The sequence below is a fragment of the Neofelis nebulosa genome, chromosome 12, assembly GCF_028018385.1.
Source record: "Neofelis nebulosa isolate mNeoNeb1 chromosome 12, mNeoNeb1.pri, whole genome shotgun sequence".
NCBI classification, from domain to species: Eukaryota; Metazoa; Chordata; class Mammalia; order Carnivora; family Felidae; genus Neofelis; species Neofelis nebulosa.
The window spans coordinates 93,948,332-94,236,689 of NC_080793.1; the positions used below are offsets into that span (position 1 = coordinate 93,948,332).

The 288,358-nt window shown below is 49.1% G+C and overlaps 2 protein-coding genes, 4 long non-coding RNA genes and 1 other non-coding gene across 9 annotated transcripts; 4 read left to right on the forward strand and 3 right to left on the reverse strand.

Moving 5' to 3' along the window:
* The first annotated feature begins 304 nt into the window (after positions 1-304).
* TRNAG-UCC (transfer RNA glycine (anticodon UCC)) lies at positions 305-389 on the forward strand. Its single transcript has one exon. It is a non-coding gene; the product is annotated as a tRNA-Gly (tRNA).
* Positions 390-13,477: 13,088 nt separating this feature from the next.
* Positions 13,478-89,589, reverse strand: PHF2 (PHD finger protein 2). 2 transcript variants are annotated; one of them, XM_058695948.1, is made up of 22 exons: positions 89,177-89,589; positions 52,921-53,006; positions 47,470-47,584; positions 38,065-38,225; positions 35,947-36,088; positions 33,189-33,375; positions 32,186-32,348; positions 31,471-31,558; positions 31,021-31,127; positions 29,763-29,854; positions 28,868-28,957; positions 27,686-28,054; positions 26,623-26,742; positions 26,336-26,451; positions 24,772-24,950; positions 24,624-24,694; positions 23,740-23,900; positions 19,293-19,567; positions 18,015-18,110; positions 17,639-17,748; positions 15,980-16,316; positions 13,478-15,429 (listed from the first exon to the last, which is right to left on the reverse strand). In XM_058695948.1, the coding sequence occupies exons 1-22, from the start codon at positions 89,272-89,274 to the stop codon at positions 15,341-15,343; spliced, it is 3,252 nt and encodes a 1,083-aa protein (XP_058551931.1). In that variant the 5' UTR covers positions 89,275-89,589; the 3' UTR covers positions 13,478-15,340. The 2 variants fall into 2 exon arrangements, with proteins under 2 accessions (XP_058551931.1, XP_058551930.1); XM_058695947.1 differs by lacking the exon at positions 89,177-89,589 and adding an exon at positions 54,151-54,230.
* Positions 89,590-92,569: 2,980 nt separating this feature from the next.
* On the reverse strand, positions 92,570-95,374 carry LOC131492210 (uncharacterized). Its single transcript, XR_009251932.1, has 2 exons — positions 93,694-95,374; positions 92,570-93,649 (listed from the first exon to the last, which is right to left on the reverse strand). It is a non-coding gene; the product is annotated as an uncharacterized LOC131492210 (long non-coding RNA).
* Positions 95,375-98,446: 3,072 nt separating this feature from the next.
* On the reverse strand, positions 98,447-195,090 carry FAM120A (family with sequence similarity 120 member A). Of its 2 annotated transcripts, XM_058695945.1 has the most exons (18): positions 194,506-195,090; positions 177,322-177,568; positions 173,724-173,806; positions 158,899-159,027; positions 158,271-158,367; positions 146,726-146,823; positions 146,220-146,500; positions 137,414-137,501; positions 135,288-135,515; positions 132,844-133,018; positions 123,519-123,768; positions 116,713-116,827; positions 111,473-111,682; positions 109,868-110,051; positions 109,284-109,421; positions 107,171-107,312; positions 106,636-106,732; positions 98,447-100,357 (listed from the first exon to the last, which is right to left on the reverse strand). In XM_058695945.1, the coding sequence occupies exons 1-18, from the start codon at positions 194,977-194,979 to the stop codon at positions 100,046-100,048; spliced, it is 3,348 nt and encodes a 1,115-aa protein (XP_058551928.1). In that variant the 5' UTR covers positions 194,980-195,090; the 3' UTR covers positions 98,447-100,045. The 2 variants fall into 2 exon arrangements, with proteins under 2 accessions (XP_058551928.1, XP_058551929.1); XM_058695946.1 differs by lacking the exon at positions 109,284-109,421.
* On the forward strand, positions 187,765-190,574 carry LOC131492213 (uncharacterized). The gene is made up of 3 exons (XR_009251935.1): positions 187,765-188,733; positions 188,822-188,900; positions 190,419-190,574. It is a non-coding gene; the product is annotated as an uncharacterized LOC131492213 (long non-coding RNA).
* A 10,614-nt stretch (positions 195,091-205,704) lies between the features above and the next one.
* Positions 205,705-207,037, forward strand: LOC131492211 (uncharacterized). Its single transcript, XR_009251933.1, has 2 exons — positions 205,705-206,698; positions 206,935-207,037. It is a non-coding gene; the product is annotated as an uncharacterized LOC131492211 (long non-coding RNA).
* Positions 207,038-215,851: 8,814 nt separating this feature from the next.
* LOC131492212 (uncharacterized) lies at positions 215,852-220,673 on the forward strand. The gene is made up of 2 exons (XR_009251934.1): positions 215,852-217,789; positions 218,862-220,673. It is a non-coding gene; the product is annotated as an uncharacterized LOC131492212 (long non-coding RNA).
* Positions 220,674-288,358: the final 67,685 nt, after the last annotated feature.

Genomic DNA, 288,358 nt, shown 5'->3' on the forward strand with positions numbered 1-288,358 from the left:
AAAGCAAGTTGCAAAAACAAATGTAAGAGGAGGTGCAACACGCCCCTCTCCCAGACCCTTCAACGCTAGCACACAGCCCTATGGTAGAGCCACACTGGAACAGGGAGGCGCCCGTGCCCCGAGCCACTCATCTCTGCGGCTGCACTCGAATCACTCTGTGCCTAATGCAGCCAGCACGGAGTGGAGACGCTCTGTGCCAGCCCCAGAAGACTCCCTCATGCCACCCTTTACAGCCACTGCACCCCTAACCCCCACAACCACTCATCTCTGCTCCAACTCCATAATTACATTGTTCAATAGGAACGCCTGGGTGGCTCAGTCGGTTGAGCGTCTGACTTCCGCTCAGGTCATGGTCTCGTCATTCGTGGGTTCGAGCCCCGCGTCGGGCTCTGTGCTGACGGCTCGGAGCCTGGAGCCTGCTTTGGACTCTGTGTCTCCCTCTCTGTCTGCCCCTCCCCTGCTCACACTCTGTCTGTCTCTCTCTCTCTCAAAAATAAATAAACATTAAACAATTTTTTTAAAAATTACACTGTTCAATACATGCGACATGAAAGGACCCATGCCACGTGTGCCCTTTTGACACAGGCTCTTTCCCTCAGCGTAGTCCCCGAGAAACTGGCCCACATTTCTGTGTGCATCAGTATTTATCCCCTTTTCTCCAAGAGCAGCATTCCAAAGTCTGGATGCACCAGCATTCCCACTCCACGTGGTGAAGCTCACTGGGCTGTTTCCAGACGTTAGCTATTACGAATAAAGTTGATAGGAACATTCCTGTCCAAACTTCTGTGTGAAAATAAATGTCCATTTTCTGGGATAAATGCCCAAAAGGGTAATTGCCGGGTCTTCTAGTAATTCCGTTAATAGGTTTAACAGGAACCGCCCGAGCAGTTTGCAGGCAGCCGCACACTGCCCGGTGCTCCCGCCAGGAGCGTGGGAGGGGCCCGGGGTCCCTGCGGCCTCACCGTGCTTGGTGTCCTCACCAGATTTTGTCTCAGCTGTCCTGACAGGCGTGGAGTCACAGCGTGTCCCCGGACGGCCCCTGGGGTCAAGGGTCTTTTCACAAAGTGTGTTTGCCTTCTGCGTATCATCTCTTTTCAACTTCTGCCCAAGCGTTGTGCCCACGTCCTGACGGGACGGTTTGTTCTCACTCTGGGATATTGAGGCGTCTGTACATATTGCATTGGGCTTTAGCCACCTGTGTGGCCTGCAAGCACGTTCTCTCCGTCTCTGGATACCTGGTCACCCTGCTGATGGAGTATCTTTCACAGAGGAGCACAAGTTTCCATTTTTGATCAATTTTCCTTTTAGGGATCATTCTTTTGATAGGAAGCCCAAGAACGCTGTGACTAGCCTACGTGCCAAAGATTTTCCCCTATTTTTTTTTTTTTTTTTTTGACGTTTGACAGTTTACATTTTACGTTTACATCTATGACCCACTTTGTGCTGGTGTGTGTATCAGGCGTGCGGTTTAGGTCGGGTTTCTTGTTTGCCTGTGGAGGTCCCGTCCTCCGAGGCCATTTGTGGACAGGCTCTTTTTCCTCCCTTCGCACGGTTGGCAGCCCCCTCCCCCCCGCCCCCGCGGTGGGGCTCCCGCTGTGCCCCGTTGATGCCTGTGTGTGTCCCCCCAGCGCCACCCTGCCCCCTTTGCTGTGGCTACAGAGGGACCTTACTGTGGGGCCAGGGGCTCCTCCAGCGTCGTCCGCCTGCTCACGGCCGCCTGCTGCTCATATTTGTTCCCGGGGGCAGGGCGGCCGTAACAAAATGTCATGAGAGAGAGGCTTAAAGGAGAATTTGTTCTCTGGAGTTCTGGAGGCTGGGAACCCAAGGTCAGAATTGGTTCCTTCTGCGGCTGAGAGGGAGGCCTGTGCTCCCCTTGGCTTGTCGATGGTGTCCTTGTCCCACGTCTGTCTCCACCTTTCCCCTTTTTATAAGGACACCAGTTGTACCGGGTTCCGGCCACCCTAATCACCTCTATGTAATTCGGTCACCTCTTATCTCTGAATAAGTCCACATTCTGAGGTACGAGGGGTAAGGATGTCAACACATGACTCTGAGGGGGCACATTTCCACCCCCGACACACTACTTTAAGGTCGGTGCTTTTCCGTGTGAATTTTAGAACAGCTTGTCTGCGTCTACCGAAAACTTTCTTGAGGCTTTGCCAGGGGCTGCAAGAAGTCTGCAGATCGATTTGGGAGGACTGACTTCTGCACCAGGCTGAGCCTTCTGGTCCACAAACCTGGCGTGGCTCTCTCCAGTCACGTAGGTCTTGGTTTCTTCCACCCACATTTTATACTTGTCAGCATTTTGATCCGATACACGTTCATCACACTCACACCTGAGTATGTTATTCTCTTCAGAGTGAGTGTAAATGTTGTTTTTAATTTCAATTTTCAAACGTTCATCGTTACTATACAGATACGCAATTGACTTTTGTATTTTGATCTTTTTATCCTCCGACCTTGCTGAACCCACTTATTACTTCTAAAGGTTTGTTTGCTTTCTGTAGACTCCTCTCGATTGTCTACATAGACCATCGTGTCATCTGCAAATAGAGTCAGTTGAATGTCTTCCACCCTCCTATCTGTGTGCCTGTCTCCCCCTTGCCTTATCACAGTGGCTGGGTGAGATGACGGGGGACAGCAGGGACAGCAGGCATCTTTTCCTTGTTCCCACACTCAGAAGGAGAGCATCCAGTCGTTCACCATCAAGTATGATGTTAGCTGTAGGGGTTTTGTAGGTGTTCTTTAGAGAGTTGAGGAAGGTCCCCCCACTCTTTCTAGTTTGCTGAAGCTTTTTAAATCATGAATGTATGTTAAATTTTGTCAAATGATTTTTCTGCCTCAATTGATATCATCATATGATTTTTCGTCTTTAACCAGTTGATGTGGACTGTGTTGACTGATTTTACAATACAGAACCAGCCTTGCGTTTCTGGAATAATCCCACTGCGGGTGCGTGATTTTTGTTTTGCACCACCAAATTTGATTTGGTCATGTTTTGTTGAGGGTTTTTGCTTCTAAAATCATAAGCAATACTAGTTTTTAGTTGTGTTCTATCACACTATCTCTTTTGGTACCAGGGTGCTCCCAGCCTCATAAAATGAACTGGGAAGTGTTCTCTCCTCTTGTCTTTTCTAAAAGAGGTTGTGCAGAAATGGTGCTAATTCTTTTTCAAATGTTTGCTAGAATTTTCCAGTGAAATCATTTTGGCCTGAAGATTTCTTTTTCAGGAGCTTTTAAATCACCCATTCAATTTATTCAATGGTTAGAGGACTAGTCAGCTATCTCATTCATGTTGGTTGAACTTTGGTCATTTGTGAAGTTGGAGGAATGGGTCCATTTCTTCTAAATGGTCAGATTCATGATCATAAGTTTTGTACAGTATTTCCTATTATGTTTTAAATAATAGAACCTCTGGTGACGTTTCATTCTTTGGTCAGTGATTTGGGTCTTCTCTCTGTTCCACATAGTCAATCTTGCTAGAAGGCCCCATCAGCTTTAATGATCCTTTTCGTTGATTTTCTGCATTGCTTTCCTCTTTTCAAGCTCATAGATTTCTGCTCTTATCCTCATCCTATTATTTCCTTTCTTCAGATTGCCTTGGATATATTTTGCTCTTCTTTTTTTCATTTCTGGAGGCACAAACATAGATTATTTCCCTGAGAACTTCTCTCATTTCTACCGTAAGCATTTTGTGTTACAAATTTCCCTGTCAGCATGGCCGTTGCTGGATCCTGCAAATTTTGACATGTCATATTTGTGTCTTTTACCGAGTCCAACCTACTTGTGTATTTTCTTTAGCACTTCCTGTGTGTCACATGGATTACTTAGAAAAGCACTGATCACTTCTCAAGTGTTTCTTTTGTCTTCACCGTATTGATTTCTAAGGTAAATCAATTATGGTCAGAGAACATGCCCTGTACCATTTCCATTCTTTCGAACGTGTTGAGGTCTGTGTTGTGGTCTGTCTTGGGAAATGCCCTCGGCTATGTGAAAAGGATGTGTGCCCCGCTGTGGTTTGGTAGACAGCTCTATGTCCTCTCAGCTGCTGCGAGGGACATGGTGGCGTCCTGGCCATGACTGTGGCTCTGTCTGTTTCTCCTTCAGCCCCTCCAGGCTTCGCTCCGTGTACTTGGGAGACATGTGGCTTAGTGCATCAACCTTTAGGATTGCCTTGTCTTTCTAGTGCATTGGTGCTTCTGTCGTTAGGTAAAGTCTCTCTTTGCCGCTGGTGATTTTTGTTGCTCTGCCTTCTACTTTATGTGACATTAATGTAACCGGTTATCTTTTGATAAATGAATGCTGGGGATACATATCTTTTTCCATCCTTTCACTTTCAACCTATCTGTGTCATTATGTTTGAAGTGAGTTTCTGGATGACAGCCTATAACTGGAATCGTTTTTATCCATTCTGTCAATCTGTGTTTTTTAACTGATGTATTGTATTAAGATCACTTTCATGTAAAGCAATTATTGACAAGCTAGGGCTTACATTTGCCATTGTATTATTATTTTCTGTTTGTTCCTTTCGTGTCTGTTCCCATTTCTCCTTTTTCCTTGCCTTTCTGTGGGTTACTTGGACATTTTTGTGGGCTCCGTTTTATGTCTTGTGACGATTGTGAGTCTACGTAGCTTTGTTAATGGCTGCTTGTGGTACGAGCACACACTGACATTGCCTTCACTACCTAGCGGTGGAGAGATTTTACCAGTTTGAGGGACGTGCACAAACCTTATTGCCATTCAGATTTCCTCTCCTCTCCCAAATTTTAGAATGCAGTTTTCCTACTTATTACCTCTACAGGCTTGGGGCACGGCATTCAGGGGTGTGTGATGAATGAAACTCTTGAGGTGAAATGATTGCTTCTTGCCTTGTATTTTCACCTGCTCTGTCCTTCCTCCTTCCTTGGAGCGTTTCCTGTAGGGGCCGCAACACGAGGTGGACGGCCCTTTCCTCCGGCTCTTGAAAATCAGGCTGCCCCCTCCTGAGCCTGTTTCAGCCAGGACTCCAGGGACTCCGCTGTCACCCGAGGTGGCGGCACTCCTCTGCGGGCAACACGCCATTTCTCTCTGGCTCCTGAAAAAGGCCTTTTCTCTGTCTTTACTTGCCACAAGTTTAGCTGCTGTGTGTTCTGGTTGGCGTGGATTTCTTTGGGTTTATCTTGCCTGGCATTTGCTCGGCCTCTTGAAGCTTCAGGTTTATGTCTTTCACGTAGCCAGTGTTTGCCTTTTCTTATCAAAACTTACAAAAAGCAAAATATTTTTATTTTGACGAATTTTTTCAGTTTTTTAATGTTATGTTTTATTCCTTTTGTGTCCAGTCTAAGAAATCTTTGCCTACACAAGTATGTGATGAACGTCTCCTATGTTTTCTTCCATAAAACGTATACTTTTAGCTTTTAAGTTAAGTTTCTGATCCCTTTGGCCTTAACTTTTGTGTATGAATGAGATAAGACCCAAGGCTCAGACATCTAGTTTTTCCAATAACATCTCTTGGAAAGACTTTCCTTTCCGTGTTGAATTGCCACGGTACCTCTATGGAAAAGCACTTGACATGTGGATTCATTTCTAGACCTTTCACCAAGTTCCATTTTTCTGTATCTACTACATTGTTTTGTGTACTTAGCTTGAAAATGAGGCTTTATAACTTTATGCCAAGTTTTAAAATCATCCAGTGTAAGTCTAATTTTGCTCATTCATTCAAATCTTTGATTTCTCTCAGCAGTTTTTGAAGTTCTCCATACATAGGTCTTGCAAATATTTTTGTTAAATTTATTCCCAAGTATTTCATGTTTTTACACCACTGTGGAAAGTATTGCTTTATAATTTCGCTTTCCAGTAGTTAATTGCTGGCACATAGAAATATGATTGATGTCGAAATACTGATCTTGTATCTTGTGACCCTGACAAACTGGCCTTTGCCCACCTGTCCACTCGCCACTTTTTCCTCTTTCTCTCCTTCATTGGTCATTACACATAAAACTGGTTTATGCACCGGTCTTTGCTCGGCTCAGTTCCAGTAGCTTTTTTTTAGATTCCTTGGGGATTATTATGTACATGGTAATGCCATCTACGAATGTTCTCTCATCCATAGGCCTTTTATTTTTCTCTCTTGCCTTATCACACTGGCTAAGTACACTAATGAACAGAAGTGGTGAGAGTGTGCCATTCTGTTTTGGGAGAAAATATCCAGTCTTCTCACTGTAAATAATAATGTCCTTAATCAAGACATCTGTTGAAGACATTACCTTCTATTTCCAGTTTCCTGAAAATTTTTTGTTCCCAACGGGTACTCCATTTTATCAAAGGGTTTGTTTGCTTTTCCTTTTTCTTTTAGTCTGTTGAAACGATCATATAGTTGTCTTTATTCTTTCAATACGATGAATTACATTGATTGACTTGAGAATATTAAACCAACTTCATCTTTCTGAGATAAACCCCACCTAAACATGATGATTTTTAAATATATATTGCTGGATTTGATTTCTGATACTTTATGGAGAATCTCATGCTTTTATTCGGAAAAGACATAGTGTTTATAGTTTTCTTCGTAATATCTCTAGTTTTGATACCAGGGTAATGCTGACCCCATAAAATGAGATAAGAAGGAGCATTGCCTTATCCTATATTTTTTCAAAGAGTTTATAAGTCTTTTTAAAATGTCTCTAGGTTCCACCATTAAAGCCACCAGGGTCTGGGATTTTTTTTGGTGGGGAAAGGTTTTTTTAATTGTGAATTCAGATTTTCTTTTTAATTCAGATTAAAAAAATTTTTTTTAATTAATGTTTATTTTTGAGAGAGAGACAGAGTGTGAGCGGGGGAGGGGCAGAGAGAGAGGGAGACACGGAATCCGAAGCAGGCTCCAGGCTCTGAGCTGTCAGCACAGAGCCCAATGCGGGGCTCAAGCTCACAAACTGCAAGATCATGACCTGAGCTGAAGTCTGACGCTTAACCAACTGAGCCACCCAGGTGCCCCAATTCAGATTTTTTACACACAGAGGGCTAATCAGATTTCCTATCTCTTCTTGTAGCTGTGGTTACTTAGGTCCCTTGTCCATGTTATCTGTAGAACTTATTTCATAAAGTTGATCATAATATTCTTTTATTCTTTCAATGTCTGCAGGGTCTGTAGTAATGACCAGTTTTCCATCTGTGATTTTAGGAATTGGTATCTTCCCCATTTTTTTCTGAGTCTGTCTAGCTAGATGTATATCAATGTTACTGATCTTTTCAAAGAACCAATTTTTGGTTTCATTAATTTTCTCTATTGCTTATCTATTTCATTGCTTTTTTATGTGAATATTTAAACTTAAGCTTACAGCAGTTAAACTGAGTAAAGTTAAGAATTCAGAACTCAGTCACACTAGCTGCATTTCAAGTGCTCAACTGCATTATATGAACATTCATATCTTTGGAAATAATTCCACCGGATGGCCCTGTTCTGGGGGTGGGAGGTCTAGTCCTCAGTTGGCTCCATCTCTCTTAGCAAGGCATTTCTCAAAGCTTCATGGGCAGGTCAAGCGGTCTTCTGATCCATCCCGTTCTCTTGATGAACGTGGCCTTGGCCCCAGCTTAGGTCTTCATCTTGGTTCCTCTGCCTCCTTCCAGCCCTGACTGTCTTCCCCATCTCTGCTTCCAGAAGGAGCTTCCAACTGAGACACCTGCCCCTGCACCAGCCTGCTCAAACTCCCCAACACAGCCTCCTGCCCCTGTACCAGCCTGCTAAAATGGCAATGGCCCCGTTGCCTGCGGTCCCACAGGATTCCCCAGTGGGGTGTGACCTGTGTCCCCCACAAGCCTGCACCCTGGTGTGGATGGGCTGCTGAGCCATTAGTGTCACTTCTTAGTCACCCCCTGGTCTGCAGGGGGACACAGAGGAGGGACAGTGCTACTAGCCACGGGGTGGCATGCTCATTTCTCTTGGGCTGGTCCATGTCCTAAGCCTCAGGGCCACCTAGGAAAACAGGTTCCTGCTCTCTGAGACCAGCCGCATTTGGGATGTGAGACCAAGATCTGGGCATGAGCTCCCCGTCACGGGGGGAGAGATGGAGGACACTTGTCTGGAACGGGCTCGGGGACTACGTAGCAGAACCTGGGCTCTTACGCTTGTCCATCTGTGCTTCCAGGGGCCCCGGGCCTACCTGGACACGTCAGCCCGGCCAGTTACAGAAGGACTGGCTGCCACCTCTCCCTGCCGACCTAGCCATGCCCCTGACAGCCTGCCCTTCACCCGTCAAGACATGAATCACAGTGGCCTCACAGGAGGAAGCAGTGATAACCCCAGGCTCCAGAAGGGCCACCCCCTGATGCTCTGTTCTAATCCACCCTGCAGGGCAGGGCTCAACCCAGCCCCCTCCACTCCTGCCCCTAACTTGTCTGTGCAGCCCTCCCCACCCCCCACACCACACATCCCTCCACCTGGAGCCCCCCTTCCGCACAACCCACCCCCCAACCTTTCTGCCCCTCCCTCCTCCCTGGCCTTGGGTCTTTCAGTCCACCTGTCTGTCCCACTGCCCTGTGGCCACTGGCGCCCTTGCTGCCCTGGACCCCAGCACTGAGCAGAGGGTGGGGCTGGAGGCTGTCCTCAGGAGGCACAAGGGCTGCTCTGACCACCCATCAGATGCCCTGAGAGGATGGAGGGATGTGGGGAACCCCGCAGGCAGTTAGTAGGGAGCCACAGAAAGTGACTGAGCTGGACAGCAAACACAGGAGAGTGTCTGGGCTGAATGTGGAGATCAGGAAGAAGGAAATCAGAGGGACAAAGACAGGGAGAGCCAGTGTTGGGGTGCTAGGGGGTGTTGAGGGGGCTCATGTGGCGGGTCCTGGGGAGGGCTACGAGGGGCCACTGTGGGGGCTCCTGGGAGCAGCTGAGGGATCCAGCTGGTGCTGTGATCTGATAGAGCCAGAACCAACCCAGGCCCGGGGTCCGGGGAGAAGTCAGGCGAGAAGGACCCACAGGATCCAAAGGACAAAAGAGTGAGGGGCCAGGGGCAGCTGAGCGGCCGTGGCCGTGGGGCACCCTGGAGGAGCGTCCATGTGACAGGGAGGAAGTCGAGGCTCGCAGAACCAGGACCCTCCCTCTCCTCCTTCCTAAAAGCAAGCACATCCGCTGTTTGGGAAATGCAGTTTGCGGGGGTGGGGAGGTGGGGGGGGGGGCCAGGAGGGAATGCAATCTTGAAATCACACTGGCTGGAGCTGGGGGGAGGCCGGCGGGCCAGCAGGCGAGCAGGCGGACAATTAATTACGAGGATCCCGCTCTGAGCCGGGCGAGGGCCCAGCCAGGCCGGGTGTTTACATGCTCGCTCGTCTGTTTGGGGCCTGCAAATCCGTGTCAGATGTTAATGGAACAGCATCATTTTTCTGCCGAGGTGGCATCCCCAGGGATGTTTGGATGAGGCGGCCGGCGGGACTCGGTCTGGGAAAGGCAGGCCAGCGGCTGAGGAGGGAGATCATTTGTCAGGCTGCCCGACAGCCCGGCCGCCCCACCCAGGTCCCTCTGTCCACCAAGCTCTGGGGATGTGAAAAGTAGCGACCCACTCCAAAATAGGAGACTGCAAACTGGAAGTGAGTCTAACTGAGCATCCACACCAGTGGACACAGGCCAAGTGGGCGTGCCCAGCAGCAGGACTCTCGGCCGCCTGAGGCCGTCTGTGTCCTGCTGTGGCCGGACCCCCACGTGGGCACTCTTCCGCAGAGAGGGTGCAGGGAAGAGCAGGGGGGACACACTCCCACTCAGCAACAGCTGCTTGCTGTCGGCGGCGGAAGAAGAGGGCCAGAGAGAGGACATGACTGCCCAAGATCACACAGCCAACAGGCCCTGGGATAGGCAGGCCGGTGGCCGCTCTGTGCGAGGATGGAGCTGAGGCCCTCCCTGAGGTCCCACAGCCAGGCAGGCAGGCAAGGGGAGCCTGCCAAGGGCTGCTCAGGCCTGTGCTATAGCCCCTCACCAGGGCAGGCGTCCTAGGCCAAAGGCCCGGAGGACACGAGACCTTGCTGGAACCCTGGCCCCGGTGAGCTCCCCACCCCTTGTTCCCCACCCACACTACGCCCCGCTGTTCCTCAGGAAGCCACCTCTACCCCAGGGCCTTTGCACAGGCTATACCCTCAACCCTAACACTTCCTTCAGGCCATCTCCTCAAAGAGGCCTCTCGGCCCCAGGGTCCAAGCCTCCTCTCCTCCACAGGCTGAGGCCAAGGCGCAGTGGTAGGCAATTAGCTGTGGGAAAGCTCGAAACACCCTGCCTGGCACACAGTAGGAGCTCAGGAAATGCAGCCACGCTGGCAGCATAGTCTTTGATACAAATCTTACGCCACGGTTATCACTGGGAGTTATTGTTAAGGAGCCTTGCTTCCACGGGGCTGGGAACCAGCCTGGATTCTTATGCCAGTAACATCCTTTTTCAAACCCTGAATGGAGAGGCCTCTTGACTGTCCTTCCTACACCCCATCCAGAGACTCAGTACTGTGAACAAGGGGGGGCAGAGACCTCCTGCAGCCATGTTTCCTGCAAAAGACCTGCCTCAGTGTCCCTATCTGCAAAGAGGGCTCTTTGCTTGGGGCTGTGCAGAGAGAGGCAGGGTAGGCAGGGCTCAGAGGGGGAGGCAGTGTCGAAGGTCTCATGCAGCCTGTGGAACTGAAGAGACCCTCGTGGTGAAGGGGAGAGCCAGGCCCTTCACACAGCTCCAGGTGCCACAGCACGACTCCCTGCTGCCTCCCCTGCATTTGAGCCCCTGCTCCTAGCTGTCCTCAGATGCACCTCACCCTGACCCCACATCAGGGCCTTTGCACAACAGCCCCTGCTCTCTGCTCTGGCACAGTTCCTCCCTTTGGGACCCAGGAATTGTTCTGCCAGGACTTGAACCCCAGCTCCACAAGCTGTGAGACTGCGTGCCTCAGTTTCCCCATTGATAAGATAAAGACAGTCCCCAGACCTTCTACAGAGGACGGTGGTGAGTGTGAACCTACCCATAGGTGGCTGGTGCCGACGACGCTGATGGGATTATTGTTCTCTCCTTCCTGGCACTTCAGGCGCTGATCACTCACCTCTCCGGCGGCGGTTGCGTCCCCTAGGCCTTGCGTCCCCTAGGCCGCCATCCCAGGGCTGGGAAGGAGCTCCCGCCTCCATTGCCCGCGGCCGCCGGCCGGTTCTCGGCCCTCCCCTGCCCCCTGGTGGTCACTCTTGGTATTTCCCCAAGGTATTTCCTGACCATTTTGGGACTGGCTTGGTCCCCAGGTTCCAGGCACCCGGAGAGGCGGCCACGCAAAACAGACCACCTGCCCGAGGCACTGGGTTCCCGCCCGCGTGGAGACGACAGAAACATGTGCCTGCTGGGCACAGGGCCAGGGCGCAGGGGGACCCTCAGGGGAGGGGAGCCTTGAGGGGCAGGAGGACGATATTCCAGAGGGATGCCTCCTGCCCCGGGGCCTTTGCTCATGTTGCTAAAGACGTTTTCATCTCCTGCAGGTGCTCCAGGGAACCTCTCAGACACCCCTTCTGCCTGCGGTGTGCACGGACACTGGGGTTTGTCTCTGCATGGCCAACCCGTGCGAGGGAGCTGGTCACGCTGTGATCCCGGAGCTGGCAAGGCTGGGGCTCTCCCCGAGGCAGGAGAGCGGGTCCCTCCTCCAAACGCGGTGACCTCCTCAGTAAAATGGGCTTCTGGTCGGCCTTCACGACGGCTCCGGAAGGTTCTCAGCACAGCAACCGGCACACAGCAGGTGTTCAGTTTGTGACCATGGGATCCAGCTGAACTTTGGGAAAACTAGTTAAGGAGCAGCGTGTGTACTTAGTGTTCGGTGTGCCGCCTGTGCCTGTCAGACAGCAGTAACAAACTGCTCAGCGTCGCAGAGGCCTGACGTGCAGCTCGCGTGTTGCTCTAGCAAAGTGTTCTGCAGTCAAGCAGCTATCTCCAGGGAGGCCCTCCTGGGGTGGGGGGAACCCAGGAGCCCAGCCACTGGCCCCCAAGGGGCCCGCGGGCTATCTGCAGGCTGTACTGGGGGCTCACTGGGCCCCCACCCTCCCGGCTTACCAGCGTGGGGCTGTTGGCCTCCCACAGAGAAGGGGAGATGACCTGGGGAGGCCCCGGCACGGGCCCGCCTGGCCTACCCAGAGACGCACGTCCCGAGCCCGCGCACAGACATGGCCGGGCAGGGACCTCGTGGGGATGCCTCACACAGGCTGTCAGGGCCACAGTGAGGGCACAGGGCACGCCCGGGCCCCAGCCCCCAGACGACCCCTGAAGGCCCAGTCCCGAGAGCCCCACAAAGGTGGGGGGACCTGAGGAGTGCCCAGACGGCCCAGCCTCCAGGATGTGGGCTCAGGACCCACCAATCTGGGTTTGGTGGGGCTCCAGAGTGAGGCCTGAAGGACAGGGTTGGGCACAGGTACCTGGTGGCTGCGGGTACCCCCGGGGGAGCCACAGGGAAGAATTGGGCTGGATCTGGGCAGGGATGGGACAGCGCAAGCAGGGGGAGGGCCTGGCCGGGGGGTGTGCCAAGGCCACTTTCTCTCGTGGGATCTGATGGAGGGAACTAGGCTTTGGGCAGCTCTGGGAGAATGTCACATGCATGGGCCCGGCGGAGGGGCAGCCCTGGCCTGACCCGGGGCATCATTTGGTGGCAGTACCTTCCAGGCAGGATGGGGGCCCGGAGCCCCCACCCCCAGCCTCCCTTAGCTCAGCCAAGGCCCCAGAGGCATTCAGCCGCTGAGCAGGACAGAGGATGTGCACGCTGGGCACCCAACAGGGTGGAGGAAACCAAAGCTCAGAGAGGGGGACGAGGATGCTGTGCATTGCATTTCTATGCCCCGTGGCAAATGGCACTGACACGTCACCTGAACACACTGCCGCCCACCGATGCGTGTTCAGCTGTGTGGTCACAGTGGCCTGGTGGGCACATCCACAGGCAGCTGCTCAGCTACCTGGGAAGCCGATACCCTGGGCCATGGCCATCTGGGAAGTGGGTGCACAAGGACCACCCCCCGTCCCCTCCACCATGCCCCATGACGGGCCCAGGGATACTCAGCAGGTGCGGGGGTGGGGGTGTGCGCAGGCACCTCTCCCAGAGCAGCGGCTGGTTTTTCTGCAGCTGCCCATGCCCTCCCTCCTCAGCTGCCCTGCGCTGTGCATGTGGAGGGGGTCCAGGCAGGACCTGTTGTGAATAACTCTCAGATCCCACATGCTGACACCTCAGGGTGCGGGCCCTGGGCTCACTGACTCAGCTAAACCGTTCACCTGTGAACCGTACGTGGTTCTAGAGGCTCCGGGGGGGGGGGGGGGGTGGTGGTGCTCGGGGCCGTGGCGGCCGCTCCTGCAGGCTGGCTTGGGGCACTCTGGCTTTCCGCGGGCAATCCAAAGGCTTTCCGAGGAGAAGGCTGGCCGCCCCGCCTGGCCTGCCTGCCCACCCTCGCCCCAGCCCCGCGCTCCCCTGCACTCCCCTCCCGCCACCCCTCCCGCGGATATGCAGGAATGACACAGACATGGTTCTGTACAAAACCTGAAATATTTTTACTCTTTTAAAACTTTGATCTAAGCTGCCTTAGACCTCATGGACTCGATACAAGAGTAATATGAATCGGGAAATAAAACACTTTAATAGCCACGGTAAACTTTGTTAGAAATGTACATGTTGCCAAATAATAATAATAAACTTTAAAAAATAAAAGAGAGAGAGAGAAAGAGAACAGCTTGATGGCCGGGTTAGATTATATAAATGTTCAACAAGGACGGGAAAGGAAACCTCGCAGACGCCAGGGCGGCTCCGTCGGGGCCCGGCGACCTTGCCCGCCAGCCTCGGGGCGGGGCCGCACCCCCCCCCCGCCCCTCTCCCCCTGCAGCGCGGGCCACTTCTGCGCATGGACACAGCGCCCTGGGACGGGCGTATAAACAAAGCTCATAAGAAATGTACAAATATAAAAAGCTACAAACATTAATAAATTACAGCATCACAAAACACAGAAACACTTCACAAGGTGCTAGTAAAATAGCGGCGTCCCCACCCCCTTCGCCAACAAGAAGGAAAGAAAGAGCTGGTATTCGAGTTGAAGACCCCTCTCTGATCGCGTCTGGAACAGGTCTCGTGCGTACGGTTTGCTTCTGTAAAGACAGATATAAGGCTGCACAGACATCACTTGTTTTTCAGGCAATACCTTAGTTCCTAAGAGAAAGAAATAATACCGACGATAACAGTAGAAAGAAAGAAGGAAAGGAGAAGCATTGGAAACCCAACTGCTCATCAGACTCGGCAAAAAACTCGTATAAATGTTAATGAAGGACTCTATAGAAAGAAATTCCTAAAGATACTTTTACTCTTATAAAAAAGAAGTTATTTAAAAAGCTATTTACACGCTACATTCTATGAAAAATATGCTTCAGGAGATACATCTAAAATTAAAATACAGGATTGCCTGAGAAACAAATCCAGCCCCTCCGTGTCACTGGGCGGAGGACGTGCGGTCTGGGGTCCGCCCGTGGCCTCGACACCAAACACCGACAGGTGACAAGACAGAAGTGCGGGGCCCTGCGTCCCTGGGCCGCCCAGCTGCCGTCAGCCCCGCCAGGCAGGTGCCTCGGCTGACAAGTGCTTCTCCGAGTGTAGCCGGTGGGGCTGGATGGGGCCCGCCCACATGGCTTAGCCTGGGCTCCCAGGCCCTAGGTCGTGGCTGGGCCCGACCCTTCCAGGGGGACCCCCACGATAGCGCCCCCACCCACTAACACAGACCCTGCCGCCGGCCCCAGCATCCCAACAAACGCCCCGGCAGGTCAGGGCACGACATCCACCATCCGGCCCGCCACCTGCCGGCCACGGAGCATAGAGGCCCCTCTCCTGGCCGGGCCGAACGCTCTCTGGACTGAGGATCGCTCAGGAAGAGTAGGGGGGCACACAAGATCCCATTTTCTCCTCCTCTTCCTCTCTAGTGTTCTTTGCCTTTTTTAAGCCTCTGGAGGCTACCAGCCTGCGGCCAGCTCAGACTCTGGGCCTGGTGAGCGTTGGCTCACTCCTCCTTCCTCGAAGGACTCATGCTCCCAGCAGAGCTGCGGAGGCCCTGCAATCACACCCACACTCAGGGGTGCCTGGAGGCTGTCCTGAAACTGGAATGGTCCTCACGTGGGCAGGGCCGAGTTTCGGGAACTGGTCACTCTAAGCAACTTGAGAAAGGACATCTGTCCACGTTGGTGAGCTCCGCCTGCTGAAGCAACAGATGCTCGTGTGGGGGGGGAGTGGTGGCCGGGAGGGGGCCAGGCCCTCCCTGGGGTGAGGCAGCGCGGCCACCCTCCTGGGGGCGGATGTTCTAGCGGGGCTCCGGGGGTCCTGAGCGGAGCGGAAGGATCCTGGCTTTCCAAACTTTAAAGGAGTAGTTTTCCATTCCGATGAATTTTCAAAATTTTCCCAAGCCTCTGCTTGGCGGTGGCCATGCCCTTTTTTGTACGTTTTCCTGCACCAAGAGACACAAAAGTGGCGGGTGTGAGAGCTCGAGAGGAACCTCCCCTCCCGGAGCCCCCATCTTCTCTGTAAGACAGGCCTGAGGGCCTGAGCCCTGGGGCTCCAGACCCCGCGGACCCACCAGTGGTCACCAAAGTGCCCTGCTGCGAGGCTGTGGGATGAGGGTGGGGGGACAGCACCACGAGGGAGTGAGGCCTAGCCCTTCTCCTGGCGGCGGGAGCCACACTCCCGTGTCCACAGCCAGCTGGGCCTGCGGGCCAGGGTGCAGGCAGATCGGGGGTCTGGGGGTGAGAGTGGGGACCTGGGGATGCAGCCAGCCGTCCTGCCCCCAAACCACCCAGGGAGCCTGGATCAGCCTGGGCCCCTCGGCACACTGCCGACCACACCCAGCTCCAAGCTGGGCCCCAAAGCCAAGGCGAGCAGGAGCAGCCTTCGCACTGTGAGGGGCCCTGGCCAAGCACGTGGCCGTAGACGTGGCCACCGGGGACAGAGGGGACCCGTGGTCCTCTAGCGTGCAGTCTGAGGGCACGCGGGTGTGGTACCTTTGGCGGCAGTATTGTTGGGGGATGACGCGGAGGGCCGCCTCTGCGCGAGGAAGACCCCGGGGGCCATGGGCTGGGAGGCGCGGCTGGCCTGAGCCCCTGCAAAGGCTCCGGCCGCAGTGTACTCGTGGTCCGCCAGGCTGCTGCTGTGGGATTCAGGCGGGGGCTCGGGCGAGCTGCCCTCCTGCGAGGCCTGGCTGCTGGCCGTGCTGGCGGAGGCCGGGGTGGCGGAGGCCGGGGTGGCGCTGGCGGAGGCGGAGGCCGAGGCGGAGGGCGAGGGGGTGTTGGGGGCCAGCTTCCTTTTGGTGGTCTTCTTCTTCCTGCTCTTTCGCTCCTCCTTTGGACAAAGCATGCGGCCAGGCCTCAGACACAGGGGCTGGTCCCTCGTGCGTGAGGCCACTCCCCTGGCGTTGGGCCAGCTGGCCCCCAGGAGACCTGGCTGGGTCCACACCTAGCCCCACGCTCCCCCACCGTGAACCCGAGCAACACCGGGACCCATGCAAGGACCGCCATTGCCCCCCTGCAGGTGAGCTGCCCTGCACATGGGGACACATGGAAGGTGACACCACCACTCAGCTGCAGTGGACGTGCCCCCTGCCCCATTCCTCCACCCATAGCCTGACTCCCGGCCGAGGGGGGGAATGTGCCACCAGTACCCCACTCCCCAACCCCCTTCACTCCCAGAAACTTGTGAACAGGGATCAGCAAGACTCAAATGTCCCCAAGCCTGAGACAGCTCCCAGACTGGGCAGTTTGGGCAGGGGGCTGGGGGGAGGAGCAGAGGCCCGGGCAGGGGGCTGGGGGTGGACAGAGGCCTGGGCAGGGGGCAGGGGTGGGGGAGCAGAGGCCTGGGCACAGGGCTGGGGTGGGGAGTAGAGGCCTGGGCAAGGGGCTGGGGGAGCAGAGGTCTGGGCAGGGGGCTGGGGGGGATGCGGAGCAGAGGCCTGGACAGGGGGCTGGGGAGAGCAGAGGCCTGGGCAAGGGACTGGGGTGGGGGCAGAGGTCTGGGCACAGGGCTGGGAGGGGGAGAGCAGAGGCCTGGGCAAGGGGCTGGGGGCGGGCAGAGGCCTGGGCACAGGGTTGGGGGGTAGCAGAGGCCTGGGCAGGGGGCGGGGGGGGGGAGCAGAGGCCTGGACAGGGGGCTGGGGGTGGACAGAGGCCTGGGCAGGGGGCAGCGGGGGGGGGGAGCAGAGGCCTGGGTAAGGGGCTGGCGGGGAGCAGAGGCCTGGGTAAGGGGCTGGGGGGGAGCAGAGGCCTGGGCACAGGGCTGGGGTTGGAGCAGAGGCCTGGGCAGGGGGCTTGGGGGGAGCAGAGGCCTGGGCAGGAGGCTGGGGCAGGGGAGCAGAGGCCTGGGTAAGGGGCTGGCGGGGAGCAGAGGCCTGGGCACAGGGCCAGGAGGAGCAGAGGCCTGGGCACAGGGCTAGGGGGGAGCAGAGGCCTTGGCAGGGGGCTGGGGGGGAGCAGAGGCCTGGGCAGGGGGCTGGGGCGGGGGAGCAGAGGCCTGGGTAAGGGGCTGGCGGGGAGCAGAGGCCTGGGTAAGGGGCTGGGGGGGAGCAGAGGCCTGGGCACAGGGCTAGGGGGGAGCAGAGACCTGGGCAGGGGGCTGGGGTGAGGAGCAGAGGCATCTGGGGAGCTGAGCCCAGGCAGGGCCCGTCTCACCTGCTGGGACAGCTTGGCTGCGGCAGCTGCCAGCCCAGTCTCGATGGAGGCCACTCTGGTGCCCTCACGCACAGGCCTGTCCTGCCTTGGCACCGATGGGCCGACCCTCGCTGCAGGAGAGAACGTCAGCCTGCCTCGAGTGGCCACCTATGCCTGTGCACCCCTGCGTCAGTCTGTGTCCAACACCTTACAACTCAGGGAGGGGCCCCACGCCAGCAAGACAGGTGACAGCAGGCTGGGGTCACACGGAAGGTGGACTCAGACCCCCACCCCAGGCCAGGTGCAGAGACACCCCCCCTAGGGCTGCTCATCCAGACAATGTAGGTGAGGGGCCGGCCCCCCGCAGGCAGTCCCCCAACCCCGGCTCCTGCACTACCTGTGGGGCTGTAGGGGGCGTCGTCCGAGCCCTTCCTCTTCTTGGACCGGGACTTGAAGACCGGACTGTCCTCATCAGACTCCAGGGAGGGGTAAACTAGGAGGTGGGGGGGGGGAGGCTGAGCCCCTGCTGAAACCGGGGGACTTCAAGCTGCAGAGCACTGTCCCTCCTGTCATGGCTGCCACACACACACACACACACACACACACACACACACACACACACGCGGGCACAAGTCCCCTGGGAGCCATCCAGCCCAGGCCCCCTGAGGCACAGCAAGGGCAGGGACTGGCCAGAGAAGAGCTCCCAGGCCTGCCCCAGCGAGTCTTTGATGAGGAAGCCCCGCACAGCAGCTCTGGGGGGATTCCCGGGTGCCCCCACCACAGCGCTCACTGCTGTCAGTCTGTCAGAATAGGGCAGGCCCCACATCCAGGCCCACAGGTGTCCACCCGACAGGGCAGGGCCAACCTCCCCTCGGGAGGGCTCTTCAGGGGCAGGAGGGGGGGAGTTGAGGCCCTTGGGCCATGGGGACCGTGCTGAAGGCAGACCCCGCATCACGGGGGTAGTACACCCCTGGGCCCCAGACATCCCCAGGGGGGCAGGCCAAGGTGTGGAGGCAGGTCCTCACTCCTGAGCCCTCCCCTGCGGCCAACAGCAGTTCCCCAGAGCTGCCCGGAGCCCCGAGAGCAGGGCCTGGAGGGCTAGGGGGGAGGGTCATGCCCTAAGCCCCCCTGCTCACTGCCCACCTTGGATGTGGGCCACTCTGGGTCTCAGTGTTGTAACCCACACAGAGACAGACGGGACGGCCGTGGTCTCAACATGTCTGTGAGCGTGCCACAGTGTGGCCGCAGAGGGGGTAGCGGGGTCGGTCCTCAGAGGGCAGAACAGCCGTGGACCTCCAACCCAGCAACGCCCCGTCCCAGGTCCACGCCAGACGCACTGCAAACGTGGCCACACGGCACCCCTGCACTAACGTTCCCAGCAGCAGCGTCCACGGTGGCTGAGAGGCAGAAGCCAGCAGGCGGCCGAGAGTGGCTGGAAGGGGCCAACACGTGAGGCAGCCACGGCAGAGCACGCGAGAAGGAAGGTCTGTGCTCAGGACGTGACGCACACAGACGGAGAGACTCTGTGGGCTACGGGCCAGGGAGGGGCTCTTTCTGGGTGGCGATCATATGCTTCTGAGGCCGACTTTCCTGTCTCCTGAAGACGGCTCAGCTCCCGGCACGAGCAGAAGCCCGGGGGCACTGCTGGCACCCGCCCGCACCCCCGGGGCCTCACCATAGTCTGAGTCCTTGAAGCAGGCATCCAGATGGTCCTGCTCCTCCTCGTAATCATCCAGGTCCACGCTGTTCTTAGCTGCCCTCTTCAGCAGCCGCTTGCCGGCGCCCTTGCCACCACCCCCGTTCTTCCGGGCACCGTGAGCCACCAGCGAGCTGCCCTTGGCCTGGCCGGCGCCCCACGTGGTCTGCAGGCAGGAGTCGGAGGCCTGCAGGTTGGCCATGGACAGCATTCCCTGAATTGCTTCCTGCGTGCTGGGGGAGGCCGGGGGCTGGCTGGAGACACAGAGAGAAAGGCGGTGCTCAGCCCACAGGCCACAGCCCACAGCACCGAGCCCACGGCTTATGACCCGTGGCCCACGTCCCACAGCACTCAGCCCACAGCAAGCAGTCCATAGGCCATGGTCCACAGCCCATGTAGCCCCCACCCCCCAGTGGCACAGGGCACAGGGTGGAGCACAGCAGTAGCTGATGACTCCCTCTCTGAAAGAGCCAACCACCCCCTTCTCCAGCCCTTTGCCCCCACACCCTGCAGGGTCAGACAGGGCATGGTGAGGGGACACAGGAGAAGAAGGGGAGCAGAAGGGGGCAGAGAGAGAAGGGTGACAGATGGATGGGCCTGTACCAGCCTCTGATCACGCCTGCTCTCTCCCACCTGCTCTTTACCTGCTGGCCACACCTCAGCCCGGCCGGAGCTCGGCTCCGCTCAGCCGCCCCCTCAGGCAGCTTTCCCGACACCACCTTCTGCTGACCTGATCCGGGCACCTGTCACCCTCCGGCTCTGGGCAGTGCCGGGCCCCCTTGCCACATTCTCTTCGCCTGCCCCACCCCCTCCGCCATCACCTCCTCCCAGCTGAACTGACTCCCCTCCCTCCAGATACCCAGTGAAGCTGTGCTGCTGACTGACGCTGCATCCTCCGCTGGCCTGGGCTCTGGGAGGGGTGGGTGGCAGCCCCCCTCCCCCCCAACAGAACAGAGGCCTGGACAAGGCTGGATGGGGACAGCTCTCACCGCCAAGGCCTGGGCTCCTCCAGGTGCTGTGCTCTCCTCCCCGTCCCCGCAGACCCCCGCATGGGGTCTGTCTGGGCCTTCTCAGGGACCTCAGCTCCATGTCCCACCACCCCCCCCCCCCCCGCCAGGTCTGCTTTCCTGCCCCTGCCCCAGCCCATGCCTCCTTGCAGCCAGCCACCACCGCCACCCACCCCCCCCAACCACCCCCCCGCTCTTCCCCTAGCCTATCTGCACCAGGACAGACAGCTCACCCTGGTCAACCCTCCACATCTCCCTGCAAGGCACCCAACACCCAGCCCAGGAAACTTCCAGTGGGCCTGGCCCAGCAGGCATCTCTCTTCAGGGGCCGTTTCTGACCCTTGGCCTCACCCCCGTGGGACAGGACAGCCCACCCTGACCTGTGGGCCCCCAGCCAAACCATTGTGTCAGGCACTCCTGAGCTGACCCTCCCTGGGAGACAGGACCAGGAGTCCCGAATGGGGTGGGGAAGCCACAGGCGCCTAGCCCTCCTCCCCATCACAGACCCAGAAGGCCTAGGCAGCGGCTGCAGGGTCCAGCCCTGGTGTCTGACATCCATGCTTCTCCTGCCTGCCCCATGTGCCCTGGGGGATAGACCCACTCGAGGCTACTGTGACCCCAAAGCAGCACCCAGGGTGTCAGTCCACACAGGCCCTGCTGGGGGCTCTGCCTCGTCCTCTCTCATGCTGCCCCCCACCCCCACCCCATCTTCCTGAAGTGTTGGAAACACATTTAGTAGTAAGACCATTATAACGAGAAGGAGCCACAAGTCCCGGCTCAGAAGTGAGAACTTCTCAAACAGAGGGCCGGCAGGCTGGGGGAGATACAGCCGGCCCCCAGGGAGAACAGACACAGAGCGTCCCTGCAGGTCCCAGGGGCCCAGTGAGACAAGCTTGGACACACGTAGTCCTGCTGGGTCACTGCTGGGCTCTAGGCCAGGGACTCTGTCCGGAGCAGGGAGGAGGGGGCTGGGGAGGGCTCTCCAAGCAGCATCCCCACAAATACTGCCTCTCGGGCTCTGCCCCAGATACCCTGGACCACAATGTCCTGGCTTCTGCTGCAACCAAATAGGACTGCAGTTCCAAAGCCAAAACGATAGGAAAATCAAGTCGGATGGTCAGAATCGGGAGCTCCTGGCCCCTCTGCCCCGTCTACACTGCACAGGCAAAGGCTTGTCCAGACCTAGCCAGGAGCACACAGTATACCACGGCTGTGCCACTGTCACCGGTGGTCTCTGAGCAGCACAGACCCCTGACCTGCAGGGGAGACAGCAGGAGCCAATGGCTGGCCCGTCGCCCTCTGCACCAGGCTCTCTGGGGCATGGATGTGGCCCTGTCCGGCCCTGTCCCGAAGCTCTGGGCCCCCTCACGCAGCCTCAAGGCTGGGCAGACACCAGGCTTCCCACAGGGACAGGAGGGCAGGGGGCCGGGACACCCACCCGGGAGCTTCCCCTGGGGAACTGGCGTGGTCCCAGCCCAGCTCTGCTGCACCCAGGAGGGAGGCCTGTGGAGCCCAGGGCTGCATGCTGCCCGGGCCAGCGGTCAGTCCACGCAGGGCAGGCGCACCAAGGAGCAAAGTCTAGCCAGTGCACATGGAAACTCATCTCTTAATCCTCCAATTATCATACCAGAATCCTCCCCGCAATCCCCAGCGGTGAACACTAAGCAAACCATCCACAAGAAATTAACATATTTCCCTCCATTTTTTTTCAGCTGTTTTTTTCCCAGCAGCAAATACTTAAAACAGAGCAAACGGACCATCAAAAACTGACCCGCTCTCCAAATGGGAGACTGGGGAGAGGGACTGCCTGCAGCAGGCGGTCCGGGTGGGCCTGGCAGGCACGTGTGCATGTGCGGGTGGGTGTGAGGGCACACGTGTGTGGGGGCACACGTGTGTGTGTGCAGGGCAGTTAGCGGTGCACCTCGGACAGGCAGCCCTCCCTCCAGAGTCCGAGCATCAGCCAGCCAGGGTTCTTTCCGGAAGAAGGGCACCCCAAGGCCACGTGGGGCCAGTGCCCTCCTGGAAAGGGGGTCACAGCCAGACTTCTCCTGGCAAAGCCTCAGGCCAGGGTCCCGCCATAGCAAAGGCCACGGGGCATTTCTGTCGTGAGGGACTCATATCTGTGCGTGTACAGAAACCACTTAATGCCAAGCAGGAAACGCATACCCCAAAGGGCAGCAGACACCGCCAGCCACACGCCGACAGAAAGCACCTACAGCTGCCTGTGAACACGGTACTGCACCAAACACCGTGATTTGTGAAAGAAAACACAGCCAAGTGACTTAGCCAGAATCCTCTCCGATCACAGCCTAATGCGCTTCCTGGGGGCCCTGCGGCCTCCCCACAGCTCATGCAGCGTTGGGACTGCGATTTTGGGAACACGGTCTCGGGGGCAGAGCTAGGGGACCAAGTTCTGGGCAGGCCACGTGCGCCCTGCCTTCCTCAGGCCCAGCCCTTCCTGCCTGGATGTCACCGCCCAGCACAGCCCACCGTCCCGGGCCCCCACTGAGCTCTGTCATCAGGCAGAACAGGGATTCTGCTCTGGCCTCCGCCACTTCTGCTGCCTCAGTGTCTCCTGGGCCGCCGGGACGTGCTGCTGTCGTGGGCATGGGCAGGGGACAAACTCCCAGGTGGGAGGCCCTGACCCCTCGCTTATCTGTCTGTGGTACTTGTGGCAATTCCACGTGAGCAAAAAATGACCACAATGCCTAAAAACAAAATTAGTTGGATGGGCAGAGAATTCAGCTGGGACCATCACCAGAGAAACGAGCCCCGAGGGGTTAATCCGTGTCTCTCAGATCGCAGGTCTGGGGCCTAGCAGGCCTGGGCAGGAGGAATCCCGGCATCCTGGGGCCCCCACAGCCGCAGCAAGTGGGCTCCCAACCCTGCCAGGCAAGTGCATGTCTGTTTGCACACAGGGGTCAACTGCACGTTGGCAGTTGGGTGGGTCTGCACGTGCCCCCGGATGGGTGCGGTCATCTGGGGACCTGGCAGGTGTGGCCCCTCCCAGGGCACGTCTCTCCTGTCCCCAGGCTCTGAAACGACCTTCTCTCTCCCTGCAGGGTGAGGTCTCTGAAGCCCTGGGTCCCAGAGACACCAGGTGCCCTTGACCCGGAGGCTGGGCACAGGCCATGGAAAATTTCCTACATTACCTTCACAGCATTTGGGAAGCGTCTAGATAGAGACTGCTAGACGTCCCAGCCAGGAGCCCAGCCCAGCCCTGGTTCTCCACATTCCCCCAAGGAGGGCAGCCGCTCAGCCTCCTCTGAGTGCAGGTGTCCAGGACTGTGGCGGGGTCGGGGGGAGCTCCGTGCCCTTACTCAGGGGCTCCACAGACCTTCGAGAACAGCAGGCCAGAGCCCACTCACCTACCTCTGGGACGTAGGCCCAGAGAGCCCATGTGTGCCCTGCAGGCCTACCTGTTGGGGTTGTACTCGAGCGCTCCAACCTCCTCACTGGCCTGCAACAGGTCCAGGATGCCCGCGGCTGAGCCCCCGCTGTCTTTCTTCACTTTGGCGTTGCGGGCAGGCTTGGTGTCCGTGTCGATGTGCAGCGAGCCCTCATCAGAGGACTCGTCACTCTGCCACAGGGATAGAGCCACAGATCAGACGGGGCTTGAGGGACAGCCATTGTCTCCCTCTGGCCATAACAGGTTTCTCACAGTCTTTCAAGAGCCGGCCCTTAGAACAAGCACTGCGGGGCCTGCTGGCCAGACACACACAAAATGGCTAGACCCCAGAGCTTTCTGTCGGGCCCCAGGGGCCTGTCCCGGAAGGCTGCCCTATTTCCCCAGGAAACACTGGTTCACCGAGCCTTCCACAGGAGCGCCGCCGGTACTGACAACAGATGGGAGGAGAGCCCGTGTGGGTGGGCAGGGAGCCGGTGGGAGCACGGGCCCACACGCAGAGCCCCAGTTAACAGCCACTGGCAGGTAGCTCTGGGGACCCCTGGCCTCCTTGCGAACGGCCACCGTGTCCTGGGCTGGACGCAGCCTAACTTAACCACCCCCCAACCATGGTGCAGGACCCCCGGCAGGCCTGGCCCCGCTCCCCCCACCATTCATCATCTTCCAGGTGGCACAGCCACCCACAGAGACCCGAAGACCCTCCCGGAGTCCCACCCCTGCGTTCATCCCTCCCTGTGGCTCCTATGGCACGTGGCCCCACTCCAGAACCCAGGCCAACCCCCATGGAAACGCCCGGGGAGCGTGAAGATGAGCCACGTCCCCTGCGAAGCAGGATGGCCAGAGACAGGGATGGGATGGCGAGTGGCCTGGCCTCCCAGGGACCCGGGGCAGACACACCTTGTAGAGTGCCGAGTCCAGCTTTGGCTTCGTAACGGGCGTGGGCAGCGGCCCCTTCCCGTCCAGTAAGACTGAAAGCACAGCAGAGATGCGTCCGGCAGAGGCCACGGGAGCACGGCCGCCGCCCACCCCCTGAGCCCTCACTCACAGGACAAGTCCCTCTTGGGGGCGCTCCGCTTCCTCCTGATGGGGAACTCGTCGATCTTGAGCTCCCCATCATCGGACACATACTCGTACTCGTCCCGCACGGGCTGGGGCTTGTCCTCCTTGAAGCTCTGCACGGCCCCAAACACGCCGGGGCCAGGCTGCGGCTTCAGGGCCTTGGAGCTGCGGCGCACACGCGGGCCGGTCAGTACCATGGGACAGCGGCCGGCCCGTCCTCCAGCTGCTGGAGGGTGTGCTCCCCCCGCCCCCCCGAGGCTCTGATCCCAGCTCGATTTCAGAGGCAGCCAGCATCCCACGGCCTGGGGTCCCCGTGGAGCTGTGTTGCAAAAATTAATTCCGACTGCGGTGCAGACACAACGTTCTAAAAGCTATCATTCAACTCGGGGGAGGCGGGGCTCCGACGCGTCCAGCAATGGGGACAGCAAGCCAGGGCCGGGCCTTCCGCTGCTCCCCACAGGGCAGCTCCAACTGCCAGCATCTGAAGCATACACGCCAGGCGGCAGGGAGCCCTGCTGGATGTGCACACCGGCATGCACACAGAGCTGCGATATGGTGTCCACGCACACATGTGCACGCACAGAGTCCCATCCACCACTGCCTTCTCCATTTCCAAAGCTTCAGCGCCCAGCAACCGAGCTTCAGACAATCAAGCATGTGCTCAGGGCCATGAGGTCCAGGCGACGGGCCCTTCCCCACGGGCCTCTGGGCCCCAAGACCACCCAGACCAGACCCAGGCCCCTGCTCACTGAGCAGTCTCGGCACACTGTCTAGAGGTCTTGGGACTAACGGGATGTCGGGCCAGGCTCTGCACGGCGTGGACATTCCCTGCCCTGCTTCCCCACCACCTGCAACAAGGAAACTGAAGCCCATGGCAGAAAACTGGCCCCATTCCCACCGGGATGTACTGCTTCCCAGCCGGGGGGCACCCACCCCAACCTGAGACTCAGCGAGCAACTGCACGTGGGACCCTGGCTGCCAAGGGGCTTCTCGGCCGCCGAGCTGCTCAGCAGACACAGACCCCTTCTGCCGTCTGGAACACCGACATGCCCACTCCCACACACACCCTTCCTGCCTCTCAGCTCAGTGCCATCTCCGCCAGGAAGCCCTCCCGATTTCTCAGGCCCCACAAGCCCTGCACTTCTATCCTCCACAGCCTCCGTCACAGCCATAATTTGGCGCACGTTTGAGAACGATGGGTTCACACAGGCCTCTGAGCCCCAAGGCCAGGACCCTGACCCACCCTACATGTTGTGTGCCAGCCCAGGGCAGCAACCGGGCTGGAGGCCACCCAGTCACGCTCTCCCCTCTGCAAGCACACACCAACTGGCCCCTCTCCACCCACCAGAGCTATCGGGTTGGGAGGTGGGGAAAGGTTCTGCCTGGCGAGGTCAGCCAGCTCTGGAAGGGGTGGGGGGGCCTCACCTGGGGACCCCTCCAGGAGGTCATGTGTGTGCATGTGGGGTGTGTGAGACGTGGGGTGCGTTTCTGTGTGTGTGTGCTGTGTGCAAGCGTGTGCGCCTGCCCCTGCAGGCTGAGTGTGCACGTACCCCAGCAGTCTCTTGTTGAAAGAAAATGAGAACTTGGTGTCCTTGTTTCCTGAGAGAGGAGACTTCTCCAGCTTCTGCTCCTCCTCCATCTTCAGCAGGGAGTCGGGTTTGCTGTTCTGAAAAGCAAACCCAGGGCTGTCACTGGGCTGCGTGCAGGCAGCCAGTGGGCGGAGGTGTTGGGACCGGCCGGCCTCCTCCCTCGGACCACATCATCCAGGAACCCCATTCTCCGTAGCGCCTAGGCTCACGTGTGTGCAAACGTGCGCACACACGCACACACTCCTCACCTTGTACTTCCACTTGGCTTCCGACTTGCTCTTAGTTTGTTCTCGGATTTCCAGCCTCTCCACGTCATTCTGTGAACTGATCACCTCCTTGTTGGGCACACTCAGGACACTCTTTGTGGCCTAGAAAATAGCAGTCATGACCCAGCAGTGGACACAGGAGAGGGTCAAGGATCTCTGAGGCTACAGGGCAAAGTGAGAGCCGCACGGCACAGAGCCCCTGCCTCCTGCTGGCTCACATGCAGCAGCTCAGCTACCCATCCACTCACCCCATCTATCCACTCATCATCCATCCATCCACCCCAAACACCCAACCATCCACCCACCCACCCACCATCGTAACCATCCATCCATCCATCCATCCATCCATCCATCCATCCGCCCACCCACCCACCACCCCATCTATCCACCATCTATCCACCCACCTATCCACCCATTCATGTACCCTCCCCTCCTCATGCCCTCCCTCCCTCTTCCTGCCATCCATCCACCTGTTCATTTGTTCATTCATCCACCCTCTCTGCCTCAAGGAAAGGAAAACCAATGTGCCCCACTGGAGCCCTGTGACACTGGCCCTGGTTGTCAGTGATCCCCCGAGAAGGGGTATCAGCCTCCCACTAGCAGCAGATCACTCAATGGGGCCGGGTCTCAGTGTCTCACGGTCCCTGAAGCCCACGCCTAAGGCCCTCTGGTTACACTGGTCAGGGCCAGGCCTGCCTCTCTCACTGATTATGGGGGCTCAGGCTCCTCAAGTAACTGCCCACATCGCCAGTCCCCCTTCTACCCCCCGCCCCCCACTGCTCTCTGATGGGTGCCTGGCCCACTTTAGGTCCCAGAGAAGACTCAGCCAGCTCGTCCCCCCGCGTGACCCCGTGTGGGACCCCCGTCCCAGCACAGACACCACTGCCTTCACTGGGAGGCTCTGTCCCCACTGTGCCAAGCTCGTTGGGCACAGCCCACCTGTCCCCCGGCCCCTAGTACAAGGACACGGCAGCCCTGGTTCTGGGCCGCAGGCCAGCCTCTGAGGTGTCTGCGGACCCTCTGACAGGAGGGTGAGACCACCCACCTTGCCTTTCTTGGGTGGCTCGATCTTGGTAAGCGCCTCCTTGGTGTGGGCCTCCAGCAGGTCCAGGTTGGGGATGGTGGGAGAGGCTGCCCCCCTGCACTTCTTCCCTTTCTTCTTGCCCCCATCCTTGAGCTTTAGGGGCTTGGGGGGCTTTGGGGGCTTCGGAGGCTTGGGGGGTTTGGGGACTTTGGACGGTTTGGGCATCTTCACGGTTTTGGGAGTCTTTTTCTTGGACACTTTCTCCAGGAAGGACCGAGGAGGGCTGGCCTCAATAGGGGATGGGGGCTCCTCCTTCTCCCGGTCCCCAAAACAGACCTCATCTGAGGAGATGGCCGGGGTCACTTCAGGTCGGGTGGCCTTGGAGGCATTCTGTGGCAAGGACAAGAAGAGGTGGTCAACCACCTCCTGCCAGGAGGGCCTCAGCCCAGGCCGTGGGAGACAACCCAGCAGAAAAGAGCATCCGTCTACATGCTTGCATCTGTCCTATGGCATCCGTAGGATACACCCATCTACACCACCTACGGGTCACACTCACGTCTGTCCTACAGCGTCTGTAGAATACACTACCTACACCACCTATGGGACACCCTCACGTCTGTCCTACAGTGTCCATAGGATACACCCGTCTACACCACCTATGGGTCACACTCACATCTGTCCTATAGGGTCTGTAGGATACACCTGGTTACACCATCTACCAGACATGTTCGTGTCTATCCTACAGTATCCATAGGACACCCTCACATCTGTCTACACCATCATGTGACACATCCACCTACAGTACCCACATGATGGGATGCCGTTCGTCTACACCATCAGCTACCTGACCCCTCCACCTCCTTGGTGGGAACTGCTGTCCCACCCTGCAGCACAGAGAAGCTGGGGGCAGTCCGGGCTCACGCAAGCAGGGTCTCCAGAGGCTGGAATTGTCCTTCCTCCAGCCTCCTCCCCACCCGTTGGGAAAGCTGCACCCATCCCGTTTTCCCAGGGCTCCTGCCAGGAGGTCACAGGCAGCCACAGGTGCCTAGGAGTTTGCACTGTGCCGGTGACCCTGCCCCAGAGGGCTGGGGGAGGAGCCATCTCAGACACCACTGTCCCTGGCGGGCAGCGCTGGGGAGGGCCAGGGAAGGCAGGCAGAGGGTCCCCCTGCCAGGGTTGGCGGCCTCCGGGGGTCCGCCCTACCTCGCTGAGCCGGATCTCTTTGGCGAGGTCTTTGATGAGCTGGGAAGGTTTGAAGTGCTCTGGGAGTTCGTCCTCATGCTCCGCCAAAGCCTGAAGGACAACACACACAGGCCCGGGCTGGGTGCTGCCATCTACCTTCTAGGCCACCCCATCCCACCCCTTCCCACCCACAGGGGCCCTCCAACCCAGGCCCCATCAGACAGGCAGGGGGAAGGCTTTGTCATGACCCCACTCCACAGGTGGAGAAACAAAGTCCCAGAAAGGACGACATGCCCGAGGCCACCACTGGCTGGAGAGTGGACGTGGGCGGTCCCTTCTTCCTGGGCACCAGGCTGCTACACCTGGCCATGTGGCTGAGGGGAGGTGGGATGGACACCAGATACTGTTCCAGGCCTTGAAGCCAGAGATGGGGATATAGAACAGCCCTGGGGGATCACCAGACAGTGCTGCTGGGGGACACGGCGGGGGCAGGGCGTGCGGGACAGGGCAGTGCTGCTGGGGGCACCTTGTAGGGTAAAAGGTCTGTTGCTGTGGAGGGCACAATGTGGGGGACACAGTGTAAAGGGATGCCCACATCACAGAGCAAAGGCCACTTCTGACCTGATGAGCTGATGCCTAGATGGGCCCAGGGCCAAGAGGCTGATCCCAGCTCACGTCCTGGGCCCCCTGCCCCACCCCGCCCTGCCCCCTCAGAGGCACTCCGTGGTATCTCCACCACCCACCTTCCCCCCTGCAGACTCTCCAGGCCCCTGGGCCCCCCCGCTGCGCCTTGGGCCGGGCACTGCTCCCCCTACCCCGCTACAGGTGAGCTCTTCACAGGCTGGCTCCCACTAGAGGAACGGCTCCCCGCCCAGACCCACCCTTCTGCCTGCTCACACCGGGCACATCTCCCTACCTGCTTTTTCGTCCATGATCTAAAAGCACCATTGAGAATTTTAGCTCCTTGGACTAGATGAGGGGGCAGCTGCTTCCCAGATTTGTGAGAACCTGGGTGGGGAGGCAGAGGGATTAGATCTGGTGGGCGTGTGCCCGCTCCGCCCCTCCCCGCCCACCGCCTGCAGCGACTTCACGCGGTGGGCGGGGCAGGGGCGGAGTCCGGCCGGACCTCTGCCCACTGCCACCTGCCCAACTGCCAACGGTTGCTCTCGGAACCTCGGGGACCCAATCCAGGTGCCCCGCGAGGGCAGGACTGGCGCTCCCCCCACCCCCACCGTCCACCCGCAGGGCCCAGGTGTTCCCCCTCCACGTGGCTCCCCGCCCACCTCAGTGAGGGGCCACAGGCGCACCCACACCTCACGCTGCCCCTGCATAGCTGCGGTACCGGGTGTCCCTGCGGTGGTGGGCCAGGGCAAGCACGGTCTCAGAGACGCCCTGGGGGGCCGTGCGAGCCCCCAGGAAGGGGACAGAGTGCCCCCTTTCCGGCCGGGTAGCTCGCTGCAGAGGCCAAGCGGCCTGATCTCCGAGCCACCACATGACAGACGTGCGGGTCCATGGTCAGTGGTCACCCCATCATGCCATCTCCAGCGGGGTGGGGGGGTGCTCTGCCTATGCTGCCCCCATCTCACCTCCCTACCATGAGCCCTGGGGGCAGGACTGGACTCCCTCCTAGACACGCCCCTGCCAGGGTGAAGTGCTCTGCATTTGGGGCCCAATGGATGAATTTCATTGAAACCTGGCCAGCCAGGACTAAGGTCAGTTTTTAGCTTTCCCATCTCTAACAGGAGCCAGAGCCCCTGCCCTGAGGAAGGGGTCTCAGCTGGCTGTAGGAGCCAGGCACTGACCCTGAAGGCCTGGGGTGCAAGGCAGCTGGGTGTCCACGGATAGCAGAGACCCAAGGGGCCCACCCCTTTCCACAAGCCTCCGCGGGGACCCCAACAGGCACACCCACCCCTAGGATGGCAGGGACGTTGCAGTGGTCCTCAGCTGGCAGCTGGGAGCCAGGCAGACCCTCAGGCCTCTTGACATCCCAACTGAGCCCCACCAGGAGCCAAGAAGGCTGCGTACACCAGGCCCGGGGACACACAGCACCGTTCTTTCCAAAACATGAACCACCCTGCCCAGCATCCCCCAGCTCCACACTGCAGAGCAGGGCTCAGGCCCCTTGAAGGCTGTGCTCCACCCACAGGCAGAGACGCCAACCTGGACATCCGTACCTTTAAACGCCTCCAGCAAATGCTTTCCCATGTACCAGCAGGCAGTTTCAAAGTTGGGAAACTGAGTCAGGCTGCCAAGTTTCAATCTCCTTTCCACTTCATATGCTCTGGAAACCATAGCAAAGAACTGTCCAGAGCACTGAGCTCTGAGGGGGCGACACTAAGCGTGAGCCCACGTCAGAGTCATGAGTCACAGCTGTGACAAGGCCACAGCGCGGCTATGCTGCCCCAGCCTCCACAACGGGCCCAGCGCAGCAGGGAAGAGTAGGGGACCACATGGGAACGTGCTCCATGGGCCACGGCCACTGGCCGCTCAGGGGCCCCTGCGAGATCACAGCCCACCTCCCAAGGAAGAGGCTAAGGGCACGCCCAGAACTCAGGGGAGACGGCACCACACCGGCCTGGCAGCAGGGGACCTGCCTGGTGGAACCCAGGCCGGCGTGGCCCTACCTCATCTGCATCTCCACACTCAGGCTGTGGAGGAAATGTCCCGCGAAGGCCAGGCAGTCCACAGGCGTGAGCGTGGCATAAATCCAGCCTGGGGAGACAGGGAGGTGGCCAGCCCTTCGTGGTACTCGAGGCTCCTTCCAGCCTGTCCTGGTGCCCCTCCCCAAGCTGGCCGGGCTGCTCAGTGCACTTCCTGCCTGGCCCAGGCCCAGGAGCTTCCCACCCAGGCCCGGGCTGCCCAGCACCCCGACCTCCACACATGGGCATGGGGGTGGGTGTGGGGGGCCCAAGCCGAGCTGCCATAGCCCTGGGAGAGCTGGGCTGGTCCCCGGATCGTCCTCAGAGGGGAACCTGGGCCACGTGGGGATGTCACCGTGGCCGGGGGGAAGGGGGGAACCCGGGGGAGGAAAGGGTCTCTCAGGAAGGACTCCGAACACCTAAACGAATAGGAGTATGAGGCCTTGTTCAATCCTGATTGAAAATGGGGGAAGAAATATCTGTAATTAGGAAATGTGAGCAGTGGCTGCTTAGGTATTGACATCATGCTACGTGCAAGAGGCCTTCTGGAGAAGGAGGAACGTCTCAGGATGAAGCAGCATGAGGCCTGTTAGGCCCTTCCTCCTCCTCAGGGCTGAACTGTCCAGATGAGCACAAACGTGGGGCACAGGGCCGGCTCTCAGGGCCCCAGGACAAGGCGGACAGCCCCGCGGATGCTCACCTGAGGGGATGAAGAGCGTCTGGCCCTGCTTGAGGGTGCATTTATAACACCTGTCCACCTGGTCTGCAAAGAACATCTCGCTGTGGTTCGCGGCCGACTGCCAGCGCTCGTACAGGGAGATGTTGGCCGAAGCCGGCTTGATGAGATAGAAGATCTTCTCCCCCTGCCAACAAGAGGCCACTGGCAGAGCCCGCCACCGCCCAGGACGCTGGGGGGCAGGGGCACCACAGGCAGGGGACACCGCTGGGGGGCAGAGCCGGCCACTGCCCAGGGACCATGGACACCCAGGGACACCGTCCCTTCCCTGAGATGTTGGGGCCACACGGGCCTTGCAGTTCAGGAGTCTGTTTGTGGGAAGGTTATGGGCACCAGAGCCCGGGCACCCCACACGCCACGCTTGCGCGACACTGGGAATGCCACGTGTGGCAGGGGCAGCCCCGCTGTGTCATGACTTGCTCCACTCCTGAGAGCCTCCTGCGTCTGGGCTGCAGATGGAAGGATGGCCCCCATGGCCAGGCTCCGGCCTGCCCCACACTCAGCGCTCCACAGGGCCAGGACCATGAGCCCCGCCGCCCCACGAGTCAGGCTCAGACAGGTGCAGGGAGACCCGGGGCCGGTGCCTGAGCCCAAGACTTGGGGTCTCCTTCTCTGTTTGTCTTCACATCTCCCTTGTCCCCTGGCAGGGGCCCCCAGCCCTCCCCGCTCTTGTGTGGGCCCCCACACACGTTCCCTCACCCCCTCTTCCAGGAAGCCCTCCCAGCACCGCACTCCCCTCCTTAGGGGTCCGGAATGCAGAGCGCCAGGCCCCCTCCAGTGGGCTTCATGAGCCTCACCCTTCCCCAGAAAAAGGCAACACATCTGGGCCACTCTGGCCCCGAGGCTCCCCCACCCCCACCTCCCAAGGGCAGGAGAAACACATGCCCATGCCCCCCCCCCAGGTGCTGGCCCCATGGGGGCCGTGGGGACCGCAGGCAGCCTTGCTCGTGGAGGCGGGTGCGCCCACCTTGAGCACGTGGTACCAGGCAGAGGCGCCCCCCGAGTCGATGTGGAAGTCGGTGTAGCTGTCCTTCACGCAGATCAGGCAGTACTTGGTCACCTTGGGCTTGGCCAGCAGCGCGTCGTCCGGCCAGCAGGTCTCCACCCAGGACAGCTTCTTGACGATGTCAGGCGGCTCCACGAAGCTGGACATCCTGGGGGAGACAGGAGGAGGGGCATTGGCGGCAGGAAGCTCCCCTGCACCTGCCGGGCCCCCAGGCGGGAAAGGTGGTGCACGTCCCTCAGCAGTTCTCCACCTGGGCTATGTGACACGGCCCCCATTTTACAGATGAGCAAACTAAGGTTTGCGGGGGCAGATCGCAGCTGGCCGCCGGGTGCAGCCACGGCAGGTGCCTAACATGGGGTCTGTCCATCCAAAGTTGGGGGAGGGGGAAGGCCAGAGAACGCCCCTCCCTGGGGACCCAGAAGGGGATGGCCCAGGTGGGCCCATGAGGGTGCTGCTGGATATCGCTTGGTGAGAAGCCACTGGTCTCCAGAGCAGACCACAGGGGACCTGGAGCCAGGAGCCACATCGGTCATTGTCAGACCAGCTAACTCGTCTTCAAACAGGCAAAGGTGGCCTTTTCAATTAAATGTCACTGGCCTGATTAAAATGCCAGTATGGGGGCGTCTGGGTGGCTCAGTCGGTTGAGCGTCCGACTTCGGCTCAGGTCATGATCTCGCAGCTCGTGAGTTCGAGGCCCGCGTAGGGCTCTGTGCTGACAGCTTGGAGCCTGGAGCCTGCTTTGGATTCTGTCTCCCTCTCTCTCTGCCCCTAAACAATTCCCATTCTGTCTCTGTCTCTCTCAAAAATAAATAAACATTAAAAAAAAATTAATAAAAAATGCCAGTATGGCATCAAAGTCGTCCAGGTCAGCAGCCCGACACATCCACGTGCTGGCCGCCTCAGGCAGGACAGAACCGCACAGCTCCACACGGAAGGCCCTGCCGGCCCAGACAAGAGTGTCACAAACCACAAGCTAGGCCCCACCACTCCGCCCTCCAGACCTCAGCAGCAGACCCTCTTGACATCTCCGGCTTGTCCCAAGCTGGTGTTCCTCTCTGTCCCCTGAGCCCTCCTCCCCACCGTCCATGCCCAAGGTAGCTCCCAGGCCCCCTGCTGCCACAGGAGAGAAGACCTCTGCACACCACACACGAGCGCTTCCCCCCATGGCCACAAACGCCCTCACTTCCTCGCTGGACGGCTCCTCGAGCACACAGCCAGCCTGCCCTCCTGCCACCGAGGCTCACTGCTCCTTGCAGCCTCCCAGAGTGGACAGGCTGGGTCCCATAGCCCCAGGCACCTGAGGCCACCGTGGGTGACAGTGCAGAGGTGACGACGTACGTCCACATAATTGACACATCACTGTCACAGCAGGCGCCTCTCGGATCAGGGAATGAGTCACGGCAGGATCCCCACAGACCCTAACATAGCCACAGACAGACTGTGATCAGGCCTGGCCCCTTAAGCCCCAGCTGGCGTCTTCAGGGACAGACAGCACTGATGACGTGGAAGCCACCCTCTCCCCCTCGACAGCCCTGGCACCAAGCCCACAAATGGCCTGGTGTGACGTGTTCATGACCCCTGTGATCCTTGGACCGGGCCTGAGGACACCGGAGGCACCACACATTTTCTGCCAGCAGACGGCTGGCCCCGAGAGGCCCAAGGGGAAACCACACACCAAAGCACCAGCTCCCCAGCTCTGCCACGCTGGCAGCTCTCTCTGAAGCCCCCAGGTGGGCCAGCAGACCAAGCTCCTGAGTATGTTCTCCTCAGAACCCAGCCTTGGGGACAATCCTGCTTGTGAAGCCGCAGGAGATAGCTTTCTCTCGATACGCTGATCTATCCTATTTCCCTTTACACCTATGCTGTCGGGAAGCTCAAACAAACCCCAGCATCCAGTTACAATATCCTGTCTGGGCTCCTGGCACAGTTCTATATTCTCCTTCTCAGTGTGGTTTTCAGTAACTCTTTTTTCCTACCTGCCCTTCTGCACACAAGCTATCTGGCTATCACATGTGCTTTTCAGAAGTTGGCAAGGGTGGGAAAGGGTCTGAAAGTAAAATCATGCTTAAACTAAACCAGCAACAATTCGGGTCTTGTGCCGAGCAGAGGGCCAGGGGGAGAACAGCGAGGATTTGACAGAGGAGCAGGAAAGGCAGGGCCAAGCCACAGCAGAGCAGTGGTCCTGGGAGAGCAGGGCCATGGCGCAAGGGGCAGTGCTGGTGGCTGACCAGCCCCTGACCACACAGAAGCTGGGGCCAGGCAGGTCCAGATGGCCATGGTGCAGGACCCTCCACCCTGAGAACAGCAGCAAGCAGGGCAGGCCTGGCTCCAGGAGCTCAGGCTGGGGCCGCAGGGAGAGCAGGTGCAGAGTGCGACCCTGCCGTGCCCACAGTGTGCACTGGAGAGTGCACCTGTGAATGTGTGCGGGCACGTGTGGGAGCGTGTGGGGGTGTCAGTGTCTCAAGGAACGTCATGCATGAGCATGAGCATGTGCGTTCTGGAAGAACCTATGCCGCGGTGTGGCCTGTGGCTCTCTCTGGGGAGCGGGGTGGGGGCAGGCCAGAGGAGTCCGCGTCTTGCTGCTTATGTTCCGTTTGCGTGTGTCACAGTGCATCACTTCCGGTCTTGAGGAGAGAAACAGACCAGCACCGCAGGCCGCTTTCGCACGTGTGTGCGGGCTCCCCGAGCAGCCGCAGTCCCGGCCCGGGGGGGCCCTCACCTGGTGTCGGAGAACTCCAGGCTGGTGAGGTTGAGGACCCGCTTGCGGTTGGTGCTGTAGTAATAGTCCACAAACTCCTTCAGTTTCATCTTGCAGTCCTTCTGCTTGGCGACGTCCGTCACGTCCACGCTCCGCTCTGGGCCTGCGGGCAGGGCAGGGGGCGGGGCCGTGAGGGGCCAGGGCGTGCAGCCCGCCCCCCCCCCCCCCCCCCCCCCGCCGCACCGGGCTGCCCTGGGGGCTCCCTGCTGAGAGGCAGGGGTGCAGGGAGGCGGCCGAGACACAAGCCTCCGCGGGAGGGGGCCCGGCAGATGGGAACCCCCCATAAGCAACATGGGACACACATTTTAAAAATCAAAAAATCAAAAACTCCTACACTTCTAGGGCTCCAACTTATCATCCTGAAAACGGGTAAGTTAAAGGAAAAACATTTTCCCCACGTTTTCTGTAGTTGATGAGGAAAAGTTCGGGGTGAAAGTCACCGATGACAGTTCCTTAAGGAACTGGCGAGGGTGAGCTCCTCACACTGACTCCTAATTGGTAGTGGGAGAAAGGCGCACAGGACGAACGGCCTCGTCCCTCCCAGCAGTCCCCAGAGGCTGCTCAGACCCGGGCTGCGGGCTGACGGGCCCTTCTGTGCGGGTGGCCAGGCACCACAGGCTGACGGGCGGGAGCGCCCCAGCCCCGAAGCGGCTGCCGTCCCCCTGAATGTGAATCTGAGTGTCTGTCCAGGTGGTGCAGGAACCACTGGGGACAGAGGAGCGAGTTACATGACACCACGGGTACACCGTTGGCCAGATCCCCCACATGGGACGTTCTCTAGGACCAGCAACCCCAACCCTCCCACAGCCTCGGGAATGGGGAGATGCTGGGAGGCATAAAAACCACATGCAGTGTGTAGGTCTGGTCTGGGCTCTGATTCAAACAGCGAACTGGAAGGGGCGTCTGGGGCGCCTGGGGTGACTGAGGCGGGGCTCTGATGCTACTGAGCAGCCCGCGGCTGCAACGACGTCAAATCATCTGTCAGAGCCCCTGCCGGGGTTTCCGTGGGAGAAGTGATGTACGTGCCACAGCTTTGCTTTAAATTTGAGGGTGCAGACACAGAAAGCCGGCCAAGATCTTGTGGTTTTGTGGCCAGTACTGGGCACAGGGGAGTTTACTTCCCTTGGGGTGTGTGTGTGTGTGTGTGTGTGTGTGTGTGTGTGTGAAAACGTCCATAATAAAACAAGTAAGGAGAAGGGAGAGCATTTACAACACAAGCCTCTAAGACATGCCTCCCCGTCGGCTAAGCTGCTTCCAGCTCCCGCAGACAGAGCTATGGTCGAGCAGGCAGTGCCTGGGGCCGGCCCTCTGTGCTCTCTGTGGCCAGCTGAGCCAGGGCCTGGGTGCCAGCTGTGGCAAGATGACACTAGCTACCGGTGACGTCCGGCACCTGGCAGGCGTGAACTAGATCTTAGCTGTTATTCTAGGGGCTGCGGCCGGGCACAGATGGCCCCGATGGGGCTCCCTTCTCTCTGCCTGCCACAGGGGGCCTGAGCACCAGCCTTCTTGGGCTCTGTCCTCCTCTTGCACGGGCCACACCCCCAAGCCCCAGCCACCTTGGGGCCTCAGAGTCTGGGCCGTGTGGCCCCACCTCACAGACGATGCCCAAGCATACAGTTTCTTCCCTCCACCCGGAGGTGTCCCGACTGAGGGTGCGCACAGTGCTGGTTGCTGCCAAGGGGACGGGAGACAGGCTGGACAGGGCAGCACCAGCGGGAGCCGGAGGGATCCAGAGAGGAAGGGTCCTGGGGCAGACCAAGGGTGCCCCAGGCTGGCCCAGGAGAGGCTGAGGGGGGCACAGCACAAACCTCAAAGGCAGGGGCCCTCCATTACCGCCATTAGCACCCAACAGAATGGATTTTGCAGCTGGCAGAATGAAAGGGTCCCAAGACAGGCCCCTTTGCAGTCAGAATAACTGACTGGGGGGACGGCCAGGGTCACGTGTCATTTTAGTGGGACATGGGGTCTAATTCTAAGAAGAGTGCCCTGAACGTACACGGAGACCCCGAATCACAGCGCTCACACAGCATGGGGACCAGCCAGGGCCTAAGGCGAGCAGGCTCCAGGGTGGCCACTCACCCACATAGTTCTCGACGTCACTGACATAGAAGGTGGGGGCTGGGACTGCCAGGCCCAGCCCGTCTTTCTTGGGTACGAGGATGGGCTCAGTGAAGCCGTGCTCCTCCATGTAGCCCAGCGTGAGCTGGCTGCCGGGCACACGGACCACCACGTCTTCCGCGCTGCAGGAAAAGTGGGGGTCGGAGGTCACGCCGGCCAGGGTCCCGGCCCCGCAGCACCGGGACAGGCCTGGATAGGGCCTCAGAGCCGGAGACATGCAACCTGGGCTCCCACGCCCTGGGAGGAGGGCTCGTCCCCAGCACCACGCCCAGGGGTCATGGGGGAGTGACGTGGCTTGGACCCACATCCATCACAGACGTTGGACCTCAAGGTCCAGGAGGCCCAGGAAGGGGAAACACAGAGACCAACCCTCCTACCACAGCAGAGAAAGGCAGAGCGTGGGCAGGATCCCTCCCCTGCCCCTTGCCCTACCTGCCCACCCTCCATAACATTCCTCCCATGTGCACAGAGATTAGATCCTGCACGGCGCTGGGGCTGGGCCTGAGGACACAGCAGATAGAGACAAACCCCTTCCAGGGAGAATCCACTCCCTGCACAAGCCAAGCACAGGATCTAAGGGCAACCTGGGGTGCTGCGGTCAGTGGCTCCCCTGCCCAGCTTGCCCAGCTGCGTGTTGGGCACTGCCCGGGGCACCAGGGACCTTTGAGGCCCAGCTGGAGAGCCTCCATGGTGACGCTGGAGATGGGCTTCCATCAGACAAGCATGCAAGGTCGTAAGCCCACCGCTGAGAGCAGAGCTCAGGGGGAAGACAGCAGGGGTCAGCGTCAGAGCAGCCTGTCCAGGCCTGGAAGGGCAGGATTGAGAGGCACATGTCCCGGGCAGAAGGGGGCCGCCGGCCAAGCCCTGGAGTGGGGAGAATGTGGCCAGGAGTGGGGAGGGAGAAGGAGCCCAGCAGCCAGGGGTAGGGGGTGAGCGGGCTGAGTGCGCAGGAGCTCAGGTGGCCTGTCTGACCGGCAGTGGGTCTCTGCCTCGCGCCGAGAGCACTGGGGAGCCACTGGACAGCTTGAGCAGGGCAACAACAGCTGGAGGTCAATCCGATGGCTGTGTGGACGGATGGAGAGCTGCCGCGGGAGCAGGCTGGACATCGCGACCAGGGAGGAGGCTCAGCTCACGGACCAGGAGGCAGTGGTGGGCAAAAGGGTGGAGGAACAGGGGAGGTGACGGCAGACAGCTGAGGGACTAAGGGCTGGAGGAGAGCAGGCGTGTGCGGGGGACAGATCCACAGCTGACTTGGGACAGACTTGGACTGAGGACGGGTCAGGAGCTCACAGGCTGCAGAGGGAGGCTGAAGCCGCCGGCCAAGAGACAGCCTGGGCAGGGCGGGGGATCAGGGGGAGGTGTAAACTCCGAGGGCCAGGGGCGAGAGCAGAGTCCCCACAACTCCCAGGGAGAGCGGTCAGCAGGAGAGGAGGACAGGCAGGTGGAGGACAGCCAGGGGAGCACGGGGTTGTGGCTCCAAGGAAGACAGTGCTCGAGAGGAAGGAGCTGCAAGGCCATGTCCCACCAAGAGGGAGCACGTGGGGCAGTTAGGGTGAGGACGGAGGAGGGACCTTCGGGTGGGACCAGTGCTGACAGAGCATTAGGTTCAGGCCAGGAGTGGGTGGCGGGTGTGTGAGCGGCAGCACTGGGACAGTGCAGGGTCATCTGTGGAAGCCCCGGGGTAGCCAGAGGGAGACGGTGTCCGGACAAATCAGGATCCCATGCCCTCATGTCACACAGCCCCATGTACCAGGTCTGGGACTGCCAAACCCATGAGGACCCAGCAAAGACAAACACACACTGGTTCTACGGGGACACCTCTGGGCCCAGGGCAGACAGGCCGCCTCACAGAATGACGGAAGACATATCCACCAGAGCACGGGTCTGGGGACTGAGCACAATGGACGGCTGGGAAACATACTAACCACATTCACAGGGATAATGGGAGGACGCAGCAGAGGGCAGGGAGGGAGGACAACAGAGCAAGCAACACTGACAATGACCTAGCAGAAATTCTACACGTGAAAAACGTCACTTTTGAAAAAATTTAAAAACTCAACAGATGCATTCAATAGTAGCTGCACCGCCCCCCCCCCAAATGGTCAATTTGATGGAATACTTGAAAAATAATACAGAGAAAGGGGGTTGAAATGCTACTTAAAAAGAAAACAGGCCATTTTTCAGAACTGAGATAAGATACAATTCCTCAAATTAAAAGATCTTACTGAGTCCTGAGTAGAACTGATAAAAACAAAGCACATCCAGACGCACTGTAGCATATCTGTGGAACATCAGAGACAATGAGGCAATCTGAAAAGTCTTCAGATAAAAAAAAACAGATTTGCCAAAACCAAACAGTAAACAGATGAACAAACACCAGCCACTAGGCTGACAACAGACATCTTGTGAACAACAAGAGATGCCAAATGACAACAGAATAATAGTATCTTCAAAGAATTCAAGGAAAATAAATTTACTGTAAAATTTTAGGCCCATTTTAGAAAATTAGAATCATTTAAGAACACAGATGAAATGAAAACATTTTCAAAAATAGAATATTTCTATAGGCCTTTACTAAACCACTAAAGGATATAATTCAATAAGAGAGAAATCGAATCTAGAAGAAAGAAATGAGACTCAAGAAATAAGAGAAAATTGAGCTACGGATTTCACACAATCCCTGTCAGAACACCTGTTGACGTCTTTGCAGAAATGGACAAGCTGAACTTGGAAAGCTGACGGGAAGTGCAAAGCTCCCAGACGACCAAAACAGTCTTTACAAAGAACAAAGTTGAGGACACTGACCAACTTCAAAATTCACTGCAAAGCTACAGTAATCAAGACCGTGTGGTGCCAGCATGAGAAGAGAGAAGAGACATATGGATCGGTGCGGCAGAACTGAGTGTCCAGAAATAAACCCAAACATCTGTGGCCAACTGCTTTTTCATCAGGAGCGCCAGGACAACTCAATGGAGAATAAAACAGTCATTTCAATAAATGGTGCATGAGAGAACTGGACGTCCACATGCAAAAGAATTAAGCGGGATCCTACCTCACGTCATAGACAAAAACTAACTCAAACTGAGTTGAAGACCTATACATAAAGGCTGGAACTGTAAAACTTTCAGAAGAAAACACACACACAGACATAAATCTTCACAACCTTTAATCTGGCAATGGTTTCCTAGAAGCCAAAACCACGAGCAGCAAGAACAAGAAGAATGAATTCGATGCCATCAAAATTATAAACATTTGCATTTCAAAGGACACCATGAAGAAAGTGGAAAGGCAACCACGGGACAGGAGAAAGTATCTGATTGGTGGCAAGTACCTAGAATACGTAGGCAATAAAAAGACAACCCAACTAATGAGTGGAACTGGACTAATGGCTTCAACTCCAACATGTAAAGAGCTTGGAAATGGTCATTCCTGTCCTCACAACAAGAAAAAAGCTGAACAGACTGAATACCAAGGAATTTTCTTAGATTCACTGAACATTAGGGTTACAGGGCAAACAGTCACCCCCAGAATCTGGGGAGACAGGCAAACACAGAGAATCACCACTGAGAGGACCTTACCTGAGGCAGAAGCGGCTGGAGGCGGTAACTGAGAGGATAATTAAAGTGATTTCTGACGAAGTGCAGAGGCTGGGTGTGAACTAGCTTCAGAGTTAAGAACTCATGGGGCCCAGCCTCAGAGGAGACCCACCTTCATGGGTTCTACCCACAGGTTCTCCTGGTGAAGATCTGTCCTATTTCAGACATGGTTGGGGGAGAGCAATTATGTGTAAATATACTCCGAGTGTTCTCCATAACAAAAGTCTACCTTCCAGGAGCACTTACTTAACCAGACCCTCTTCTGATGGGGGAAGGGCAAGTGCCCACCCACACCCCTGACGCCACTAGCTTCCTGTCTTAGGGAAGAAGAGCAAAAGCGAAGGCCAAGAAATGCTTCCAAAGGTAACAGCCCAGAGCCTCAGGCCCACTGAAACACTGAGGTGTGTTATTCAATTACAGGACACTTCCCCTCCCCCAATCCTACTACCATACAACAGTATAATGGTAGTTGAGTATAGCCGAGACAGCTGCAGGACAGATTCTACTTAAGAAGGAGTTGTTAGGGACACCCAGCAAGAACAGGAGAGGAGAAAAACACAAGGAAACTAGGAGAAAGTCATGTGTCTGGCACCTACAGCTACAGCAACACAACCCAGTCCCTGGTCTGGTCAACACAAAACCTCACTCTAAATGCATAATCACCTCAGTTCCTTTGATTCAATACATCATGTCCAGCTTTCACCAAAAAATCACAAGATGCGCTAAACTGCAAAAGACCATAGTCTTAAGACACAAAGCAAATCACCTCACCCCTGTCAGAACAGCTGAAATCAAAAAGACAAGAAACAACAGGTGTCACCGAGGATGTGGAGAAAAAGGAACCTTCTTGCACTGCTGGTGGGAATGCAAACTGTGCAACCTCTCTGGAGAACAGCGTGGAGGGTCCTTAAAAAATTAAAAATAGAATTACGTGGTGGCCCGGTAATTCCACTACTGGGTATTTACCTAAAGAAAATGAAAACACTAATTCAAAAAGACACGTCCTGAAGTTTATAGCAGCACTATCAGAAGCAGCCAAGATACAGAAAGCCCAAATGTCCATCGACTGATAAATGGACAAAGAAGATGTGGTGTGTATACGCACACACATATACACACACACATACACACACGATGGAATATTACTCAGACATAAAACAAATGAAATCTTGCCATTTGCAACAACATGGATGGAGCTAGAGAGTATAATGGTTAGTATAATAAAAATAAGTCAGGCAGAGAAAGACAAATACCATATGATTTCACTCATATGTGGAATTTAAGAAACAAAAGAAATGAACAAAGAATGGGGAGTCTGGGTGGCTCAGTCAGTTAAGCGTCCAACTTCGGCTCAGGTCATGATCTCACAGTTCCTGTGTTTGAGCCCCATGTCAGGCTCTGTGCTGACAGGTCAGAGCCTGGAGCCTGCTTCATGGATTCTCTGTCTTCTTCTCTCTCTGCCCCTCCCCCACTTGTTCTCTCTCTCTCTCTTTCTCTCTCTCTCTCTCTCTAAAAATAAATAAAACATTAAAATAATTAAAAAAAAAACAAGAAGAAGAAAGAGACAAACAAAAAAGGCAGACTCTTAAATACAGAAGACAAACTGGTGGTTACCAGAGGGAAGTCTGTCTGTGGGGGGACGGGTGAAACAGGTGAAGGGGGTTGAGGGTACGTTTATCATGATGAGCACTGAGTGATACTCATGTGCAGAAGATGATACTTCTGCTCATGTACAGAAGTATTGAGTCATTATATCGTACACCTGAAACTAATATAACAATGTATGTTAATTATACCTCAATTAAAAAATAAAAAGTTTTAAAAATATCAGGACATAGCTCAGCTATAGCACAGAATTTGGAAATATAAGATAGGAAATTTTTTAAAATTATGATTAATATGTTAGGAGTGCTAATGGAAAAAGTAGAAAACATGCAAGAACAGAAGAAAATGTAAGCAGAGAAGCGAACACTCTAAGAATCAAAAGGAAATGATAGAAATAATTAAAAATGGTAACAGAAATGAAGAATGCCTTTGATGGGCTCATTGGTAGACTGGATGTGGCTAAGAAAAGACTCAGTAAGCTTGAAGTTAATAACATCTGCTCAGCCTGAAGCATAAAGAGAAAAAAGAATGAAAAAAGCAGGGAACAGAATATCCAAGAATATACAGAACAATTACAGAAAGAGCAACGTGTGCATGACGAGAACACCAAAAATAAAAGAGAGAGAAAGGAGCAGTGTTTGAAGCAGGAGAAATGTTGGAAGTAATAATGGCTGAGAATTTTCTAAAATTAATGGCAAATGTGAAACCACAGATGCAGAAAACTGAGACCACACCAAGTAGGATTAAATACTTGAAAACTATACCTAGACATGTCGTAATCAAACTGCAAAACAGGGGAGGCAATATCCTGACAGAGGCCACATGAGAAAGATCTACCTCTGGCATGACAGCGTGAAGAGCCCTGAGGACCCAAAACCCAATGAAACTGGTGAAAATTACTGTGAAAAACAACTATTCAAAACCTCTGGAAATGGTTCTAAGAGCAAATAGCAAATGGAGAAACATCTAGTCTAGAAAATCTATGAAAACCTGGCAGGAAAGGCATATGCCTGTGATATATGGGCCGAGACCATTCTTCCCTCTACCCCACTGGATCGGCCAGGAGACCTCCCTCAGGAAGGCCGCGGCCAAGGACACAGGAAAGCTGAGTGGGAGCTCTCCCCAGCTTCCAAGCAGAGGGCTTTGTCCAGGAGGAACAGGACGGCAGCCTTTCTCATCCTGCACCAGCTGTCTGTTCCTGATTCTCAGTCTCACGCAAGGGCAGACAAGACATGGGGGGGGGGGGCTCCCTTCTTCCCCTTGGCCCACACTTGTGGAACTGAGGCTGTACCCCAAGCGTAGCACCCTGAAAATGATGGGGCCCTGATCATCTTTGTCTGGTCTCTTCTACTTAACATTCTACTAGAAGTCCTAGCCAAAGCAATCAAGCAAGAAAAAAAAGGTAACACAGATTGGAAGGGAAGAAAGGAAACTATTCACAGATGACATGATCTCGTATATAGAAAGGTGTAAGGAATCTACTAAAAAGCTATTAGAACTAATAAACCAGCTCAGCAAGGTTGCAGGATACAAGATGAATATACTTGAACTCTATTTCAGTACCATAGCAATGAACCCTCTGGAACTAAAATTAAGAAAACAATTTCATTTAAAAGAGCATCAAAAAGAATAAATTACTTAGGAATAAACTTAACAAAGGAAGTACAAAACTCTGAAAACTACAAAACACTATTGAAGGAAATATAAAAGATCTTAATAAATGGAAGAATACCCATGTTCATAGGTCAGAAGACTTTGCATTTTTCAGATGGCAATACTTTGATTCTACTGATGTACAGATTCAACACAATCCATATCAGCTGACTTCTCTGTAGGCCTGACAAGCTGATTCTAAAATTCATATGGAATTCCAACAGACCAAGAATGGCCAGAAGGATTTTTAAAAAGAAAAACAAAGCTGGAAGGGCACCTGGGTGGCTCAGTCAGTTAAGCGTCCTCCTTCAAATGAGGTCATGATCCCACGGTTCGTGAGTTCGAGCCCCATGTCAGGCTCTGTGCTAACAGCTCAGAGCCTGGCGCCTGCCTGGGATTCTGTGACTCCCTCTCTCTCTGCTCCTCCCCTGGTTCGTGCTCTGTCTCTCTACTCTCTCAAAAATAATAAACATTAAAAAATATTCAATAGAAAGAAAGAAAGGAAGGAAGGAAGGAAGGAAGGAAGGAAGGAAGGAAGAAAGAAAGAAAGAAAGAAAGAAAGAAAGAAAGAAAGAAAGAAAGAAAAGAAAAGAAAAGAAAAGAAAAGAAAAGAAAAGAAAAGAAAAGAAAAGAAAAGAAAAGAAAAGAAAAGAAAAGCTGGAGGACTCATACTTCTTCATTTCAAAACGTACTGCAAAGCACAGTAGTCCAGGCAATGTGAGACCAGCCTAAGGATAAACAGATTAGTGGAACAGAACTGAGTGTCCAGAAGTAAATGCATATACTTACAGCTAAGAGCCAAGACCATTTAATAGAAAAAGAGAGGTCTTTTTACAAATAGTGCAGGGACAAATGGAGAGATGCATGCAACAAAAAAAAAAAAGTTAGATCCTTATCTCACCCTATATGAAGAAATTAACTGAAAATGTATCAAAAACAAAACCGTAAGACCTAAAACCTACAAAACTCTTAGAAGTTTTGTAGAAGGTAATCTTCATGACCTGGGGTTTGGATCTGGCAAATGATCCTCAGCTATGACAACAAAAGCACAAGTAACAAAATAAAAAACAGATAAACTGGACTCCGTCAAAATTACAAATGTTGGTGCTTCAAAGGACATGATCAAGAAAGTGAAATGTCTACAAAACAGGATAAAGTATTCACGAATCATTTATCTGTTAAGAGACTTGTATCTAAAATATATAAAAGACTCTCTTAATAATTAAAAGACACAAAAATTAAAAATAGGCAAAGGGTCCGAACTGACATTTCTCCAAGGAAGACATACAAACGACTACCACGCACATGAAAAGATGCTCAACATGAGTTTTCATGAGGGAAATGCAGGTCAGACCAGAGAGAGAGAAAGCCTCACACCGTAAGGATGGTTCGAATCAAAATGCCAGAGAATTGCAAGGGCCGGCAAGGGTGATCAGAAACTGGGACCCTGACGCTCCGCTGGGCGTAACCACTGTGGAGACCAGTCCAGCAGTTTCTCAGACAACTGAACATGGAGCCACTACTCCTGAAAACATGGAAACACGTGTCCCCCAGAATCCGGTATAAGAACGTTTATAGCAGAACTGTCTGCAGTAGCCAAACATCAGAACCCCAGCGTGTCAGCTGACGAATGGATAAACAACGTGTGGTCTGTCCACACAACAGAATGTTAAACAGACATCGGGGGCGGGGGGGGGGGGGATGCAAACATTCTAAACCGCCTGCTGGTGGCGCACACGTCTGTGAACGCACCGAAGACCACTGAGTTGTACCCTTGAAACAGGCGAACTGTAAGGTCTGTGAGTTGTATCTCAGTAAAAGTCGCGGGAAGGAAAGAAGCCAGAGGAGGGAGGTAACTTGTCTGTGGAGGCTCACGGGTAAGAGTCATACTGGGTCCCTCATGAGACACTATGCATGCAAGAAGACAGTGGGGCAAAATATCTGAAGTGCTAAAAGGAAAAGGACCCACCACGTAGGATTCTGGGTCCAGTGAGTTACTCTTTAAAAGTAGACAAGAAACCTTGTCAGACAAACAAAAGTCTTCCGGCTGTGAGGGGCCGAGGGGGCGCAGAGCAGCTTGAAGAGCACATGTCCACGAGTCAGGGTCCCCGCAGCCCTGCCCCTGCTCTCTGCCCTCGACCCGCACGCAGCACATGGGTGCGGGCAGGCGGTCTCTGAGAAGGGGACCTGGGGACAGCCTGTCAGGCCCAGGGGCAGAGGGCCACGTCTGGAGGGTGGTCTTGGGCAGGACCCCAGCCCCCACTCCTCGCCCGCCAGAACCTGAGTTCAGCAGCCTCCCCCTCAGGAAGGTTCCGTGGAAAGGGCCACACCAGGTGGTGGGGGGATACATGAGCCCAGAGGAAGAGGGTCCGCAACACCTGACCTGCAGGTGCTGAGAAGGAAGAGGTCAGCCCCGGAGCTGGGAGCGCCTAGGGCTTAGGGGGGCTGCGCCGCTCCCCTGGAGGGAAGGCTGTGCCCCTGAGCCCCCCAGGATGAGGCCACCACCGCCCACCTGGGGAAGGTCCGACTCCGCAGCTCCTTGATGAAGAGCTGGCTGCCGTTCTGGACGGGCTTCACGTCGGGCGTCTGCCCTGGGCCGTGTTTGTGCCAGGCCCGCTTCTTCTTCACTGTGGGGAGACAGGGGCAGATGGCACCCAGCGTGGGCCCTCCCCTCCCCACACCACAGGGGCCCGGCCCAGAGGGCAGCTGAGGAGCCGTGAACACTGAGACTCCAGCCTCCACAGAGGCAGCGCCCCCAATGTCCCCGGGGGGTCACCCACCCACCCACCCACCCCCCGCCCCTGTGACCTCCCACCCTCCTTGGGTCACGGCCCCACCCCTGCCCTGCCCCTCCCACCCCTCTGGCTCGGCCGACCCCAAAGCTGGGGGAGCCCGGGACCCTTCCCATTAGCACCCAGTCCGCTGAGAGCGCGTCAGAGGCACCTACCGGGAGGTCCCACCAAGGGGACGCCTCCCCTCAAGCTTGTCACCTCCCTGCTGCAACGTTTGCTGCCCTAAGCCCCCCACCGGGGCAGGAGCGGGCTGGCACCGCCCTCTGTAGCTCCCGCCCTTCCCACACCCCTCCTGTGCCACCCTGTACTCCTGTGTGTCTCCCTCTGACACCGCCACCCTGACCGCTGACTTCAGCTCTCCTTTCCTCGTGTGTGCTCCCAGGGCACCGGGCACCCCACCCTGGACTCTTTACACGCAAGTGTGTGCACACACCCCTAGTGGACTGCGACACATTTGCACACATGTGCACATGCACACACATGTACCTATACACGTACAAGCACACACCCGTGTGCATGCCCACGCAGCAGACACAGAACATTCGTGTGCACACGCATGTATACACACATTCACACACCTATTGGACTGACACATTTGCACACACATACATGTGCACAGGTATGCACACACAATCACCCATGTGCACACCCATGCGGTGCACACAGTACATGCACGTGCACACACATATACACACACACCTACGGGACTCTGGGGCACTTGCATACATGTGCATGTGCACACATGTGTGTGCACGCACAAGGACATACCCGTGTGCATGCCCATGCAGTGCACACAGAACATGCATGTGCACACACACATACACACACACTCACACACTCCTACTGGACTGCAAGCCCCTGGAGGGGAGGGAAGCAATTTCCTTGTGGCCCCAGCCTCTGCCCAGGGCAGCCCCTGGTGACTCGGTGAGTGAGGACAGCACTGGCACAGAGACCTGTCCCTGGCAGCTGCTGGGTGGGCTGTGAAACAAGCTGGCCCCATGACAGACATGAGACTAGATCTGAGGGACTGCCAGAGGACCCTCAGGATGCCCATCCCTCACAGACAAGGACAGGGAGGGGGCTGCCACCAATGACCCTTGAGCCTGCCTCCAACAATGGTGTGATATTTCCATCACCCTTGTTTGCCATGGCCAGGGTGTGAGTGGATGTTATGGAAACCCAGCAAGATCCTGTAGAGGGGGGACTCGAACTGGGGGTTCTGGTGGTGGCCCAAGGCACAGATGAGAGACGGAAGGGCTCCATCACTTGTCCAAATCTTTCTTGCCCCACCAGCCTGTAACTGTGTGACCTTGGGCAAGTTACTGGGCATCTCTGTGCTGCATCTTTAATAGCGAGGTCCGGGACCCTCATGAGCTACAGGAGGGGAAGGGTGTACAGTGCCCCGTCCACTCCAGGAGCGCTGTGGGGCCCACTGCGCGCACGGCCCCTCCTCTTGGCAAGGCTGCTTGGGCTGAAACCATTTGTTCACAGGGCTCAATCCCACTCTGGACCCTTGGGCTCTCCCTACACACCCACGGTGCCTGGCACAGCCCAGCACTAGTGGGTATGCAGGATGTCTGTGAATGGCTGGTCTCCTGGGCACTGCACTGGCACCTCAGTGCCCACCCTCCTCCCTCTGGTTACCCTGGCTCAGGCCTTTTCTTCTCAGCGGTTTGCCAAGTGCTTGCTGAGCAGCCCAGCTCCGCACGGGGGTCACCAAAGCCACAGCTGGCCTGAGAGCCATCCCTGCTTCCTGAAGAGCCAGCAGGCTCAGAGGGAGAGGGTGCTCACAGCCAAGGCAGGGCCTCGGGGCGGGGACACAACTCTGACGATGGCCCAGGTCACCCTGACTCTGAAACCAACCTCCATATCATCATCCTTTCTTCTGAGCCCACAACTGCATCAGGACGTGACCCTGGGCCGCCTCTCATGCCCCAGGCTTTAGACTTTACCAGGTGCCCCCACCGAAGGGCGTGGAGAGCGAGGGCATCCGTGCATGGCCACAGAGGAGCGTTGTGGGCCTCGGCGATGGGGCTGCCTCTGATGGGAGGCGAGCCTGGCTCCCAGCCACTTACCAGGGGTCCCACGCATCCAGGGATCAAGGCGGGGGTGGAAGGGGCAGCCCAGCCCGCATACTGGCCACCATGGGTGACACCGCAGGTGGGGGAGACCAGCGGGGAGACAGATACCCCAGTGCTGTCTGGGGGGCAGCTGAGGTCGGGAGAAGGGAGGCATTGCGGAGGGGACCCCATGGGGGCCCTTCGAGGCCCCCCAGGCTGGCACATGCATCTGCCTCACTCCCCACATCCCAAGGTCTCCCCAGCAGGTGTGCGGAGGCAAGAGGACACAGATGCCTGGCACCAGGGCCCTGGCCCCAGGGGCCGTGTGGGGAAACCAAGCCTTGGAGGGCAGGTGCAGCCGGGTGATGGGGGTACAGATGTAAAGGGCAGTGGGGGAAGCAGCGGCGCCCCCACACTCCTGCCAGGACCCAGGCCTGGGAAGCAGGGGCTGACCGGGCTGGTGGCCTTCCTGGGCCCTAACTCCGGACTGGGCATCGAGGAGCACCTGGAGGAGAGACTGGCCCACGTGACGCTGTGGCCGGAGCGTGTGGCCAGGATAACAGCCAGACGCGGAACCTCAAGGGAGGCAGGGTGAGCTCTGGGCACTCCTCGCGCAGCCCTGGCCGGCGGGCTCCTTCCCTCCCTGGGGCCCAAAGGCCAGGGTCCTCTTGTCGTGGCACCCCACCCCCTCTGACAAGGCACCCTGGGACATCTGCCCAGCGGGAGGCTGGAGCGTCGGGGTGCCAGGTGCCCACCCCCCAGGGCAGCACAGCCTCAGGGGCACGGGGAGGAGGGGTGTAAGCATCAGGAGAGCGGCCAGAGCTGGACACGCAGTGCAGGGTCAGAGCTGCTGTAAGGGCCGAGCCCCCCACTCCTGGGAGCCCTCCTGACTCCTTGCCAGGCCCCAAATCTGTGTGAATTGGGTAAACCTGTGAGCCCCCACCCTCATCTCAGTGCCGACCCCAAGCCCACCCAGGGCGCCCCTGGCGCAGCCCACAGGCTTGGGGGGCCTCCTGGGGACGTCGGGACAGCGGGAGCCCTCACCATGGAGGGTCTGACTGGAGCAGATGCAGCAAACTGACCAGCGTGTCACGGACAGTGACGAGCTCCGGTCTGGGCACAGACACACCTCAAGCGCAGACTGATGGGTGACCGGTGTGCACACTGGTGGGAAGTCCTAGCCTCTGCACCTCTCTCCCTCGTGGACACGTGGCCTCCAGTAGCAACAAGACTTGTAAAACACACGTGCACAGGCACACACATGCACACACGTGCAAACACACGTGCATACTCTTGTGCGCACACGACACTCATGCACACGTGTGCCCGCATTCATGCACACACCCACACACGTGGACGCACATGTGAACATTTCTGCGCACATTCATGCACACACATAACATGCATGTGCACACACACGCAGAGCCAGGGAGGGGCCGCCGTGCCCACATGCCCCGGGGGCTACCTGGCTAGAAGTGCCAGGAAGGGTCGCCCGCACTTGGCTTTCAGCATCGGTACAGGGTCCCGGTACAGGGCAGCTGGGACTCCCCAGCGCAGGGGCAGGGTCTCAGTCAGCAGGCACACATGCCCTCAACACTGGGTAAGCTCACGGTCAGGGAAAGGGGGTTCCGGGACACGCGGCGATGTGGAAGTCACATTGTATGTGAGCACCACCACGCACCTCGGCACCCCCACTATCGCCCAACTTGAGCCCCGATTCATGGAAGAGCCCCCAGACCACAGGGCCTTGCCCCACCCTCCCTCAGGCCACTCGGCTCTGTTGTGGGGCAGGCGGGGTCTCCTAGCTCCAGTCCTGCTCTGTCCCTGCCCTGCCCCAGGACCACATGGTGTGACCGCCCAGTCCCCACCCTATTCATCCCCCCAGGCCCTGAGCCTCCTCTGTGGCTCATGAGGTGTTGGGAGATGTCGGTTAACCCACAGGGTGACAGTCACCCTCCCACATCTGCTGTAAAGCAGTGACCAGAATGATGTCCAGGTAATCACAGCAGACTGTGAGCGCCAGCTCCTGGGGGACGAGGATAATTCAGGGACCCGGGAACCTTCCTGCTGCTCTCACACATTGATGCTTTACCGCGTGATGACCATGTGCCAGGGGCTGGAGAATGAGAGCCCAGCCGATGCAGCCCCACGGCCACCTGGTGACCATGGTGCACAGGCCAGAGGTGACCCCACCTGCCTCTCCCAGCTTCCCAAGTGACCAGAGCACAGCCCCCAAGACCGCCAGGGCCAGCCCCACCCCACAGAACAGGGTGCTGGCACCCTCGCTTACCCACGCTGGATCCACAGTAATCACCCCCCATGAGCTGGGGATCCAGTCTCTGCCTTGTGACTGGACACCAGGAGGGGCGCTCCCTTTGAAGGGGGTGAAAGGCCTCCTGGTGCCTGGGGCCAGATGTGGCCCCCACCCCCCTCCCCCAGTTAACCCAGGGCTCAGGATGACAGGGCTGTCATCAGCTACCCAGCCAGGATCAGTGTCCAGCCCGCACCTTCTATGAGCACCCACGCCTCCCAGCCCAGGCCAGAAACCTGAGGCCACGTTAATACCCCCATGCCATTTGTCTTGTCCCCAGGCCAGGCCCCTCCCAAGACACCTGCGGACCAGGGCACACCCGCTATGTGGTCTCAGCCTCAGAACTCCCCTCCTAGCAGGGACACAGCCCCCCATGGAGCCACCATGGATGAGCCTGCTCCCTAAGGAGCCCCCATAGGATGTGCCACACCCCCACGGGACCAGCAGGCAGTTTGAGAAGGGGCCTCTCCCAGCAGAGGGCACTGGAGAAGAGACAGCAGATCCCCAACACAGGCACTCCCAGACCTTGCATGGTGTTCCCATCTCAGATGGGCCTGGCCTCTCTGAGAGTACAACCTGGGTGGCTTCAGTTGCACCCATGGGCAGGAGCCGATCAGGAAGTCAGTGACAGGTCCACAGGGGCAGGAGCAGGTCGGGAGGGGCAGTGACAGGTCCATAGGGGCAGTGAGCAGGGCCGGCAGTAGTCCCAGGCACCAGTGTGCAACTACCCAGGGCGTTCACCCAGAAAGCCAGGCCAGGGCGACTGCAAACTGAGGGTCAGCAGCACAGCCCCTACTTACGGGTAGACTTCCCGTGGGTTTTCTCGCAGTTGGGGCAGTGGTATATGTCGATGTCCGGGGCCTCCTCCTCTTCCACTCCCACACAGCTGAAACAGAGGAAACACAGATGTGGCCAGCATTCAATGCCTCAAGTACTTGCCCAGCAGAACTTCAGGCAACTCCTGCTCAGCCCACAGGAGGGGCCCTCAGTGGTGTGAGTGCAAACGGAGCAGACCATGTGTGAGGACAGTGGCCCACAAGGACAGGACAGGGGAAGAGGAGGAGGAAGGAGGCAGGGGCAAGGACGATCTTGCTACGCATGACCAGCACACACAGAGGGACCAGGCCGTCCAGCAGGCCTGCCTTCATGAGGCCACTGCTATCCTGTCACCTAGAACCAGAGAGGCCAAGGGTGTCTCAGAGGTGGGCTGCCCCCACCACTTCACCGGGGGCAGCTCGGGGCTATGGGTTAGGCCCCTCCTGACCCCATGGGGGGCTCCTGTCCCAGGGGGTGGTACTGCAGCGCTGGGACAACTGAGTATCAAAAGAATGAAGTTGAATCCCTACCTCACACCATATAAAAAATTGACTAAACATGGATCAACAACCTAAATACAAGGCCTAGCACTGTAAAGCTCTAAGACGAGGACATGGTACACCCTCACAACCATGGATTTGGTCAATGGATTCCTAAATAGGACACCAAAAACACAAGCAACAAAACAAAAAATAAACTGGGTATCATCAAAATGTAGAACTCTTGTGCATTAAAGGTCACTACAAAGAAAGTAAAAAGGTAACATGAAGAATGGGAGAAAGTATTTGCAAAGCACTAGCGTCCAAAAGGCACAACGAGCTTTACAGCTCAGCAACGAAAGGAACCACAAATCAACTATTAAACGGGCAAAGGGCCTGAACAGGCATTTCTCCAAAGGTGAGACGCAAACGGCCCGCAAGCTCAGGAAAGACGCTCATCATCCTTAGTCATCTAAAGTCACCGGCATGTGCATCAAAACCATGAGATGCCACCCACACCCACGAGAATGGCTACAACTTTCACAAGAATAAAAACACTGGGAAAACAGCAAGTGCTGGTGGGGATGCGGTAAAATGAGAACCCTCTTCCATCGCTGGCGAGAATATAAAGATGGCACAGCATCTATGCAAATGGTTTGACGGTCCCCCAAAAGCTCACACACAGAATTACGAGAGGCCCCAGCAATCCCACTCCTGAGTCTGTGCCCCAAAGACCTGGGAATGGGGACTCCAACACCAATGTTCACAGCAGTATGGATCCCAATGACCAAAATGCCCATCAGCTGATGAATCGATGACATATATGGCACGTCCACATAACGGAGCAGTCCTCAGCCCTAAAAAGGAAGGGGTGCTGGCACCTGCTGCAGCATGGGTGAACCCCAGAAACTCAAGCCGAGTGAAAGAAGCCAGACACAGAAGGTCACGTGTGGGACGACTCCATCCGTAGGCAGTGCTCGGAGGAGGTAGAGGACCGACCAGCGGAGCCAGAGGCTGGGGGTGGGGAATGGGCAGTGACGGTGCAGTGGACATGGGGTCCGTTTTTGGGGTCAAATATTTTGGAACTGGGTGGAGGCAATGTCTGCACAACACGGGGAAGGTACTAAATGCCACTAAAGCGTTCACTTTAAAATGGTTAAGTTTCACGTTATGTGAATTTTATGTCAATCAAAAAGACAACGGACCTGCCTGTGTCCATGTCATTGGTCACCACCGTCACCCAGCCATCACTAAGGCTGGCTGAGCGCTCCCTCTGTACCGGGCAGCATCGAGGACTGTACTGGATGCGTGCGATCCCGCGGCGGCGATGACCATCACTCGCCCCATCACGAGGAGGAGCCCGGGTGCTCCAGGTAAGGCTGCTGCCCAGACCCCAAGCGCCCCCTCACTGTGGCCCCTGCCCCCTGGCCCAGGGGGCGCTCTGCGCACAAGACCCTCTGCAGCTACTGCGGCCCCAGGGCCCTAGACACTGCCTGCCACAGCTGCCACGGGCCACCATCCCGGGAGCAGAGCCTGAGCCCAGAAAGGCCCTGGCAAATGATTTTGAACACATGGAGTCTACTCTTCACCTCAGAACACAAATCGAGCTGAAGTCCCCGCGGCCTAAAGAGTCAGGTGTAAAAGACAAAGCCGTCCAGAGAGGCTATGAGGGTGCGTTTGTCTGCTCGCTTTCTAAACAAACAAACAAACACAAAGCAAATCGGAGAGGACACTGCCGAGCTGAGAGAGAGCTCCAGGCCCACGGCAAACTTTGAAGTCCCGACTACAGAAAACACCTGCAGCAAATACGCAGTGTCCCTACCTGCCCGCCAGGAACCATGCAGGAGGCGCATTTCCCCAGTGGAAGAACACGTCTGCGGCCCACTAACCACCAGGAGAGGGGGGAGCGAGACCCACATTACCGGGTCAGCCACCCGGCAGATGCATCAGACCAGACACTCTGATCTGGAAACACTGCAGGCGGGGGGCATCCTAGGGACAGCAAACAGCCAGATCACCCCTGGTCTGTCTCCACAGCCCACCCTGCCCACCAGTGCCCCAGCGAGCGACGGCACATCTCCCACGCTGTCCCCACCCCCTATCGGCAGCCAGCTCCCTCCCGTGCCTCAGACCCACCTTGGCAGCCTGGCAGCTCACTCAGCCCCCTCCCCCGGGAGGGGGAGCTCTGCACCCCGAACCCTGGGTCAGCTGGCCTCAGTGTGCTCATCCGTCGATCAGAGACCACACTGGTGTGAGGCCAGCAGGGGCTGAGCAACGGCACAGCTGGGCACGCGGTGAGCCCCCATCACCCGCACCCTCCAGCAGTTGCGCGCTTGAGGAAGAGGCAGAGCCCGGCAGACATTCAGGTCCCATTGGGTCTGGAAACCGGACCCCAAACCCACACCCACGTGCACATCCCACGTCCACACCTTGTGTCTACTTGCCAATTCTACACCCTGCATCCACACCCAGAGTCCACACCCCAGGTCTATGCCCTGACCGTACATCCTTTATCCACACCCAGAGCCACACCTCATGGCCAAACCCCACATCCACACCGCGTGTCCACACCTGGAGGCCCTGCCCTGAGTCCACACTGCTCCAGGCTGCCTGTCACACTGGCAGCTCCTGGAACAGACAGATGTCCAGGATGGCCATGGGTACCTAGGTCCCATCACGTACTCCTGCCTGGCCACAAGACTCTAGGGACACACAAGGAGCCCACCATGCACATAGGATGTCTGAGGTCAGATCAAACTCAGCCACACAGACGGGGGCTCTTCCATTGGTCAGGGGTCAGGTGCACGGTGGAAGGGGGCTCCACCCTAGCTCTAAGAGAGCAGAGCGAATGGGGGCTGACATCAACGTGCCTTAACCTCCCCCAACCCAATCACCACCTGCTGGTCCCACGTGTCCAGAAGCCCCATCATGCCCTGGAAGGGCCATGGCATGAACCACATGACAGGAGGGGGAGATGAGGCCCAGGGGTCACAAATGTGCGTGCCAACACCCCTTTCCAGCCCTGGGGGCTCCTTCTTTACCACACCACTACTTAGGGGTGCTAGTCAACCTGAGCCCAGATGGGCTGGCCATCTGCTGCCCTGCACAGGGAGGCCAGACCAAAAGGGAGAGTGGGGGGTGGGGGTGTGGGTCCCTTGTTCTGCCCAAGACACCTCGGGGCTGCCCCTCACCTGGGAGGGCCACCCAGGGCCTGGACCCAGGGCAGGTGCTGCGGCCACAGCCAAGGCCTCTCCCCTAATGGGTGATGCCAGCAACTCCCCCACGACTGGCATGTGCCACCACCCAGGCCCTGACACCTGTGCCTGTAACCCTGACTAGGGCCACCTGAGTGTGGAAACCAAGGTCCCAGAGCCAGCCCCCTGGCCGTGTGTGCGCGCGAGGCCACACCTCCTAACTCCAGTGTTTCAGGGTCCTAGGACCCCACAGTCAGTGTGAACTGCCCGGCAGCAGTTCTCCTGAAACAGCTCGCCTACTTTATTACCCCAAAGTTAGGGCTTCCCCAGTACCTCCTGAGAAATTACTGGGGAAATCACCCCAAAATCTAAAAGAACAGCTTTGGACAAGCTTACAAGCATTTTCCCCGCCCTAAAGCCAGCAGCAAAGATGTGGAGTCAGGAGGAGACTCCCTAGGGCCCAGGCCCCCGGTGTGTGCCTTCAAATCTCCTTAGGTGAGCAATCCTCATTTCAAAGACAAAACAGAAGCAACCGCCTCATTAACCTGCCCAAGGAGATTCAGCCGGCAGGTGGTAGGAGAGGTCGGCGGGAAGAAAACCCCCAACATGCACACACCTGAAGGTGGGCTCCACACCACGTCCTCTTCAGCACCCCCCACCCCCACCCTGTAAGGGCCCCCTGATTCGGAGATCACCTCCCTGTGGAGACGGCTACTGGGTCAGGACAAGAGTTGGGCGCCCAAGGACTTCGCTGGGCGGATGTGGGGGCTCGGCTTGCCCGCCGCCCCTCCATCCTGCTGCACGTCTGAAGGGGACGCCTGAGGCCTCTCCTGGCCCTGCCCATGTGGGTGCTCTACAGAGCTGCAGCGGACAGAGGCTCAGGAGGGCCTGGTGTGCCAAGGAGGGGTGAGGAGACACCTGACTCGGGCTTCTCCACCAAAGGTGGGCATGCTCCAGCCCCAAGCAGGGGTTCAAAGTTACCGGCTGAGGTCCAGGGACGGATTCAGGACAAGGGGTGTGGATAAGCTGAGAGCCGGTCTGCTGTGCCCTGTCCCCACATTGCGCTCACATGGCATCTGTACAAGGCAGTCCCACAGGACACTGGCCCTGCGGAGACTGTGACCTCGGAAGGTCTCTGAGGCTGGGAGCTGTGAACCAAGTGAGAGCAGCTGTGGTGCCTGGGGGAGCAGGGAAGAGGGCACAGAGGGATAGAGAGGGGGGAGGGGGAGAGGAGGGGAAAGGGGGAAGGACAATGGGGAAGGGAGGGAGGGGAGGGAGGAGGAGAGAAGGGAGGGAGAAGGGGGTGGCAGGGGGAGGGGAGGGGAAGGGGGAGTGGGAGGGGAGGGAAGAGGAGGGGAAGGGGGAGGGGAAAGGGGGAAGGAGGATGGGGAAGGAAAGGAGGGGAGGGAGAAGAAGGGAAGGGAGGGAGGAGGGGAGAAGGGAGAGAGGAGTTGGGAAGGGAGGGAAGAGGGGGGAGAGGAGGGAGAAGAAGGGAAGGGACAGGGAGGGTAAGGGGAGGAAGGAGAAGGAGGGGAGGGAGAGAAGAGGAGGGAGGGAGGAAGGAGGAGGGGGGAGGGAAAGGAAGGGGAGGGGAGAGAGGGGAAGGAGGAGGGGAGGTAAGGAGGAGGGGAGGGGGGGAGAAAAAGAAGGGAGGGGGAGGGGAGGAGGGAGAAGTGGGAGGGGAGGACAGGGGGACACAGGGAGGAGGCGAGCAGGGTAGTTGATAGGAAGGGACAGAGACACCAAACCAGGGGCTGGAGGGGTGTCATGGGTTCACAGGATAAGACCCTAGGACATCGGTTCTATAACAGAACAAAAACAGCCTCAGCGGCAGGGACAGGGCAGCCACAGGGCGGCATCATCTGTCTGTTGTGTGAGCAGCATCCCCAGGTGGACAGGGGCCTCAGGGGCCACCCAGGTGACCTAGCCCCAGCGGCCCTGGTGGGAGGCCAGGCACCCAGGTGGTGGGCAGCAGGCAGGAGCGTGGGTTCAGGAGCATACCTGAGACATGGCCTTAGGCCCTGCTGACCCTGCCCTCCCTCCTGGGACCCCAGGACACAGGCTCCAGGAGTGAGCATCTTCACAACTTGCAGGCCCCTGGGGCGCAGGGCGGCAGTGCTGTGACAGCAGAGTGAGAAGACAGGCAGCACGGAGCATGGACCCAGGCCCGGAGCCTAGAGGAGCGGAGGCCACAGGCCCAGCCAGCGGCCCTCATTGGGGTGAGATGCTCAGTGCACATCCAGGACACAGACCGAGGCCCCACACAGCAAGAGCCACGGGCCACGGGCCACAGGTCAGAGCTGGGGCTGGCCACTCTGGGCGTGTGGCCACACAAACACTGAGAGTCAAGGAAACAAACCCGTCACCATGTGCTCGGTGCTCTGTGTGACCAGGATGCCACCGGACCATCTTCAGAAGAACAAAGTACATCTTTACATGCTGAGGAGGAAAGAATCCAGTGTGTCCTGAAGCAGAAAACACACTGGAGCACAAGGTGTGCACAGCTCCTTCTGGTGGAGAACCCAGAACAAAATTATGTCTGTGTGTGTGACTGTGTGTGTGTGTACATGTGCCTGGTGTTACATGTGTGTGGTGCTGTGTACTTGTGTGTGAGTGTATACATGTGTGCACATGCATGTGAGCATGGTGTATACATGCATGTTAGTGTGTACAGGCATGGGTGCATGCATGTGTGTACATGTGTGGGGTATGTGCATGCATGGGTAGATACATGTATGTTAGTGTGTGTGTACATGCATGGTGTGTGTGTATGTGGGGCTACATGTGTGCTCTGTGTGGGTGTGTGTACATGTATATATATGAGGGTGTGTGTGTACATGTGGGGGTGTGTATGCATGTGTGTTGCATGCCTGAGTGTGTACATGCATGTGTGTATATGCATGTGTGGGTGTGTACATATGTGCCTGAGTGTGTACATGCATGTGTGTGTGCACATGTGGGTAAGTGTGCATGCATATGTGTATACATGCACGTGTGGGTGTGTACCTGCATGTGTGTGTGTGTGTGTGTGTGTGTGTGTGTGTGTGTGTACACGTATGTGTGCCTGTGCTCCTGTCAGAGCTCCTTCGACCACTGGCTTGGAAGCCAGCGGTGACACCCACTGAGGGCAGAAGGCAGAAGGCGCATTCCCAAGGCGTGTGACCCATGAGGCTGGAGGCTGGTTTACCTGAGCCACCAGTGACCCCACATCTGGCACAGAGTCTGCCCCAAACAGGTTCAAGCTGATGTGGTGCCAAGAGCCCAGTAAGTAGAAAGACAGCAGGTGGGGGGCGCGGGGGACAAAACAGCGAAGAAGAAGGCCAAGAGGAGGCCCTGAGGGGCAGAGGGGACGATAGACACTCCGTACACCAGCTGTCCTCCCTGGGGAGGCCTGGGCTCTCGGCTCCTCCTGCAAAACCCACATGTGCCCCCTGGAGCTGCTCTGGCTATGAGGCCCTCATGGCAACAAGGGGCCCAGGGAGGAAGGGGCTTTTCCAAGATCATCCCAAGGGACCCCCCGCCCACCCATTCTGACCTCCAGCCTGCAGACTTTGTGGAACCCCAGGGTTAGGACCCTGCACACAGAGCTCCCACCCAGCCTGGACACCCCACACCACACTGCTAGGGTTTATGAATTATGTCCTGAACCCACAATTAAATTGCATCATGGCTTTTCCTATTATTGCTGTCAAGAGTGTTGATTTAACATAAGCCACAACTTCTGTAGCCCTGTCTTGACATTTACTGTTTAAATTACAGGAGGAGCCTGGGGGGGGGGGGGGGGAAGAAGTGGCCCCTTTCTTTTTTTTTTTTTTTTAATTTTTTTTTTTTTAACATTTATTTATTTTTGAGACAGAGAGAGACAGAGCATGAACGGGGGAGGGGCAGAGAGAGAGGGAGACACAGAATTGAAAGCAGGCTCCAGGCTCTGAGCCATCAGCCCAGAGCCCGACGCGGGGCTCGAACTCACGGACCGCGAGATCGTGACCTGGCTGAAGTCGGATGCTCAACCGACTGAGCCACCCAGGCGCCCCAGAAGTGGCCCCTTTCAACTGCAGCGGGGAGGGGTGGGCACAGCCTGCCCTCATGCGGCTCCCGGGAGCTCAGCAGTGGCAATGTCGAGCTGTCACGACACGGGCGGGGCTGCAGGTGCTGGGTGTGCACCTGCCGTGTCAGGACCCACGTGGGAGGGCGCCTCCTGAGCTACGGCCACGAGCTTCCTAAAGGTTGCTACTCTCCAGGCCAGGACTCCACACCTACACACCTGTTCTAAGGCAAAAAGAAATGCACACAAGATTGACGCGCAAAGTGGGTCGTCCATGATTACTTAAAATAGCAGAAATCAGGAGCAGCAAACCCGCCACCAGGAGGTCAGACACCCGGGCACGCTGTGCTCTCACAGCGGAAATGTTACGCCGCCGTTCAAACTCAGGTCATACACGTGTTTGGGTTTAGACATTTAAGAGCTGCAGGCACTAAAACTATAGCCTGGTGCACAGCTGCACCCAGGAGGCCTCCCCACGCCTCACACCAGGTGACGGCACGCTTGTTTTCTCTTCACACTCTCCGAAAATGAGCACGCATTCCCTTTGTGAGAAGCAGCAAGGTCCTGCTTTATTCTGAAGGTCGGAAGGGCTTCCCAGCGCCCCTCCCTAGCTCAGCTCCTCCCATCTTTCCCAGGTCCTGGGGCCGCACAGAGGCCTCCTGAGCTGTGCGCCCCGCAGAGAGGCTGGGACACCCACCTTGGGGACGGCTGAGGGCTGCTGGGTGTCCCCTGGAGGGTCTGCTGGGGGAGGGCCAGGCCAGCAGACGCTTGCGTGCAGGTGTGAGCAGCCAGGGAGTACCAGAAGGCATGGTGGGGGTGTCCTGAACGCCCATCACCGGCCACAGTGACTCCCTTCCCTCCTCCTGCCCTCTCCCTCGTGGCAACCTCACCCCATGTCAAGCCGCCCCCTTTCAGGACTGCTCTGCTCCCCCCATTCCTGCCTGATGACCCATTCTGGGTCTCCAGAGATACCCAGAAACTGGTCATTAACAACTTCCACATGGAGCAGCCGTGGGGACACAACTTGGTCATCACTCAGCTTTAAGATGGTCATTTGCCCTGTGTCATATTCAACACAGTCCCTGAGACCCTAACTGTGCCAACAGCAGCTAAGTCCCTTAGCAGTCAGCCACTGGCCCAGGTGCCACAGGACCCTCTCCATGTGAAGGGATGGACCACAGCGTGAGAAGGGACATGACAGCCCCCAGGCCACACACGGTGAGCAGGGCCCGCTCGGGATGCTGCTGGGCAGTGACTGTCCATCGAGTTTGCTGATTCCACCCTGAGAGCCTCAGCACCATGTGCAAGGGGAACTGAGGCCCGGAGAGGCCTGAGCCTGCCGGGACCACATGGGAAGAGGTGGGAAGACACAAAACTATGCCTGACCAGTGATTTAAATCATGGCTTTAAGTAAATACTTCCAGAAAAAAACACAAATGGCCTTTAAACATGGGAAGAAATGCAACAGCACCGTAGTGAGATATGCAACCCAACTGTGAGAAGCTTCCCACCCATCTGCTGCACAGCCTGAGGGGCTGCAGGGGACGTGGTGGCATGACACACACACAAACATCCTCATGTGTCCTCAGCAGAAACACAGTGGCACAGCCTCTGGGGAGGGAGCAGCTGACAGAAGGTACACATACCCTTGTCTGTGGTCCTGCTCCAGAAATGCCCAGGTACACAAGTGCAGGAGCGACCTGGACATTTACAGCAGCAGCAACCAGGGGTCCATCCATGAAAAGCTTAGGTAAATATATGGAATGCCAAGAAGTACAAACTCTACCCTTGCTGACCCAGAACGGTCTCCAGGATGCACTGGCCCTTCCGTGCTGACCCGGAACGGTCTCCAGGATGCACTGGCCCTTCCGTGCTGACCCGGAACGGTCTCCAGGATGCACTGGCCCTTCCGTGCTGACCCGGAACGGTCTCCAGGATGCACTGACCCTTCCCGTGTTGACCCGGAACGGTCTCCAGGATGCACTGGCCCTTCCCGTGTTGACCCGGAACGGTCTCCAGGATGCACTGGCCCTTCCGTGCTGACCCGGAACGGTCTCCAGGATGCACTGACCCTTCCCGTGCTGACCCGGAACGGTCTCCAGGATGCACTGGCCCTTCCCGTGCTGACCCGGAACGGTCTCCAGGATGCACTGGCCCTTCCCGTGTTGACCCGGAACGGTCTCCAGGATGCACTGGCCCTTCCCGTGCTGACCCGGAACGGTCTCCAGGATGCACTGGCCCTTCCCGTGCTGACCCGGAACAGTCTCTAGGACATACTGTTCAACAAAGAGCATAAGTTGCAGTGTATATGGTGCACACCCATTTTTTTTTTTTGGTTGGGTACTGTTAGAAATGCATAAACATGCCCCTCTGTGACCAGAATGTTCTGGGAAGACTCAGAAACCTGACCCCAGTGGCCATCTCGTTAGGACTGGTGGTCAGCAGGGAAGGGACAGACTCACCACTGGAGACAAGTTTTTGATTGTTGGATATTTTCCTGTGTGTGCATATTACTGTCCTCCTTCAAAAAATTTAAAGAACAACTATAATCACAATAAGCTGATTTGATTCAAAGCAGAGCCTTTCAAACTTTTATATGTGCGGTCTTTAAAAAATACTCTTCTGACTCTCAAAAATAAACCTGTATACCGTGCAGGTCAAGTGCGAGTGCTGATCTGTGCTCGTGGTAAGTGGCCAGAACTTTCTGAGAGTGGTTTCCAGTGGGTGAGAAGCTAAGGCTCCCATGGAACGAGAAGTGAAAGGACACTTGGCAAAACTCCATCCTGTCCAGGCCACTCATCTGTGAGACAGAGACACTGAGGCCCAGTGTGGACAGGGGGCCCACCCAGCCCATGTTCACACCTTCTACAAATCATGGTTGGTGCTATTCTGGGGCCCCAAGGGAGGAGGGAGGCCTCAGAAGCCCCTGTGATCACAGGCCCCCAGAGACCAACCATGTTTCTGCACAGCAGGGACCTGGGGGTCATCTAGGACAACCTGCCAAACAGGCCCTGACCATCTGTGCATGGGACACAGCACGCAGCCCACAGGGAGGGAGCGGACAGGTGTGGGAACAGAGGCGCGGTCCCCACTCAGCCCAGCCAGGAGCAGAGAAGAGGGTATGACAGCAGAGGGCAGCATAGGCCCATCGGGCACTCTGCAGATGTGCACTGACCACTGTCAGATCCCCTGGTTTCTCAAGAAAATCTGCAAATGCACACCTTTAGGCGAAATCTCCTGAGTTTCATATATCACAGTTAATGGAACTGCTTTTGAAAACCAGCATGGACCAACATCATGAGCCCAACAGTTGTGCTGGGGCTGGCGGGCAGTTTGCAACCTCTACACCACTTCCCCTTGGGAGTCACCTGAGCAGCATGCCCCGCCCACCTGAGCCTCCCTCCGCAGCCTGGTGGTGAGAGATCCCTCCAGTCTCTGAGGCCTTCAAGCCTTCCCTTCACAGTCGGGCCTCAGTGGTGACATCTGGGGTACCAGGCCTCCTCCCCAGCCAACACAGGGTCTGCACACACCCTGACCAAGAGGCAGTCCAGCAGCCTGGGGATCACATGTGTCCTAGCAGATGCCAGGCTGGGGCGTCTCTGGGACACCCGCTTGGCTGGTGTGCAGCCACAGGACACCATTAGTTGGGCTCCAATCCGGGCCTCAGTAGCATCAGGATGGCTGGGGCAGGCAGGGGAGGAAGCTGGCCTGGGCACTGCCCCTCTCGGCCTCCCTCAGCAGCCCTGTCCACAAGCTATAGCAAGAAAACCTGCCCAGCAGCCTCCTGGGAACAGCAGAGACCAAAACCTCACAGACCAAAGTATCCAACAACAGGGGAACTGTTAGGTCAGGACCCACCTAACAGACCATTACACACCCAAATGTGGTACCGACGGGGACACACTTATGCTGTGATACGGGGGAAAAGCACACCAACTCACTCAGTAGAGAGAGGCAAACATGTACAAAGTTTACGAGGGAGCACCTCTAAGACGGTGGCATATAAGGGGGACAGTTTTCTTGTCTTTAAAATCATTTTTTGCAACAAAATTACAAGACCTAGAAGATAAAAATAAAGTCTGAAGACACAGAGAAAGCATAAGAACCCAGGTATAGCAGAGATCTCAGAACGATCAGATCAGGAATCTACAATGACCAGGATTAATACGCGAGGGCTTTCGCGGAAAAGGTGGACAGCATGTGAGAACAGATGGGCAGTGTAAACAGAAAGATGGAAAATCAAAGAAGGAAACAAGAGGAAATGCTAACAATCAAAACCACTGCAACAGAAAAAATGCACTCAAGGGGCTCGGCATCTATTGGCCAAGGCCAGCATAAGGATCTGTGAGCACGAAGACAGGTCAACAGAAACTTCCAAAACTAAAGAGCAAAGAGGGAAAAGGAAGAAAAACACAGACCAGAAAATCCAAGGACTGTGGGATGACTACAAAAGGAGTAACATATGTGTGATGGCAAGGCCATAAGGAGACAAAAGAGAGAGGAATTGAGGATAGATCTCAAGTAATAATGGCTGAGAATTTTCCAAAATTAATTTTAGACACCAAGCCCAGATCCAGGAAGCTCAGAGAACACCAAGGATATATGCCAAATAAATCTGCACCTCAGCGTATCACATTCAAACTCCAGAAAATCAAAAAGAGAAAATCTTGAAAATAAAAAAAGCCAGAGTGGGGAAAATACCTTATCTAAAGAAGAGCAAAGGTAAGAATTAGAGCAAACTTCTGCTTAGAAACCATGCAAACAGGAAGAGTAGAATGAAACATTTTAAGTGTTGATAGAAAACAAAATGCCAAGCTAGAATTTGTATCCTGAAAAATTATCCTTCAAAGGTGAAAAATAAAGACTTTCTCAGACAAACAATTGAGGGAATTTGTCACCAGAAGGCCAGCCTTGCAAGAAATGTCTTCAGAGAGAAGGAAAGAATATAGGTCACAGATTTGGATCTTCATAAAGAAATGAAGAGTGTTAGGGCATAAATTAAGGAGATGTAAAATATTTTATTTTCTTATTCTTATTGCTATAACAAATAATAGTTTGTTCAAAATAAAATAGCCACAGTGTACTTGATTATAGCTTAGGGATAATGATATGAATGACAGCTCTTGCATAAGAACGGAAGGAAAATCTGGGAATGCTGTTAGAAGGAGCTTAAACTGGGGCACTTTGGTGGCTCCGTTGGTTAAGCCTCTGACGTGGGCTCAGGTCATGATCTCAAGGTTCGTGAGTTTGAGCCCCATATCGGGCTCTGTGCTGACAGCTCAGAGCCTGGAGCCTGCTTCGGATTCTGTGTCTCCCTCTCTCTCTGCCTCTCCCCCACTCACGCTCTCTCTGTCTCTCTCTCTCTCAAAAATAAATAAACATTAAAAAAAAAATTAAAAAGAAGAAGCTTATCTGCCCATAACCATGTATTTGCAAGCGGGCCTGACTTAGCCATAACTATATATGTTGCAAACACAAGGGCAGCTGCTAAAAAAAAAAAAAAAAAAAAAAAAGTTAAAAGAGAAGTATTATTGATATACTAGAAGAGGAAAAAGAAATGAAATCGTGTAAAATGCTCAGTTAAAACCAGAACAGGGGGGCGCCTGGGTGGCTCAGTCGGTTAAGCGGCCGACTTCGGCCCAGGTCACGATCTCGCGGTCCGCGAGTTCGAGCCCCGCGTCCGGCTCTGTGCTGACAGCTCAGAGCCTGGAGCCTGTTTCCGATTCTGTGTCTCCCTCTCTCTGACCCTCCCCCATTCATGCTTTGTCTCTCTCTGTCTCAAAAATAAAATAAACGTTAAAAAAAAAAAATTAAAAAAAAAAAAAAACCAGAACAGGAAGAAAAAGAGCAGAAGACAAAAACCAAAACAAAGAACAGGGACAACGAATAGAAAAAAGAGACAAATACGGTAGATACTAATCCAGCATCACCAGTGATCACCTTAATTACCAGTGGTCTAAACATACAAATTACAAGAGACTGTAAGAGACTGTAAGGAATATTATGAGAAAAAAAAAGCAAGACCCTACCATACACAGACTATCAGAAATCTGCTTTAAATATAAAAATAAAATACATATAGACTAAAAGTAAAGGCACAGTGTGGGGGAGGGAAGGGGAAGCTCTCTGTGCTTGTGGGAGGAAAAAAAACCAACAAGTTTGGCTGTGCTTGGCTGGTCCAGTCAGCAGAGCATGTGACTCTTGATCACAGGGTTGTAAGTTCGAGCCCCATGATGGGTGTAGAGATTACTTAAAAATAAAATCTTTTTTAAAAAAGAATTATTTAAAAAACTGTTAAAAAATAAATAAAAATAAAAACTGTTTAATTGGGGGGGAAAAAGGGATGAAGAGAGTTAAACCATGCTTATACTAATAACAAGAAAGCCAGAGTAACCATATTAATCTCAAAGTAAACTTTGGAGCAAGAAAAATAACTGGGATAAAGAGGGGCGTTATATAACGAGAAAGGGGCTAATTTTCCAAGAGGACATTAAAATCCTTCATGCACCTAATAACACAGCATCAAACTATATGAGGCAAAAACTATAGAAAGGAAAAATAGATGAAGACACTACTGTACGGGCAACGTGCACATCCTCTATCAACCATTAACAGGTTCAGCAGACAAATATCAGTAAGGGCACAGCTGAACTGAACAACACCATCAATCAACTGGATCTAATTGATATTTATAGAATACTTAACCAACAAAAGCAGAATAAACATTCCTCTCAAGCTCACACAGAACATTTACCAAAAGAGATCACGTTCTGAGCCATAAAACACACCTGAACAAATTTAAAAGAACCTTTGAAAAGATACTCTCACACCACAATGGAATTACACTAAGAAATCAATAATAGAAAGATATCTGGATAATTCTAAACTTTGAGACTGATTAACACACTTCCAAATAACACAGAGATAAAATTTAAGGAAAAATTTTAAAATATTTCTAACTAAATGGAAATGACATACTTACCAAAATTTATGGGATTCAGTGAAAGCAGTGCTTAAAGGGTGATTTACAGCACTGAATGCAAATGTTACAAAAGAAGGTCTAAAATCAATCATCACTTACACCAGAGGAAACTAGAAAAAGAAAAGAAAATCCAAAGTAAGCAGAAGACATAATGAAAATTAGAGCAGAAATCAATGAAATTGAAAACAGCAAATAGAGAAAGGTCAAAGAAAGCAACATATGATTCTTTGAAAAGATCAATACATTGATATGCCACTATCCAAGGTAACAGAAAAAGATAGAAGACCTATATTACTAATATCAGAAATGCAAGAGAGGCCATCACTACAGATCCCGCAGACATTAAAAGGACAGTAAAGGAATATTATGAACAACTCTATGCCCACACATTTAATAACCTAGATGAGAAAACCTATTCCTTAAAGGATTCAATCTACCAAAACTCACACAAAGAGAAATAAATAATCGAATTGGTCTACATCTGTCAAAGAAATTGAATCGATAATAACTTTCCAAAACAGAAAATACCAGGCCCAACAGGTTCACTGATAAATTTTACCAAACATTTATGAAAAATATTACATCAATTTTTTTAATCTCTTCTAGGAATTAGTAGAGGAAATACTTCCTAACTCATTCTATGAGGCCAGCATTACCTTAATACCAAAGCCAGACAAAGATATTATAAGAAAGGAAAATTGCAGACTGACATCTCTCATAAACACAGATGCAAAAAAAAAAAAAAAACTCTTCTAGAAAACATTAGCAAATTAAATTCAACAGTGTATAAAAAGAATTATACACTATGACCCATAGGGATTTATTCCAGGTATGCAAGGCTGGTTCAATACTCAAAAATGAATTAATGCAATCCACCACAGAAGCAGAGTAGATAAGAAAAATAATGATCATATCCATAAATGAAGAAAAAGTATTCGACAAAATCCAATATTCCTTCATGATAAAAATTCACAGCCAACTAGGAACAGAGAGGAACTCCCTCTACTTGATAAAGAATAAAGCTCAACTTGGGGCGCCTGGGTGGCGCAGTCGGTTAAGCGTCCGACTTCAGCCAGGTCACGATCTCGCGGTCCATGAGTTCGAGCCCCGCGTCAGGCTCTGGGCTGATGGCTCGAAGCCTGGAGCCTGTTTCCGATTCTGTGTCTCCCTCTCTCTCTGCCCCTCCCCCGTTCATGCTCTGTCTCTCTCTGTCCCAAAAATAAATAAAAAACGTTGAAAAAAAATTTTTTTTAAAAAGAATAAAGCTCAACAAAACTTACAGCTAACATCATACTTAATATGAGAAACTAGATGTTTTTCTGCTAAGATCAGGAACAAGACAACGACGTCCACTCTCACCACTCCTATCCAACACTGTATGGGAAGCCCTACTAATGCAATAAGATAGGAAAAGGAAATAAAAGATATGCGTATTGGGAAGGAAGAAATACAACTGTCTTTGTTTGCAGATGACATGATTGTCTAATGCAGAAAATCCCAAGCAATCAACAAAAGAACTCCTGGAGCTATAAGTGGTCATAGCAAGGTTGCCGGATATGAAGTTAATATACAAAAGTAAGTTGCTTTTCTCAAACACCAGCAATGAACATTAGAATTTGAAATAAAAAACACACACTATTAACACTCAAAAATATGAAATACTTAGGTATAAATCTAACAAAACATGTGCAAGATCTACATGAGGAAAACCACAAAATTCTGATGATGGAAATTAAGGAATTAAATAAATAGAAAGGTATTTCATGTTCATAGATAGGAAGACTCGATACTGTCAAGATGTCAGTTCTTCCCAACTTGATCTATAGACTCATTGGGATCTCAATTAAAATCCCAATCAAGTGATTTCTTGGATATCAACAAACTGATTCTGAAATTTATATGGAGAGATAAAGACCCAGCACAACCAACACAATACTAAAGGAAAAGAATAAAGCTGGAGGACTGACACTACCCAACCTCAAGACTTACCAGAAAGCTATGCTAATAAAGGCAGTGTGGTTTTGATGAAAGAACAGACAAAAAGATCAGTGGAAAAGAATGGAGAACCCAGGAATAGACCCATGTAAGTACGGTCAACTGACCTCTTACAAAGGAGCAATGGAGGCATATGGTGCCGGAACAACCACACACACACACACACACACACACACACACACACACACACGCACACGCACATGTGCACGCACACACATACACAATGCACACACATGCACATACACATGTATGCACACACATACACACACACATGACACACACGCATACATACACACACAAAAAAAATTCAGACATAGATCTAACAGCTTTACAAAAATTAACTCAAAATGGGGCCCCTGGGTGGCTCAGTCGGTTAAGCGTCCGACTTCGGCTCAGGTCATGATCTCACGGTCCGTGCGTTCAAGCCCCGTGTCAGGCTCTGTGCTGACAGCTCAGAGCCTGGAGACTGTTTCAGATTCTGTGTCTCCCTCACTCTCCGACCCTCCCCTGTTCATGTTCTGTCTCTCTCTGTCTCAAAAATGAATAAACGTTAAAAATTTTTTTAAAAAAAATTAACTCAAAATGGATCCTAGACTTAAATGTAAAACGCAAAACTATAAATCTCCTAGAAGATGACACAGGAGAAAACATGGGTGTGGTGACGCCTTGTTAGGTACAGATACCAAGACCCTATCCATGAAAGAAAAAACTGATAACCTGGACGTGACTGACATTTTTTAAAACTTCTGCTCTGTGGAAGACGCTTTTAAAGGAATGAAAAGATTAGCCACAGACTAAGTGAAAATCTTTGCAAAACATGTATCTGATAAGTGACTGTATCCAAAATATACAACTCTTAAAAACCCAACTCTTAAAAACTAACAACCCAATTTAAAAATGGGCAAAGGATCTACAGACACCTCCCCAGAGAAGACACACACACGGCAAGCAAGCACACTCGGCGTCACGCGTCATCAGGGAGATGCAAATGCAAACAGATTCCACCCACTGTGCACCTACTAGAAAGGCCGAAATCCAGACCACGGAATACCATGTGCTGGCGAGGACACGCAGTGGCAGGGGCGCCTGGTCATGGCTGCAGGGAACACAGAGCGGCGGAGCCACATGGGAAGGCCGCTTCTTACAAACCTGAACACGCTCTTACCATTTGATCCGCCGAGCGAACCCAAGGTATTGACCTGAATGAGTTAAAAACTTAAGTCCACACAAAACCTGCACACGGATGTCTACAGCAGCTTTACTCATAATTGCCAAAACTTGGAAGCATCCAAGACGTCCTTCAGTGGGGGAGGGACAAATACACTGTGTCCCTCCAGACAAGGGGATATTACTAGCGCTGAGAAGAAGGGGCTATCATGGAAAGACACGGAGGAACCGTAAATGCACATGACTAAGTGGAGAAAAAGCCAGTCTGAAAAGGTTAATACTGTCTGATTCTGTCCAACTGTACGACATTCTGGGGAAGACAAAACCACGCAGCCAGTGGAAAGATCAGCAGTGGCCAAGGGATGGGGAAGAGGGAGGGAGTAAGAGGTGGAACACCGAAGATTTTTAGAGAGTAAAACTACTCTTTTCTATTACAACAGAATACTTGTCCTCACACATTTTCAAACTCCATAGGGTACCCAGACTCAGCACTAAGAGTGAACCCCAAGGTCAACTATGGGCCTCAGTTATTAATGACAATGCACCAGATCGGCTCATCGGATGTAACTCGCACCACACCGGTGCGAGACGTTCACAACAGGCTGCAGACGGTGAGGGGGCACGTGGGGACCTTCCCCATTTTCCACTCCATCTTTCATCTAAAATTGCTCTAAAATTAAAGCCCGCCTATATATATATATATATATATATATATATATATATATATATATTTTTTTTTTTTTTTTTTTTTTTTTTTTTTTTTTTTTAATCATAAAAGTTCCATGCGTGTCTTTGAGAATCCTAAGGATTTGTCCAGCACGGTGCTGGGGACAAGCCGCCCGACACGGAAACCCTATGGCAGGAATGCTAATAAAGCCTATGGCAACAGCATGTGTCACAGATGCCGTGTAAATAAGCGATGAGCACGCGGACAGGCGCGAGGATGCGGGAAGCTGGGTGTTTGGTGATGTGGTCGGAGGCTCACTCCACTCAACCTCAGAACCTGCTCTGCTGATTGGAAAGTACGGCTTCCTGCTCCCCTGCACGCCAGCCCCGCCCTGTGATTCCTGGATGCGGGGATGGAGTCCAGGCTCCAGGCCCTCAGCCTCCCTCCACCACCCACCACCCACCTCTTGGTCTGATCTCTGGAGCACCATCTGCCCTCTCCCACCTTGGAGGGGTCTCCTGATCTCGGGGTCCTCTCCCCGGGGCACCCAGTGCCCCTGCATCTGCTCCCCGGGTCAGGGCTGGGGTGTCCTCCCAATCAGCAAAAATGTCCCCTTGGCTGACAGGTGTCCAGGCAGACCACAGACAGCCTGGCAGAGTCCCGTGGGTCCTATGTGCACAGGCCGGCCCACCCCAGACCCAGTCACATGCCACTGGGGTCCATCAGGGCCAGAGCCAGCCAAGGGCTGGGGCTCCACAGGTGCTGACTATGGGGCCACTCAAGGTGGGCTTAAAGGTGGGTGCATGTGCCGGGCCCACACACAGCCTCCTGGGGATGCCATCCAAGAGGCATCATGGGAGGAGGCCACCCTGATGGGGGCGGTAAGGTTTCTTTCTATATGTAGGTGGGCAGGTGAGGGCAGGCTGGGAAAAGGTCCTGGCTCATGACAGGCCAGCAGGGTCTCAGGGCGCACCCAGAGTGCCCCGACTCAGGCTGTGGGTTCCCGCTTGAGTCTGCAGGTTCGGGGGGCGCCTGGGCCCCATGAGGTGGGCCCTGCATGTGAAGGTTGGGCAGCGGGTGCAGTCAGATCCCAGCTGGCCAGTCCCCAGAAGCGCAAGCGAGGGCTGGCCTGGGGGAGCACAAGCGACAGTCCATGACCTCAGCTGTGTGGGCAGGAGGAGTCCAGCACCAGCAGGGTTTTGCGGGGACCACGGCTTCTCAGGAACAGCTACAGACTGTGTCCGTGGTTGTGAATGCTCAGTGCTCTGCAGCTGGAAACACCCACCCCAGCTAGGAGCCGGGGGTCTCTTCCTGCCCTGGGAGCAGGGGAGCAGGTGCGGCTAGTGGGGCCATGCCCCACCTGTGCCACATGATCAGGGCGCCCACACGGGGGCCTCGGAGGGGAGGCGGCTGAACAACCCAACGGCTGGGTCTCCCGGGGCCTTGCCCATCTGCCCAGCGCGGCAGCCGCCCCTGAGGGGCAACGTCCTGGGAGGTGAGCCACACAATGCGTCTTGGACCCTTAACCGAAACGGCCATCTGCTGGACTCTGCCCCAAACACGTGTTCCTGCATACACAGGAGGCCTGAGGGGGCAACGCCACCAACCAAGGGACTGTGCGCAGCACGCCCGGCAGATGTGAGGCCACCACACGGGGACCTGTTTCTGGCTGGGTCCAGGGCAGCCCTGGGAGTGGGAGTGGGCTGCCGGGCCTCGTTCGGAGGAGGCTGTGGGAGGCTGGACAGTGGGCCCAGGAAGGCCATCTGGGGCAGGCCCCGAAGCAGGAAGGTTGGCGGTTGCCGGCTGGAGGCTGCGGGGGGGGGGGGGGGGGGGGTGGTGCCAGGGCCAGGCCGTGGGCCGGGGAGGGGAGTGGCGGGGAGGGGGGGGCCATCCCAGAGGCTTCTGCCCAAGGGGCAGCACGCACATGCCTCAGACCCCAGCTCAAATTTCCAAACTCGGGAGGTGGTCCACCTACCCAAGGGAAAGGAGGACTGAGCCCTCATACGTCACACAAGACAGCCATGTCACCACCTCACGGAACACACAGTCCTCGTGAACAGCCGCAGGAAAGCGAGGATTCCGAAGTGCGACACACACTCGTACACGCACGGGAAGAAACAAATGATCAAACAACTCAGCAAAACGAGAACTTCTGGGAATGAACAATGACGCTAAAATCTAAAACTCCACCAACACTTTAAGCAGCAAATTAGACACATCTGTCTAACACTTCGGTTCAAGGAAAGTGGACCGGAGCCCCCAGCACGCGGCACGCGGCGGGACAGGGAATGAGCATGAGTGGACGGGGACACGGCCCGCTCAGCACCCAGAAGCACACGCCGGGCAGGACTGGCTGCAAGTCACTGATTCTCAGGGCCGGGCAGACCCTCCAGCCGCACACAACCGCCCCTTGGAAGGGCCAAGCAATCTGCAACACTGACTTTTTTACGTCCAGAGTTGGCTGATCTTCACCAAATCAACACACTGAAGGAAGACTGGGCCCACCCGCCCCAGCTGCGGCCTTCCGTGCCTCCGCAGGCCCAGGGCCCGGGAACCCAGAGATGACGGCCAGCAGTCAGGTGCCTGGTGGTCTAGCGGTGCTCAAACACAGAGCAGGGCGCTTCCTGCTCCCCTTCCTGGCCGCCCGCTCCCCACCCCGGCTGCAATTAGCCTGGGCCTGCCTCCGTCCCACTGGGGCACGCTTCTTGGACCGTGGGAGTGGAGGGGCTGACCCAGGGCTGCGGAAGGGCCTTCACGGGTGCCTTCAGGCACCGCCACACTCCAGCCAGACCAGGGCTACCTGACCCTCCCGTCACTGGCCCTGGACACAAAAGGCAGGCCTGAGCGCAAGCCCGCCCTACCGTTAGGAGCCCCTGCAGGGCGCGGGGATGCCTGTCCTCCCAGGGGGCCTCACCCCGAGGACCCACCACATCTGAGGGTGTCCAACAGGGTCAGTTCACTGAGGCCTGTGCTGAGGGACGAACCCACTACAAGACGGGTACGAATGAAACCGCTTACAAAGAGCACACATAATAAAAACCGTTTCCAAGGATGCAGGTGCGAACCCACAGGAAAGGCGGGGGCTCGTGTCAGACCCCCAGTGCTGTGGGGGCAGGGCAAGGACACAGGACAGCACTGAATGCGGCCTCTCAGGGAAATGCCCGCCCGTGTCAGCTGGTGGTGACTACAAGCTCCCTGCATGGGCAACGCTGCCCCGTGCCCCCCTCCGGGGCTCCGGGTGGCCGTGCTGCCCAAACACCCCCACGGTGCACCTGCTGCAGCTTCCTCGAGAGGCCAGTGGGCCACCATTGGGGCCCCTGTGCTAGATGACGAGGAAGCCCACCTCCCCAGCTGGGGACCCACCCTGGCCGCAGGCCCAGCGTCCTGGGCCTTGTCACGGCCAAGAGGTGCCAGGACCAGCATGGCCCGGCCGCTTCAGGGTGGGCTTGGCAGCTCGGCCTGCAAGCACCCAGTGCCTCCTCCACGGCCTTTCTGGGGGGCTGGGAGCCAAGTCTCCAAGTTTTGGGAATGCAGAGCACGGCCACGTTCACGGGGACTGGCTTTCACCTGTGAGTGAAAGCGGGGTTCCCAGAGCTGCGCCCTCTTGGGTCAGGCCTTCCCGCCTCCCCTGAGGGCATCGGGACCTCTGGGCCCCTGGGGAGTGGTCACCAGCCAGTCCACTGAGCTCGCTCTGGGCGTCTAGAGGACGAGGGTGCCGGACGAGATGCTGTCCCCGGGAGGGAAGGAAGGGGCTTGGAAAAGTGCAAACACCGAGGGCCAGGAATATAGCATTCTTCAAACCCCCCAAGCGGGGCTATATGGAGGCTTCCCACACTGCATGGAAAGGGCACAGAAGGAGCCCAGCAAGGTAGGGGACGGATGTCTCCACAGCAGGACAACCTGAATGCTGCCTGCCTGCGGACAGGTTCTAGTCCCCCAGAAGGACGCGCCAGGGCCCTCATGGGGCAGGACGGCACGGAACTCTCCCAGCAGGTTCCAACACACTTGAGCACCTCCAGCATCCCAAACACACACAGGAGGGGCCGAGCCCCGTCTCCGTTGGCCCTGCAAGTCCACCACCCCCACCCACACGCCCGCAAATGGCTCCCCGGGGCTGGCAGCCTCTGCTCTCCCTCCCAGCCATCACACCACTGCCCTCCCCGGCCCAGGCTCCACCCTGCGCAGGGCCAGGGGTCCTGAGCAAGGTGGCATCTCGAGGTGGGTCTGGCCCTGGTTCGTGGCAGTCAGCCCTAGACCTCCCCCATGAGTCCCCTCCTGGCATGGGATGAGGACAGAAACAAGGGGGCCTGCCATGGCTTCTACCCACTCACAGCTGTTCAAAGTCAAAACCACCACTCCATACCGGGTTCTGCCTTTTCCTCGGCTTCTTCCCTGGAGCTGCCTCAGCAAAGACCCCAGACCCAAAAAACAGGACAGGAGCAGCTCTTCCTGACAGAAAGCTCTGGGGGCAGCTCACCCAAGAAGACGGATGCTGGGAAACAAGTAACCGCAGGGGCACCAGGGCGGCTCGGTAGGTTCAGCTTCTGACTTCGGCTCAGGTCATGATCCCGTGCGTAGTGAGTTCGAGCCCCGCGTCGGGCTCTGTGCGACAGACAGCTCAGAGCCTGGAGCCTGCTTCCGAATCTGGGTCTCCCTCTCTCCCTGCCCCTCCTCCACTCACACTCTCTCTCAAGATAAATAAACGTGAATAGATGTTCATGTTTATTTATAGAAATAAAGATGAAATAGGTCCAACTGAAAAGCTCCTCCTACTCTGACCTTAGGTCACTCTCCTCCTGGCCCGCAGACAACGTGGGACATGCAAGGGCTGATTTAAAACTCTGAGCAGGAGGACCCCCAGCTGCACAGCAGCGTCAGCTTCTCGGACTGGAACCGACCGAGACCACGCTGGCCATGCCCTCCACCTGTCTGGCGAGGCTCGTATCCGCAGGCACTGCCCAATGGCCCCTCTCGGGTCACATCCCCATAGGCCTCGAAACCTGCATGTCTTCCCTCAAGTGGAGCTGCTGGCCGGCAGGATAGAAGTGTCAGGACCTGACAGAGGGAGCCTGCTGTCCCCCAACGCCGTGGCATGTGCCCTCAGGTCCCCTCACAGGAGGGGCTCAAATTGGGCAGGGCCCTGGGGGCTGCAAGCCCCGGGGGTCACGTCAGCAGTGGGGGTGCCAGAGGGGCGGAGACACCCCAGAGTCAGGGTCCGGGAGAGAGTGAGAGTGCGGTGGGGAAACCCTCAAACCCAGATTCCACAAAGCCTGTGAAATGGGCCAGGGCAGAATGGTCTCTAGCCTCTGGCAATCTTATTCCCCACGTACTTTATCTCAGATTAGAAGAAGCAATGTTATGGGGCGTCTGGGTGGTTCAGTCAGTTAAGCGTCCAACTTGGGCTCGGGTCATGATCTCATGGTTCCTGAGTTCGAGCCCTGTGTTGGGTTCTGTGCCGACAGCTCAGAGCCTAGAGCCTGCTTCAGATTCTGTGTCTCCCTCTCTCTCTGCCCTCTCTCTCTCCCCTGTTCATGCTCTGTCTCTCTCTCTCAAAAATAAAAAAACATTAAAAAATAAGTTAAAAAAAAAAAAAGAAGCAATATTATGATCCTAGAAAACAAGTTGGGAAGTGCAGAAAAGTATAAAAAAGCAGCAGGAAGAAAACTCTCTTAACCCGTTTAGCACGTTGGCATATTTATCACACTATGTAGGCAAGCCTGAATCCTGCTTTTATTCCTGGGTGGCAGCATAAACATTTCCCGGTGACCATCACTGCTGACGACTCTGTGTGTGTGTGTGTGTGTGTGTGTGTGTGTGTGTGCGCGTGCTACAACGTACCTCATTTCCTAAGAGTCTAGGGTTCTTGACAGATTAAAGGAACATTCACAACCTCTCTGTACGCACTCCGAAACCTGTTCCGCTGGATTTGCAACAGATCCTCCAGATAAAGGGCATGGTCCCTTTAAAAGTCAGAAGCAGGTTTTGGAGTCTACTCCAGCAGTTTCTAGGGAAACCAATTGTGTGCAGATGTAGAGCCAGTGCCCCTGTCGGAATCTCTGGGAATTGCAACCTTCCCTCTCGTAACCTCTCAGAGACCCACAAGGTGGCTGGGAAGACAAGTTTGACCAGACAGCAAAAGCAGTCAAGGTCATATTAACAGAAATATGACTCTAGACCAAGGGAGGTGAGGCCTGTCCTCAGTCCCCACCCACTGCACCCCTGAGGGCATCAGCCTGGAGGGTGTGTGGGGTGGCCTGGTGCAAGGTGTGTGGTTCCCAGGGCTGTGTCTCTGGAAGGAACAGAGACTGGTGCACCACGAGGTCCTGTCCTGCTGGAACATTCTCAGATCTGTTCTTTGCCAGTTTTTTTAAACCATAAATGCCAAGAAATGCAAAGATTAGGATATGGAAACCTGGAGGGCCTTGCCCCAGCCCCCCAGGGGCCACGACAGCGGGGTGTGGGGCCTGGAGCAGGGCCTCCGAACCAGACCTCCAGACATACAGCAGCAGCAGCTAGCATGGCCTGAGGGCTGTGAGCTCAGAGAGGGGCACTGGCCAGGCTTGGCCACCTGCAGCCTAGTGGTGTGCTTGGAACACTAAGCATCAGTGTCGTCCCCGTAATCGGGGACCCCGCCTGGCACCCCAAGAGCTTCCGAGAACCACAGCCCTCACTGCGCAGGGCGCACTGGACCTGGCGAACTCATACGGATGGACCCCCAGAGAGCACAGAGGCAGGAGCACGCACTCCTGCCGCGTCAGTGACTTCCACCCCAGACAGCACACTTCTGGGAAGGCCTCAAGGATTCTCTCGCTGAGGAAGGTAAGAAGGGCAGGCTGCCAAGTGCCGTGGGCTATCTCTGCAAGAGGCTTTTCCACTGCTAACTAGCAGTGCGCCCTGCGGGTGGTGGCTGCACGCTCCCCACGGCAAGCACCCTCCCGCACAACGGGGGCAGGGACCCCACAGGAGCTGGAAAGTGAACCCCAATCCCAGAGTGGCCAGAGGGAGACATCCGGCTGGCCCCGTCACCCCTCCCCCTCGGGCCTCTGGCGGCCGCCAGCTCCAGAGGAGGCTGGCAACCCTGGCTCCTGACCCACAAAGGGGCCTCTGGGAGCCGGCCAGGTCCCTGGGTCACACAGAGGCCCTGCGTAGGGGGCTCTGGCCAGATAACCTGGACAGGCATCCAGCTGCCTCTTCCCGCCCCACATGGGCTCAGGGGCCCTTCCCCGAGGTCAACACCAACCAAGGGCTCGGGCCCTTCGCAAGGACGCCCCAGGATCTAGAAACACCACTGGCTGAAAGAAGAGGCTGTGGGAAAGAGGGGCTTGGGGCCCCCCTACTCACACACCTGCCCAGAGGCACAGCCTGAGGTCCAGGCTGCTCTCTTGGTTGGCTTCTCCGAGGACAGGACAGTCCGTAGACCAGTCTAATTACATCCTTCTTTTCCAAACAGCAGATCGAAACCCCACAACAAGTTTGGCAACTGGAAGAACCCCTGAAGGGGAAGCATCAGGACCCTGCGCCCTTGTGATCAGGGCCAAGGGAAGCCAGTGCCCCACGGACTGCCGTGGTCAGGCTGCCCTCCGGGGGGGGGGGGGGGGCAGGGAGTGCACAGCAGGGGGAGGTGAGGCGTGGCTCCTCGATGGTGCACCAGCCATAAAGAGTCTTTGGTGTCAGGATCACAGCACAGAGGGGTCAGTCTGAGAAGCCAGCTTGGGAACAGGGGGCCGAGGAGATTGGACGGTGGGGAGGACAAGGACAGAGCTCGCTGCCCAGGGAGCTGTGACCAGGGCACGGCAGTGACATGAGGTGCTGACGGTCATGGAAACTGAGTCAGGGGCATGCACAAATGCTGCCGTGTCTGCAATTCTTCTGTAAACCTAAAACAAGTGTAAAATAAAAAGTTTACAGGGGGGAAAAAAAGCACATTGCCTGACCTCACACCAGCCCCGAAAAGGGCGGGGAAGGGGACATTTAGTAACCCTCTGGCAGCCCTGGAGGCCCGCGGCCTACGGAGCAGGAGGCAGCCGCGGACGGCACCCCCATCCACCCGAGGAAGCAGCCTCTCATTTCACTTCTCAGGCCCGACCTGCTCTCTCTGACGTCGTCCGAAAGCACGCGGTTACTTAGGAAACCCCACCGGTGCAGGGTGGACAGTGGGCCCCACCACCGGCAGCCACAGGAGCCAGGACAGTCCCTGCACAAAACGGGAGCTCAAGCTGAGAAGCGAGCTGACAGCCAACCAGGAGGCCAGCTGTGGGAGGCAGACAGGACGCAGCCCGGAGGTCACAGGGCATGAGAGGTGGGGGGGGGGGGGGGGCAGTGAAACACAGTGCTGCACAGACAGGAGTCTCTCCCGAGTTCCGCACCAGAAGTTGGAATCAAGCTGGGTCCGGGGAGAAGACGGGCTTTTCATGACCAATTCTCACTCGCTCTCCATCTGAACAGACCAGGCCCCAGCGCTCCACTTGCAAATCCGTCCCGCTACCCATTCGTGCGCAAACAAAAGCAGTTGTCCCTTATCCCGGTAATAAATACGAGAAAAGTCAGAAGCTCAGACTCCCACCTGATGATGGCAGATACACCCACAGAAGTTCAGCTGCCTCCCGCCCCGCCCCTGGGCACCACGGTGCCCCCCAAGCCATGCCCCAAACCTGCCAGTGGGCGCCCGGGGGTGCTGCTCCACCCGTGCTCAGAGCCCAGGTCGGCCAATGCTGCCCCAGTGCCACGCTGTCCCCGATGCGTCCTGTCTGGGGTCGGTTTCAGTTACCTGGAAGTCTCTTCTCAGCCTGACCCCAGCTCTGCCTGCCTCCTTTCCCCAGCTGTCATTCGGCACTTGCGGTGGGGACCACAGGGCACGCTCCATCCCACCACCGCCCACCTCCCAGTGTCCATGGAGGAAACGCAGCAGGCAGGGCAGTGGGCAGGGCAGTGGGCAGGGCAGTGGGCAGGGCAGGGAGCAGGGCAGACCGTGCTCCCGCCAGTCCCTCACCCACCCCTGAGGGGAACCCCGCTGGTCACTGCTGGCATCGCCTGGGGGGCCCCACAGAAATTTCAGTCTGGGGAGAGGAGTAGGGAGAGAACACGGCAGGGCTGGGAGGGGGCCCAGCGGACACCCCACTGCCCCAGGTCAGTCAGAAAGCACCTGTACCTATCCTCTGGGGCGGGAGCCAGGTGCACCGTGCCCAGCTGCGGCTCAGGAAAGGGGAAGAGATGTGGCAGGGCCCCTAGACACACGATCCCACCTCTGTCTCATGCACCCCCGGGCCAGGGCAGGTCACTCATGCGTCCACCTCCACATCCTGGGCCCGGGACCAAAACACAAACACCTGCCGCCTGCACAGACAGGGGCCCAGGCTGCCGGGGACAGGGACACTGGAGAGGTCCCACCCACACCTGGACCAGGCCAGGCCTGTTACACGGGCATCTAGAGCATCCAGACCAGGATCCACGGGTCACCCTGACACAGTGCCGTGAGACCAAACAGCAGCTCACTCTTTCACTCTCCAGAGCCTGGATGGAGCTCAGGGCAGGAGCAGTGCCTGGGAAACTCTGACCTTACTGAGGCTCAGGCAGGGTGACAGGCCCAGACGGGTCCACTGTTCAGTCTCCAAACACAGCTTCTGTCATCTGTGGCCCCGCTGCTCTCCCTTTCCCTCCCCCATTGGTCCCCCATCCCTCCCCCCCAGGGTCCCCCTCCCTCCAGGGCCCCCATCCCCCTGCCCCACCGCCACGCCCCTGCAGCTGGCTCTCTCCCTCCTGCCCCTCCACCCACAGCCTGAAGCACTGGGACAGAACCTGGTGAACCAGATGTACATTAGGGAACATCCCGCTCCGTCCTGATCCTACTGTGTTGAGGATGAAGTGGGAACTCGCACCCCCGGCCCGCATGCCAGGGCGCCTCCCCACCAACCTTCCCTCCCGCACAGGCACTCTGGGTGCCCCAGCATGAGGGTGCCTGGCGCTGCCTGAGGTGCTCACGGACGACTAGACAGCTGCCCCGCTTGGCGGGCAAGGAGCCACCCCAGCGCCCAGCACCTAGCCACCAGTGCCTGAGGTCCGGGAACTCCTCGCTGCCTGTGGCACGAAACTACTGGCTTTCACTGGCTGCAGCGCAGTGGGGGCTGGGTGGTCCTCTCCCAGCAAGTGGAAGGAAATGCCCTCACCTCCCGCATGCCACTGTCACAAGCCTCCATCAGGAACAGCCGCTGGGAGACTCACACTGTGTACTAGATGCAAGCTCCCAACAGGAGGTTTAGTGCGGACCCAGCTCGGCTCCAGCAGGCCCCACACCGCTGCCTCCCCAAAGGTCTGGGGAGCTCTCAGGAGCGCCCCACCCCCACCCCACGCCCTCCCCAGCCCTGTTCATCCGGGAGGCACACTGGATCAGGCAGCAGTTTCTGGATTTTTCCAGGATGCCAAGTGTCATCCTGCAAGACCCCGGGCCTCAGTCACTCCTGCGGGAGCCACCTCTCCAGCCGCTGGCGGGTCAGCCCAGAGGATGGGGAGGTGGGGCCTGGACAGTGACAGCCCTGTGCCTCCCAGGGATGTGCTAATACTCCCCTGAAGCATGTTCTCGCAGCCCTCCCGCTCAGCCCTGCTTCCCGAGATTCATACCCAGGCTGTGGCTTGACGGGGTTTCTAAGGGGAGGCAAAAACGATGGCCAAAGTGGCAGAGTTACAGGAGGAGCTCCAGGTGTCAGCTGGCATCCCCAGTGAGGTGCACTTTGGTGTGGGGGTCATGGATCAGCAAACGGAATACTGTTCAGGCGTCAGTACAACCCACGGCCAGCAATCTAGATTCAACACAATCCCTGTCAAAATCCCAACAGGAGTTTCCGAAGAAACGGAGAAGCCAATCCTTAAATTCAGTCGGAATTGCAAGGAACCCTGAAAAGTTGAAACGACATCTTAAAAAGAAAAAGGTGGAGGTGTCACAATTTCTGGTTTCAAACCTTCCAACAAAGCTACAGTCATTGACACAGCGTGGCAGTGGTGTAGGGGAGACAGGCGGACCCTGGAATGGAATAGAGTCCAGAAATAAACACTCACGTACACGGTCAAATGATTTTCAACAAGGTTACCAAGACGTTCAGTAGGGGAAGAACAGCCTTTAAACGATAGGTCAGGGACAACCGGATAGTCACTTGCAAACCAATGCAGCTGGATCCCTACCTCAAATCATATATTAAAAAATAACTGAATCAAAAACCAAAGATGAGAGCTAAAATTCTAAAACTCTTAGAAGAAATCAAAGGGGCAGATCTTCGTGACCTTGGGTTTGACAGTGGATTTGTAGATATGACACCAAAAGCACAAGCAACAGAAGAGAAAGTCAAATTGGAAGTCATCAGGACGAAAACTTTTGTGCGTCAATGGACGTTACCACAAAAGTGAAAAGACAGTCCACAGAAGGGGAAAATATCGGCAAATTGTGTATCTGGTAAGTGTCCAAAATATATAAAGCACTCTCACAATTCAACAATAAAGGGACAAATAACCCAATTTAAATACGTGCAAAGTGTTTCAACAGACATTGCTCCAAAGATGGCTTAACCACTTTCAACGCCATCCGCCTTTAGGAAAATGTATATCAAAGCAATAATGAGATCCTACTTCACACCCCTTAGGACACCCATGATTTGAAAAGTGGAAAATAACAGGTGTTAGCGAAGATGAAGTGCTATCAGACGGCTCCCACATTGGCGGTGGGAACGTAAAATGGTGCAGCCGCTGTGGAAAACAGCTTGTGGTTAGTTAAAAAGTTAAACACAGAATAACCATATGACACGGCAATTCCCGAAAGAAATGAAAACAGGTCTTCAAACAAATATTTGTACTCGAGCGTTCATAGCGGCACGACTGACAAACAGGCGGGAAAACCCCAAATGGGCAGGCAGGTGAATGCACAAACAGATGTGGTACGTCCACCCAATGGAGCAGTATTCGGCCATAAAAAAACCATGTTCCGATACCTGCCGCAGCCTGGATGGACCCAAAGACATTCTGCTGAGTGGAGGAAGCCACACACAAAAGTTACATATCGTATGATCCCATTTATCAGAAACGTCCAGAACAGTTACATCCATCAGGACACAGAAAACACATGGCTGTCCAGGACTGGGGGGGGGGGGGGGGGGGGAGGGTGGTATATGGGGCTGGGGACTGTTGTTTGATGGGTTCAGAGTCTCCTTTCATGTGATGAAAATGTGTGGGAACCACAGAAGTGACTATTGCACACTATTCTGAATGCACTAAATGCCACAAACTGTGCACTTTAAAATAATTATTGTGGTGCCCAGGTGGCTCAATCAGTTCAGAGTATGACTCTTGATTTTGGCTCAGGTCATGATCTCACGGTTCATGAGTTCGAGCCCCATGTCAGGCTTTGTGCTAACAGCCCAGAACCTGTTTGGGATTCTCTCTGTCTCTCTCTCTTTCAGTCTCTCTCTGTCCTTCTCCCACGAACATATGCACACCTACTCTCGCTCTCTCAAAATAAACACTTAAAAATAAAATAAAATTAAATTAAAATAAAATAAAATAATAAAATAATAAATAAAATAGTTATTGCCACCATATATAAATTTCACTCCCAACTTTTAAGAAAAGATAAAAGTCTGGTTTCTCCATTCGCCGGGACAAACACCACAAGGACCTTCAGTCCTTACGCTCTGAGGTCAAAGCCAATCACTGGCCGGAACTCTGTTCTCCTGCAGATGACCCAGCACTTTGCGGGAAAGTGAACAGACTCAGAGCCAAGCCCCATTCCAGAATGCGGGGTTAGGGTCACCCACCACCAAACCAAAAAGCTGAGGACCAAGACAGGCAGGAAAGAAGACGGAGCAAGGGGGAGAGCGGCCGAGACGGAGACGCGGCTCCGAGCGGGCCCGGTGGGGCAGACGCCCAGATGCAGAGGGCACAGCACAGAGCCCAGCGTCCCCACCTGACACAAGTGGCTTCCCGCTGGCAAAGGCGTTTCCACCCTTGCTGTGTCTGCGAAGCCGCCGACAGGCACGGGGTCGCCGGTGCCTGGGGTTTGTTCATGCCCTTGAGCCAGAGTAACTGAGGCCAAACGTGTCCACCTGCCGCGTGTGAGGAGCCCAGAGTCCCCTCTCTGCTTGAAGGGAGAGGGCGAGGTGGCCGGCCCAGCGACCAGCCAGGTCACTGTGGGAACCACCAGAGATCTAACCCTGACGCCATAGAGATCAGCGCGAGGGTCAGCCCCGTAGCCACGGCAGCCGTTCAGAAGCCAACCGAGGGGCTGGCTTCCCCCACACCAGGACTTTCAGGAGCTCCACTCTCCCAGCACACTCCATCGAGGGACGTTATTTCCTGGCCAACTCTCGCCCTCAGTCCCCTCGTTCTTTTGGAATAAAGTCCTGCCACATAGCCAGGTGCTATGTGCACAGAGGCAAGGGGATGGCCCAGGAGAGAGGGTGTCTCGGGGGAGAGGGCTGGGTCCACACCAAGCCCCCCGAAACCCTGGCCCGATCTCAGGCCACCTGCGGTCGGGCCTGCATCCCAGCGACCCCGATGAACGCGGCTGCGGTCCAGAGGCTCACGGCACGCCCGCCTGCAGCCTACGGCTTCTAGCAACGCACACACTCTGGCCATTACAGTGAGCCCGACTCCGTGTCACCCCCTTAGGCCTGCGGGACGGGGACTCCGCTCTGCCCTCTAGACGCTGGCAGCATACTGCCCCCACCTGCTTGGGGTTCTTGAACTCAACACAGTGGGAATTTCTTGTTCCAAGACGATTAATCGTCTCCCCAACCGTGTCAAACACACTGAGACTCCATCTCCACGTGGATGGCCCCTTCCCCTGTACCTGGGAATCCCCAGATCAAGGACTTAATTGTAGAGGCTGCAACGCTGAAGCTTGATGCCCGGCGGGCCCTCCTCTCCCTCCACGCGCACATGTTCCGCTGGCCATGCTCAGTGTCACCAGGCACCCGTGGAGGCCGTGGACCCCCAGGTGTGGCTCTGCCCCAAAAAGCTTACGGCTGGGTGGGAGGGGGGGCATGGCAAGAGCTCACAAGAGCCAACCAGCCCCGGGGAGGTGAGCACAGAGACAGGGACCCTGCGAGGAGGAACCCAGTCAGACAGACGGACAAGCAGGAATCCGAGGAGATCCACTCCAGAACCCACAGCAGCCCCACCCCCACCTGCCCACCACCCCTCACTTGGAAGTGGTGAGGCCCTGCCCTTGTCCCCCGCATCTCCCTGACAGCCAGAGGAGCCCATCACATTTCCCTCCACTCCTCCGCTCCCCCTCCAGGACAGACAGACCCCCTGGCTGTCCCTGATGCGGACTCCTGGCCCGCTCTTGCCCCCACAGCGCTGCCTCGGGACTGGACAGGGTCCCCCAGGGTGGCACGGATCTCCTCATCTACAGGTCTGACTTTGGTCGAGGAAACCCCGCAAGAGGAGACGGATCTGCCTTGTGACCCCGGGAGCCTCTGCGGCCAGCACAGCACCCCATGAAGAACGCACGCCCAGAAACATTTACCAAGAAGTCAGTGAAACTTCTGTCACCAAAGCACTTGCACTGCACCTTCAGCTTTTGAGCTCCTTAAAATCAACTTTACCAATTATGTCTCCAAAGCCCCTTGGAGTCGACAGAACAGGCAACTGGAAGGGCACCAGGAAGCTCTAGAATGTCTGATACCTTAATAGAATCTTCCCTACTGCCCAGAGACAGAGACTCCTCACACCAGGGTGGTGACAAGGTGAGACGCTGGGTGGCTCCTACTGCGACGGGCCCAGGCAGCCACGCGCCTCCCCGTGGGTAGGGGTGGAGGACACTGGCTCTGCGGCACCTGAATTGAGGAGGAAGGCCCCCGGTGCCCATGGGTTGCCACCCTCCCTACTGGACACACAGACAAGACAGTTCGGAAGGTGGATGGCCACACGCTCCATCCCTCCCTAGGCAAAGCCACCATAGGTGCCAGCGGTGAAGGCCAGCTGGGCTGCCGAGGTGCCCCAGCCCCGGAGATGGGGTGCAACACGGGCTCCCGCTTTCCTGGCTGCCTGTGCTTCCAGCCCAGCACAGCAGAGAGGGCTGCTTGGGAGCAAACACACCGGGAGAGGGTTCTGCCCCTAAAATGCAGCCACCCCAACCACATCTTCACCCACCAAGCCCGCTGGAGTCCTCCCAGCAAATCCTGAGCCACTGTGAGCGTGTGCAACCTCAGAGACCCTTCCCAGTCCTGCCAAAATAAGGTGCTCAGGAGGGACGTGACGGATCACAGGTGGGACAAGTTGGAACCTGTTATTTTAACGGTTATGTTTATTTTTACATGCACCGTCTACGACAAGTTATACTAATGCGCTATTTCAGGGAATGATACGAGGTTTCCTTCTGAAAGAAACAGGAGAGTGAAATACACTGCGGGGTCCTGGAGCAGAAAAGGGACAGTACGGGGAAAAACCTGCTGAGGTCTGTGCTATGGCTCACAGCACTGCCCCTGTGTTTCTGCCTCAGTTTCCATTCTTGCAGCATGGTCTGGTGAGATGCTGACTCCAGAGGAGTCCGTGTGACTGGTGAACAGACACTGAACCATTTTTGTAACTCTTTAAGTCTAAAATTCTCTAAAATAAAAAGTTATAAAGTATTCAAACTTTTAAAAAATGAGCTGTTGAATACAAAGTAAACAAGGATACAGGGGACATTGGATCTGAAAAGTCTTGGGTCAGCCCCAAAGCACCTGGGGGTGGGGAAGCACAGGGCTCATGTCACACACCTTCCCGTTAAAGCCGAGGGGGTCGGTGCAGGGGCAGGGAGAAAGGGTGCCCAGGGCTGTGAGGCCCATCCCAACCCTAACATTCCCCATCCGGGCTCCTGCCCTGAGCCACCTGGGAATGCTACAGCTCAGGGCTCACTCCTGCAAGGGGCCCTCGATCACATGCACAGAAAATGTGCCCACGGCAGGGAAAGCAGAGCCCCTTTCAGATGCCAGGGCCACCCTGTGTGGGTGGAGAGGAGTCTGGGCTGAGGGAAGGACCTGTACTCATGTTGGGTCAAATCAAGGACCTCCAGAGACAAATGGGCGATGAGGAGAGAAGATGTCCCCAAATGTCCCCTTTAAGGTGTCAGGATGCATCCCTCTCCCCAACTCTGCCCTGGCCAGTCCAGCAAATGCCACCCACCAGGATGCCAGCCCTCAGCTTCTCCCCTGCCTGCCCCTCACTCCTAGGGTTCCCCCCCCACCCCCCCCATCTCAGAGCCTAGCTCAGAACTGGCCTGCCTTCCTCCTTCCCGACCTTTGGCCCCCGGGCAGCTAAAGGTCCTTCCAGGCCTTCCCCAAGCCTGGGCACCCAGGGAGCTCAGCAGGCCCTGGGTGGGGCGGGGGAGGAGAGAGAGTGCCCTCCGCATCCAGGGCGCTCAGGGTCAGCTTCTCAGCATGTCTGGAATTGAGGAGCCCTGAAGGATCAGATGGCAGCTCTCACCCTTGGTCCGGCCATGAACTTGCAGAGGATGCCAGCTGGTGGGTGTGCATAGCAGCAACACACACACCGTTCTGGGGAGTCCAGTGTTTGCACCCCGGGGCAGGGGCTCTGCTGCCCTGGGCATCCACAGGAAGGCAGCCCCGGAGGCCCAGGGGATTTCAGTGGTGTCCCTGCCCGGTAGAGTCCCGCCCCCTCCTCACTGGGGTCCCTGTCACAGGCACTGGGCTGGGACCCTGGCCGGGCGCTGACCAACCTGAGCAGGTCCTGTCACATCCGGCTGCCTGGCTCCCCAACATCCACCCTTAAAATGAGCGGGAGGTTCTCCTCTCTGGGGGATCAGGGACCAGCCGCCACCACACACTCCCCCCCACCGTGCCCCCTGCCCTGCTCCTGGTGGGTCTGAGGCGGTATCCAGGAGGGCAACCGCGGTCCTGCCCAGGCCCAAACACGTGAGAACCTGTTGGAGCAGTTCGGACACCGCAATCACCATCTCTTCCTCCTCCCCATCTACTTCTGGGTGGGAAGGGGCCTCGCTTTGAAAACTAGGCGCAGGGCCAGGTCACAGCCCGGGGCAAGGGCCCAGCTTTACCTCCCCCCACCCCACGTCCCCCAGAGAGCATAAGGTCAAGTCCGGCCCCGGGGGAGGGGGGGCGTCCCCGTCGGGAGCGGAGAAGGGGGAAACGGGGCACCACGCCGGCCCCCGAGAGGAGGCGGCAAAGCCGCGACACCCCCACCCGCACGGACGCCGTCCTGTCACCCACCCCCGCGGGGGGTTAGGGGGCGCCGGCCGGGGTCAGGGGGCTCGGGGGCTGCGGCGGAGGGTGGGCGCGCCGGACGCCCCCCACCCCCCACCCCTGGCCGGGGCCGCCGGCGTCCGGGCCGCCGCTCGCGCCTCTCCGGGGCCCGCGCGGGGAAAGTTCCTGCAACTTCGCGGGGGAGGCGGCGGGCCGGGCCTGGGCCTGGAGCCGGCCTCCCCGCGGCCCCGCTGTCAGCGGCCCGGCCCGCGGCGCCCCAACTCCCCGGTCCCCCGGCCCCCGGGCCCGCTTTGTGCGCCGCGCGAGGGGCGCCTGCCCGCCCGGCCCCCGCCCCGGGCACAAAAGGGCGCGCGGCCGGCGGGCGGCGGCGGCGGCGGCGGCGGCGGCGGCGGCAGCGGCGGGGGCCTGCGGCGGGCGGGCGCGCACCGGGCCGGGGGGCCGGGCGGGCCGGGGGCCGGGGGCCGGGGCGCCGGGGGGCCGGGCCGGGCCCGCGGGCCGCGCGCTCACCTGCCGTGGAACCAGTCCTTGCAGGCGTCGCACTCGATCATGAAGCGGGTAACGTCGTAGGGGAGCCGGCACACGCAGTACACGGGCACCGTCGCCATGTTCGCGCGCCGCCCGCCCGCCCTCGGCCCGCGCTGCGCTCCGGGTCGGGGCCGGGCGGGCCGGGCGGGCCGGGCGGGGGGCCGCGCCGGGCCGGGGCCGGGACGGGGCCGGGGGCGCACGACAGCCCGCGCGCACCCGGCCGGCGCGTCCACACAAAGCGGGGCGCGCGGAGCAGGGCCGCGCCGGGAGCCGCCCGCCGGCCCCGGGGCGCAGGGCGCGAGTGTGCGCGGGGCCGGGCCGCGCGCGGGACACAAAAGGGAATGGACGCGCGGGGGCGGCGGGCGGGGAGCCGCGGCCCCACCGAAGGGACCCCCGGCCGCCGAGCGGCCTCTACGTCAGCGCCCCGGGTGGCGCCGCCTCCGCCCGCCGGCCTGGGCCGCCGCTCCCGCCGAGGGAAGGCGGGCCGGGGACCGCGGGGAGAAGGTGGGCCTGGGGGGTTCCCTCCTGGGGAGGAGGAGGGCCGGTGGGATCTGTCGGGGAGAAGGTGGGCCGGGGGACTCCTCTGGGGGAGTAGGAGAGCCGGAGGGACCCTGCCGGGGAAACGGTGGGCCGGGGGACCCCTCTGGGGGAAGAGGAGTGGGGGATACCTGCCGGGGAAACAGTTGATCAGTGGACCCCTCTGGGGTAAGAGGAGGGCGGGGAGACCTGCCGTGAGAAGGTGGGTCAGGGGACCCCTCCTGGAGAGAAGGTGGGCCGGGGGAATCTCTCCGGGGTAGGAAGAGGCTGGGGGAGACTTCTCTGGGGGAGAGGAGGGCAGGGGGACCTGCCGGGGATGTGGGCCGGGAGACCCCTCCAGGAGACAAGATGGGCCTGGGGACCCCTCCGAGGGAGGGGGGAGTACCTGCTGGGGAAACAGTGAGCCGGGGGACCCCTCTGGGGGAAGAGGAGGGTGGGGGGACCTGCCGGGGAGAAGGTGGGCCAAGGGACCCCTCCTGGAGAGAAGGTGGGCCAGGGTGAAGGAGGGTAAAGGGACCCCTCTGGGCGAGAAGGTAGGCTGGGGATCACTCTCGGGGAGAAGGTGGGCAGGAGGACCCTCCAGGGAAAAGGTGGGAGCCTCTGGGTGAAGGCAGGCCTGGCTTCCTCTGAGAAGGTGGTCAGGGACCCCCACCAGCAGAGGGACAGGGGGCAGCTGGGGTTTCCTCTTGTTTCTTCCTTCCTGCTCCCTTTCCCCCTGATTCCTGGGAACAGCTAGCCCTCCCACACAGGATCCTTGACTCTCCTGTTGCTGAGCCCCTAGAGGACAGATTTCTGGGGAGCCAGGAGCACGCTGGCACAGGTCAGCTCTGTAAAGGGAGTGATTACCTAGAATTTGAGCCCCCTCCCCCCCTCCCCAAGGAGCCCCCAGGCCTCCAGTCCAAGTCAGGATTATGGAGCCCTGCTGGTGGCTTCAGGACAGCAGGGGCTGGAGGGATGGGCCAGAAGTGCCACTGCCTTGCTCTGGGCCCTGCAGACTCACCTGAGTGGTCAGGGTCTGTGGTGCGTGGGGGAAGGGCTGGCTCTGAGGGCTCCTTCCTCCCCGCCTTCTGGAAACCAACCCTCTCCTGCCCGCTCCCAGCTGCATCCATGTGCTGTGGAGTGAGGAGTGAGGGGCCAGTAGGTGTTCCCTCCCCTGAGCCTCCTCCTGGGGGATGCTGGCCACCTCAAGCACAGAATGCCAGACTGGAGGGAAAGCCAGGTGCAGGCCCCTCACAGCAGCACCCCCGACAGGTGCCCAGCTGAGGCCTGCAGCCCCTCAGGGCACCTGGCCCACGTGCCAGCAGTTCATCTGAAGTCCTCCCTCCTCTGGAGGCCAACCTACTGTGCCAGCTGCCCCCTGGCCTCCTGCCCCGGCAGGTGCGCCCCCCTTAGCAGGGAGGCACCAGCCAGAAGAAGCTGGGGGAGGGGAGAGGGACAAGGTCACTCTGCCACTGCCCCCACCTCGCTAAGCTCAACCTCAAGTCCTTCCCACCTGAACTGCAGTGGTTGCCCTTCCCCTCTGGGGTCCTTCCTCCTGGAGATGGTGCGGAGGGCTCTGGGAAGCACTGTCCCCCACCAACACCCTGGTGTGGGTCAGTTCAGATAAGCGGTGCCCGGCCTGCAAGTCCGGCTGGCCTGGGCCCTGCTGAGTGACCATCCCCTACAGCAGTACTGGGATGCTCAGACCCGCAGTGTCCACCTCCACCCACTTGTGGTCCAGTGTGGTCAGAAGCTTCTGGAGGCCACTGTGGTGCAGGGCTTCACCCAACACTTCCTCGTCCTTGTCTGCGAGGACAGTAGTTACCAGTGTGTGTCAAGCACTGACCAGGTGCCATGCCCTGTGCTTGGTTCTCTACAGACTCCAGCAGTGCCTGGGACGCGCTCAGCATCAGCTCTAGGCGGTGACCACTCCACCCTCCGCACTCGCAGGGACACTTCGGCACTGCTGCTCCACAGACAGGTATACAGGACCAATGGGAGTCCTGGGGAGGGGGGGGGGGGGGGGACTCCTGCCATTCTCCAGAAAACGCAGGCTGGAAGCAGTGAAATGCCTCCCAGAGGAGGCAGCTGGCTGACCAGGGGGAGGAGCGGGCTGGGAGCCCAGACTCCCCCAGGCGCCTGGCCATCCTGCCCTCCTGGTCTGTACGTGTCCGCAGAGATGCTTTCCTGTTACTCCAGGCTGTTCGGACGCTGTGGGCCAACTCCAGACGAAAGCAAGGGCCCACGTGGGTCCCAAATGCTCCTTTGTTGGGCTTCCCCATTCTCACCCCCCAGAAAGCCCTCCTTTTCTGAGTCCTCACTCATTGTGCATTGAGCGCCTGCTGTGTTCGCAGTTTGGTAGCAGTCCCAACTCCTTTTGCTTGTGCAGCTCCTTTTGCTCTCAAGGGGGACAGTGACACACGCCCCACAGCGCCCTGGGGACACAGGCCTGGAGCAGGCCAGGTCACACAGGGAGGGGGAGCACAAGGGGCTGGACTCAAGGCCCCAGGAAGCAGGGGCAGTGGCCTTGAAATGAGGTGTCCCCCAAGCTCTGGCCCTTTCACATGGTCTGCTCTTTGCCTCCATGCCCACCGAGTCCACCCCACTCCTGAGTCTGTGTATAAGCATCAAGACCACCACCCACCCGAGTGGCCAGGCATGCTGCTGGGGTAAGAGGATGGGCTCCCCAGAAGCATGCCCCCCCCACCCTCCACCCTGCTGCTCCAAGGAAGCACAGCCACAGCATGCACCCCGCATCCCCCAGCCAGTCCCAAGCGTGAGACACGTATTATTCACCTTATTGCCCAATGGAAAAACAGCACGTTCCAGGACCTGCTGATTCACTCCCTCTCGACAAAATATACTGAACGCTAGCGCAGGCTTTTCTTTTAATTGTGGTAACATACACAAGATGAAACGTACCATTTTGACCATTTCTGAGTGTACAGTTATGTGGCATGAAGTAAGTTCACACTGTTTGCAGCCTCCATCATGCACTTCCGCCAAGTTTTTCACTGTCCCACCAGTAAACACTAACCCCCATCACTACTCCCCCAGGCCCAGGCACCCACCAGCTACTTCCTGTCTCTATGAACTTGACCACTGTAGGGAACTCGGATAAGTAAGTGGAATCCTACAGTATTTGCCTTCTTGTGACTGGCTTACTTCACCTGGCATCATGTCTTCGAGGTTCATCCATGTTGTAACATGTGAGAGTTCCCTTCCTTTTTAAGACTATTATTTCATTGTGTTTATAATCCATGTTTAATTTCTCCATTCATTGTTGAAGGACACTTGGGTTGTTCCCACGTTTTGGATGTTGTGAATAATGTTGCTATGAATGTGGGTGTGCAAATATCTGTTCGTGTCCCTGCTTTCATTTCTTTTGTGTGTATACCCAGAAGTGAGATTGGTGAATCATATGATAATTCTATTTTTAACATTTTTAAGAACCATGCCGTTTTCCACAGCTGCTGCACCATTTTATATTCCCACCAACAGTGCACAAGTGTCCCAGTTTCTCCACATCCTCGCCAACACTTGTTATTTTCTGTATGTGTGTGTGTGTGTGTGTACATGTGTTGATGATAGCTGTCCTAAAGTGGATGAAGTGATATCTCATTGTGGGGTTTTTTTTTTTTTTTTGAAGTAAAAATTCTTAATTTCTCAGTATGCTAGTTTTTGGTGGCAAAAATTTGGTTCCATTGAAACTCTGATCACTGTGGTTTTGATCTGCATTTCCCTAATGACTGATGATGTTGGGGATCTTCTCATGAGTTTATTGGCCATCTGTACATCTTCTTTGGATAAATGTCTATTTGAGCCCTTTCCTTATTTTGATTTGGGTTGGGTTTTCTTGTTGTTGAATTATAGGAGTTCTTTATATATTCTGGATACTAATCTCTTATCAGATTGGTGATTTGCAAATGTTCTCACATGCTGTCAGTTGTCCTTGCACTCCATGATGATGTACTCTGATGCACAGACGGTTGTAATTTTGAAGAAGTCAGGTTCATCTATTTTGTTTTCTTTTGTTGCCCTTGCATTTTGATGTCATATCCAAAAAACCATTGCCAAATCCAATGTCATGAAGATTTCATCCTGTGTTTCCTTCCAAGATTTTTATAGGTTTAGGTTTAGGCTTTTGATCCACTCTAAGTTAATTTTTGAGTTGGGGTAAGGGTCAATGTCATGCTTTTGCAGGTGGACATGGAGTCTTCCCAGCACCATTTGTTGAAAGCCCTGTCCTTTCCTCATTGAGTGATCATGGCACCCTTGTCAAAATCATTTGACCATGTGGGCAAGGGGTTATTTCTGGGCTTCTTATTGTCTTTCATTGGTCTGTATGTCTAACCTTATACCATACTGTGTTGGTTTCTGTAGCTTTGTAGTAAGTTTCAGAATCAGGAAGGGTGAAACTCGAAATTTGCACTTCTTTTTCAGGACTGTTTTGGTTCTTCCAGGCCCCTTACAACTCTTTATGAATTTGAGAACTGGCTTCTCCACTTCTGCAAAAGGGACTATGATAATTTTGACAGGGATTTCATTGAATCTGTAGATCATTTTGGGTAGTACTGCCATCTTAACAATATTAATATTCTGATCCATGAACATGGGGTATTTCCACTTATTTGTCTTCTTTAATTGCTTTCAGCAATGTCTTACAGTTTTCAGCATACAAGTCTTTTATCTCCTTGGTTAAACTTACCCCTAGGTTTTTGGGTTTTTTTAATGTTATTGTAAATGGAATTGTGTTCCTGATTTCCTTTTGAGATTGTTTATTTTTAGTGTTTGGAAACAAAACTCATTTTTTAGTGTTTATTTAGTTATCCTGCAACTTTACAGAATTAGTTTTACAACTTTGAATTTACTAGTTCTGGTAGTATTTTGTGGAATCTTTAGAGTTCCTAAGTCTTTTTGATTTTATATAACATCTTGTTATGTATGAACAGAGATAATTTTACTTCTTCCTAATTTGGATGCTCTTTGCTTGTTTACGCAGGTATGTCTGGTTGCTCCTGCTAGAACTTCCAATACTGTGTTGAGTAGAAGTGGTGAAAGTGGCAGTGGCATCTTTCTCCTTTCTGATCTCAGGGGAAAAGTTGTTTTGGGTTTTGTGCATGTGTTTGTGATATATATATTTTTTAATCTTTTCACCATTAAGTATGTTTGCTTTGGGCTTTTCATCTGTGGCATTTACTATGCTGAAAAAGTTTCTATTTCTAATTTCTTGAATTTTGAGACAGGGAGTGGGCATGCAAGTGGAGGAGGTGCTAAGAGAGAAGGCAGAGAGAGAATCCCAAGCAGGCTGTGCCCTGCCAGCACAGAGCCAGACTTGGGGCTCATACTTACCAACTGTGAGATCATGGCCTGGGCTGAAATCAAGAACCAGACGCTTAACTTACTAAACCACCCAGGTGCCCCCCATGGAGGACTTTTATTATGAAAACATGTTGAATTTTATCAAATGCTTTTTCTGCATCAGTTGAGATGATCCTGTGGGCTTTTCCCCCTTTGTTGGTGTGATGTCTCACCCTGATTGATTTTGAGACCGAACCATCCTTGCATTTCAGGAACAAACTCCATTTCATCAAGGTGTAGAATCTTTTTAACACACTGGTGAATTTAGTTTCCCGGAATTTTGCTGAGAATTTTGCATCAAGGTTCATGAGGGATACTGTTTTGTAGTTTTCCTTATTTGTTTGTTTTTGTTGTTTTTTTTTTTTTTTTTTTATGTAGGCTCCACACCTAATGTGGGGCTCAAATTCATGACCCTGAGATCAAAAGTCACATGTTCTACCAACTGAGCCAGCCAGGTACCCCTGTTTTGTAGTCTTCTTGTAGAGCCTTTGTCTGGCTTTGGTATCAGGGCAATGCTGGCTTCAGAGAGTGTCAGGAAGCATTCCCTCCTCTTCAACATTTGGGAAGAATTTAAGGATTGCTGTTAATTTTTCCCTAAATGTGTGGTAAAATTCACCAGCCATCTGGTCATGGGCTTTTCTTTTTGGGAGGCTTTTGATTATTGACTCACTCTCTGTAATAATTACAGGTATATTAAGATGTCCTGTTTCTTTGTAATTCAGTTTGGGCGGGTTGCGGGTTGTGTGTGTGTGGGTTTGTCCACTTCATCTAGGTTGTCCAATGTGTTGGTGCACAACTAGTGTAGGTTTTAAAGCTGTGAACCAGGTAGACGCGTCCCACCTCCAAGGAGTTCATATGGCAGAGATGACAGACAGGAGATACTAGTTCAAGGCTGGATGTGTGCTTTGGTGACACATGAAGCAATCTGGTGAATGTCAAGAGAGTTCTAAGAGCAGGCCCTTGGGAGACCTGATCCAGAACCCAGTGAAATGAACAGTGACCCATGGGAACTTTGGGAGCCTTCTGGGTTTTTCTGATAGCTTATGAGAGTGCCCTTCTGTTGACTATCGAGAGGATGGCCCTGTGATGTTTTGAAACAGTGAGTTTGTAGACCAAAGCCCCTCTGCCAAATAACCATATAATTTACATTAAGGGTGCTATTAACAAAACACCAGAACAAGACAAGACAAACGGGCCACTCTGGGAAAACCAACACCAGGGTAACACTTATATAACCCATGCTGGGGTCAGTCATGTCTGAAGAGATGGATATGCACAATGGCCAGGAGTGGACATGGTGTGACGAGGTCTGGGGGGTCTGCTCCTATGCCTCCAGCTGTTTGCCACATGAGCTGCTGGTGCCTTCTGGGCACACCAGGCCAAGGCCATCCCAGACACCACCCTTAAGTGGCTAGCGCTCTGCCTGAGTAATTCCCAGCCAGCCCCCAGGTGGCCCCTCATGGAGTCTCCAAGACCTCACCTGCACAGTCCAGCCCACAGCACAGGGTGAAGCACCTAGTACAGAGCCTGCTTTGGCCCATCTGTGGGTCCGTGAGGCCCCTGCCCCCCCCCCCCCCCCCCCGCCCCGGGCTGTGGTAGGGACAGGAGCGGAGGCCCAGCAGCCAAGAGTCCTGGGGCTGGGGGAAAGCAACCTGTGCAGAGCTCACTCTGCCAGGTGAGGGTAAGCAGTAAAGGGGAAAGGACAGTAAACAGGCATTCTCCAAAGAATCAGCGGGAGAATAAGATCGCTGGAGGGGAGAACCGCTCCTGCAGGGAGTGCATCAGGAAGGAGCTCGTGTCCTCATGCCTGCCCACAGGCCTGGGAGGAGACAGATGACAAGGAGGGATGCCCATTTTCCTGTGACACTGGCCCAATGCTGAGGGCTAAGCCACCTTCCAGGGGCCAGCAGCACCCTTCTCCCCTCGTTGGTGGGTTCTCTCTATACACTGCTTCCTGAGCCCAGCCTCGCCCTGCAGACCCCCGTCCCCCCAGTCCCCTCCCTGTTTTATTTCCCGTGTTCTTACCTGATACGGCCTTGCTTGTACACACCTGTCCTGCGCCCCGAAACGTGAATGCCATGCAGGCGCGGCCCCTGCGGCCCTGAACGGCAGGTGCGCGGGGTCCATCCGCGCTAGGCCGGCGGGGGCACAAGGACCAGGTGTGAACAGGTGTGTCCGTATGCGTACATCACTAGGGGTTTTCTGTCCTTTCTGTGCACCGGCAGTGTTTGAAACTCTACAATAGACATACTACGTTTGAAACACACGAGATCCGTAAGAGCTCTTTCACAAAAGAAAACAAAAAACGGTGAACCAGAATGCTCGACCAGCGGCGGGGCGAGCGACGCGGACCGCCGCGGGGCGTGGACGGTGCGCACGCACTGCCAGCGCAGGTGGCGAGGAGGCCGGAAGGGCTCGCTGCTCCGCTCCGAGCTGTCCCAAGCACAAGCCGGAAGCACTCACGGCCCCGCCCCGCGCACAAGCCGGAAGCGGGCCACGGCCCCGCCCCGTTCTAAGCACAGGCCGGAAACGGCCCCGCCTCTCGCACAAGCCGGAAGCGTCTACGACCCTTTCCCGAACCGCGCAGAATCCGGAAGCCCTCACGGCACCGCTCTGCGCCGTCCAGCGCACAGGCCGGAAGCAACTCGCGGCCCCGCCCCGCACAGAAGCCGGAAGCGCACACGTCCTTTTCCCGCCCCGCGCAGAGGCCGGAAGCGCTCACGGCCCCGCCCCAACCCGCCTGAAGCTGGGGCCGGAAACAGTCGCGGCTGCGTCCCTCCCCTTGTATAGACCGGAAGCGCCCAGCTCCTCAGACTGGGGAGGTGGGTTTCTGTCCCGTTTCTCTAAGCCCTGCGGCGGGGCTTGTCCCCATTGCTGCCGGCTGTGCGACCCTAGGGACGCCACAGCTGCGGGCGGTCAGAGTCGTGTGGCCCCCGCAGGGTCGGCCCTGGAGGGTGGTGGGCCCAAGGGCGCGAGGTGCACACGGAGAAAACCACAATGAAGGGTGGGTCTGGTCAATAGGGACAGTAATACACGTGCTTCTATCGGGATCTGGTGCGTTTCTTCCTTGGGCTTCTTTCTCCACGTTCAGTCCCGCTTCCCAGCATGGGGACGAGGATGACAGCGCGAGTCCCTGGCAGAACAGTTTTGAATTGCACTCACTCTAGCGAGCTTTCAGGCAGCTGTTGAGCTTTTTAATTATGTAAGTCCACTCCCCCACTGCCCCTCGCCCCCGACACACGCGTGGACTCAAAGTCAGGATCCCCAGACCTCGTCCTCGCACCGAGAAGGCCTGGTGCCTGCGGTAGCGGTCCCAACTTGAATTAAGTCTCAGTAACATCTGTTGCTACAAGAACTTTAAAAGCGACACCGTACTTTATACTAAAAGAATAAAGATTTTTATTAAGCATTGTAAGTTGCATTCAATAGCCTTCGATACACCACGCCACAACCCACCTACAATCAGTCAGACCCAACAGCAGTTCATTCTTGCACAATCCATGAGTTAGGGCAGAACTCCCTTCAACTTACAGTAAGATCCTACTCAGGTCTTGCGGGCAGGGATTGGGGAATTACATCTCATTTCTGATCACTAATGTGTGATGAAGAGCATCAGGAGAATTATATGAAAACGAATAAGAAGTGATTCTGATTTCAAAGTACATTGTTTGGAAACATTAACAAAAACATCAAAATGATATAAGTATACCTGCTTCTACTAAATTCTTGATGGGAAAGTTCTCAAGAACAAGCAATTTGTTTCCTGCTACAGAAGGGGGGGTTGTTTTTTTTGTTTTTTTTTTTTTTAAGATCAAAGGGATTTTTTTTTTGTTTTTCACAGAATTTCATATTTTGCTAATATGAAGGCATAAAACAGCAACAAAGAACAATAATGCATACAGCAGTGAATACACCAGGGTAATGTTGATATTTGAAACAGCTAGATAATTTTGGGGGGGTTTTAGAATAAATGCAACAGAGGTCAATAATCACAAAATTTTAAGGTTAGAGCAAGATCAGTCAGTGACTAAACAGAGTTAACATCTTTTATAGGACTATTACTGATTATTAGCATTTTGTTTTGCAAATGGGCACATACTGGTAAGAATGGAAGGACAATAACATGCATAATATTAACTACACACTTTAAAAATTATGAACCATGCAGAAGGTTAGCTCAAGTAGTAGCACTAATGGTCTACATCCGATTCAAAACCACATAGTTCATTGATCACAGATGCATGGTATTAAGTCACGAAAAGTTTCAGAACACATTGTGTTGATTTTGAAAGGTCATTTGCATCTTCTATGATTTCAACTTTATCTCCATTTAACTTGCTTGTAAAGTAAGTATGATGTACTGCATATTTAAAATCAGCAGAACGGCAATATTACTCTATAATTTTTTAGTTTTGATAGTTGCACTTTTTTTTTTTTTAACACAAAAGAACCACATCAACAGTGATGAGATTTAAGTAAGAAAGAAAAACCGTGGTGTGCCTTATTTCTTTCATAATCATAAAATCAAAGCCTTAGACAAAGCTTCCTTGTGAACAGTAATGCAAAATCAAAGATAATGGCATACATATGGTGCCAAATGCTAAAAATGATATTTTAAGCTATATATACTTAAAGACTGCCAAAATTTGTTTTCTTTATAGTTCAAGAAACACAACTATAGGCTTTTGTCATAACCAGTTTAAACTTTGTGTGTACTTCATTTTAAGTGTGGGAGTCAAATGCTCTTCATTTTCTTTCTCTCTTTTTGTTTTATTGTAGCATTTTGACTACAACTGGTTAAAACTAAAAATGTGTTGTTTAAATCTCTGATATCAAAGAGGGATCCGAATTTCCAAAGTCCTCATTTTTCTCTTACGGAAAGGAAAAAATGTACATAACTGTAGGCTCTCTTTCTCTCCAGATATTCCTGAATCCTACCCTTCCAGCATCCTTCACCCTCTATAAAAAATAAGTTTACTCTTCTTTCTTTAAGACAGCAGCCTCCAGGGCATCAGCTCTGCGGCAAGCACTGTCTGTACTTAGTGCATTTAAGTGAGGATTTGTATTGCACGTCTTAGAGTCATTGTTCAAGGCACTTTCCGAGTGGCTGGGGGCCCTGGCATCGCCCGCGCTCCCGTTCATCTGGGGAGCAGGCTTCTCCTCAGCCACCGCTCCGTTTTCAGCCAGGGACCCATCTGAAGACACGGCAGACGACTTGGATTCCCCGGATCTTGACTTCAGTTCTTTGGCCACTTCTTCTGCTGAAGCAGCATAAGGAGGCTTGCCCTGGTCAAAATCAAGGATAACAAGCAATAAGGCAGCTGTGATACACAGTGGGAGAAGGGACGCCTATGGAGGCCTGTGCTTCAGGTTCAACAGCACAGTACACTGCATGGGTGTGTTCCTCACGCTTTCTACTCTCTGCTCTATACCTTCTCTTAATCCTCTGTGGTCTGTACAGTCCATTACTCTACACTCTCTATACCTCTATACGCTCCAGTCTGTATTTTTCACAACCTGTGTATATACTTTATAGGCTATATACTGTATATATTTGATAGTCTGTATTCTCTCTGTACTCCATACTTGAACCTACATTCTCTGTAATCTGTGTAATATATATTCTCTCTCTATATAGTATCACCTATGTACTCTATAGTCTATAGTTTGCATCATCTACATACTCTAGTGTATACATTCTAATCTCTATACTGTCTACACTCTATACTTTCCACAGTCTATGTACAGTCTACATACTCTCCACAGTCTGTGTACTCTGTACTCTGGTCTGTACTCTCCACATAGTCCACAGTCTACATACTCTCTATGGTCTGTGTACTCTGTACTCTCATCTATACTCTCGTAGTCCATAGTCTACATACTTTCTACGCCCCATACTCTCTATGGTCTGTGTACTCTAGTCTATACTCTCTGTAATCCAGAGTCTACATACTCTCTAGGCCCCATGCTCTCCACAGTCTGTGTACTCTGTACTATGGTCTATACCCTCCGTGGTCCAGTCTATATATTCTCTATGCCCCATACTCTCTACGGTCTGTGTACTCTGTACTCTCATCTATACTCTCCGGAGTCCACAGTCTACACACTCTCTATACTCCATACTCTCTATGGTCTGTGTACTCTATACTCTCCATAACCTGAACAGTCTACATATTCTCTATGGTCTGTGTGCTCTAGTCTATACTCTCTGTAGTTCACACAGTCTATCTACTCTCTATAATCTGTTTATTCTGTACTCTAGTCTATACTCTATACTCTAACACACTCTGTTTTGCTTCTGACTGACCTGCAGCTGGCAAAAGCTGGTCTCAGCAGGTTCGTCCTGGGGCCCCTTCCCTCCACTTCTCTGTAGTTAATATCCTGACCTTGCAGTAGACCCCACTTGAAGAGGTCTACCTAATCCTTCTGGACAGCACCAAATCATCTATGCTAACACCGCTCCTCGATACGTCCTCTCTGGAATTACAAACCACCATCCTCACTACGTGTCCACCACCAACTTACACATCCACCTGTCGCGGGCAGTGGGAGGCCCATTTCTACTGGAAAATGGAAGCAAACCTAAGTCCTCTCTGGACAACCCAACAAGAAACAAGTCTAAGCTGATAATCGCCAGGTGTGTTTGTGACCTATCTCTTCTGAACAGGTCTCCCTGCTCCTCTTAACAAACTTAAAAGTAATTCTAGAAAAAATGAACTTTTGGAGTGAAAGACAAGACCTCTCGGTAAGAGACGAGGAAGACAGCCCGAGATCTTTCAGCTGTTTACATCTTAGACCGTGGGTTTCTCAGCCTGGCACCTCGACATTGTAGACCTGGTAATTCTGTCACGGGCCGTCTTGTGTGTTGCAGAGTGGTGGGCATCACTGGCCTCTCCCCAGAAGACACCAGAAGCACTTGCACACCGAGCTATGATGATCAACAATGTCCCCAAAGCCAATGGCCCTTGGGGCCAACATCCCAGGGCTGAGAACCACTGCTGGAGGCGGGACTTAGTGCTGAAGGAAACCTTAACGGTCTTACCCTTATGTGGTCATTTTTCAGTGAAGAAACTGAGACCCAGAACAGGAAAGCTGCCTTTCAACCCCAGATGGCAGGGTGTCGGGTGCCTCTAGTCCTCCCTGCTGAGAACCAGGGTTTTTGCCTGGTTACAAATAAAGGCCCTCTCTGCTCAGCCAAGTGGGGCTGGAGATATGTGTTATCCTCGCCTTGGGGATGCCTTGTCTCACACCAGTGGTCCCTGCGTTTGTTCCCCTCTGGGCTCCATTCCCACAGGTCTTCTCACCTCAGTGCTCAATCCCAGAGTTCGGAAATATGCATGTAAACCCTCCCCCAAGTCAACACTACTGCCATTTTCTTGGAATCCTGAGAAAAATTAAAATATATAAGAGGACAAAGCAGGGGGAAATAACACTGAAGATTTCAAGTACTTGCTCAGACCTCTAAGCCCTCAGTCTCGGAGGGAAAAGCCCACCGGCCGCTACACAAAACGCCTGAAGCAGGATCTCCAGGGTGCCAACACAAAAAGTAACTCAGAATTGTTTTTCTGAGGATACACAAGGACCCAGGAATTCACTCCCAGGTATGTACCCAAGAGGAATGAAAACATATGTCCACACAAACACCTGAACACAACCACTGTAGTTAACAATACTCTGTTGCATATCTGCAAGTTGCTGAGAGATCTCAAAGGTTCTCGTCACAAGAAAATAAGTCTTTGTAACCATTTGAGGAGATGCATGTTAACGAGACTTCCCGTGGTGATCATCTTGCAATGCATACAAATACAAATCACTATGCTGCACCCAGAACTAACATGATGGTATATATTGATTACATCTCAGTAAAGCTGGAGGAAAACCTGAACCTACGTATGTATGTTCACAGCAGCATTACTCATAACCAAAAACGTGCAAACCACCTGAATGCCCAGCAACTGGTAAATGGAAAAAGTGAGCCTCGCCCTCAGTGGAGCCCTCACAGCAATCCCGAGGACCCAAGGGCCGGTGGCGCGACGACAGGTGCGCATCCATGACAGGCACAGAGCAAGTCCATACACGGCAAAACAGATCCGTGGCCGCCGGGGGCTGGGACGTGGCTGCAACTGAGTAAGGGGTTTCTTCTTGGGTGATGAACGTTCTGGAATTGGCGGTGTCCCTGCATGACAGTGAGGACAGGCCGCACTGTACTTTCTAAGCAGGTGAGCTGCATAGTAGGTGAGTTCTATCTCAAAAGAAGAAGACATCAAAGGGAGTCAAGAATGTGCCAAACACTGGCGACAGACACAAGACTAGCTCAACAGGAACCACCAGAGGTGAAATCAAAGCAAGGGAGAACAACAGAAATGAAAACCCAGTAATTCAAGAAAAGCTTCTGATGTAAGACAAGATATGAAACTGTGTTTAGAAAGAACACGTTGTGTGCTGAGTGCACCGGCCCAGGATGACCAGCAGCGGGGTGCATCACGAAACCTTGGCAGAGAAACAAAAACAATTTGGGCATTTAGGCCAAAACCGCGAATGTCTTCTGAGGGAAAGACAATTCAATTATTAGCGGTCTTTGACACAAAGCTTATGACAGAAGAAAATGACAATATACGTGAGACGCATGAGAAGGAGGTATGAGCCACCACTTTCAACTGTTAGGAAAGCAAAGTGCTTCTGAACGTCCCCTGGTTTCTGTGAGGTCCTGCCTGTGGAGTCCCCTGAGGAGAGCCTGGAGGGACAAGGCCGGCGGGCAGGGGACGCGGGTCCACAGAGGCCAGGCCAATGAGGCGTGGGTGGGGTGGTGGGTGGAGGCTGCACGCTGGGACAAGGCAGCGGATAACCGCACAGCTACTGTAGCTACTGTCACAACGAGAGCTGGGGGGAGAACAGGGTGAGTGTGTCAACACCGTGACTGCCTGTGGACGAAGCCAAGGGCCAGCCAGGGGCACTCTGACTGTAACTTAAAGAGCCCCGGTTCTCAGGGTGGAAGATAATAGACATGGACACGAACAGTAAAGTTTAAATCAAATTCCTGAAGTCTTCAATTTGATTCAGAAGAGTCGCTCTAAATTCTTGAGATAGGGGCGCCTGGGTGGCGCAGTCGGTTAAGCGTCCGACTTCAGCCAGGTCACGATCTCGCGGTCCGTGAGTTCGAGCCCCGCGTCAGGCTCTGGGCTGACGGCTCGGAGCCTGGAGCCTGTTTCCGATTCTGTGTCTCCCTCTCTCTCTGCCCCTCCCCTGTTCATGCTCTGTCTCTCTCTGTCCCAAAAATAAATAAAAAACGTTGAAAAAAAAAAAAATTAAAAAAAAAAATAAATAAATTCTTGAGATAAAAACAGCGGCATCCACGTGCATACTCCCCTGTGCGTGTGCAGCAGCACAAGCATGTGCGGGTCTGAGCGCCTGGTGCACGCGAGTACACGTATCTCCTCTAGCCCTGTTCACAGAGAAGCCCAGAAACAGTGATTCAGCATAAGGAAAGGACATGTAGATGTAACATCAGAGATGTAAGTAAAAGCCCTCAGTTTAAATTGGAAACGTCAGTGTGAATTTATGAGGATTTTATCTTTAAAGAAAAAGACAATAAAAAGCTCACATGTCGTGTGTTCATGCATGAAGACCAGGACTGCATGTCCAGGTCTGTGCTCAGAGAACACTAGGGACAGTCACTGGCCCTCCAGCACTCAGGGTGCCCAGACGGTGGTTTTCAAATGCCATCTCCCACTAAAGAGACCAAGGAATCGAGAGAAATGTGGTGGTTCTGCTGGGCCGGGCGATGCCCAGAGAGAAAGCCACCGCAGACCAGAGGCCACGCAAAGGGCCTGTGGCCAAGGGCAGCAAGGTATCTGTCCTGCAAGCACTGTAATACTCAGGTACCAAATGGGAGCCAATGGGAAGCATCTCTTTATAAAAACACCCCAAGAAATAACGAGAAAGAAATCACGCAACAAGACTATCTTCCTTTGGCAATCTCCAGCGAATGAAGGGATCCAGCCTGTGACACATCGAAGGGTCCCAATGTGCAGAAGCAGACACTCGTGCCCCTGACAAAAGCACGCAGGTCCACCTCAGTCCTGCCACAGGCGCAGACCGGTGCAGAGTCTGGCTCAGTGCCCAGACCCACTACCAGGATGCAAGAAAGACAAGGTCAGGTCATAGGGGGGCAGCCTGCTCAGCACACGCTCGGCAAGATGAAGAAAGTCTGGGCGTTTGGGCGCAAAAGGCGGTGTCGTCTGTCCTTCCACACGCAAAGCAAAGGAGACAGGCATGGGGGAGGGGAGCCAGTGGACTCAGGGACTTTAAAGATGCAGCAAAATAAAAGAAGGTGAGCTCCCCACGGGAACAAGAAAGAGGCCAGGCCACCCAGTTGTCTTGTGTGGTTCCGGTGTCTGTGTTTTATGTGAAAGGCCCCCTTAATCAGTAGGGGTGATGGCTCCACGAGGGGCTGTCTGTACAGGATGGGCTCCGGGCTGGAGCACAGCATGGGTGCATTCCCCCCCACCTTATAAACCCGTTCAGAGGCTGAGTGCCTTCAGCTTAAAAGGGCTCAGAAGGCAGAGGAAGGTCAAGGTGAGCCTGGGGAGGGCAAAGTGAGCCAAGCACATGCCCCATCCTGGGGCATGCTGCACTGCAGAGGGGGCTGCCCTTGTGCCTGACTCACTTGATGTATTTCATCAACACAGAAGTTCCCAAGGTGGTGAGATCACCTGGTAAAGGCAGGCCAATACATTTCCACACGTGGGCTACTAATGTGGGAGGCAAGGGAGAGCTGGAACATTTGCATGCACAGCACGGGAAGAAATGCACTTTGATGAAACATCAAACACAGCAGTAAGGCTGCCTGGCATTTCTTTAATTTTTTTTTTTTTTTTCAACGTTTTTTTTTTAATTTATTTTTGGGACAGAGAGAGACAGAGCATGAACGGGGGAGGGGCAGAGAGAGAGGGAGACACAGAATCGGAAACAGGCTCCAGGCTCCGAGCTGTCAGCACAGAGCCCGACGCGGGGCACGAACCCGCGGACCGCGAGATCGTGACCTGGCTGAAGTCGGACGCCCAACCGACTGCGCCACCCAGGCGCCCCCTGCCTGGCATTTCTAAAAGATCCTTCTCAAGGGGAAATTCATCAGGATCCATGTCCCAACATGGTCTATCCAAAGTGGGAGGAAACTCCAGCTCGGTCATGAAGATGGGTACGTGATTTTGTCTCCTCACAGGCTCAGCCTTTCAGCGAAGTGCTAGTCAAGACAGTCCAGGAGGAGAAAAAGACGTCAGTTTTCTTCTTAAATCCTGACTGCTATTTACCTAAATAACATTTTAGAATATAACTGCCGCTAACAGCCCCAGAATACTCCCCAGTTAGCAGTGACCAGGCGACCATACTCTTCAGCACCCACGACGCCGGCCGCCGTGGGCTGAGGAGTCACAGCCGGCGAGCAGGTGGCGCCACCGCTGTGTCTGCCTTGCGCTCGACAGCTACAGAGAGGCCCCGGCAGACCTTTCTGGACGCAGGCACTGAGCCACCAGCCCGGAGTGAGGTGCCGCTGCCCCATGGGTTACCTGAATCACACCCTGGTTTTTATAGCCTCTGCCGTAGTACCGTCCGCCTCTTCCAAACGTTCTGATCACCGGGGTGGAAATAACTCCCCTCGGACGCCTGAACGGATAAAAGAGGACAAAAGCACACAGGCTTGAATCTGTTGAGGCAGCTGGAACATTTAAAATGATGCCGATCCCACGCTGTAGAAAGCACCGGTCTATTAAATAAATCATGGTCACATCGTGGACTTATTTCAAGATTCCAAGAAATCAATCTTAGTTTTTTGGTCCCTATCCAGTGCATTCAATTTGAAAAATAATATACTTCAAAATGCTACTTTTTTAAATATTAAAAAATTGTTAATTGAATGTGTGGGTAACTATTTAATAACGGCTTAGTTACATAATGCTATATACAATGGAATCCTACATAACCACAATGGCATTAAGGAATATATCTAATGATGAAAAAATGTTTCTAATAAACTCATGACTAAAATAAGTAAGAGGCTATTTTCTAATTAACACAAACATGTTTTCACTGTTCAGAACTTACCCTCTTGCTGGTCCTCCAACAGAAACTACCTGTAGGGGGAAAGGCCCACGGCCTCCACGGCCCCGTCTGCTCCCAGCCCAGTGGCCAACCACGGTGCCGGCTATTTCTAGCTTCCCTCCCTGAGAAGGTATAGGTTGGATTCCTGCACGAAAAATAGACAAAATACATCTTGACAATCAGAGAATTAAAAACAGCAAAAAGAAAACAAGCGAGCAATTTGTTTTCATTGTGGTTTATATTTCATATAAAGCCCCCTTCTCTGAAGTTTTGTGAAGACTTCTTATTTATTACATAAAGTATCTATGTACATATTGTTTATGGGTTTTAACTGTTGTTGAAAATACACCTGAAAGTCAGACAAAAGTGTTGGCCACTCAGAGAACCCACAACAGCTGATCTGAGTTTAAAATGCAAAATGTGCAAGGCTTTGTGGCTGCAACAGTTCAATAAAGCATGGCCACTGGGCGCTCACAGCCAGCCTCCTCCCCTACCAACACGGATACCTGCAAACTCCATGTTTTCTCTTTGGGGAACTGCTTCCAAGTTTCCTGCCTTAACCAAACATTACAGAAGTTAACCAGTAAATGTGGCTGTTATTTCTTATTGTTAAATTAAATTAAATTAAATTAAATCAGTGGGGTCACCAACACCACTGTATCAGTAACTTCTATTAACCACCAACAGCCTGCATATTCTAAGGATTTCTGACTTAACTAAGAAAATTCTCAAATATGTAACTGATAGCAAAACTTCTGATAAAACCCAAACAGAATAGAACCTCAAGCTTCCTATCTTCTGGCAGATGGAATGGATTATAATTAAGTCTCCATCATCCAGGTGTTCACCATGACCATTCTAGCTGCCAGACAGCGCTGCCCAACATCCAAATCTACAAGCCTTACATTCCTAGTAGCCACAATGAAATAATACAAAAACAGATAAAATAGGTTTTGATAATTTGTTTTATTTAACCCAATATATCCAAAATAGTATTATTTCAACATGTAATCAATATAAAAACTACTAATTATTTTGCAATCTTTTTTCCATATTAGATCTAAAACTGGGCGTGTATTTTATAGCAAGGTCAAGTGCTCAAGAGCCACAGTGGCCGGTGGCTACTACACTGGAGAGAGCAGAGCTGAGCTCCAGACACAGTCTGGGGGAAGTAACAAAGCAGTTCCTCTGGTCATTTCAGCCTACAAAACCACTTCTGACCCTACAATGTCTAGAGCCACCACCCTACCCATAGGTTTATCCCAACTGCACGCTGACGTGAGTGTCCAGGCAAGGGGTGCAAGGAGCTGAAGCCGATGGTGAAGCAGAGAGCAGGCGTCACTGCACGCTGCATGGCGTGGGCAGGAAGAAAAGCGCCCTGGAAGCTGCAAGAGCCAGTGGGAGGCAGGAGAGGGCATGCGGGGCCGGTTCAGGGGGAGACGTCCCCAGAGCCCCTCTGGGGGCTCTGCTAGCCTGTGCATCTTACTGCTGCAAAAGAGGTCTCCCACCAACCCCAAGGAACAGAGCTGGAAGAACATTCCTGGAAAGGACAGAAAGCCTGTGTACCCTAAAGTTACTCACAAATGTGTCTGAACAGCCCTGTGGTGTGGACCTGATGGCCACGTCTGGCTCTGCGGTCCCAAAATACAGGACGTGTGACAAAACTACAAGTCACAGGCTTTAATTACAGCAAAATCACAAGACATTATTTCAAAACTAAATGTTAAGTCTTTTTTCTCCCTTGTAAAACCAATACGTACAAGAAGAGAAGCAAAGGGAATTTAAAATAAGCTCATTTATGTATGTGTTATTAGATCTTTCTCAAAAACGTTGCCTACAAAACAAGCTGCGGTCCGTTTCCATGCCAGGAACTGCTATGGCCTCAGGGCCTCCGTCGTCGGGGAAGGAGCCCGCCAACGAGCCCTGTAGGGCAGCCTGCTCCTTCGGGGAGGCGGCGCTGGGGCCGGGCTCAAGGGCTGCGTGGACACCCGCCCGTCCCACTGGAAGGCAGAGACCTGGGGGCGGCCGGGGCCGGGAGCAGGCCTGGCGGGGAGGACGCGGAGGGGGGCCAGGCGGGGCGGCGAAGCTCTAGGAGAAGGCGTGCTGGCATAATTACCGCCCTGCGACTTGCTAGTCCTGCTGCTGTCCCCGCCTGAGAAGGCTCCGCAGTGTCCCGCTGCTGTTGCCACTCGGAAGGCACGGTAAGCGCCTGTCGCTACAGTGTCCCCATAGGGGCCTCCAAAGCCACAGACTCCTGTGGGACCCGGGTGGAGAGAGACGGAGAAGCTGTGAGGAGCAGGTTCTAGGGGAGCCACCGGTGGGCCTCTGGGCAGAACGACCCCATCTCCTTCACCTGCTGTTCCCATACCATTGGCTGAACCATCCCCGGGGGCAGGGGGTGGCCTTAGTGGAGAGGCCTCCTCTGACCCCACAGGTGAGCAAACCGTAAACCACAAACACAAGCTGAGTTTTCAGCTGTGCCGACCAATCGTAAAATCCAGTCTCTGCAACAGCCTTCGTATTTCCCTCTCTCCCTTACCCGCATCTCTTCGGGGGTCTGCGTTTGGCTATGGTGAGGAGCTGACACTGCAAACTTCGTCATGAGCCTGACCATGAACGAGGTCCCAGCACAGCATGACACGGCGCATCCGTCCCCACCACCCCACCCACGGTCCCTCCGGACGTCGCCTGTGCACTCACCTGCAAAGCCCCGCCCGCGGCCCTGAGCCGGGGGGACCGGCCCGAAGTGCCGGGGGTACACGGAGGCAGGGTAGAAAGGCAGCGCCGTGGGCGGCGGAAAGGGAAGCGGGTGGCTCTGCCGGGAGAGGTTCAGCCCTTCCAGAATGCTCTGCCGCATCTTCTCCACCTTGGCGGCTTGCTCGGCCTGCAAGTCAAGTGCCGGCACGTGAAAACTCGGTTCACAGAGTTTTGCTCGAATCGAAATGGACAGGAAAGAAGTGAGACCCACCAGCTGCCAGGATGCATGTGCTCTTTTCCCATGAGTCAGTCACGGTCTGTGCAGCCACACTGGGTGCGGTCGGCAAGCACACCGAAAATGCAATCAACGAACACATACCGCCTGCTTCCATTACATCATTCCCACAGACACAACATCAACTTAAGCCACAGCTTTCAGCTGATCTCCAGGTGAGGACCATTCACTACCGAAGGTACTAACTGAAAGAGTGGTTTTGGTTCTGGAAGCCAACAGCTGAGTCCAGAAAGGTCCCACTGCAGCACAGACAATGCCCACCGACCGAGCACTCGGCCAGCTGTGTGCCCCGTGCGGCAGAAAGGGCACCAAGGCCCAGCGACCGTGCTGACAGGGGGCGGGAGGCCGACTGAGGGGATCACATCACAGTGAATAACATCGCTCCCAAGGATGCGGACAACACAGCTAGTGGGCATCAGATCCACTGTGAAAGAGCCTGTACGACGTTCACCTGCAGTGTCTTTTGTTAATAAATACATAAATTCAAGTAGCAACACCGATCCTTAACCAGAGAATCTGAAAACCTGCTCACCCCACAAATCTGTGCTTATGCTGAGCCTGACCCGAGGGTCATGGCAGCTCGGGCAGAACGTGCCGTCAGAAGCCTGAGGCGACTGCAAGAGAACAAGACGGTCTGATGGTGGACCGCACCTTCTGCTCAGACCAGGACTTCCAACTAATGCGCTCAGTCCTCGCTATTCATGACTCCACGTCCGTGGACCCACCCGCTTGCTGAAATGTACTTGTAACCCACAATCGTGCCCGAGGCCTCATGCAGAGGGGGCACCGCTTGTTTCAGACTTTACACTGGAAACAAGTGTCCTGTTCACCATCCACTTAGTGCCATAGTTTTCACATTTCTGTGGGTGATTCTGTTTGAAATGGGCCCAAGCACAGTGCCGAGTGCTGGCTCATGTCCCTAAGTGCCAGGTCGTGAGATGTGCCCTGTGGAGACACCGCGTGTGTCCCATGTGCTTTGTTTGGGCTGTTCCAGCGCTGCTGACCACATGTATAAGGTGAGTAATTTAACAATACAATATGTATTCATCAAGAGGACTTCCAACAGAAACACACATTAAACAAGGAAGCGTACTGAGTGGCTGACAAAGATGTGGCCGGGGCCGGTAGGAACCCAGGCCTGTAGGTCCTCCCGGAACGAGGTCCAGGCGAGTGCAGCACATCACGTGTGCGCCTGCAACCTGTGCAGACAGCCCAGCTCACCAGCCTGCAAGCACTCCTCCCATCCCGCCGAGGTGGCCAGAGGCTTCTCCCCACCCGCCAAGCCCCCACTGGCCGGCATTCCTGACACTGACCTGACCATCACAGAGGTCGATGAGTGGGGTCTTTTCCCGGCTGGCTTTGAGGAGTTTGGACTGGAAGAGCTTCCCATCAAAATACATCCAAGGGCAGCAGTGCTCCCAGGGCACCGGCTGGCCACACGCGTCGTTTGCAAACAGGGCCATGTCCACACCACTCATGAAGAGAGCTGACAGCTGAATGCCTCGGGGGTCGAGGTTCTCAATCTTTAAATGGAAAAGAATGATTTCTATGGAGTAAGAACACTGCAGAACCCGATTCTCACCATTTCTGACTACAGCTCTCCACGGTTAGCGTGGACACCCCTCCACCAAACGCTCCCTACGCACACCTGCTATTTCCTTACAGTGACCTAGCACTATCTGAACACAGAGACTTTTTATGTTACTTAACAGATTTAAATTTTCAAGACTGTTTTATAAACATACTGAAGTATTTCAATTTGGAATTTGTAAAGCATCATAGGAGCGTAAAGTAATACTGTATTGCAGTTGACATGAGAAAGTAACAGATTATTAATAGTCTCCTTAGCAGTTAGGAAGTCCACTGTCCACTTATGAAAATAAGTTACCCTTCAGATTCTACACACTGGTAATGTATGAACAAAAAGATTATAACAAGCAACATTCCATTAAGATTCTGCATTTTTTCAAGTATATTAAAAATTACTCGGCATAATTCCATTCTAAAACCTGTACTTCATGTTTACATTATTTCATGTTAATGTTTTAGGTAGCAACTCATTAATGAGACTGTCAAATGCTTCAGGAGAAATGGATAGCTTATAAATGGAAGAACACAACAACAAAAACACGGTATCTGGACCATGCAGACTATCTCTCCTGCCCCCTCCTTCATGGCGCTGCACCTCCCTGCGCGCACGGCCCTGGCTCCTAGCACCTGACACGCAGGGCGAGGAACACTGACAGATACAGTCAACTCTTGATTGTCTGTCTATGAAGGACCTCGTTTGTGGATTATCCAGAAGGCAGTTTTAACTGCCAGGGTTCTGTCTTCCTACCTTTCACGCTTATTTTCTAAGGCGAGGGGATCTCAAGAACACAGACCTTACGGGGTATCACCCTAAGCAATGCCTAAATGTGGCAGGTACGCCGGCTTTTCATTATTCACAAGAAAAAAGGTCATTCCCATGCCCGACACTGAGGAATTTCTGACTATCTGCTGTTTTGTGCTCAGGGGCCACCATTCCCCACAATCCGCTAACGCTGTGTTTTCCAACCTTGGTTTTTTGGATTTTCAGTCAATGTAGTTCAGAACCTTCCAAACCTGGAGAAGCCCATCCACACCCCCGGCCCCGCCTGCCGCCCAGCCCCATTGGCCCCTGCTTCTCCGGAGCCTGAGCCTCGCTGGGAAGGACAGTGCACTCGGCTGAAGGCAGGCAGGGCTGGGTGATGGGACTGCATGCATTTTATATTTATGAGCAGAAAGTGGGGAAAGAGAAAATCAAAATGGAGAAAGAATTCACTTGAAGTGGAAACTCCCTTCTCTGAGAGTCTCAAGGCAGAAAGAGGGAACTTCTCCTCCCTGAAAGCTGACACTGTTGGGAAAGTGGCCCCGACACACACGGGGCGAGGGGATACCAGGGGTGGCATGGAGGCCACTCTGCCACCCAGTGTTGTCCTGCAGCCCAGCAAGCGCCTTCAGTGCTGTTGTCAGTGCTTGGACCCCAGAGGTGGCCATGTGGACACGCCGACCCTCAATGCAGCGGACAGAGCCCCCGCCGCCCAGGCGGGCGGGCCGGGGGCGGAGGTACCCAGGTTAGGACAAGCGCGCTCCCGGTGAGCCGACAGGGGGCACGGGGAAGTCTGCCTCAGCCATGCACACACATCTGTTTATTCTAACTGGACTTGCCATCAGCGAAGGAACTGTTTGCATGGGTTTCAAAAATGAATATCCTATCGCTAAGTAATGGCAACTACCATTAATTTCACAGAAAAAGTTCTCAAAATAAAAGCTATTTAAATAATGTACATAAAATCTCAACTCTGCCACGCAGATCTTGGCTTATCCGAAAAGCTTTCTAAATCACTTCACATAGTGTTTTATGTGTCTTTCCCTACATGTTAATTACACAAATAATACTAAGTAATATCTACAGGAGACTTAACACAGACTTGGACTTGTCAGGTACACTCTGCACATTTCCACACACGTTATCTCACTGATGTCTCAGCAACTGTATGACACAGGTACTGCGCCTCGTACTCCGTGTCACAGATGGAGAAAGAGTCACAGAAAGCTCAATGCCATCAAACTGTTAACTAGCAGCACCAGAATCTGAATGCCTGATCACAGACATGGCTACAATATTCACGGTCCAATCTCATTCTCTTCTACACAGGAAGATAAAATTATCAGCATTATCCAAAGCTCCTCAACTAAAGAAAGTACAGTTTTCTGACTTTATAGGAAGTACAAATTGGAACTTAATCTCTGCCCAATGAGCTTCAGAACCACTCCAGCGAGGGTGCACTGCCCGCAGTGTCACTGCTGGACTGCAGACCCCTCCTCTGATCGGCCATGTTTACTTGCACCTGCCCTAACTCTTTCAGGGGCCACAGGGGCCTGATACCGTCTTAAAGCCCCTCCTCCTCCACCTTTCATATTCTGCACTCAGTCAGTGAAACTGTGAGAAGAACTGAAAGCAATTACAAGGATGTCAAGAGCAAGGGAGAAAGAAACTGGACAAATACGAAGCCTGAACAAAAGTCTTTCTCGCCCTCTCCCCGCCCTCCTCCAAACGTTGCTAATCTACCTTCGTCATTACATCCATGCTCAGAACCTAGGAGAAGCGCCTAAAAAATACACCAGGGAAAACATGAGGAAAACATGTGGATCCCTGTCATGGGTCTGTGAGGAGCCACATAGAACACGCACCTGTTCACGGTCACGGCAGGCAGAGCACGCACAGACAAGACGGCACTCTTACAAAGTCAGTCTAAATTAAAACTTTCAACACCTTTCCCCACCGAATCTCCCAATCAGAAAAGCCAACGAGAGGCCAAACTGTCAGAACTGGGTCTTTTTCTTTTCTTCTCCTCTTTATTTTCAAATCACATAGTGGACAAAACTGGGAGAAGAAAAGTAGGGTCTGGGCAATCCACAAACTGGATAGCGGCCCCTAAGACAGCCACCAAAATCAAGAGTTGACTATATCCGAAACAGTGAAATGGCGTTTCATGGAAAAGCATCGTCATTGCGTTCGATATATGCAAAAATTGTAATGGTTAAATGAAAAAGCAATTTAAAAGTCTACTTTTCTATCACTGAATTTGGGGACTCTCAGCTCTGCGTAGGGGCTTTTGTAGCATTTAAACAATGATTATTCCTCTTAGGTCTCAATCTGATAGCTGAGAGAATCCTCAATCTTAAAAAACAAAAACAAACAAAAAAACAAAAACGAAAAAACTACCTTTCCCCCCAACGAATGCTCTTATCCCCCTAGCTCTGTGGAATGTAGGCTGCTTGCGCGTGAGGTGCCGGCGGTGCAGGCCGTCCGTGGTGAAGGGAAGGCGGGCCTCCAGACCAGCAAGAGCCGAAGGGACGGTGGCCTCAAGTCACTGCACGTCAAATAGGTCTTTCTAAACACAGTTCTAGAAACACCTGGCTTCAGATGAAGGATCAGGAGAAAACCATGAAAGCACTAAGACCTCAAAAGAACCAAAATGAAAGCTTAGAGTGTGGCTGTCTTTCAAAAGTTACACCCTGTGTGTTGATCCAAAATGAAAAGGATATGGGAGAGAAGATGAACTTTGAGGAAAAGCAACTTGATGGTGAGTAAGGCTTGGTGGGCATACCTGATACCTGGCGGTCTGATTTTCAGAACTGGGATGTCAATACTGATGTAATAATCTAAATAAGAGAAACAGGAAGTAGAGGTAGAGGGATGGCAGCACACGCTGGTCAAAGTATTCACAACACCCCTGAGCACGGGCCGGTGACGAAGACAGTGGTGACGGCACCACCGGCCGGGGGCACGGGAGTGAGAGCCTGCGCTTAGGGCCAGCCTTTCGGGGGACACCCAGCCAAATACTCTAGAACGAAAACTGGACATTCAAAACCATTACAAATGAAAATAATGTCTGCCTAGCAAACAGAAAATCTTGATCTACAAAGTAAAGAACACAATTTGGGGTGGATTCTAAGTTTTATTGTCTTATTCAGCTTGTTTCAAAGTCATCAGAAGCCTGGGGTGACCACACGTGACCTGGGCTCCGCACAGTCAAGGGCCACTCAACATCAAATTACTAAAATTAACTCAGTAGTTTAGGGGAACCAGAAATTGATTGGGCCCCAACTGTAGGATACTGATAATCTATAAAGTGAGCCTCAAATGCTCCTGAGGGGAAAGAATGCCTTCATAAAGAATGGCAAAAAGATCTAAAAGTGAAGGCAATTTGTCAAAAGAGATTATTTGATTACAAATCAAATAATTAAAAAAAAAAAACCAAAAAAAACCCCAAACAAACAAAAAAACAAATGCAAAGAAAAAAACCCAAAACCCTGTACATAAAAAGAAAAGGCAGATCCCCTGATTTAGCTAACTCTGGAAAGTCTTAAACTTTCTAAAGTTTAGCACAGACATTACAGAAAGCGAGTGCAGCCGTGCAAACACAGCAACTAACCAAAGTGCATTGAAAAGATAAGCACCCCGAAAAATCAGGGGACAACTTGGAGAAAATTAACATTGCCAAAACAAAGAACAAAAGGAATTACTGGAAGGAAAAATTAAAAGGAACACGATGTTAAATGCTAAGTAAAAGGGGCTCAGGAACGATGGTGTAACACTGTTCTTCAAGTGGTTTGTAAAGGGATTTACGGTCTAGGAGGGCAAGACTATGTTTTAGAGGAAACGAATGCTATAATCAGGAACAGAACGAAACGAGAAAAGAATCCTGGCCAGATGTGAGAAAACCCTGAAGCCCAAGCCCTCCCCAGGGTCCGGGGTCCCCACCTGGAACAAAAGCAAGTTTACACCCTGACGTGAACACAAGAGCAGACGCCCACTGGTAACAAGGGAAAACCTTTATCTGACAGAAGCAGACTTGACCGCTTCCGTAACTGGGATGGATACGCTTCTGCCCCGAAGGCTCCCGAGTCCGCGGCTCGGTTTCCTAGCCTGGCACTCTGAGCGGCGCTGCCCGGTGAGGCCGGCCCTCCTCACACCACTCCGGAGCAACGCTTCCCAAGACAAGGAATGAGGCTTGTCAATTACCTTGAGCTCCTGCAGCTGGTCAGGCTCATAGAGTTTGGGGGACAACGCCTGAGCCAGGAAGGCGTCCAGCTCCTGGCGACGCAGGATCCGTGCTCCAGGCCACTGCACCATATACCTACAGGGGGTGGACAGAGAGGGTCTGGTGTGAGGATGGAGCGCTCACCGGTCACGCGCACAACCTGGCATCCAGGTTCCAAGGGGACTCGGGATGATACGAGCTGGGGGGGGCACCAAGAGCTCTTACCCAGCATCTCTATGTACACCGGATGACACCTGCTACAAATGCGTGTCTAATCACCTGGGCTGAACAGAACGTTTGCTTTCAGAGTGATTAAAATAGCACACCACATTTGCACAGACTGCAAACCAGCTGCTCAGTGATTTCTGATACAACTTCACTCTTGTAAGGTATTCAAACCCTGGAAACACACTGGAAGCATCAATTTACATGATTTATTTTTTTCAATTCAAGACCGGAATCCTGGGAGGCAGACTCTAGGTCCGAATAAGAAAGATGTGTCTCCTGACAAGGGGCGAGTGTTGCAGGAGACGAGTGCGCAGAAGAGGCTCCCGCGCCGGCAGGTGAGCACCAAAAAGGGATCCCGGGAACGAGAACTAACGCCGTGGCCTCAGAACCGGTGCCCGCAGGCCCTGGACACACTGACCTCCCAGGGCAGCCAGCAGTGCGGCGGGGGAGGGGGGGGGTATCGATTTATAAATCTGCAACGTCCATGTGTGCCGTCAGCCCGGGAGCTGCCAGGCGCCCACGCTCCTTCCCTTACTCACCTTGCCACGTGTACTGCCTCTATCACAACCCTGGGGCACTGAGCAAAGGGGCGGCTGCTACGGCCCTGGCCCAGCTGTCCCCGAGAGCCCATGGGCCCAGCCCTGCACTCAGCAGACTGAAGGATGACCCAGCACATTGCCGCTGATTAACTTATGGTGACGGGCCCTGCGACCTCTGGCAAGCGGCTCAGAAAGAGGAGAGAGAACGGCGACAGGCCTCACGAAGCTCTTCCCAGTCCTGTCTGCTAAGGAAGTTTTCTCAGAGCTTAAAATGAAAAATCTAAGTCGACAAAAGAGGACGAGTCGGTGTGGAGCCCACCTCATGTGGGAATAATCAATACTTCACGGGAGCACACACCACTGGGCAAAGCAGGGGGCTCTGACCAGCTGACGAAGACACGTATTTTCCAAACAGCCCGAGAGAAACACGGAAGAGTTCGCCAGGTGCCCGGTGCCTCTCCACCTCTGCACACGCCGCCTCCCATCACGCGGGCCCCATAATCCTGAGGGACCACCGCTGTCCACGTTACAGGCAGGAGACACAGGCACAGAGCTTACACACTTCGCAGTAAAATTACAAAGGGCAAGGGGAAAGTGACTGTCGTTTCAAGTAAGTGAAGAGTAGACCTCAAATCTCTACGGTATTTAGATGCAGGTGCGTGTATCTGAAAGAAATGCAAAAGTTTTTTGTCACTAAACTACTTGCAAGGACAAAGCCTCCATCCTTGTGACCCTGCCATGTGCGGCACAAGGTCTTACTGACTGTGGGGTTCTGTGCAAGAACCTGCAAGTGTGAGGGAAGCCCCCCACGACATCTGAGAAAGTTACTGTGGGAACGCCTGTGCTCCGCATACAATGTCCTTTGCCTGCATGTCTGTGCTATACTATTTTTAGTTCTTCCTTTCTAAAAACTGTGATACAATACACAGAACATGTGCCACCTTAACCACGTGCCAGTGGACAGTGAGGGCATCAGATCCGCCCACACTGCTGCTCGGCACCTCCCCCTCCCGCCCTCTCCCTCCATGAACCCAAAAGACGCTAATGCCCCCTCCCCCCCAGCCACATGTTCCTTTTAACACCCTGAATGAGAAAAAAGGCTGTCTTGGGGACAGCCTGGTTTTCTCAAGATCTTTCTTGGTCTTCTTGGCAGCAAAGACTCAGAAGTCAATTTAGCTGAACAACGAACAGTCTTTTTGTTAGAATGCCTGATATTTCCTCCACCTGGCTTTCTGGTCCTTTTGAAACAAAACCACCCATCACCCGTTTCTCACTTCCATCCTCAGAAAGGCTTCCTGCGCTTAAATGCTCAGACTAACTCACACCACACAGGCCGTGCCCAGGGCATCACGGTGAGGAGTAAAGGGTACCAGGGCGACGGCCTTGCCTGTACCCCCTGCCACACCGCTCCACCTGGGCAGACGGTGTTCCCGTTGCCTCCCGTTGCTCAGGGCCTGGGGCGGGACGGTGTCTGGGGCTCCCTCCACTGCCCGCTGCTGCCCTGTCCATGCTGGGGAGCTGGGTCGGGGCAGGTCCTTGTGTCACCCTCCCAGAAAGGCTGCGTTCCTTAGGGTATGGGGACAGGCGCCACAGGCTGCCTGTGTCCTGCCAGGGGGCTCAAGCCCTCCATTCCCTTATCTCATCTCCAGGCCTGAACCTAGCCCGCTCCTCAGGGGAACGTGAGCTCTCTGGGATGAGGGTCTCAGCCCTACCCTGGGAAGGCCCCCTTCTGCTCTGTCTCGGGCACTAGCTTCACCCCCACACTGAATCTTGGCTCGGGTCTGCACCCCGCCCACTCCACCCCCCACTGCGGTCACAGTGTTGAGTTTGGGGCATAAGTGACCACCACTGCCTCCCTGCCCTGGAGGCAGGAACAGAACCTCACGGGACACAGGCACAGGCAGACTGAGAATCTATCGGGTCCCCTGTTTTCAAGCACTGCCTCCAGCGGCTGCCACCCTGTTAGTTGATTTGCCGTCTACACGATGGGATATCTGCAAACAAGTCAGTGTTCATGCCACATCCACCCAGAGGAAGACGAGAAGCCACCCAGGACTGGATGAGACGCGGTAACTAAACTTAAGCGCGAGCCACGATGTTTACCTGTCAGCAAAGCACATCACGGGGCAAGTGGCAAAATCTGAGTGAGGCGCGTAAACGAGATGTACGGATAGGACTTTTCCAATTTTGACAATGTCTTTGTTTTTAGAAACACACACCAAAGAGCTCAGGGGTAGAGGTGTCGCACCCAAAACTGCCACTCAAGGGGTCAGGACGCATGAGCACACAGACACACAAGGAGAGCGACCGCAGTAAAACACTAACATGTGGGAAGTCGGGGTGAAGGACAGTCACAAACTCCTTCAACTCCTCTCACAGTCTGTTCAAGTTTGAAGTTATGCAAAAAGAAAGAGAGAAAAAGGAAAGAGAAAATTAAGGGAAGGGAAACACTTTTGTGGCCCACAGCCTGGCCTTGTGACTGCTGACCTCTGCCCCTGCCCCTGCCCACCCCCGCCCCCGCCCCAAGCCACCAACGCCAAGGGTTTGCAGCCGCACTCCCACCGGCCTTCGCAGGGAGCTGGCCTCGAGCTCAGGTGCTCCTGTTGGCTGACCCGAGTCCTTGGTCTGCAGCAGAACCAACCTACTTGCCTTGGGTTTGCAGACCACTGGCCTTGAGGGTGAAGGACGATAAGGCCTGACCACACTTGAAAACACCTGCCACGGATGCCAGCAGGTCCATCCAGGGTCACGGCGACACAGAACCCACCGCCTGGGCACCGCCTCTCCTGCACGCAGCCCCCTCCCCATTCCCCACACTTTCCCCTTGAAAACCCACCCGCTTCGCCTGGGCTTCGCCTGGACTGGGAAGATGGCCTTGGAGACATTAGCCCGCCCTCTTCCCAGGTTGCCGGCTTCCTGAGTAAAGCGACCTCTCTTTTCCCACCATCACTCGTCTCTCGAGTGTTGATTTTCCAGCGGAGAGCAGCCGAGCCTGAGGTCAGAACCAGTTCTGTCCAGCTATAGGTTGTCTGCTGGGCATCACAGGACCTCACTGCCCCCCACCCCAGGACCTAGGCCCAACCCCAGGGCCGCGGAGGCACACATCAACCCTGACTCGCCCTTGCCGGGTCTCTCCACACACACCCCCTTCCTCCAAACCGTGAGGCCTCCAACTCAGCCCACCCACTTAACCAGAGCATGTGCCGTGGAGCACCTGCATTCCCCAGCACCAGCCCATCCTGGAGCCCAGAGTGTAGAAGGGAGAGCAGACCCTCTTAGTGGAAGCGGATTGGCCCGTTTGCTGGTGCCCTGGCCCCCAAACGCCCAGGGACTTGTCCCGTGAACAGCAGTCTCTCACCTCTCCCTGATTCCCTCTCCTCAACCAGCTCCACCTCCTCAGGACCTGAAACCACGAGAGGCTTTCCAGGCGGGAAACCCCAGGGGACTGCCCATCTCCATAGCCAATCAGGTCACCTGCCTCCCACCACAGTGCCAGAGCCTCTGGTGACATGGCCAGTCCCACTTACTAATCCTTCCATTCTCTACTAACCACAAAAAAATCAACCGTAACGACTATCTTAAAAATGGGCACCAGGACAATCCTGAAATCTGGAAGGCTTGACAAGGGCCGTCTGAACAATGCCAGAGTGACAGCCTAGGAGGGGCGAGGACCAGGATGGAGACTAGGTGCAGAGGGCGGCCACAGTGCATCCCAGGTGGTGTGCACGGATGGCCAGGGAGGCCCCAGCACCACAGCGCCTCGTCCTGCTCCGAGTGCAGCCGCTCCGTCCAGGTCAGCCGCATAAGCCTCAGGTGAGGCAGGCAGCATCCGCTGGGGTAAAGGCCACACACCAATTTAAACTTGGAAGAGAGAAGTACAATCGAACAAATTTATTCTTGCTAATTTGATCTCAGAGCAGCCGAAGTCTTCACCTCTAATGTTTGGCTACGTAAGGTCTGTATTAATAAAAACCGGTCCATAAATGAACTTTCCATTCGAGAAACCAGAAGCTTCCAAACGAAGATCTAGTCTCTCCCACGAGCTAATTTTCAAAGCAGGTAAAGGGATGGGGCGCCTGGGTGGCGCAGTCGGTTAAGCGTCCGACTTCAGCCAGGTCACGATCTCGCGGTCCGTGAGTTCGAGCCCCGCGTCGGGCTCTGGGCTGATGGCTCGGATCCTGGAGCCTGTTTCCGATTCTGTGTCTCCCTCTCTCTGCCCCTCCCCCGTTCATGCTCTGTCTGTCTCTCTCTGTCCCAAAAATAAATAAAAAACGTTGGAAAAAAAATTAAAAAAAAAAAAAAAAAAAAAAAGCAGGTAAAGGGAAGAGCCTGAAGGAGAGGCTTCTAAATTAGTTACTGGTCTTCAAGCCTGTGAGGAACTTAAGAAACGTCAGGAAACAAACACTCGGCTAAGGCTCTGTCCTCCATCTTGTTCCTTGAGGGTGAGGAACAGGAGAACTGGTGGCCAGGAAGGGAAAACGCAGAGGGCTGGACCCCAAGGTTGCCAACAGGGTAGGGTCCATATGTGCACTGTGCCTGCCTACTACAAACACCCTGGGAGAGACTGGGAAATAGGGACTGTCTCTACCACTAGGAAGCAGGGCTACTGGGAGAAAGGGGCCATAATATCTCTGTAGGGAAGGAGGGAGGTGCTCCCAGGATGATGGAGAACTGTCAGAAGAACAGAGGCCAGCCTGACACGACCCCAGCAGGTGACCACAAAGCACCAGATATAGTCTGCCAATAGTGGACTAGGGGCCACAGAAAAACACAGAAGCTGTGAATCTGCTGAGGCTGATGGAATGTTTAAACTGAGTGCCTCCCACAAAATGGGACAGAGCGGCCCCACAGGAGCCCTGCGAACATCTGCCTCTCCAAGTGGCCAGGGTGCAGGCACACAGCCCAGACAAGACCACAGCAACAGAGGGACGGCCAGTGTTTGGTGGATAAAGCAATCGGACTGGTCACCTCCAAACACAAAGAGAAAATTTTAAATGGACCCTGAAGTTCACACAGAAAGAAGGTATGATGTTGATTGTGATGACTGTATTAGAAAATGTCCTGATTTGTTAGACGGTCACACCGAAGTATGTGGGTTTAAAAAAAAAGCTCTATTTTGCCCCCAACCACCACCTCCCACTCTGCAACCACCAGCTTCTTCTCTGTATATAGGAGTCTGTTTGTTTGCCATGAGCATGGAGTCCTGTACAACTGCTGAATCAATGTGTTGTATGCCTGAAACTAACATAACGTTATATATCAGTTACACTTCGATAAAAAAAATCGAACTCTTAAAAAAAAACAAAACAAAACAAAAAAAACCCAACTCTTTGTATTGTCCTTGCAACCTTTTCCCAAGTTGAAAATTGGTTCAAAAAAACCCTCAAAAACCTACTGAATCTAATTCAGGTATGCATGCCAACTCAAATTAACTCCCAGACACCAACAGTGTCCACGCAGACTTAAGGGGGCCATCAGCTGAGGGCATGGAAGCATGCAGCACCCCAATCCGGCTTTCAATCCTTCTCCAAGGACAGGAGCCAGCCCCCTGGAGAGGGCAGGGTCCAGGGCTAATCTTGTGGGGGGCAGAAAGCAAGAATATGCTGGGGGCACAGATGACACAAGGGCCCACGGAATGAGCACTCCAAAGCCTGACCTGGAACATCTGAGTAACCAAATCAACCACACATCAAGTTATAACCCCAGGAATTAAAACAGACAACCTCAAGTCCACACTGATCTACACGTGATTAAATACATGCAGGGAGAGATATGTTTTCCCTACAGAGCTCCAAACAATACATAATGTGTACAGCCTTCAAAATCTTTTAAGATTTAGAGGATAAAGTACATTTAAAATCATTATGGTATTTCCAAAAAATACATGTTCACCAAATACACCTGTTCTGCACACAGACCACCCAGGATCAGTTCAAACCCACGCCACACTGCCCCAGACTGTGTCCCCACAACACACACACGACTGCGGGGGGGCGGGGGGGCAGCCACACCTAACCTACCGTAGGACGCAGCACAGCACCGTGAGATGGGTGGGCACGCTGGCCGGGTTGAGCATGGCTGGCGTGTCCGACCTCATGCAGGCCAGGAAGGCCCTCATCCTGCGGTTCTTGTCCTCCACTGCCTTCCCCAGCCACAGCCGCTTCAGGTTGGGGCAGGTCCACTCCCTGAAGGCCAGTGCTTCCACCAGTTCCGGCGTCTGTGGAGACTTCCCTTTGTAAGCTGCCCACTCTTTGATGATCACGGGGGGAACTGGAGGGGAAGAGCAGAGGAAAACCATTTACACCCCGGCTCAGCCACTGGAGGCCGAACAAAACCAACCCTCCAGTAATCACAGTCTGAAGGTGCCACTGCTCACACACCAACGCATTCTCTCATCAGCAAGCCACCGGCCACCAGTCCTCAGGTCTAGAACATTCTGTCCCCTACGCACACTTTCGTGGCACATTCGGATTTCCAGTCAGGCTACCAATAAATTTCTTCTCGATCAAATTATGACTTGACTTCCCCATATAACTAATACGTATAAATCAATGATGTTAGAAGAATTTTATTATTTCAATCCATTAAGTTTTAATAGTAACAACTGGCAAAATTTACAAAAGTATGTGATTATCAACATATCCTGGGAAATCCAATTTAGATAGCTCATCTTTTTCTACATAAACAGATACTTCCAGTAATCAGATTTCAGAAATAATTTGCACTTGGTGCCACTTCGTGTAAAGGTCTCCTTCCACAAACGTTGATTAGTAAGCATAAGCTACCCCAGAGTGAGACCCCAAAAGCCTAGCAAGGCGGCAGGAGCAACAGTCAGTGTTCTGAAATCCCAGTGACATCAGCTTACAGTAATTCTATTCAGGAAGACTGAAGACAAAGCATAAAATTCCCCATTTTATCTCAAAACAGGCAAGAAGGTCCAAGTTGATATAACAGAAACAACAGTGGCCTCTCATCTACAGTTGCTTTACCACTATTTGAGTTCAGTTAACTCTTAAACCACGACATGCACCATTCCCCACATCATTCTGAATGAAGTCGGAATGAAGCGTGGCAGGAGAGACAGTGCAGACCAGGGAGAGAGCACGTCCCAGCCCCTCTCCTTGGCGCTAAGGGACAGGCCGATGCTGGGCTCGGGGTGTGCACTGCCAGGGAACTAAGGCTCACTTCGGTCCGTGACCGTCAGAACAGAAGCAGGGTGGCGCAGTGACTCCCTGCGCACTTTCCACAAGGCCGTTCTATCCAAATGGCAGCACCCAGGTGGGGCTCATGTTCCCTAAAGTAGTGCCCAAGGCAGACAGGAGACCGAAGGCCCAGACTCTGCCCACCTGCAGCCCCACCCCTCCCACCGGCATATGGTCCTGCGGGTCGTCGGCAGCTGCCCAGCCCCAGACAAGGCAGGGAAAGTGTGCCACAAGGAGCCCAGGACTCCCTCCCCAGGAGCAGGCTGCTGGAGCAGGGGTGCAGGTCAACAAAATTCCCCCAAATCGTCCTCTTACAAAAAAGTTACTGTTTTGTCACAGGGAAAAAAGCCCTTTCATTCACATTTGAGTATCTTAGTGTTTAAATATCAAAGGAAAATCTAAAACACATAAAATGATTATTTTAAAGTCCATCAAGTCCAAACAGATACACATGTATATATAAATACATGCACCTTTGTATTCATCCTTCCTTTTAAATGCCGGCCACACCCCCACGCAGTCCCCACTGCCCAGCCGACCCTGTCCTTGGACTCACAATCTAGCCCCACGCCTGCCAAGCCCCAGCATACTCGGCACACACAGGGCGGCCATCATCGCCACGAGGTCCCCTCTGCCCAACTAGTGTCAGGGACTGGCAATCGTCAGCTCCAGATAAACAGGCCAAGGTTGGTCACAAAACAAGCCCTTAACCAGCAGGCTGTGTGTCCACTGGTTGATCCACAAAGCTAATTTTCATGCCAAAAAAGCAAAAACAAATCTATTTTGTAACATACTCCTTTTTGTGGCAAAGACTTAAAGGCGATGATTAGATTTTATCTTTGGTTGTAGGATTAGCTAATGTAGCTCCTCTCCCTTTCTCCCCACCACACGTGCACGCCTACACCCGTGCACACACACACACAGGCTGGCTGCCCAGTGACCGGTCTCTGCTCTGACCCCCTCTGGAGGCGTCCCCACAAAGTCCGTCTCTACCTGCCCCTGTGACCTCCCCTCCATCAGCTCCATCTCCACTGCTTTCTAACACCTTCCACGGTCATCCCACTTTATCAGTTCCTGCTTTCACCTAGAAACGGGTTTGGGGAGGCACGCCTGTGGCTCAGTCGGTGAAGCGACTCAGGTCATGATCTCGCAGTTCATGGGTTGGAGCCCCGCATCAGGCTCTGTGCTGACAGCTCGGAGCCTGGAGCCTGCTTCAGATTCTGTGTCTCCTTCTCTCCTTCTCTCCCTGCCCCTCCCCTGCTCACACTCTGTCTCTGTCTCTCTCTCAAAAATAAATAAACATTAAAAAAGTTAGAAACAGGTTTGGGGAGCACATACTCATTCCTGAGGTCAGAATGCTTATGGTCCAGGCCCCATAGGGAAGGGGGCTGAGCCAGCTGCTCACGCCCACCTGTCCCCCTCCCCTGGGGGCCCGCCCCCCCAGCAGCCCATGCATAGGGCGGGCTCAAAGGGCCCCACATGCGCCTACACCTCCAGGGAGCTGCTGTGCACACGTACTCCCAGCCAGCAGAGGCTTCGGGGAAGTACCGGAGATCCAGGGAACCTGCTCTGCGCCCACCAAGAGGGAGGCGGGAGGGGGCCTTGCTCCCTGTGATGGAGGGTCTCGCATACTCACTTCTCATCTCCACTACTTATGAGCAGCTCAAATCTAATTTTGGAAATGCATGTCTAATTTAAGAAAATCAAGGTGTAGGAACACAAAACTTTGTTCCAAAAACAAAAGCAAAGCTGCTCCTGACTTGCTTTATTTTTACCCTATGTGTATCTGTTTTCGGAGATCTTGTATGCCACCACTTACTAGTGGTGAAACCTCCGACGAGAAACCTAACAGACCTTTACAGGATACCTTCTATGTACCAAATAGGGGTGGGGGACATGGGGCTGAGGGGCCAACCCCCATGTGCCACACCACACTCAGGGTCTCCTTAAACCCTGAGTCCCAGCCCTGGGACCAGGATAGGGAAAAGGGCCAAGGACTCCCTTTAACACAGTCTTGATGAGGACACACAAGGCTCGCAGCCATTCACAACCGTGTGAGATCAACTACAGGCTCGTTACCCAGGACTGACTGACTAAAGACTAGTGCTGATAAAGAATCCCAGGGACATCCATTTCCAGGGTGACAAACGGCTGCCTCTGTGTACACGTACACGTACACGTGCCCCCCCCCCCCCCAGAATGTGTACAGCCCTCCCCAGCCCCACCCAGGACGGAGGGCTCGGACTCTGTGACTCCACTCACAGAACAAACAGACGAGAGTGGCCAGCTAACAGTAAGCCATCTGGGCTCTTACGTCTGCAAAAAACACTGGTTATATGGGGACTGCATAAGGGGACTGGGTTATTAAGAACACAGTGAGCATACATGTCTGCCATTCAGGCAAGAGCAGTGGGATATAAAAGCATGTCCATGACGACTCCGTTTTAGAAAGACATGTTCAAAGATGTGACCTCACGCCCAGAGGTCAGCAAAGCCAGCTGCTATTGGTGAATAAACCCACGCCACCATCAACAAATACCCATCTCGGCTTTTCCACTGACAGAAAAAACTCACCATTTCAGGCAGACTTGAAAACACTCAACATGAGATCATCTTCCTTTGCTTACGCTAGAGCAAAAACCCCAAGGTATCTGTTTTCTGTATTAGTAGAGGCTACTGCACCTTCTTTACAGAAAGTACCTCTGCAAAACACAATCTGGGGACATAAAACACTATTATACCTAAGCTGTCCATGAGAACCTGTTTCTATCAGATGTTAACCACGGTCCACGGTATCACATATAAACACATGACCACCAGCTATAAATGTTATAATGCCGACTTGGGATCCATCCCAGACCAGGAATAACGAAAATGCTTCATTCTGCAAGCCAATTTCAACCAAGTGGTGGTGGCTGCCTGCGAGCCACGAGATGAAGGACGTCTCTGAGCTCAGTGCCAGAGCACCGTGAGCACTGGCCACACCGGCCCACTGTGCAACACAGGTGCGGCTGAGGGGAAGATGGAGACAAACACCCCCCACGACTGCAACCGGCTGGACCTCTGGTCTCTATACAGGCGTGTGTGCAAATGTGCATCGGGGGCTCAGGGCAGGGGTGGGGGGGGTCCTGGTCTACCTGCTGCGCTAACTAAGGTCACAGAAAAACAACACAACCACACATATATGTAAAAACAAACTCTGGTTCCTTTGCATCAACGCAGATACAGAAAACTGGGCACAATGGCGGCTGTTCCTTCCTTCTCGTGGGACACTGCCATGCGGGGTGGTGGGGTCCAGCTGGCTCTCCACTTCCTCGTGCGAACAGGTGTGGGGACACCCTCCAGGACTCGTAAGCCACAGAGCACACACAACGTGTGGTTACAGACCAGGCCCGCAACTATTCCTGTCCTCACTTTCCCCACACACATCATTCCCAGGGCATCAGAAGCTCAGGAGTTCAAGGGCCTATGACAAATACTGCTCTGAAAAAGTGCCCCACAGCACTGCCACTGAACACCCCCCTGAACACTGCCACTGAACACTGGCCCACAGCACTGATCCACAGGCTCAGCTACTCAGAGGTCCGTGAGGAAAAGAGTCGGTAATGCTACTTCTGGAAAGCTTCATAAAATAAAGAAATTCAGATTAATATAAACAGCCTTTGTAAAATCATGGAGAAAATGTTTATGATAACCAATTTCCACACATTCTAAAACAGCACACTGACGTTGGCCATATTAAAGTATTTTGTTTTATAATATAATCCATGTGGGGATGCCTGGGTGGCTCAGTCAATCAAGCGTCTGACTCGCTCAGGTCACGATCTTGCAGTCCATGACTTCGAGCCCCACGTCAGGCTCTGTGCTGACAGCTCTGAGCCTGGAGCCTGCTTTGGATTCTGTGTCTCCCCCTCTCTCTCTGCCCCTCCCCGCTCATGTTCTGTCTGCCTGTCTCAAAAGTAAACATTACAAAATTTTATAATATAATCCATGTGAACCAATTTAATTTTACTCATTTTTCATCAGCAGTCCCAATTATTTGACACAAAATTTCTATAGCGAATTGGAACACAAAAAAAATCCATGTTCCCTTTGGCTTTTCCTGATGATTTATAAAATGGAGACTCTGGGGAAATCCTTTCTAAAATAGTACTCAGGTACATAAACTTGCTTCCTACAGCCACAAATCCATCTCCTGTGTCTGTAATTTACATCCACTTGTTTTCTACAAGCCTGTCTCTGTCATTTACTTAATTCTGAGGTCCTGGGGAGTCTTTTACAGAAAACAGAGGCCAGTTTTCATAAGTGGACAATAATTTTAAACTGTACACAGCACAGAACTTTACCTCCTGGGTTTTCTCCTCATCAACTACAGCTGAGGAGTCTTGTTACCCTGCAGTCTTTTTGGAACCTGACCCTTTCTTCCAGCCCCTCCTGTTCCCCTTGGCCGGGTGAGGGGCAGCTGAGGGGTGCCGCCAGGAGGCAGCCAGGCCAGAGCCACCAGCAGGCCAGGAGCGTCACGCTCCAAGCCTCCAGCCAGGGCGCCGGCCCCAGGCCCAAATGCCAGCAGCCACAGAGGCAGCTCCCTGGTCCCGCCTTGCCCCAGAGCAACTGCGCTGTCCCCATCCAGCACCCGGGGCAAAGCGCTTGTGCCAGGTCTGTGGTCTTCCGCTTGGCCTGCCGGAGGGGGCCTAGAGCCCCCGATGGTGACTGCAAGCAGCTTACTGTCCTAATGAACAAGATCCTGATGGAATTTCGTAACAGTAACACGATGGAGACCAGGGATGGGCACACAGAAAATAAACTGCCAGCATGTAATTCAGTATGACTTTCACAGGCCAGAGTTTCAGGGACCTGAGAGTGGATGTCCTGTTTTAACCATATGATGACTTTAAAAAGGAAGCTTGGCAAAGTCACACGAGCACTCGTATGTCATGTACACTGTATGGTATGTAGACAGATTGAGAGACTACATTTCCAAACGGATATAGGTCTTAAATGTGACCAGAGCTCAGTACTTTTAAACAACCCTGTAGACTTCCATATGCTCTCGGACTAGTCTTCTGACAACAAAGCCGTTCTGGGGAAGCCCGGTGGTCACGGTGAGCCTGCTGAGCCCACACTGGCATGCACAGCATGCTGACACCGTGCTGGATCAGGAGCCTCACCTGCCACAGGAGGTGGGCTCACCTGGGACCCACAGAATGGACGGCGGGACCAGAGGGCATCTGAGAACCAAACCTGCCCCAAAGACCTCACAGCACACAGTCAGTGCTTTCAGAATCTCCTGCAAAGTGCCACTGACCTCATTTCATCCGCAGACAGTCTAAGAGTGGCCATAGGTAAAACAGGGTTTTAACAGGCTCCTCTGTCAAAGCTTGCTGACCGGGGCCTCCTGAGCAGCTGTCTCCTTCCAGCACGACCAGCATTATCACCCTCACCTCATCCAGAGTCCCAAGAACTTGCTTCCTAAGGACACTGAGATGTAGTCACTTAGGACACAGCTCAGGCAGGAAGTCCACAGCAGGAGTGTCACCACACTGGCGTTCAGAGTCGGCTGGCATCTAGGAGTGGGCCTCAGGAAACAATCGTGGCGCAGTGTCAATGAGCCGCATCAGGTCACCGGTGCACATTCGTCTCCTGCACAAGGTTTGCTCCGAGGGAGCGGACAGTGTTCGGGCTCAACGCTCACAAAAGCTCTGAAGGACAAAACTCTTCCCTGTGGAGAGCTAGCACTCCAGTTAGCGGGACAGCCGGCAAACAGCAGCACGGATTACCAACATAAGAACCTTCTCCATAGGCTGTTTTCCCTTATTAATACGACCAAGGCATGAAACAAATCCACAGGTCCCCGAAAAGACCAAACAGGCCTGGGTTCCAAAGCTGCTCCTGAGAGAGCGAACTAAGACCTCTCTACTTGTAAACTGAGAGGTCAGATGGACAAACCTCTCCACCAGTTTTACAGGTCCACTGTTCTCTGTAACACACATTAGTCACACACTTGTCTAGGTACCACCAACGTGCCAGGGCTGCCTCAGCTCCACGCAGGCAGGGGCACCCCTCTTTTCCCGCTGCCTCAGTTCGTCACCTGTCCCTACCCAGCCCATCCTCCTGAACAGAAACGTCACTCTTACCTCACCTTCAGTGGCTTGCCCGTGGTCGCTGACGCAGAAGTCAGGACCCACTTTCTTTCGTCACTTGAGCAGAAAGACCGCAGCACGCTCAGCACCAACATCCCCCACAACGTCCACCGGTCCATGCACCCCCATGCATAAAAGCTTCAGGGCTGGCAGAGCCCATCTGTACCATCCCCCCACCCCCTCCTCTCTTCACTGTCCTAGCCCCGAGCCCTGACCCATCGTCCTTCCGCAGTGCCAGATCCCACCACATGGGGTGCACACACACCCGGCCTGCAGCACAGTGCGCTGTTCTCTCGCTTATGCCCAGAGGGTGCTGGTTTGTGCGGTGAGCGCTGTCCCGTGCCTCCTGCTCGCCTGCTGCCTGCCCACAGGCCAGCCCGACACCTGTACCGCCCAGGGTCACAATGCACGCACAAGGTGGAGAGCAGTTCTCATTTCCCACCCATCCCCCACACCCACAGCTCACCGGCGGCAGAGAACCCTAGGAAAGGAGGGGCGCGAGCAGAGAACACCCACCCACCCAGACTGCTCTACAAGGCTGTGGGCGCTGCAGAGGGGACTCATCCTGGAGACCACCTGAGGGTCCCAAGCTGTGATCACTGAAAACTTCCAGGGAGGGTGCTAAATAATACTAAGTGTGTTTCTGGAACAGAAGCAAGTGAGGAAAAGACCAGCTTTTACCACCAAAGTCAAAACGGTGCTCTGGAGCCAAGGACATGGCAGGAAGTGGGGATGCCCAGGGCTCTGCAGCAGCTGGCAGGCCAGGCCCAGGAGAGAAGCAAGGGGCCTAGGGTGCTCTGGGCTGGTGGACACTGGAGGGGAGGTCACAGCTACGGGGCCCAGGTGGCCGGTGCGGAAAAGTGGCTGACCCTGTGCAAAGTGAGAAAGCAGATGCGTCCACCAGGAACGTCCTGGCCACGCAGAGCCGGCTGACGATGCTCAGTGTCTCCCGTGGCACCTCTAGCCCCAGTCAAAGTGGCAGATGTGTCAGCAGGGGCTGCAGAGCTCAACGGCCATCCTCAAATGGCCTCACTGACAGAGGCTTCATTTTTTTACAGAACCACATTTTGGCACGGTAATCAGAAACAAGACATCAGGATCTACGGATCAAGTTTTCAAAGTTGCCAGAATCTCTCCAGGTTAGAGTCCAAAGGTAAGACCCACTGTCACCTGCGTCCCCGAGTGCCACCCGACTGCAGCATGACCAGGCCCATGCTGCCCCACTACACACGCAGGGGATTCGTCCCCAGACAGCCTGCGCTGAGGGGATGATCTCGTGACCTATCTCCACAGCTGAGGATATTCTTAATTCAGACTGTACATTTTGGAAAACTTTCCTATATTTCCTAAGAAATATACAGTGACTTTTACATTCCCTACGTCAGCAGATAAAATTACCCAGAACAGAAAGGCACGGTTCTCCCCGAGTATTCCACTGGCCCACTCGCTGGAAGATGGAAAACACGCGCTCTGACCTCAGCTTTTGCCAGCATGTCAAGCAGCACCTTGTGTCCCTCCACTCCACTCCCCTCCACCCCAGGGTCGGTCGGGTACAGCCCTGGAGGGAGACCGCTACCAGGACCCTGTCTGCCGCGGGCCGTGCGCAGGTACGCGCCACCCGCACAGAAGCAGCTGCAACGCGGTGAGGTCCTCCCCGGGAACACAGACTCTGCAGTGCGGACGCGCTTGCGGACACCAGAGCAGATGCCACCGTCGCCCTGCCGGGACGCGCTAGCCATGGCGAGATGGCGCCCGTCTAGACCGTTTCCAGCTCAATGTCCAGTTTAAAGTGGAAACGGTTTACCAAACAGACACCATGACTGGAATATTACTGAGGAAAACAGCCCGGGGCCTGTCCTCCTCTCCGAAGGGCCCCGTGAAGCCCACCGTCTCACGTGGGGATGCTCAGGGTGAACTCAGTCACAATCCTCTAAGGCTTTAGAAAATGCACAAGAGATTACGAGGTACCGAGGAAAACAAACAATGGATTTCACAGTACATACATTCTGGTGGAAGTCTGTTCTTTCTAAAAGCAAGTCTCTCAGTTTTCTTTCTGCTTTCTGCCAAGCTAAACAGCACTCCGTAAACATACTGGCGAACTGGCCTATAGAGCAGGGCGGCGGGAGGCAGGTCTTTGCTGGCTTCATCTTCAATAGAAACAGCAATTTTGATTTCACCCTTTGCATGGAAGAAAGCAGAATAATATTGCACATTTTTCATGTTGAATTCACAACAAACTCACAGAAATATACTGTATTATCTCCAGTTAACGACATTGCAATTCTATTCCACATCAATGCTTAACCACTTGTGTGCAGCAGGATGTTTAGGGAGTTCATTAGCAGTTGTCAAAACATATGCTCAGAGAGTCAAAATAAAATCTATGTGGTTTCATCCTGAATCTGGAACCGAAGCATAAGAAACCACAGACGATCCCCAAATCTTTGAAACCATCTAGACAGATAACAGCAGACAACAAATAGAATAGAAAATGCTGAGAACTTGCAAACTTTACTATGAGTCATGAAATTCATAATTTTTAATGGCCTATGTACAATCCAAGAAATGAGTATCCTGAAAACAAAATGGTCAAATTGTCTTCACTAAGCGCTTCCGTAAAACACAGCCACGTGCAAGCACGGTCCCCCTGCGGGCACTCTCCTCAGTGCTGTCTGATTTGCGAGGCTTTGGCACGTGGCCGGCCTCGGCACAAGACGAGGGGCCATGTGTCCCACACCTTCGTGGGGGCAGGACCTCTGTGGCCCCGTCTGTCTCAGATGTGCTAGGGAGTCAACATCCATCAAGAGATTCGGCAGGAGTTTTACTCAGTTGTATTCCTAATGTAAGAACGTCCATATGACCTCCAATGGCTGTTAAATTTATCGATACGTATCTTTCAAGAATTCCGTAGTATTTGCTCTTTGTTCACATAAATTTAATTTCAAAATTGGTCTCTCCCTATCCTCACGAAGCCGGCACCGCTGTGTGGTGGGCACTCTCTCCAGGCCCCTGGCTCGGCTGGCTGCCTGCGTGAGTGTGAAGCCTCGCCCACTGAGGACATCTTGGCCTGAAAATTTAATACCAGAGCCACGCAGCTTGCAGGAAACGGCGTGCCTGACAGTCTAAGCTTTCCCTAACATACAGAAAAATTTTAGGTGGCATTTTAAAATCTGAAAAGATAGTTGTTTACTGTTGCCAACTACAGTCACTTTATTACTATTTGCCCTTGAGATAGATCAGTGAGTGGTGGAAGAGGACAGGCCACCTGTCACTCAGACCGTCCCCAATGAGACCACAGCGGGCAGGGCAGAAGCACAGGGGTCCGGGACCTCACAGCCCACACAACCCCACGGCACAGGGCGCGATTTCCCCCGAACCTGGGCCCCTTTAAACTCAACAAGTCCTTCTCCCGCGAGAGGAACTTTCCACTTACCCTTACAATATGCGTTGCCCCTGAAAAATAAAATGTTTACTTCACAACCATAATCTGAAAAGCGAAAGCATACGTGCAGACCCATAGCAAATAGTACGTGAGACTTGGAGGTAACTGTAATTTAAAAATAAATGAAAGGAGCTGAGTTACTGCGGTGCCCTTTGACTGATAACAAGCGAGCGACACTCGGGTCGGCCAGTTAATGGTCGCAGCCACGTCCAACTGCTGTGGGGCAGGGGGCTTCTGCACTTACAGACCCCACTTTACAAACCACAGATGGACTGCAAAACAGGGAGAAAAACATCTGATGATCTGTGGTGGTACAGACACCGATGAAAAGGTGTTAAAAATACAGGATAGCAATAAACCAATTTTACATGAAAAATCTGGTCACCAAGGTTACATGTTAAATTGTGGGTCTAGGGTTATAAACACCAACATAAAGACTACAAATCACTGAGAAAATTTAAATGGACACATAGATCCATTCAAGACACCAGGATTCAAAACCAATGCCACGCTGGATGTATATTTAAGCGTACATTTGTTAAGACGTTACTCAAGTGGAATTATGACACTGTGTAAACAGAAAACTGCATTTTCTGACCGCTAACGTGTTACACAATCCCGTACTGGATTTTCTGTTCAGTGCCATAGAAGCTGCACTCGACAAGCAAGCCCTCCAGCGGCCACCCCGGAGGGGCACTTCCAGGACACATGACAGAACAGGTCTTGTATGTGACATCACATTACACCTAACATTAGAGCATCAACACGATGCAAGAAATGTTGAAATTAGAAATAAAAATAAATTTACAAGTCGGAAAATAACACGATGTGCCATCAATTTGAAGTTTCAAAAGTATTTTATACCAAATGGAAGGGAAAGTAAGATTTTCCCAAGTTCTCCGACTGCATTTACTGGTACACGTTTCCGCCCTTTCCAGGTTTGGGAAGCGGAAATGCATTCCATTTCAGATACCTGCCCGGTAAGACAGAAAACGCCCGCCGTACCTTGGTCAGGACGTGGAAGATGTAGGGGTACATCAGCCCCTTCTTGTGCCGATGCTCTGCCACTCTCAGGACCTCAGGCGCCACCGGGGGCAGGGGCGGTGTGGTGATGTCCATGTGGTTCCGTGTGGGCATGGACAGCAGGCACGGGATCGGCTGCACAGTGCCCATCTGACTCCCCTTCCCTTCAGCGAGCTGGCTGCCCGAGGAGGCCGTAGACGAGCCTTCTGTCTGCAGAGCCACAGGCAGGGGTAGGGGGGTTGGGGGGGGAACAAGTCAGCTCATGTTTTCCCTTCTTTCACCTTCCCCCTGTGCAAAGGACCACTCCCCAAAGACAGGGTATGGGAGCTGCCCCCTGAGCCCGGGGCGGGGGGGGGGGGGGCGGGGGGGGGTTGCACCTTCTGCCGGGTGACCCCCCTCACATGACTAGTCCCCAGGGCCCCTGAGGGGGGAAGTGGCATTCTGTGGTTGCTGACCCCTGGGAAGCCACCCTGTCCCACCTGCTCCGTGTGGCCTGTGTGGCCCATCCGTGTGATTCAAGTTCCGTGGAGACCCTGCCTAGTGCCAAGAAGGCAAGGTCCTCTGCCCAGATGACAAAGGGGGTGCCCGGAAAGGCTGTGTCCCTGCCCAGCAGTGCACACAACAGGGGCTCACACCTACTCCTCACCACCACAGCCGGCAGTGGGAGAATAAACAGAAACTCTAACTTGGGCATTCTCTTCTGTCATTACAAAGCCCCAAATTAAGTACGCACAGGAAACCATTTACCAAAAAATAAAGCAAAAATCAAGCTAATTCCATTAAAACTGAGGAGTCAGACCTACATGACAGAAATATGTACACAGTAAAACACTATGAAAAAATACCCACTCAGTAACAACCAACCGCCAAAACAGAATGTGTGCAAGCTGCACAGGAAAGAGTGAGTGGGGGACTCAGGCACGGAAGGTGGCAGGCAGCAGCTAAGGACATGGAGGGCAAAGGGACACCCTTCCTGTTGTCTTTATAAACTGTAGCCAAGTCCAAACTGTTTGCTGAGACCAATTATTATTTGCACAATAAACGGAGTTATTCTTTCTCGTGACAAATGCTGGAAATAATAATTGCATATTGCTTGACTTTGTGCCAATCTAAGGAATACACATTTCTCTGTTTTGATACAAAACGTTATTCTTTACAATGGTATAGAAGTGCTTAACTTTATCCTTTAAAACACAAAGTACCAAAACTGGCCTTAAAAAAAACTCAAGGATAACTCATAAGTGTTTTCTATACTCTCCATTCAGAATATAGACACAATAATAGCTAAAAATTTTGGAAGGTGCTTTGCTAAAAACCAGCATCCAGCAAGCATTTCTGTTGCTTATTGATAGGATAACCCTTCAAAAGCGAGCGTATTTCAGAGTCTTAAATGAATTTCCTACATTGTGTCACCTTGTGCAGAAAACAAGCCCTCTCCTGCTAGAGACAGGCACATCCTAAGTGACCGCATGTGGGAACAGACGTGACTGTAGTTAAAGGTATTTCTAGATATCACTAGCAACAGGCAGAGGCAGACCAAATGGGGAATGGAATTTACTTTATTTTCATCTTTAATGTGCACATCCCAAGTGATTTCTCATTTAATCCCCACAAAATCCTGCAGGAGGCGAGAACTCTGCAAGGCTTTGGGTCTTGACAAAAGCATGTGCCAGCAGATGGGAGGATTTCCACCAGGCCCTCAACCCGCCCCGTGAGACAGTAGGATGCCCCCCGTCCCCCTTCCCTATCTCTGTGACCCCCTCCCCTCACATCTATGACCCTATCCCTCACACCAACCTCTATGAACCCCTCCCCACCATGTTGGTGACCCCAACCCCCCCACACACTGACATCTGCGACCCCTTCCCCCATACCAATGTCTGTGACCTCCTCCCCTGCACAGACATCTGTGACCCCCACCCCCATGTCTGTGACCCCCTCACCAATGTGACCCCTTCCCCTCCCATCCCCAAAATGTGTGACACCCCCATGCCAGTGTCTCTTACTCATAACATGCTTTAAAAGAGAGAGTACTCTGCTTTAAACCAATTCCTAACATCACAGGCTCAAAGAGTCAGAACGTGAAGGAATAAATGCCAACGAACTACCTTTGTTTGGTCTCCTGGGTCTCCCCGTGCTTGCGGCTCTGAGTGGTTTCCCGTCTTCTCCCAGCCAATTTTGTTCCCGCTGATATGGCTGAACATAAACAAAAGGAACATGGTTACTGAATGGCGTGGGCCTTCCACCACAGTAGCCCATGTGGAGCCCACAGACTCAGCGACACCTCAGCTTTACTGACCTCGCCTCCCCCAACAAACCACCTCCGGAGACAGCCCTACATTGGGGGCGCTTTCGGCCTACTCGGTTGGGCAGCAACAGTCACTCCCTGGAAGAGGAAACACAGAGCACCTAACCCAACCTCAGCACCCGCCTCAAAGATGACAGGGTGGGCCACAGAGCGGGCAGCGCAGCCCTGCCTCCAAGGAGTTCAGTCGTCTTGGAGAAACAGGATAAAACAATCACACTCCACTGAGAGATACCAGGCAGAGGAGGATTAAATGTTATCTGGCTCGGACATTCCTCGTCATTCATAAATATGTGTAACGTATCACGTGCTGAAACCAGACACGGGGCGCCCGGCCTGTTCTCCGAGAGGCCCTGGGAGAGCAGGGAGGTAGGTGGCCCAGGAGAGGGAGTGCGCTCAGAGAGTGGGCGGCAGAATGGGATTTGGGGGACAGCTTCCACTGGAAAGCAGTAAAAATCAGGGTGTGGAAAGGGACAGCAGGAAGAGCACTGAGCATCTCACAGGCCAGACTGAGGTATTCCAATCGGCATTTTTTTAAAAACTGGAGGTTGTGACCCATTAGTATCTCCAGAAGAGTTCAACCGGCATTTTGTAAACACTGAAATGGAACAGAATGCAGTAAACGTGGTACACATGGCATTATTTCATAAACATTTTTGTTCGTCCGTAGACCGCAGACCACAACATAAACGGAAGCTCACCACGGGCTCGGGGAACGGACAGGATCTCCCCGCAGATGGGCCTCCCTTGCCTCCTGGCAGGGCTCCTCCCCCCAGCCCTCCCCACAGGGCCCGCGCCCAAACCAGCTTCTGAAATCAGTGCTGGCCACAGGGCAGGCCAGGGAAGAGCGCAATTTATTGGACCTGCCTCCTAACAGACTCAAGTGACAGATTTTTTTAAGACCCACTGATTCTCCCATCTTCCAACAGACTTCATGTCAGTTTTGCTACTAAAAAAAGTAAAATAAAATAAAATAAACCAAACCAAACCAAACAAACGGCAAAAAGAAGGAGAGAGGAGGAGCAGGCGCCCACAGTAAACAAGAGTCCCCATGCGGCACCTCTCAGAGCCCGATCCGGCTCCTCGGTCCCAGCCATGTGAAGGGACACTGCACAGCTGCCCGGCGTCCAGTTCCTGGTCCTCTGCAAGGACTCAGGGCGACCAGTGCTCGGTCCGAGTCATCTGTACCCTCTGAGGCCACAGCTTTGCAAGACTAGAAGGATCCTTTGCGATGAGGAGGCACCAAACTGAACGTGAGTATTCCAGGAGCACAACGATCATTCCAAGATCATTCTGTTTAAACTCAAGAACAAGGCACCAACTGTGGGGGCAGAGGGCCTGGAGCAGGGCTCGGCGCACAAGCTGTCAGCTGTGCTGCGTCCAGCAGGAGCATTCCAGCACTGGGAAGGAAAGGTTAGCGGCACTGCAGTGATCCAAAACGTGGCATAAATAGAGACGCTTATGTACTTTTTCACTAAAAAGTCAGTGACATTTATCAAGTGAAACTTTAGAACAAATTACTCAGATACTTATAGGTTTTATAAAGAAACGTAACCTCTGTCGTTCACAATTCTAGACACTGGAAGTAGGATATACCTATAAAAACATGCACCAGTTACAAGGGCACAGCTCAGCAGATGTCCACAAACTGAGCACGCATGCAAGTCACCAAAGTGAGGCATGGCTGACCCGCCGGAGGCTGCCCCTCGCCCCGCTCCAGACCCCTTCCCAAGGGTAAGGGTTACGAGACTTCTCACAGCACACTCGGGACTTTCCCAGGCTCTGAGTGCCCTGGAAACCCGCCACCCGCGTCCAGAGGCCTGGACCCAGCATCCCTGCTAGATGAGCCCCCGGGACAGCACACTGCCGCTGGGGCTCTGGCCCAGCTACCGCCCCGAATGCGCCCAGTCTTCCGTGGCTCCCCTGGCAGTCGTTCTTGGGGTGCGGTGACCCCCACCCCATGGTCTGGTGGTCTGCACTTCCCTGACGAAGGTGGAGACGGGCACCTCTCCACATGTGACATCTTCTCTTGGGGCCGCCTGCACAGACAGTCCACACACTTCCTCCTTCATTGCGGCAAGTGCACCACGTTCTTCTTACGGACTTCCGGGAAGTCCTGTGTCCTACAGGCTCTTGGCGAGGCAGAGGGACCCTGCACTCTGTTGGGACTTCCAGCCCCTCTCTTCACGACAGAAGAGCTTTTGATTTGTGACGCCTCATCTTTCAGGCCTTGGCGGCCACGTCCCCTCACTGCAGGCTTCCCTACCCAGCCCGTCTGCTATTCTCACGGCCCTGTCTCTCACGGCGTGCGTCACACTGGCACTGCACTGTCGTCCATTTCCATCACTAGATTACACACGCCGTGAAGATAAGCACTCACGCCACCGCCAAGCAGGTAGCCAACGGCTGAAAGAAGGAGTCACGGAACCACAGCCAAAAGGTATATGGCGGAGATGGCCTGAGCCTGACTTCTCCTCCATACGACACGAAGCTCAACACAGAGCCTGGTCAAACATGCAGCCCCGTAAGCACGAGACCCTCACGATGGGCCCCACGCCGGCAAGCATGGGGCGGGGCAGGGCGGCCATGCCCTACTTGCTACCGAAGTGGAAAGCTTGTCCCACCGAAGATCACACAGAACCTACATTTACATATACTACCAGTGTTACTGTTTATAGGTCACTACCAAACTAAAAGTAATGTCCTAATCTAGATAATCACATGGCCTCCTAATAACCATACTATAAAATCTAAAATTCTGCCTGAAAAGCATCTTGTCAAAAGCGAGTTTCTCTAAAGTCCAGAACATCTCACTAGGATGACTATGTCACTTTACAACTTGAAACAAGCTACTGGGTGTATGACAGACGCCTTGCCTCGAAGAACACACATTTTGGTTTCACTCTCCACAACTGCTCAGAAAGGCGACCTGTCACCAGCCATGCCTTGGAGAGACCTGCTGGGACCCACACAGGCCACAGGAAGCCTGCAAGCTCACACCGAATTCTGCTGACAGGAGTCAGGCTCAGAGGGAAGGGAAAGGACCCATGTGCAGCACGGCAACAGTGACTGGAGGCCAACCGCGGCCTGCCATCCCTCCAGTGACCCTGTGCCGCTACGGGATGAGGCCATCCCAAGGGACTGTACACAGACTGGGTCGCAGCAGGCCATCAGCACACCCAGAACAGTGGTGAGGACAGAGGCCGGCACACATCACCGGGCTCTGCGGGCCTCGTTTTGCAGCAGGACACCTGGGGTCATCCTGCACTGAACACAGGGGAGACAGCAAACCTGACCCTCCTGCCTGTGGGTCTCGTTGGCGCGGTGCTGGTGTCTGCGTGCACCGGAGGTGAAAGCGTCTGGCCCACATGCTGACTTCTCACTCACGTCACCACCACGTGGGTGCAGGCTGCCCGAAGGGGCACTGACCACGAGCTGAGGGACTTGTCAACAGGAATGAAGGAGCGAAGGCAAATAAAACCAGAAGGGAGGCAACAAAACAGGAAAGAAAGATAAAAGACCAAACTCCCAGTAGAAATATCCAGTGTATGCATGAGGTCACAGATGTGGTGACCGAGTGTGGCCAGCCTGCAACAGGCATGCACACATCTTCATTTCTGTGTGCTCCCCAGCTTGGGACAGAAGGGGCCTGGACGCGCACCTGTTCCCACCCTAGCCCCGCAGAGCCCTGAGGAGGCCTGAGACTCCCACCACAGAGCACGGGGGACTGGGCGCCAGGATGGGGGACCACGAGTCACACATCCAACACCCCTGCAAGGACATTCTCCTAATGCCCTGATTTAAGCTAATGTCACACGTTCAGGTTGTCACACACGAAGTTGGGAACACGGAAAGTGATGCTCCAATTCCTACCCAACAGTCAGATGGGACGTCCATGTGTGCCTCTCATGCATCTGCCAGGACTCCTCATGACTCTCCGCCATCGAGGGAGGGTTCAAACCCCTAACACAGGCGGACGAGCTCAACACAAAACACCCATACATGTCAGAGCACGGCCAAGACACGTGAAGACACCCGTCTCCGGGATTACACCTGACCAACACATAAAAGTGACTCAGAATTGTTTTTATGAGGATACACAAGGTATGCTGCCCTACTCTAGCACATGAAGAGGGTAAGAATCTGGACAGAAAAGGCTGCAGCTGTGCTGAGCCTGTCGGGGGCTGGGGGCGATCAGGCAGGGTAAGATGTAGCTCTCTCTGTGAACCACACGTTTCTTTGGGAAAGGAACCTGAGAGGACAAAGAATAGGAGACAAGCAGCCTAACATCACTACCACCTGGCAGAGGAAGCACATTTCCTGGGCCACTAGGTCAAGGGCACAGAATGAAATTCTTGAGGTGTTTCACATTAAAATGGAATTGGCGTTCCGAAAAAATAGTGATGCTACGTATCACTTACTGTGGTTACTCATCAGCTGATTCAATTCACAAACAAGCTAGACGCTTTCCATCCATGCCTGGCCCAGTGAGTTCCAGGCCACACAACCACGAGGCCACCGAAACCTGGCGTGACCAGCCACAGGAGGCTGGGGCCTGGGTCCCCACAGCACCGTGTGCCCACAGTGGTGTGCAGGCCCTCGGCACCGACAGGGACCTTCCACAGACGAGATCTGATCCCACAGGACTCACAGGGGCCGGCAAATCTTATCTGACAGATGCCACCGTGACCCCAACACCCACGTGCACAGGAACACGAAACAGCAATCCATGCAAACAACGCCACAGAGCGCAGAGGTGTTATATTCACGTTCTCTCCTAACAGGACTCTCAAACATCCATTTCAAGATGTCAGTAATCACAGCCAAACATTGAAGCGATGCACAGAGTACACACGCACACTCCCATCTCCACGCACGATCATGAACACACTATTACAGAAGCATACCACATGTAAGAAAGAAGGCAAGCTGCTGACCCTAAGATCAGACCCCATGAGTAGAAAGGCACGTTAGGACACGCAGTGAAAAACAAGGTACCTGTGTGTTCACCTGTCTGTGAAAACACCTGTGTCTCTAGAGGTGGCTCCTGAGAGACTTCCTGTACCGTATTTTCTAACGTCTCAGTTCTCTGACTTTGTACAGAGATTTCCGTATTTCTTAGAAAAACATATAGAACAAAGAACTAAAAACTTTAAATTAGCAAACTCAGAACAGATTCAGTATCTAAAAGCCAATGAATATGTGAAAATAATATAAGACAAACACCTCCACAAGGATTCCATCATACTTTTTAATTCTACCAAAAGAAGACTACAAAGATTTGACAAAGGCCAGGAAGAAAGACAAGTGCCTTACTTTTCGTTTCACAAAGACTTAACCGAGAATAGGGCAAGAAGTACGTGCTAATGACACTCCAATAAAACAGGAGAAAAAACACGGAGTTAGAAAGCAGAATATTTCTTTTCGTCACTTGAAAATAATCTTCGGGGGGGTGCCTGGGTGGCTCAGTCGGTTAAGCGTCTCACTTCGGCTCAGGTCATGAAATCGCGTTTGTGGGTTTGAGCCCCGCGTCGGGCTCTGTGCTGACAGCTCGGAGCCTAGAGCCTGCTTCGGATTCTGTGTCTCCCTCTCTCTCTGCCCCTCCCCTGCTCATGCTCTGTCTCTCAAAAATAAATAAATGTTAAAAAAAAAAATTTTTTTTTAAATAAAAATTAAAAGAAAGAAAGAAAGAAAGAAAGAAAGAAAGAAAGAAAGAAAGAAAGAAAGAAAGAAAGAAAGAAAGAAAGGAAGAAAGAAAGAAAATAATCCTCAGGTGCCTCTGTCCTCTGACAGAAACAGGGCCACAGTGAGAGAGCCAGCACAGCCTGGGCGGCAGCCATGCCTACTAAGGATGCCCAATTCCCCTTGGCCCGGGGCTCCGCAGGCACCTGTGACAACAATGGCCCCTCCGCCTCCAGGGCCAAGATTGCCACCGAGGTATGCAAGCAGGGGGATAAGGGGCGGGCCTGCTGAGCATGCGTGGTTCACGTGCCACCGTGTGAACCTGAGCGGTGGCCGTGAGCGCACCCACCTGCAGTGCTCATGGCGCACCTCATGTCCTCCTCGTGGCAGGGAGCTGTGCCCCCCGGACATGCCAGGAGAGCCTCTCCATCTGCCGAAGCCTTGCATCCCCTGAACTTTATCTTTCAAAATAAACGTTTGCTAACTTTATAGGTTACACAAAAAAATACCTCGTTATGTTTTAACATTCCTTTTTTTCTTCTTTGGTGAGGGTGAACATCTTTTATGCTTCCTGATCACCTGTGTTTCTTCTGTGAACTGCATGTTATATTCTTTGCTACTTGAAATACTTGTCTTTTTCATTTGTAGCATGCTTTGGGGGAGGGGACAGGTCGATTTGCTTTTGTTCAGTAGTAGTGGTCCCTGTCACCTATCAGCACCATCCATTAGAAACATGCCAACAGCTGCCATGTTCCCGTCGCATAGCAAGTGCTCAGTGCCCTTTGGCTTAATGTACTTCCTTCCCTGAAGACCATCCCAACAACAGATCCAAGTCCAGAGGTCCCAATTCAAGTCCAAACCAAAGCAAGTCATGACCTCCCACTCCTACCAAGATTTTGAGCCAGAATAGAGACACCCTATTGTGCTCGTGGCCAGTGCACACAACACACAACACGCTCAGGCTGGAGAGCTCACGCTGGAGACCAGGAATGCGGGCCAGGGACGTTTGTGAGGGCTGCCCCAGGTCCTGCTCTGCCTGGCGTCTGGCCCCAAAGCCTCGGGCACAACTGCCATCCCCCTCCTCTCCCTCCCTCCCTCCTCCTCTCTGTTTTAACATGTCTGCTGATCACGATAAACAGGGAGGCGAAGCAGATTCAAGAAAACTCAAGTGTGACAGGCCGACAAGGCCTCCCAATGTCTGCATTTGAGGCTGAGGATGCTTGCCCCAGACACGAAGCCCCTTCTAGCAGCTCCCCCAAAGAGCACCATGAAAGCACAGGGTAGGGCCAGACAAGTGACACAGTCAGGGTAGAGCTGAGGGCCCTCCAGCAAGTATCCCCCTCATCTCCCAGCCCCATGAGGCGGCTGGCCACACTTGTGGGGGACCCCGCAGGTGGCCCAGGCACACACCCTCCTGCTTTGGGCCTTGCTCCCAGCCATCTAGAAAGCATGTCTCTCACTAGACCAAATCTGTACCAGTTATTAACAGAGAACTCAGTGCCTTAGAATTTCAGTGCGGAAGGGCTTCTGAGACTTGACCAGCTGTTCTCATTTGCACACACACGATCCCAGGCCCCGGCCCAGTCACAGTCTCCACTATACGCCCTTTCCAGAAAGTTAACTGGGAAAAATGAATGCAAAGTCCAGCTTAATACTTCACGTCGGGATTTCAGAACCGCATGGACTTATGCACCACTGCTCCACGGAGCACACAGCCCCTGCATGGCAGCAAAGCCCTCGGTAACTCCTGCCTGAGGTCAGGGGACACTTGCATCCACTCTACAGATGGAGGAAAGAACAAGAGAGGGGACGTCTAGCCTCAGCCTTCAGGCCTAGTGCGAATTTGCAGAAGACGAGAAACCATCTCCATGGATGGAGGGCCAAGGGGCCCTGGATGTCCAGCCATGAGCCAGAGTGCAGTGAAGAAGAGGAGATGAAGAAATAAGAAAGGCCTTCCTTTCCTCTCCTTTCCCCTTTTCTTCCCTGTTTGTGAGTCAGGTTTCTTAAAACTCAAGAGTTTTTAGGAAGAGAGGGAAGATAGCGCACTGAAAACTTTCTTGATCAGACTCTAACAAGTTACGTATTTAAAAATTCATTTACTCAGGGACACACATTTAAAACACTCCTCTCTACTGGGGAGCCTGGGTGGCTCAGTCAGTTTAACATCTAACTCCCGATTTCAGCTCTGTCATGATCCCAGAGTTGTGGGATTGAGCCCCACATGTGACTCTGTGGTGACAGTGCAGAGCCTGCTAGAGATGCTCTATCTCCCTCTCTCTCTGCCCCTTCCCCCACCTGCTCTCATTCTCACTCTCTCTCTCTCTCAAAAATAAACTTAAGAAAAAAAAAACAACTCCCCTCCAGCAATGACTCCAACACGGACTGCACCTTTCTCTGGTTCCAGTCAGGTGAACAGCATGATTTAAGGAACAGTCTACGAGCTGCTGAGCTGAGATCTGAATTGCTAGATTCAATTCAGGAGGGAAGGAAATTCAAGGTCCCCTCAATCCAGGAGCGAAGACTAGAAGCCACCAGCGTCTAACTTGAAATGCTTCTCGGGGGTGAGACTGGTGTCCCCCAGGCCAGGGAACAGGAAGAGTCAGCAGCACTTTACCAGATAACTCACCACGTCTAAGGGGTCACACGAATCAATTTTCCTAAACCTCCACTGAGGCAGAGGAGTGGCCCGAGGCCGCAGCTGACGAGCACAGACTTCCAGCCTGTGAAGCCTCAAGGAAGCGTCTGACTGCCCCTCGCCCATGTCCAAGAAGCCCAACCCGTGCACAGTGACATCACCTTCCTGCAACAAACAACACCCCCACGCCTCCATGCACAGCTCTCGACCGCCCCAGAGCCCAGGTTGCCTGATGCGCCTGACACAGCCAACCGACCCCGGGGAAGCCACAGCTGCTCCACAACCCACTCACTTTGCAGCCGCTCCACTGCCTTCATCGTTGTCGGAAGACGATGACGTAGAAGACCCTGGAAAGTAGGCTGAATCCACGTGGTTGGGGCTGCCGCCTGGAGCTGGGTGGATCGGGGACGACCGTTCATACAGCGGGGTATGCTTTCCTTCGTGAGGAATGTTGCTGTAGGTGCTGTGCTCGGTCAGACTCTTCCCACTCGTTTCCAACGTGAGGGCCGGCTCAGCGAGGCTGTACGGGTGTGGACCCTGGCCCGCGGCACCTGGGCTGGGCACCTGCGGGGCCTGAAAGAGAGGGCAGAGGTCACGCGCGCACTCCGGTCAGCACTTCCTGGTCTTGGCTAAGCTTTAATTCAACGAACACTGGCACTTGCTCCACAGAGCAGCTTGACAGCTTCAGAAATGATCTTAGTTTTCGCGAAAATCGGATGCCTGTGCAGCTTCCAAGGGCAGCAGCCCCCAAGGCAGGCAGGTTGGGAGCAGGAAGTGGGAGGTGGGAGGAGGACTCACCACAGGCTTTGCTTGCAGAGAGGTCTGCGGAATGTTGAGCATCTGGGGGGGGACATACGGTGGCACTATCCCAGGCATTCCGAACGGATTTGGTCTGGCTGTTCCGTCGACAAGGAAAGAAAACGACGCAGCTGTTAGCAGAGCACGAGCTCAGGACACCAGAGTGGCAAGCACATGTCCCCATCTGCCCTGTCCCTCCTCAGGGGATAACACAACACTGATCCCACTTCCCAAACACCTTTGGAAATTCATGTTTAACATTAAAACACAGTTAATTTTACGGTGATCAACATTGCAGACTGAAGCTAGGATTTTAACTTGCAGGCATCCGGACCACCCCCCCTCCTCCCCTTGCCGGCTTCTCAAAGCCCTAAGACTACAGGCTCCGAAGGGACACAGTGGGGACAGACCCTTCCCCTCACGTCTGTGAGGCAATGGAATCTTCCTATTGAGACTAAAATTCAGTTTTCAGCTATTGACAAGCTTCTTGATACAAACGGTGAAATATGGCAGGTGCTGCCCCTATACTTAGTTTGCAGCCGTTAGGCAAAACCACAACCAGGCCGCACGCTTCACATACATCATGGACCGGACTTGGGATCTGTGCTCTCAGAACGTGACTTTATACACCTGTCCTACGGACGCCGCACTCACTCTGCCACCCCTCGTGCCGACCGTGCCAGCACAGCCCCGAGCACAAGCGTGCGGAGACATGGCTGTGGACACACGCAGGACCAGGCCCCACATCAGACGGGAGGCAGGACGATCAGCTGGGCCCACGGGCCCACACACCTGCATGCCCACGACCTCGGTCTCCCAGAGCCTGAGAGGGCACCATCGGCCAGCATGACACATGGTGACCAACGTGTGTTGACGGGGCCCGTGGCCTCAACATCAGAACACTTCCAAATACCATAAACTACTTAGCAATGTCATAAAAATGAGAAGACACCCTTCAAGGCTCTGCTCCCCCGCACAAGCCAGGGATGGGGTGCCTATGAAGTCAGGCCTCAGGCACCTGAGCCCTGAGTGTCCCCACAGCCCAAACAGTGGAGACAGACAGCAGACACGGGGCCCTCAGGCTACACCATCTCCTCCTTAAGCTTTGTTTGGAAACCCAACAAAACCAAGCCTAGAGACCCCTGGACGCCAACATCCTTTACCAGGTAGAGCATTCCTCCAACTTCAGAATCTGGGCGACACCAGGAAAACCAGCAGCCCACAAACCCTACCTCTCCCTGCCCCCCCCCCCCCCCGCCAACTCTCTGAGACACGTTTAAATGAATATAAGAACGAACGAGCATCCCTAAACCCAAGCCCTCCCTCCCATTCTCTGAACTCCCCCCAGTGCCTAACCGGGGCTCCCAGAACCACCTGGTGCAGGCAGCACCGGACGGTGACTAACTTCTCCCCCCGACGGTACCCACGCACCCAGAGGCCACGGTCACGGTCCAATGCGAGGGCCCATCTCCGAGTGCCTAGCCCATGGCCTGCTGGGAGGGAAGCTCGAGATGTCACTTCCACAACTGCAGGGCAACTAGCTGAGAGTGATGGTGCCGGCACATGTGCTATCACTCACACACTCACCACACACGCACACTTGCCACATGCACACTTGCCACACACACACACTTGCCACACACACACACACACACACACACCCGTGTGGTCACCACACACCACACACACATTCACCACACACACACTCGTACCACACACATGTACTCACCACACATGCACTCACCATGCACACTCACACGCCACACATACACACTCACATACACAGCACACTCACCACACACACACACACACACACCATGCATGGTCACCACTCACAAACTCCCCACACATGCACTGACACCACACATACATTCACCACACTCATCACACACATGCACTTGCACTCACCACACACACACTCACCACACAGCACATTCACACATATGCACTCACCACACGCACACAACCACACTCACACACTCCCCACATGCACTCACTCACCAAACACACATTCACCACATGCGCTTACACCCATCACACAGCACTCACCAAAACATGCACCTGCACTCACACTTACCACACATACAGCACACTCACCACACACACTCACCACACCCCAGTACACTCTACATGCATGCACACCAACACCACACACACACACACTCACCACACACGCACACACACATTCACCACAGAGCACACTCCCCACACACGCATGCTCACCACACATACATGTGCACGTGCACACATTTTTGCCACACACACACTTATGCACAGGCACACACATTCACCACACATACACTCACTCTCCCCACATACACACACACGTTCAATGCAAACACATGCACATTCACTCACTTCACATACACTCACATGCACACGTTCACATTCACCACACACAAACGCCCTTACCCTATATACATGTGCCTGCACTCACACACGTCCACCACACGTGCATATACATACGCACATTCACCGTACACGCATACGCACTCACCCTACATACATGCACGTGTTCATCACAAATACATGCACCCTCACCCATACACACACCCCACATGCATGCACACACACACATTCGCTGCACAGACATGTACACGCACTCACTCCAAATACACACACATGCACATGCATGTTCACCCCACATACACATATGCACATGCAAGCATACGAGGAGACACTTCTGATCAAACAGTTCCGACCCAGGAGATTAGAGCCTCAAAGTCTGAGACTCACAATGCTGTAACTGGTTAAGTCCCTTCTCAGGTGATTCTGAATTGTGGCCAAATTCGGTTGCAAAGAACACTATGAACTCCATTCGAGCTCTAACACTACACCCCAAATCACTGTGAGAAGTGCAATTTACTGCCTCCTGTGGCTGACCTGCTCCACGAAACTTCTGAGAAAGCACGCGGAACATCGGCCATGCCAATACACAGCAGCATTCAAGGGAAGGGGACCCTTTTGTTTCCCTAAAATTTTGACCATCATGCGCTACAAACTTCCTGAAAAGCACAGACTTTCCCTAAAAACAAACCATAACTTAAGAACAAAGATTTCCAAAGAAAGAACATTTTCTAAAATCATACTGAAGTCACTGACTTCCAATAAACCTTTGAGAACCTGCAAAGTGAGCTACTAATCTCTCAGAACCCAGTCTAATAAGTGAATTAACCTGTCTACACTTCTCTGAAGGCTGGAGAACTGCCCGATAAGCCAGGCCTGCCTCTGCGCGCGGCATGCCTCCCTGTGTACCAGTTCTCAGTGCCCTCGCACCACTAAGCGGAGCACTGTGTGCTGCGTGACAAGGACGCCTCTCAGGACTGACCCCGGCTACGCATGGGGGTCCTTGTTCTCCTGTCACAGACGCTCTATCAAGAGAAGCTGTTGTTAGCAGACTACACAGACTGAGAGAGGCACGTGAAAAAGGCATTTAGTCGCCGTATGAAAAATGTTCTCATGATGAAAACAATGTTTAGAGACTTCTTTGCAAATGATGAGGAAAACACACACGGCGGCCGGACAGCGTGCCATGGGAGCCACCCGGGATGACATGCTGCCAGCAACCCCCGCCCCTCCCCCCCCCCCCCCCCCCCCCCAGCGGCCTCTAAAGACCACACACATCTTGGAAGGAACGGTGTCGACCGGGAGGCTCTGCCGGGAACCAGCTAGCCCGGCCAGCCAGCACGGACTTGACCACCAGGCACGTTACCACAGAGAAGCCACGCTAGCCAAAACCAACAAGAGTGACGAAGTAACGAATTTTTAAATTCTCTAATGCCGATGAGCGCGATGCACGATTTTCAGGTGTGGCATAAAAAACACAGATTTGAAAATTCAGATTCAAAGAGTAAGTCAATATGTTCCCTGTCACCAATACTAGGTTTCAAGACCTACAAAAAAGGTCAAATTTCCCAACGCCATTAACTGTATTCAAAGGGATGTATTTACTCAATAGTGATATTCTACAGAAGTTAAGACATAAAGCCACATGAAGGAGAATTTTGTGTAACTTATTTCCATCCTCTTCCAGATGAGTAACCTCTGGAAGGCAGGCCCCACGGGCCAAAGACCGGCGTGAAGGCAGAGGCGGGAGGGGCCAAACGCTGTCAGTTTCCAGAAGCACCAGCTCCCAGAACTCAGGGCGGCTGGGGCAGCTGACACCAGGCAAGGCCTTCCCGAGAGGAGCCAGAGGCTGTCACCCGGAGAGAAGCAGGCTCCGCACAGCTCTGCTAATAAAAGCGAGCGGGCACCTGAAAGAACCAGGGACCCCGGGGAAGCCACTCGGGCCAGCAGGAGCCCCAAACTCCAGGAACGCGAGCGGTTCCCCAGGATGAGGGCTGCCTTCCTGACCACGGCACTGTGGGCACAGAGCTCCCAGGGCCAGGAGCCACCGGGGTGCTCACCCAGCACCTCCACCACTGCCGAGTCTGGGCAGCACACGTGGACCTCACGGGGTGCAGCATTGCCAAAGCTCACGCGGTGCCCGAGTCTTCAAGAGCAGGGGTCTCACGAGTGATGGACGTGTCCTGAGTCATATCCAAATCTGTCTAGCCCCTGGCCCTCTCCCTCTGAGGGGGAATGGCAGCGCCCCGCAGCAAAGAACGCCGTGCATGTGGGCCGACGGAGACGGGGGCAGGAAGGCACACCATCCACGTGGCTGTGTGAGCCCGACAGAACAAGCCAGTCTCTGTCCACTGCGGACTGGACAGGCCGTGCCCTCCTGTCACCGCGCCCTGAGAAGCCACCAGGAGACCCCACGGCAAGCGGGTCCACCTCCCAAAGACACCTTGCCGAGTGGCTGCTAAAGGCAGATGCGGTTTCAGTTCCTAAAAAATGACTGGTTTTCAGGTTTTTAAAAAAAAATGACCTTTCAAAAAGACATGAGACCAGATGGCCTGTATCACTTCATAGCACATGGACTAAAATAAACTCACAAAAATCTGAATGAAAGGTCCTGGGAAAACACTGTGAGTCTGAGGACGACGCTCAAGACTCGAAAGGGAGGAAGAGTAAGCAGACCTTCCGTTCCACACGAGACACCACGGTTCTCTGTGGCAGAATGCGCTGTCAGACCCCTGGGGGCTTGACGTTAATACCGTGCACACCGGCTTTTAAAAGATAAAAACAGATGAACATGGACACATCGCCAAAAATAGCAAGGGCAGAATGACACGTACAATACGGCATGTGATTACAGATCAACACCACCATTTGTTACTCCATATGTATGAGGAAGGAAAATATAAAAACCTGCTTGAGGTAGATAGATGTGACTTCCAGAAAAGCCTAATAATGTATTTCTTTAAAGAAAGATGTGAAACAAACTTTACCATCTGTTAAAGCCGTTCAGTGGGCACACAGCTGCTCATGACGCGGCCCTCTGTATTACTGTCACATTTAGTCTTTCCGTAACAAAAAAGCTTAAGCAAAGACCACAGGAATGGTGGCTTTGGTAAGAACTATATGACTATCACGTAAATGTTTTTTAAATGCCAAATTTCAAAAACTTACTAGTAAAGTAGAGCAACAGTACAGTGTGGAACATCTGGGGATGCTAAAAAGTGATCGTTACGAAAGCACAACGCTGGAAGTGCTCCAGGGGACACGCACAGGCAGCAGCCAGGATGGCGCAGTACCTGCCCCGCGGGACCAAGGCAGACCTCCATACGGTGATTGGGGCGATGGGCCTGAGCCACGCACCGCCAACTGGCAGCAGGCAGGTCGTCTATAGTGTGTAGGGCCGTCCCGCATGGCCCCGAGGCCCAGGGGTGAGCGCAGTGGCAGGCCAGCCAAGGTGGCATCGGACAGGGCAGGACAGGGCAGAACGGGGCAGCGTGGGCTCCTCACTCGCACTCGCCCCACTGGCACAGGTGAAGATGCCATCACTCTCTGCTCCTAGCAGGTCGCGTGACCATTGCATCTGTGTGGTCATGCCTGGGCGACCCTGCTTTCCTAGAGATGGACCTGCCTTATCAGCTGAAGCCCTGTGGGGACCACATCCTTCTACTCACAGTGTCTCCGTTTCTGGGGTGACATCTGCTGACCCTGCCCCGACGTGTTGGGAGGGATGTTGTGTGGAGGTAGAGCTGTATTTACAAAGAGACTGTTAACACAGAAAGCCCAGCGCCACTTGATGGGACAGTCTGATGACGTCACCGACCAGCCCTCGTCTCCCTCACATTTGCACACGCACCTTCTCGAGCCCCGGCCCCCAGACGCCAACATCAAGTCCCCCTCCTCCCAGGTGAGACAGCACGCAGGTATGCTGTCCTGCAGACCCGTCACCGGCCATCAACAGCCTGCGGCCGGTCTGGTGGAAGGAGGCCAGCAAGGACGTGGGCACCCAGAGGTCTCGGCTTCCTGGTGGCAGCTCCCGTCCCGGCACAGCCCCGGGAGACCGCCTCTGACAGGCCGGCACAGTCCTGCTCTGGCAGGCTCCCCTGGCCTGTAGGCTCTGGGGCCGGTGACTTGCGAAGCCCTCTGAGATCCCCGACTTCCCTGCCACAGCCCCCACGCGTGCACCAGGTGCCACGAGACCCCCACTTCTGACAGTGCAAGCCCCCTCAATCCCCTCCCATTCCGAGCCCTACCCTTTACTAGGCCTGGGGGGTGGGCCGCTCCCGCCGCCTACCCCACCCTCTTCCACACCCCTCAGGGTGGTAGCAGCAGGTTTGTCCTCCGATTCCCTGCACCTTGCTGAGGGCCACACACACCTGGGGGAGCCCCGGGAGCCTCCTCCTCACCTCCGACCACACAAGTTCCTGCCACACTGCTCCCATCTCCTACGAGCCGACATTACTCCTGGCTCCACCTGTGCTCCCTGACCCGGGCCACTCCACCCACGGAGCCCCCCAGGGAAGCCTGCCTTCTTCCACGTCTCCACTTAGCACTCGGGGGACACACGATAAAGCAAAGAGAACCACTGATACAAAATTAGGAGAGCTGGTGGGCAGGGAACCTGATGGGGAGACGGGGAGGGGCTGTCGGGAACATTCCCCTGAAGTTGGTTTTGACTGTACACCCACGCCTGTACACACACACACACAGGGGTGTGTGACAGTTACAAAGCAACTTGTAACAACCCGTTCCCTCTTTCACTGCCCCTACGGTAAGTCTAAAGCCTGGGCCGTGCTGGGACCCAACTGTACCCCTGCCCCTGCCGTGTCCTCCCCTCGCCGCCACCTGGGCTCCTTGCACACCCAGTGCCTCCACCTCAGGGCCGGCGCACACGCATCTCCTCCATCTCCTCTGAGGGAAGAGACTTCCTCCCCATTATCACCATGCTCAACTCCTCCTCTACTTTCAAACCTCAGCTCAAACACTAGTTCCACAAGCAGAACAGGGCCTGACTTCATCAGCATCAGTTCAGTCTGAACCACCTGCTCACATGCCATGGGAGCCGCATCTCACTCACGTGCAAGGAAGGGCCCGGACCGCATGCCTGCGCGGCCACGCTGCCCAGCACCCGGCAAGTGCTGGCATGGGCCAGATGCATCAAGGAGATTTTTCTCAATTAAAAGACATTATTTTTTTTTAGCAGCTTTAGGTGTAAGGAAAACTCAGGGAAGAAACACACACCGTACACCTTGCTAGTCAGTGTGACACAGCAGTCATCGCGGATGACCCCATTTTGACACACCGTGCTTATTGACTAGAGCCCACATTTTACGTTAGGGTTCCCTCTACGTGTTCATTCTATGGGCTGGACAAACGTACACGGACATACATCCACCCCTACAATGTCACACATGATAGTCTCACGCCCTAAAATCCTATCATCCCCCTGTTCATCCCTCCATGGACTTTTTACTGTCTCCACAGTTCTGCCTTTTCCAGAATGTCACACAGGTGGAATCCTTTTCAGATCAGCTTCTTTCACCTCGTGAATGCAATCAAGGTTCACCCACGTCTCTCTGACTTGATAACCCGTTTTCTTTTGCACTGAAGAACATTCCATTGCCTGGAGGGCCTACCATTTATTTACTCGTTGACCTGCTGAAGGACACCTTGGCTACTTCCAAGTCATGGCATTATGAGTGCAGCTGCCGTACACATCGTGTGCAGAGTTTTGTGTGGACATAAGCTTTTAATTCCTCTGGGTAAATACCAAAGAGCGTGACTGCTGGAACCTTATGGTAAGAGGATGAGCAGTTTCCCAAGAAACCATCACGTGGCCATCCACGGTGGCCGGTCTGCGTTCCCGGCAGCTGTGACCAGGCGCTCCTGCCGCGCCGCCTCCTCACCAGCACGTGGTGCTGTCGGTGCTCCAGACCTCGGCGGTTGTGAAGAATGTGCAGCAGGAGCTCATCGACGTTTCACGGGGGAGGCCAGGAAGACAACACACATGTATCTTCAGACTCACTGGGCCTCGGTTTCACTCACATAGCTCTGAACAAACACACCAGGATCGCTAGAGCCTACAACATCTCCATTCACAGACCTGAGGTGGGTGGGCCTCTAGCAGCTCTGTCGTTTTTTTTCAAAAATTCCAGCAATGATTCTGAAGCACAGCCAGGGTCTAAGGAGTATGGTTCATCCAGGAACCACACACGCTGCTGCCAACTCCATTCTGACATGTCTTACGTGCGCCTACATTCAGACTGGGGACTCTGGTGGACGTGGCAGGCACCGTGTGCTGGGGCGGAAAGCACAAAACATAACCATCTCTAGGTCCCCGGTCCCAATACCGTGTTTCTGACAAATAAATTCCCACAAAATAAATACTAATTTCACCTGTAACTGATTTTAAAAACCCACCTAAGAACAGATAGTTTCTGGGGGCCCACTCTACAGTGACAGTATGGACTGGATCCATCTTTCACCCTGAAAAGGACCACACACTGTGCAAACCAGGCCTCCCAGCCCCATGGGGCAACGGGGCAGGTGAGTGTGCATCTCCCCCTGTAAACTCCACACCCTTGGCCCCTGTGTGGAGAGCAGAGGCTTCCTCGATGCTGCAGAGGACCGGGGCTCAGAAGAAGATGCCTGAACCCGGCAGCCCTGCCCAGCACTGGTCCACCTGACCTGGGCCGGACTAGGGAGGTTTTCCTTTGGAAGACACAGGTTCCTGAGGCCCAGTGAAGACCCGGATATCGCAGTTCTGAGGTAGAACCTCGATTCCAACCAGGTTGAGAAAGCTCTGGTTAGAGCCAACTCTCCCCATCTTCACTCCCAACAGCCTCCAAGGGCTAGCATGATGCTTAGAAGATCTATAAAGCTATACATATTCCTGTTTCTAAAATGATTAATACAGACAGGTTCTAATGAATGAGAAAGTTACCTTCCAACAGTGGTCGTTGAAAATTCTGAATGTGTCTTCCTAGACAATAATGTAAAGGACCAAGGTCAAAAAAGACCATTTCGGATCTGTCTACTGCTTACAAAAACATTTTTATGGAAAATATGTGTTGGGTTCTACCTTGAGTTGCAGAGAAAGCCTCTCCCCAGTTCCAAGTTGCTCCTTCTAGGCTCTCCGTTCCCTGCTCAGTGCCATAGCGGGAACCTAACAGCACTTAACAGGCAAAAGGCACTATCTTCACATTACTGTTTCTTTACATTTGTCAGAAAAAAAACAGGCAATTTCGCATGACTTGGTTTCTGCTGGCTCCAAATTGTGTATGCAACCTGAAATGCACCTTCCTTGCCCAGTCTTGCCCTGACTTCTGTCCTGGGTCACCACACACTTCAGGCCACACTCCTGCCACCCCACACTCTCCACTGCCCCAAACCCCTGCCCCATGGCTGAGGTCTCTGCCACAGTCAGAAGCGCCAGGAGACGCTGCAGAGAAGGCTTGTACGGCTGGTTACTGCCCACATTGACCTGCTGGAAAATATCGCCCCAAACACTCAAATTCTTCACCAGTCCACCACCGCTCTCCAAAACCCACTGAGAGGAAGTGAAACTAAATTCCGGGAGTGTCACCTTCATCCGTAAAATGCTTACCTCACGTGGTGTCTGATGACTTAAGAACATGAAAGCACTTCATATGACACTACAAGTTTTTCAGCAGCACAAACTTAAAAGCAAATTTAAAGCCCATCCTGTCTTTCTGCACACTGCCAACCCTGTTAGCAGCTCAGACCAGCGCCAACTAGTACCTTTTTCTCCGTCCTGCCTCCCCCTCCTGAATCAACGTTCTAGTCCCAGGCGCACTGCAGCGACCATTTCGACTACCATGCCACACGAGGACCAGGCGTCAGGGCAGACACACAAGGGGCAAGGACACCCTTCTGCGAGCTCCTCCTCAGCTCTGTGGCTGCAGACCGCTCCTTGTCTTCTCTAGACCCCCTCCCCCTGAGAACAGTGTCACAGAGCATGTCATGTATATTTTCCATGTTAACATGCATCCAGGCAGCCATCTCCGTAACCAGGAAGCCTGAGGCCAGAGGCCGTGGAGTCAGAATGTTCGCCCCTGGCGTCAGACCCTGCCTGTCACCTGTCCCAGCGGTGTCCACGGCCCCATGTGACCTTGCCCCACCATGTCACCCTCTGTCCAGCAGAGTGACCCCAAACCATGGTCCTCTCACTGTCCTGGTTCAACAGCTCTTCCTGGATTAAATCACTCAGTCAAATACCTTCCTACAGGAACAGGAGGGTAAAGGTGGCTGGTGGGGCCCTGGCTGCCCCCGACCCGACACTGCTAGGGGAGGGGCAGGAGCCGGTGCGCAGAGAGTTAAAGCAAGGTGCTGAGACATAATGGCTGGTAGCTGATGGCCTTGGACAGTGACACTCAGAAATTGCAATGTCCCAGGCACAGGAAGACAAGCCCCGCCCTACGTGGGTCACAGCAGACAGGCCAGCAGAAGAGCCAATGCCACCCCCCCCTCCTCAGCCACTCGGCACCCTAGAGACTGCCACCAGCAGCCAGCACTCACCTGTGACCTATGGGCCCCCCATGCACACTGCTGCAGCGCTATGCCTAAGCAAGCCAACAAACGTACCACATAAAGAACAATTATCTGGGACATTCTGACTCTGGGATTAATCTTTTGAAACCAGTAAACAGTGGAGCTTGCTAACCACCCCAGGAACTGGAGGCAAACAGCACAATCTCTCAGAGCTCCATGGCTCTGGGCCCAGAGAAAGGCCATTGGACTCAGGAAGGAGTCCGGCAGGTCCACTCGGCTTCATAGCCTCCCATGACAGCATTACTCCCAAGCAGGCTCAGGCAAATGGCTTATAATTATTTTTATTGCCCGATTTCAAATCTGAGTCAAATTTGGTCTTTCACAAAAAAACAAAAAAACCTAGGCAACAAAACAGAAAACAGCCATCCGCTTTGCTGAAGTGGCCCAGAGGGCATCCCCGCAGAGCACGCCTGGACACCCCCCGGCCCACCCCTACTCCCAGGTCCGTTTCTCCTGCTCCTCAATCCTTGCAGGGGCTCCTGCAGAGTCTCCCCAGGGGCCTCGGCTCTATGCGTCCCTGTAACTGTGGATGCCTCACTTCACCTGAAGAAACCTCCAAGACTACTGGGCCAACATTTAAATCTCTTCGATGACTGCATGTCAGCAACCCTCACAGAGGCTTTGATTTACTTACCTAAGTAATGTGGTGGGTGAAATGCCATAGGCTTACTAGTCGCTGAGTAATATCCAATTGCTCTCTTAAATCGAATAACTTTGTCATCTGTTCTAGACTGAAATAAACGTAGGAAAACCTTTGTAAATCACATGCCACTGGTCGTGTGCACGAACATACTTTCACAATTCAGCACATGTGTCATAACCTGCAGCTTTCAAGTTACTAACAGATTAGAATAACGTTAAAATCTTCCTGGAAAATCAATGAATCAAACGCTACTCAGACTGACTCCTGGCACGCAGTCAGGAGAGCCGGGTCTGCAACGCAGCCCGCGGGGTCCCAGGCTTCCCCTGCTGCCGGGAGAGGGTTTCCTTCCCATCTCCCGCAAATGGGGCAGTGGTTTCACCTTTCCAGAGAGGCAGGGAGTTCACACCAACCTCACGTCTTCTATTTACCCTGACCCACTCACATTCCTTTCCAGAAAAAGGTGGAAGAAATCCCTGACCATCGCCCGAAAGGATGGACAAGTCATGTCCTCACTTCTACTCAGCCCACGTGACAGGTCTGTCTTCTTAGGAGAAAGGTCCTGATCATGGTGAAGAATCTGGGAGCAGCAGACCTCACAGGCATCCTCCCAAGCCCGTACCTGAGAATGCTGGAACACATCTTTAGCTACGGCATCCAAGTCTGAGGGGTCCTGGATGTTGCGGACGTAGTCGGCCACAGCCTTGATTACCACATCGCAGGGCGGCAGGACTAGCTGGTGAGCCCGGACCTGAGAAATAAGCACACGGGTCAGCACATGAATCCCACATGCAGGGCCCGGAAGCTGCAGGCAGCGCTTCCTTACACAGCCGCTCATTACCCTGCTGTGAGTCTCGGCCCGAAGACTGGTGCAGGAACTATTAAATACAAGCCAGCCACTTCCACCCAGCAAGGCCACACGGAGCCTGGCAGCCATGTGTTAACTCTGACATGTCTGCAGCCAGGCTCCCGTCAACTCCGAGCCCAGAACCCTGTGCCCCACCATAGTGAACATGCCGCGAGAGGCTGGGCTACAGACACTTCCGTTCTTCCTGCACGGCCAAAAGGAGGCAGTGCTGGGTGATCATAGCCCAGGTGCCAGAGCACCACAGAAAGGCAAGTCGGCTCTGAACGGGAGGGAAACGGTATCCCTGACTACCAATGCTGAGGGCCGCGTCTGGTAAAGACACACGGAGTAAGTGTCGGAATATTATATTATCCGAGAATAGCAGATTCTACAAAAACTAAACAGAATAAAAAAAAAAGGCTTTAGACTCTTTCGTGAAAACTAAAAAACTATGAAAAAACATCCAATTTCAGCTGTAACTACAGTAATGCCCTTCTCTACGAAATAAAGATGAATCAGGTACTAAGTATGTTTCTGGCAATTAAAACAAACCCGAACGACAGCATGAAAAAACCTTGATTTCCTATATGTAGCCACAAAGACCACAAAGGCCCCTAAAGACCCTGTGCCTCCAGAGCTGTACGCTCCTGCCCACCAGCATGGGACGGTCCAGGTAAGCCCAGCGTCACCACAGTCCTCTAGGGTGCACGGGGAGCAGGGCAGCTGGCCTCAGAGGTAAGAAGTGAGGAAGGGCCATGAGCCGTGGAGTGTGGTGGCTCCAGATGCTAGAAGAGGCAGGAAACACCCTTCCAGAGTTTCCAGAAGGAGTGTGGCCTGCTGACACCTTGATTGAGCCCAGTGAGACTGACTGTGAACCTCTGACCTTGAGCACCGTAAGATAACAAATCTGAGTTGTTTTAAGACACAACACACATAACACACAAAAGAAGAAAATCAGAAAACCTGAGCCTGAGCACATGACATGGAAGACCCACCAGAAAACCATTTACACTCTTAAGTCATCAAGAAAATTTTCAAGATGCACACACAACAATCACTCTCGTTTTACACAGACAACAGGTTTTCTGGAAGCACTGGTTGCCACGTCCGAGTCACGTTCTCAGGCCCCAGTGTGCCGGTCGTTAGTGCTCGTGAAGGCACATCCCAGCAGGAGGCCTGCAGAGAGCCACGCACACATCTGTGCACATAGATCACATGCTCAGTCCTAGAAACCCAGCACCCCATGAAAATGAAAGCCCACTGGCTCGCACATCCTCCACGGGGACGAACCCCAGAAACAGCACATCCCAGCCAGTCTGGGAGGAACACAAGTCCCGTCTGCTCTCCCACTGGCAGGGTGTATGGCTCCCCGGCGGGGCAGGAGCAAGGCCAGCTGGTGGCAGCCCAGGAGAGAAGAGTCAGAACAGAAGCCCCACGCTGTCCTCACGGAACATCCTCCCCTCGGTGAATGCACACGGAAACAGGGACAGCGATGCGGCGTGGGCCTGGCTGAGCAGGTGCGACCCAGCACGCTGAGACCCTACGATCAGACCACAATGGTAAGCTGGCTGTAGTGTGAGGATGTTACATACAGGACAGACCAATGACGACACGGTGAGAACAGAACGAATGTGATACAAAAGTGGACAAAATATGAAAAGGGCTAGCCCCACTTGGGGGAGGAGCACTTGGGCAGCACAGGCCAACTCTCCTCGGTGCACACCGTCTATCCCGCCTCAGTGAAGGGGACCATCTGTCACTGTTGCTCCTGTGGACCATCTCTGGTCTGCGCCCGCCCCCAAGGCTGCCTGAGGGGCAGGGAAGTCCCCACAACCCGGATGCCCTCACTCCAGCAGCCCCGGCCAGGCCCAGGGGATGGCATGATGTGCGCTCGGCTCAGGGCACACAATGGGGGACTCAGTGCACACGAGAAGCTTTAATTCGGGAAGAAAGAGCACACAAAACAACTTCTAAAACTCAGACGGAACTGTTATAACCTCAAAACATTGAATGAGAGATTATAGAATTCTCAGAAGGATTTACCACAGAATTCCTTTTAGTAGCAAGGTTCCTAGTACATTTAAATATGGATATATTTGCAAACATCCCATTCATTAAACTTCTAACACTCTTGACAATGTTTAATTTGTACTTTCCTTAAAAACCTTGCCATTGCGTTGGGGCACCTGGGTGGCTCAGTCAGTTGAGTGCCCAATTCTTGATTTCAGCTCAGATCATGGTCTCATGGTTTGTGGGTTCAATCCCCACGTCGGGCTCTGAGCTGACAGCATGGAGCCTGCTTGGAATGCTCTCTTTCCCTCTCTCCGCCCTTCCCTGGCTCAGGTGCATGCTTGCTCGCTCTCTCTCTCTCTCTCTCAAAAAAACATTTAAAAAGAAGAAGAAGAAGAAAATGAAGGGAAAAAAACCTTGCCGTGACACATATGGGAGAAATCACATGTTCCCACAGGCTGGAAAACTGAGTGCTAAGAGAACCAACCCAATGGAGAAAGAAAAAAGTCCCTGAAGAACCTGGCCACCCCAAATATGGCTCCCGGCTCTCTAGATCTATACATGCCACATGCACAAAGGGATCTCTGCAGACGCTCAGCTGGTAAAAAAATGCATCAGGACTTGCTGACCCTCAAAAAGCATCATCATTTTACATGGCTAAATCTTCCCAAAGATGCTGTAGAAGAGCATGCGGCTCCCCTATCAGTGCAGCAACTACAGGAGAGTTAGAGCAAGATGTCACTGCCAATCTTAAATCAAAATTAACACTCAAACCACACAAATGAAATGTTTGCTCCTTGGCGACAAGCTTCAAAATATTTTTAAAAAGTTTGTTTTAATGTTTATTCATTTTTGAGAGACAGAGAGTGAGCGGGGGAAGGGCAGAGAGAGAGAGGGAGACACAGAACTGGAGGCAGGCTCCAGGCTCTGAGCTGTCAGCACAGAGCCTGACGTAGGGCTCAAACTCCCAGATGGCGAGATCATGACCTGAGCTGAAGTCGGATGCTTAACTGAGCCACCCAGGCGCCCCTGGGCTTCAAAATATTTTAATGAAAGTCCCACTTCTCCTTTTTTTTTTCTTTTAATGTTTATTTATTTTTGAAAGAGAGAGAGAGAGAGAGAGAGAGAGTGCACGCACACAAGTGGGGGAGGGGCAGAGAGAGTGGGAGATAGAATCCGAAGGAGGCTCCAGGCGCCAAGCTGTCAGCAGACCGTGAGATCATGACCTGAGCCGAAGTTGGATGCTTAACTGACTGAGCCACCCAGCCGCCCCTCCTTTTTTCTTTTCTTTCAGCAGTTGTACTTTAACTTTAGCCCAAAGCTTAACATTAGGAAAAAAGACAAAAGTTAAATAAAATGCAATAGTATACCTAAATTAAAGTTGGAAACATGTACTTTCTGTGTCCAAGGATAGAAAGCAAATTCTGTTTAATTAAAAAGCAGGGGCCCCTGGGTGGCTCAGTTGGTTAAGCATAGCATTCTTGGTTTCGGCTCGGGTCATGATCTCAGGATTTGTGGATTCAAGCCCCATGCTGGGCTCTGTGCTGGCAGCACGGAACCTGCTTGGGATTCTTTCTCTCTCCCTTTCTCTCTGCCCCTCCCCTGCTCATACACTCTCTCTCTCTCTCTCAAAAAAAAAAAAAAAAAAAAAAAATTAAGAAAATTAAAAGTAATAATAATTTTAAAATAAATAAAAAGCAAACATCGGCGCAATCGGGTGACTGTCGGTTAAGCATCCAACTCTTGATTTTGGTTTCAGGTCATGATCTCAGAGTTTGTGAGTTAGAGCCCCATGTTGGGCTTTGTGCAGAGCCTGCTTGGGATTCTCTGTCTCCCTTGCTCTCTGCCCCTCCCCCACTCTCTTGCTCTCAATATAAATAAATAAATAAATATTTTTTTAAAAAGCAAACGTTTATGATTATACACTTTTTTACAGCACTTTGTAGTAATTTCAGTGATTGTCAGTTACTTGCTTTGCAAGCAAAGGAACAAAAATTTGGAGCTAGAAAAGACCTCCCAGAGCGGCTCCCTGCTTCCAGACAGGACAACCAGTGGTAAGCAGGCGCTGCTTGGTGGGAGCTGGCAGTCACCTCCACACAAATTCCCTCAGCCGAGGCCGCCTACACGGAGCCTCATCTTTCCCCCACGGGCCCGTTTCCTACTGTGCTGCTCTCTCCCGTGGGTCAGGACAGGTGGAGGGTGTGGAAGGCGCTCAGGAAGGCAGCTCGTTCACAGGCCCACAGGCCCGTGCCCCTGCTGGGGCTGCTCGGAATCCAGTGGTGTCAGCACAGGACACACCCACTGTGCAGGGACACAACCAAGTCCGCGGAAGCCCTCGCCACACGCCTCTCAGTGCAGCAAGCAGCGGCCGTCACAGGCAGCAATGGGCTCCGACTCTTGAGGGCCCCGATTCCCCCTCCCTATGGTACTAATCATTCAAGGGCCACAACCTGAGTTAGCATCTGGCACCGCGAGAAAACAATCTCTTCCCATCCCTAAAAAAGGAAATAACGAGGGTCCCACTACAGAATCAACTTTAAGCCACGCTCTAGTGTCTCACTACTTACGTAAGTCTGTCATGTCATCTCGGTTACGTTTCAAAAAATCAAACATTTTTCCACAAATTCACTTCAAGGCACAAAGCAGGGGCGTCCGGGTGGCTCAGTCGGTTAAGCATCCAACTCCTGACTTCGGCTCAGGTCATGATTTTGCAGTTGGTGAGATCGAGCCCCACAGTTCAGGAGACTGAATGGAGCCTGCTTGGGATTCTCTCCCTCCCTCTCTCTGTCAGCCCTACCCCGCTTGTGGTCTCTCTCAAAATAAATAAAACATCAAAAAATAACAATAATAAATGACACAATGCAGTTACCACATGACATTTCAAATGTTAAATTAAATCCATTATGTCACAGCCGCAAAGGATTCCACTAAAATCCAAGACTCTCTCCCAGATGGATGCTGATTACGCTAAAGTCTCCTCTAACACTTTCTGAAATGTGCCACCAGAAAGGATCATTTGACAGGGCCTCGACTTTCACATGATGGAATGAAACGTTTCCACTGAAACAGCAACTCCCTTCCAGAGGTGACCGACAGCACACCGGCAGGTGAGTGTCCTGTGGGCTAAGGCTTCGGCCACCTTGTGTAGACGCGGGGCATCCCGCGTGGTGTCACAGCCACAAAGACAAGGGGAAGCTAGCTGTACAATCAGTCGTTTCTCTCCCGAGGTCAAGGCACTGGCCCATGCTCCATTTCTGTACACATCCTGCCCTGCTCCTCGGAGGTTTCAATCCCATTCACGCTTTTTGTTTGCTTTTTAAAACAAAGAAAATGGGCATTCCCAAATCCACAGATTATATTTTTGTGTTGGATGACTTTTTTCTCCTTTTTAGAGAACGAATATTCTGAGAATTTTTCTTCACTTCGGCTCTTGTCTTTGCACCTCACGCCAGCATGCTGACAAGAGCCCAGATGTGTTCCCCCCGCCCCACGCCCGTTGCTCCGTGAGCGGCGCGGCACGTGCATCTTTGCCGCATCCTCAGGAAACGAGCGTCAGCATTCTGATATACGACTTCGCTGAGCAGGTTTATGTACACCAGCTTCCTAATAGGAAAATGTACCCCCGCACACACCCTGGGAACTAGTCAAGAGCCAATTACACTGCATCACAGACGCGTGCACACATGCAGTTGAACCCCAGGATATGCGGTATTCCAGGCCCGGGCAACAGAGCCAACAGTGAAGTTTCACCTGTTGGTTAAATAATCTTTACATGGGGCACTGAACAGTCAGTTAAGTGTCCCACTTCGGCTCAGGTCACGATCTCACGGTTCGTGACTTCGAGCCCCGCATCAGGCTCTATGCTGACAGCTGGAAGCCTGGAGCCCGCTTCGGATTCTGGGTCTCCCTCTCTCTCTGCTCCTCCCCTGCTCACACCATCTCTCTCTCTCTCTCTCTCTCTCTCTCTCTCTCTCTCTCAAAAATTAACATTAAAAAACTTTTTTAAACTAATCTTTATCCTGTTTCCTTCATACAGAATAGATGATCCGGGGCCACTGAAGTCTTTGTTTATACTGATGGGAATCTGAAATCTCAGATGTTCGTGGAAACAAGAAGACATTCGTGGAGCACCCACAGCAACAAGCGTGTGGCTGTGCAGCCCCCAGGAGGTCACCACAGGGGATACCTCATCACCCACCGCTGTCCCCACCTGCACAAAGGGCTGCACAGCTGACCTCAGCGAAAATATTTATAAAGCACATTTGAAAAGGTCGTCTAGAGGGGACACCAGATGGGGAGACGGATGCATGTAGCTGGACGTTTGACTTCGTAGCACATTAGTTTATGGTAAACAATACAGTTTGTGACTTAAAATATTTTTTTATAAAGATACTTAGAAAATATAAATGTTAGAAATCCAAATACTTGAAAGTGAAGCAAAGGTAAAAATATGCCAATTACAACAGATTCGTGTCTCTGTTTTGTTTGGAAAATGCTGTAGTTATATTTTTATGCTGCTAATAATTATGTCATCATAATTATGTCAAGGTTCACTGGTATTTTATTTTGCTTTTGAAAATCTTATAGCGTGCCGTTAGGGATTAGGTAATAACATCAACGTTTTCAAGAAGTTTTACATCAAGTATTTACACAGGTACAGTGCTACCATTTTGGTTAGTCTAAAATAAATTTTGACTAAGTGAAAAAAACAGGAACAAAAACACCCTTCATGAAGATCTCTCTCAGCTTGTGTCCAAACTTTGCAGAAATGCTATCCATCCATCATGTATGTTTCTCCAAGTGCATGGATGTTCAATTCTTTATCCTCTCATCCGGCTAACTGCTCGACATGAAGCCATAAGCAAACTGGAACGCACATCACTGTCACATCACCTGCCAGGACAGGGTGACTGTCATGGCTACTCGGTCCCCCTCAGGCCGGTCGTTGCACAGCATCTGGCTTGAGCTCTGGAGCCACGTCAATTCCCACAGACTCGCACACTAACTGAATAAACACACCACAAAACCATGATTCTGGGGCTTGGTACTGCGGCTCCCACACGACCTCCTGGCCGCACGCTGGAAGACAGGTGAGAGGAAGGCACCAGTTTCACTAACGGCTCTGCTGAAGCAGAACCTGACCCCTCCATCACCATTAGGAAAGCTGCAAAGTGTGAGGACGGTACATACGGAGCAGCGTCTCAACGCCCGGACGTCAGAGGCTCACATGGAGACACCTGCTGGCCAGGCTCCAGGAGGTCCCTCAGAGAACCCCGCAGACAAGCATCACTGCATTTCACCCTCAGGCCACCGCCGTGTGGTGCACTCTGGATGTCCCAACAGGACAGAGGGGTCCGCCAAGGCACTCGCGGAAGCACCCAGTGAGCGGCGCGGCCACGGCCCCAAGGCAGACCACACCCTGGTCTCCAACCTTCTAAGTGACACCTCTTCTAAGGTTGAGATGTCTTTTCTATGAAGCAATGGCAGGTGGCGAGCTTCTTTTCCTTCTGATATTCCTACTGAAATGGTTAATTAAGAACAGGCAACACTATAATAGCCCTCCCCCCCCCCATCCTTTTTTTTCAACAGACCCATGAAACCCAAATCTACGCTACTGACGAAGGGAGCCACGGAAAGACCAGGCGCAGGAGAGGTATGAGGTCAGACTATGTCAGATGTGGGGAAGTGGGGCCTAAGGGCCCAGGGCTCCACACACAGCTGAGCAGTGCCACCAGAGGCGGTCAGGAAGGGCAGGGCGGGTCAGGAAGAGTCAGACCAGATGCAGGAGGGGGCAAGAATCAGAGACACCCGCCAAACTCTACCCTGGACATCACAGGGCCAGTTGGTATCACTCTCTAAGAAACAGGATAAACCCACACGGACAGCAAGCTGGAGTGCCACATCTGGTGTGGACACAGAGATGCCCTGGTGGGTGGGGGTGAGACACACGCTGCAGTCGGGGAAGGGGTCTCGCTGGACACTGGGTCCACTGGAGAGTCATCGACATGTGCCAGAAAGCATGAGGCCACAGCACGGTGCGGGTGGACCCTCGGGAACCCACACACAACAGGAGTCAGGGAGGGGACACGGCACATGAGGCACACAGAACCAGGCTGGGGTCCAGGAAGCAAGGCAGGGGTTTGCCAGGCTGAGGAGAGCAGGGGGGCTGAGGGTTGAGTGTTTCATGCCCCCGGGAGGTGAAAACCATTCATTAATTCATGGATGTCAACTGTGTCCTCAGCAGCCTTGAACAAAGGCCAACTGTGGCGGCCCAAATTCAACGCGGGGTTAAGCTGTTGGACTCATTACTAGAGACCATCTTCAGGAGACATGTGGGGGAACAGGGAGCTGGGAGGAGGTGGGGAAGACTGGAGCACAAATACAAAGCGAGGTCCACGAGAGCAAAGGGGCGGGTGTGCAGGGCCGCAGATGAGAACACAGCACAGACCAGCCTTGGACCGAGCGGAAAAGGGCCATGGCCGTGGGCCTGGCCGGGGGAACGGGCAGCGGGGGCAGCCCCGCATGGGGTGAAGGGCCTGTAAGTGGGGGCAGTAAAACCAGGAGAGCCTGGAAGACAGCAATGCATGTGTACGACACGTTCAGGAGGGAGGGTTACCTGCGGACACCTGCAGTCCAGTTCACACCAGGAACCATGATTTTCAAATCCGTTTTACAGAGGTATTTTATGTGCAATAAAACCCATCAGCCTCAGGCAGACAGATCACTGTGTTCTGAGGAAGGCAGACCTCAGTGCCGCCGCCACACAGTTGGAAAGAGAGCCCTTCCACAGCCCCTTGGCCCCCGTGCCCTCACAGACAGCCCCAGACAGCGACTGCCCTCTGCTTCCTCTCCGAGCGCCACTCTTTCTGGGCTCACACAGGAGTCTCAGAGAGCTCCTTAGTGTCTGGCATCTGCCATTTCAGTGAAGAGAAGTCTGCTCCTTCCCCACTCCCAGGCCTCCCTGTGTGACTCTTCCACCCACCATTCACCAGCTGACCGTGGGGTCGGTCTGAGGTCCCGTGGGTCACATGGCAGGTGCGTGCTCAAAGTTGTAAGAAGCTGCCTGGCCACATCCAGGTGGCCACTTGGCTGTGCTCCCAGCAATCACCTGTCAGAGCAGTGGCCACAGTGGCGGTCCCACCGCCATTCCCTAATGACGCGGAGGGCCTCTGTGCACCTACTGGACATTCCAGAAAATGCCTGTTCAAACGTAACCCCCATCTTTTCTGGCTGGGTTGTATCTTCTTACTGTGCTGTCCTTTACAAATTCTGGCCACGGGTTCCTTACCAGAGACACACTCTGTTCCTTTCCCTCAGCCACTTGCTTTTTATGCACTTCACTAAGAAATCCTTGCCTCAGTCCAGGTCACAAAGATCTCCTCTTACGTTTCCTCTAGTGTTGATTTTTACTCTGGAGTTGATTTTTATATTCTTTTCACTTTTGCATAGGGATGTCCAGTTACTGAAAACACCAGCCCTTCCCCCTTGCGACCATGTGTCCAGGCCTCCACTGGGCTCTACTGCGCTCTGCTGACCCAGTGACTGGCCCGTGTCAGGACCACACCTCCTGGGTTAGCACAGCCTCACAGGGAGATGTGAAGCCCTCCAACTCTGTTGTCCCTTCTCAACACTCTTGTGGTTTATTCTAGGTCCTCTGCAGTTCCACGTGAATTTTAAGCTCAGTTTTCAATTTCTACAAAAAAACAAGCTTGCTAGGATTCTGATAGGGAAGTAGTAAAATCTAAGTAAGTCTTTGAATCCACGAGCGCAGTGCTTGTTTCCGTTTGTTTAGGTCCTTCCTCAGCCGCGACTGTACATTTTCACTGTCAGGTCAGGTGTGGTCTCAGCCAGGGACGGCGCCGCCCACGACTCCCATCGAGGGAGGAGGTGGACATGGAGCCGGAGGCAGGTGGAGCTGCCCAACCAGCTGGCGAGGGCCCACCGGGAGGTTCGGGCTCCCGGGGGAAGGGAGACACCGGCAGGTGAGTGGCGGGCCCCCGGAGGCCCAACAGCGAGTGTCAGCACGTGAGAACACTACCAGCAGCAGGTGGTGGTAACAGAGGGAGGGGTAGTGAAGTTTAGGAGGGAAGACGGAGCTCTTCTGGGAGGAGACCCAGGGCAGCACTCTGGGCCCAGGAGGCAGAGGATGTGCGGCCAAGTTGTCTGGCTGCCCTTGTGCACTGAGCTCATAAGGGCTCTGCAAGGTAAAGAGGAAGACTGGCAAGGTCCCCCAAGGCTCCCCTAAATGACAGAAAGTGACTGAGTGGAGTCACTAGGAGCAGTGAAAGGTGGTACTGAGATGAATTGAATCTCAAAAGAATTATCAAAGAGCCACATCAAGAAAGTTTTTAAAAGCACAACCCACAGGATGGGAGAAAGTATTTGCAAATCATGTGTCTGGTGACACCTGTGTACCCAGAATACAAAAGAAAAAAAAAAAAGGCACACACACACACACACACACACACACCCCTCTTACAACTCAATAATAAAAAGACAACCCAATTGAAAAATGGACTAAGGACTTGAATAGACATTTATCCAAAGAAGATAACCAAATGGTCAGGGAGCACAGGAAAAGATGTCCAACATCATTACTCATCAGAGAAATGCAAATCAAAACCACATCACACCCACTGGGACAGCTAAAAATAAAAGAGCCAATAACGAGCGTTGGTGAGGATGCGGGGAAATCAGAAACCTCACAGGCCGCTGGGAAGGGAGTGAACGGTGTAGCCACTAACAGAAAGCATCCTGGTCGCGTCTCGAGAGGCTGAGCACAGAGCTCTCACGTAACCAGCAATTCCGGCCCCCAGGCACACACCTGAGAGAAAGGGGAATCGGGTCCAAACAGACGTGTGCACACATGTTCAGAGCAAAGAACTCTGGCTTAAAGTCTATAGATAAAATTTAAGATAAAATGTTCCTGATGTGACCTGACAGGTCATCCTGGTGTCCAGAAGCCTCAGAGAGAGGTAACGTTGGTTGAAGGAAGGCAGGGTATTCGAATCAGAAAGGAGGGCACGCACAGGCTAACATGGACAGAGTTCCACAAGAGGCGGAAGCAAGCCAGGGAGCTATGGGGGTGTTCCAAGCACCGCGCAGGAAGGGGGGCCTAGAGGACACCAGCACTACCCACTGACCACAATTGGGGTGTGGTGCTGAACACAGAACAGAGGCCCGTCCACGACGGGGGAGACCAACACGTGAGGGGGGTCTGGGGACAGGAAAGGCCAGCACACACTTGCAAAGGGGCTCAACCAAACAGGTGGACGAGGGGCTCCGTGGCAGGAGACACCTGTGGGTCAGAACAACTGATGGGGATAAAAACACCAAATGCATGAAAATTAACATGAAGTTTAGGAACACAAAAACCATTAAAATAATGGTCCGACCTAAAAACATTTTTAAAATTAAAACAACTAAGTGCTTACTCAAAATAAAACTTCCACCACTTACTAGGACTCAAAATCATACAGCAGTAACAACTCAAAAAGCACATTAAAGAAAGACAGCCCACTCAGCACATGCTTATGGCCAGGGGATACTCCCGCCAGGGCTGACTAACCCGGGCTCCAAAGGCCCCATCCCTGGTTCTGGAATTTTCCATCATATAACATGGCCTCCTACTGTCCTGAACACAAATGAAATATTCTTTACTGACAAATCAAATCTGAGAAACATGATGCCACCTTCCCAGCACCTCTTCTATGGAAACGAAAGAACTGAAAAGGATCCTGCCTAGCTGCTTCACCTCCGCTTTTCTACTGCCCTTGGGAGATTCCAGGTTCTGAGTATGTCCACCACTGCCCTCTCACTGCGGGGAACACAACCCTGATCATCAACACAGCACACAGAGCTCTGCTCCCCTCCCAGCCCGCTGTCTGCAGCTATCACCCTGCAACCGGGTCGTCTGAGCTATGCTGCACCCACAGGCCCACCCCGGGTGTGCTCGCCTAACAACCGGAGCTGTGGACGGGGAGGTCGCAGGGGGAAGGGGAAGACTGTGGTGCTCCATGGCAAGGGGTGCTCCGGCTCACTAGGCAGCGGGTTCATGTAATGCCCACCCTCTGTGAAGAGCAATCTGGTGGGGATGACCTTGGTGAAATGCTACAGAGCAGGACAAGGAAGGGCAACAAGTGCACCTGGCGACATGAATCAGATGCCTGTGAGAGCTGTGTATACCACAGACTGCTAAAAATCATGAGAAAGGATTACACACAACAACTAACCAAATTCTCAAGTCACCTGGTTACTTTCACGAGTGGGAGTAAGCATACAGGATACGGACAGCGGGATCCAGCAGCGACGTTCGTGAGAAAGGAGACCATCGCATCCCACTTCCCAACGTGTGTCGCGGGGCCTAAATGACATCGCAGCACACAGATGTTGTGTGTGTAAAGGACTAACACAAAAAAGCTCTGCGATATGTGAACTCAAAGCAGACGTGCTTGCATTTTAGAATGTGACTTTAAAATGCCTACAACTTATCAAGTCCTTGAAAACTTAACTGCGGCTTGCTTCTCCATCACACCACAAAACCCCCAGCTGATACTCAAAATACACATGATGATAATGCATAAAACCTGACTGGATCCTGACTAAACGAAAACAACAAACAACGCCATAAATGCCTTACAGGAACAGTGGAAAAATTTGAGTATGAACTTAATCCTAAGTGATTAGGGAATTCCTGTTCATGCAGTTGACATGATAATAGTAAGAGAAGTAAGAAAGAGATTGGCCTCGGGGTAGCTGGGTGGCTCAGTTAAGCGACTGACTTGGTTTCGGACCAGGTCAGGATCTCACAGTTCAGGTGCTCGAGCCCCACATTGGGCTCTGCACTATTGACAGCATGAAGCCTGCTGGGGATTCTCTCTCTCTCCCTCTCTCTCTGTCTCTCCCCAACTCACACTTTCTCACTTTCTTTCAAACTAAATAAATAAACTTTAAGATACGTTAGCCTTAATTTTAGGTAATTATGATATAAACTGAAGTTTTCACAGGTGAAGTGGCAGGGTATCTGCAACTTCCAAATAGTGGAGTTAAAAAGCAAAGACAGATGTAAATCTACTTCTTGGCGAAATGTTAACTGTAGAACCAATTAGATACATGGATGGACGTTGTCCATCTCAATTTTTTACATACTTAACATTTTTCTTAACACAAAATTAGGAAAGACACACTCTAATGATGTTAGTGACCTGCCAGCAGACTGAGCTGGTTCCCCAATAATCCCACAAACAGTGCTGCCGTCTAACCTCTGACACGTGACCAAGGCCAGCTCGGCCGAGATGCACACGTGGTCTGGGGTCCCGGGAGCCTCTCCGCCGCTATCCACAACTGCACGAACCTTGTATTAAGCCAGGCTTCCCTTCGTCTCCACTTACAAAAGCTCCTGTTCGGCAAACCTGAGGAGCACAACACCTAACGCAAGTGCCCCTGCCTGCAGGCCATACATCAGCAGTGGGGCCACCCGGACCACAGACCGCAGCACTTCATCCATGAGGACACGGGAAGAGCACTGCGGCCAACAGCAGGAGAAAGCTACTCTCCTTCAAGCACAGAAAAAGCAAGGAAAACAAGTAATTTCTAACAAGAGGAGAAAAACGGACTTTCAGACGGAAGGTGAAAACCCGGGGCCCAAGAACTGTTAGCACAACGAAGAGCGGGGTCCAGGCGGCAAGGAGTCGGAGCAAAGAGGCAATAAAGAGTTTCCCTTGAATGATCAGGTTTCTCCAAAGTTCACTCCAAGTTAAATCACAAAAAGCAATTTGAACCTAAACACGGATGGAGACAGTTTGTGAAGGGAAGGTAATTCTGACAGGAGGCAGAATTTCAAGGGAGCTGTGCCTCCGGGAAGCATGGCAAGTAGCCCCCTTCACTGCAGGAGCCGAGGCCCAGGCTGCCCAGCAGACCTCCCATCGGCACCTGACAGATGGCAGCTGTGGTCACGGTGCCGATCCGCCAGGAAAGGGGACTCTGAGTCCACGTTAGACTCCAACTTCCCACGTTAGAGAAGCGGGAAGCACAGCTTTCCCACGCTCATCATGGTCGCAAAAGGAAGGCGAGAGAGAGAAAAAAGACGAAGCATTCAAAACCAGTACAAAGGGAACACTTCTCTGATGAACTTGGTTGGGTCTCTTCCATCACTCAAAAAACATTAAAGCCTTAATTAGACTTTTACAATTTTAGAATATTATAGAGTTATGAAATTTATCAAAATGTGCTGAGATATGATCCAAGTAACAGGCAACTGTATCACCTGTTGAAAATATTAATGTTTGTAAAACAATATTAAAAACCTGTAGCTAAAAGATCTCCACCTACCTAGGAACACAGTGTGAATTCCTCCAAGAGAATTTTTAAGGTCATTCACAAATTTCCCTAAAGTGTAGCGTTGGGAACAAGATAAGGGAGGCTGTGTGTGTGTGTTCTAAGGCGTTGCGGACCCGGAAGGGAGGGGATGGGCGCGATCCTAGCTGTGCAGCTGTTTCCTTCAACGATAAAGGAATGTCATTCACATTTTAAAATTACAGCAAACTCAAAAGCTGATGACCACCCACGTTGGAGAAGAAATGAACTTGTACCTTAAGTGAGGCTAGAGGATGCTCTGGGCCAAGCAAGCTCCAGTGGAAGGAAGCCAGGTCTTCATCAGGTAGAATGTGATTCCCTGCAACACAGACACGGCACAGTGAGGAACACGGCGTCAGCGACACGGGGCAAGCCGGCAACACACACGCATCGTCATCTGCAGATACCTCTGCAGCTTCACTTCAGACTCTGCGAGGGCTTCGCAAGACTGCCTCCTTTGGCACATCGCGTAAAACTTCCACAGAAAAACTGAAGATGCTTCTCCGTCTTTTACTAGAGAACCACACACAGCAGGCAGATCTCTTGCGGCTGCCGCATGATGTGGACAGGACAGTTCCCACAGCATTCGAGGTGAACACACTGTACAGAGCCTGAGCCGCTTGGCCGCCAGGTACTCAGGTCGGTCTGACATTGCGGGGGTAATGGATACAGCTTTCATCTGCTCGTGAGACCCCAGGCTTCAAACCACACTCTGTCACCCGGGCTCCACAGCAGAGGCAGAGTGCACAGTTACAAAATCGTTCTGAGCCAGGTTAATGATTTGTGACACCTCCTCTGGTCACTTCCACCACCACCCGCGAACAGATGACGGAGCACAGCCCACCCTACCACCAGGAATGCCACTCGGCTGGGTGCCCTATCACCAGGGCTATGTCAAAAACAAGAATCGCATCCAGCTGAGAAACCACATTTTTGGGGAACACTCTCCCTTCACTGTAGTTCTCGAATGCCAGCATACCAACATCATTAGTATGTTACTTCTCTCGGTGATATTTAAAAGTGGTAACTTCCTAAATAATTCTGTGATTTTTTAGATCATGATTTAGTCCCCTCCACACGGAGAAGCCAGATTCATTAACTGGCTGCTAACGGAAAGCAAAACAAGGTGAGTTCTTAATTAACCTTAATATTCTAAACATACAAGTATACAATCCAGGAGTCCTGAACTGCCAGGAATCCAGAGGAGCAGAGTTAAGTCCTGCTGTCCTACTGAGCTTTGCACTGCTTTCCTGTGCTCACACCTGCACAGAACTTTACTGTGAAGTAGGACATGTCTTGGATTTTTCTGAAGCTTCTATTTGAAAAAAAATATGGAGTCAATTCCAACATCAGTAACAGTCTGTTAAAATCTGGGTCACATACTTAATTGAATATTCTACCCAACCTCTACAACAAAACAACTCCTATAGCTGCTCTTCCTGTTACAACAAGGGAAAGGAAATATCCTTTCTCAGTTGAGAACACTGAAACCTTTACACCAAACCTAAACTAAAAATGTTTACCCAATTAAGAGTTTACCTGTTGGGAATGCAAGCTGGTGCAGCCACTCTGGAAACAGGATGGAGGTTCCTCAAAAAACTAAAAATAGAACTACCCTATGACCCAGCAATTGCACTGCTAGGCATTTACCCACGGGATACAGGTGTGCTGTATTGAAGGGACACATGCAACATGTTTATAGCAGCACTATCAACAACAGCCAAAGTATGGAAAGAGCCCAAATGCCCATCGATGCATGAATGGATAAAGAAGATGTGGTGTGTATATATATACACACACACATACATACACACACACACAATGCAGTATTACTCAGCAATCAAAAAGAATGAAACCTTGCCACTTGCAACTACGTGGATGGAACTGGAGGGTATTATGCTAAGTGAAATTAATGAGTCAGAGAAAGACAAAAATCATATGACTTCACTCATATGAGGACTTTAAGAGACAAAACAGATGAACAGAAGGGAAGGGAAACAAAAATAATATAAAAACAGGGAGGGGGACAAAACAGAAGAGACTCATAAATATGGAGAACAAACTGAGGGTTACTGGAGGGGTTGTGGAAGGGGGGGATGGGCTAAATGGGTAAGGGGCACTAAGGAATCTACTCCTGAAATCATTGTTGCACTATATGCTAACTTGGATGTAAATTTTAAAAAATAAAAAATAAAATTAAAAAAAAAAAAAAAGAACTTACCTATAACTTGTCTAAATTTTTTTAACTTATCTAAATTTTTATAGAAACTCCAAGCCCTAAATTCATTATTAGATTATTCAAAATGTTAACTATTGCTTTTCATTTATTTTAAAATTTCACATAATAATTTAGCTAGAAGAATACAGAGCTTAAATTATCTCCACAAAAATATATTCAACGTTTCTTAAATATAATAAATGAATACCTTCCCATATTGCAAATTGGCTAAGGGATTCAATATTCTGGAAGCATACAATTTTCCAACTCATTTAAGTTCAATTAATATGCCGCAGTCATTTTGTATAATATTTAATATAAAGTTTTTCATAATATCCCCATCTACATAATCACTTTTAACATCAGAGAAATACCTTTTGCATTATAATATTTGAAAATATGAAACTATACTTAGAAAATTAGTTTTAATTCTCCAAAATCCCAAGTCAGAAATGGACAGAAAATACCAAGTACTGAACAGCATATATTTGAGATTAGATTCAAACAAGGACAATTTTCAAAATCAGAATTTTTGACTAATGTGGTTACACACAGTTTGAAATGCTACTCCAAATAATACATGAAAAACTGTGGCTCCTTCAGTGTAATTTTTAATTATGTAAAACCTTTTGGAATGTTTATAAATGTTCTGATACATAGAAATCTAAAAACAGCCCACAGTATAATTGCCGTTTTACACACTCCAGAGAAAACAGAACGCAGAGAACACAGAATGCACGGGAAGATGCCACTAATCTGGAGACCACGTAGCGTTCACACACACCGCCTGTGTGTCCCAAGTGGCCCCCTACCTGCCACTGTGGCCCACAGGCCACAGTCACAGGAGGGCCTTGCTCGGAGCACGCCCACCCACACCGTGATCATGATTCTTAGAAAAGCAGCCTCTAGAGCTGGGTATTCAAGCAGCTGTAGATATATGCACGCTGTACCAGACCAGGATGGACAGAAAAGAAAGAAAAAAACTGCAAACAAAAGTGACAGAGAATATAATACCTATCGGAAAGTCATTTTTACAGGAACAAATGTATCAAATTTTAATCAAAACAAGAGTTCATCTTTTCGAAGGCATCCAGCATGAAGCATTCCTCCAAGGAAGTTTTTAAAGATATTTATACATCTACTTGAAATGTAGGTGTTAGAAACAAGGCAAGATAGCTTATGTCTGTTGTTTCCCTTTCAAAGCAGTAAGCGTCCCCAACATGCAGGAAAGCGACAGTGCTAACTGCACAACGTATTTTCTTCTGAAACAAACATAATTTGTGCCAAAGGGTTAAATGTCTAATTTCCATAGTGAGAATGTGCTTAACATTGGTGATTTTAAAATGTCACTTTCCCCAAAGTATCAGTGAATTTATTCCCAAAATTAGTTTTTCAGCCTGAACAGAACACATAAACAAACATGTATGAACAAAAGAAGCACATTATCAATTGCACCAAAAAATAATACTGAGTAAGGAATACTACTGAGGAGGGGCACATTCCCTGGTTAAGTATAATCCACAACATTCCAACATTGACTTTTTTTTTTTTAAATACCAGTGTGTTCCTAGTGTAGAACCCTATCAAATGAAGCAGTTTTCACACTGCCCACCTACCTAACAGAGCGGCAAAGATAGGGAAACGGTTTGGGTTCAGGTCCAGCTGCTTGGCGACCTCATGCATCAGATACTGGCTCGTGGTGAGACTTTTCCCGTTCCGGCTCAGTTTGAGGGCATGGGCACTGAAATAGTAGGGGATGTTGCACAGCGCGTAATCGGAGTCATAGGCGACCAAGCCGTGGAAGCCGTTTTCTCGACAGAAACCGATCACTTCCTGGTGATGGTCCTCAATGCTCTGAGCCACCTGTGCAAGAGAGAAGAGCACGCGGTCAGATCCGCCCCGCTGCAGCACCCACACAGACTCCCCTGTGCAAAATCTGCAAATCCCAGACACAGAAACACCCAAAAGGGCCAAAGAGTCAAAAAACCACAATAAAGGGCACGGCACATGGCGCACATGAGAAATCTCTGTGGGAACCATCTCCTGGTCAGTAACCAAAACCCCAGCTAGCCAGCAAATTAATTTTCCGTTTCAAAGATCACCTGCTTCAAAATACACAATGCCAGTTGATTCCCTTTACGGTATTATGAAGGAAAACAGAAAGAGAAAAAAGGGACAGAAGAAGAAAATAAAGAAGTGTCAAAGCAAGAGACAGCGAGAAGCCAGCCACCCTGGGGAAACCAAATAATTTCTTCCAAGTAGGAATAAGTCAAATAGATCAGAAGGATTTGTCTTTTACACAAAAGCCACATGTTACCCACCACCTACCAATCCACTAGTTATTTACACCCTAAAGCACTTGGCACATGGGGATAGTAGTAAGGGTGAACATTTATCCCAAACATCACTGTAATGTGGTTACCCCGTGCAAAGGACCAGAGCTGGCAGTGCAGCCCCAGCACAGGACCGCCATGGGAACCAGGGCTAACCTCACTGCCTGCTCAGTGATGAAAACTACAAGCCATGGCTTCTTTCCTTGTACTGGCTCTCTCATTGTGAGTGGTCTGCCCCCCGTATCTCCAGGTCGGCAGCATGCTAAGGGAAGGGCAGTGGCAGTACCAGGAGAAAAGTAAAAGGCTCTGCAAATCTCTCTGCTCCCAAAAACATACCAAAAGGCATTGAAAACCACCTTCCTAAAATATATAAAGTCAAAGACAATCAATTCTCCTGTTTCCCAAACTGATTTAACCAACTGAAATCTGGCAGGGTTTTTTGTTTGTTTGTTTGTTTGTTTGTTTCTACAATAGTTAAGGTATTTGAGAAAACAGAATTTTAGGGACGCCTGGGTAGCTCAGTCAGTTAGGCGTCTGACTCTTGATTTCAGCTCAGGTCATGATCTCACAGTTTATGAGTTTGGGCCCCATATCTGGCTTTGTGCCAACAGCATGGAGCCTGCTTAGGATTCTCTCTCTCTCTCTCTCTCTCTCTCTCTCTCTCTCTCCTCTCTCTCTCACCCTCCCATGCTTGTGCTCGCTCACTCTCACACTCTCTCTCAAAACAAATAAACTTAAAAAAAAAAACTACTTTAAAAATGTAAAAAAAAAAAAAAAGAAAGAAAATAGAATTTTAAACTAAATCCGGTGATACAGCTAACAACGGAAAATTAACTCCCCAAAGAGCCCTAAAGGTGAAAAACATAAATGTAAATTTACTTAAACATAAATTTCTAGAACTATACTGTCTAATGAGTGGCTATACTGAATTAAAATTAAAACTAGATTACCTGCAAACAGTGAGTGCTCACTGGTCACCTGCTGGGTAGGGCCATACAATCTCTCCCATCTCTCACCAAATTTCACAGGACAAGTAGTCACATATTTTGTTGGAAAGTTAGTTATAATGAAATCTCACTCAGAAGCAAGGCATATTGAAAGGAAATATGCATACTTAAAGGAAAAGTAACTTCCTGCATTCTCTTGATAAATATTTTGATAAAAATGTTTTACCTCACAAGAAAAATATAACATACAGTCAATTCACTTGTAGGTCTTAGAAGAACGCAGTTTCGTCCCTTCACTAACATGGAAAAGTATAGTTTTAAAAAGTTCTGACATCAGGCCAGCTCCACATCTCCCAGCCCAAGCCTCCAACCCCCATCACTTCAGGACGTAGACCTTTCTAATGACAGCAATGTCCTAAAGTACTTCTAAACCACCAGCAACCCCCGGCTGTCATCCAGGCATCCTTCATCATAAATCTTCACAATCTGCCCAGAAGCCCCAAAATGAGAGGAGATTGTGAGTGGCCACCCCTCGCCCCCCACCCCTCCAAGGAGGTGAAGAGGCAGCGTGGCTGCCTGCTCCAGAGCCGGGCACCCTGTGGACAGGGCACAGAATTACGTGCAGGAGCCGCACACCGTACACTCAATATTGAGTGTCCCGGGAGGGAGTTTATGAAACCGCTCTCCCGGGACACTGAGGCAGGGGCAGTGCTCCTGAGTACCCACAGGCCGGTCACAGCCCCCCCGGGAAGGGCAGCAGGGCCAGCCCTGTGCCATCGCCCACACGGGCCCTCCAGGGGGAAGAGCAGGTGCACTGACCGAGGTGAGCACGGGAGACCATGGGAGTAAAACTCAGAGGAAACAACCTGAATTTTTCCAGAGCCATAAAACGTTCGCACTATTTGACCCAGTAACCTTACTCCATGAAAGGGAGCCTAAGAAACCAGTGCACTGGTAACAAGCGTGGGGAGCATAACACGGGTCCAAGGAACAGGCTTCCTCAGGAGAAAGGGACTGAACATCCATGAGCCAGGTCAACAGGGCAGCCCACTGTGCTGGAGGCAAACGTGGGGAAGGCTTCCCACAAGCAAACCGTTCAGAATCAAGCCCCTGTGCAGAGCCACGCAGAGCTGCTTCCGTGGGAAAGCACTGAAGGGAGAAAGCAAATGCCACCAGTTCTGTCGGGATGGTGCAATTATGCTTAATGAAAACTTGCTTAAAAGAAAAAAATTAATAGGCGCCTAGGTGGCTCAGTTGGTTAGGTATCCGACTTCGGCTCAGGTCATGATCCGGCAGTTCACGGGTTCGAGCCCCGCGTTGGGCTCTGTGCTGACAGCTCAGAGCCTAGAGCCTACTTTGGATTCTGTGTCTCCTTCTTTCTCCGTCCCTCCCCTGCTCACACCCTCTCTCTCTCAAAAATAAACATTTTTTTTCTAATTTAATAAATAGCTAGCAAAGAGGATGGCTGGGTAGACAGAGACAACTTACATGCCACTCATTCATGTAAGGAGTGGATATGTTTGTATTAGTGACGTCCTTGCTCACCCCTGAGCCTGCCAGTAAGTGTGTATATTTCAATGGCCAAAAAACTGGTCAACTTGGGGCACCTGGGTGGCTCATGAATTGGTTGAGCATCCAAGTCTCGGTTTCGGTTCCACTCATGATCTCACAGTTCATAACGTGCTGTTAGCACAAAGCCTGTTTGGAATTCTCTCTCTCCCTCTCTCTCTGCCCCTCCCCTGCTCAAGTGCGCGCATGAGTGCTCTCTCTCTCTCTAGCTCTCTCAAAATAAAAAGTTATAAAAAAGGCAAAGTGAATGAGTTCTTATTAATTCACTACAACACTAATCTGCAAATCATTAACAATACCTTAATCCTCCCTCAAAGTATACCCAGCATTAGACAAATAGCTGTCCAATAGAATTAACTTCATAAAACAAAAGATGAAGGAACCAAGCCCATGAGCACAGACTTCAAACCTCCAAGCAAGGAGGGCCACCCCCCCCCCCCCCCACCGTTCTGCTCATGGTTCCACCTCAGGCACCCTGAGTGCTGGCAAGGGGGACAGAACCAGAACACCTAGGTCCCAGTTCTGGATTGAAGTTCATCTGCCAAGCCAGGAATGTACAATTCATAGGTCTTTAAGTTTCCTTCAACTTCCAAAATGCTGGTATTGTCTCCCACCATTAAAACCCACCACTCCCTGGGGCGCCTGGGTGGCTCAGTCGGTTAAGCGTCCGACTTCAGCTCAGGTCACGATCTCACAGTCCATGAGTTGGAGCCCCGCATTGGGCTCTGGGCTGATGGCTCAGAGCCTGGAGCCTGCTTCCGATTCTGTGTCTCCCTCTCTCTCTGCCCCTCCCCCATTCATGCTCTGTCTCTCTCTGTCTCAAAAATAAATAAAAACGTTAAAAAAAAAAAACAACCCACCACGCCCTGGGGCACCTGGGTGGTTCAGTCAGTTAAGCAACTGACTTGATTTCAGCTCAGGTCATGATCTCACAGTTAGTGAGTTCAAGCCCCACATCAGGCTCTGTGCTGACAGCACAGAGCCTGCTTAGGATTCTCTCTGTCCCTCTCTCTCTCAAAATAAAATAAATAAAATAAAACAAAAATAAAATAAAATAATAAACTTTAAAAAACGTCCATCAACTGATGAATGGATAAAGATGTGGTTTGTATATACAACGGGATACTACGTGGCAATGAGAAAGAATGAAATCTGGCCATTTATCGCAACATGGATGGAACTGGAAGGTATTATGCTAAGTGAAATAAGTCAGGCAAAGAAAGACAGATACCGTATGTTTTCACTCATATGTGGATCCTGAGAAACTTAACAGAAGACCATAGGGGATGGGAAGGGGGGGAAAAAAGTTACAGAGAGGGAGGGAGGCAAACTATAAGAGACTCTTAAATACTGAGAACAAACTGAGGGTGGATGCGGGGTGGGGCAGAGGGGAAAATGGGTGATGGGCATTGAGGAGGGCACTTGTTGGGATGAGCACTGGGTGTTGTATGGAAACCAATTTGACAATAAATTATATTAAAAAAAAAAATACCATGCCTTTAACTGAGGAAAGGCAACATGGCCTCAAGACCACAAGGTGACAGAGACACAATCCTCCCCAACAGGCAAGTGATGAAAGCCTGTTGGGGCCGTACCACAAGAGGACACAGATAAGAGCCAGAGGTCTGGGTGGTGGACACACATGACTCTATGCACTGTCCAACTCATACAACTGCACATCTCACACTGAGAATGAACTTTAACATATGCAAATTAAAACCAGATCAGACAGGACTGACCCCTCTTGGTAATGTGTATCTTGAGGGTGTAGGGGTGCAGGTGACAGCACTGAGACCACTTCATGTGTGGTGGACGAGCCAGGTGTCCCACTGTCAGAGAACGGGGTTACACTGGGGCAAAGGGAGGAGGCTGGCACAACCCTGTGGTGCCAGCTGAGCCATGGAGACATCCTACGAACTGGTGTGTAGGTGACAACACAGACAGGCAGAGAAATCATCAGACGTAAGTGAGCACATGCACAGCTCCCAGCTGTCAACCAAGGGCTGAAAAGCCACACCTTAGGAGCAAGAACACCCCACCTCCATCTGGTTTCTAAATTCCGTTCACTAAATGGAACCAGGGCCCTTGAGAAAAATGGGTGATGCTGGGGCAGGGAAATCCAAGACAGGCCTGCAGCCACATACCTGTGTACCAGAAAGGAAGGAGGTGCTCAGAAAATGAAGGACACAGGAACCCACCCGAAAGACTCCCAATGGCCAAAGCTGGAACAGCGTGCACAAGAAAATAAAGAATGTCATGCTGGGTTTTACCCCAAAGTATGAGACAGATACATGGGCCTATAAGAGTCCAAACAAAGGGGAAGAAGATGCCCTACAGAAGAATTCCAGCAATAACGTGAAATCCCTCCCCAGCAGCTGAAGCTCACCCACACCAGCCCCTCAAATAGGGGCTGCCCTAAAAGACCACTTCCGAAGCAGCAAAGGAGCAAACCAGCAAACAGGATGAAGTGGTGTCCCGGGGCAGCAGCCGGCAGACTCCAGCATGGTACGATGCGACAAAAGGGCACTGCACCTCTGGGGCGCCCCCCCCAAAAAAAACACGAGAAAATATCAGGCAGCCCAAACTGGAGGCCAGCCTACAAAACAGCTGCTCACGGATCCAGAGTGCCAAGATCACCAAAGAAGCAGAGGCTGAGAGCTGTCCTGGCCCAGAAGGGCCCCGGGGAGACGAGACACTTGAAGGCCACAGGGCACCCCAGATCAGCCCAGAGCCTAAAAGGCCCCAGGTGGAAGGAGGGAAGAGATGGGAACGAAGCACACCCCAGTTCACCGTGCACACCGATGCGAGCTTCTTAGTTTTGACGACTGTGCGTGCTCACAGGCTGTTACCACGCACGGAAGCAAAGGGAAGGATATTCGGGAACTCTCTGTACCATCTTGGCAACTTTTCTATAAACCTAAAATTATTCCACAGTAAGAAGTTTATTTTAAAAAGAAAAAAGTCAACAGTCTACAAGACACCAGCTGGAAGACTATTTTAAGCTACTTCGCCAGGTGAACAAAGCATTAACGGGCATGAACAGCACAGTCAAAGAGCCTATTATGTGAAAACATCTCTCTCCGCAGATGGTGGGGCTTCGGGAAGCAGGAGAGCCCACCACAGGTGAGCCTGGGTCATTACAGACCCACAGCCATGTGAACCAAGTCCACTTGCCCAGGGCCCGTGGACAACGCCTCAGGACCCGCATCACAGAGCCTGATCAAAGCGAGGGTGCAGGACTGGGTCAGGGCAAGGGTCTAGGCTGCATCAAAACAGGACTTGAGAAGTAATTATTTAATTAAAGATAGAAATTAAATGCCACACGGGCCTCTGGGTGGCTCAGTCTGTTGAGTGTCCGACACTTGATCTCAGCTCAGGTCATGATCCCAGTGTCATGGGATGGACCCCCATGTCAGACTCCACATTGAGCATGGAGCCTGTTCGGGATTCTCTCTGTCTCTCACTCTCACTCTTGCTCTCTCTCAAAAATTAAAAAACAATTTTTTTTTTACTTAAATGCCAGAGGTTAAGCTTCAGAGAAGCAGGGTCTGATAGGCACTGGCTGTCCTTCTCTTCCAAGCACCTTCTCTCTGAGCCTGCAAACCCTGCGCTCCCGGGCTCGCCTCCCACCTGACCTGCCCATGGACAGCACCTGCTTCTCTGATTCCCTGGCCTCCAGCTCCAGGCGCAAACTGGGCGCAATACAACGAAACTGGTACACCTAGTTCTTAATTCTAATTTTAGAAGTGAGTAAAAATTATCACATACAATACTGGGATAATTATTTCAACTTAACTCCAAGAAACTATAAAGCAAGCTAAAACACAACGCCCTGAGACATTCCTTCCTACAAGCGAGTGGTAGTAGGGGGTAAAGCCTCCCCTCCCCCAGAGCGAGCCAAACTTGGAATTGTGTATAGCCTCAGTAAGGAAAACCCTGGGTTGGCTCCCCGAGACCACCACCACCTTAAAGGCACTAGGCCTTCACTGACTCGCTGTGGCTGCCATTGCTGGGCAGATGTGGGGTGCACCCCAGAGCCCCTGCACGCACAACTCAAGCACCGGCTCCGGCTCCTGGCTGGGAACCACGTGGGAAGCACAAAGCGCCTCGCCTGCCTCCATGCCCACCTGGTTCCAGAAACACATACCATCGGGGTGGAAGAGCCTCAGCAGCTGGCAAAATGCCCGCCGCTGGTCCCAGTGAGGGACGCTGCACTGAGCCTCGATGCAGCCTCCGACACTTAGCCTGTGTTCCAGCCTCCAAACCCCAGGTGAATCTTCTCATCTCATGCGTGTCATTAAAAAAGGCATGTCCATTAGAACTCTGTATTTTCACAAGAAATGCTTACCAAAAAGTTCCCCAAGCTTACTCTGAGAGTATAGCTACTTATTAATGCTGACAACAGCTATGGGGACGGTCCCGTCAGACGACGAGCTCACACTGCTACATACTCCTAATCTCCAGGGTCAAGGCACTTGGCACAGGAAGGTTTCTGTCTCTGGCGCCAGGTGGGTGAGCCCCACTGCTCTAACACTTCCTGCACTTTCCCTTCCTGATCTGCAAATCATGCCCTCCCTACCTCACAGGGCAGCAGCGACAGTTAATGAGCTACTACCTGTAAACAGCTCAGTCATTCATCAGTAAGTGCTGACAAAAGTCAGCTACCATTTGTCTTTAAGAAACTGTGTGAGAAAGGGTGGGCTTCATCACACTTTTCAAACATATGGGACCTGAAACACAGTGAGTTGTCTTAAATAGATCTTCTGATATAAAGAAAAAAAAAAATACCGTGTGAGGTCTTTGTTTAGAATGGTTTCACGCCAGCTTAGGGAAGAATGCGACACACCCTCCTGCCACCTATGAGATTTAGAAGATGTCAGTTAACCTGAACATAAGAGGATATGAGTCACCTAAATTCTTTTGTTTTTTCAAAAACGACACCTTGATCTGAGCTCTAGTAACCAGGTTCTAGGTGGGTGAGATCCTGCTCAAGTCCAGCACAGGAACAAGGACATAAAAGTTAACTCCGATTTGGTGGAAGGTTTTTACTGTTGTTCAAAGAGCAATTTAAAGTTATAACATATATTAGAGATGTCTAAAACTACGTCTCACCCATCATGAAATCTGGAATCAGAGCTGAACAGCTTCTTACCTTACACATCTCTTTTGTATTCTCTAAGAATTGGTTGCAGTGGTCTTAAAAGCCAGGAAAAAGAATTTCTTTTAAAATAAGGGAGTGGAGGGGCGTCTGGGTGGCTTAGTTGGTTGGGCGTCGACTTCGACTCAGGTCATGATCTCACCGCTCATGGGTTCGAGCCCCGCATCGGGCTCTGTGCTGACAGCTCAGAGCCTGGAGCCTGCTTCAGATTCTGTGTCTCCCTCTCTCTTCCCCTCCCCTGCTTATGGTCTCTCTCTCTCTCTCTCTCTTTCTCTCAAATATAAAATAAAACATTAAAAAAATTTTTTTCTTAAATAAGGGAGTGGCACATGAAAAGATTCTCGACTTCATTAATCATAAAGGAAATGCAAATCAAAACCACAATGAGATACCATTCAACACCTATTTAGGATGGCTACTGTCACACACACAAAAAAAAACATAAATAAGCAGGCATTGATGAGGATGTGGAGAAACTGAAGCCTCGCACATTGGGTGTGGGAATGTAAAATAGCACAGCTACCATGGAAAACAGCAGGACCATTCCTCAAAAACCTGCACACAGAACCACCCTCCATTCCAGGAATTCCACTCCCAGGCATATTCCCAAAGAACTGAAAGCAGAAACTCAAACAGATATTTGTACACCCATTTTCGTAGCAGTATCATTCACAATAGCCAAAAGCAACCTAGGGGTCCATCGACAGATAAATAAAGAGAATGTGGTGTGTACACACAATGGAATATTAGTCAGCCTTATAAAGGAATAAAATCCTGACACCTGCTATGACATGGATGAGCCTTGAGGGACACTATGCTCAGGGAAGTAAGCTGGTCATAAAAGGACAAATACTGGGCAACTCCACTTACATGAGGTCCTTACAGCAGTGAAATTCAGAGACAGAGAGCAGGTGGTGGGTGCCAGGGGCTGGGAGGGGGTGGTGGACAGAAGTTAGTATTTGGTGGGGACAAGGTTAGGTCTGGGAGAATGAGAAGTTCTGGAGATGGGTGATGAGGACAGCTGCACAGCAGTGAACGTGCTCTGTGACACTGCACTGTACATTTAACAATGGTTTAAACGGTTAAAAAAAAAAAAAAAACACCAACTTTATAGTTTACCACAATTAAAAAAATAAAATTAAGAACATATAATAATAAAAGGAGGGTTGTGTCCCATCTCCCCAATCTCTCAGGAAGCCTAGACACTTGGCTCCAAGAGGTAACTTCCTACTTGTCAAAAGACAGAGGTTTTACTTTTCCTTTAGATGGTAACATCAGAGCGCACCATTAGCACAGACTGTGGCTGCAGGCCATGTGACAGGCTGAGATTCTTTTTTTTGTTGCGATCTCTTTAATAGATTGCCTTGATGCCACCGCTTATCCAATGATAAAACTGTTTTCTTTCTCCACTAAAAAAACAAGTAAGAGTGTGGATGTCATAACGAACATGTAAATTAAACTTTATCGACTTTAAAAACTGGGGTGCCTGGGTGGCTCAGTCAGTTAAGGATCTGACATCAGCTCAGGTCATGATCTCACAGTTTGTGAGTTTGAGCTCTCCATCAGGCTCTGGGCTGACAGCTCAGAGCCTGGAGCCTCCTTCAGATTCTGTGTCTCCCTCTCTCTCTGTCCCTCCCCCACTCATGCTGTCTGTCTGTCTGTCTCTCTCTCTCATAAATAAATAAACTTTTTAAAAATTTAACAATTTTTTTTAAAATTTTAAAAAAAGAAACACCAACATTATTTGTCCTCAGTGTTTAGTTAGCCTACTATACTAATCTCCTCAAGCTTCAGCTAACTCCTAGCAATCCTGTCCTTGTTAAAAATCTTACTCCATAATACATTACATGAAAATTTTTACTTTAACTTTTTTTAATGTTTATTTATTTTGAGAGACAGACAAACAGAGTGCAAGCAGGGAAGAGGCAAAAAGGGAGACACAGCATCCGAAGCAGGCTCCAGGCTCTGAGCTGTCAGCACAGAGCCCAACGTGAGGTCATAATCTGAGCCAAAGTCACGAACCGTGAGGTCATAACCTGAGCCAAAGTCAGACACTTAGCTGACTGAGCTACCCACGTGCCCCTCCAATACATGAAAATTTAAGTTTCAGAATTTATGAAGTTGAAACTCAGATCGATCTACCTTATTTCAAGATGGTGACACTTGAGAAGTCTTCATGAACAAGCCCCCTGTCAGTAGACTAAGTTCCTTGGAGGATTCCTTTCTTTCCTATGTAGTCGCTCCTCCATGCCTGGCCAGTAACAGGCACTCAATATTTGCCAAAGGGAAGAAGAATCATCACTGGGAACCAGTCAGAAAAGAGATTATCAGAAATTTAAGGTGAGAAAATAAATCTTACATAATGGCATTGATCCAGATGTTAGAAGAAAATAATGAAATTTCTCTGTCTATATAAATAGTACAAAGCAAATATGTGACTAAAAAGTTCGACACCCATACTAAACCCACGCAGGAGTGAACGGAGTCCCAGCGCTCCAGGAGCTGACAGCTGGGGATACGCACACAGGTAGCCACAACAAGGTGGAACACAGGAAAGCAGGGCGCTGCACTTGTCCCTGGCCTATCTCTGGGAACATCAGAGGCTCTGTGAAGGAAGGCCGTGCCTGAGATGGGCTTTAAAGTATGAGCAAAATTCCAACCAGCAGATGTGGGCAGTTAGACACGAAGGAGCACCTCGAGAAGAGCGGGGAAGCAGGCCGTTTCTAGGGAAGCAGGCCGTTTCTGGGGAAGCAGTGAGTGGGCTGGCTGGAGCACTGATGAAGCACAACACAGGAACCGGGAGCCACGCAGGCAGGTGGAAAGAGCTCAGATCACAGGAGGGTCTGAGCCTCAACACGGAGTCTGGATTAATGGTTTGTTCAAGATGTTGGTAGGAATGACTGACCTGAGGGGCCCACAGGCGGCACGACATGGTGTGCAGGATGAGTTCCACCAGTGAAGTGACAGGTGTGGGAGGCCGGTCACAATGCAGATGCGACTCTGACGACTGCCCAGGCAAAGGTGAATGAAACGGTATCTACCCTTAGTATAAGTCTTGCGCTGTACTTTGTGCTCAATTTTATTATTCTATATCATTTTTTCCCAACAGTGGTAAACACATGATAATCTCGTTTCACAACCACCAATGCGTTTGCACAAGCGCCTGTTAGGCCCAGTGGCTCCACGTGGTGAGTTAACATGGTGGCGGTACTGGAGTGAGGAGGAGGAGTGGGGCACGTGGAAGATGGCCGGGCTGGTGGAGGGACAGGCAGGCTGGGGCTCAAAATACCGGGGGGGGGACTCTAGGCAAGGAGCATAACCTCGAAGTGGACAGTCATGAGACTCGAACCAGCTAGGGCTACAAGCAGCATCAGACCAAGTGCACAAAGGGTGGAACAGAAACACAGTGAAGACCAGCTCAAAAGGGGTCGGGCTGCAGAGGGGAGACGACATTTGAAGTCAACAGTGAAGTTTCCCACTAAGTACAGGGTCCTGCTCTGGGGTGGCTAAAGCGCAAACACAAACACAATGGCCACTGGATGTGAAGGACAGGAGGCAGGGGGTGCGTGGTCAGCTGTGTGAATGGGGCTTGGTAGACTCGGTCTCAAGCGCATACCACCAGCTGTCCGTCAGGTCTGTGCAGGCCACGGGACCAGGCAGGTGCCGCATGAGCACACAGACAGCAGTACCCTCAAAGGGGCGACGCTGGGATTATGAGAAGGAAGAACATGTAATGGAGAGAAGCAGACGATTATCTTATTTCAGGAGCCCCAGGAAACGGGAGCACTTTGATGACTGAAAAGGGTTCGAACAAGGCAGACAGAGGGGAAAGGTTGGCTTTGGTCCGTCTAACTTTAAGAAAAGGGAAGAGAGATTTAGATAAGGTGATGAGTGTTCTAGAAATCAACGCTGAAATCACAAACCGGGGGCTGGAGGGCAGAATCCAGCCCACTGTCTATTTTGCTTCGCTTAAACAGTATTTTTTAAATGGGATAATTGTAAATAAAGATCTGGATTTCTGGCTTTCCTGAAAAATGTGAAGTCTGGCAATGCTGGCTCAATAGTCCTTTAAGGTTTTTAAAGTTTGTGCATGTACCTCTGCAGGCGCTGGAGAAATTATCGAACACCATGCAGGCATTAAAAAGAATTAGAGGGGTGCCTGGGTGGCTCAGTAGGTTAAGCGTCTGACTTCAGCTCAGGTCATGATCTGGCAGTTCGTGAGTTCAAGCCCTGCATCGGGCTCTGTGCTGACAGCTCAGAACCTAGAGCCTGCTTCAGATTCTGTGTCTCCCTCTTTGCCCCTCCCCTACTCACGCTCTGACTCTGTCTCTCTCTCTCTCTCTCTCAAAAATAAATAAACATTAAAAAAAAATAAAAAATAAAAGAATTAGAACCATATAGACATGGAAAGTTTTTTACATCCTTATAAAAAAAAAAAGCAAGTAGCTGAATAATGTAGTCTGTGATCATAATGTCAAGAAATTGAAACTACTGGTAGTATATTATTGTGCAAAGTATAATATAAAACATACATAGGCAGCTGCTGTGGAAAACAGCATTGCAATTCCTCAACAAATTAAACACAGAATTACCATACAACGACCAATTCCACTTCTGGGCACTTCTCCAAAAGAATTGAAAGCAGGGACTCGGTCAGATTTTTGCCCACCCAAGTTCACTGCAGCATTCTTCATTATTCACAACAGACAAAACGGGAAGCAACCCAAGCCTCTGTGGGCAGACCAAATGGACGGTCCACAGAATATTACGCAGCCTTTAAAAAGGAGGGAAACTGACACAACATTACAACATGGATGAACCCTGAAGACCTTAGGCTGAGATAAGCCAGCCTAAAACCCGTACAATGGAAGAAAATAAGTATTTTAAACTAAGGATTTTAAAAGGATGACTGGTTTTACTTGTAATGTGGTCAGTTTTGAACCTAAGTATTCCCTGGTCAATTTGAGGTCCTTGAGAACAAGGTGTACTGCTGGTTTTTAGCGTCTCTGGGCAGAAACCCTGCTGCTCCCACTCCCACAGTGGCTGGAAAACAGAGCAGAGGCGCTGTGCTATGGGATCTGACCTGGGAGTGAACTGCAGGCAGGCACACCCCCGAGGCATTCTTACACAAAGAAACTGAACTTTGCCTTCAACTCCGCACTTCCCTCTTGAGAAAGTTACTGGTTACTTGTCCCCTGATGTCGCCTACTCAGCAATTCTGTCTCTTTCCATACAAAATGAGTAACAAAACCCTGCCGCAGGCCAAATGAGACAGCTCTGTGAAAGGGCCCAGCAAGGGCAGGCACCCGACAAGTCGGTCCCTGTCCACAAGTCGGTCCCTGTCCCACCAGGTACGCCAGGATAGGGACTGTCATCCCCCAAAACTCAAGTCACAGCCAAATCTCACTCACAGACTTCCACTGTCGTAAAACAGCAGCTCGGCTTTCTTATGTCAGCTCTAAGTAAACACGCTAGAGCCCCGACTCAGGGTAAGATCTGAAGGTTTTCATTTTAAACCCGCACACCGACTCCAGTCTTGCAGCAGGATCACTGAGAAAAGGTCTAGGGATTTAATGCCACCAAGATTTTTAAATAAATCAGTCCCTCACTGAAGTTTCAAAGGTTGTGATGACTCAAAATACACAAGAGGAAACACTCCCAGTACCTAGCAGAAGCCAAGTTCAGGCCAGGCAGTCCAAACACCTCAACAAAATTAGCCGATTCATACGCCAACTTCTAATGGTTAAAAATATATCATTATTACTGTACAAAAAAATTACAATTATTACTCTATCAAAGACATAGTCTTCTAAGTAAAAAAAGGTTTCTCTAAGCAAAACTGACAGGAAATTAAGGCTTTCTGCCAGTTTACAAAAGCCCAGGAGGCCAACAAGATGGCAGATTTTTATAAGACATGTGCCTCACGTGCCCAACATTACATAGAGTGAGATTTTACGTCAATTCCTTTGTCAATTTTATATAATTTATGTAGAAAAAAATCGTGGTTATCGTACAGTAAAATGAACTTTTACGTACTTCTGGTGTGTAGCTGTATGTTTTAAAATACGTAACTGCCACCACCATCAGGGTACAGAAAAGCTCCATCACCCCAAAAAGCTCCTGCTGTCCCTTTATGTCCACGCCCAACTCCACCCCCACCCCTCTGGCAACCACTCATCTGGTCCCCATCAATGCAGCCTCATCTTCAGGGGAATGTCATAGAAAGAGAATCACACCTTCTGAGCCTGCCTTCTTTCACTCAGCATAAATTCTTAGAGATTCACCCCAGTAGTTGCCTGTATCTGTATCAATACTTCCTCCCTCTCATTGGTGAGGAAGACTGCACCCTATGGAAGGACCAGTTTGTTTAGTCACCCACTAGAGGATATTTCGTTTGTTTCCAGCACTAGCTATTATGAATAAAACTGCCAGGAACACCAAAGTAGGGTTCCTGCATGAACAAAAGTTTCCTTAGGTAATTACCCAGGAGAGGGACTGCTGGGTCACAGGGTGAATGTATACTTAACATTAACTGCGGAACTGGTTTCCAGGGTGGTGCGCCCGCATGCATGCCCACCAGCCACGTGAACTGCTTCCAGAGGCTCAGCATTCTTGCCAGCACTTAGTAGTGTTGGTATGGCTTATTTTAGCCATTCTAGCAGGTATACAGTCATATATTCTCATGCTTTTAATTTACTTAACCACTTTAATGGGCATCTTTTAAAAATAGTACACATCGCTCCATTCTCTTAAGAGAACCCTCAGGGGCTCCTCAAATACATAAAATTGTTCTCCTTATTCCAAAGTAGCCCCAGAATTACGTCTGGTTTTTACGGCTTTTTTTAATCTTCTCCCTTTTGAAGTGTCACTTCTTGCTATTAATGGTGCTCCTGCCTCTGGCAGACTTTCCTCTACACCCTTTTCTCACGCTGACCTTAGAAACAGATAACCAAGCTTATCAGAACCACATCTGAAAAGAAGAGGGCAGTCTATAAGGAGAAGATTTGCTTCTCCGGTGAGGAAAGAGAAAGCTTTGGTTTTATTTTTTGTGGGGCTTTTTTTTTGGGGGGGGGGGGGGGGAGGAGGGGGTCACAGTACCAAAACTTCCTGATCTCTTATTTGGCTGCTGAGAAATTTCTAGTAGCTAAATTTCTTAGACGTCTTCCAAAACGGTGAGACTGCCAGGTCAAGCGGCCTCCAGGTAATTGAGTTATTATTGCACTAACCTGAGCAACCAACACTATACTGTGCTTCTATACTGGGAATCAAAAGCTTACCTAAAGCAAAAAATATCGTCTTGTGTCTGGAAAGCTAAGTGGAAGAAATTATCTTAAATCTAGTGTCCAAACATTCACACATTGGTCAAACTTCTGAGCACCTAGTAGGCAAGCCACACATTCACAGGGATGCAAAGATAAACTTTTTTACAGTTAAATAAAGAATTCAGCAGCGCTCTCAAAGATAGACACACCGAATCCAATCCTTCCTAATATTTGAAAGTCGTCTGACCAAAAGCTCATCCTGTCTTTTCAGCGCTAGTTTCCTCTCGGAATACTTCTCGGACACAGTCAGGAGGTGGATCTCGGCCGGGAGTCCAGGCTGCCTTACTTCCCTGAGCCCGGGCTCCAGGGCAGAAAATGCCAGCAGCCCTAGGCGCTCACCCAAACTCCCTGGGGACGCTGGCTGTGTCTCTGCCAGGCCCACACACCAATCCCCGATCTCCCAGCCGCCTCGACCCGCAGACTCGCAAACCCCGTCACCAATTGCAACAGGATTGGGGTGGGACTTCCGCTATCACTTTAGGCTTCCCCACCACCATCTCAACTCAGGCAGTCAGGAAGACTGAATTTCAGAAACTTTGGGCTCAAGCGGTTGCAAGCAGAAATAATGGCAAGACAAACAAGTTGTACGACAGACACGGTGGCCAGAGCCAGAAAACCAAAACAGCCCCCCAGATTTTTACAAAAAGCAATGAACGAGGAAGCAATCCAAACGAAGCCTAGGGTCATTGATTTGCATGTTATCTCTGCAGTGGCTGCTGGGTCCCGAAGCTGCCCTTGGCCCGGGTGCAGCGTGGAGCCCTCTGCCAAAGGGACAGCAGAGGCTCTGATTACCGGGGTGCCCGGCCCAAAGTGGCCGAGGCCCCCCGTGCGGAGACATCATCCCTGGAAATCGGGTTCCCATTCCCCTTCGCCCTAACTCTTGCCGCTACGCCTTTCGCAACAGATGCACAAAACCCAAGACTGTAAGTCCCAGAACTGACGAGATTCCGTCATGTCAGATCTCACAATTCTTTGAAATCTGGCGCACACAAAACTCGGACAATTTCTCTCAAAAGTGTGGTCTCGGAGGGAACGCGGACCCAAGGCGCGTGTCCTCTCTCGAAAGCGGTGCACCTCGGCAGGCCCCGGCAGTCTGCCCCCGGCTAGGACGCCGTGTGACAGCAGCGAGCGGCTTGCACAGCCCCGCCGGGACCCCCTCGCGTGGCCGCGCAGCCCACTCGCTCGCACCGAAAACCTGTTGCTGCGCGAGCACGGTCACCCGCGAGACGAGCGTCGCGCCCGGAGCGGAGGGGAAGGGAGGCGGGGGGGCCCGCACCTCGCAAGCCCGCGGCGCGGCCGGGGCTCCGGGCTCCCCCGCCCGCCGGACGCCAGGCCGCGCGTCCATCTTGCGCCCCCGCGCCCTCCGACCCCGGACTCGCCCGGCCTGCGCCCTGCTCCCGCCCCTCCCCCCATCCCGGGGTGGGGGGGGGGGGGCGGCGGCGACCCCGGCCCCGGCCCCCACGGGCCGCACCTTGACGTGGAAGCGGATGAGCGCCAGGCGGATGCAGTGCGCCATGCAGACGGGCGGCAGGAACCAGACCTTGGGCGGCGGGGTGCCCTTGTTCTGGACATGGCTGACGATCTGCTGCGCCGTCTGGCGCTCGTTGCCCTGCCGCTTGACCCACTCGTGCAGCCGCGCCTTCTCGAGCGCGCCGTTGAAGAAGACGAAGAGCTCGATGTTGCCGCCGAAGCAGGCCTTGGCCAGCGCGGCCAGGTAGCCGAGCATGTGGTTCCACTGGCCGCCGCTCACCCAGTCGGTGTAGAAGCCGCCGTACAGGCGGTGCAGGCAGTTGTCGGCGTCCACCAGCAGGCGCAGCGGCGTGTGCGGGGGCCGCTGCCGCCCGCCGCCCACCAGGCTGCCCCGGGCCAGCTTCTGCAGCTCCACCGGCACCACGGCGCTCGGGCAGTGCTTCTCGATGTAGTCCTGGAAGCCCTGCACGCCCATGGCGGCGGCGGCGGCGGCGGGCGCGGGGCGGCGGGGCGGCGGGGCCGGGGGCGGCGGGGCCGGGGGCGGCGGGGCCGTGGCGCGGCCGGGGCGGCGGCGGGCTCTAGGGGGGGCCGGGGCGGGCCGCGGGCGCGCTCATGGCCGCTGCGGCCGCCATGTGCTGCCGCCTCCCAGGGCCATGGCGGGAGGGACCTGCGCCGTGCGCCGCTCGAGGCCCGGGCCAGGCTGAGGCGGCCTCGCGCGGGCGGCGGCGGCGGCGGCGGCGGCAGCGGCGGCGGCGGCGGGGCGGGGCGGCGCAGGCTGACGCACGCGGGCCGGCGGAGGGCGGAAGAGGCGGCGCCGCGGCCTGCGGGGCCCGAACCCAGCCCGGATCCCGGCCGCGCGGCGGCGGAGGGCGGCCCGCGGGGAGGGGCGCGCGGCCTGCCCGGGGGGGGGGGGGGGGGAGGGGGCGCCCTGGAGGCCTCGCGGCCGCGGGTCCCGTCGTTCTGAGGAAACCCCGTCCCGGGGCGCGCGGGTCCCGTCACTCGGAGGAGACCTCCGCCCCCGTCCGCTTGTCCCGTCACTCCGAGGAGACCCCCGTCCGCGGAGCCGAGAAGACCCAGTCCTCCTCCGCGGGCCCCGTCATTCTAAGGAGACCCCCGTCCCCGGGTCTCGTCATTCTGAGGAGACCCCTCTCCGCTTGTCTCCTCATTCTGAGGAAACCCAGTCCTCGTCCCCGGGTCCAGTCATTCTGAGGACACCCCGTCCCCATTCGCGGGTCCCGTCACCCCGAGGAGACCCGGTCCGGTCCCTGAGAGCTGTCACCCCGAGGCGAAACCAGCGCTGTGGCCGGTGACTGCGGAGGGAAAGGGGGCAGGCTGGTGAGAGCTTGGAGGTCGGGGTGAGCGAGGAGCAGCAGGTGGCTGTGTCCAGGGTGCAGGGAGCAACCAGGCCGCTGCGCTCCTGCGTGTGCTCTGGGCGGAGGGACGGGCTCCCTCCATCTTTGGTTAGCGAGGGACAGGACCCTGCAGATGCGGTTGACGACCGGAGTGGCCTCGGACCCCGGCCTCTCGGGGAGAGCGGGCTGGGGGGGCGGGGGGGGGAGGCGGTTCAGACCCCGCCCACCCACCGAGGAGCCGGTTTGATCGCCAGACTCGCAGGTCAGGTGTAGCCCCGCGGCTTAGTGCCAGGTGACCACTGATGACCCCTGAGCGGGGACACGTCCGTCACAGCGCCCCAAGTGCCTCCTTTCTAGTTGGTGCCAACTGCGAACCTCCTGGCTTCCCAGCAGCTGGGCGGCCCCTCGCAAGAACAGCGGTTTAAACCCCGGTCGCTCTGGGAGCATCTTCTGGAAGGAGACCCTTTCGTGATTTCTGCTCCAGATCTCTGTCGCAATTGCTTGTAAAATGAGGTTAACGCTGTAAGCATATGCGCTGCCATAAAACATTTTAAAACACAGATTAATGTCTTGCAGAACGAAGCTTTTGGAAACTCAGAACTCTTCAGGGTTTGAAAGTGGCATTTTTACTTACCTCCAGCCCTCCCATCTGTTCTTTTTCTGAAGAAACCTCCGTAGAGGAGCAAGCCCAGACAGCAGGTGCAGAGCAGATGGAGCCTGCGCCCATGCGGCTCCAAGAAGCCCCCATACTCTCCGTCCCTGAAAAGGCAAGTGGGATTTTTTTCATTTCTTTTCTTATAACTTCACCTCAAATACAAGCCAGTGTGATATATACATAAGTAAAATGTTCTTAGTATCTTGATAAAAACGTTTAATTTTTTAAAAACAGACTGTGCAAGCTAAGCCACTTACCCATGCACTAAATTAGTGCTGAAGCCAGGATTGTGTGCTATTTAGAAATGCACTTAGCCATTTAAGGCCACATTAAATACTGACACCCCAGAAGTAGCCACATTTCCTTCTGTAACCCACTGCAGGCTCACAAGGTTGATAGTTTTTTTGTTTTTTTGTTTTTTTTTAATTTTTTTTTTTTAACATTTATTTATTTTTGAGACAGAGAGAGACAGAGCATGAACGGGGGAGGTGCAGAGAGAGAGGGAGACACAGAATCTGAAACAGGCTCCGGGCTCTGAGCTGTCAGCACAGAGCCCGACGCGGGGCTCGAACCCACCGACCGCGAGATCGTGACCTGAGCCGAAGTCGGCCGCTTAACCGACTGAGCCACCCAGGTGCCCCTGTTGGGTGTTTTTTTTAATTCTTATTTTAAATTTGTATTTATTTTGAGAGAGCTAGAGAGCAAGCAGGGGAGGGACAGAGAGGGGGAGACAGAATCTGAAACAGGCCCCAGGCTCCGAGCTGTCAGCACAGAGCCCGACGCGGGGCTCGAACCCACCGACCGCGAGATCGTGACCTGAGCCGAAGTCGGACGCTTAACCGACCAAGCCCACAAGGTTGATAGTTTTAATCACTCACTGTATTTTCACTTATAGCACTGCATTCCATGTTTACCTTCACTATGTACTGCCCTTATTTTAAACATGCTTGCTTTTAATTATTTATTTTTTTAAAGACAACCTTTTTTTTTTTTTTTAGGGGCACCCGGGTGGCTCAGTCGGTTAACCGTCGGACTTCGGCTCAGGATCATGGTCTCACAGTTCCTGAGTTGGAGCCCCACATCAGGCTCTGTGCTGACAGCTCAGAGCCTAGAGCCTGCTTTGGATTCTGTGTCTGCCTCTCTTTCTGCCCCTCATCTTCTTGCTCTTTCTCTCTCTCAAAAATAAATAATCATTAAAAAAATAAATAAAGGGGCACCTGGGTGGCTCAGTCGGTTGAGTGTTCGACTTCAGCTCAGGTCATGATCTCGCAGTGAGTTCAAGCCCCACGTCGGGCTCTGTGCTGACAGCTCAGAGCCTGGAGCCTGCTTCAGATTCTGTGCCTCCCTCTCTCTCTTCCCCTCCCCTGCTCATGTTCTGTCTCTCTCTGTCTCAAAAATAAATAAAAACATTTAAAAAAAAATTTTTTTTTAATAAATAAATAAAGACAACCTTTTTTTTTTTAAAGTTTATTTATTTTGAGAGAGAGAAAAGGTGCGAGTGGGGGAGGGGCAGAGAGAGGCAGGAGAAAGCTAGAATTCCAAGCGGACTCTGGGCTGTCAGCGATCTCACCAGCTGAGCAGTAAGTCAGCTGCTTAACCAACTCAGCCACCCAGGTGCCCCTGCTTTTAATTTTTTAAATGCTTTAGTGCCAGTATCTGGGATTCAGGGAATAAGTTTTTTTTCACCCTAAGACAGTGTGAAGTACTAGGATTCTGCAGTCAGACTGCCACATCTGTCTCCTCCAGCTCTGTGACCTTATGCAAATTACTCAACCTTTTTAAACCCCGGTTTTTATCATCTGTAAATGAAGATGTTAATAGTCCTTACCTCTCAGATTGTTATAGGATTAAATGAGATAATCTGTGTGCTTACCACACAGCAAATGCTCTGTAAATGTTGGCTTTTATATTTAATACTTTTGCTTAACTATAATTATATAGACTTTATGCTTGAGAACATGGACAAGTTATTTTACTTTTTGAAACTTTAAAATTCACTTTCATAAGTATAAAATATCAAATTCATTATGCTTACTTGCCCTATTTAACTATGTGTTCACCTTTTAAAAAACTAATTTTTTCTCTTTTTGACTAACATTATTAGTGGCTGTTAAAATGTTTGGCTAACAAATCTTTTATGTAATCTGCATCCTCAACTCAGATTTGGGGGTTGGTTGCAGTTAAATTTTTTGAATATCATTACTTTTACAGTAAATTATCTGTAATTAAAATTTAGTAAAAAATTATAATATATTCTTGGGTTCACAGCACATAACAACTTATGATTGGGGACTTTCATTTCCAACCACTTTATCTTTGGACAATTCACTTAGACCCCACATGATAAAACTTTTAATTTCACCAGGAGATTGCCATATAAGTGAGGGAAAAATCGGAAAAAACAATAATGCTAAAAAGGACAAGGCCCTATGCCTCACAAAAATTACAAAATGAAATCTCAGAAAAAAGTTGTGATTAATAAAGAGCCCATGGTGTGCAGAATTATCAATGCATGGAAAATCAATGACAAATACTTATTTTCAGCTCTTTCATGTTTCAGCCAATTCATTATTAATCAATTCATCTACAGCGTAAAGTAGGAAAATATTGTCTGTCTTATTTACACGATCCTTTCCAAAGTAAAGTGCTTTATAGTAAAATAACACCTTTAATTAGTAATCTACCTAGTTGAGGCTTCTGTCCACCAGCAATAAAAGGTAAGTTTTCATTGCTTCAAGGAAGGTGAAAGTTGGCTCTGCGCCCACTCGTATAATCACTAGCATATACTGGGAGAACAGCAGGCTGGAACAGCTAAACATGGAATCGGTGACCTGGGCAGAAAACATTAATCCCTGCTTGGGATTTGAACCTGTAATGTTTACCTAGTACTAAAGCTCTAATCTGTTGTCAACTTAAATGACCTGGAAGTGCGCGCGCGCGCGCACGCGCGCACACACACACACACACACACACACACACACATATATCTACAGTCTTGAAGATTTTGTTGTTGTTGTTTTAGTATTCTGGAATTAGAAAGTGCTTTTTGTTTTTAGTTATATGGATTAAAAGTCCTATTCACAGGTGTGAATTTATTTTCTCTTTCAACCATAATTTTTTAAACAGGCATATACAATTATAGTTTTAAATTATAAGTCAGGTGCCTGGGTGGCTCAGTCGGTTGAGCATCTGACTTTGGTTCAGGTCATGATCTGGCAGTTTGTGGGTTCGAGCCCCGCATCGGCTCCGTGCTGACAGCTCAGAGCCTGGAGCCTGCTTTGGTTTCTGTGTCCCACCCCCCCCCACCCCCCCCGCCGCCCCTTCCCTACTTGTGCTCTGTCTCTGTCTCTCAAAAATAAATAAATGTAAAAAAAATGTTTTAATTGTAAGTTAGTGGGAAAATATAAACAGATTTCTATAAATTCACATTTCTAGCACTCTTCAAGTGTAGCGGAAGTTCCCAAATGCATGGCAAGAAACATTTTACATCATCGGTTGGTGACTTTTTTTTTAAATTTTTTTTTTTATTAGTTTTCTTTATTTCTGAGAGGCAGAGAGAGACAGAGTGCATGTGGGGGAGGGGCAGAGAGAGAGGGAGACGCGAATCCGAAGCAGGCTCCAGGTTCGGAGCTGTCAGCACAGAGCCAGACATGAGGCTTGAACTCACGAGTGTGAGATCATGACCTGAGCTGAAGTCAGACGCTCAACCGACTGAGCCACCCAGGCACCCCCGGTTGGTGACCATTTTAGCTGAAGGGCTACTGCATTCCTTATCACCACAATTTTCCCTTCCCAGGAAAATCTACAATTGTTGGTGTCCATTCTTTCTGAAGTCTGCAAAGGACTGATTGCCTGTGTCCTTTCTCCACCACTTGTGGGAATGTCCAGCCACCTTCCCAACACTTCCCAGGCATCAAAGACCTCTTTCTCCAGACGTCCGTTCTTACTGACATGCACTCCGGCATCAAATTGTCTTTACTCCCACCCTCACCACTGGGAGCTGCTGAGGAAAAGGGGACAAACATCCAAGGGATGCTTTGGAAGACAGTACTCAGTTGGGCATATAGTCTCTCTTATTTGGATAGAAGACCTTAATAGTCATCCCTTAAATACTGCCTGATGGAATCTTCAAAATTATGATATTTTTTTTTTTTGTAAACTAAATTTTATTTCCCAGCATGATATACATGAAAATGAGAAGTTTATTTTTTTAAACTAAGAATTTCCATTCTTAAGTACAAAACCATTTGAAGATTTAATTATTTAGAGACTAGTTATAATCATTAAATGATCTGTTACATTTGTTCAAACCATACAAAATGTTTCTGAAAGGAGCACTTCTCTCACACCAGAGTATGAAGAGCACAGGCCTGACCAGTCTGGAACACATGAACCTCACTGCCTCCAGAGACTCTGTAGCCTCGAACACAGGAACACACAGTCATTCTCTGGAAACTGAGCCCAAGGTCCCTGCACAGACTCTGCTGCCAAAGGAAGAGGTCAGGGTTGCCTGCTGAGCTACAGAGCACAAGTGCCTGGGGAATGCAGGGAGACAGTTCTGCCTTAAATGCAGATGCCTTCAGGGTGGAGCAGTAGCCTGAGCCTGGGAAGAGCTGAAAGCGAGAAACAGCTGCTCTTTCTCTATTCACCACTGCCTCCTCCCATCCCTCTCTGCAGCAAGTCCCAGATGGGGGTACAGGCAGCCCCAGCCCTGGCTGAAGGGCTAGGGCATCCATCTCCACATCAGTGCAACTGGGAGTAAGGATTTCAGTACAGATACTTCCAGTTTTGTCAAACCAGGAAACACTATATTTCAAAATAAACTATTCCGTGTCATTAAAATAGAAGAGACGATAGACTCAGTAATCTTATCCTAGCATTTTTCTTGAGATGTACTGTCCAATAGAACTTTCTGTAATAGAGGAAAAATGAGCTATCCTGTCCAATATGGTAACTGCTAGCTGTATGTAATTAGCGAGCACTTGATGTATACAACTGAGGAACTAAATTTTTTAAATTTATTTATTTTGAGAGAGAGAGTATGCACAAGTGGGGAAGGGGAAGAGATGGAGAGAGAGAGAATCCCAAGCAGGCTGTACACCATGAGCACAGAGCCCAATGTGGGATTTCAACTCACAAACCACGAGCTCATGACCTGAGCCGAAATTAAGAGTCAGATGTTTAACTGACTGAGCCACCCAGGAAACTCAAGGAACTAAATTTCTAATTTCACCTAATTCTTATTAAATAGCTACAAGTGGCTAGTGGCTACTATATCGAAAGATCTTAATTCCTAAAGAGCTGAGCAATTGCATCAGCCTTGCATCGTATTGGCTTACATTTCGTTTGTTCAATGAGTTACTTAGTAATACTTCAACATAACATCACATTTGCACGATGCTTTATAGTTTACAAATTGCCTTCTCTTAAAAAAATCTCTTCAGCTCTGATGGATGGCTAGCACTTGCAGAAATATAGAAATTACAACGCTCCTACCCTGCATTTTCAATTTTTCAGCCCACACTATTTCTATCACATAGTTTGTAGAGAGCTCTTACCACCTAGGACATACATAAGATATGCCTTTCCAGTGTGTCAGTAGTCTTAGGAATATTTGCTCACACCAGATACCCAAGTTGTTGCCTGATCAGCACAGTGTACATCAAGACTGACTTCCTGGGATCTGGGTAGGTCTGTGAATGCAGCCCAAGCCTGTGTAAACCATTGTATCAGACTTCTCTCCCACGTTGCTCACATTAACTTGTAGCCAACTACACAGCCTGGTCAACTGGACAGGCAAGATAGCATATTACACTGTAGGGTTTGGGCTCTTATGTTACAAGCAACTGAAACAACTCCCTCTAATATAAGCAAAATGGCATTTACTATACAGATATTAAGGACTCAGAAATCAATTTATAGGGGCACCCGGGTGGCTCAGTTGGTTAAGCGTCCAACTTTGGCTCAGGTCATGATCTCACAGATTGTGGATTTGAGCCCTGCATCAGGCTCTGTGCTGATAGCTCAGAGCCTGGAGCCTGCTAAGGATTCTGTGTCTCCCTCTCTCTGCCCCTCTCCCACTCATGCTCTGTATCTCTCTGTCTCAAAAATAAATAAAACATTTTTTAAAAAGTAGAAATCAATTTACAAAAGTTGGGGAACCAGGATTAGAAGTGGGCAGAAATGAGGGATGGCAAGCACTAGTCATGTAAAAATACATTTAGGGCACTGAAGGTAACATAATGAACTCCAATATTCCCTTGTCCTGTAGTCACTTGCTTAAGATTCAAAATCATAGGGAAAAAAAAAAAAAAAAGAGTTGAATAGACCAAATGTTTCCAGCCTCACAGCAAAAAGAATATGGCTCCTTTGATTTTAATATGAAGAAGAATATACCTGGATTGATCATCTCACCAAAACTATATACAACTTCTGAGAAAGACATCTATGTACCTTAGGAAGGAAAAAGTAATGCTGAATATCCAAAATAGACATGTGTTCATGACATACATGATAAGACCTTTCCTATACCCTGTCCTTAAAAGACACAGTTACTATAAAGCCATGCCTTCTTAAGTGAAATTATATGCTGAATCACTGCTGAGCCACATGGGTAAGGAACTGGCCAGGTCTAAATTTGATTCATCTGTCTTTTTTTTTTAATTTATTTAACTCACCATGATTCACTTAATTAAGAAACTAGTATCTGTATTTTTTCACAAAGGTCTCCTAAGAAACATCATGAACTCCTTACAGCTATAAACATATGCTATTTTTCCATGACATTTCTATGACCTATAAGTCTAGCAATCGTATGGTAAAGTTAACTTTTAAGAATTTAACCATTAGGTAGATGCTTATTAAGCATTCATATTTTTTATATTTGTCAAGTACATGTTGTGACTCAGATTTCTATCTTCCTCTCCAAAAGTTCACAGTCTACTATAAAAAGATAAAAGATAAAGATAACTTTTATTACCAAGAAAGATTTTTTTTTAATGTTTATTTATTTTTGAGAGAGAGAGAGACAGAGTGTGAGTAGGGGAGGGGCAAAGAGGGAGACACAGAATCTGAAGCAGGCTCTAGGTTCTGAGCTGTCAGCACAGAGCCCGATGCAGGGCTTGAACTCACGAACTGCCAGATCATGACCTGAGCTGAAGTCAGACGCTTAACCTACTGAGCCACCCAGGCACCCCTCTAATTCTTTTTAATGCCTGCATGGTGTTCGATAATTTCTCCAGCGCCTGCAGAGGTGCATGCACAAACTTTAAAAACCTTAAAGGACTATTGAGCCAGCATTGCCAGACTTCACATTTTTCAGGAAAGCCAGAAATCCAGATCTTTATTTACAATTATCCCATTTAAAAAATACTGTTTAAGCGAAGCAAAATAGGCAGTGGGCTGGATTCTGCCCTCCAGCCCCCGGTTTGTGATTTCAGCGTTGATTTCTAGAACACTCATCACCTTATCTAAATCTCTCTTCCCTTTTCTTAAAGTTAGACGGACCAAAGCCAACCTTTGGGAAAGATATTGATTAGTACCAATGGAGAAATCAAAGAATATATCCTAAGAGATCATGTGAGGAAGATACTAATTTCGAATTAGAGCTTCAGTCTCACTATCAGCCAAGATGTAGTAATAGGGACTGAAACAACAACAACCAAAAAAACTGAGACAAAGTAAGGGGGACAATTGTTCTTATGACATTGAACATTAGTCAATGATGAACAGAGATCTTTGAAAAATGAAGTACAAAGGGAGTGAGCCCTACAATTGACTTAGTTCACTGCCCTGGTGGAAGTTTCTGGGCCATGATATAAGTAAGGGACCCCACAGAGCCTGGTAGCCTCCTCAAGTTGAGGGGATAGAACTGGGAATCTGAGTTGGACAAAGTGGCTTGAATTCTCAGGGTAGAATACTGGAGAGAGGAATGCTGTAAAGAGAGATCTGCAGATGATCATCTTGAAATATTCAGCTGAGAATTGACTAGTGCATGCATGTGAGCAAGCTACCCAAGACAGAGGAAAAAACTTTGGGCAGGGTGGGAGGGTAGAGTACCTGAGGTTCACACAAAACCAGAAGTAGTGCCTGTTCTCAACAGATTGGAAAATCACATCTTCCAAAGTCATCACCTAGAGGACTAAAAAAAGGTCTTCCCTCAATAGTATTTTAAAATTAACCTAGATAATGATTCCACGGAGATGGTGGAGTAGGGATCACCAGGAATCAAGTCTCCCATCTAGACAAAAATGGCACTGGCAGAATCTGATGTAACTATTTTGGAATTCTGGAATGTTTTGAAGCATTGCAACTTACAGAGGAAGGCTTGGATGGTAAATTTTGGTTAATTTTGGTCAATTTCAGCTCTTAACACAGTAGCAGCTACCCCATCCCCACCCCAGCCACATGGCAGGCAGCTGTGTGCATGTTCTTGGAGCAGCTTACATACAGCCTCTAGGAGCGAGGGTGGACAAAAAGGGCCCTGTCTTCCAAATATTGGTGATCTGTGTTCTCACTGCTGATTGTTGCTTCTGATGCAAAAAGATAGGTAGCCATTTTTGCTGCACCCCTCCCCATACCCCTCATGATTCCCCCATTACAAGCCCCTCCCCCTCTGGCTGAGCTGACTTCCAGGAAATTTAAATGGCCAGTGCTCTTTTCTCACCCCTTCAGTTTTCACCTTTCCCCTTTCGTGAGCCAGACTTTAAAGATTGGATATTCAAAAATAACTGCATGGCTAGAGAAAATTTAAAAATGATTGCACTTGCCCAAGGAAAGGCTCAGAAAAGACCTAAGAAGATATTATATTTATACCTCAGGCTGATCCTTTGCACAGAGACAACCTCAAACAAACAAACAAAAACAAAAATCCCCAAAACAATAACAAACAAACAACCCAGAAAACCCTGGGGGAAGGGGAAAACTTGATTACCAGACTTCCCAGATTATTAGAATCAAAAGTCCAGTGTTCAACCAAAATCCACACAAAGCATACAAAGAATTGGGACAGTGTGGCCCATTCAAAGGAAAAACAATTTGACAATTTGCCCCTGAAATAAACTTAATAAGATATATGAAACAAATACTTTAAAAGAACTGTCTTAATATGTTCAAGGAACTAAAGGAAGTTGTAGGGAAAATCAAGAAAATGAGGTGTGAACAAAATAGGCATATCTAGGGGCGCCTGGGTGGCTCAGTCGGTTAAGCGGCCGACTTCGGCTCAGGTCATGATCTCGCGGTCCGTGAGTTCAAGCCCCGCGTCGGGCTCTGTGCTGACAGCTCAGAGCCTGGAGCCTGTTTCAGATTCTGTGTCTCCCTCTCTCTCTGCCCCTCCCCTGCTCATGCTCTGTCTCTCTCTGTCTCAAAAATAAATAAATGTTAAAAAAAAAAAAAGTTAAAAAAAAATAGGCATATCTATAAAGAGAAAACCTAAAAAGGGAAATTCTGAAGCTGAAAAGTACAATAACTGAAATTGAAAATTCACTAGCAATATTCAAAAATAGATTTGAGCAGGCAAAAGGAAAAATCAGTGAACTTGAAGATAGAACAATGGAAATTATTCAGGCTGAGGAATAGGAAGCAGAAAGATTGAAGAAAAGAAATGGAGCTAAAGGAAATATGGGACAACACAAAATGTAGCCACATACTTATCATGGGAGTCCCAGAAAGCAAAGTGAAAGAGGCAGAGAAAACATTTGAATAATGGCTGAAAACTTCTCAAATTTAATGAAAGCCATGAATATAAACATCCAAGGAGCTCAACAAATTCCAAGTAAGATGAAGCTACAGACCCACATTGAAACACATAATCAAACTCTCAAAAGACAAAGACAAAGAACAAAACTTGAAAGCAGCAAATCATACAAGTTCTCCAATAAGATTATCTGCAGATTTCTTATCAGAAATTGTAGAGGTCATAGGACAGTGGGCCAATATATTCAAAGTGCTCAAAAATACTATCAACCAAGATTCCTACATCCAGCAAAACTATTCTTCAAAAATGAGGGGAAAATCAAGACATTTCCAGAGAATAAAAGCTGAGATGGTTTATGACCATTAGACCTGCCCTGCAGGAGCTGCTGGAGGGAGTCCTGCAAGGTGAAACGAAATGGTATTAGATAGTAACTCAAAGCCATATGGAGAAACAAAGATCTCAATAAAAGTAAATACAGGGGCATCTTTAAAAGGTAGTGTTAGGGGCGCCTGGGTGGCGCAGTCGGTTAAGCGTCCGACTTCAGCCAGGTCACGATCTCACGGTCCGTGAGTTCGAGCCCCGCGTCAGGCTCTGGGCCGATGGCTCGGAGCCTGGAGCCTGTTTCCGATTCTGTGTCTCCCTCTCTCTCTGCCCCTCCCCCGTTCATGCTCTGTCTCTCTCTGTCCCAAAAATAAATAAAAAAATAAAAAAAAAATGTTTCCTTAAAAGGTAGTGTTATTGTAATAATGGTTTGTAACTGTACTTTTTGTTTTTTACATGAGTTAAGAGACTAATACATTAAAAGAAAGAACAGTTATTGGTGTAAAAGCTAGTATTACTGTACCATTGATTTACAACTCCAAATAACGTTTTCTACATGATTTAGGACAGTAACGCATTTGAAAGAATTATTATATATTGTGGCAGGCAATGTATACAGATGTAATTTTGTGACATCAACAGCTAAAAAGGGCAGAATAGAGCTGTAAAAGAGCAGAGATTTTGAATGTTATTGGAGTTAAGCAGCTATAAATTACAATTAGAAAGTCACAACTTTAGGCTGATAAATGTAATCTCCATGGTAACTGCACAAAAAGAAATTAAGGAAATTAAGCATTTTACAACAACAAAAAACCAAAAGACAGAAGGCAGAAATGCAGAAAATAACAACAAAAATTGTAGACCATAGAGAAAACAAGTAGCATGACAGAAGTGCCTTTTTATCAGTAATTACTTTATTTTTTTAAGATTAAAAAAAAAATTTTTTTTAATGTTTATTTATTTTTGAGACAGAGAGAGACAGAGCATGAAAGGGGGAGGGTCAGAGAGAGAGGGAGACACAGAATCTGAAACAGGCTCCAGGCTCTGAGCTGTCAGCCCAGAGCCCGACACGGGGCTCGAACCCACGGACCGCGAGATCATGACCTGAGCCGAAGTCAGCCGCTTAACCGACTGAGCCACCCAGGTGCCCCTTTTTAAGATTTTTTTAAATGTGTATTTGTTTTTTTTTTTTTTTTTTTTAATTTTTTTTCAATGTTTTTTATTTATTTTTGGGACAGAGAGAGACAGAGCATGAACGGGGAAGGGGCAGAGAGAGAGGGAGACACACAGAATTGGAAACAGGCTCCAGGCTCCGAGCCATCAGCCCAGAGCCTGACGCGGGGCTCGAACTCACAGACCGCGAGATCGTGACCTGGCTGAAGTCGGACGCTTAACCGACTGCGCCACCCAGGCGCCCTTAAATGTGTATTTGTATTTGAGAGAGATCAAGTCAGGGAGGGGCAGAGAGATAGGAAGACAGAATCCTAAGCAGGCTCCATCCTGTCAACACAGATCCTGATGTGGGGCTCAAACTCATGAACTGTAAGTTCATGACCTGAGCTGAAATCAAGAGTCAGACGCTTAGCCAACTGAGCCACCCATGTGCCCCTACTTTATTTATTTTTTAATGTTTATTTATTTTTGAGAGAAAGAGAGTATGAGCAGGAGAGGGGCAGAGAGTGGGCGGGACAGAGGATCCAAAGTGGGTTCCATACTAACAGCAGCAAACCAGAACTCACAAACCATGAGATCATGACCTGAGCTGCGTCAGACGCTCAAGCCACCCAGGAGCCCCAGAAATTACTTTAAATGTAAATGAATTAAACTCTCCAATCAACAGATAGAGGTTGGAAGGATGATTAAAAACACATGATCTAACTATATGCTTCTATAAGAGACTGGAGATACGAAGACAAAATTGGAAAGTGAGAATGGAAAAGATATTACATGTAAAAAGTAATCAAATAGTAATCAAAAACTATAGGAGTGACTATACCAATAGCAGACAAAATAAACTTTAAGTCAAAAAAATTAGAGACAAAGAAAAACATTATATAGTTATAAAATTTTCAATAAAACATTAGGTACATAAAACATTTATATACCCAAACAGATCATCAAATATATGAAGCAAAAATTCACAGAATCGAAAGGAGAAGTAAAGAATTCTACAATAATAAGTGGAGACTTCAATATCCCACTCACCATAATGGACAGGATAACCAGACAACATAAGTAATAAAATAGAGGACTTAACACAATGTATCAAATAGATCTAACAGACACCTACAGAACACTCCACACAACAGTATACACATTCTTCTCCAGTGCACTTGGGACATTTTCCAGGACAGACCATATATATATATCAGGCCATAAATTAAGTCTCAATAGATTTCAAAAGATAAATATCATACAAAGTATCTTCACCAACCACAATAGAAATAGAGACAGAAATCAACAACATTAGGAAACTGGAAAATTCACCAAATTGTGAAACTAAAACAACACACTTGTCAGCAACCAATGGATCAAAGAAGAATTCACAAGGGAAAGTAAGAAAATTTAGAGATGGATATAAATGAAAACACAACAGACAAAAACTTATGGAACACAGCAAAAGTGGTGTTAAGAAATTAGAAAATTTAGAAAAACAAGAGTGATCTCAGTAGAGGAAAATGATGGCATAGTAGGATGACCCTGGCTTGCCTCATCCCACAAACAAAACTAGATGACTATCAAATCATCCTAATACCCCAGAAATTGATCTGAAGTCTGAAAAAACAAACTCCACAACTAAAGGGAGAGAAAAGGCCTCAAAGAAGGTAGGAAGTGCAGAGATGTGGTTTAGGGGAGAAACATAATAATGAGTGCTCTAGAGAAGACAGGAGGGAGGCATGGTCATGGAAAAGGGTGAGAGGGAGAGAGGGGCACACAGGAGAATGCACAAGGAGAATGTTTCCCCAAAGCCATTGGCTTGGAAAATAAGAAAGACTGAATTTAGTGTGTGCTTATAGCCAGCTGGTCTTAAAGCCGGAGTTCTAAAGGTCAGCAGGCTTGGATGGGATAGAACCCTGAGGGCCCTGCCCTACTCCTGGAGGGAAGGTAGGCAAACAAACTCTGGGCAGACAGCATGGAAACAGGGATCTGAAGAGTGCCTGGGGCACAAAGTGGGGAGATTATGAGCTCTTCTTGGAATGCTTCCCTGAGAGGCAGATGCCTCTCTGGGAACAAAGGAGCAGGCCAGCATCATTTCCCTCCCTAACATCTTGGCATAATACAGAGTCACCTGTGGGAAGCAGCATAGTGCTGACACTGGCAGCCTAACTTGCTTACACCAAGCCCCATCCCCTTGTGCTCTGTCGGGACTGCCCTTCTTGGTCATGCTTACCTCAGTCCCAGTGTGGCAGACCCCCTCCCCCAGAAAACCAGCATAAACACCTGCTCACACCACATCTCCCAAACAGAGAGTTCTGTAGGGCCTGTTATGGTGGAGGTGGTGTCAGGTCTCATTGCACAAATAGACCAAATCACACCTAATTAAAACTCATCACATTCATTCCAGGGACCAAACATGTGCACAAGACTGGCCTGAAGGGTAGAGCAGCCATAACACAGTAGCAGGGTGCATGCAGCATACAAGAGAGACACTCCCTGAAGAACCTGGCCCTGGACACTACATGACCTCTTCTTCATAAGGCCATTACTTTCAGCAGGAGGATAAATAACTGGCTTTTCTAACACAGAGAAGGCAGAGACTTAGACAAAATGTGAAGATGGAGGAATTTATCCCAAATGAAAGAACAAGATAAGGTCATGGTCAGAGATCTAAGCAAAACAGATATAAGTAACATGCCTGATGGAAAATTTAAATCAACAATCATAAGGATACTACTGGGATTGAGAAGAGAATAGAAGACATCAGTGAGACTCTTACCATAGAAATAAAAGAGTTAAAAAAGAAATGATCAGAGATGAAGAGTGCAATAAATGAGATTAGAAACAGGTTTGATGCAATGAACAGCAGACTGAAAGAAGCAGAGGAATGAATTAATGACCTAGAAGACAAAGTAATGGAAAGTAATGAAGTTAAACAAAAGAGAGAAGGAAGAATTAGGCAACACAAGAATAGGATTAGGGAACTCAGTGACTCCCTCAAATAGAATAATATTCATATTATAGGAGTCCCAGAAGTAGAGAAAGAAAACAGAGGAGAAAATTTGTTTTAAGAAATAATAGCTTAAGGGGCACCTGGGTGACTCAGTTGGTTAAGCCTCTGACTCTTGATATTGGCTCAGGTCATGATCTCACTGTTGTAAGATTGAGACCCCTGTCCAGCTCTGCACAGTGAGCACAGAGCCTGCTTGGGATTCTCTCTCTCCCTCTCTCTCTGCTCCCCCTCTCCCCCTGCTCACTCTCTCGTTCTCTCTCTCCCTCTCTTAAATAAACATTTTTTAATTAAAAAAAAGAAATAATAGATGAAAACTTCCCTAATCTGGGGAAGGGAACAGACATCCAGATCCAGGTGGCACAAAGAAGTCTCATCAAATTCAACAAAAGCAAGCCAATACAAAGACATATTATAATCAAATTTGCAAAATATAGTGATAAAGAAAAAAATCTTAAAAGCAGAAAGCAAAAGAAATACTCAATTTACAAAGGGAAACCATAAGGCTAGCTGGAGAGTTCTTAACAAAATTTCACAAGCAAGAAGGGAGTGGCATGATATATTCAATGTGCTGAATGGGGAAAATATGCAGCCAAGAATACTCTATCCAGGAAGGCTATCATTCGGAATAGAAGGAGAGATAAAGAATTTCCCGGACAAATAATAACTAAAGGAGTTCATGACAGTCCTGCAAGAAATATTAAGGGGATTTTTTGAGTGGAAAGGAAAGATAAAAGGTGACAAAGACAAGAAAAGATCAGAGAAAATCTCTAGAAACAGAAAACAAGTAATAAAATGGCACTAAATACATATCTATCAATAATTACTTTGAATGTAAATGGACTAAATGCTGCAATCAGAAGCCATAGGGTGACAGAATGGATTAAAAAAAACAAGACCCAGGGTGCCTGGGTGGCTCGGCTCAGTTGGTTAAGTGATAGACTTCAGCTCAAGTCATGGTCTCACAGTTCATGAGTTCAGGTCCTACATCAGGCCCTGCATCAGAATCTGTGCTGACAGCTCGGAGCCTGCAGACTGCTTCAGGTTCTGTGTGTGTCTCTCTCTCTGACCCTCCCCTGATTGCGCTCTCTCTCTCTCTCTCTCTCTCTCTCTCTCTCTCTCTCAAAAATAATCATTTAAAAAATTAAAAAAAAAAACCCAAGACCCATCTATATGCTGCCTACAAGAGACTCATTCTAGACCTAAAGACACCTGTAGATTGAAAGTGAGGGGATGGAGAAATATTTACCAAGCAAATGGATGTCAAAAGAAAGCTATAGTAGCAATACTTATATTGTACAAAATAGACTTTAAAACAAAGACTATAATAAAGAAGGACACTATGTAATCATAAAGGGGACAATACAAGAAGATACAACAATTGTAAATATTTATGCACCCAACATGAAAGCATTCAAATATATAATATAAAACAATAACAAACATAAAGGAACTAATCAATAATACATTAATAGTAGGGGATCTTAACACACCACTTACATCAATAGATCATCTAACAGAAAATCAACAAGGAAATACTGGCTTTAAATGACACACTGGACCAGATGGAGTTAATAGGTATATTCAGAACATTTCATCTTAAAACAGCAGAATATGCATTGTTTTCAAATGCATATGGAACATTTTCCAGAATAGATCACATATTAGGTCACAAAACAGGTCTCAACAAATACAAAATGATCAAAGGCATACCATGCATCTTTTCTGACCACAATGCAATGAAACTAGAAGTCAACCACAAGATAAAATCTGGAAAGAGCACAAATACACAAGGATTAAATAACAATGAATGGGTCAACCAGGAAATAAAAGAACACATTTTAAAAACATGGAAACAAATGAAAGTGAAAACACAATGGTACAAAATCTTTTGGATGCAGCAAAAGTGGTCCTAAGAGGGAAGTATAGATAATATAGGCCTACCTCAAGACAAAAGAAATATCTAAAACAAACAACCTAACCTTATACTTAAAGGAGCTAGAAAAAACAATAAATTAAGCCTAAAGCCAGGAGCAGGAAGAAAATAATAAAGATTAGAGCAGATATAAATGATATAGAGACTTAAAAAGAACAGATCAATGAAACCAGGAACTGGTTCTTTGAAAAAATTAATAAAATTGAAAAACCTCTAGCCAGACATATCAAAAACAAAAGACAATGGACCCAAATAAATAAAATCACAAATGACAGAGGAGAAATAACCAACACCAAAGAAATACAATTATATGAGAATATTATGAAAAATTATATGCAAAAAAATTAGACAACCTGGAAGAAATGGACAACTTCCTAGAAACATATAAATTATCAAAACTGAAACAGGAAGAAATAGAAAGTTTGAACAGACCTAAAACCAACAAAGAAATTGAATCAGTAATAAAAAAAATTTCCCAACAAACAAAAGTCCAGGGCCAAATGGCTTCCCAGGGGAATTTTACCAAACATTTAAAGAAGAGTTAACACCTATTCTTCTCAAACTATTCAAAAAAAATAGAAATGGAAGGAAAACTTCCAAATTCATTCTATGAGGCCAGCATTACCCTGATACCAAAGCCAATTAAAGACACCACTGAGAAAGAGAACTACCAGCCAATATTCTTGATGAACACAGATGCAAAAATTCTCAAAATATTAGCAAACTGAATGTAACAATACATTAAAAAAAACTTTCACCACAATCAAGTGGGATTTATTCCTTGGTTGCAAGGGGGTTCAATATTCACAAATCAATGTGATACATCACATTAATAAAAGAAAGGATAAGAACCAGATGATCATTTCAATAGATGCAGAAAAAGTATTCAACAAAATACAGTATCCATTAATGATTTAAAAAAACATCAACAAAGCAGGTTTTAAGTTTATTTATTTATTTTTAGAGAGAGAGAGAGAAAGGGCAAGCATGAGTAGGGGAGGGGAAGAGAGAGGGAGACAAAATCCCATATAGGCCCCATGCTGTCAGAGCAGAGCCTGACACGGGGCTTGAACTCATGAACTGTGAGATCACAACCTGAGGTGAAATCAAGAGTCAGACACTTAACCAACTAAGCCACTCAGGCGCCCCTGAACCAAGTAAGCTTAGAGGGAACATGCCTTGACATAATAAAGGCCACATGAAAAACCCATAGCTAACATTATCCTCAATGGGAAAAAATTGAGAATTTTTCCTCTATAATCAGAACAAGACAGTGATTCCACTCTTACCATTTTTATTTATCATAGTATGAGAAGTCCTGGCCACAGTAATCAGGCAACAAAAACAAATAAAATACATCCAAGTAAGTAAGGAAGAAGTAAAACTTCCACTATTTGCAGGTTATATGATACTATATATAGAAAACCCAAAAGATTCCTCCAAAAAACTGCCAGAACTGATAAACAAATTCAATAAAGTCACAGGATATAGTATCGATCTACAAAAATCTGTTGCATTTCTATCCACTAATAATGAAGCAGCAGAAAGAGATATTAAGACAATCCCATTTACAATTGCACCATAAACCATAATATACCTAGGAATAAACCTAAGAGGTGAAAGACCTATACTCTGAAAACTATAAAGCACTGATGAAGGAAATAGAAGATAATACAAAGAAATGGAAAGACTTCCATGCTCATGGATTTGAAGAACAAATGTTATTGAAATGTCTATACTACCCAAAGCAATCTACACATTTAATGCAAGTCCTAGCAAAATACAACAGCACTGGGGCTCCTGGGTGGCTCAGTTGGCTAAGCATCCAACTCTTGGTTTCAGCTCAGGTCATGATCTCCTAATTTCATGGGTCGGGCCCCCGCGTCGGACTCTGTGCTGGCAGTGTGGAGCCTGCTTGGGATACTCTGTCTCCCTCTCTCTCTGCCTCTCCCCTACTCATGCCGTCTCTTTCTCAAACATAAATAAATAAACTTAAAAAAAGTAGCAGAGTTTTTCACAGAAATAGAACAAACAATCCTAAAATTTGCATGGAATCACAAAAGACCCTGAATAGCCAAAGTGCCCTTTAAAAAGAAAAGCAAAGCTGGAGGCATCACAATTCCAGAATTCAAGTTACATTACAAAGCTGTAGTAATTATAACAGTATTGTAATGGTAGAAAAATAGACACATAGATCAATAGAACAGAATAGAAAACCCAGAAATTAACCCACAACTATATGGTCAGTTTATCTTCAACAAAGCAGGAAAGAAAATCCAATGGGAAAAAGACAGTGTTCAACAAATGGTGTTAGGAAAACTGGACAGCAACATGCAAAAGAATGAAACTGGACCACTTTCTTACACCATACACAAAAATAAATTTAAAATGGATTAAAGACCTAAATGTGAGGCCCGAAACCATTAAAACCCAAGAAGAGAACATAGGTGGTAACTTCTTTGACATTGGCCACAGCAGTTTCTTACTGATATGTCTCTTGAGGCAAGGGAAACAAAAGCAAAAATGAACTATTGGGATTTCATCAAAATAAAAGAGCTTCTGCACAGCGAGAGAAGCAATCGACAAAATCAAAAGGCAACCTACAGAATGGGAGAAGATATTTGCAAATGACATATCTGATAAAGGGTTAGTATTCAAAATATTTAAAGCATTTATACAACTCAATACCAAAAAAATGAATAATCTAATTAAAAATAGAAGAAATGAATAGACATTTTTCAAAAGAAGACATACAAATGGCCAACAGACATATGAAAAGATGCTCAATATCACTCATCTTCAGGAAAATACAAATCAAAATCACAATGAGATATCACCTCACACTTGTCAGAATGGCTAAAAACAACACAAGAAACAATACATATTGACAAGGATGTGGAAAAAGGGAACTCTCTTACACTGTTGGCAGGAATGCAAACTGGTGCAGCCACTCTGGAAAACATTATGAAGTTTCCTCAAAAAGTTAAAAATAGAACTACCCTACAATCCAGTAATTATGCTACCAGGTTTTTACCCAAAGAATACAAAAATGCTAATTCAAAGGGATGCATGCACCCCAATGGTTACATCAGCATTATCAAATAATAGCCTAATTATGGAAATAGCCCAAGTGTCCATCGACTGATGAATGGACAAAGAATATGTGATATATATATATATATATGTGTGTGTGTGTGTGTGTGTGTGTGTATAATAGAATATTATGCACCCATAAAAAAGAATGAAATCTTGTCATTTGAACAACATGGATGGAGCTAGGGAGTATAACACTTAAGTGAAATATGTCAATCAGAGAAAGACAAATACCATATGATTTCACTCATATGTATAATTTAAAAACAAAACAAATGAGCAAAGGGGAAAAAAGAGAGAGAGGCAAACTAAGAAATAGACTTTCAACTATAGAGAGTAAATTGATCATTACCAGAGGGGAGGTGGAGTAGGAGAATGAGTGAAATAGGTGATGGGATTAAGGATTGCACAGTTGTGATGAGCCCCACATGTTGTATGGAGTGTTGAATCACTGTATTGTACACCCAAAATTAATATCAATTACACTATATGTTAACTAACTGGAATTTAAATAAAAACTTAAAAAAACCTCCTGCAAATCAACAACAAAAACCCCAAACACAATTCAAAAGTAAAAAGGATTTGAATAGATTTTCTCCCAAGAAGATATACAAATGGAAAATAAGCATGAAAAGATACTTAACATCACTTGTCATTATGGAAATGCAATCCAAAACCACACTGAGATAAACACACTAGAATGGTTACAGTTTTAAAAAATGGAAAATATTACATGTTGATGTGAATGTAGAGAAATTAGAACTCTCATATATCCCTGGTGGGAATAAAAAATGTTGAAGCCACAATGGAAAACAGTTTTTTGGTTTCTTAAAAAGGTAAAAATGGGGGCGCCTGCGTGGCTCAGTCAGTTAAGCGTCCAATTTCAGCTCAGGTCATGGTGGATTCTTGAGTTCGAGTCCCACATAAGGCTCTCTGCTGTCTGCACAGAGCCAGCTTCGGATCCTCTGTCCCCTTCTTTCTGCCTCTCCCCCCGCTATGTGCTCTCTCTTGCAAAAATAAATAAACATTTAAAAAAAGATAAAAATAGAATTGCCATGTGACTCAGCATTCCACTCCTATGTATTTATCCAAAGGAATGCAAAGCATGGACTCAAACAGGTATGCCAATGTTCACAGCAGCGTTATTCACACTAGCTAAAAGGTGGAAACAACACAAGTGTCCATCAACAGATGAATGGATTGATAACACAATCATTCCACAATCATGTGGTATATAAACACAATGGAATATTATTCTGCTATAAAAAGGAAGTACTGATACTTGCTACAACATGGATGAGCCTAGCAAATATGCAAAGCGAAAGTAGTGAGACACAAAAGGGTGTTATATAATTTGTCTTAAATGATATATGAAGAATGATCAAATTCACAGAGAAAGAAGTCAGATCAGAGGTTACCAGGAGCTGGGGAGATGGAAGAAATGGGAGTTATCACTTAATGGTACATTTTGTGTTTGGGGTGATGAAAGTCTGGGAAGTAGAGAGTGGTGATGGCTGCACGCCATTGTGAATCCAATTAAAGCTAGCGAACTGTACGCTTAAAAACGGTTAAATGAGAAATGTTATCTGATATGTATTTTACCATACCACAATTTAAAACAAATTAGTATTGTAATATACCAAAACTATTGAAGTTCAAGCTTTAAATGGATGAGTCACATGTGAATTAGGTCTCAGTAAAGCTTTTTAAAAACCACCATGAGATCCTACTACACCCCTACTAGAATAGCTAAAATTAACAGTGCTTATTACCAAGCGAGGATGAAGGGGTGGAGGAGCTGGAACTCTCACACTGTTGATAGGAAACAAGTCTGGAACTTTCTTTTAAAAGTCTGGTAACCGGGCTCCTGTGTGCCACACAGTATGGCAGTGATGTCTGTCTTTTCCTAATTTTTTTTTCTCTCTCAGTCTTGACCTGAACTTTACCCTAGCTGTGAAGCACTGCAGAGGCCGACAAGACAGCAGTAAGCTCATCCCTGAGAGGACTGTGTTTTTAGCCGGAAGGCAGGAAGAAGTGACCTGTGGTCTGAAGAATGTGGATGAAATGTATGTTTATTTTTTCCTCCGTTTTCTTTCATTTTGCCCGAGGGCAGTTCCTTTTGACAAAATCATGGGGCATGTTGGCAGGTAATAATCAGGGAGAAACCCCATCTTTTTAGCGAGAACACCAGGTAAAGCAGCCTCTGGAAGCCAGAGAGTCTGCGAGACATCCTGGAGAGGAGAGTGCTGGAAAGGGAGCTCCCCAATTCTGTGTGCGAGCAAACACATGTCCGTGCTTAGCCAGGAGCTGCATGTGTGAGGCAAAGCAGCAGCACTTTGAAAATTAACCAGCATTGCAACCACCACCAACAGAGGGCAAGATAGGCCTGTGTGGTGTGAGGCTAACCCCATGATTGCCGGCTGAAACAAAAATATCTGCATCCTCCAGAGAATTGTTTAGACTTTTAGCACACAGAGTCTCCTAACATAATAAAGCAGACAGTCTTTGCTTTACGCAGCAGTATGAAACTGTAAAAATGGCCAGGCATGCTAAACTGTGTTGTGCAATCGTGGTAATCAATGAGTGAAATTATGAGTTTCTGTGACTTCTAGAAAGTTTCATAAAAACACTAAAAACTCGGGGCTGCTGGGTGGCTCAGTCAGTTAAGCATCAGACTTTGGCTCAGGTCATGATCTCATTGTTTGTGAGTTTGAGCCCCGTTTAGGGTGAGCTTGAGCCCGCTTCGGGTGAGCCTTGATTCTCTCTCTCCCCCTCTGTCTCTGCTCCTCGCTCACTTGCGCCCTCTCTCTCTCAAAAAAATAAAGAAAGAAAATATTAAAAATTAAATTAAAAATTAAAATTAAAAACATTAAAAACGTATACTGTCAGTGATAAATGTATAAGAAAATAAGACAGTAAAATTAATAGTTATTTTGTACCCTGCAACTGCAAACACTAGCAATACAGAGAAAGTGGTGTTTTTTGTCTTTGTAAGAAGTTTATTAAGAGTCTTTTGAGGAGTGCTTGCCTTTTTCATAAGTTGTATGACTTATGTGACAGCTTGTCATAATCCTTTAAGTCCGGATCTGCTTTCAACATTTTCTCCTTTGTGCTTTTAACGTCATAAAATATCTCCAGGTGACTTGAACGGGACATCCTCACACGTTTTGTCACCGCCCTTTCCTGACATATTTGATACCCTCACCTTGACTGGTCCCTCTGGCAGCACATCTGGGGCCCTGCAAGACGGCAATGCTGGCATGCTATGGTCCGCTATTTCTCCAACGACCCCCTTTACGTTGGATTCAAATTCTCACCTTCACTGACCCACTTTTATAAACTGTCATGTGGGTCTATCCCTGGAGATAAGGGGGCAGCACAACCACATGCTCCACCGTCTGTGCGTCAACTGAGGAGCACAGTGACCGGTCACCAACAGACTCTGCAAGAAGTGACTTCACGGGTCACTGAGCATGACGCCATCTGTTATTTACACAGTGACGGGTGGACTGAGTGTCGTCAAAAACCGACCTCTGTGCTTTGGAGCCAAAGTATAACATGAAGACAGAGTTTGGGACAAAGAGGAATAATAGCTTCATTGCCTGGCCAGGCCAGGGAGGCTGCTGCAGGCTAAGGCCTTCAAAATTGCAAGCCCACCTGGAGAAGGGGCTGGGGTCTTACAGAAAAATACAGGGGCTAGCTGGTTTGGACACAAATTGCATACTTGCCGCCAGCCTTGTTCATCATGTCTTCAGGGTGGTACCGGGTTCCTGGAACAAAAAGCTAAGAATCGAGATGGGCAGGTTTGCGGGAGAGAGGGAAAAGGTTCCGTGGGTTAAAATCAAGCTTCACTGAAGCGTTAGTGCAGCTATTTTGATTTTTGTTCAGCATTCTGCTTTCGCAGTTTCGTGAGGAGCCACAGCAGCTTGCGGCCAGGTTGTACTTTGTGCCGTTATATGGTTACTGTGCTGTGGTAACTGAAACTCCAATGATGTCCACGCCCACTACTATCAACTAGAGGGTGGTAACTGAAATTTCGCAATCATGAAGTGTCACTTCCGCCGTATAACATTAACTGGATGTGAATCCCCAATACTGGATCGCTCCCAAGGGGACGGGAAGTAGGCTCCACTATTTGAGTGAAAGAGTGTCAGTGAAACTGTGCACACGTTTTAGAACCAGCACATTTCTGAAATGTATTGTCGCTGCATATCATTCTGGGCTGATGATTCTTTTCCGCTAATACTCTAAAGGTATTGTTGCACTGTGTTCTGGCCTACATGATTTTTTTATTAGACATCTGTGCTTATTGCAATTCAAGTTGTTATTCCCTGTATTGAATGTGATGTTTTGTTTTTCTGGTTGCAGTCAAGATTTTTTTTGTCTTTGGTTTTAAGCAGTTAGACCATGACAAACTGAGCATCTTGGATTTTGCTGGGTGTCTTGAACCTGTACATTTATTTTGTTCACCAGATTTTAACTTTTCAAGTAATTATTTCTTCAAAATATTTTTTTCTGCACCAATTCCCCCTGCCCCATCTTTCTTAGACTCAAATGACAAAAATACTAGGGTTTTTTTTTTCACATTGTCTCACAGATTCCTGAAGCTCTGTTCATTTTGTCTTTTTTTTTCTCAGTGTTTCTCAGATTGGTTAATTTGTATTGATCTGTCTTGAATTCACGGACTCTTTCTTCTGTGATATCTGTTCTTCTATGAAGCCCATATACTACATGTTTTTTAATTTCAGAACTTATATTTTTCAGTTCCAAAATTCCCACTTGGAAATTCTGTGTCTCTGCCAAGAATTTCTTCCTATTTATATTAAGAGCTTATAATATTATAATTATAATAGCTGCTTTCAAGTTTTTGTCTGATAATCGAAAATCTGTATCATTTTTGGCTTGACATGTGTTGTCTTTTCCCTTGTGAATAAATGATATATCCCTGGTTCCTTGTGTCTCCAGGAATTTTGTATTGTATCCTGGACATTTTGAATATTATGTTGTCAGACACTGCAACCTGTTATAATCCCCTGGAGGATATTGATTTAAGTAGGCAATTAACCCAGTTAAATACAGACTGAAAACCATGTCTTCTTCTGTGGATGGTGGTTCCAATGACAGCTCTGATTTCAGAGCTTTTGCTCACGTCTTTGGGGCTGTCTGTGCATGTACAGCTTAGGTCCGAGCCCAGGACTTACACCAGGTCATGTGCAGCATTGAGGGCTCCTCTTCTCTAGTTCTCTTCCCTATAAATTCCCCAACATACACTATTTGAATCATAGGAAACTTTTTGGAGTTTTTGTTGCCCATCCTGTCTTTTCATAGTTCCAGAACTGGGGTCTCCCTCAAGTAGGGCTGAGAAAGAAAAAAAGAGCAAGAAACGTTCTATTTTTATCTATAACCAAACCTATACCTATAGCTAGCTAGCTAGCTGGCTATCCATCCATCCATCCATCCATCCATCCATCCATCCATCCATCCATCCATCCATGTATCTATCTACCTATCAAGGAGAGAGAGTGAGAATACACACAGGGATTTCCCCCTGAAATCTCTTTGGCTCACAAAAAATCCTTTCCTGGACCTCTGGCCAGAAAGACAGGGCTTTTCTTGGAGTTCTTGCTGCATGTGACAACGGGGGAGTGGGGAGGGAGTTCTGTGACTGGGACCACTTTCATGTCAAAGCTTGGAATAGTCTGGGAAACTCATTCCTGTAAAGAGTACTTCTTCTTGAGTGTTGATTCCCACCCTCCAATTTTTCTGTCACTATTTACTTTTCAGAGTCCACAGGGAGTTGATATATAATTTTGTCCAGAAATGTTAGTTGTAATGAGTGGGAGAAGTAGGCCATAGTGTGCTTACACTGTCTTGGCCAGCACAAGAAGTATCAAAACTTTTAAAATCTTATAAAATTTAAGCTTGAGTTTATTATTATTATTTTTAATGTTTTATTTATTTTTGAGAGAGAGTGAGAGCGTGAGTTGGAGACACAGAATCTGAAGTAGGCACCAGGCTTCGAGCTGTCAGCACAGAGCCTGGGGATTGAACTCACAAACTGTGGGATCATGACCTGAGCCAAAGTCAGTCGCTTAACCAACTGAGCCACCCAGGTGCCCCTTGAGTTTATTATTATTATTTTTTAGATAATCAAGTATTTTTTTCCAAGTGACTTCAGCATTTTTTTAAAAGTTTATTTATTTATTTTGAGAGAGAGAGAGAGAGAGAAAGAGAGAGAGATTGAGCTGGAGGAGGGGCAGAAACAGAAGGAGAGAGAGAGAATCCCAAGCAGGCTCTGCACTGTCATCAGTGAGCCTAGCCCAGGGCTTGAACTCATGAACTGAACCATGAGATCATGACCTGAGCCAAAACCAAGAGTCAGTCACTTAACTAACTGAGCCACCCAGGCGCCCCTCAGCATTCTTTTTTATGTCCTTCCCTAGCAACAGGGATTTTTAGAACAGTTTGTCTGGCAAGTGAAGAGTCCTCAATGTTGTGATATTTTATTACTAAATGAGAAAACACCAAACTTTGCCTTTGCTTCCTTTGCTCCCCAGTTCAGTAGAACCTAACTTTAGCATTTCCTAAAGGTGTTTTTGAAAAGATTTTGATTTCTCAAAATATGGTGTACTGCATTTCCAAATCCCAAATTGGCTTCTGCTGTATATTTAAATTTGATTTAAGATATACAAAGACTAATTTGTCATTACTTTCTTTATTCAAAATGCTATTTTTATGAAGCAAACTTTGGTAAGAAAAGGTATCCTGGAAGAATTTTTGTAATCAGCTTAAAATCATGCCTGGTTTTTTTTGGTTTAAACATAGTGAGAAAAGATTTAGGTTATTTCAATGAAAAGGATTCTTCTTAAGAAAAAAGATTGTTTTAAAATCAAGTCAAGCAAGTTATGTAAATAGGAAACATTTGATTTTAAAACATACATTTTCTATCTTGCTGCAGTTTAAAGATAGACAAAATCATACAATCCATCAATAATACAGCTTAAGAAACAGTGTCTGTGGTTGTTTGATGCGTATGTGGAGGTTCTCATCAGCTCTTTTGTAGTGTACCACAGAAAAGAAGAGCTCATTAACCTGTTGCTAAGCAACAATGGTTCCTAGACCAGAACTTCTGGAAACCAACAGGGTAGGGGTATGAATTGTCCAAATTCACAAAGGGAAAGAGAGAGTTCAGTACACAAGTGAATAGAGATCCAGGAAACTACTTTTTGAAAATGAAGCAAGGGCAATTCAAATGAATATTGGAGAAATAAACCAAAAGCCCAATTCTCTAATTCTTCCATGCACAAAACACACAATGATCCCTAAAGAGTTCTGCATGTGTAAGGGCCAAAAGATTAACTCCCACATGGTTCAATGAATTCAAAGTAAAAAATGATAATTAAGTCAATTTTTATTAATACTTTTAAGGCATTTTGCTAAAAATGCTGCCTTTTATAGGTAACAAAAGAAAGTAACACTAAAATTTTACTAATACATTGTTAAATTTCAGATATGAAGCATAAAGAATTCAGCAAATTGAATGGGAAGTTTAGTATTGTTATAAGAATTAGACTTTCCCCTAAATTAAATTGCTAAGACTAAAGAGGAAGTGTTTAAAGAAAAATAATCCTGTTTTATCTCAGTTGTGAAGAGGTTAAAAGTTCCAACTCTCTTTTAAAAATCTTAAATATGTAAATATAGATTCTTTTCAAGCAGAACCACCAAGTAGCTTTGGCCCATAGACTTTCTAAGCTTAGAGAAAATATTGAATTAAAAACCTGAAGAATAGTTTGAATGGGAGATAGCATTATCCCAAGTCCAATGGTCACTAAGGAATTTTATTTTCGTTTTTTGTGCAGGTGGTTTTTAAAAAAATTTTTCTTTAATGTTTATTTATTTTTGAGAGAAGGAGAGAGAGAGTGTGAGCAGGGGAGGGGCAGAGAGAGAGGGGGACACAGGATACAAAGAGGGCTCTGCACTGACAGCAGAAAGCCTGAAGTGGGCCTGAACCCACGAACCGTGAGATCATGACCCCAGCCAAAATCAAGAGTCAGACACTTAACCAACTGAGCCACACAGGCACCCCGGTGTGTTATTTTAAATAATTTTTCCAACATTATTGAGGTAAAATTGACACATAAAATTGTAATATACTTAAAGTGTGTAATGTGATGGCGTGATATATGTGTACATTGTCAGGGCACCTGGGTGGCTCAGTCAGTTAAGCATCCGACTTGGGCTCAGGTCATGGTCTCACAGCTCCTGAGTTCAAGCCCCACATTGGGCTCTGTGCTGACAGCTCAGAGCCTGGTGCCTGCTTCAGATTCTGTATCTCCCTCTCTCTCTCTGCCCCTCCCAACTCACACTCTTCTCTCTCTTTCTCTTTCAAAAATAAACATAATTAAAAAAAAAAAGATATATGTATACATTATCAAAGGATTCCCACAATCATATCCATCACCTCACATAGCTGCCTTTTCTAAGAGTGCTTGAGATCTACCCTCTTGACAAATTTCACTTACACAATGCAGTGATATCAACTGTAGTCACCATGCTGTACAGTAAATCTTCAGAATGTATTAATCTTATAACAATATTTGTAGCCTTTACTAACCTGTTCCCATTTCCCACCTCCTAGTCCTGAAATCACCATTCTAGTCTCTGTTTCTGAGTTCAACTTTTTTTTTTAATTCCACATATAAGTGATATGAAACAATATTTGTCTTTCTCTGTCTGGCTTATTTCACTTAACATAATGCCCTCCAGTTTCACCTATGTTGTTGCAAATGACAGGGCTTCCTTCATAGATAGATAGATAGATAGATAGATAGTCCATTTCTATACCTTGACTATTATAATAATGCTGCAGTCGACATAGAAGTACTAATATTTCTTCAAAGCATTGACTTTGTTTCCCTTGGATATATACCCAGAAGTGAGATTGCTGGAAAATATGGTAGTTCTATTTTTATTTTCTTGAGGAAACTCCGGACTATTTTCTATAGTGACTGGTTTACATTCCCACCAATGGTCTGCAAAGGTTTCTGTTCCTGTTCTCTGCATCGTTGCCAGAATTTATCTCTTGTCTTTTTGATGATAGATCCTAACAGGTGTGAGTTGATATCTCCTTTTGATTTTCATTTCCCTGATTAGTGAAGTTGAGCACCTTTTCATGTACCCATTGGCCATTTGTATGTCTTCTTTGGAAAAATGTGTATTCAGGTCCTTTGCCTCTTTTTTAATTGGGTTACTATTATTATTATTACTATTGAGTTGTATGAGTTTCTTTTATATTTTAGATATTAACTCTATATCATATATGAGGTTTGCAAATATTTTCTCCCATTCCATGGACTGCCTTTATATTTTTTATTGTTTCCTTTGCTGTGCAGAAGCTTTTTGGTTTGATGTAGTCCACTTGTTTATTTTTGCTTTTGTTGCCTATGCTTTTGGTGCCAAATGCAGAAACTCATTGCTGAAACCAATGTCAAAAAGCTTATCCACAGATAGTATCATCCTCAATGTGGAAAAACTGACAGCTTTCCCCCTGAGATCGGGAACATGACAGGGATGTCCACTCTCACCATTGTTGTTTAACATAGTGTTGGAAGTCTTAGCCTCAGCAATCAGACAACAAAATAAAATAAAAGGCATCCAGATTGGCAAAGAAGAAGTCAAACTCACTTTTTGCAGATGACATGATACTCTACATGGAAAACCCGAAAGACTCCACCAAAAAGCTGCTAGAACTGATACATGAGTTCACAAAGTCGCAGGATATTAAACCAATGTACAGAAATTGGTTGCATTTCTATACACCAATAATGAAGCAACAGAAAGAGAAATTCAGAAATCTATCCCATTTACAATTGCACCAAGAACCATAAAATACCCAGGAAGAAACCTAACCAAAGTTGTAAAAGATCTGTATGCTGAAAACTATAGAAAACTTATGAAAGAAATTGAAGAAGACACAAAGAAGTGGAAAAACATTCCATGCTCATGGATTAGAAGAACAAATACTATTAAAATGTCAATACTACCCAAAGCAATGTACACATTCAATTCAATACCAATCAAAATTGCACCAGAATTCTTCTCAGAGCTGAATTATACAATCCTATAATTTGTATGGAGCCACAAAAGACTCCAAATAGCCAAAGTAATGTTGAAAAAGAAAATCAATGAGGGAGGCATCACAATCCCAGACTTCAGCCTCTACTACAAAGCTGTAATCTTCAAGACAGTATGGTATTGGCACAAAAACAGACACATAGACCAATGGGATAGAATCGAGAACCCAGAATTGGACCCACAAATGTATGGCCACCTAATCTTTGACAAAGCAGGAAAGAGTAACCAATGGAAAATAGACAGTCTCTAGAAAATGGTACTGGGAGAACTGGTCAGCAACATGCAGAAGAATGAAGCTGAACCACTTTCTTACACCATACACAAATATACTCTAAATGGATGAAGGACCTAAATGTGAGACAGGAAACCATCAAAACCCTAGAGGAGAAAACAGGAAAAAACCTCTTTGACCTCAGCTGCAGTAATTTCTTACTTGACACATCTCCAAAGGCAAGGGAATTAAAGGCAAAAATGAAGTATTGGGACCTCATCAAGATAAAAAGCTTCTGCACTGCAAAGGAAACAATCAACTAAACTAAAAGGCAACCGACAGAATGGGAGAAGATATTTGCAAATGACGTATCAGATAAAGGGTTAGTATCCAAAATCTATAAAGGACTTATCAAACTCAACCGCCAGAAAACAAATAATCCAGTGAAGAAATGGGCAGAAGACATGAATAGACACTTTCCCAGAGAAGACATCCAGATGGCCAACAGACACATGAAAAGATGTTCAACATTGCTCATCATCAGGGAAATACAAATCAAAACCACATTGAGACACCATCTTACATCAGTCAGAGTGGCTGAAATTAACAACTCAGGAAACAACAGATACTGGCGAGGATGTGGAGAAATAGGAACCCTCTTGCACTGTTAGTGCAAGTGCAAACTGGTGCAGCTACTCTGGAAAACAGTGTGGAGGTTCCTCAAAAAATGAAAACTAGAACTACCCTATGACCCAGCAATAGCACTACTAGGAATTTATCCAATGAATACATGAGTGCTGTTTCATAGGGACACACGTACCTCAATGTTTATAGCAGTGCTATCAACAATAGTCAAATTATGGAAAGAGCCCAAATGTCCATCAACTGATGAATGGATAAAGAAGATATGGTTTACATATACAATGGGATACTACTTGGAAATGAGAAAAAATGAAATCTTGCCATTTGCAACAATGTGGATGGAACTGGAGGGTATTTTGCTAAGTGAAATAAGTGAGTCAGAGAAAGACACATATCACTATGTTTTCACTCATATGTGGAATTTGAGAAACTTAACAGAAGACCATGGGGGAAGGGAAGGGGAAAAAAGTAGTTTCAAACAGAGAGGGAGGTAAACCATAAGAGACTCTTAAATACAGAGAACAAACTGAAAATTGATGGGGGGGGGGCGGGGGGGAGAGGAAAATGGGTGATGGGCATTGAGGAAGACACTTGTTGGGATGAGCACTGGGTGTTGTATGTAAGTGGTGAATCATGGGAATCTACTCCCAAAGCCAAGAGCACAGTGTATACACTGTATGTATAGGACAATAAATTATATTAAAAAATAATAATAAAATATTTTTCTAAAAAAATAAAAAGCTTGGGGCTCTTGGGTGGCTCAGTCGGTTAAGCGTCCGACTTCGGCTCAGGTCACGATCTCGCGGTCCGTGAGTTCGAGCCCCACATCGGGCTCTGGGCTGATGGCTCAGAGCCTGGAGCCTGCTTCCGATTCTGTGTCTCCCTCTCTCTCTGCCCCTCCCCCGTTCATGCTCTGTCTCTCTCTGTCTCAAAAATAATAAAATAAACATTAAAAAAAAAATTAAAATAAATAAATAAATAAAAAGCTTATCCACTGTAAACATTCAAGTTGTTAATCCATTTTGACTTGATTTTTGTGAATGGTATAAAATAGGGATTCAGTCTCCTTCTTTTGCATATGGTTATACGGTTTTCCCAACACCATTAAAAATTTTTTTCTATTAGTGTTTATTTATTTTTGAGAGACAAAGAGAGCATGAGCGGGAGAGGGGCAGAGAGAGAGAGGAAGACACAGAATCCAAAGCAGGCTCCAGGCTCTGAGCTTTCAGCAGATAGCCCAACATGGGGCTCAAACCCATGAACTGTGAGATCATGACCTGGGCTGAAGTCGGACCCTCAACTGACTGAGCCACCCCGGTGCCCCTCCCTACACCATTTATTAAAGGGTATCCTTTGCCATGTGTTTTCTTGGGATCTTTTTTTGCAAATTAATTGACCCTATGTGTATGGGTTTGCTTCTGGGTTCTGCATTCTGTTTCATTGATGTATGCATCTATTTTTATGCAAATACAATGCTGTTTTGATCACTGTAGCTTTGTAATATACTTTGAAGTCAGCAAGAGTGATGCCTTCAGCTTTGCTCTTCTTGCTCAAAATTACTTGAGTTTTTAGGGTCTTTTCTGGTTCCATTCATTTTAGATTTTCTGAAATTTCTATTGAAAATGCCATTGGAATTTTATAGGGATTGCTTTGATAAGGATAGGAATCTACTTCTTTTGTTAAAGATTGTAGATTTCTTTGAGTAGTATAGATACTTTAGCAATATTAATTCTTCCAATCCATAAACACAGAATATCTTTCCATTTATTTATGTCTTCAATTTCTTTCATCAGTGTTTTATAGTTTTCAGTGTACAGATCCTTCACCTCATTGGTTAAATTTATTCCTAAGTATTATATTGCTTTTGATACTACTGTAAATGGGATTATATTAATTTATCTGATAGTTTGTTAGTGTATAGAAACACAACTTATTTTTGTGTACTGATCTTGTATCTTACAACTTTACTGAGTTTATTAGTTCTGACAGGGTTTTAGTGGAGTCTTTCAAGTTTTCTGTATACAAAATCATGTCTTCTGCAGAGACAATTTAACTTCTTCCTTTTAAATTTGGATGCTTTTTATTTCTTTTCTTCCCTAATTACCCTGGCTAGGATTTCCAGTACTGTGTTGAATAGAAGTGGGGATAGGGGATGTTCTTGTCTTCTTCCTGATCTTAGAGGAAACACTTTTAGCTTTTCACCATTGAGTATGATGTTAGCTGTGGACTTGTCAAATATGGCCTTTATTATGTTGAGGTACATTCCATCTATACCTAATTTACTGAGTTTTTATCATTAAAGAATGTTGTATTTTGTCAGATGCCTCTTCTGCATCTATTGAAATAATCATATGATTTTTATCCCTCATTTTGTTACTGGAGTGTATCACATTTATTGCTTTGCATATGATGAACCATCCTTGCATCCCAAGGTTAAATACCACTTGATTGTGGTGTATAATCCTTTTAATGCACTGTTGGATTTGGTTTCCTAGTAGTTTGTTGAACATTTTTTGCAACTATGTCCACCAGAGATATTGACCTGTAATTTTCTTTCTTGTAGTGTCCTTGTCTAGCTTCATATCAGGGTAATGGTGACCTCATAAAATGAGTACTGAAGTGTTCCCTCCTCAAGTTTTTGGAAGAGTTTGAGAAGAATTGGTATTAATGTTGTCATCTTTCAGCTTCCTAAATCTAAATATCTGTTTCTTTTCCTTGGTTTAGAAAATTTTTAGCCATTATTTCTTTGAAAAAGCTACCTGCTGCTTTCTCTTTATCTTCTCCTTCTGGGACACATATAATGTGTATATCCATTTCATGGTGTTCTTTAAGTCCCTCAAACTATCTTCTTGATTTTCCCCCCCTCCTTTGATGGGTGATTTCCACAGGACTTTGAGTTCACTGATCCTTTATTCCACTTGATCTAATTTGCTATTGAATCTCTCTATTGAATTTTTCAATGTAGTTTTCATTCTTTTGTACTATGGTCTCTGTTGGCACTTTTTAATATTTTCTCTTCATTTAAATTCTCATTTTGTTTAAGCATTTCTATCCTTACCTTGATAAACATCTTTATGACTGTTAACTTGACCTCTGTTAGGTAAATAACTTATCTCCCTTTCATTAAGGTCAGTTTTTAGAGATTTTCCTGCTCTATTATTTATAATATATTCATTTTGTTTCTTCATTTAGATGGCAGCCTTAACAGGTGGGGTGCTAGATGTATGAAAAGCTCTTTCTAGAGAGAAGCTGGAGATTTGGTTTTACTGTTGGAATAAGCCAGAGGAAAATGAGAGTGACCATCAGTTCTCTCAGCTTCTGGGTGGATCCCAGGGAGCTCCCACACAAAGGCAGATCAGAAACCTGACTTAAGCAGCAGCTTGAAAAGTATGCAATCAATTCCTTTGCAGGGAGAAATGGGGAGATGGACATTTTTACCAGTTCCCTCTACACTGAGCCCAAGGGTATAGTTGCAGGGAGTGCAACTTTCTTTATACCTGAAAGTGATACGATGTTATATGTCAGTTATACAATGACATATAACATCGACAACAAAATACTTCTTTGTTTTCTATGGTTCTGTGGGACTCATGAATGCAAGCCCTGTTCACTATCAAAGCTAGGTGATTTAAAGGCCCATACCATAGGTGGTAACCTTAAAGGCTGGGTGCGTGAAGCATGATCCAAACTCTTCACTCCTCAGGCAGATGCTGGGAGTTGTGGGTTTCATCCTGAGTATAAGGTGCTATGCTAGATGTAGGGTTTATGGTAAGAATGTGTCTTAGCCTTACCTACCTATTTCAATGTGGGTATTTTCTCAGTCACTTGATGTGTAGGAGTCACTCAGCTAGTTTCTGGATTTTTCCTAAAGGTATTTTCTTTGTGTGTATCCATGTATTTTGTGCTTCAAGGGTGGAGGAATATTCAGGAGCTTCCTGGGTCACCATCTTGGTAATACCCACCTAATAATTTTCAAAATCTCTCATATTAAGACCACAGAGGTAACTTTGTATTTTAACATAGCTTACTAACTTCCTTTTGGCTCTCCCTGCTCCGTTCATCCTCTGTCCTTCTCTACTTTGCTCAGTGCATCAGAGACTGATCCTTGTAGACTGAATCAAGTGGCTTTACTTCTTTGTCTGCTTTGGTTGGGTTTGGTCAATGGGTAAAAGTCAAAGGTAAAGAGGAAGAGATTTCAGGGTCAATCTCCACACATTCCCTGTCTATCAGGGACTAAATCCTACTCAGATAATAACTCTCTTCAATAGCTCCAGCACTCACTGATCAATAACATCATTTCCAACACTTGCACTTTCAGGCTATGTTTGGTAACAACTTCCCACACTTGCTAGTCCCTGGGTCCCTCAACATCCTTTTTTTTTCATTTCTGTAACACTTGTCACACCTCATTAAGTAAGCCCTGCATGAAATTCTCTTCTAAATTCCAGAAGAATATACTCTCTATCTTCTGAAAATTGACAAGTACATAAAAAATATGTAATTATTAAATAAAAATAAATAAAATTGTAAATAAATAATATAAATAACGTTATTTAATTTTTCATAAGACAAAGCTAAGATTTTTAGTTTATATTTTTTAAATGTAAGAAAATAATTCCCATAAAGAGTGCTATCAACCAATCAAACTGTTATCAATCATAAGGGGAAAATAATCAGTCCTATTGGCTTGACATTGTCCATATCTGTCTTTCAAAAAAGACATACTCATCAAATACCTCTCCATTAAATAACTGTCCTGAAACAAAATATTTCATGTTGTATTGGTTTTTGTATACTGTACTAAATATAATCAGACTATTTTGCAAATTATATTGGAATGTATAGACTTGGCTTTAAAAATGAATACTACAGTTATTACTTTTTCTATCTTTTTACTTTTCCAAATTTTTATTTAAATTCCAGCTAATTAACATACAGTGCAATATTAGTTTCAGGTGTACAACTTAGTGATTCATCACTTACCTACAACACCTGGTGCTCATCACAAATGCCCTCCCTAATATTCATCACCTGTCCAGCCCATCTCCCCCATCCACCTTGCCTCCAGTAACCACCAGTTTGTTCTCCAAAATTAAGAGTCTGTTTCTTGGTTTCCCTTCTATTCCCCACCCCCACATTCATTTGTTTTGTTTCTTAAATTCTGCATATGAGTGAAATTATATGGTATTCATCTTTCTCTGATTGACTTATTTCACTTAGCATAATACTCTCTAGCTCCATCCACATTGTGCAAATGGCAAGATTTTATTCTTTTTAATGGCTGAGTAATATTCCATTATATTGGAATATATGCCACATCTTTATCCATTCATCGCTTAATGGACATTTGAGCTCTTTCCATAATTTGGTTATTGTTGATAAGCTGCTATACACATTGGGGTGCATGTAGCCATTCAAATCCGTATTTTTGTATCCTTAGGGTAAATACCTAGTAGTTCAATTGCTGGATTGTAGAGCAGTTCCATTTTTAACTTTTTGAGAAACCTCCCATACTGTTTTCCCCATGGCTGCACCAGTTTGCATTCCCACCAACAGTGCAAAAGAGTTCCCCCTTCTCTGCATCCTCGCCAATTCCTGTTGTTTCCTGTATTGTTGATTTTAGACATTCTGATGGGTGTGAGGTGATATCTCATTGTGGGTTTGATTTAAATTTCCCTGAATATGAGTGATATTGAGCATATTTTCACGTGTCTGTTAGCCATCTGTATGTCTTCCTTGGAAAATTGTCTGTTTATGTCTTCTGCCCATTTTTTTAACTGCATTATTTGGTTTGGGGTGTTGAGTTTTATAAGTTCTTTATATATTTTGAATCCTAACCCTTTATCAGATATGTCATTTGCAAAAATCTCCCATTTCATAGGTTGGTTGTTAATTTTGTTGTTTCCTTCCCTGTGCAGAAACATTTTTATTTTCATGAAATTTAAATGGTTTATTTTTGCTTTTGTTTCCCCTGCCTCAAGAGACATATTTAGTAAGAAGTTCCTATGGCTTATGTCAAAGAGGTTACTGTCTATGTTCTCCTTTAGGATTTTGGTGATTTCCTGTCTCATTTAGGTCTTTAATCTATTTTGAATTTATTTTTGTGTATGGTGTAAGGAAGTGGTCCAGTTTCATTCTTTTTCATGATGCTGTTCAGTTTTCCCAACACCATTCATTGAACACTGTCTTTTTTCCCATGAGATTTTCTTTCCTGCTTTGCTGAAGGTTAATTGACCTTATAGTTGTGGGTTAATTTCTGGGTTTTCTATTCTGTTCCATTGATCTATGTGTCTATTTTTCTGCTGGTACCATACTGTCTTTATCACTACAGCTTGTAATAGAACTTGAAGTCCAGAATTGTGATGCCTCCATATTTGCTTTTCTTTTTCAAGATTTCATTGACTATTCAAGGTCTTTTGTGGTTCCATACAAATTTTAGGATTTTCTGCTCTAGCTCTATAAAAATTGCTGTTGGTATTTTGATAGGAATTGCATTAAATGTGTAGATTGCTTTGGGTAATGTAGACATTTTATTTATTTATTTATTTATTTATTTTTATTATTTTTAAATTTATTTTTGGGACAGAGAGAGACAGAGCATGAACGGGGGAGGGGCAGAGAGAGAGGGAGACACAGAATCGGAAACAGGCTCCAGGCTCCGAGCCATCAGCCCAGAGCCCGACGCGGGGCTCGAACTCACGGACCACGAGATCGTGACCTGCCTGAAGTCGGACGCTTAACCGACTGCGCCACCCAGGCGCCCCGGAATGTAGACATTTTAACAGTATTTGTTCTTTCCAATCTATGAGCATGGAATGTTTTTCCATTTCTTTGTGTCATCTTCATTTCTTTCATCAGTGTTTTATAGTTTCCAGAGTAAAGATATTTTACCTCTTTGGTTAGGTTTATTCCTAGGTATCTCATGGATATGATAAAGAGAGAACTTTAAAAAAATTTTTTTTTAACGTTTATTTATTTTTGAGACAGAGACAGAGCATGAATGGGGGAGGGGCAGAGAGAGAGGGAGACACAGAACCGGAAGCAGGCTCCAGGCTCTGAGCCATCAGCCCAGAGCCCGATGTGGGGCTCGAACTCATGGACCGCGAGATTGTGACCTGAGCTGAAGTCGGACGCTCAACCGACTGAGTCACCCAGGCGTCCCAAGAGAGAATTTTTAAAGCAGGAAGAGAAAAGAAAACAGTTACCTACAAGGGAAACACATAAGGCTATAAACAGATTTTTCAGCAGAAAATTTTCAGGCCAAAAGGGGATGGCATGATATATTCAAAGTGCTGCAACCAAGAATGCTGTATCCAGCAAGGCTATCATTCAGAATATAAAGAGAGATAAAGAATTTACCAGACAAACAGAAGCTAAAGGACTTCATCACCACTAAACCAACTTTATAAGAAACGTTAAAGAGAATTCTTCGAGTGGAAAAAAAAAAAGGCCATAATGAGGAGTAAGAAAATTATGAAAGGAAAAAAATATCAAAAATAAATACAAACATAATTAATGTAGCAGATCAAAAACTTATAAAACTAGTACAGGGGTTAAAGCACAAAAGTAGTAAAATCAATTATATCTATAGAAATCAGTCAAGGGATTCACAAAATAAAAGGATGTAAAGTGTGACACCATATACATAAAAGGTGGGAAGGAGGAACAGTAAAAATTTAGTGCTTTAAGAAGGGTTCCAAACTTAAGCAACCATCAACTTAATATTGACTTCTATAAACATATGGTGTTATATGTGAACCAAATATTAACCATAATTCAAAAACCTGTAATAGATATGCAAAATATTAGGAAAAAGAAACCCAAACGTATCACACACACACAAAAGGCCATCAAACCACAAGGGAAGAGAATAAGAGAAGAACTATAAAAACACCCAAAAAGCAAGTAACAAATGGTAATAAGTACATGCCTATCAAGAAATTATTTAAATTTATATGAAATTAGTGTTAAAAAAAAAAACATAGGGTAACTGAATGGATAAAACAGCAACACCAATCTATATGCTGCCTACAAGAAACTCACTTTAGACCCAAAGACACATGCAAATTGAAAGTGAAGGCTGGGAAAAGCATTTATCATTCAAATGGAAGCAAAAACAAAGCTGGAATAGCAATACTTATATCAGACAAAATAAACTGTAAAACAAAGACTGTAATAAGATATAAAGAAGAATACTACATAATGATAAAGGGAACAATCCAACAAGAGGATATAACAATTGTAAATAATTATGCACCCACCATGGAGGCAACTCTTAACAGATATAAAGAAAGAAATAGGGGCGCCTGGGTGGCGCAGTCAGTTAAGCGTCCGACTTCAGCCCGGTCACGATCTCGCGGTCCGTGAGTTCGAGCCCCGCGTCAGGCTCTGGGCTGTTGGCTCGGAGCCTGGAGCCTGTTTCCGATTCTGTGTCTCCCTCTCTCTCTGCCCCTCCCCCGTTCATGCTCTGTCTCTCTCTGTCCCAAAAATAAATTAAAAAAAACGTTGAAAAAAAATTTAAAAAAAAAAAAAAAAAAAAAAAAGAAAGAAATAGAAAGTAATACAATAATAGTAGAAGACTTACATATTTGGTGCTGCCACAGTTGGGGCATAAATATTTACAACTGTTAGCTCTTCTTGATGGATAGACCCCTTAATTATGATGCAATGCCCTTCTTCATCTTTTGTTACAGTCTTTGTTTTAGAATCTAGTTTGTCTGATATAAGTATGGCTACTCTGGCTTTCTTTTGATGTCCATTAGCATGATAGATGGTTCTCCATCCTGTAACTTTCAGTCTGTAGGTGTCCTCAGGTCTGAAATGAGTCTCTTGTAGGCAGCATTTGGATGGATCTTGTTTTTTAATCCATTCTGATACCCTACATCTTTTGATTGGGGCATTTAGTCCATATACATTCAGAGTGATTATTAAAAGATATGAATTTAGTGCCATTGTATTACCTGTAGGTTTGCGTTGGTGGTTATGTCTCTAGTCCTTTGTAGCCTTCATTGTTTTCCGCTCACAGGGTTCTCCTTAGGATTTCCTGCAGGGCTGGTTTAGTGGTCATGAACTCCTTCAGTTTTTGTTTGTCTGGGAAAGCCTTTACCTCTCCTTCTATTCTGAGTGACAGCCTTGCTGGATAAAGGATTCCTGGTTGCACATTTTTCCTATCTGTCACATTGAATATTTCCTACCACTCGCTTCTGGCCTGCCAAGTTTCAGTGGACAGGTCTGCTGCTACTCTTATGTGTCTACCCTTGTAGGTTAAGGCCCATTTGTCCCTAGCTGCTTTTAGAATTCTCTCTTTATCTTTGTATTTTGCCAGTTTCACCACGATATGTCATGGTGTTGACCTGTTTTTGTTGATTTTGAAGGGAGTTCTCTGTGCCTCTTGGACTTGGATGCCTGTTTCCTTCCATAAATTAGGCAAGTTCTTAGCTATAATTTGTTCAAATAAGCCTTCTGTAGGTTTCTCTCGCTCTTCTTCTGGAACTCCTATGATATGATTATTTTGTTTCATGGAGTCACTTAGCTCTCTAATTCTCCCCTCGTGGTCTAGTAATTTCCTTACCCTCTTTTTTTCAGCTCATTTTTCACCCTCGTTTTTCATAATTTTATCTTCTATTTTACCTATTCTCTCCTCTGTTTCTTCCATCCTGTCCCTGCATCTAGTTTATTTTGCCTCTTATTTAGAGTAATTCTTAATTCATCATGACTATTTATTAGGATTTTGATCTCTGCAGCGATAGATTCTCTGCTGTATTCTATGCTTTTTTCAAGCCCAGCTATTAGTCTTTGACTGTGATTCTACATTCTTGTTCAGATACATTGTTTATATCTGTTTTGAGCAATTCTCTGGCTATCATTTCTTCCTGGATTTTCTTTTGAGGAGAATTCTTCTGTCTCATCATTTTGGCTAGGTTTTTGTCTTTTATGTGTTTTAATAGCTTATAATGTGTTCTGCACCTGCGAGTACTGCTCTTTTAAAAAGGGACCATACACTGTCCAGGGCCTGGTACTTCAGGAAGTGTTTTTGGAGTATGTTGTATGCACTCTTTTGTTGCATTTGGCTGCTCTATCCCACTAGTCAGTCCTCTACAAAGATCCTCCTTGCTCATAGTGGTGGAGTGTTTGGACCTTCTAGCAGGTGTGCTTTGATTGTTTGTTGAAGTAACCCTGGAAAAAAGGAAAGGGGGGAGGCCTGATCCCATACAAAGAGAAAAATGAGAACAAGTAGGGAATAAAAAAAAAATTATAAGGCTTAATCCAGAGAGAGAGGAAAATAAAGAAGAAGGAGATATAGAAAAAGTGTAAAAAGAATAGAATATAAATGCCTGGTTAAACAAACAAAACAGAAAGAGATTATATATATATAACCCAAATCAGAAACTATGAACCTGATTCCAAAAGAAAAAAAGAAGGTAGAAAGAAAAGGAAAAAAGAAAAGAAAAGAAAAAATAGAAAATGACAGAGTAACATGCAAAACCCCAGGACAGTTGTCTGTTGGCACATGGGACCGGTGCCTGTGCTGATCTGGAGCAGAAGCTGTCTGGTTGGGTCAGTGTCAATCTCACTCTGCTAGATAAGCAGTTACCAGACACAGAGGGGCGGGGTTTGGTATAAGTGGGTCCCACCTCCACTGTGGGCAGCTGTGCTGTTCCCTGAAACCCCACTGTGTTGGTGATGGGGAGGAAAATGGCAACACTCCAATCTCTCCTCCCCTGACCAGGTGTCTCAAACCATGCTGCTCAGGCAGCCCTCAGAGTAGCAGGGCTGTTGGCCTGTCCTGCTCCACAGTCTCGTGCGCCTCCTAGGCACTTGGCTGTGTTTCAAAACCTGACGTCTTAAAGGGCCCTGCACTGTACAGACCACAGACGTGTTCTGGAAATGTGCCACTCTGTCCTGCTGATAAAATAACTTTGGCTGGTGCCTGCAGGGTCTTTTGTCCTTGGGGAGGCAATAAACCCTCTTCTCACAGTACTCGAGGAAGAGGACTGTTCTCTCCCAGTGCACCCCTGAGATCACTACCTTGTCTGGGGCTGGCTCCCTCCCCTCCAGGCATGGACACATGAAGGCAACTTCAGTCTAGAGAAAGTCAGAAGCCTGGAGAAAGTCATGTACTTTTGCAAACTCTGGTCTTTAGCTCCTGAAACTGCAAAATAGAACCTGGCACTCTCCCTATTTCTCGTTCCCCAGTCTGTGGTCTGGAGTGGTTTTCCTCTTGTACTAACTCAATACTGCAATTCCACAGACTCTCTGTCTTTCCCTTTTGTCTCTCCACAGAAGGGGTACCCTCCCCTCCATGCCTACACTGTTTTATCTTCCCCAGTTCACATACGTGCACCTTGATCCTGCCAAGCTGTGTCCCTCCACCTGTGGAGATCTTTCCGCCACTCTGCAGATTGATTTCCTGTGTGTTCCAAGTGATCTGATCTCAAGACAGCTGTGTTTTGAGGGACAAGGGAAATTCTGGTTCCTCTGCCATCTTAACTCCTGAATAATAGTAGAAGACTTTAACACCCACCAACATCAGTGAATGGATAATCCAAACAGAAAATCAACAAGGAATCAGGAGCTTTGAATGACATATTGGAACAGATAGACCTAACAGATATATTCAGAAAACTTGATCTCAAAACAGCAGAATACACATTCTTTTCAAGTGCTTGTGGAACATTCTTCAAAATAAATCACATGTTATACCACAAAACAAATCCCAATAAATTAAAAGAGATTGAAATTATATCATGTGTCTTTTCCAACCAATGGAATTAAACTACAAATCAATTATAAAAGAAAAATCTGGAAAGCACACAAATACATAGTGGCTATATAACATGCTACTAAATAATCAATGAATCAGTAAGAAATTCATAGAGGAAATTAAAAAAATACATGGTGGAAAATGAAAATTAAAATGAAATAGTTAAATATCTTTGAGACACAGCAATAGCACTTAGCACTTTTAAGAGGGAAGGTAATAGCAATGCAGGCTTACCTTGAAATAAGAAAAACCTCAAATAAACAAGCTTATTCCTCACCTAAAGGAACAAACAAGAAGAACAAAAAGAAGAACAAACAAAACCCAAAGTTAGTAGAAGGAAGGAAATAATAAAGATCAAAGGGAAGTTAATGAAATGGAGACAAAAAAAAAATAGAAAAGATCAGTGAAACTAGCAGCTGATGCTTTGAAAAGATCAACAACATTGACAAACCAAGATCCAACAGACTCACCAAGAAAAAAGAGAGATGATATAAAAAAATACAATTAGAAATGAAAAAGTAGTGGGGCACCTGGATGGCTCAGTCAAGCGTCTGATTCACGATTTTGTCTCGGGTCATAATCTCATGGTTCCTGGGATTAAGCCCTGCATTGGGCTCCACACAGAGCCTGCTTGAGATTCTCTCTCTCTCCCTACCTCTCTGCCCATTCCCCCTCAAAATAAATAAACTTAAAAAAATAAATGAAAGTAGTAACAAATGACACCAAGAAAAAATGAAGGATTATAAGAGACTACTATGAAAAATTATATGCCAACAAATTAGATAATCTAGAAGAAATGGATAAATTCCCAGAAGCATACAATCTTACAAGAATACATTTAAAAGAAATAGAAAATTTGAACAGATTACTAGTAAAAACAAAATGAGTCAGTAATCAAAAAACTCCCAACAAACAAAACTCCAGGACCAGATGACTTTACAAGAGAACTCTACCAAACATGTAACGAAGAGTTAATACCCATCCTCCTCAAACTATTCCAAAAAAAATAGAATAGGAAGGAAATCTTCCAAATTCATTCTATAAGGCTAACATTACCCTGATACAAAAACCAGATAAAGACATTACAAAAAAAGAAAACTAAAGGCCAATATCCCTAATGAACATAAATATAAAATCTTCAACAAAACATTAGCAAAATGAATTTACTAATACAATTAAAAGGCTCATTGATAATGATCAAGTGGGATTTATTCCAGAGATATAAAAATGATTCAATATCCACAAATCAATGTGATACACCACATTAACAAAATGAATGATAAAAGCCATTTCATCTTCTCAGTAATTCAGAAAAAGCATTTGACGAAATTCAATATCTGTTCACAACAAAAACTTTCAACAAAGTGTGTTTAGAGGAAGTATACCTAATAACCTAATAAAGGTCATATATGAGAAACCCACAGATAACATCATACTCAATGGTAAAAAACTGAGAGCTTTTCCTCTAAGATCAGGAACAGGACCAGGATTCCTGCTGTCACCACTTTTATTCAACACAGTACTGGAAGCCCTAGCCACAGCAATCAGACAGCAAAAAGAAATAAGAGGCATCCAAATTGGTAGGAAAGAAGTAAAAATATCACTATCTGAAGATGACATGATACCATATAGAGAGAACTCTAAGACTCCACACACAAAACAACTATTAGAACTAATAAATTCAGTACACTTGCAGGATACCAAATCAATATATAGAAATCTGTTACATTTCTATACACTAATAATGAAGTAGCAAAAAGAGGAAATAAGAAACCAATCTCTCTGACAATTGCATCAAAATGAATAAAATACTGAGGAATGAATTTAACCAAGAAGATGAAGACCTGTACACTGAAAACTATACAACACTGATAAAAGTAATTGAAAATGTCACAAACAAATAGAAAGATATACCATGTTCATGGATAGGAATAATTAATATTGTCAGAATGCCCATACCACCCCAAAGCAATCTACAGGTTCAATGCAATCCCTATCAAAATACCAATAATATTTTTCACAGAACTAGGACAAATTATCCTGAAATTTGTATGGAACCAAGAAGATCCTGAATAGCCAACACAGTCTTGAAATATAATAAGGAAGCTGGAGGTATCACAATCTCAGATGTCAAGATATATTACATAGCTGTAGTGATCAAAACAGTATGGTACTGGCACAACAATAGACACATAGGTCAACAGAACAGAATAGAGAGCCCAGAAATAAACCCATACTTATGCAGTCAATTAATCCACTACAAATGAAGCAAGAGTATACAACAGGGAAAGGCAGTCCTTTTAACAAACGGTGCTGGGGACTCTGGATAGCTACATTCAAAGGTATAAAACTGGACTAAGTTTTTATGCCATACACAAACATTAACTCAAAATGGATGAAAGGTGTAATTGTGAAACTTGAAATTATAAAACTCCTAAGATAAAACATAGGCAGTAATATTATTGGCCTCAACATTACCAACATTTTTCTGGATATGCATCTTCAGACAAATGAAACTAAAGAAAAAAATTAAAAAATCTGACTACATCAAACTGAAAGTCTTTTGCACAGCAAAGGAAAACATTAACAAGATGAAAAGTCATGCTTACTGACTAGGCAAAGATATTTGCAAATAGTATATCTAATTATGAATTAATATCCAAAATATTTAATGAATTTGTACAAATAAAAAAAAACAATAAATAATTCAATTAAAATGGGCAGACAACATGAACAGACATTTCCCCAAAAAAGATATCCAGATGGCCAACAGACACCTGAAGAAAAGAGGCTTAACATCACTCAACGTCAAGCAAATGAAAGTAAAACCTGTAATAAGACACAAGGAGAGGGTCGGGGAGTGCAGGAGACAGCGCCAGGGCAGAGGCAGTGCAGCACGGGGCTTGTTCTGGGCAATGAAACTATTCCCAATGATCCTGTCATGGAGGATAAACATGGACTTTTCTCAAACTCACTGACCTGCACAGCACAAGCAGTGACCCTTACTGGACACTATGACCATTAGCTGATAATAATGTGTCAATACTGAACTATCAATTGTAAGGAATGTAACATTCACACAAGATGGTGTCCTAATGTGTGAGGAAGCAAAGTGGTAGGTGGGAACACTGTATTTCTCATTCAATTTCCTTTTAACCTAAAACTTCTGTTAAGAACAGTGTCATGATAGGGGCAGGTAGGTGGCTCAGTCTGTTAAGGGTCTGACCCTTTTTTAAATGTTTATTTATTTTTGAGAGACAAAGTGAGAGACAGCACGTGTGCATGTGCATGAGTGGAAGAGGGACAGAGAGAGAGGGAGACACAGAATCTGAAGCAGGCTCCGGGCTCTGAGCTGTCAGCACAGAGCCCGATATGGGGCTTGAACTCATGGACTGCCAAAATAATGACCTGAGCCAAAGTCCGAGGTTTAACCGATTGAACCACGCAGGCATCCTCAGTCTGACTCTTGATTTTGGCTCAGGTCATGATCTTATGGTTCACGAGTTTACTGCCCATGTCAGGCTCTGTGTTGACAGTGCAGATCCTGCTTGAGATTCTTTCTCTCCCTCTGTCTGCCCCTTCCCTGCTTATGTTCCTCTCCCTCAAAATAAATGAGTAAACTTAAATGAAAAACTCTTAAGACGAAGAGAAGGAGAAATGCGTCTCACGTCAGGGCTCTGCCCTCTTCTTCCCCTCAACCCAGCTGGCAGACTCTCTTCTGCATGCAGGGGCCCCCGCAGGAAACCCCCATGGCCTCAGCCGGAGCCTCTCTCATTTCCTCTGCGGACAGGGCTCTGGGGTCAAGACCCTCACGGCTCCATCCAGGGCATGGGTCAGGAGGCTCTGAGCCCGGGTCTGCTTTAGAGAGGGTAGCACAGGGAGACGTGGTCGAACCAAATGAGAGGCACCAAATTCAGGCAAGAAGGATCGGACTCTGCACAAAGGCCATTTCCAAAGGTGACTCCATGAACTGAGACTGTCCCCAGGGACACCTGGAAAAGAACAAACTAAGGATGGCAGGGCCACAGTGGGGAAGGAGGGTGGGTCCCCTGTGTCACCCCCAGAACAGTGGATCACCACTTCTGGGACACTTGGACTCAACGTGGGAAACAGGCTGCACCAAACTTCCACAAGACTCTCAGAGCCTGCCGGTTCCACCTTGTCTGGTGTGTTGTTACAACTGGAAATCTGTGCTCTGGGTTGGGAGCTCTGGTGACAACCTTCGGTCCAGAGCCGCAGCCGCACTGACATTCACCAAAGACCACGACAGAGGGAGCCTCAGAGGGGGAGACCCAGGGAGCTTTGTAGCAGGACCAGGCTTCTGAGAATGGGGGCAACTAGCCTCACCGAGGGACAAGTCCCCTGCCTGACGCGCGCGCACACGCACACACACACACACGTGCAGAGAAGGGGAAAGGCGTGGCCCTGCCGTGAGCCTCCAGGAGTGCTGTAGGGCCAAGTGGGCCGAGAGAGGCCCGAACTCCAGGCTGCAGCCAGCACGTCCACATCCGCCACTCACCGTGTTAAGTAGTCTCCACTTCTGTCTGTGCAGTGAGCAGAGCAAAGGCAGGAAGCGGGGTCTTCTAGAACCCAGCTGCCCCCTCCACAGGGGGGATGAGGTCAGCCCTGGTTGCCAAGAGGATGATCGGCAGAACCATCCTTGGGGTTCAGAGTGGTCAGCGGTGGCCACAGGACACTGGTGATGGGAGGCAGAGCTAAGAGGCCCTTGAGGGCATGGACGGCCAGCTGGTGGCCACCGAAGTGTCTCCCCAGCGGGTCCTGGAAGAGCTGTGGGCTGGCCTGCTGGTGACGTACGAAAGTGCGGCTCAGGTGCTGGGAGTCTCAGGTTTTGCCAGGACATCCTGGAACGCACTGCGGTAGTGGTGCTCCTCGTGATGAGTCGACCCGGTTCAAGGAGAGCAAAGGGGCTGCTTGGGAGGCGATGTGCCAGGGTGAAGTGAGCGGGAGAGGCCTGGAAGAGAGGGGGTCAGAGACCCAAGCCCTTGAATCCTTCGGGTCGTGTGTGGGCGAGGCCGGCCCTCCCACATTACAAATCGTGGCTCTGGCTGCCTCGACTGGAGATCCCAGCGGGTCGTCAGTGCAGCACGTGGTGCGACTGCTTAAGGAAGGCGGGAAGAGCCAGACTGTGGACCTTTCTCAGGGCAAGGACGGAAGTACTGGCTCAGGAGCATCACGGGACTGTGGAGAGCCCCTGGCAGGAAAACAACAGCCGGCCCCAATGACAGCCCTGACCCGCAGGGACTTGCCCACCCGCGGGCCCAGGACCCCGCCAGCTGCAGGCGCAGAGCGCAGGCAAAGGTGGAGGACGAAGGACGCCGGGAGCTGCGGAATCCAGGAGGCCAGCGGGTCGCCGGCGGCGAGACTGGAGCCAACTCCACCCCCCCCCGGACCAGAACATGCAGAAGATGCTGGCCGCGCCGCCGGGGCTCCCCGGGCCTCACATGGAAGGCGGGGGCGGGGCTCGGGAGCAGCGGGGAGCAGGGAGGCAGAGACCTGAGACGACCGCCCGCGGCCACCCGTCAGCAGTCCCTCCATCCTCAGCTCCTCACCGCCGGCCGTGGTGACTTCCAAGCACCCTTGCACTCTCCCGAAGCAGAGAAAGGAGAGCCGTCCAGGGAAATGACGCAGGGAAAGCGGAGGATCGCGGAGCTCACGGGACAAATAACTCGGCTCCAAGCTGAGAGGAGTCTGCACGGGGAGAACGCCCCGCTGGCTCGGGAGGCTCAGAAGCTGCAGCTGCCGCTCCCGATCCAGCCCCACGTGCGGGCAGAGCGCGTCCTGCACCTGGAGAGAAAGCGGGCTGGGGAGGAGGCGCAGCACGTGCACGGGGAGACGCAGCTTCCCCAGGCGCGCAGGGGGCGGGCCGTCGCCCGTCACGTGGGCGACCGCTGCAAGAAGACGGCCGAGGGCCCGCGCAGAGAATTGCGGAGAAGCACCTCCTCCCACGACCAGCCGGAGTGCCGCTCTGTGGGCAGAGAGAGAGGTCTGCGAGCTGCGGGGACAAAGCCACCACGTCAGGCAGAGGGTGGCCCCAGCCTTCGGGGCCGCGGTCCCGCCTGTGCCCCGGGGACCTCGTGCGTGCGCCTGCTGCTCCTCCTGCAGCCCCCAGGTAGGTGTCCGCGTGGGCCACGGGCTCCCCTGCGTCCCCAGGTGCCCCAGGAGAGAGCGGAGGTGCACCACGAGGCCTCCAGGGCCGGGGGTCGCCTGCAGGGCTGACGCAACTTCCTAGCAGCCGGGCCCTGGACGCCCACCGCCAGGGCACGACGGCTCCTGCGCCTCTCCTCTCCCCCCCGCCCCCCGCCCCCCGCCATGCTACGCCCACTGCTCTCTTAGGTCAGCTCAGTACTTCTTTCTTTTGGCGACGCTGACGGTTCTTCGTGCAGTCCCCTAGAGCGCATGAGTGTGACGTGGTGGTTTCCAGTAAAGGTTTGGTCAGCGTGGTTCCTGTGACGCCGCCATTTCCAGGTCATGTGACCCCTGGAGCCGCACACGGTCAGTGCTGCGACCTTCCGGGCGTGTGACATGGGAGGGGGCACTTACAGCAAACTCCATCTTGCTGTTGTTACCCGTTTATACATAAACGTAACTCATGAATTTTGGTATTTGGAAAACACACAAGCAAAGATCCATAAACTACAAACCACTCCATCCCAACTTCGTGTTGCGATTGGTTTAGTGCTTCTGTTCACAGATGACCTGACGGGAGTTGCTAGTTTGCAAGCGTTTGTTTCCTACCTTCCATGTTTTGACATGGTGTGGTCTTCAAAGATGTTCTTTGTTTCATCGTGGCTGAACTAATGCAAGGAAACTTTTTCCCTTGATGCAAACACACCCACGCACACAAGCACACACAGGCACAGTGCAGACGAAGTGGAAACGTAGAGAGAGCTCTCAGTCTTTTTTTTTTTTTAATGTTTATTTTTGAGAGAGAGACAGAGAGACAGAGAGCAAGCAGGGGAGGGGCAGAGAGAGAGGGAAAGAGAGAATCTGAAACAGGATCCAGGCTCTGAGCTGTTAACACAGAGCCCGACAAAGGGCTCACACCCAGGAGCCACGAGATCATGACCTGAGCCGAAGTTGGACACTTAACCGACCCTTAACCGACCGAGCCATCCAGGCCCCCCAAGACAGCTCTCAGTCTTGAGAGAGAACTTAGACACGCAATGTGGGAAAGGACACATCCGCACACACCATTTGTACACACCCCGAAGATCCCTACGCAGGCACACAAAGGAGAGCAGGGTGGGGACTGGGGGCAGACAGGAGGGAACGGTGGACAAGGGGTGCTGAGGCCCCTACACGCTGGCAGTGGGGGCACTGCTCCCACCCTGGGCCTGTACGGAGGGCGGGGAATAGGTGTCTCCTGAACCAGAGAGGAGCTGTCCAGGGACCCGGGGAACCTGCCCCACCTGCTCTCTTGTGCCCGGCCGTCCACTGCTGGAGCACTGGGCAGTCAGGGGCTCGGCTGTGCAGCCCACAGGACAGAGCCTTCTGGGACAGAGCGGGCCACACGGGGCCCAGGACTCATGGAGGGACAATGAGCGGACACGCGACTCGGTTCCATCTGACCTGGGTGTGTGCTTCACTGCTTTCATTCGCATGCATTTCTCTAAAAATATTTCTTGAGCTTTTTCGATGTCTTCGGCACCGCTTAGGGGCTTGGGAGGCAGCAAGGGAACAAACAGCCTCGGGGGCCTGCGGACCCTCTGGGCTGACATTCTGGGCAGGGGCAGGTCAGACAACAGAGAACAAATAAACAAACAATGGTAATCTGCACTAGCAGGCAATCATGGCGGGCGGGTGGGGCCCGGGGTGGTGGCATAACGTCCAGGTGGGGGTGTGGCCTACAAGACTGTCTGAACTTTAGCAGCGTGGCAATCACCTGGACACCTTGTTACAATCAGATTCCGGTTCAGCGGGTCTCGGTGGGGCTTTGACCCTGTGCTGTCCCAGGCGACGTCCATTCTGGGAGCAGACATGGGCTCTCTGGGATGTTAGTGGGATTATGGAGTTGGAGTGGGCTGAAAAGCAGAGGGCAGGAATGTGTCTGGGAGGAGTCACAGTACAGGCAGAGACACAAAGTCACCAACAACCTGGTGGCAGGGCGTGGGGGGTGTCCTGTGGCTCGTTTATGCATTTTCCATCTGGGCCCGGGGACTCAGGTGGGAGGCCAGAGCCACCAGCAGAAGCTGTGAAGTGTCGGCCTCCAGGATGTCCCCTTCCTTCCAGTTTTCTCTGTGTTCAGCCGCTGGGGAAGCCGAGGCGAGTCTGAGGGAAGGAGTCTGACCCAGGGAAGTTAGCCCCTGGTTCCTTCCTGACGACGTCACCTTGAACTGGCTCTGTCCTTGGGCTTCAAGCCGTGTTCATCTTCTGGGCTGAGTCTAAATAGTGTCTCCTCAGGGTCCCTCCACCAAACCTTCCTGTGTCCCTTCGAGCAAGGAGGCGTAATGGCTGGGCTGCCACTGGCCCCAGACTCATGCCTGTATTAGTGTCATGTTGCTGCTGTAACAAGCTACAAATTGGTAGCTTCACACAAATTTGTTACCTTTTAACAAGTTTCGAATCTGCAAGTCAGGTAGCGTAACTCCTCTTATTTTGAAAACTCCTTGGCCACTCAAGTTCTTTGACTTCCCTTATAAACCTCAGAATCAGCTAGTCAGTTTTCATTTCTAAAATCAGTCTCACTGGGGCGCCTGGGTGGCGCAGTCGGTTGAGCGCCGACTTCGGCTCAGGTCACGATCTCGCGGTCCGTGAGTTCGAGCCCCGCATCGGGCCCCTGTGCTGACAGCTCAGAGCCCGGAGCCTGTTTCAGATTCTGTGTCTCCCTCTCTCTGACCCTCCCCCATTCACGCTCTGTCTCTCTCTCTCTCAAAAATGAATAAAAACGTTAAAAAAAAAAATTAAAAAAATAAAATCAGTCTCACTGAGCGACAGTCTACGTGTGAAGAGGATGTCAGACACCCTCTGGGGCTCCTCCTGTCCTTTCCAGCAGCAGGATCTTCCTGCCTGCCTGGAACCTACAGGCCCCTGCATTCCTCTCTGCAGCCCCTTCTTCTGTCTTCAAGCCAGAAACACATCATCTTTTTTCCCTCATCCCTGCTTGGGTGAAATCGCATCTCCTCCTCTGACCCAGCTTCCTCTCTTCCATAAGGACCCTTGTGAGTTCATCAGGCCCAACTGGTAAGCCTGATACTCTCCCATCAAATCCTCTCCTTAACCACATCTACAAAGCCCTTTTGGCCATATGTGAGGGAATAGACTCACAGGGTCTGGAGCTAGGATGTGGACGTCTCTGGGGCACATGATTGTGTCCACCACCCAGTGGCTCAAGTGTGTGCTACCATTCCTGACACCCATACATTTGTAGGCAGCCCCTTGGTGTGAACAAGCCTTCCTCGAAGGAGCTTATTTCCAGCGTCATCTGTTTCTCTGACTGTGTCACCCTTGGCACATATTTAAAAAATGGGTTGAGAAGATAAGTTCAGTTGTCAATCAACAAACATCTTCCCAAGGAGGTAAACTGATTATGGCAGTTTAGTGATAATCAGTGTGCTCCGTGGAAAGGTTGAAAGTATGGATGGATACAGTAGTGATTATCATGAACTAAAGCTTCCTGACAGGTGAGAGAGATGGAGGGAGAGAGGGAGAAAAAGAATAATGGAAAGAAAGAAGGAAAAATCACATCAAGGTAAAAGCTGGCTACTTTTGAGTAATTTGGCACAGGTTTTGTATAATGCAGTTTTACTTATTCCAAGAGCAGATCTGTCTTTCATTCGCAAGCCATGCCCGGTGTCCTCATGAGCTCCACCCAGTGCAAAGCCCTGTGCTTGGCTGCCTCCCCAGCAGTGCCTTCTGGACTTAACCACAGTGCGGCTGATGCGCAGAATAAGGTCCCCTCCCCAGAGATGTCCATGCCCTCATCCCCTAGAACCTGTCAATGTTCCATGGTGCATGGCAACCAAGATTTTGCAGCTATAATTAAAGTTATGGACCCTCAAATGGAGATGTTTTCCTGAGTGATTTGGGTGTGTCCAACTGGATCTTATGAACCCTTCCAAGCAGAGAGCTTTCTCAGGCTGAAAAAGATCGATGTTTGGATCACTCCGTTGTGCAGATCTATTGATATATTGCATACATTCCATTCACTGGTGATGGCCAGTGGAGGCCTTTATAGTTTGGGGCGGTAAAAATGGAGCTGCTGTAAACATTTCTGTGCAAGGTTTTTGTGGATAGTAAGTGTGGGTATGTTTAAATGTTTACGACACTTGCAAGGAGTTTTCCACGGTGGTTATTATTGCTCAGAATCTAATAAATCATACCCCATTCATGGCACAATCCCATCACGGGTCCATGCATGGCAGATATATTTCTGTACGCGTGTACATGTTTTCAGTAATGTAAAACACACCTCTAATCTGCCTCCCGAGGCAAAACTCACTGACAGTCCCTATGTTTAATCATATGGTGCCTTCTCCCCTAAACCTAGTCCTCCGCTCCCCAACTCAACTGCCAACCTCCCGAGTCTACCTTGGAACGTATTGAGTCTTTTCCCTGTTACTAGGAACTGGCAACTACGACTTGAGCCATGAGGGGTCAGTGGTCTCAGGATGCACAGAGAGTAAGTCCTGGGGCAGAGGTCTGAACCCAGATCCCATACCTTAACTGCTTCATTAATTATGGCAGGAGGTGAGTCTCACTTGTTTTTGTGTGTCCTCAGAGAATTGCTTAATGTTTCAAGACATTCATTAAGCGTTCTCTCTAAACTTCTGATCTCTAACGTTAACCTTCATTTTAAGTTTTATATGTACTTCCATTAATTTTTCTTAGGAATTTTCTGTGAAAATAATGGACACTACTATTTTGTTTGTTATAGATTTACTAATTTTTTTTCTTTTTTTTACTAAGTGTTTTAACAACAACAGGTGGTGTAAGTTCTATAATCTCCACCACTTTTCCTGACAATCTCATCTCATCTCTGCATTTATTCTCCTGCATGAAACTTCCCTGAAAAATCCTCTGGGACTTTTATCCACACAGGAAAACTTGATATTTTATGATATTGCATCTTTGCTGATTCAGACACCTTGAGGGTCTCTCCATCTATTCATGTGCATTTCATGAATATCGAGGTACAGTTGTGTAATCTTCCTCAAACAGACACTGCATATTTGTAGCACACAGAAGAGCTGTTGCTTTTTGCATTTCATTGTAGTTTGAATTTTCATTATTCACTCCAATGGTGTTTTAGTCTCTATATTTTCAACTAGCATTTTTTCAACTAGTATCTATTGAGCACCCTACTCTGTGTGGGTGCTGTGTCACTAGAGACAGAGTGAACGAGACAGACAAGGTTCCTGCCCCCATAGAGTCGATTCTAGCCATATACACAGAAAACACTATCCCTATATCAGGTGGTGATACATCCAACAGAGAATACAAAAAATAAAGCAGGTGTGGAAGGCCAAATAATGGCCCTCCAAAAGATAACCACGTCCTAATCCCTGGAAACTCGGAATACCTTCTATGGCTCCAAAAAGAGGCGGGGACTTTGACGGTGTGATTAAATTAAGGGTCTTGAGGTGGGGTTACTACCTTGGATTCTCTAGGTGGACCCTGACACACAGGGAGAAGTGCAGGTGCCACAGGGGCGGTTTGGAGATTCTTGCCTTGGAGACTGGAGTGGCCACACCCCAAGGAACACTGGCAGCCACCAGAAGCTGGAGGAGGCACAGAACAGACCCTCCCCTGGATCCTCTGGAGGGAGCATGGTCCTGCCAGCACGTTGACTTCAGCCCAGTGATACTGAGTTCAGACTCTGGCCTGAAGAGCTGTGAGAATAAACTTTATTGGTTTAGTCAACACACTGTGCTACCTGTTGGAGCAGCCACAGGAAACGGACACAGGAGGAACCTGGGGTATCGATGGGAGGGCTTCCAGCCCTCGCTGCTCAAGCCCGAAATCTCAGAGTGAAGGGAGAGGGTTGGCAGAACCTACCTCAGCAGGTCTGGCAGAAGAAGGTGGGAAGGGTGGGGAGGGGTCCTGTCTTCACCCCACCCATTTTACCCATGACATGGGGTGTGAGGAAAGCACCTGGAGACAGGAGTGCATTTCCGCATGGACTCTGGCATTACCAGGTGGTCACTCCACCTCCCGGAACTTCAACTCTTGAAACTAAGTAATGGGTACGTCTTCGTGACCCAGCGAATTGGCCTAGGCCTGCAGGAGAACACGCGGAATGTGCCAGTGTGCTGGCTTCTTTCTGGTCTGCGACCCACACCCCTTCTTCCACACAGCCCTCCGTCTGCAGCTCAGACTGCAGCTGCCCATGCTACATGCACACTCCCTCCAGTACTGTGCTGCCTGCAGGTAAAGCCCTTTCTACGAGGACCCAGGCATCTCTGAACCCCCTGAGCAGCCATGGGTTCACTTAACCCTGCCCAAGGTCCCCAGGTACCTGTTCCCACATCTAGCTCCTCTCTCCTGCCCAGGAACTGGGCTGTAGCCAGCTTAGCTGCTCACCCCTCATTCCATCAGCGCTCCCTGCCAGCGCCTTCTAGCTTCCCATCCACTTACTCTCGATGTTTACAGAACATCTATCCAATAGGTGCCACGGAATAACATTAAGCACAAACCCAGGAACTGCTCCCAGGGGTCCTATGTGACAGGGGCAAGCACTAGACACTATCACAGTAAGGATGTGTCATTACACTCTGAGACTGGTGGCCTGAAGGGAACAACCACATTCATATGGGAGCACAGCACACAGCACACTGGCCCAGATTTGGGGTCAAGAGGGATTCCCGAGGGCGTGGGGCTTGGGCAGCAGCACTGTAGGCACAGCAGGCCTGTGGCAGAAGGGAGCTTGGCCCCTGAGGAGCCAAAGAGACCCAGCCAGGTGTCCAGGCTCCAAAAGTGAGGGGGCGGCAGAGCAAGCAGGAGCTTGCACGGTGAGCAGGGTCCTGGAAGGGAGGCTGGTCTTGCAGCATTATTGAGACAGACAGAGGATACTGTCTGCAAGCTGGAAGGACCACCCAGGTCACAGGGAGAGACTGGATGGGAGGATTTCAAGAGATGTTTAGGAGGAAAATCCACAGGGCTTGTTGCAGCCCTGGATTTGGAAAATATGAGCAACAAAGAGAGAGGAAGGTCCTGGCTTGAGCAATGAGTGGGGTTATTGGTAGTGCCAGCCATGGAACTGGGGACATCAGAAGGAGGCTCTGGGGAGTTTGGGGGATGGCGTTTGTCTTGAAAATGTTGAACATCTTTTGGGGCGCCTGGGTGGCGCAGTCGGTTAAGCGTCCGACTTCAGCCAGGTCACGATCTCACGGTCCGTGAGTTCGAGCCCCGCGTCAGGCTCTGGGCTGATGGCTCGGAGCCTGGAGCCTGTTTCCGATTCTGTGTCTCCCTCTCTCTCTGCCCCTCCCCCGTTCATGCTCTGTCTCTCTCTGTCCCAAAAATAAATAAAAAAAAAAAAACGTTGAAAAAAAGAAAATGTTGAACATCTTTAAGATGGGCTTGAGGTGTCTGAGTGGAGAAGGGGAGTAGGCAGTTGGACCTGTGGGTCTGAGAATGCACAGGAGAGTTTGACCTGGAGATCAGGACTTCCAAGTTGGAAGACTTGGGAATAATGCATAAACTGTTAGGAACTGCTGTTGCCCTAGAGCCCTCCCAGCCCCTTTCCTCACCTCAGTGGGAAATAACAGTGTCTTTTTAGGAGTTGCATAGGGAAGCATTACCTACCCTTGCAGTCTTGTCTGGGGTGGCCGTAACATTCACAGATGCTTTTAATTCTTTACCCTCTTGCTGTATGGAACCTTTATTAATATATAACATCCTTCATTTCCTTATGTAATCATTTTTGACTGAAGGCCTACATTGTCTAATATTAGAGTAGCAACCCCAGCTCTCTTTCAATTATTATCTACATAGAATAGATCTTCCCCCCTTTTCACTTTTAATCTACTTGTGTCTTTGGATCTAAACTGAGTCTCTTGTAAGCAGTTGCACCTTTAAGTATGTATGTATGTATGTATGTATGTATGTATGTATGTATGTATGTATGTAGTGTGTGTGTGTGTGAGAGAAAGAGAGAGAGAGAGAAAGAGAGAGAGAGAAAACAAGTAGGGGAGGGGCAGAGAGAAGGACAGACAGAATCCCAAGCAGGCTCTGCACCATCAGCGCAGAGCCCGACGCAGGGCTTGAACTCACAAACTGTAAGATCATGACCTGAGCGGAGATCAAGAGTCAGATGCTTAACTGACTGCATCACCCAGGCCATCCTCACCTTTTTTTTTTTTTTTTTTCAAATCCATTCTGCCAATCTCTTGTCTTTTTATCGGACAGTTTAACCCATTTTCATTTGAAGTAGTTGCTGATAAGGAGGGACTTATTCATCTATTTTTCTATTTGTTTTCTGTATGCTTTACAGGTCTTTGACACTCATTTCCTCCACCACTGTTGTCCTTTTGTTTAATTGATTTTTTGTAGCAAAGCACTTTAATTCCCTTTCTTTTCCTTTTGTGTATATTCTGTAGATATTTTCTTTGCACTTATCATGAGAATTACACTTAACATGATAAAGATATAACCATCTTATTTGAATTTATACCAAACATGCACAACCACTTTTACTTGCCTCCTTCCTACCTCTCTGTTATTGACTTCACAAATTACATCTTTATACACTGCATGCCCAATACTGTAGATTAAGAATTGCTTTTCTCTTCTGCATTTGAATTTTAAATAATGTAGGCAAGAAGTGGAGTTTCAAACCAAAATTTCAATGATACTGGCTTTAAATGTTTTTTTATTTTTGAGAAAGAGAGAGACAGAGTGCTAACAGGGTATGGGCAGAGAGAGAGGGATACATAGTATCTGAAGCAGGCTCCAGGCTCTGAGCTGTCAGCACACAACCTGCCATGGGGTTTGAACCCACAAACCATGAGATACAATGATACTAGCTTTTATAACTGATCCTGTATTTGCCTGATTCACAGATCTTTGCTTCTTCAGTGCCTACAAGTTACTGACAAAGTCTTTCATTGCGACCTGAAGCATTCCCTTCAGTAGCTCTTGCAGGCAGGACAAGAGTTTTCTGAATTCTGTGAGAGCAATGTCCTTTGTTTCTTCCAGCAGTTTTTGATTGCCAGTACCTTTACATTTAAAGAAATAATTTTGAAAAGAGTTTTATTCATTTATATTTAACATAATTACTGTAGGGAGGACTTACTTTTGTTATTTGGTTATTTTTTTCTGTTGGTCTTATAGCTTTCTTGTTCCTCATTTACTTCATTACTGTCCTCATTTTTTCCCTAGTTGATTCTTTGCAGTGACATGTTTCAATTCACTCAGCATTTTGTTTTATATAAATTCTACAGTTAATTTCTTTGGGGTTACCTTAAGGGGAATATGTAATATCTGAAGTTATAGAAATCTATTTTTAATGGATGAAGACTAAATCAATCACATACAAAAACCCTACTTTCTACAGCTCTGACTCATATCACTTTATATTATTGTCAAAAAGTACATCTTTATATAAATATATTTTGTACTCATTAACATAGATTTATAATTTTTCTTCTGTTGCTTTTACGTCCTGTAGAAAATAAAAGGTGGAGTTGCAAACCAAAATTACAAAAATATTGCTTTTATATTTGTCCATGTATCTACCTATGCCAGAAATCTTTTTATTTTCATATGGGTTTGAGTAACCAGTGTTTTATCTTCTTTTATTTTTTTAATGTTTATATTTATTTATTTGTTTAATGTTTGTTTATATTTGAGAGAGAGAGAGACAGTGCGTGAATGGGGGAGGGGCAGAGAGAGAGAGGGAGACACAGAATCCGAAGCAGGCTCCAGGTTCCAAGCTGTCAGCACAGAGCCCGATGCGGGGCTCAAGCTCAGGAGCCGTGAGATCATGACCTGAGCTGAAGTCAGACGCTTAACTGACTGAGCCACCCAGGCGCCCCAGTGTTTATTTATTTTTGAGAGAGAGAGCAAGAGAGCAAGAGAGCATGAGCTGGTGGGGAGGGGGGCGGGCAGAGACAGAGACACTCACAGGATCGGAAGCAGGCTCCAGGCTCTGAGCTGTCAGCACAGAGCCCGATGCGAGGCTCGAACTCACAAGAGTCGTGAACTCATGACTTGAGCCAAAGTCAGATGCTTAACCGACTGAGCCATCCAGGCGCCCCTAGTGTTTTATCTTCTGTCCTTGAAACACTCCCTGTACTGTTTCTTGTAGGGCAGGTCTAGTGGTAATGTACTCTCTTAATTATGTTTATGTAGCAATCTCTTAATTTCTCCATCATTTTTTGATAGAGAAATTTTGCTAGATACAGAACTTTTAGTTGATAGGTGTATTTCCCTTCAGTATTATAAATATATTATCTACTGTCTTCTAGCATGTAAGGTTTCTTTGGAAAAATCTGCTATTGTCCAACTGAGGATCCCTTTCATGTAATGAATCACTTTTCTTTTGCTGGTCTTAAAATTCTTTTTTGTACTTGGCTTTCAACAGTTTGATTATGTTGTATCTTATTGTGTGTCCATTGTATGTAACCCATTTAGTTTCATTGTGTTTCTTGGTTTGTATATCCGTGTCTTTCCTCCAATTTGGAGAGTTTTTGGCCATTATTTTTTCAAATAATTATTCAACCCCTTTCTCTCCTTTACCCTTATAGGATTTCCATATTGTGTAATTGGTCTATTTTATACTGTTCCATAAATCCCTGATGCTCCATTCATCTCTCCTCATTCTCTTTTCTTTATATTCCTAAACTCAGTAATACAGTTGACCTATCTTAAAGTTTGCTGATTCCTTCTTCTGTCTGTTCAAGTCTGCTGTTGAACCCCAGTAAAGAATTTTTCAATGTAGCTGTTGTATTTTGGGCTTCAAATTTTCTATTTCGTTCTTTTTCATATTTTAGATCTCTTGGTTCATATTCTCATTTTGTTCATATATCATTTTCCTAGTTTTATTTCTTTGTGTTTTCCTTAAGCTTTTTGAGCATATTTAAGACAGTTATTGAAATTTTTGAAATCTTTGTCAAATAAGTCTGATGCTTTTTTTTTTTAATTTTTCAGTGACAAGTATTGACACTTACTTTGTTTTTTTTTTTTTTTTTTAATTTTTTTTTTCAACGTTTTTTATTTATTTTTGGGACAGAGAGAGACAGAGCATGAACGGGGGAGGGGCAGAGAGAGAGGGAGACACAGAATCGGAAACAGGCTCCAGGCTCCGAGCCATCGGCCCAGAGCCCGACGCGGGGCTCGAACCCACGGACCGCGAGATCGTGACCTGGCTGAAGTCGGACGCTCAACCGACTGTGCCACCCAGGCGCCCCTTACTTTGTTTTTTTGATGGGTCATGTTTCCATGATTCTTTGTATGCCTTGTAATATTTTACTGAAAATTGGGCTTTTAATAAAAAAAGCCATCTCACTCTGTCTTTGCAGAATGCTTTTGTGCAGGAGAAGACCTTCACTGATCAATACAGTATGAAGGCTTAAGGTCTTCTCAGAACTTTACTGGGTATGTGTCTCCCTCTAGGTCTGTGTGTGTGCTTTTACTCCAATTGCCTGTGTGATAGTGTGACTATGTAAAAAGTATACATTTGGTCTCTGTCCCCATTTCTGGTAAAGAGTTCCTAAAACTCTTGGAATTTCCAAAGCTACATGAGTGATAAAGATATATTTTGTTATTTAGAACAAAACTTTTCCAACCACACTTGAGTTTATGTTGTTAATAACATGGCTTTGGATATCATATAAGGTGCTGCTTGTTGGGGTATCAATGATGAGATTTGGAACCTTCAGCCCTACACCCTTATTTCTAAGGAAGGAAGAGGGCTAGAGATTTAGGTTAATCATCAATGATCAATGGTTGATGATTTAATGAACAAAGCCCATGTAATGAAGACTTTATACGTTTCAGAAGGACTGGGTTTTAGAGAGTCTCCTGGTTGGTAAGCGCTGGAGATTTGGGGAGAAACATGTGCCTGGAAAAGGCATGGAAGCTCTGCACTCCATCCCACATACCTTGCCCTAATTATATCTTCCATGTGGTTATTCCTGAGTTATATATCTTTTTATAATAAATCAGTATTCCAGTAAGTAAAGTATTTTCCTGAGTTCTGTGAGCTGTTCTAGGACATTAATTGAACCCAGTGGGGGTTGTGTCCAATTTACAGTTAGACAGTCAGAAGTACAGGTAAAAACCTGGACTTGCAAATGGCATCTGAAGTCAGTGGAAGGTACTCTTGAACTGAGCCTGTGAGGTCTGATGCTATCTCCAGGGAGATAGTATGAGAATTGAGTTAAATTGTAGAACATTCAGCTAGTGTCACAGAATTGCTTAGTGTGGGGAAAATCCACACATCTGGAGTCTGAAGTGAAATGGTTTTGTAGTGAAGTATTGGGAAGAGAGGTTACACACAGCACAAGAAGTAAGTTTATCCTTTAGACCCTATATACATGGCTGCTTTTAAATATCTTGAGTTGGTAAGAGCCTCACCCTGCTTCTTCCAGGGACTTAGCCGTTCTATTGAATTCCTCAACCAGTAGTCTCTTTCCTCAGGTCTGCAGCCCCTGGGAGTCTCACAAGCCATGCCCTCTGCTTTCTGAAGATTTCCCCAACCTGAGATCTACATGGTGTCCCTTTTGGTAATCTGCACCCTGATTTCAGTGTCATAGAGACCAATCCTTCAGGCTGTCCCCAATGTTAGACTGGATCAAATTCAGTCTGCTCTGCTCTGAGTGAAGATTGCATGGCTGGAAGGTATCTTTTATCACTTATTCTATTTTTAGCTTTTTCTCTACTATTTACTATTAATAGTTCCTAAACCTACAGATATTTCGAATAAGATCTAGTAGGAAATTAATTTCACATTAGAAAATTAAGTAGTGTCTAAAAATGGCTGACATGTGGAGCCACATGCAGAATTGGATGAAGTCACAGAAACATAACAATAAAATACAACAGAATTTCTTTGTTTTCATGTAATTCAGCCATTCTTCAATAGGCATTTTTGGTGTGTGCCTACCTTATATCAGATATTGGAGACAAAGCGAAGTGATTACAAAGTGGTTAAAACAATCCCTGCTTTTATGAAGCTTACCATCCAGTGATGACAGAGACAAAAAACAAACAAGGATGGTACTTGGCATGTCAAATGATAATGAGGGCTGTGCAAGGAAATGGGACAGGAGGGTGGGAGGGGTAGGTGACAGGTGTTCTTACTGGGTGATCATTACAAGGGATCTGGAAACAATGCACTGACAAGGAGGCACTGAGCAGATGCCTGAAAAGAAGGAGGGAGACCACCAAGTGGGTATCAGAGGAAAAGGATTCAAGGCAGAGAGAAGACAGAATGCCAAGTCCTGGGACAGGACCATCTTGGCGCACTGGAGAGGCAACAAGGAGGCCTGTGAGGCTGGAGCAGAGTGAGCAAGCAAGGGCCCACCTATGGAGTTAGATCTGAGGGGTTACCAGTGACAGATTCTGTAGGGCTCATGGGCGATGGGCACATGTGGCCCGAAGTCTGATGAGTGGAAAGCTATAACTAGAGGAAGAGCTGAGTTAGAAGACACATGACTGGATGCATTGGTGCTGGGGGGGAGGGGGCAACTCGCTGTAGGTGTAAGGGCAGGAGAAGGAGACTGGTTAGGAGCAGCCACAGTCATCCCATCAAGGGGATGGTGACTCTAGCTAGGCAGAATAGAAGGAGACAAAGAATGGCCAGAGAAGGACATATTCTCGATCTCAGCACAGGAGCTCTGCTGATGGGGTAGAGATGAGGCTCAGAGGTGGAAGAAGGCAGGTAAGACTGCAGATCTGGGGCCTGAACACCTGTAAGGATGGAGGTGTTGTCATGGAAAAGGAGGAGACAGAGGGAGAGCAGGCTCAGGGGGAAGTCCAGTAGGGTTGAATACAATAGACAGGTGTGAGTCTGGACTGTATGGAAAGGTTTGGATTGGATAAATAAATGTAGAAGTCATGACAGTTCAATGCCATCAAAGCCTTGAGACTGGATGAAGTCAGCAATAGGGTGAGATGCTGGGGAAGGGAAATGGTCCCACAACTAAATCCTTGGTTGAAAGTAATACTGGGAGGTTTGGGAGAAAAATAAATCAGTGGGGTGCCTGGGTGGTTCAGTCGGTTGAGCGTCTGATTTCAGCTCAGGTCATGATCTCACAGCTTGTGGGTTCGCACCCTGTGTCAGGCTCTGTGCTGATAGCTTGGAGTCTGGAGCCTGCTTTGGATTCTGTGTCTCCCTCTCTCTCTGCCCCTAACCCACTCACATTCTGTCTCTGTGTCTCTCAAAAATAAATTTAAAAAGAAAAGAAAAATCAGCAACGGAGAGATGAAAGGAAAAGGCAGTGGGGCCAGAAAACCACATACAACCACAACAACAAAAACACAGAGAAAATCCAGTAGAATGTATCAAGCTGGAAACGAAGTGATGAGAGCATTTCAAGGAGAGAGGGTCAGACTGTGTCAAAAGCAGCTAATAGAGTAGAGATTGAGGGATCTTTTTGGGTTGGTGAAAATGTCCTAAAATTGGATTGTGATGACTGTTGCACAGCTCTGCACATTTACAAAAACAATGAATTGGATGTTAAATGGTGAATTTAATGATGTATAAACTACATGGACATATAAACAAGTCAATAAAGCTACTTCAAATAAAAGTAGCTACCATACACTAACGTAGCATTTCAAAGAAAGTGAAAACACACGTTTCTAAAAAGGGCATGTGCATGTGCATCCACAATGTCCTTATCCATAATACCTCACATTTGAAGCAATTCAAACGTTCATCAAATATTATCTACTATATTCATACAATTTTGAATTACTCAGACCTAAGCAGAGTGAACTGCTTATCCACACAAAAACTTGAGTAGAGTTTTTTTTTTTTTTTTCAACGTTTTTTTTTTATTTTTATTTTTGGGACAGAGAGAGACAGAGCATGAACGGGGGAGGGGCAGAGAGAGAGGGAGGCACAGAATCGGAAACAGGCTCCAGGCTCTGAGCCATCAGCCCAGAGCCTGACGCGGGGCTCGAACTCACGGACCGCGAGATCGTGACCTGGCTGAAGTCGGACGCTTAACCGACTGCGCCACCCAGGCGCCCCGAGTAGAGTTTTTAAAAAGTGTCAGTTTGAGCAAAAAAGGCAGATATCCAAGGTTACATTGTGATTTACTCCACTTCTTTACTGTCAGGAACTGATGGATGATAATAGAAACCAAACCAGAGGCTGCATGAGGTGGTGGTGGGATATGCATGTACAAGTTCTGGGACAGGGATATTTACTGTGTAAATGGACAGGATCCATCTATAGAGAGGGCTGTTGGATACCATAGAGAGATACAAGGTTTTAAAAAATTGTCAAGTTTGGCTTTTTCACTATATTTTAATTTTATATTTATACAGAAGCATAAACAAAGAGATGAAGAAGGGTCATTAGGTAGGAATAGAGACGAGCACGTTTTACTTGTGGATCTCTGCCCACTGCCCACTGGATGACTGACCAATCTGCGATGCCAGTGGCTGGTTGGGTTCTGGAGGGAACGTAGGGGGTTTCTTGAGGGTTCCACGGTGACGGGGACACCCTGCGTGCAGCAGGGCCCCGGAGGGGCGGCCGTCCCCCCTGGGGCGTGGCTTGGGGCTGCTCCGGGGGCAGCTGGGTGACGTGGTCGTGGAGCGGCTGCCCAGTGACCTGGGGCTACACCTCACTTTCCACAGCCTCCAGCGGGAGACCGAGGCATGTCTGCCTGCCATTGGCTTGGCGGTGGCTCTCTTATTTACGTTCAGACTCATTCAGTCCGTTTGAAGTCAGCTTTACACAAGACATGAAGAGCAGCTCGCAAAAGTGGATTGAGAGGAAATGCCAACTCACGGACACGCTTTGTGCGGCCAAGAAGGAGTCTGAGCTGCTGGAGGCATCTTTAGAGAATGCCAGACTGGAGAAAGCGTCCTTAAGTATACTCAGGATACTTGCAGACGCCTTCAGGAAGGTGGTGAGGGCCAACTCGGTGCTGGTGGAGGAATTCACCTCCCTGGTTCAAGAACTGAACCAAGAGAGAGCCAAACGCTCACAGCCAGAGGAGGTGATGGCAAAGATGGCAAAAGTGTTCAAGTTCCTGGAAGAGGTCGTGAGAATCGCCATAACCCAGGGAGCTCCTCGTAACCTTCCCGGAGGCCAGGAGCCAAGCCTTGGGGGTCTCCTCCCCCAGAGACGGCCTGGGTCTTGGAGCAGCGTTGTCCCCTCCCCTCCCCTGGGCCTCCAGCTGCCAGGCTGCCTTGACCACCCCCACCCCCACCTGACCATCACTCAGGCCAGTGGGTGCAGGAGACCGCCTCTCTGAGCCGGAGATCCTTCACCTCCACGTACTGGGCTCCACCGTGAGCTCCTCCATGGACCACTTCTTCAAATCCAGAGATGAGATTGCCCAGAACACACCAAGAAATGGGAGATTTCCCTTATGTGCACAGAATGTTTGGATTCTCTCTCAGCAATGAAAGAAATGTACTTTGTTTTTGGAGTTTCAATTTTTTATTCAAATTCCAGTTAACATCCAGTGTAATATTAGTTTCAGGTGTAGAATTCAGTGATTCATCACTTACATATGACACCCAGTGCTCGTCACAACATGTGCCGTCCTTAGTGCCCATCACCTATTTAACCCATCTCCCTTCCCACCTCCCTCCAGCAACCTTCTGTTTGTTCTGTGTAGTTAAGAGTCTGTATTATGGTTTGCCTCCTCTTTCCCCCCTTATGTTCATTTGTTTCTTAAACTCCACATATGAGAGAAATCATATGGTATTTGTCTTTCTCAGACTGACTTATTTCATGTAGCATAATATTTTCCAACTCCATCCACGTCATTGCAAATGGCAAGATTTCATTCTTTTTGATGGCTAAGTAATATTCCATGTATACCATATATATGGAGAATAGAGAGCACATCCAACACACACACACACACACACACACACACCCCAAATCTTCTTTATCCATTCATTAGTCCATATATATCTGGGTTCTTTCCATAACTTGACTATTGTTGATAACCCTTTAATAAACATCAGGGTGCACGTTTCCCTTAGAATCCGTATTTTTGTATCTTTTGGGTAAGTACCTAGTGGTGCAATTGCTGGATAGTAGGGTCAGTTCTATTTTTAAATTTTGAGGAACCTCCATACTGTTTTCCAGAGTGGCTGCACCAGCTTGCATTCTCACCCATAGTGTAAAAGGGCTCCCATTTCTCCACATCCTCACCAACATCTGTTGTTTTCTGTGTTGTTGATTTTAGACATTCTGACAGGTGTGAGGTGATATCTCATTGCAGTTTTGATTTGTATTTCCCTGATGATGAGTGATATTGAGCATTTTTTCATGTGTTTGTTGATCATCTGGATGTCTTCTTTGGAAAAATGTCTGTTCATGTCTTCTGCCCATTTCTTCACTGGATTATTTGTTATTTGGGTGTTGAGTTTGATAAGTTCCTTATATATTTTGGTAATTAACTCTTTGTCAGATATGTTCTTTGCAAATATCTTCTCCCATTCCATAGGTTGCCTTTTAGTTTTATTGATTGTTTCTTTTGGTGTGAGAAGATTTTCATCTTGGTGAAGTCCAAATAGTTCATTTTTGCTTTTGGTTCCTATGCCTCCAGAGACATGTCTAGTAAGAAGTTGCTCTGCCCGAGGTCAAAGAGGTTGCTGCCTGTGTTTTCCTCTAGGATTTTTATGGTTTTGGTCTCACATTTAGGCCTTTCATCTATTTTGAATTTATTTTTGTGTGTGGTGTAAGAAAATGGTCCAGTTTCATTCTTTTGCCTGTTACTCTTCAGTTTTGCCAACACAAGTTGTTGAAGATACTGTCTTTTTTCCATTGGATTTCTTTCCTGCTTTATTGAATATTAATTGCCCATACACTTGTGGGTACATTTCTGAGTGTTCTATTCTGTTTCATTGATCTATGTGTCTATTTTTGTGCCAGTACCATACTGTCTTGATGATTACAGCTTTGTAATATAATGTAATTACAGCTTTGTGATTTTTCCAGTTTTGCTTTTCTTTTTTTTTTTAATTTTTTTTCTTTTAACGTTTTTTTTTTTTAATTTATTTTTGAGACAGAGAGAGACAGAGCATGAACGGGGGAGGGTCAGAGAGAGAGGGAGACACAGAATCGGAAGCAGGCTCCAGGCTCTGAGCCATCAGCCCAGAGCCCGACGCGGGGCTCGAACTCACGGACCACGAGATCGTGACCTGAGCTGAAGTCGGACGCTCAACCGACTGAGCCACCCAGGCGCCCCTTTGCTTTTCTTTTCAAGATTGCTTTGGCTATTTGGAATCTTCTGTGGTTCCATACAAATTTTAGGATTGTTCTAGCACTCTGAAAAAAATGCTGGTGGTATTTTCATAGGGATTGCATTAAATGTATCAATTGCTTTGGGTAATGTAGACATTTTAACAATATTTGTTCTTCAAATACGTGAGCACATTTCTTTGTGTCCTCTTAAATTTCTTTCAGAGGTGTTCTATAGTTTTCAGAGTACAGATCCTTTCCCTCTTTGGTTAGGTTTATTCTCAAGTATCTTATGGGTTTTGGTGCAATTATAAATCAATTCCTTGATTTTTCTTTCTGCTGCTTGATCACTGGTGTATAGAAATGCAACTGGTCTGTACATTGATTTTGTATCCTGAGACGTTGCTGAATTTTTGTTTCAGTTCTAGACATTTTTAGTGGACTCTTTCAGGTTTTCTATATAGAGTATCATGTCATCTGCAAATAGTGAAAGTTAGACTTCTTCCTAGCCCGTTTGTATGCCTTTTATTTCTTTTTGTTGTCTGATTGCTGAGGCTAGGACTTTAAGTACAATGTTAAATAAAAGTGGTGAGAGTGGACATTCCTGTCTTCTTCCTTACCATAGAGGATAAGCTCTCAGTTTTTCTCAATTGAGGATATTACCTGTGTGTCTTTCATATATGACTTTTATGATGTTGAGGTATGTTCCTTCTATCCCTACTTTGTTGAGGGTTTTTATCAAGAATGGATGCTGTACTTTGTCAAATGCTTTTTTTCTGCATCAATTGAGAGGATCATATGGTTCTTATCCTTTCTTTTATTAATGTGGTGTATCCACTGATTGATTTGCAAATATTGAACCACACTTGCAGCCCAGAAATAAATCCTACATGATCATGGTGAATGATTCTTTTAATATACTGTTGGATTTGATCTGCTAGTATTTTATTGAGAATTTCTTCCTCCAGGTTCATCAGGGATATTGGCCTGTATTCCTCTTTTTAAGTAAGATCTTTGTCTGGTTTCAGAATCAAGGTAATGCTGTCCTCATAGAATGAGTTTGGAAGTTTTCCTTACATTTCTATTTTTTGAAACAGTTTGAGAAGAATAGGTATTATCTCTTCTTTAAATCTTTGGTAGAATTTCTCTGGGAAGCCATCTGACCCTGGACTTTTGTTTCTTGGGAAATTATTTATTACTAATTCACTTCCTTGGCTGGTTATCAGTCTGATCAAGTTTTCTATTTCTTCCTGTTTCAGTTTTGGTAGTTTATAGTTTCTAGGAACGCATCCATTTCTTCCACATTGCCCACTTTATTTGCATATACTTTTTCATAATATTCTCTTATAATTGTTAGTATTTCTGTGGTGTTGGATGTGCTCTCAATTCTCCCATTCATGACTTTATTTATTTGGGTCTCTTCCCTTTTCTTTTTGAAGCCTGGCTAAGGGGGTTATCAATTTTATTAATTTTGTCAAAGAACCAGCTACTGGTTTCATTGATATGTTCTACTGTTTTATTGTTGTTCTTTTCTGTATCATTTATTTCAGCTCTAATCTATATTATTTCCCTTCTTCTGCTGGCTTTAGGCTTCATTTATTGTTCTTCTCCTAGCTCCCTTCGGAGTAAGGTGAGGTTGTATATTTTTACACTTTTCTTGCTTCTTGTGGTAAGCTTGTATTGCTATATACTTCCCTCTTAGGACTGCTTTTGCTGCATCCAAAAAGTTTTGGACTGCAGTATTTTCATTATCATTTATTTATACGTTTTTAATACATTTCTTCTTTAATTTCCTGGTTGACACATTCATTCTTTACTAGGCTGTTCTTTAACCTCCATGTATTTGTGGTCTTTCCAAATTTTTTCTTTTGGTTGAATTCAAGTTTCATAGCATTGTGGTTGGGAAAGATACATGGTATGACCTCAATTTTTTTGTACTTTTTGAGGGGTGATTTGTGACCCAGTATGTGATCTATTCTGGAGAATGCCCCATGTGCACTTGAAAAGAATGTGTAGTCTGCTGCTTTAGGATGAAATGTTCTAAATATATCTGTTAAATCCATCTGCTTCATTGTGTCATTCAAAGCCATTGTTTCCTTATTGATTTTTTGCTTAGAGATCTGTCCATTGTTGTAAGTGGGGTGTTAAAATCCTCTACTATTATTTTATTATTATCAATGAGGCCCTCATGTTTCTTATTAATTTTTTATACATTTGGGTGTTCCAAATTGGGGGTATAAATTTACAATTGTTAGATCTTCTTGTTAGACTCCTTTATTATGATGTAGTGCCCTTCTTCATCTCTTATTACAGTCTTTGGTTTAACATCTAGTTTTCCTGGTATAACTATTGCTACAATGGCTTTCTTTTGACATCCATTAGCATGATAAATATTTCTCCATCCCCTTTCTTTTTTTTTATTCTACTCATATCTTTTATTTTTTAAATATGAAATTTATTGTCAAATTGGTTTCCATACAACACCCAGTGCTCATCCCAACAGGTGCCCTCCTCAATACCCATCACTCCCCCTCCCCCACTCTCCCACTCCCCATCAACCCTCAGTTCTCAGTTTTTAAGAGTCTCTTATATTTTGGCTCCCTCTCTCTCTAACCTCTTTTTTTTTTCCTTCCTCTCCCCCATGGTCTTCTGTTAAGTTTCTCAGGATCCACATAAGAGTGAAAACATATGGTGTCTGTATTTCTCTGTATGATTTATTTCACTTAGCATAACTCTCCAGTTCCATCCACGTTGCTACAAAAGGCCATATTTCATTCTTTCTCATTGCCACGTAGTATTCCATTGTGTATATAAACCACAGTTTCTTTATCCATTCATCAGTTGATGGACATTTAGGCTCTTTCCATAATTTGGCTATTGTTGAAAGTGCTGCTATAAACATTGGGGTACAAGTGCCCCTATGCATCAGCACTCCTGTATCCCTTGGGTAAATTCCTAGCACTGCTATTGCTGGGTCATAGGGTAGATCTATTTTTAATTTTTTGAGGAACCTCCACACTGTTTTCCAGAGTGGCTGCACCAGTTTGCATTCCTAGCAAACCCTAGAGGGTTCCTGTTTCTCCACATCCTCGCCAGCATCTATAGTCTCCTGATTTCTTCATTTTGGCCACTCTGACCGGCGTGAGGTGGTATCTGAAGTGTGGTTTTGATTTGTATTTCCCTAATGAGGAACAACATTGAGCATCTTCTCATGTGCCTGTTGGCCAACTGGATGTCTTCTTTAGAGAGGTGTCTATTCATGTTTTCTGCCCATTTCTTCACTGGATTATTTGTTTTTCAGGTATGGAGTTTGGTGAGCTCTTTACAGATTTTGGATACTAGCCCTTTGTCTGATATGTCATTTGCAAATATCTTTTCTCATTCTGTTGGTTGCCTTTTAGTTTTGTTGATTGTTTCCTTGGCAGTGCAGAAGTTTTTATCTTCATGAGGTACCAATAGTTCATTTTTGCTTTTAATTCCCTTGCCTTTGGGGATGTGGCAAGTAAGATCCATCCCCTCTCCTTCAATGTACAGGTGTCTTTAGGTCTAAAATGAGTCTCTTGTAGGCAGCATTTAGATGGGTCTTTTTTTAATCCATTCTGACACCCTATATCTTTTGATTAGAACATTTTGTCCATTTACATGGACTATATATTTCAGAGTAATTATTTATAGATATTTATTTAGTGCCATTTTATTACTTGGTTTGTCATTGTTTCTGGAGATTTTCCCTGTTCCTTTCTAGTCTTTGTCACTTTTGGTTTTTTCTTTCCTACTCAAAGAGTCCCCTTTAATATTTCTTGCACAGCTGGTTTAGTGGACATGAACTCCTCTAGTTTTTATTCATCTGGGAAACTCTTTATCTCCCCTTCTATTCTGAATAATAGTCTTGCTTGGTAGAGTATTCTTGGCTGCACATTTTTATTATTCTGCCCGTTGAATATATCATGCCACTCCCTTCTTGCTAGGGAGTCCCTTATCACAGAGATAAAAGACCTAAAATCTAGTCAGGTCATCATGAAAAATGCAATAACCAAGATTCAAACCAGCTGGATATAATGACTACAAGGATGGAAGAATCAGAGGAATGAATAAGTGATGTGGAAGATAAAATTATGGAAAACAGCAGCTGCATGGCTCAGTCAGTTGAGCATCTGATTTCAATTCAGGTCATGATCTCACAGTTTGTGAATTTGAGTCCCATATTGGGCTTTGCGCTTACAGTGCTGAGCCTGCTTCAGATTCTCTGTCTCCCTCTCTCTGCCTCTCTCTCTCTCTCTCTCTCAAAAATAAACATTAATTTTTTTTCATTATGGAAAATAATGAAGCTGAAAAGAAGTAAACAAAAATATTGGATCACAGAATGTAGACTTAGAGAACTCAGAGACTCCATAAAGTGTAATAACATTTGTATCATAGGAGTCCCTCTAGAAGAGGAGAGAGAAAAGGGGGAGGAATGTTTATTTGAGGAAATTATAGCTCAAAAGTTCCCTGATCTGAGAAGAAAACAGACATCCAAATCCAGGAGGCACAGAGAACTCCCACCAAAATCAACAAAAGCAGGCCAGCACCAAGATATATCATAGTTAAATTTGCAAAATATAGAGACAAAGAAATGTACTTTAGTGATGAACATTTTACTCAAATTGAATCTCCATCCAGTTACATTTTTGAATGTTTTGTAAACATTCTTTATATATTAATCTTCTAAGTAAACATTTGTATTTTATTATCTCCTTATATTGTATTTCAATTTAAAAATATATGCAAGTTTGCAATAACGACTTTTAGAGGTCAGCAGCAATATTCTTTTTATGGAATTATATCCCCAATACACACAAGTCATATGGAAAGGCAGTTTTTTGTGTAAGTATTTTTTTTAAAGATAATTTGTGTCGTTGGGTATTTAGTTAAATGGTATGTTTAAAAAGAAATTTATAGGGGCGCCTGGGTGGCTCATTCGGATGAGCATCTGACTCTTGATTTGGGCTGAGGTCATGATTCCAGGGTCGTGGGATTAAGCCCCATGTTGAACTCTGCACTGAGCTGAGCGTGGAGCCTGCTTAAGATGTTTGCTCTCTCTCCCTCTGCCCTTCTCCCCTGCTCATGCTCTCTTTCTCTAAAATTAAAAAAGAAATTTATATTATTTAATATTTATATGTTAATATATGATGGCTAAATCTTAAAATAAGACAACATTGATAAATTACACGATGGCTTTCATTCCCTACAAGAATATTTCAGTGAGTTTTCTGACCAGAAAGAATCCCCTTGGATAATTTGGGGAAACTCCACATAACTGCACCAGCTCACTCTCCTAAGTGAAAAGCTGAGGGACTTTTAGGGGTTTCTCTCCCACATAATTAAGTGGATGTTCCCACAATGAATAGTTTTCATCACAGATAATGTCCCTTCACAAGATGATGATCACAAACTAACAGTTATCATGGCAGAAAGGGGACAACAAGAGAGTTTATGACTGGCAGCTGAAGAGCCACAGGAAGCATGTGACAGAGGCAGCATCATGAGAAGCTGGATCACCTCTCCTCACAATTGGTAAAGAAGCCTCTGCTTGCACCTGGAGAAAGAGCAGTGAAGATGGAAAGAAAGTCCATGGCCTCATGGAAGCTGGCAGCTTCAGAAGGAGAAGCATATGTTAAAGAAGGAAATTAAATAGGAGCGACTGGTGGCTCAGTCGGTTAAGTGTCCAACTTTGGCTCAGGTCACGATCTCATGATTTGTGGGTTCAAGCCCCATATCAGACTCTGTGCTGACAGCTCAGACCCCGGAGCCTGCTTCGGATTCTGTGTCTCCCTCTCTCTGCCCCTCCCCCGCCTCTCAAAAATAAAATAAACCTTAAAAATTAAAAAAAAAAAAAAAGGAGGAAACTAAATAGCACAGATGGCATGGCACCTAATAATGCAGGTTCTGGAGAAGGACAAATAAGGAGGAGTGGGGAGTGATGGGGTGGGCCAAGAGACTCTCAGTGAAGTAGGGAGAGCCTCTCTGAGCAGGGGTCACACGAGTAGTGAGGAGACCTCAGTAAGATATCTGTAGAATGAGGGACACCGCAGGTGGTGGCTCTGACATGGGCAAGGGGGTGGGGTGGGATGAGGACAAGCCAGCAGCCAGGTCTGGAGCTCAGAGGAGCAATCACAACTGAGCCTATAAGTGTGAGGGGTCATTGGGAAGTAAACTTGTTAATAAGAGAACATGTCCACAGACCAGGCAGATTCCACAGGGTGACTTCAATAGGCCTGTTTATGGCCACAGCCCTCATTAGGTTTCCCTTTGTCAACAGTGACACAAAACCCTCAATGGTGACCTGCCTCAGTCTGTCTCCATATGTTGAGCCTTAAGTTGTACAGAATCCTCATGGGGAGGAACACCTCAGTTACACACAGAGCCTGAGGAAAGTTGCAGACTTTCTCTGAGTCATCACACAGAGTCATGGTGCAGGGACAAAGTGCTTCTCTTGTCCTTGGCTCTGGGGAGATGATGCCAACTGGGGTGTTACCTGAAGACTCATCCTGTGATTGGGATTTTAACTCTGGATTTGCCTCCAGGTCTCCTGTCCTGCTCACTGTTAGGTGACTTTGGGAAGGCCAGACATCCCTTCAAGTCTTCCTGCTTCTGAGGGTCATTTCCAACCCTGATATCCTACAAATCCACCATTGAATCCATCACCTCCCACTGCTGAAGGTTGGAGTTTTTCATTCCTTGTGAGCAACATTAATACTCCAACCCTTCCTGAAAATTAGAAACTGGTTAACGCAGCTGTGAAAAAATATTCAAAACAAGATACACCACTTGTTTGATCTCATTCAGTCCTCATTATGGTCATACAAGGTAGCATCTGCTATGACTCCATTTTACAAATATGGAAACTTGAGATTCCAGTAAGTCATTCATTCCATGTTCAGCACTCTAGAGCACAAGGGCCAAGACTTGCAGTGTTCTCCAATGAAGACACTGCTGTGGGACCCAGTGGACCAGGGAACAGAGGAATCTTTTCCCAGTGCGTTGAGGGTATAGTTGACCATGAAATCATTTGTGCTGGCAAGGGATGGGGGGTACCTGTAGATGGAGTCTCAGTGGGACTGAGTTCATGGTGCCTTTACCTAGGGAGTGGAAATTAACCTGGAATCCTTTACTGTGGGTGCTAGGGATTCCCCTTCCACCTTCTTCATAGAGTCAGGATATGAGTTTAACAGTCTTGTTGGCAGGGGTACCAGGTGTCACTATAATACAACCTCCAGAATATATATACACATGCATATACAAATACACATATGTACATGCATATATACATACATACTTAAAACTTTTGCATATACATACACGTATACACAAATGCTTATACATACATATATCTGTAATGTAGATATATACATATGTGGATAGAATAGTAAATGATAGATAGATAGATAGATAGATAGATAGATAGATAGATAGGGCTTAATGGATGCAACTTCTTTAATAACACCGAGGACATTGATAGATGTTTCCCTATGAACACAAAGGCACACATCTTCGAACAAGGAGCATGCTGTACTTCTGTGGGTTGGATCATGGTACATTCTATACCTCAGCATCTGCACAGACACCCAGAGGCAGGACGGGGAGGTATGGAGCCCAGGGACAAATCTGAAGAGCAATTTACACTTGTATAAAGAAAACCCAGTATCTGTAAAGCTTGTTGAAATGACACAGGACAGGAAGAACCAAGAGGATCTGAAATTGCACAAAGGATGTGACTTATAGAAACCCTTTAAAATATAAACACAGCAATATTTTAATAGACTCAAGGCAATGCATCAAGATTTAATATAATTCTAAACAAAGAATGACATGGAATTCTGGCTGGAAAAATATTCATTTTGCTATTACATTTCTTATTTCAATGTTTCTTGTGTAAAACGATAGGCCAAATATTCACTGGTTAAAATGTTTCAGGGCAAAGGGCAACTGGGTAGCTCAGTGGGTTAAGTGTCTGACTTCGGCTAAGGTCATGATCATGTGGTTCACGAGTTTGAGCTGTCAGCACAGAGCCTGGAGCCTGCTTTGGATTCTGTGTCTTCCTCTCTCTCTGCCCCTCCCCTGCTCATTCTCTCTCTCTCTTTCTCTGTCTCTCTCTCAAAAATAAACAAACATTTAAAAAATGTTTCAGGGTAGAATAATTTAAGGTTCCACTTTCATTGGGTGGCTTGCAGTGGATAATTATAAAATCTGGACTAATTACTAAAAAAATAAACACAGCTCTGAAGGACCAGAGAGTGTCCAGTGTGGACAACACTTGAGAGCTGCAATCTCCAAAAGGAAGCATGAGAGTGAGCACCAGGTCCACATGGGCTTTTCCCCTAAAGTACTCCCCTGTTGGCACAATAAGAGTCTGAGCAGAAAGAGCCAGGCTCTTTGGGTTGAGGAAAAATGGACTAAAACTTTGTTCAAGCAAACTACTCTGACTTCTGCTTCCCATCAGGTGTGGTAGAGACATGATGACAACTTAAAATTGATTTGATAAGCATTATATGTTTTAAAACACCAGGGGTGCCTGGGTGGCTCAGTGGGTTAAGGTCCAACTTCGGCTCAGGTCAGGATCTTGCAGTTCACAAATTCGAGCCTTGCTTCTGGCTCCGTGCTGACAGTTTAGAGCCTGGAGACTGCTTCAGATTCTGTGTCTCCCTCTCTTTCTCTTTGCCCCTCCCCTGCTGGTGCTCTGTCTCGAAAATAAATAAACCTTAAAAAAATAAAAATAAATTTTTGTAAGGTTTATTTATTTTTGAGAGAGAGAGAAAGAGAGTGAGCAGGGGAGAGGCAGAAAGGGAGGGAAAGAGAGGGAATTCCAAGCAGGCTCCACACTGTCAGCACAGAGCCCAGCGAGGGACTGGAACTCACAAACCATGAGATCATGACCTGAGCTGAAATCAAGAGTTGAAGGCTTAACTTACTGAGCCACCCAGGTGCCCCTCTATTAAAATTATTAAAATTTTTTACTTTAGAGAGAGAGAGCACAAGTTGGGCAGAGGGACAGAGGGAAAGTGAGGGGAGGGGAGAGAATCTTAAGCAGACTCCATGCTCAGCGTGGAGCCTGTCATGGGGCTTGATGCCACGACCCTGGGATCATGATCTGAGCAGAAATCAAGAGTTGGACACTCAACGGACTGAGCCACCAAGTCGCCTCCTAAAAATCCATTTTTTAAAATAATTTTTTTATCTTTATTTTTGAGAGAGAGAGAGAGAGAACATGAGTAGGGGAGAGGCAGAGAGAGAGATGGAGACACAGAATCTGAAGCAGGCTCCAGGCTCTGAGCTGTCAACACAGAGCCTGACGCGGGGCTCTAATTCAAAAACTGTGAGATCATGACCTGAGCCGAAGTCAGACCACTCAACCAACTGAGCCACCTCGGAGCCCCCTAAAAATCCATTTTTAATTGATATCAACTTAATATCAATTGCATACAAAAATTCTACTTTACAGGCCCATCCTCCACCCGCTAGGTTATTCATGTTAAAGTTACGTGTTTACATATTGCAAACCTATTAATATAGATTTATAATTTTTATAAATTATAAATTTATAATATAATCTATTAACCTCTTTAATCTTTTAATCTATTTAATCTTTTAGTCTATTAAGTCTTCTGGAAAATAAAAAGCAGAGTTACAAACCAAAATAATAATAATAATAATAATAATAATAATAATAATAATTTTCATATTTGCTCATATGCTTTCATTTACTGAAGATATTTATATCTTCATACAATTTCAAGGTACGTTTTAGTGTTATTTCATTTCTATCTGAAGGAGTTCCTTTAGTATTTCTTATAGGACAGATCTAGTGGTAATCATCTTCCCCAGCTATTGTTTATCTGGGAATGCTTTAATTTTTCTCTAAATTTCAAGTACTTGAAGATAATTTATTTCTCTATCTCCTCTCCACCTCTCCTAACCTGCTTCTGTGCAATATTATTACACCATAATTATTGTTTTTTAACAGTAATCCATGTTAACATTATTATGGTTGTGTAAATACTGTTTGTTGTTTTAGAATTTAATTCTAGTATAGTTAGCATAGAGTGTTATATTAGTCTCAGGTCTACAATATGGTGATTCAACAATTCTGTACAGTATTCAGTGCTCATCACGACAAGTGTACTCTTAATCCCCTACACCTATTTCACCCACCTCCCCTCTGGTAATCACCAGTTTGTTCTCTAGAAGTTGAGGGTCTGTTTCTTGGTTGCCAGGAATTCTACCTGGTGGAGGTTCATTTAGCTCTCTGCTACCTATGGAAGAAGTCAGTTTATATTTCTATGACTTATATTTTGAAGTGCATTCTTTCTTCATCTTTAAAAGTTACTTACGACATCTATTTATTAATAAATTGATAATAATAATTTAAATAAAACCTGTAACATGTGTCCATTTTAAGTCTTATGTCATGATTTTAACTTGTTTTGAACATTATCCTTTAACAGGTGCCCCTGGCAGATTAGAAGGTCATGTCTGAAGAAATATAGTACAAAAAACACAACTGTATTTTCTTTTTTTTATGCTGTATTTTAAAAATTTATTTATTTTTTAAATATAATTTATTGTCAAGTTAGCTAACATACAGTGTATACATTGTGCTCTTGGCTTCGGGAGTAGACTCCCGTGATTCATCACTTACATACAACACCCAGTGCTCATACCAACAACTACCCTTCCCAATGCCCATCACCCATTTTCCCCTCTCCCCCGCCACCCTTCATCAGCCTTTCGTTTCTTTAAGAGTCTATGTATTTAAGAGTCTCATGGGTTGCTTCCTTCTGTTTGAAACTATTTTTCCCCTTCCTTTTCCCCATGGCCTTCTGTTAAGTTTCTCAAATTCCACACATGAGTGAAAACATATGATATGATATGTGTCTTTCTGTGACTGACCTATTTCACTTAGCATAATACCTTCCAGTTACATCCATGTTTTTGCAAATGGCAAGATTTCATTCTTTCTCATTGGCAAGTAGTATCCCATTGTATATATAAACCACATCTTCTTTATCCATTCATCAGTTGATGGACATTTGGGCTCTTTCCATAATCTGACTATTGTTGATAGCGCTGCTATAAACATGGAGGTACATGTGTCCCTATGAAACAGCACTCATGTATTCATTGGATAAATTCCTAGTAGTGCTATGGCTGGGTCATAGGGTAGTTCTAGTTTTCATTTTTTGAGGAACCTCCACACTGTTTTCCAGAGTAGCTGCACCAGTTTGCACTTGCACTAACAGTGCAAGAGGGTTCCTATTTCTCCACATCCTCGCCAGTATCTGTTGTTTCCTGAGTTGTTAATTTCAGCCACTCTGACTGGTGTAAGATGGTGTCTCAATGTGGTTTTGATTTGTATTTCCCTGATGATGAGCAATGTTGAACATCTTTTCATGTGTCTGTTGGCCATCTGGATGTCTTCTCTGGGAAAGTGTCTATTCATGTCTTCTGCCCATTTCTTCACTGGATTATTTGTTTTCTGGCGGTTGAGTTTGATAAGTCCTTTATAGATTTTGGATACTAACCCTTTATCTGATACGTCATTTGCAAATATCTTCTCCCATTCTGTCGGTTGCCTTTTAGTTTAGTTGATTGTTTCCTTTGCAGTGCAGAAGCTTTTTATCTTGATGAGGTCCCAATACTTCATTTTTGCCTTTAATTCCCTTGCCTTTGGAGATGTGTCAAGTAAGAAATTACTGCAGCTGAGGTCAAAGAGGTTTTTTCCTGTTTTCTCCTCTAGGGTTTTGATGGTTTCCTGTCTCACATTTAGGTCCTTCATCCATTTAGAGTATATTTGTGTATGGTGTAAGAAAGTGGTTCAGCTTCATTCTTCTGCATGTTGCTGACCAGTTCTCCCAGTACCATTTTCTAGAGACTGTCTATTTTCCATTGGTTACTCTTTCCTGCTTTGTCAAAGATTAGGTGGCCATACATTTGTGGGTCCAATTCTGGGTTCTCGATTCTATCCCATTGGTCTATGTGTCTGTTTTTGTGCCAATACCATACTGTCTTGAAGATTACAGCTTTGTAGTAGAGGCTGAAGTCTGGGATTGTGATGCCTCCCTCATTGATTTTCTTTTTCAACATTACTTTGGCTATTTGGAGTCTTTTGTGGCTCCATACAAATTTTAGGATTGTTTGCTCTAGCTTTGAGAAGAACGTTGGTGCAATTTTGATTGGGATTGCATTGAATGTGTACATTGCTTTGGGTAGTACTGACATTTTAACAGTATTTTTTCTTCCAATCCATGAGCAAGGAATGTTTTTCCATTTCTTTGTGTCTTCTTCAATTTCCTCCATAAGTTTTCTATAGTTTTCAGCTTACAGATCTTTTACATCTTTGGTTAGGTTTATTATTATTTGATTAGGTTTGATTTCTCTTTTTGTTGTTTCATTATTGGTGTATAGAAATGCAACCAATTTCTGTACATTGGTTTAATATCCTGCGACTTTGTGAACTCATGTATCAGTTCTAGCAGCTTTTTGGTGGAGTCTTTCGGATTTTCCATGTAGAGTATCATGTCATCTGCGAAAAGTGAGTTTGACTTCTTCTTTGCCAATTTGGATGCCTTTTATTTCATTTTGTTGTCTGATTGTTGAAGCTAGGACTTTCAACACTGTTAAACAACAACGGTGAGAGTAGACATCCCTGGCGTGTTCCTGATCTCAGGGGGAAAACTCTCAGTTTTTCCCCATTAAGGATGATATTACCTGTGGGCTTTTCATATATGGCTTTTATGATGTTAAGGTATTTTCCTTCTATCCCGACTTTCCTGAGGGTTTTTATTAAGAAAGGATGCTGTATTTTGTTAAATGATTTTTCTGCATCTATTGACAGGTTCATATCGTCCTTATCCTTTTTTTCTATTGATGTGATGTATCACGTTGATTGATTTGTGAATATTGAACCAGCCCTGCAGCCCAGGAATGAATCCCACTTGACCATGGTGAATAATTCTTTTAATATATGTTGAACTCTCTTTGCTAGAGTCTTGTTGAGAATTTTTGCATCTGTGTTCATCAGGGGTATTGGCCTGTAATTCTCCTTTTTAGTGGGGTCTCTGTCTGATTTGGGAATCAAGGTAATGCTAGCTTTGTAGAATGAGTCTGGAAACTTTCCTCCATTTCTATTTTTTGGAACAGCTTGAAAATGATAGGTATTAATTCTGATTTAAATGTCTGGTAGAATTCCTCTGGGAAGCGATCTGGCCCAGTACTCTTATTTGTTGGGAGATTTTTGATAACTGATTCATTTTCTCCGCCATTATGGGTCTGTTCAAATTTTCTGTTTCTTCCTGTTTGGGTTTTGGTAGTGTGTGGTTGTCTAGGAGTTTGTCCATTTGACATATGTTGGCATATAATTTTTCATAGTATTCTCTAATAATTGCTTGTATTTCTATGGTGATGGTTGTGATCTCTCCTCTTTCATTCATGATTTTATCTATTTGGGTTTTCTCTCTTTTCTTTTTGAGAAGTCTGGCTAGGCATTTATCAATTTTGTTTATTTAAAAAAAACAGCTCTTAGATTCATTGATCTGTTCTGCTGTGTTTTTTTTTTTTTTTTTTGGATTCTATATGGTTTATTTCTGCTCTAATCTTTATTATTTCTCTTCTTCAGTTTTGTTAATTAAAAAAACAGCTCTTAGATTCATTGATCTGTTATGGGGTTTTTTTTATTCTATATTGTTTATTTCTGCTCTAAGCTTTATTATTTCTCTTCTTCTGCTGGCTTTGGGGTTTCTTTGCTGTTCTGCTTCTAGTTCCTTTAGGTGTGTGGTTAGGTTTTATATTTGGGATTTTTCTTGTTTCTTGAGATAGGCTGTATTGAAATGCATCTTCCCCTTAGGACTTCCCTTGTTGCATCCCAAAGGGTTTAGACTGTTGTGTTTTCATTTTCATTTGCTTCCATATATTTTTAAGTTTCTTCTTTAATTTCCTGGTTGACCCATTCATTCTTTAGTAGGATGTTCTTTAACCTCCATGCATTTGGAGGCTTTCAAATTTTTTTCTTGTGGTTGATTTCAAGTTTCATAGCAATATGATCTGACAATATGCATAGTATGATCTCAATTCTTTTATATTTGTTGAGGACTGTTTTGTGACCAGCATGTGATCTATGTTGGAAAATGTCCCATGTGCACTCGAGAAGAATGTGTATTTGGCTGCTCTTGGATGAAAAGTTCTGAATATCTGTTAAGTCCATCTGGTCCAGTGTATCATTCAAGACCATTGTTTCTTTATTGATTTTCTGCCTAGATGTTCTGTCCATTGCTGTAAGTGGACTATTAAAGTTCCCTGCAATTACCATATTCTTATCAATAAGATTGCTTATGTTTGTGATTAATTGATTTATATATTTGGGTTTCAAGTTGGGGGCATAAACATTTACAATTGTTAGCTCTTCTCGATGGATAAACCCTGTAATTATGATATAATGCACTTCTTCATCTCTTGTTACAACCTTTAGTTTTAAATCTAGTTTGTCTGGTAGAAGTATGGCTACTCCAGCTTTCTTTTGACTTCCAGCAGCATGATAGATGGTTCTCCATCCCCTTACTTTCAATCTGAAGTTGTCCTCAGGTCTAAAATGAGTCTCGGGGCGCCTGGGTGGCACAGTCGGTTGAGCGTCCGACTTCAGCCAGGTCATGATCTCGCGGTCCGTGAGTTCGAGCCCCGCGTCAGGCTCTGGGCTGATGGCTCAGAGCCTGGAGCCTGTTTCCGATTCTGTGTCTCCCTCTCTCTCTGCCCCTCCCCCATTCATGCTCTGTCTCTCTCTGTCCCAAAAATAAATAAAAAACGTTGAAAAAAAAATTAAAAAAAAAATAAAATGAGTCTCTTGCAGACAGCATATAGATGGATTTTTTTTTTTTTTTATCCATTCTATACCCTATGTCTTTTCATTGGGGCATTTAGTCCATTTACATTCAGAATTATTATTGAAAGATATGGATTTAGGGTCATTGTGTTGTCTGTAGGTTTCATGCTTGTGGTGATGTCTCTGGTCCTTTGTAGTCTTTGCAGCATTCCATTCACAGACTCCCTCTTAGGATCTCTTGTAGGACTGGTTTAGTGGTCATGAACTCCTTCAGTTTTTGTTTTTCTGGGAAAGCCTTTATCTCTCCTTCTATTCTGAATGATAGTCTTACTGGATAAATGATTCTTGGCTGCATATATTTCCTATGTGGCACATTGAATATTTCCTGCCACTCCCTTCTGGCCGGCCAAGTCTTAGTGGACAGGTCTGTTACTACCCCTATGTGTCTACTTTTGTAGGTTAAGGCCCATTTGTTCCTAGGTGCTTTCAGAATTCTCTTTTTATCTTTGTATTTTGCTAGTTTCACTATGACATGCCATGGTGAATACCTATTTTTGTTAAATCTGAAAGGAGTTCTCTGTGCCTCCTGGATTTGGATGTCTGGTTCCTTCCCCACATTAGGGAAGTTCTCAGCTATAATTTGTTCAAGTAAATGTTCTGCCTCTTTCTCCTTTTTCTAGAATCCCTATGATATGGATATTATGTTTCATTGAATCACTTAATTTTCTAGTTCTCCCCTTGTGGTCTAGTATTTCCTTATCTCTCTTTTTTTCATCTTCATCATTTTCTATAATTTGCTTTCTATTTCACTTATTCTCCCCTCTAATTCCTCCATCCTTGCTGTCACTGCATCTAGTTTATTTTGCACCTCATTTACAACATTTCTTAATTTGTCATGACTATTAGTTCCTTGATCTCTGCAGCAATAGATTCTCTGCTGTCTTCTATGCTTTTTCCAAACCGAGGTATTAATCTTATGACTATTATTCTAAATTCTTGATCAGATATATTGTTTATATCTGTTTTGAGAAATTCTCTAGCTGTCATTTCTTCCTGGAATTTCTTTTGAGGAGAATTCTTTCATCATTTTGGTTTTTTTTTTTGGTTTGTTTGTTTTTTTATTTAATATTTTTTTAATGTTTATTTAATTAATTTATTTATTTTTTAATATATGAAGTTCACTGTCAAATTGGTTTCCATACAACACCCAGTGCTCATCCCAAAAGGTGCCCTCCTCAATACCCATCACCCACCCTCTCCTCCCTCCCACCCCCCATCAACCCTCAGTTTGTTCTCAGTTTTTAAGTCTCTTATGCTTTGGCTCTCTCCCACTCTAACCTCTTTTTTTTTTTTCCTTCCCCTCCGCCATGGGTTTCTGTTACGTTTCTCAGGATCCACATAGGAGTGAAACCATATGGTATCTGTCTTTCTCTGTATGGCTTATTTCACTTAGCATCACGCTCTCCAGTTCCATCCACGTTGCTACAAAAGGCCATATTTCATTTTTTCTCATTGCCACGTAGTATTCTATTGTGTATATAAACCACAATTTCTTTATCTATTCATCAGTTGATGGACATTTAGGCTCTTTCCATAATTTGGCTATTGTTGAGAGTGCTGCTATAAACATTGGGGTACAAGTGCCCCTATGCATCAGTACTCCTGTATCCCTTGGATAAATTCCTAGCAGTGCTATTGCTGGGTCATAGGGTAGGTCTATTTTTAATTTTCTGAGGAACCTCCACACTGCTTTCCAGAGCGGCTACACCAGTTTGCATTCCCACCAACAGTGCAAGAGGGTTCCTGTTTTTCCACATCCTCTCCAGCATCTATAGTCTCCTGATTTCTTCATTTTGGCCACTCTGACTGGCATGAGGTGATATCTGAGTGTGGTTTTGATTTGTATTTCCCTGATGAGGAGCGACATTGAGCATCTTTTCATGAGCCTGTTGGCCATCCGGATGTCTTCTTTAGAGAAGTGTCTATTCATGTTTTCTGCCCATTTCTTCACTGGGTTATTTGTTTTTCGGGTGTGGAGTTTGGTGAGCTCTTTATAGATTTTGGATACTAGCCCTTTGTCCGATATGTCATTTGCAAATATCTTTTCCTATTCCGTTGGTTGCCTTTTAGTTTTGTTGGTTGTTTCCTTTGCTGTGCAGAAGCTTTTTATCTTCATAAGGTCCCAGTAATTCACTTTTGCTTTTAATTCCCTTGCCTTTGGGGATGTGTCAAGTAAGAGATTGCTACGGCTGAGGTCAGAGAGGTCTTTTCCTGCTTTCTCCTCTAAGGTTTTGATGGTTTCCTGTCTCACATTCAGGTCCTTTATCCATTTTGAGTTTATTTTTGTGAATGGTGTGAGAAAGTGGTCTAGTTTCAACCTTCTGCATGTTGCTGTCCAGTTCTCCCAGCACCATTTGTTAAAGAGACGGTCTTTTTTCCATTGGATGTTCTTTCCTGCTTTGTCAAAGATTAGTTGGCCATACGTTTGTGGGTCTAGTTCTGGGGTTTCTATTCTATTCCATTGGTCTATGTGTCTGTGTTTGTGCCATCATTTCATCATTTTGGCTAGTTTTCTGTCCCTTATGTGTTTTAATAGCTTCTTATGTGTCTTGCATCTGTGAGCACTACTATAATAAAAAGGGGTCATACACTATCAAGGGTCTGGCCCTTCAGGAGGTATTTTTGGAGTGTATTGTGCGCTGTCTGTTGCTGTGACTCTGGTTGCTTTATCTCCCTATTCGTAGTGGGGGTTTGGACCTTTCACCAGGTGTGCTTTGATTTGTTCATGGAAGTAAACCTATGGTCTGCCAAGTTGTACCCATGGGACCCTGAAGATGTTTCTGTCACTCTATAGCCCAGATTCCTGGAATCCCAAGTCTTTTGGCCTCAATATTGCTGTGTTTGAGGGACAAGGAAACTTCAGGCCCCTCTTCTTCTCCATCACGTTGACTCTCTCTCTCCCCACAAATGTATTTTCAAATGATTACCTGTGTCACAGAATTTTTTTAAGTGTGGTAAAATATGAAGTAAGATTTACCATTTCAACCATTTTAAGTGTGCAGTTAAATGGCATTCACACTGTTGTGCCATTGTGCAAACATTACCACTGTCCATCTCCAGAACTTTTTCATCACCCCAAACAGAATAACTTCTCATTCTTTCCTACCCTAAGTTCCTGTAAGTTTTGCTCTGCTTTCTGTCTCTAAGAATGAGGATGGTGTTAGCTATGAGTTTTTCATATATGGTCTTTAATATGTTCAGGTACTTTCTTTCTATTCCTAGTTTGTTGAGTATTCTCATCATAAAAGGGTGTTGAATTGTGTCCAATGAAATTATTGAGATGATTACATGTGTTTTTTTCTTTCATTCTGTTAATGTCGTATATTGATCACTTTTTGTATGTTAAGCCATTCTTGCATTCCAAGAATAAACTCCACTTGGTCATGGTGTATAATCTTTCTAATATGTTACCTAATTCCTTCTGCTAGTGTTTTCTAGCATTCCCGCATTAGGACTTCTGCCTTAATTTCCATAAAGGGATCTTGTCGTGCTGTTTTCTTTTTTATAATATCTTTGCCTGGATTTGGTATCAAGGCAATGGTGACATAATATCATAAGTTAAGAAGTATTCTTTCCTCTCCAATTTTCTAGAAGTGTTTGATAAGGATTTGTGTTAATTCTTCTTTACATATTTGGTAGAATTCATCAATGAAATCATCTGGTCTTGTGATTTTTTTGTGAGTTTTTTTAGTAGTGGTTCCATCTCCTTATTAGTTATAGGTCAATTCAGATCTTAAATTTTTTCATGAATCAGTCTTAGTAGGCTTTATGTTTGTAAGACTTTGTACATTTCATATAGATTATACCATATTTTAGCACATACTTTGTATAGTACTTGTAGTAATTTTTATTTTTGTAGAATTATTAATAATGTTACTACTTTTACTTTTTTTAGTAATTTGAGTCTTCTTTATTTCTCAATCCAGGCTATCATTTGCAAATTTTGTGCATCTTTTCAAATCAACAAATTTTGGTTTGTTGATTTTATCTATTTTTCTATTCTCTATTTTATTTATCTCTGTTCTAATCTATATTATTTTTTTCCTTCTGCTAGATTTGAATTTAGCTTTTCTTCTTTTTCTAGTTCCTGAAGTTATAAACATAGGTTATTGATTTGAGATCATTCTTCATTTGAATGTAAACATTTATATCTATAAATGTCCCCCTTAGCATTGCTTTCACTGTATCTCATAAATTCATTTTCACTCATCTGTAATACCTTCTAATTTCCTCATGATTTCTTCTTTGATCCATTGGTTATTTAAGAATGTGGGGGTTTTTAATTTATTTATTTTAATATAATTTATTTTTAAAGTGGCTTCCATACAACACCCAGTGCTCATCCCAACAAGTCCCCTCCTCAATGCCCATCACCCACTTTCCCCTCTCTCCCACCCCCATCAACACTCAGTTTGTTCTCTGTATTTAAGAGTCTCTTATGGTTTGCCTCCCTCCCTCTCTGTTTGTGACTTTTTTTCCCCTTCCCTTCCCCCATGGTCCTCTGTTAAGTTTCTCAAGATCCACATATGAGTGGAAACATATGGTATCTGTCTTTCTCTGACTGACTTATTTCATTTACCATAATACCCTCCAGTTCCATCCACATTGCTGCAAATGGTACCCCAGTGTTTATAGCAGTGCTTTCAACAATAGCCAAATTATGGAAAGAGTGTAAATGTTCATCAACTGATGAATGGATAAAGAAGCTGTGGTTTATAAGAGTGTGCTGTTTAATTTCCACAAATCTGTGGAGTTTCCAGTTTCCTTCTTTTATTGATTTCTAAGTTAATTTTGCTGTGGTTGGAGAAGATTGTATGATATCTATCTGTTTTAATCTGTTGGTTTTACTATGAATACTTAATTACTTAGTTTCTCCCTCATTTTATAGACAGTCTGCTGATAGTCTTACTGAGGATTTCTCACACATATAAATCCCTTCTGCCTTGCTGCTTTCAAGATTCCCTCCTTGTCTTTGCCTTTTGACAATTTGATTATAATGTATCTTGGTGAAGATCTCTTGGAGTTTATCCTACTTACAGTTCATTCAGTGTCTTGGATTTGTAAATTCATATCATCCATCAAATTTGGGAAATGTTTGGCTATTATTTTTTTTAAATAATCTCTTTGCCTCCTTTTCTATCTTTCTTTTTCTGGAACTCCCACATGGATATATTGGTCCACTTGATGGTATCCTACAAATACTGTAGGCAGTATTTTCTTGAAAATTTTTTGTTCAGTTTTTTCTTCTGTTTCTTTTATTCTATTTTATTTTTTAGAATTCACTCTTCTTGGTATACTCTGATCCTCCTGTGTCTGTAGTTTGATGTCTGACACTAGTTTGAGGGAAATCTCAGTCATTATTTACTCAAATTTATCTTATGTTGCCTTGTCTCATTCTTCTCTGTCTGGTATTAACATGACACATATTTTATCCCATATTTTTCATTTTGTTTCTGTTTGCTTGTCAGTTGTAAAGTTTCTATTGATATACATTGCAGCTCAGAATTTACTAGTTTATTAATAAGATTTTCAAAATAATTTTTCATTTCTGTTAAAGTACTTTTAATCTCTAGCATTTCTTACTTATTCTTTCTTAGAGTTTCTACCTAATGCTCATATTACCCATTTGTTTTGCTGATTGTCTACTTTTTCCATTAAATCGCCTAATTATTAATCATTATTATTTCACATTGCACCAACACATGCACAGAGTAGTTAAAAAGTATGTAGTCTTTTTAGAGGTATGATTTTCATTTTTTTTTTTTTTTGTCCTGTAATAGAGCTTCAGTTTTGGAAACTACCAAAAACCCTATTTCTACTTTGGATAGTTCCACAGAGTACCTCTAAATTATCAGCACACTGCTGCAATGTATTTATTATCTTAGAAATATGTTTGTTAAGTATTAAGTAAATTTTTTAATTTTTGAAAAATTTATTTATTTTTGAGACAGACAGAGAGAGAGATAGCATGAGTAGGGGAGGGGCAGAGAGAGACAGAGACACAGAATCCAAAGCAGGCTCTAGGCTCTGAGCTGTCAGCACAGAGCCTGATGCTGGGCTCGAACTCACGAGCTGTGAGATCATGACTTGCGCTGAAGTCAGACACTTAATGACTGAGCCACCAGGTGCCCCATAAATTTTTTAAGTTTTTAATTTTGATTCCAGTGTAGTTAAAATACAGTGTTTACATTAGTTTCAGGTGTAGAAGATAGTGATTTAACAGTTCTATACACTGCTCAGTGCTCATTGTGATATGTACTCTTAATCCCCTTCACCTATTTTACCCATTCTCCAACCCAGTCCCCTCTGGCAACTGTTTGTTCTCTGTCCTTAAGAGTCTTTTTCTTGGTTTCTCTCTCTCTCTCTCTCTCTCTCTCTTTTTCCTTTGCTGTTTGTTTTCCTTCTTAAATTCCACATATGGGTGAAATCGTATGGTATTTGTCTTTCTCTGACTGACTTATTTTGCTTAGCGTTATACTCTCTAGCTCCATCCATGTCATTGTAAATCATATATGTAAATCATACATATATGGAGCTAGAGAGTATAATGCTATATATATCTCAGATATATATCTCACATTTTCTTTATCCATTCATCTATTGATGGACACTTGGGCTGCTTCCATATTTTGGCTATTGTAAATAATGTTTCTATAAACATAGGAGTGCATGCATTCTTTTGAAATAGTGTTGTTTTTTTTTTTTTTTTGGTAAATACCTAGTAGCATATTACCAGATCGTAAGGTAGTTCCATTTTTAATTTTTTTGAGAAACTTCCATACCGTTTCCCACAGTGGCTGCACCAGTTTGCATTCCTACTAACAGTGCAACAGAGTTCCTTTTTCTCTACTTCCTTGCCAACACTTGTTGTTTCTTGTGATTTTGAGTTTAGCCATTCTGATAGGTGTGAGGTTGTATCTCATTATAGTTTTGATTTGTATTTCCCTGATGATGAGTGATGTTAAGCATCTTTTCATGTGTTCGTTGGCCATCTGGATGTCTTCTTTGGAGAAATGTCTGTTCATGTTTTCTGCCTATTTTATAATTGGATCATTTTTGCATTGCATTTGTATTGAGTTGTATCAATTCTTTATATATTTTGGATACTAACCCTTTATCAGATATATCATTTGCAAATATTTTCTCCCATCATGTAGGTTGCCTTTTAGATTTGTTGTTTCCTTTGCTATGCAGAAGCTTTTATTTTTAATTTAACTTTATTTTTTATTTTTTAAAATTTACATCCAAATTAGTTAGTATATAGTGAAACAATGATTTCAGGAGTAGATTCCTTAATGCCCCTTACCCATTTAGCCCATCCCCCCTCCCACTTACCCCTCCAGTAACCCTCAGTTTGTTCTCCATATTTATGTCTCTTTTGTTTTGTCCCCCTCCCTGTTTTTATATTATTTTTGTTTCCCTTCCCTTCTGTTCATGTTTTGTCTCTTAAAGTCCTCATATGAGTGAAGTCATATGGTTTTGTCTTTCTCTGACTAATTTCACTTAGCATAATGCCCTCCAGTTCCATCCACGTAGTTGCAAATGGCAAGATTTCATTCTTTTTGATTGCCAAGTAATACTCCACTGTATATGTATACCACCTCTTCTTTATCCATTCATCCATCGATGGACATTTGGGCTCTTTCCATACTTTGGCTGTTGTTGATAGCACTGCTATAAATTTGGGGGTGCATGTGTCCCTTCGAAACAGCACACCTCTATCCCATGGATAAATGCCTAGTAGTACAATTGCTGGGTCATAGGGTAGTTCTATTTTTAGTTTTTTGAGGAACCTCAATATTGTTTTCCAGAGTGGCTGCACCAGCTTGCATTCCCACCAACGATGCAAAAGAGATCCTCTTTCTCCGTATCCTCGCCAACATCTGTTATTGCCTGAGTTGTTAATGTTAGCCATTCTGACAGGTGTAAGGTGGTATCTCATTGGGGTTTTGATTTGTATTTCCCTGATGATGAGTGATGTGGAGCATTTTTTCATGTGTTGGTTGGCCATCTGGATGTCTTCTTTGGAGAAGTGTCTATTCCTGTCTTTTGCCCATTTCTTCACTGGATTATTTGTTTTTTGGGTGTTGAGTTTGATAAGTTCTTTGTAGATTTTGGATGCTAACCCTTTATCTGATATGTCATTTGCAAATATCTTCTCCCATTCTGTTGGTTGTCTTTTAGTTTTGCTGATTGTTTCCTTCGCTGTGCAGAAGATTTTTATTTTGACGAGGTCCCAGTAGTTCAGTTTTGCTTTTGTTTCCCTTGCCTCTGAAGATGTGTTGAGTAAGAAATTGCTGGGGGCAAGATCAAAGAGATTTTTGCTTGCTTTCTCCTCGAGGATTTTGATGGCTTCCTGTCTTACATTGAGGTCTTTCATCCACTTTGAGTTTATTTTTGTGTATGGTGTAAGAAAGTGGTCCAGTTTCATTCTTCTGCATGTCGCTGTCCAGTTTTCCCAGCACCACTTGCTGAAGAGACTGTCTTTATTCCATTGGATATTCTTTCCTGCTTTGTCAAAGATTAGTTGCCCATACGTTTGTGGGTCCATTTCTGGGTTCTCTATTCTATTCCATTGATCTGAGTGTCTCTTCTTGTGCCAGTACCATACTGTCTTGATGATTACAGCTTTGTAGTATAGCTTGAAGTCTGGGATTGTGATGCCTTCTGCTTTGGTTTTCTTTTTCAAGATCGCTTTGGCTATTCGGTGTCTTTTCTGGTTCCATACAAATTTTAGGATTATTTGTTCTAGCTCTGTGAAGAATGCTGGTGTTACTTTGATAGGGATTGCATTGAATATGTAGATTGCTTTGGGTAGTATCGACATTTTAACAATATTTGTTCTTCCTATCCAGGAGCGTGGAATATTTTTCCATTTTTTTGTGTCTTCTTTAATTTCTTTCATAAGCTTTCTATAGTTTTCAGTGTATAGATTTTTCACTTCTTTGGTTAGATTTATTCCTAAGCATTTTATTTGTGTGTGTGTGTGTGTGTGTGTGTGTGTGTGTGTGTGTGCAACTGTAAATGGGATCGATTCCTTGATTTCTCTGTCTCTTCATTGTTGGTGTATAGGAATGCAACTGATTTTTGTGCATTGATTTTATATCCTGCAACTTTGCTGAATTCATAAATCAGTTCTACCAGGTTTTTTGGTGGAATCTTTTGGGTTTTCCATATAGAGTAGCGTGTCATCTGCGAAGACTGAAAGTTTGACCTCCTCCTGGCCGATTTGGATGCCTTTTATTTCTTTGTGTTGTCTGATTGCAGAGGCTAAGACTTCCAATAGTATGTTGAATAACAGTGGCGAGAGTGGACATCCCTGTCTTGTTCCTGACCTTAGGGGGAAAGCTCTCAGTTTTTCCCCATTGAGGATGATATTAGCGTTGGGTCGCTCATATATGGCTTTTATCATCTCGAGGTATGATCCTTCTATCCCTACCTCCTTGAGGGTTTTTATCAAGAAAGGATGCTGTATTTTGTCAAATGCTTTCTCTGCATCTATTGAGAGGATCATATGGTTCTTGTCCTTTCTTTTATTGATGTGATGAATCACGTTGTTTTGAGGATATTGAACCAACCCTGCATCCCAGGTATAAATCCCACTTGGTTGTGGTGAATAATTTTTTTAATGTATTGTTGGATCCGGTTGGCTAATATCTTGTTGAGGATTTTTGCATCCATGTTCATCAGGGAAATTGGTCTCTAGTTCTCCTTTTTAGTGGGGTCTCTGGTTTTAGAATCAGGGTAATGCTGGCTTCATAGAAAGAGTTTGGAAGTTTTCCTTCCATTTCTAGTTTTTGGAACAGTTTCAAGAGAATAGGTGTTAAGTCTTCCCTAAATGTTTGGTAGAATTCCCCTGGAAAGCCATCTGGCCCTGGACTCTTGTGGTTTTTTTGGCAGATTTTTGATTACTAATTCGATTTCCTGACTGGTTATGGGTCTGTTCAAATTTTGTATTTATTCCTGTTTCAGTTTTGGTAGTGTATGTTTCTAGGAATTTGTCCATTTCTTCCAGATTGCCCATTTTATTGGCATATAATTGCTCATAATATTCTCTTATTATTGTTTTTATTTCTGTTGTGTTGGTTGTGATTTCTCCTCTTTCATTCTTGATTTTACTTATTTGGGTCCTTTCCTTTTTCTTCTTGATCAAACTGGCTAGTGGTTTATCAATTTTGTTAATTCTTTCAAAGAACTAGTTTCTGGTTTCATTGATCTGTTCTACTTTGTTGTTGTTTCGATAGCATTAATTTCTGCTCTAATCTTTATTATTTCCTGTCTTCTGCTGGTTTTGGGTTTTATTTGCTGTTCTTTTTCCAGCTCCTTAAGGTGTAAGGTTAGGTTGTGTATCTGAGATGTTTCTTCCTTCTTTAGGAAGGCCTGGATTGCTATATACTTTCCTCTTATGACCACCTTTGCTGCGTCCCAGAGGTTTTGGGTTGTGGTGCTATCATTTTCGTCTTCTCCCATTCTGTAGGTTGCCTTTTAGATTTGTTGTTTCCTTTGCTATGCAGAAGTTTTTATTTTGTTTTTTTATTTTATTTTTTTTTTCAACTTTTTTTTAAAATTTATTTTTGGGACAGAGAGAGACAGAGCATGAACGGGGGAGGGGCAGAGAGAGAGGGAGATACAGAAT

What these genes read in the sequence shown, in the direction of transcription:
- PHF2 (XM_058695948.1), bottom strand. Translation starts at nt 89,274, where the DNA reads ATGGCGACGGTGCCCGTGTACTGCGTGTGCCGGCTCCCCTACGACGTT. An exon ending in CGGAGTCGGACCTTCCCCAG is followed by an intron (nt 38,226 to 47,469) that starts GTGGGCGGTGGT and finishes CTTTTCCTGCAG; the next exon opens with CGCGGAAGACGTGGTGGTCC. An exon ending in CTGGAGTTCTCCGACACCAG is followed by an intron (nt 33,376 to 35,946) that starts GTGAGGGCCCCC and finishes TGTCTCCCCCAG; the next exon opens with GATGTCCAGCTTCGTGGAGC.
- FAM120A (XM_058695945.1), bottom strand. Translation starts at nt 194,979, where the DNA reads ATGGGCGTGCAGGGCTTCCAGGACTACATCGAGAAGCACTGCCCGAGC. An exon ending in CCGCGGGCGGGGCTTTGCAG is followed by an intron (nt 109,422 to 109,867) that starts GTGAGTGCACAG and finishes CGGGTCCCACAG; the next exon opens with GAGTCTGTGGCTTTGGAGGC. An exon ending in GACTAGCAAGTCGCAGGGCG is followed by an intron (nt 107,313 to 109,283) that starts GTAATTATGCCA and finishes TTTTTCGTGCAG; the next exon opens with GAATCCAACCTATACCTTCT.